At 43.6% G+C, this 237,340-nt stretch overlaps 5 protein-coding genes across 6 annotated transcripts; 2 read left to right on the top strand and 3 right to left on the bottom strand.

Annotated features, from left to right (window-relative positions):
* Positions 1-25,077: 25,077 nt before the first annotated feature.
* LOC134045219 (homeobox protein SIX1) lies at positions 25,078-26,901 on the bottom strand. Its single transcript, XM_062494882.1, has 2 exons — positions 26,328-26,901; positions 25,078-25,366 (listed from the first exon to the last, which is right to left on the bottom strand). The coding sequence occupies exons 1-2, from the start codon at positions 26,885-26,887 to the stop codon at positions 25,078-25,080; spliced, it is 849 nt and encodes a 282-aa protein (XP_062350866.1). The 5' UTR covers positions 26,888-26,901.
* Positions 26,902-53,754: 26,853 nt separating this feature from the next.
* Positions 53,755-60,020, bottom strand: SIX4 (SIX homeobox 4). The gene is made up of 3 exons (XM_062494881.1): positions 58,993-60,020; positions 56,944-57,632; positions 53,755-54,551 (listed from the first exon to the last, which is right to left on the bottom strand). The coding sequence occupies exons 1-3, from the start codon at positions 59,820-59,822 to the stop codon at positions 53,755-53,757; spliced, it is 2,316 nt and encodes a 771-aa protein (XP_062350865.1). The 5' UTR covers positions 59,823-60,020.
* Positions 60,021-61,011: 991 nt separating this feature from the next.
* On the top strand, positions 61,012-177,322 carry MNAT1 (MNAT1 component of CDK activating kinase). Of its 2 annotated transcripts, XM_062494878.1 has the most exons (8): positions 61,012-61,124; positions 95,063-95,215; positions 96,853-96,926; positions 105,339-105,442; positions 109,447-109,587; positions 114,778-114,903; positions 142,445-142,566; positions 176,146-177,322. In XM_062494878.1, the coding sequence occupies exons 1-8, from the start codon at positions 61,036-61,038 to the stop codon at positions 176,264-176,266; spliced, it is 930 nt and encodes a 309-aa protein (XP_062350862.1). In that variant the 5' UTR covers positions 61,012-61,035; the 3' UTR covers positions 176,267-177,322. The 2 variants fall into 2 exon arrangements, with proteins under 2 accessions (XP_062350862.1, XP_062350864.1); XM_062494880.1 differs by lacking the exon at positions 114,778-114,903.
* Positions 177,323-179,513: 2,191 nt separating this feature from the next.
* On the bottom strand, positions 179,514-185,122 carry TRMT5 (tRNA methyltransferase 5). Its single transcript, XM_062495048.1, has 5 exons — positions 184,900-185,122; positions 183,268-183,921; positions 182,839-182,963; positions 180,731-181,385; positions 179,514-179,709 (listed from the first exon to the last, which is right to left on the bottom strand). Exons 1-5 carry the CDS (start codon positions 185,120-185,122, stop codon positions 179,645-179,647), a joined length of 1,722 nt encoding a protein of 573 aa, XP_062351032.1. The 3' UTR covers positions 179,514-179,644.
* Positions 185,123-185,627: 505 nt separating this feature from the next.
* Positions 185,628-219,803, top strand: SLC38A6 (solute carrier family 38 member 6). Its single transcript, XM_062494873.1, has 16 exons — positions 185,628-185,792; positions 186,290-186,411; positions 187,116-187,189; positions 191,225-191,277; positions 194,143-194,182; positions 203,176-203,254; positions 207,677-207,759; positions 208,230-208,288; positions 212,503-212,568; positions 212,769-212,822; positions 214,358-214,437; positions 215,107-215,207; positions 217,204-217,328; positions 218,232-218,376; positions 218,497-218,591; positions 219,723-219,803. The coding sequence occupies exons 1-16, from the start codon at positions 185,628-185,630 to the stop codon at positions 219,801-219,803; spliced, it is 1,422 nt and encodes a 473-aa protein (XP_062350857.1).
* Positions 219,804-237,340: the final 17,537 nt, after the last annotated feature.

Here is a 237,340-nt window from a genome sequence, read left to right as displayed (position 1 = left end):
GGCTGAAAACACTTGGATTTGCACAGGGTTATTCAAGGTTTTCCTTTGAAGACCAGTAGATTTCTGTTGTTCCTCTGTCACTGAACATTGCCATACAACGTTAATAGCACATAACTGATTATTCATAGGCCATTTGTGAGAAAATGATGGCTCAGAGGTAGTTGCAGTAAACAAAAACATATAAAGCTTAAACTAGATGTGGGCGCAGGCTGACTCATATGAGGCAGAGATTAACTATGAATATTAGTAAATACAAGCCCCAAGCTAGGGAAGCACTTAAACACAATCTTCTGCTCCATTGGCTTCTCAGAAAAGCCTCTCAAAAAATGCCTGGGATACTTCAGGATGCTCCCAGGCTCAGTGCTGGCCCATGGTGTGCAGGATCTGGGACTGTGATGTCAGGGCTTTAATGATCCTCTCACATGAAAGCTGCTGTGCAGGTGGATGGGTCTTCCTCATGGGACAGGTATTGTCTTCTTCCATTGCCTGCAAAGGAAGGGAAGAGTTCAGCTGGTGATGTTAACGTTAAATGTTTGGATAGAAAAGCTTATAGCCAGGCAGTTTTATCACTGCTTGGCAGAGCCAGCTGCTTAAAGAGGCTTTGGGTCAGGCTATTTAAAGGTGCCATTGATCCCCAGCCTACTCCCTGCAGCTATGAATCTGGGGCTGGAAAGGAGTGAGACCTCAGACCTGCTGAGGGTGGAAGGGAGAAAAGGGGTCCAGAACACCCCTGCTCCAGGCAAGCATGCAGGTGTGGATGAGGATGGAAGGTGTGTGTGATGAAGGGTAGCAGAGCTGTGTCTGTGTCCCCAGGTGCAGTGTCAGGCTCTGCTGTCTCAGTGTCAAGGCAGGGCTCCCCAAGCTGGCACCAGCCATCACTGCACAGATCAGCCACACAAACACTCCCTGTACCCACCCTGAGCTGCTCAAGGCCTAGGACAGCTGAAGTGGCAGCAGGGACAGGCAGCAGGAGCAGGGGGTCCTTGTGCTCAGAGAGGGGAGCCCCTCAGGAGGGCTGGAGGAGCAGCTGGAACTGCTGGGGTTTTTTAAATTTTATTTTTCTCTGGATAGTGATATTTTTTTTTCTACTAGGTAGTAATGGAATCATCCCAGAATGGTAGTCGTTTGTGTTGAAAGGGATATTAAAGACTACTTTCTTCCAACCCCCATGCCAGGGACACCTTCCACCAGGTTGCTCCAAGCCCCATCCAACCTGGCCTTGAACATTTCCAGGGATGGGGCAGCCACAGCTTCTGTGGGCAGCCTGTGCCAGGGCCTCACCACCCTCACTGGGAAGAATTTCTTCCTAATATCAAATCTAAGTATCTTTTAGTCCTAATTCTCTTTTAAATTTAAAACTGCTCCCCCTTTTCCTGTTGCTACCTGTTTGTGTAAAAGGTCATTTTCCCACTTTATTATAAGCCTGCTTTAGAAGGCTCCGATAGGGTCTCACCTTCCCTTCTCCAGGCAGAACCTCCCCAGCTCTCAGCTTGTTCCCACAGGAGAGCTGCTCCAGCCCTCTGAGCATCTTCTGGCCTCTCTGGACTCACTCCAACAGGCCCAAGTGTACCTGAGGCAAAGTTCTGGGGAAGATCTGACCTCCAGTTCCCACTTCAACCCCCTTTGATCTAACAGGTTAAAGCCTCTCCCATTGACTCAGCCGCTTGCTCCGAGAAAAAAAACCCTTTAAATTTAGGTGGCTCTTTGGGTATACCCGTGCTTGCTGTCGTGTCCTACAGCCAAATTCCGACTTTTTGAGAGGAAAGTGAACTCTTGGCTGTCGGGGTGGGGGTCTGGGGCTCCTGTGCTGCCACAGAGCACGAGCTCCACCGTGTGAGAGCTGGGAGCTTCCGAGGGCACCGACCCTCAACTCCCACAGCCACAGCTGTGCCTTTACTTGCTGTTTCATCATCATTATTTGTCCTTTTTTTTTTTTTTTGGAAAGTTTAAAAATGTTTTAAAAAGCAAACCAACACACCACCACCACCCACCGACCCACAGCTCAGCTTCTTCTGGGCTCTCACACTAGGACACACTGGTTATGACAGGAGTGGACAACATATTGTTAAATATTGCCCGAATTAATACTGCTAAATATTATAATTTAACAATGATTATAATAATATTGATAAATATTGCCAGAATTTCATCCTGCTGCACTGCAGCCATCCTGCCTGGGCCCCTCTGTTGGCTTTGCCCCATGTCTGACAGATCACTGTGGGACACAGTTGATTCCCCTTTCCTGCTTCTGCCCAAAGGACAAGGTCACTGATTTGTCTTTTTTTTTTTTTTTAATTTGGCTTGTAATCTCTCTGGGGGCTGCAATGGTTTAATAGTCCCACTGGAGTCTGCCTCTCGCCAAAACAGTCTGAACAGAACAAACCACAGAGCTGTGTTTAGTGGTACTCAAATACTCTTACTCAGGGTCCAAGCCCATCCTTCTGATGCACTGCTCATCTCAGTGCCAAGCCCGGCCAGGGCTTGGATCTCAGAAACCTGGGATTTTTGAGCTTTTTGTGCTTCCTGGCACCGACCCCCTGGAGAACACTGTTTTTGACCTGAGGCCTTGGAGAAGGCTTCCAAATTTGAGAGATGGAGTTAAAGTCATGGGTGTGTAGTTAAATAGGAGTGTGTGATTTCACATGGTGAAGAGTTTTAGATTTGAGGCTTTTATAACATAGTAATAGATATGGGACAAGATGGAGGATTTTGGGTGGTGTCTCTTTCTGTCTTCTTTCTTCTTCTTCGTGGTTTCAGGCAGTAGTTTCTGGTTGGACAATTAGTGCTGCACTGAGGGTCACAGGAGTTTGGTTATTGGGTCAAAGTAAAAATAATATAGGTGTTAATTCTCTATTGCACTGTTGAAGAGACCTTGTAACTAGCTCAATTCACCTCCATTTTCCTCACTTTTAGCTGGTAGCTAGAAATGTTGCAGAACTCTCTATACTTTAGATAAGATTTAATAAACAACCAAGCCTGAACGGGAGAAATATTTCTCCTTCATGTTTTTAATCCTGGCTCTGAGTGAAGCCAGAAGAAACTGCAGACAAGCCACTAATTAAGTGGTGATACCACTAATTAAGCAGATACCACCTTTACAAGGGCTCACCCAGGGCTGCCCTAGAGTGATGGAGGACTGAGCGTCGCCTACAAAAACCTTAGTAGGAGCTCAGGCACACCCCAGGGATGATATTTGTGGGATAAGGGCTGGCAAAGCTCATCTTCCAGCCTGGTGAATAAAACCATGGGGTTGTTCTAGAGCTGTGTAAAAAGAAGGATCTCTGGGCTCTCTCACAGGTTGTGTTTGGTGTTCCCCCCTCCCTGGGGGAGGGATTCTCTCTGACTTTGCTGCCTTGTGAAAAACAAACCTGCCTCATCTGAATACATCAGTCCTGAAGTTAGGACGTCATTCCTTCCTGGGGTTTTGGTACCTGCTGCCATTCCCCATTGCTCGCTACTCCTTTTCCCTCCTCACCCATCCCCTCGCTGCAGATTTTTTGCACGGAGGGGAGCACACCGATTTCCTTAGTGATCCCCCCAAGTGTTTTGCTGCCCGTGCCCGATGAGGTTTGATGGACGAAGAGCCCTGCAGCCCCAGGAAGGCAGGGGTGTGTGTCAGAGTCTGCTGACCCTTCAAGGGCAAATCCCACAGCCTCCCCTCTTCCCTCTCCCCAGGGAGGGCTCCGGCTGCAGCGTTTGCCGAGCCATCCCACGGAAACCCCGAACCCTGCGGGATCGGAGCTCTGCGAGAGGAAGCCCAGGTCTTTTAATGCCACCTTGTGGAAACCTCGCTATCCTGCCGGCACCGGCGCCGGTGTCACCTCGGGAACGGCGCTGCGGGCAGCAGACTGGGGTGCAGGTGGCTGGGGAATATTTCGGGGTGAGGCTGGGTGCACCTGATCTCATTGAGGCTCAGGTATGCCCAGAAAAGCCGCTCTGGACGGAGGAGGATCATCCCGTGTGAGGGCGTTGCGCTGGCAGTCGGTGTCACTTGTGCTGTCACCACAGCGGTGGCAAAAGGCGACGGGAGGATCGTGAGCCTTGAGCAGCATCAATTGATGCACTCAGCTGTCGGGCGTGTGGGTGCCTGCCCCGGCTTGTGCTCCTCCGTCCTCCTGTGGCGAGAGGAGCAGCAAGAAAAGCAGCTGCTCTCAAAGGGATGGAGAGAGCTGGGGTGAGCCCTGGACAAGCTTTAGGTGTGTAACCCCAGAGCTGCACGGCAAACTCATGTCAGCTCAGCAGCCAGCCAGCCAGGAAGGTGAAAATTCCTGCCCGTGCTGCCTGCAACAGAAAATGCTCCATGTCTGCACTGCTGGCCAAGCCTGCACTGGACAAGTCCTCTCCCATGGAAAAGGGCAACCAGGTAATTCTCATATCTCCAGGTATGCCCTTGGTCTTTTTAATACCTGGACAGGATCAAGATCCTTAATAAATGGACTTATGAGTGTTTCGTGTTCATAAAATATACCCAAAAAAGAGGATCTGTGCATGCCCCGTCCTGTGCAGCTGGAAGAACTCCAAATGTAACTCTCCTGGGAGAGCACCCTTGCCAGCAGGCTACAGGATGCAGGCTTATGGATTTATTGGAGGGTGCCAGAGGGAACTTCTTCCTCATGTGGAATCTGGACAACAGCAAAGTCAAGAATTTTGCTCTACTCTTGGTTCACCAGGGTCCTGCTTCACTGCCTCCAGCAGGAAAAGCTTTTGACTAATCTGACAAATAAATTAGTGCCTTCTCTGAAAGACAGGCAGAGCCCTTCCTGAACACCATACAGCATCAGACATCCCACAGAATACAAAATTTGTGCAATCTGTGCCTTAAATCTTTCTGAATATCTTCCTTTAAGCCCATATACCCTGATTTCAATCCCTATCAGTATCTTCTGATACCAAATCCAAACATCCTTATGTTGTTTTAATTTGGGAAGTGTGGGCAATGAGCAAGCACCTTTAAAATCTGAAAATAAATAGAAAGATTATATATCTTGGTATGTTATTCTGTATTTAAATTTGTCTTAGCCTTATGTTGGTTCTAAATTGGCTTACAGTTTAGAAATTACAATAACTTCTAAAACAGCAAAAGCTGCAAATTAAATGACTCTAAATCAGCTACCCACATCAAATACAGTCAGTGGGATTCATATCCAAGTTTTATTTCAGGATATTGGCACTTTCAAGGTGCTCTTGCAAAATTCTATTACTACCTAGGGTACTTGGAAGGAGTGAACCTCGCATAGGAGTTCAGCAGCAAAATAGTGCTTGTTTTCCAGATGCACCACCACTGCTTTGGGAAGGGGGTCCCAGGGATGCTGCTCTGCCATTTGCATGGCTGAAAAGGGGATTTATTGAGAAAATGAGGAAATACTTGTTAAATTGTGCCCTGTACCATAAAACTTCTGTTTAGTTACCAACAAGTGTGAAACCCCAGGGAAGGAGTCATAACCAATGCCAAGACAAAAACTGTGAAAACATGACCCTCTGAAAAGTCAGGTTAGGAATTCTTTCCTAGCAGCAGTTTTCAGATTGATATAAATGTTATCACTTGAACATTCCTTGGTTTGGGATTGCCTTTGAAAAGGCATAGCATGATCTCATGTTTTCCTTTCCTTTAAAAACCTTTAGGATTGAACCACAAATGGCATTTTTCTGTGAAATCCAGCTCCTCTGCCCAAGAGGCCACATAGATGGGCAGCAATACAACATTCCTTCTCAGGTCTGAGGGAAATACATCTGCATTCATTAATTTAAACATCTGGCTCCACTGCAAAGTAGGTCAGAGCTCATCTGTCAGAGAAGGATTTGTCAGAGATACAGGGAATTTTGTCCCTCTTGTGTCACTTATACAGCAGCAAGATCAGAGCAGCTGTTCCCTCCATAGGTGCCGGGAGGTGGTGGCTGTGTCTCGAGGGTGCAAATATTCCCCTGCAGGGGAATTAAAGTGTGGCTGATCCCTCCTCTGTCTGTCCTGTACAGGGGGGATGTGGCAGATTGGTCTGTGATACCACATCAATTGGTCTGTGATACCACAGCAGAACCAGTCTGTCCCTGAGCCTTGGCAGGCCGATGGGAATGACAAAATATGGGAGAATGTTTCTACTTCAGCCAGTGCTGTGGCTGCTGCTGGATGTTTGCAAAGGCGCTCCAGGCAAAGTTGTCATCCCCAGGTTTAGGTGGCATCAAGTTTGACAATGGCCAGCTCTGTGACTCCTTTCTTTAACCTGAGCACCATTCCAGCCTGGGGGAAAAGGGCTTTCCATAATCGTGTATATCTACAGAAAGGGACAAGAACAGTTATTGAAACATCTGCTAGAAAGTCTCTCTGTCAGAGTGGGATGGGATGGGATGGGATGGGATGGGATGGGATGGGATGGGATGGGATGGGATGGGATGGGATGGGATGGGATGGGATGGGATGGGATGGGATGGGATGGGATGGGATGGGATGTCCCAGCCTCACTGCCCAGCCCAGCCCAGCCCAGCCCAGCCCAGCCCAGCCCAGCCCAGCCCAGCCCAGCCCAGGCAGCTCCGGCCGCTGGTCCTGCCCCGTACATTTGTACCCGTGCCCTGTGCTGGGAACAGATCCCAGCAATGCCCCCGGACACGTCCCCGCCTAAGGAAATGCCTGAAGCACATGCTCCAGCCCGGAGGTAGCACAGCGGGGCCCCTGCTGCCTCCCGGGCTTGCCAAACCCCCGATAATTAAAATCCTTTGCTCGCAGCCAGGAAAGGTTCGCAGGACCGGCAGCGAGAGCTGCCTCGGTGGGGGGGAGGGATGAGAGCGCTGGGCTGAGCCCCCCGGGACTGCTGCTCGTAGAACAGCAGGGAAACAGCCCCGACACCTGCAGAGGTGACCCTGCTGCCTGGCAGCCGCTTCCCTCTGGAAACAGCCAGCCAGGGAAAGGCTGATCCTCGTCCCCTTCTGCCGAAGTGTCGCATCCCCGCAAGAGCCTCCAGGTACGGCTCATCCAGCTTTGCATCCCTGGGGCTGAATTCGGGCAGGGTAGCAGCGGGGTTGCACGGGTTTGGGTCCAGAGCAGAGCGTGAGCCAGTGATTTGACCCGGGTTTACTGGAGAGCTACAGAAAATTGGCAGGAGACAGCTCCAGTCCCAGCTTTCCAGAAATGGTTGTCCAGGTAAAACCGAAGCAACAGGATGTGAAGGATCCCAGAGTCTCAACAAAGAGTTTATGATGGAAGAAAAAAAAAGGGGAATATTTAAAGGGAAAGCCATGGGGTGGATGAGGCTGATAAGGACTAATTTTATTTCTCTGTATAGTTATTAGGGATCAGAGGTAATATGTGGAGTTGAGCATGGGTGTAACACCATCTATCTCACCCATACCATAAACAGGACAGGCTGCCATGGCCATTTCCAGCGCCATCACTCCTCTCTGAGACTTCACTTGAATATTTTCCCAAGGATTTTGGCACTGCTTCCCTGCTCCTCACCAGACCAGAGCCACGCTGTGTCTGCAGGAAGAGACAGAGCCTTTGCTGTTGCTTCCCCAGCCTCTGCAAACACGGCTGGCAAAGGGTGCCTGGAATTACTTCTTTGGGTTTATTTCCATTTAGTGAAACAGCCTGGGAGGAGAAGAGCTGGCTCTCTCCCTCTCTCTCTCTCTCCCTCTCCTGTGCAGGACAGAGCAGGCAGGAAATGAAAAGTCCATGGAACATCTACAGTGTGTCTTGCTTAAGGATGGGAAGCAGCCATGGAGGAGCCTGTTTGGATCAAAGTGTCCATGGAGCCAGCATGCAGGGATGCCCTATTAGAGGCTAAACCCCACAGTGATAGGTTGGAAACCAGGGGAGGAAAAGATTAGAACAAAAAGCATAAGACTTCCAGAGATGCTCCTCTGCAGGTGTGGCTGTGTCTTTGCAGCCCTCGGCTGCAATGAGTGATGGCAGTTGATGCATTGCCTAGGGATAAGGGAAAATTCAGGTCCCTGGTATGGACACCTGCACGAGCACGTGTGCCCATATGCCATGGAGTCCAAAGGGATGGCAAAGAACCCAGGGAATCAGACAAATGAGCCTTTTTTGTACTGAGGGAGGGCAGGGAAGGATGTCTGTGAGCATGTTGAAGGAGATGTCCTGCACTGTATGTGATTTCCTGGAGGAGACTTTTTCTGAATGCAGAAGACCCAAATTTCCCCAGGTCAAAACGTGAATGAAATGTCTCCCATGGTTTTCTAACAATTGCTTTCATCCCAAGCAGCAAGCAAGCTGCGAAGAATCAGCTCTGCCTGTAGAATCAAAAATCCAGAAAAAAACCCAATGCATGCAAAAATCTCAGATTTATTGCCAAGTTTTGATGCAGGAGGGACAGGATTCAGTGCCCGCGTAGTGAAACATTCACATTTTTTCTGCTGAATCAAGTTCAGACTGGATGTGACCCTCAGGAGCCCCAGCCCTTAGGGGCAGACCCACTGGGGAGCACCCTGCCCCTACCAGTCCTTGGATGGGGCACCCATGTCTGTGCATGGCCCAAGGGCAGCTGCTCAGAGTGCACAGAGATGGGACCTGGAGTTGGTGTCCACAACACCCAGACTCCATCTCTCAGGAAGCCCTGCAAGCTTTGGCCTCAAGCTGATAAAAAATTGCCATGTTTTGGTTCCTTTCAGCTGAGTGTTTTTCATTTTGATTTCTCCCCCTCACCCCTCCCTCCCCAAAGCTGAAAGATCCTGACAGCTTGAGCCATTGTGTCGGCTGACTTTTCCTTCCAAAAATAATACTATTTTTGATGCAAACTCCTCAGCCTGCTCTGTTTTAACTCTCTCCAGAGCCCTGTAACTCTGTGTGTGCAGGGATGCCTGTGTGTCCTCTGGCACGCTTTTGCACATGGCAAGAAAGAACTTTTCCCTACCTGAACACTCATTCCCGTTATTGAACCTCTTTGAAGTCGAGCAATAAAAAGTCCCCGTGCCCATGTGCAGAGTTACAGACCAGGCCTTTAATGTCTCAGATGCAAATTTCACTGTAACTGTACCAAAATTGTGGAAGGCTGCTCCAGATTATTGCATCAGTCTCATGGCTGAGTTGTTCTACAAATAAATACCTACAGATCAGAGAATGTCCTCATCCCATCTACGAGCTGGGAGCTTCCTTGCCCCATGGCCATGTGGTTCTGGGCACCTCACTATCAGAAAGGCTGTAGGATGGGAATATGAGCACAGAGGATGACCAAAAGCATAAAATCTGTGCCCTTGCACTGGAACAAATAATTTAACAAGGGAATCCAGGGCATTTCTGGCAGCAAATGCAGTGTGTGCTGTGTTTATCTGCAATTCAACAATAAAATACCCAGCGCCACCATGGCTCTTTGATGTGAGATATTGCAGGGCCTTTTTAACACTGCATCACTTTGCCTCCCAGTGAGACAGAAAACAAAGCAAAAGCCAGATTATTGTAACCCTGCTGGCAATGTTGAGGGCAAAACCTCATTCCCATGAGGAATGCGAACTTAGCACCCACCTCTTTGCCCAAAAGATCCCTCCAGTCCATGCCCTCAAACTGGGGGCAATGATAGACTTCAGTCATTGATGTGTTCTGTAGAAGAAATATCTCCTTCACCTTCCTCATGGGAATGCTCAGCTGGAGCCCTAAAAAAAGCTTGAAAATCACTTCTGGTTGAGCAGAGAGAAGATGAACAGAAACATCCATGTATGGGAGAGTTGTGAGAATGGAAGAAACAGAGCTAGATTTGGGTGTATTATCTTCAAAAGGAAAACTTTTTGGGTTTTGATAGGCAGAGGCACTAACCAGGCCCAGCCTGGTTTTCAAGACACCTCAAGGCACAACCACACTGGCAACGAGGTGATGTGGACATGTGGGTAACACTGCTCCCAGATCCTCTCTGTGACCTTGGGTACATCACTATTGTCCCCTGGAGTTCCTTAGAGATGGGATAACTCCTTTTTTCCCCACTTCCTTCACCCTGCTGCCAGCTCTTCTGTTACAGGCTCTGCCACATTCCTACACCAGCCACATTCCTACTTGGAGCAAACACAGTGTCCAAGGCTTCTCCCCTCCTGGACCAGGCTGGTGTCTCCAGATGATGGTCTGGTCCCAGCCCAGCTATGTGAGAGCCCTTGCCCAGTCCAAACACAGTTCTCTGCCCAGCTACAACCAGGAGGCACCTCGGGAAAGCAGAAAAACAAGCAGTGAGAATAAACATCCGGATGAGGGCTGAGGAGGGAAAGCAAAACACTGAGGGAAGCCAGGAATAATAAGAACCAAAAACAAATAGAAAAGAGCTAACAGGAGCGATGGATCTAAAAATAAAATGAAAGAACAGCAGCAGGGTGGAGGGGTTGGGATATTTTGGGGTCTGGCAAAGCACGTAGGGTTTGTGGGGCTCAGTTTTGCTGTGGTGGGGCTCAGCCCTGGGACAGAGCCAGGTTCTCCTCTCACTGCCTTCTCTCCCTGATGAGGGGGAGGATGGAGAGTGTAGGCTGGGACTCCCAGGAGCTGTTTGGGAGGCAGTGATGACAGCAGGCTGCTCTTCAACTCTGCCACATCTCCCCTGGGTGCAAAAGTGTTTGCTGCAGATGTTATCCTAGGGGCAGATGTCCCACCCAAAATTCTACTCAGCTCCCAGCAGAAGTTGTTCATCCCTCCAACCTGCCTCTGTGCTGGCCCATGGTCTCTGTGAGGCAGGGGCCACATCTGCTCAAGGACTGGGGGAAGAGGATGTGTCTCCTGGACACCCCAAATCAATTATGTCCTTCATGGAAGTGAATTCTGGTTATTCTGGGAACTGCCCCAATATGGCCCTGCAAGTCCTGCCAACCCAGAGCCATTCCCTTGCTCCAACATTTATATCCTGAGGTGAAACCACTGAAAATCAAACCACTTGAAACCTATTTGTTGGTCCCCATTCCCCAAACCCCACAGATCCAAGTCATACAAAATAAGTGGGGGGAAAAAAAAGTTTCTGTTTTTATCCCCAGAGAATTAGCTCACAGTGGGAAGGTTGTGCAGGACAGACTTTGTGCTTGACTTTCACGGGTGGACAGGGAGCATGGGGTTCACAAACCCTCAGCAGTTTGGAGATAGGCTGGGGACCATCAGAGGTGGGTCTAAACTTCCCCCTGGGAAGCCACAGCCAGGCAGATACTGACCTCTGCTTTCTCCAAGCTGACCACGGGGCTCCTCTGCATAAGCAACTTCTTTCACATTTCAGACATTTGTTTTTTATTTGTGGTTGCACTCATTATTCCAGTTCTTAGGCTGGGAACTTGCCCCCATCTTCTTTCTTTGCCACCAATGCTCTCCTCACCCTGGCACCTCCTCAAGGTGGCATTTCCATGGTGGGACCCAGGAGTTGCAGGGAGTCTGGGAGCATGCTGGAATAAAAGAAAACACTTTGGCCACCTCTTGGCCCCTGACTCAGAGCAGTTGCCCTCTCTCAAAAGCAAGATAAGCTGGGTTGAGGCACTGGTGCCACCAGACCCACCACATCAGACCTCCCCTTTCCTGTTCTTGGAAGCCCAGGGGCTGCAAGTCCACAGCCACCTAATCAAAACCAATGGTGAATTTTAAAGATGAGGAAAAGTAAAACCATAAAATTAAAAAAAATCAGGCTGGATGGAAAGCCAAGGAGGCCACATGCCAGGAAAGTGAGCTGCCTGCCAGTTTGGCACAGAGTGAATGGTTGGCCTGTTGAGATGAAATGCTGGAGCTGGGCACACTGAAGAGGCACTTAGCATCTTCAGGGGGAAAGGAGAGGCAGGGAAGCGGACAGGAATGAGGACCAGACAGAGTCTGAATGACAGATGAGTCCTAAACACACAGTTGAGCATGAGGATGGGTGTAGGGGAGGATTAAGGCATGTCCCCACCAACTTGGCTGGTGTTTGTCAGCACAGCCTCATAAATGACAATGGTGCAGCTGCTGTGGACAGGCTCCTGCTGAAACTGGAGCTGCACAGAGCAAGGGACAGTCCCCAACAGGAGTGTTGAGGGCATTGGGCTGTGGAGCAGCAGGAAAAGGCTCCCAGCAATCCAGGGACCACAGCAACTGGACAATGAAGAGAGGGACGCAGCCAAGAGCAGCATGCGATGCACCAACCCAAGAGCCAGATGTTCAAAGGGCAGTGAAGGCCCCAAACCTCTTTCCCTGCGCAGGAACGAGACACCCAAATCATCACTGAGTGCTGAAATGGGGGTGCAGGTTGTACCAGCAGGGCAGCAACACCCGGGCTCCTCCCAGGCCACCCCTCCCCAGTGGCCGAGGAGGTGGGGAGCCCATGCATGACTTCCCCTGCTCCCCACCTCTGGCAGCGTGTTCTGGCAGAGGGCACGGGCTGCTTTCCAGGATCCAGCCTCTCCCTGGCTCCTTTCCCAGCTCCCCAGGACACGGCACAGCAGAGAGCAAACCAGCCCCTATCCCTGTCTGGGCTTCTTCAGACCCAGCGCAAGGAGCCTGTGAAAGGAGCAGCCGCAGCCAAGTTTCCCCCTGTTTTTATTTTCCCCGTTTCATTTTGTCTGGGTCCAAAGGGTGGGTTTCAAATGCAGCCTCTCCCTGTCGCGGCTCTCCCCCGCTGGTCCCGGCAGTGCTGTAAGAAAAAGTCGAGTCCCAGGCAGCCGGCACTCCCCTGGCTCTGAAAGCTGCCCCCAGCAGATTCCTGGCTGGATCCTGGGATGGGATTGCAGGGACTGGTGGAAATGTGCTGCTACTTTGCGTCTTAGCTGAGGAAAAAACATAGAAATTGGATTATTTGAAATGTGATCATTTAGGTGTCTAATCTTTCAAAGATGAGGCTTTTCCTCCTAGAAGTCTCATGGTTTTGTCCATGTACTTCTGGACATCGAGGCTAGACCTGGTGAGCTTTTCCAGCAAGTTTCTCCTAAAATCCCCAGCAGGGCCCTCCACTGACCCCTGCACATCCCAACCTCTGGCCATGACCTGCTGCAGCTTCTCCCTGCTCAGGGATCAGGCCCTTGCAGCCCTCCTTCCCAAAACTGGATTAACTGTGAGGAATTAATGCATTTCATGCACTAACCCACACAGGTAGAAGATGAAAAAAGCAAACACGGGCTCAGTGCTCTGTCCCAGATCTGCTGGGTCCTCTGGGCATTGCCTGCCGAGCTGCACAGCATCCCAGCTCAGGAGCTGACAGGACAAGTGAAGGGTAAACAGAGCTTTTCCATGGAAACATTTGTTCAACAAAGAATTGCAAATTTTCGTGGTGGGTATCTGGTTTCCTCCAAACTTAATTGTTGTTTCTGAAAGCTGCCCAGCCGGGCTGGATCTGGCTTTCATGAGCATTTTTTCCCCCCTAATGCTTAATTTTCAGCAACTCGGATATCCTTGCTCTTTATATTGTTATTCTTTTTTTATTATTATTATTTTTTTTTTCTTTAAGTTTCTGTCCTTTTTTTCAATACAAATGGAACTGCAGTGGCAGCTCTTTTGGGCTTTTCTGTAGGGCACAAACTCTCCCACTGGGAGGTTAACAGTAATGATTATAGATTCATGGAGGGGTTTGGGTTGAGAGGGACCTTAAAAGTCATCCAGTTCCACCCCCTGCCGTGGGCAGGGACACCTTCCACTATCCCAGGTTGCTCCAGGTCCTTTCCAGCCCAGCCTTGAACATTTCCAGGAGTGGGACATCCACAGCTACTTTGGGTAACCTGTACAAGGGCCACACCACCCCCACAGTAAAGAATTTCTTTCTAATATCTAATCTAAATGTCCCCTTTTTTTGATGATGGGTGACCCAGGAAGGGACAAGTAGATTTTTAGGTTTAAAGCTTGAATTGGAGAGGTGGGAATGAGCAGCTGCTCTGAGCCACCTCAGCACATGGACACGGGAGAAATTCCAGGCTTTTCCCAGAGCCAGCAAGAAATGGTGATAATTCAGGGTAGAGCTCCTGAAGGACACATTTAAGCACAGAAGGAAGGAAAAGATCACATCCGACTATCTAGAAGGAAATGAGCTAATTCCTGCTGGGTGCTTTGGTCCACCTTGGGGTGCTGGGACAGCGGGATGTCGCTCACCCCACTACATCCCAGTGACCCAGAGCTGCCTTTTCCGTGCTTAACTCCATTTCTCCGAGCAGCGGGGAGGCAGGGGCGCTGCTGTCCGTGCGTGCGGCTCTCAGGGATGTGTCCGGGAGCCGGCGGTGACAGCAGGTGGCACTGCAGCCCCAGGAACGAGCAGCACCCTCCTGCTCCTGCACTCCCGCTCCCATTCCTGCATCCACACACACTTCCACGCTCCCACGCCTACGTTCTCACTTTTGCGCTGCCACATCCCAGATCAGCACTCGGGCACTGAAACCTCCCTGGCATTCAGCGCTGCATCCCCCAGCTGGGACCCCCTCAAACCTCATGGTTTTTCCCACCGCCAAGCAGTAGGATTTGGGATATTATTTCTAACCCATGCCGGAGCAGGGTGTCCAGGCAAATCCGGTGCACGGTAAGGTTTTGGTGCAGGGATAAGACCTGGAGAACAGAAGCCTCATCCTCACTCTGGCAGCACCGTTTTTTTTGGGATGCAGGAGGCTGAACGTGCCTGTTGCTTGTGCACAGGGAAAGCAGGAGGAGGGAAGCAGTCCATGAAATCGAGGTAGCCTGGATAAAGTGCAATCACAAGCCACTGCAAACCTGGGGGATTTAGGCAAAGAACCTGATTTGCTGTAAAACTGTGAATGTGAACACAGCATTTAAAGAAAACGCAACATCCTTCCATGAACTGTACTGATTTATGACAGTAAATTTATACTCATCTCTCCAATTGTGCCTGCTAAGAATAAAACCAGGGATGCACCACAGCCTCTGTTCCCATCCTATAACTGCTCCGTGAGTTCAGGCTTTATTTTTAGCTCGGCTTCCTCAGGGCCCTGTCTGATCTAATTTCTCCAGGGAGAAGATTTTTTCTGCTGGATGCCACCCTCCTACTGGAAAATCCCATTCTCCCCAGCACTGCAGAAGAGATTGACCTTTCCAAGCAAATTGGAAAGATAAATGGGTCAAATTTGGGGGAAAAAAAATGGCAGCCAAATAGAGCAAGACCTAAAGGAGCATGGTGGGGTGAGATAGACAAGTAGGACACAGACATTGGAGCAGCTGGTCAGTGGTTCTAGGAAGGGCAGGAAGGAAAATGGGATATTTTCCTTCTTGCTTGCTTTGATTTGGCTGGTGTGTCATTGCCAAGTTCTTGGTGACAGACTCTCAGGCAGTTTTCTGCGAGGGCTCAGTGCTGGTTGCTGGTGTTTGGTCCTGTGATGTTGTTTCTGGCCAGCAGTGGGTTGAGCTCATGTCTTGTAATTAGTGGGTGGGCTTGAGGAGACCACTGTGGCTTCCGATCTCTCGGGGAAAGAGAGAAAATAAGCAGGATTAAGGAATTTCAGAAAATTACAGGCATTTTCATTTCACATAAGCTTTGCCAGGAACACCAAGCCCTGGAGAAGGACAGCCACTGCAGGACACACTACTCATGGGCAGGACTAAAGGACTTTGTTTCTCATCAGTCACCCAAAAACCTGTGAGTGTATGGTTTTGTGTATATGTGTGCACATGCAGCCTTTCCTGGTCTGGCAGTGGCCCTGGGAACATGGCACCTCTGCAAGATTAAAGGGATATATTCCGTCAGCAAGCACAATTTTACACAGATTTCTCTTTTATTGCAGGATTGCTATAACTGGAGGGGTTTGAGGGATGAGGAGAGGATGCCAGAGCAAAGGAAGCACTGGCTCTTACTCATTTTTAGCCAAGTCTGTCTGTTGAGGTGATAATGCCACATGTGCAGCCCAGCCCACCCTGGCTGTTGAGCTAATCCCCTCCTAGCTCACGCTTTTTCCTGCAGCAGGGAGAGACAGCCACAAATTCCCCGGGAAAATGCCAATTGTGAAGCTGCAGCAGCTGAGCGGGAGTCATAGGAGCACACATAGCGCTTGGAGCTGCTTTTACCAGGATCTTTGCCCTTGGAGTAGGAACTTGGCAAGGGGTTAGGAGCCCAACTCCCCAGCCTGTCTTATCCACACCCCCAGTGGACATTTCTGCTATATATATTCACTCAGCAGCACTTAAAACTTGTGAACAGACAGTGTGTGGTGCTAAATGCATAAAATAAACACAAATGCTGTTTCAGGTGGTCATGTGTTGTCTTGCTTCTGCTTCAGGGTACAGGATCTGAGCATCCCACTCCCATCTCAGTGAAAGGAGGTTCCATTTCCAGCATCACCAAGCAAACCCTTGCTACTGTTTTGCCCAAATAACATTTTTTTTCTTGACAGAAGGACTAACATTCAGAGCAGGTGGGATCTAATCAGCCGGGTGCTGAGGCACATGCCCCAAAACACTTTTTAGAACTGCAGTAGAGACAAAGCCCCCCTATCTACTTTATAATTGCAAACACAGATCTAATCCTGCACGTCTTGCTCCTGGGAATGGTTTATCAGGTGAGTTGTTCTACACAGTGGCTCTATCAGGTACATTTATCTCTCGATGTACATGTGTATGTAGAGGAGGAGTTTATGTATTCTGTCTCCCACTCAGTGTAGACATTAATCATGTGCTGCTCCACCCAAAAAAAAACTTAGAAGTGGCAATGGCTGCTTCCACTGTCACTCATGTGACTTTTATTTGAGGGATTTTGCACCAGAGATGCCAATTGCAAGTCCCCGGACCCTAAAAGAACCCAAGATGTTCTCACTAAAAACCAGCGAGGCTTGGACAAGAGCCCATTGTGTTTTTTTCTACGATTGCTTTAGGCAACAATTGTCATGCCATGGGGACATCTCGTCCCTGGGATGGTGGCATTTGCTGGCGTCCCCTCTGTGCTGCACACATCCAGCACCACCTCCAAACCCTCCAAGAACCTCTGTCTCCCCCCTCCCCTTACTTCAGCTAAATAACCGTGCGATTATTTTTCCACATGAAAGTGCCCTGGTGTTCAGGTGGACAATCTGACTCCGGGGCTGAGCCGCCTGGAATCCCTGTGGTTTTGATTTTCAGCAGGGAACAATCTTATCAGCCCAGATTGTACACAGAGATAGGGAGCCCTCGGGTAGGGTTGCATAAGCACAGATTGCCTCAGCCGGGATGGGGAAGGCTCAGCTCGCTGTATTTATTTGTTTTCCCCACCGCGGGTTTCAGGTTCTCCTGGTGACCATCATTTCAGCTTTCCTTCCCTGCTCATTGTTTGAGCACCCGAGCCTTCCTCATGGATCACTGGGCAGGTGGTTCAATTTAAATCTGGCCTCGGCCCCCGGCCCTTCGCATGTTGCCTTGAGAGATTTCTCGCAAATAAGGGTTTGTTTTTTTTTCCCCATCTCACTATGGTCCTTCTCTGTGCAAGGATGGGATGGGCCCCCGTTTGGGATGGATGTGATTCCCCCCTCCCTCGGCACACCCATTTTGGCCTCTTCCCCTCCCGCCAGCTCCTCTTTCAAATCTGGCAGCTGCGTGGGCACCTGGTCTCCGATTGCAGAGGCAGGATATACGGTTTCCGTGGAGGCCACCAGCAAATAGCTGTGGCTACGTAACCCTGGCAGAGCCAAGGGATGAGGACAGAGAGGCATCCTGAGCAAAGCCGAGCCCCCAAAATGTAATGCAGAGGAGCACAGCGGGGTGCAGACCCAGATACTGGGGCATCCAAGGACAGCACGTCCTGCAGTCCCATCCCGTGCCATACAATGCTCTGCTGCCAGGACAGTCCCCTCGTGTGCTGCCCAAGGGCATGGAGCGGCAGGGGCTGAATGCACCCATGAGACATCCATGCTGGGTTTCTGGGAGGTTGCTGGGGCACGGCACAAAAATCACCATGTAAGTCAGGGTTTGTCCTTTAGAAAATGTTTTAGGTTTGAAGTTAACTCTGCTGCTGCTGTGGAGCCATTGTGGTGTGCACCTTGGACTTCCCTTTGCTGGGAAAACCTGTTATGTCTCAGTCCTATTCACAGCTTTGGCTCCTTTTGCTTCTTTTCCCTTTGGTTTAGAGTATTTTAACAAATCCCCTTTGCACTGGTGCCTTCAGACTGTGCAGCATCACCTCTTTTTCTTAGCTAGATAGATCAGCAAATTGGACACATCCATAGGGATGTGGACAGCAAACTAGAAGGGACCACTGTGATGAGCTGGTTGGACATTTGGTGTGCTGTGAGCCTGTTAAACACCTCCCTGAAAGTCATCACCATGTAAGGGCTTGATTCTCCTCCATCCTAAAACTCCCCTTCTAGGCTTGAATTCAGCCTCAGGTGGAAGCAGACTGGAGTGGGCTGGTGGGGGTGACAAGCTGCTGACCATCCTCACCGTGATCATCACAGGCTTGGGCCACACCACCGTCCCCCAGCACCCCAGTGGCAGGTTCCCACGGGGTGATGCGAGTCACACAGGCCAGCAGCAGAGCCCCAAAGTGCCCTTTGCTGAAGGTCTCCTCCAGCCCAGCCCTGCCTGTTGGGGAGTTCAGAGGCAGAGCAGAGCTGGGGGTCTCTGAGCAAGCCTCCTGCAGTTCCCCATCCTCAAGCCCTGCTTTGCCTTTGCCCTCCTGAGGGTTTTTCCAACGCATTCCAAGTCACCCTTGGGACCCAGAGGGTTCAGAAGCAGATCCTGCACACAGGGGTAATAGATGCATCTGGTACAGCTTCAGGTGGCATCAGCCTCTTGGCCTGCTTGTTGCTCTGAGGGTGTCTGTCCTCTTCAGTAGGCACCGTGTCCACTGGGAATAGCACAGCTTCAGCATCCCCACATCTTTCCCCTGTGCCTTTCCCCTCAAGAAATAATTCCACCTCCTTGTCAAGCACCTCCTTGGCTTTTGGAGATGTTGCCTTGAGGGACACTTCTAAAAATAGAAATTCATAGAATCAAAGAAATATAGAATGGTTTGGCTTGGAAGAGACCAAGCTTAAAGACCATCCCATGGGCAGAGACACCTTCCTCTAGACCAAGCTGCTCAGAGCTCCATCCAGCCTGAATGCTTCCAGGGGTGGGGGATTCCTCCAGGCTCAAGCTTCAGCCTCTCCCCCTCCCACAGGGCAGCAGTGATGTGTATCCCAGCCTGAGCTGTCCCAGCAGTGTAAAACCATGTGCTTCCCCACTCTTCACCCAAGAGACCCCAAACACAGGGGGGTGGTTGGAACAGGGCAGAGCATCCCCATCCCAGATCCACTGAGAAGGGCACGTGGTGGAAATCCCTAAGGGCCCTGTTTGCAGGCAGGGCTGGAAGCCACCACAAAATGGGACAGAACTGTCCCCTGCAATGAGCTTTGCTGAGCCTGCACAGCATTCCCAGCTCCTGCTCACTTTGGTGCTGCCCCTGAAGCAAAGCCCTGCTGGGTGGGCAGAGGGCAGCTGCTGGCTTTGGAGACCCAAGCAGCCCCTGGCAGCATTCCTGGCTAAGTTCTGTGGTTCCTTTGTGCCAGTGCCTCTGCCCAACCTCAGAGGGCTCCCAGGAAGGGAACAGCAGTTTAAAAACTGGAGTTCTTTCCCTCTTAAATTCTTTCTCTTCGTGTTTCCCTGCCAGCTCCAGGACATTAGGAGTAGGAAAATCTTAATTCCCTAAATACATTTCTGATTTGCTCTAGGATGATGCTGCCCTTCTGTTGAATGAAGCATGCACCAAGGCTATGTCTTCCAGCATCTCTGGCACTGCCACAAAATCCTTTCTGTGCCCTTATGGACAGAGCTGCAGGTCCCTGTGACACCCACCACCCCATACAGGGCAGTAGGAGCAGGGGTGGGAGGACACAGGCTCCCTTTGGGGCTCAGGAGAAACACCCTGAGAGTTTGCAGATGTGATTTCATTTTTCAATTGTTTCTAATTTGCGTGGGGTTTTTTGTTTGTTTTTGTTGTTGTGGTTTTTTTTCTTTTCAGTTCTAGAAGATAGACAATTTCTTCAGGGAGTGTTAGCCACAAGCCTCATTTGGCATTGTTTTTTAGTCAATTGGTTTTGTCTCGTATTATTAGGAATATTGTGTTACATAATGATAAGCTGTGCTGCCTTATTATGGGGACTATAAAGAGAGGCAGTGTGGGAGTGCAGCCACCATCCCCACCCCATCCCCTGCCCTTGCTCTGACCTTCAGCAGGTCTGCCATCTCCCCTGGTCTCAGTTTCCCCTCCTGTAAAACAGGGCTGATCCATGCTCCATCTATCATCTTAAAAGCTTTTCCATCCTGAAGTCAGAAAGAGTTTTTCCCCTTTCTTCCATCCTGAGATGCAGGCATGAGGATTTCCCCTACCTTTTCTACCATAGCTGAAATTCATCCGAGTCTGAGCAGAGACCAGAGCATCTCTATCCCTACAGAACTAAACTGTGGTGAGAAGCTAAGACAGGGATGAGAAGGAATTGCTCTGCCCACAGAGGTATTTTCCAAAAGCACTGGACAAATGAAAACAGGAAACCATAATTTAATTAAATCTGCCTCTTTAACCTCATTATTAGGATTGGGATTTTATGCTTCGGAGAAAGTTCAACCTCAGTTTAAAACTTGAGGAGATGTAGATGAACGCTATAAACCACAGGGAGAGAGGGAATGTTCCTTCACTTGGTGAAAAGCTGGAAGGAAGGACAGGGTGGCACGGGATGGGGGTTCAGCCTGGTACCCTCCTTCCAGGCAGCATGAGACTGCAGCTGGGGTGAGCACTCAAAATCTCTGGGAAGCCTGGTAATTTGCTCTCTCTGCCTGAAGATTAAAGCAAATATTCCTTCATTTCCATATTTAAAACTGTCCACATGCAGCTGGGAAAGATGACGATGTCTCAGGTTACTTGGTACACTGCCCCCAAGCTCCTGTAATTCCGGCCTCTGCCACCTCTGCTCTCCCCACACAGCACCTGGTGCCCTCAGAAAACCTGGCAACTTCAGCCCCAATAGGAACAGTAAAATCCATCCTTGGGCACAGATTGTCACAGCCAGGATGTGCAAGGTCTGTGTTCTGCTGCTGTTCATGACAAGGACAGGTTGCAGCACCTGTCCTGAAGGCTGCTTTTACAATTTCCAGCATTGGCAACCTGCAGCAAGCTCTTCCTTGGGTACAAAATTACTGACAGCAAAGCACATTGGGTGGGCTGGCAGAGAGATTTTCCACCTGTGCAGCGCTCATGAGCTGCAGTCCAGAGAAAAGCAGGAGCAAGAGAGAAGCTCAGAGGTGAAGAGTTATCTCAGGGCGTGTGCTGTTTCTTTTACAGAGTCTGCAGATCCTGAAGCACTTCAGGAATAGTTAAACAATTGTTAAATAGTACTTTATCTTCAGGCTGGATAACAGCACAAGCAGCCACTGGCTGCCTAGTGACAGGCAGCTCCATAAAACCACCTACCCAGGAGAGAGGGAGTCGAATGCCTTGGCCTAATCCTGACAGTACCACACACCTGGACTCATTTCAGCTGCTGACATTCCCAAAACTGTGTGCTTAAAATGAAACTCAGACTTTTTCTGGCGGTTCAGGCCTGGTTTGTGAAGACAGAGCACAAATGTGCCACATCTTGGCTCTGGGCTCCTGGAATTGCAGCTGGGGATGTGCAAGCCTTAGGGAGCCTGGCCTGGAAATACTGGACTTAGATCCATGGGCTTTATCCAAGCATCTGCTCCTCACCAGCAGCTTCTGTGGAGGATTTGCCAGCATGTGGCCCAGGACTGTGGGGGCAGAGTCTGGGACTCTACCTGCCCCTCGGGCGGGCTGGTGGGGAAGAGGAGCTAGCAGCAGGACAGGGGCAGAGCAGACGTGTGGTTCGTGGACAGGACAGCGCTGGCTCAGCTTGACCCAGGAAATTAAACGGGGACAGAGTAGGGGAGCTGGCTCTCCTTGGGTGTTTGCTTTTATACGCTGAATTTCCTGCTTGGGGAATCTAAGTGCACCCCGCAGCCCTCCCCAGGCTGTTCCAAAGGTGGAGATGGACTGGGGAGCAGCGGGCTGCCCGTCTGACTCCGATGGAGGAAGAAGCGCTTACGGTAGAGGTGACCTTTCTAAATCCCTGCTTTGGATAGACATTTCCAATAAGTGCTGAAGAAAAGCTTGCCAGTTCCAGCTTTCTCAGCCTGCTCTCCATTTTCCTTCCATCCTCTCCAGGCTGAATTTAATCCGAGAAGGTTCCTTTGAGCTTTTGTGTGTTGCTGGGGGAGATGTGGGCGCACAAGGGATCGCGTTACAACTTTCATTTCCTGAAATGTTTGAGGGAACATCCAGGGTTTTATCCACACATCAGGCAAAGTTGAGGGCTCGGATTTCAGGTCTTGTCACTCAGCTGTCACCAAACAAATGAGCCTCTCAGAGCTGGAGACCGAGAGAGCTACCTGCTATTCATGACCCCAAAAGCAGGTGATCACTCATGGGAAAAGCAGGTAGAATTAATCATTCTGCTGTTCTCTGTTTCCTCCCCTTTTTTGGCTGACCTGGACACAGTGTGAAATCTGTCCTGGGGGGGGTGAACGGGAATGGGGGGACGAATTAACTCCTTCCTGCCAGTGGAAATACAAAGCAGAGCTAGGTGAGAAAGAGCCTCAGGCTGCCTCCCCAGGCTGGTTCTGCTGTGAAAAGCTTGCTGCGAGGTCAAGCTTAATCGAGGAGAGCTCAGCAACCTGCGCCTGGCTCAGCTCCAGGGCCTCCCTGTTCCTACCTGACGGCTGGCCAGGGATTTATCTCCAGGGGGATACTCTCAGCACCCTCCATCCCTCCTTTCCACCTCCTACCTGTTGAAAACCTTGTCCCTCTCCTTTAGGGGAAATGGAGAGCCAGAGGGTGGGTAGAGCTCTGAGACCGGGCGGCCTGAGACTATCCCCGGTCTGCAGGTGTGCGCTGGAAAGGGGGATTTGGGCAAGGGGAGCATCCCATGGCATCTTCCCTAACCCTTCGACAATCAACCCTGTCTCTGCCTACACGCAGGAAGCGCCTCTGAGCTGTTTGCTTTGAAAATAACTCCTGGTTTGCGAGTCCTTACTTGGCTTTCCCGCCGCGCAGGGCTGGAGCCCCGGGCAATATTTATCCTTCCTCTTCACCGAGCCCGTGCTTTGGGAAATAAACGGAGCTGGAGCTTATCCATCCTCGAGGCGTGGAGCGCTCAGCTGCTGACCCTAAAAACATCCTTCATTTCCCCGGGGGTTCCCCTTTTCTGCCCGAGGGGATGGGAGCGGCTGCGCTGCTTTGTGACGGATCACGGTGGAACTGGACGAGACCCCCGGGAAGGGTGATGAAGGTCCGCGGAAAGGGACAAGAGAGCGAGCCTGGACCGGGGGGCGCGGGCCGTCCCGTCCTGTCCCCTAAGATCCCGGCGGGTGTCGCAGTAGGTCCCCTTCCCCAGCCGCGCAGCCGAGATCGGGGTCGCTGCACACAGGGAGAGGGGGATCCTTGCTCCCCCCACGAGGTCGGGTCTTGCCGCGGTTCCCTCCTTGGCCGCAGAGAAGCGCAAGCAGCTGCGCGGGCCCCGCGCGGTTTGCGCGTCCGTGAGCGGGATTTGCGCCCTCCGCCCTTGCTCGCGGTGACCCGGCCGGGCGGGAGGTCCCCACTGTCCCGGCCATCCCCCCCCCAAAGGGTCGTGGGCGCAGGAAGCACGGCGGGATCTGGGCCGGCTGCCCCGAGGGGGGCGGCCGGGGACCATCCGGAGGGAGGAGGGAAACCATCCCGGTGTCCCGGCCCCGGGCCTGGCTTCCCCGCAGCCGGAGCCCAGGAGGGCGAGGGGTGGGCACGGATCCGCTGTCCCGTCCGGCCGCGGGTGGGGGCTCCGCGGGGGGCTCTGGAGCGGGGCCGGGCCGGCGGCCCCGCTGGGGATGGAGCGGGAGGGACTCGCAGCGCTCCGGCCGGGCGAGACCCTCCTGCAGAGGGTGACATTTCTCCATGGCCCAAGACCCCGAGCGCAAACACGGCGGCGAACTTAAACAAACACGCACTTAATGATGCAAAACGCTAACAGGGAGGACCGGCACCGGCGAGGCCCCGACGGGACGGGCGGCGGAGCCAGGCGCTCCCTCCCAGCCGGGTGCCCGGATCCCTCGGGGCAACCGCAGGCTAAACGGGGCCTCTGTCCCCTCCTTGGTCCCTCACTAACTCATCGGCTTCCCCCGAACCTCCGCTACAGCCCATGGGGAAGTGGTGAGGCTGGGCAGAGGGGCAGGGGTTCGCCCCTGCAAAGAAAAGCGCAGCCTGGGTGTTCTGCCATTAGCGTTGTTTAATTTAGACTGTTTAGGTACAATAGAAAATAAACCCGAAAGCACATGCGAATTTTGGTAACAAATACTCGAGACGGGCAGCGTCATCCGCGGGCTCTCTGCAAGCCGGGGGGAGGGAGGCGGCGAGCGGGCACAGACGAGAGAAGGCAACGGGGAACTGGCGGGGCAGTTTAGGAGGAAATGGCCGCCGATTTTTATCATTACTATTATTATCCTAATTTTTAGCCACATCGATGCATTTCACCACCGAAGAGGAGAAAGGTGGAGCCCACTCAGTATCTGCCTCGCACGGCCGCGGTCAGACACAGGCACTTGGTAAAACTCTAATACTGCAGCTTTCGATATTTTTTTTCACTCTTTTCCCTTTTTTTTTTTTCTTTAATTTAAATTACATCGAAATCTTTTTGGTGAGGCTAAATATGAAAAATGTAAACGCAACTTCCCCTCCCTCCTCCCACTCTGACACAGGGCTCAGTACAGCGGTTCTCTCCCTCTGTCCCCGCTCCTCGGGGACCGGGACAGGCAGCAGCAGGGATGCGCCGCCCGCCCCTGACCCACCGCGCCCACCGCGCTGGGATTTGTTTGGGTGGAATCGGATCCAGCAGGGGTTGGGGATTTTATTTTCTTTTTTTTTTTCACCCTTCCTCCCCCACCCCCCTTTTTTTTTTTTTTTGTGTTTGTAATTCCCGTTGGGACCAACTCGTTTGAACTCGAAGGGCTGATGAGGTTTATTGCCGCTCTCTGCTTTTGGCTACGTGGAAAAAAAAAATAATAAAAATCGTGGTGATAGCGGGAGCCGCTGAATGGGAGCTGGAGCAAGAGCCAATGTGGGGTTGTGTGAAAAAAGCCGAGAGTCCCGTTAAGAATCAGCGGGTGAGCTGTAAAACCGGGTGCTGTCCTCTATATACAACCCAGAGCCTCTGTCCCCGAGCAGAACCCCATCTCCCGATCCTCCGGCGGCTCGCCGAGGGCCTTTAGGATCCCAGATCCACCAGGCTGGACGTGAGGGGTCCCAGCAACGAGTCCTGGAGCTGGTGGCCTTGGAGGCTGTGAGGGGTCTGGGACGCGGTTAAGCCGCTCAGGGAATAGCCGGAGCTCCTGGCGTGGCTGAGGTTCCCCTGCAAGAGCAGGACCGAGTTCTGATCCGGGCTTTGGGGTGGAGAAAACTCTTCCTCGGAGCTGGACATGAGGGGTTTGCTCCCATCCAGAGGCGACAGTTGGTTCGGTTTGTTCGTGGCTGCGTTGTTGTTTTCTGTGTTCTCTCTGTGGAAAAGTAAAAAAAAAAAAAAAAAAAAAAATCCCACAAGGGGGATGTTAGGGCGGGCATGAGGCGGTGGGGATGGGCATTGTGCTAATGCCCACCGTAAATCCTTCGTGTTTAATTCCAGCGTGGGAGCAAATGCTTCTCAAGGGGGAAAAAATAATCCTAATAACTCCATAACGGATCATCCTTATTTCTTTTACTCCTACAAATAAGTACACTGAAGAGCCTGATAATTTAGGTGATGAGGGAAAATTGGAGGAAGGGATTTTTTGAGGAGTGTTTTTTTCTTTCTTTTTAATTAAAAATGAAACTGCGGCCCGGGGACGAGCTAGGCGCGGGGTTTTCTCCAGGAGGCTCGGTGGGAAGGTGGCTGAAGGAGATGCCCTCTGCGTGTCTCTGCCTCGCCGGGCCGAGCGGTCGCCTGCCGGGGTGGCCTCGGTACGGGGCGGCGGCCCGGCCCGGCCAGCGCGTCCCCATCCCGGTCTCCCTCAGCTTCCCCCCACCTCTCCATCCCGGAGCTGCATCTCTCTCCTCCGAGCTTCGGAGCTACCCTGCCCGACCCCCGGCAACACACGGCCCTGCATCCCGACCGCTTCCCGAAGTCCGGCTCCGCATCGCTCCCGGTTTACTCGGGAAGGCAGGCAGCAAACAAAGGCGGCGGAGCGGCCTGGAAGAGGACGGTGGGGGCTCGTTGTTCCCCCGGGGCAGGTGAGGTCGAGTGGATCTTGGGTGAAAAACCCATTTGGGTTTCCGAGGAGGGGGGAAATGCAACGCGGTTCGCGAAAAAAAAAAAAAAAATAAAAAAGAAAGCAAGAAAGAAGGGAACAGTGTGTTTTCGTCGGTCCTATCCCATCTGGCTCCGGGTACTCGCCACGCTCCCGGAGCAGCTCCCGGGGTTCCCAAACGCCCCCCGCGCGGTGGAGCAGGGAGAAAAGCGGAGAACGGAGCGGTGGCACGTACCTTTCCTTCGCCTCCGCCGCTCGGTCCCGTTGCCTCCTGTTCTTGAACCAGTTGCTGACCTGGGTGGTGGTGAGACCGGTGGCTTCCGCCAACTCCCGCTTCTCCCGGGGGGACGGGTAGGGGTTGTGGGCGTACCATTCCCGCAGCACGCCCCGGGATTTCTCCTTGAAGCAGTAGCTGGTTTCCTCGCCGTCCCAGATGGTGCGGGGCAAAGGGAATTTTCGGCGAACGCGGTATTTGCCGACGGCGCCCAAGGGTCTGCCCCGCAGCTTCTCGGCTTCCACGTAGTGCGCCTTCAGCCAGAGCTGCTGCAGCTTGGGGTGGTTGTGGGGGGAGAACTGGTGGCTCTCCAGGATCTTGTAGAGCTCGCGGAAGTTGCCGCGGTGGAACGCCACCACCGCCTTGGCCTTGAGGACGCTCTCGTTCTTGTGCAGGTGGTCGCAGGCCGGCAGAGACCACAGGAACCGGCCCAGCCTCTCCAGGTTCCCCCCTTGCTGCAGCACCTCGCAGACGCAGGCGACCTGCTCCTGCGTGAAGCCAAACGACGGCAGCATCGACATGGCCGAGCGCGGCGGCGGCCGCAGGAGGACGAGGAGAAGGAGGAGGACGAGGAGGAGGAAGAGGACGAGGAGGAGGCGACGGGCACCCCGCGGGAGCGCGGCGGCGGAGGGGCGCGGGGTAGGCGCCCGCCGGGCCCGGGCCCGGTGCCGATCCCGGTGCCGGTGCCGGTCCCGGTGCCGGCCCCAGAGCGGGGAGGCGCTGCGGCAGCCGAGGGCGATGTGTCGGGGGAGCGGGGATGCTCGTCGCGCCGCCGGGGGGACTTTGTCCCCGCTCCGCCGCCGCCGCGCTTAAAGCGCCCGAGCCCCCGCGCCGCGCTGATTGGGCACCCCCGGCCCGGCCCGGCCCAGCCCAGCCCAGCCCAGCCCGGCCCGGCGGGCAGAGCCTCGGCACGGGCGGGCGGGGCCTGGCGGCGGGGACACGGCCCCGGACACGGCCCCGGCCGCGGCTGCGCGTCCCGCCGCCGCCTCTGCGCGGGTGCGGCCCCGGCGGCTGCGGGGGGAGCCCCGCCGCCCGCGCCCCCGGGCGCATCTCGGGGAAAGCCGCTGCCGGCTGGCTCTTGTCTTCCTTTCTTCCATCTTTCCTTCCGCCCCAAAACTCCTGCCCCGCGCCCGCCCGCTCGCCGTCGCCCTGGCAAGGCAGCCCGTATTTAATTACCTTATAGCTGGGGATGAATAAATAACGCTTTAGCGCAGAGCTGAATAACGCGCGGGGCCCGTGCTCCCCTTCCTGCCCCTCGTTCTGCCCCCTTCGCCGCGGGGGGAGCCCGGTGGGTCGGGGCAGCCCCGTGCAGAACGCGGGCAGCAGCGTCGCACTCACCGGCGGCGCTTTAATTAGCCTAATCCTCATTTGCGCGGCCCCGCTCAAAAGCAATTATTTAAAAAAATTAGAAAACAATTAGGCTCCCTAAGCAAAGATAATCTATTGTCAGCAGGGAGGTGAGGACAATGCGATGAGATAAGGGCAGGGCGCGGGGGGCCGGGGGTGTCTTTATGGCTGTATTTATCTCTGATTAGATAAATCGAAGCCCTTATTTTAAGCACACTCCAGAACGCTTTGGATTCAGGAATGAGTTCGTTCCGCGGGTGCTAAGAGCCATCGCGGGGCTCTTTAAAACCTGTTTGTCCTCACTAAGACAGTCGGATTTATTCGACGTACCAAGTCAGATTTATTGGAGTTCACTGCTCCAAGTGAAGAGGAGCCCGCTCCCGGAGCCGCGGGGCTCGGAGCCGGGGCCGGGGCGCTCCCGCTGCCCTCTCCCTGCCTCTGCCCGCGCCACGACGTGGGAAAGGCCGATATTTTCCTAAATCCGGATTGTTGTTTTTCCCACGTACTTCGCGTCTCGGGGCTGTTTAAATTAAGCCCCTGCCACCCAGTCTGTACAGCGACTGTACTATGTCCGCTGGAGTCAGGGCGCTTCCATATCCCATGACCGTGTGTCTGGTAATTTTCCCTTGCCATTTTATTTTAGTACTTATGATGTTGCAGATGAAGTCTTAAAGAGCTGCAATGTCCTCCCAGAAGGAATGTCTACTTGGAACAGATCCTTATTGACAAGGCAGCTGTGTGGGGACCGGAACGAAGCCTTAAACCCGGCTCTAAAATCAACTAATACCCTGAAGTCTGGAGCAAGTGCGCAGAATTATAAGGCATGGGCTCGCCCGCGGCCGCGTCCTGGAGGAGCAGCGCTCTGCCTATCCTGGGGGTGGGCTCCCCCATCCCTCATCTCTATTGTTATTAATTTTAAATTGTATTTTCTTCTTTCTAATGAGCGACTCAGCTCGGGAAGAGCAGGGACCTGGGGATTTTTAACTTCAGGATGAGGAGAAACGCAAAGCGGGACTGGGGAAGCCCCTGGGCATTGTAACGAGAGCGGGCTTCTCTTGCCCTCACAGGGTTTTTTTTTTTTTTTATTTCTCTCTCTCTTTTTTTTTTTTTTTTTTTTTCTCCTGTAAAATACCGACCAAAACAAAAGCCGCTCTTGCTGGGAATAAGCAAATTATCCCGGTGCGGCCGGGGAAGAGCTGACAGACACGGACAAGGGCTGCGCGGCGGCTTCCTCGCGATTCTTGAGCGGGACTTCATTCTTCCGTCTCATCAAAATTCACATAGGGAGGGGACAGACCTGCCAGGGTCTACCTGGGAGTTGCTGCAGGCAAGGACCACTGAGCATCAATGTTCGTTAAGGCTCCGGGACTGGCTTTCCTAAAAATTGGGAACCTTTCAGTTTGAACCACGGAAAAATATATTTCCAGAACACCCCATCCCATTTAGCCTTTGAAAAAAAAAAAAATCACAAAAGCAACAACAACAACAACAAAAAAGAGTTGCGAGCGTCTCAAAAGAATAAAAACATAAACAAGGCAGATGTAAATAAGCAAAAAGCCACCGAACAGCACAAGGGCGAGGAGATGCTGCCGGCTCCTCTCGGTCCTTGCTTTGCCGGAGGGGCAGGAGCAGCTCGGCAGCATCAGCCCGGCAGCATCACCTCGCTCTCCGCCCGGCTGGAGCTTGCAGGGGCTGCCCCCCATCACCGAGGCCTGGCCCCTCGGTGGCCGAGCGAGGGGGCCTCCGCTGCTCGCCCCCATCGCCCGGACACCCATCGGCTCCGTTTGTGCGGAAATTAATTTATTCCCTTATTTATTCGATGTATTTACACAACGCAGGGCGGAGATGAAGATGGAGCCCACGCAACGCGCTGCGGGTTTTTCCTCGATTTCGCCAGAAAATCAAAACAAAGCAGAAAAAAAAGAGCAAACCAAATGCATCCCCCATCTCCTCCCGAGCTTAGAAATAAAGCTCTTCTCCAATCAGAAGTATTTTTTTTTTTTCTTTAAGCGTGAGGATCTGGAGGAAACAAATAGCTCAGCAAAATAAAACCAGCAGCGGGTTTTTGGAGCCGCTTCTCGTAGGGATGAGAACCGGGGCTGGAGTTTGGGAGCCGGCGAGGCAGAAACACAACGCTGCTGCTCGCCGAACATTTTGAAGGCGAAATCCAAAACCGACCTATTAAGTCAATGAGGTTTGTGTTGTAGAGGCTCCTTTCCCATCCACTTGCTGTTCTGAAAAATAGATCGCATTTCGTTATCTCGAGTGAGGATCTGCAACGTGATACCGGATCCGCACCGCGTTGCCCGCCGAATGCAAGGCGCAGGGAGACAGCCAGCTTCCCGGCTTATTCCCCAACAATAAAGGATTTGTATTTTCTTTCCCCCCCTTCCCCCCCCCCCTTTATTATTCTATTTTTTTAATGAGGAAGAACAAACCCCTCTCCATATGTACCGCTCTTCTCTTGTAAGGAGCCTCTGGCCCGGCTCGCCTGCAAACCGGTGCGACCTTTAATTACTTGTTAGTAAATTGCCCTCCCGACACCTGTAAAAACAAAGTCGGTGTCCCCGGGCGGGGGCCGTGTCCCTGCCGGGGCCCCGCGCCCCGGGGGTGCCCGGCGAGGGGGTCCCCCCGCACCCAGCGGGGTCAGGCCGGGCCGGGGCTGCCGGAGGAGGGCCGGGCCGGGCCGGGCCGGGCTGGGATGGGATGGGATGGGATGCTGGGGCAGGATGAGGATGAGGATAAGGATAAGGCCTTCCCGGTGTGGCCGATCCCCAGGGCACAAAGGGCTCTTTCTTCGCGCACTTACCGGGACGTTTCTCAAAGCATTAGAGGTGATCACGCGTTGTTTCTTTTCCTCTCCGAGGGCCGATACGTCTTTCTGTCCCTGTCCCCCACCTCCACCCTTGTTTCCTCCTTCTTTTGCCAAAGGACCCCCAGATCCCGTCCCCCCCTTCCCTCTTTGCTAATGTACCTCCTGGATGCTGATTCTTTTAAGCTACGAAGAATTTCCTTTTGGGAGGTGAAACCCTCCAGCTCCTCCTGTTCAGAGGAAAGTGCTAGTGATGGTAATACGGGGTGACACTAAATAAACAGTTAAAGCAGGGCTGGAAAGATGGAGTTAATTATCCAGTGAGCTACATTTAAACCGAGACCAGGAGGGGCTGATTTGTTTTGGCGCAGGGAACAGAGAAGGAGACGAGCCACCGAGGTCTCCTTGCTCCTCTTTGGTGGCTCTTTAACTTGTCCTTGCTGTCGCCAGCCCGGGGACCGGCGTCTTTTGGCCCGGGTGGGGTCCCCCCGCCTGGGACTCCCGAACCGTGGCCCGCCCGGCCCCGCGGTCGCAGTGCTGGGAGTCTCTGTGCCAGAGACTGGGAGCTGGCAATTTCAAGGGGCCCAGAGTTGATTTCTTTTCCCATGTTTGTTTGCTTTTGTTTCCCAGAAGTTAGATAAATTCTCGTCCATGCGGTTCGCCGATGCCTGTGCTCTCAGGTAAGTCTGCACCCAAGCAGCAGCCCCGCGATGTGCTTTTGGTTTTTAAATTTTTCCTTCTGCATCTTCTCTCTTTTTCTCCGTTTTTTTCCTCCTTTTTTTTTCTTTTTCTTTTTTTTTTTTTTTTTTGCCTTTGAGAAGTCTGATATTAATAATCCCCGTATGCCCCGCTTTCCGGGTCATTACGGTACTGCTGGTCTCTAATCAATCCTAATGCGATGGCAATTGGAGTCTCTGATGAATGCATCTCAGGTTTCTTGTAATGGCTCTACCACATTTTCCTGGACCTCCTTCTTTAACCTGAGATGCCAGGGGGACGTCTCCGTTCTCAGCTGCTGATTACTTCAAGATGTTTGGGCTGGTGTGGGGAGAGAGGGAGCGAGCGAGGCAGCCTGCCCCTGAATAATCTGGAACTGAATTGGATGAGCCATTTCCTAAATCAAAGGACAACGGCGGGGTTTAACTCCTTTTCTGCACGGAAGCCTGCCGGCTCGCCTTGCAGCGAGTCTCCCCCGAGCGTTCGTGTCCATGACACGGCCCTCGGGTACCCGGGCTGTGCAGCTCCCCCCATCAGCTGCAGTCCCACAAGACCCCCACCCCTCCATCCCCAACTGCTCACACCGCCCCAAAACCCCTCAGTCCTCCGGGCGGGTCTGCAGCCCCACCGCAAGGGGTGGGATCCCCCCGCAGAGGGGGAAGGGGTGCTGGGATCCCCCCGCAGAGGGGGGAAGGGGTGCTGGGATCCCCACACCAAGGGAGAAGGGGTGCTGGGATCCCCCCGCAGAGGGGGAAGGGGTGCTGGGATCCCCCCGCAGAGGAGGAAGGGATGCTGGGATCCCCACACCAAGGGAGATGGGGTGCTGGGATCCCCCTGCAGGGGAGGAAGGGGTGCTGGGATCCCCACGCCGAGGGAGAAGGGGTTCTGGGATCCACCCGCAGAGGGGGAAGGGATGCTGGGATCCCCCCGAGGGCGCGCAGGGACGCGCGGTATTAACGCTAAGATTTCCTTTTTCGAGACCTTGTTTTTCACCCTTTCCCCAGCGTAATTCCATTTGTCATAACACAAGGCAATGTTAGCTGCAACTCCTGCCTCTTTCTTATTATTTTAATTTTTTTTTTTTAAATAAGACACTGCAGCAGGAATTAGGCTGCGGCCAAACCAGGCGCGGGGCTGCCGCGGGTTCGAGCGCTGCTTCCCCGCAGCCGGCAGGATGTTCCCTCGGGATGCGGCTCCTCCGTGGGAGAAAAACCCGTCCCAGCTGCCCCTCTGCAGCCGCTCCTCGGCCGGCAGCGGGATGTACCCCAGCGCGACCCAACACGCGTGGGTGGCTTCGTCTCTGCTCCTATGCGATGAGGGTGTACTGAAGGCGAGGGGCAGAATAATATTTGAAACGAATAATCGAATCTCTCAGCGCCGAATGCGGCGTAAAAATGAATCCCTGGCAGAAGAGCAGCGAGGTGCAAATCCAGGCACCGCCCCGCGGGGTCCGGCCCTGCGTGGGGAGGCGGCAGCAGGGTCGCGGGTGGGGTATTTGTACCGAGGGCGTGGGTGGGTCCCCGCTGCACCTCGGCGGTGCCGCATCTGCCAGGAATGAGTCACTCGCAGAACCGAAACAAACCACGGGCGCCTTCTCCGCTCGGGGAGGCGGCTCCAGCCCGGCCGATCCCCCCGGAGTGCCGGGGCTCGGCAGCCCCCTCCCCGCACACACCGCGTGTGCGCTCCCACCGACGGCCGCACACCCCCCCCCGTGCCCATCCCGCTCGCACCGACCGTCCCCACACATTTCTGGGGTGGCATGTGGGTGGGTGCCGTCTGTCCCTGCCTTAGGCGATGGCTAGGACGGGGGCGCTGGACACCGGGAAAACTGCAAAAAAAAAAAACAAACAAACAAACAAACCCAAATCTCCTTATTTAAAAAAGGAACGACAACAACAACAACAAAAAAAAAGGCAGCGGGGGTGATGGTTTGTTTTTTGTTTTTTGTGTTTTGTCTTTTGGTTTTTTTTTTTTTTGTTGTTTCCTTGTTTTTTCCCCTGCAATACATTATTGTAATAATTTTTGTGCAAAATGCTTGGAAAAAAAATATTGTCTTTTGGGTCCTCCCCAGATCGAGGCAGGCACTTTGAGGGTTCTCCTCCCTGTGAGCCCTCCCACAGCACAAATCCTTCTCCCCACCTGGCCAGCACGCGATCCACACTGGGAGCAAGGTGCTGCACGGGGCCTGTGAAGGTGGCAGCTGGACTGGGGACAGGATTTGCATCCCAGGCTCTGTTTGCCTGCGTGCTTTGCATTCGGGTACTGAATCAAATATTTCTGGTGCTGGGGGACTGTGACAGTTTCAGCTGGGCCAAGGGAAGAGGCACCATCCGTTTTGGATGTGTATGTGTCCCTGTGGCAGGTCAGTGGGCACCCATGGGTGGGAATACGGGGTTGTGCGTCAGTGGGGTCCTGCCTTCAGTGATCCAGTGCTGGGGGGCCCATCCTGCACCCACCATCCTGGTGGGTTTCCAAGCTGGCTGCAAGGAGGGGACCTTTCACCTCTCATTAGTGATGCCATCAGTGGCTTGGCAGAGCTGAGCTGAGGTCATGTTACATATGGCACACAGTCTGTTCAGCGCCGGCAACGCCAGCTTTGAAATTTTAGAGAGGGGAAAGGTCACCTTGCGTAAGCCGAGGTCTGGGGGTCCTCCGGTCTGTCTGCGCCCTGGGTGGGTCTCCATATGCCTCTGTCGTCGCCAGCCTTGCTCTGTCTGGCCCTGAGAGAGATGCTCAGCCCCTCTTCTCTTCCATCTCCTGGATTTGCAGGGAATACTTTCATACTGCCTTTCCTTTTCCCCGACAGAAAGCCTTTCCCAGTGCTGTTTTTTTCTCCTTTCTCTTCCCAGCACAAACCTGTCTCTAACAACTGATTATTTTTTCAAACATATAATGCAGCTTTCCAGGAGAAAATGAGTTGTCTCTGTTTATCAGTAGATCTGCCCAGACGGATAAGTTTACTCTTCTCAGACCTGGGTGTATAATTTCATAGACCTTCAAAAGTGTCGTGCTTCCATGGTGATTAAAACTCTCTCCTGAATTTTGCTGGGGCATTTCAGGTTTCATGCCACTGGATCTTAGAAGAGCACATCTGTACAGCCATATATCTTTCATCTGAAGGGCCAAAAAAAAAAAAACAAAAAAAACCAGAAAACCAAACCAAATATATTCTGTATTTGGAAAAACATGACACATTGCAATAAAGCAATTCCTGGTATAATTCACTACGTTGAATTTCAGCAGGATCCTGTTGGAGTTCCATCTGGAATGATTCTGGAGGTGCTGACTGCAGGGAAGAAGTTACCAGGTTCCCACATATCACAGCTGACAGGTAAGTTCATGCCCCTTCTCAGCCCCGCTGCAGAATCTTATTTTGCACTTTATTTTCTTAAATACATGGGGCCTGATCCTTAAGCTCTTCAAGTAACTTGGCCGGGAGTCTCTGGCATGCAGCTGTTGCAGGGAGATCTTCAAAAGGACATTTGCTTCTTCACAGGTCATAACTAAAAAAGCTCTAAATGAAATAGATGCTTATCTTGAGGATCCGGGAGAAGCTGGAGCTGAACCAACATAGAGTGGATTCAGGATACACCTTTCTGTCTGCTCCAGTGAGGCATCCAAACAGCCAAATTAAAGGGATCTCGATCTGATTTCATACAAAGAGGGCTACTTGCATGGATTTTAATTTTTACATAGGAATATTCTGCCTTTCAAAGAGGGAATTTGGGAGCAGAGGCGTGAGAAGGCTTACTTTCAGAAATGGAGATGCTGCAATCTATGTTTTTTTTGTCATAAACAATGTTTTCCTAGCATGGGGCTAAACTGTATCCTTGGTTATTGAATGCAAATCTGCTGATTTAAATGGAGTTCATTGCAAGTGGGAACAGGACCTAGCCATCATTTTCCTCTGCTGTCTAATCACTGTAGTCTGAAGAAAAGCAACATATGTATAATGGTAGTTGAGATGCAGGAGGGGTGGAAGCTTTCTACCAATGAGAACCACATTAAATAATTAATTCCCAATTGCCTTTCTACATTAGTGCTTTCGGCTATAAAAGCTGGTCAGCTTTGTAAGGCCCCAGGCAATGAAACATTTGGTGCATTGTCAGTCCAAAAGTGGAGGTAATAGATATCCAGTGTGGCTGGAAAAGTGCTGTTTTCCATCCTGCCATTTACTAATTCCAGCTGCACAGCCTCATTCCTCATTCCTTCCTTTGCCTTACTGAAGTTTGATAACACTCAGCATCTCCTCTAAGGTGGCTGCTGAAGAAGCCAGAAGTGTATTTATTTTATCAAAAAAGAGAGGAACGTAACATCTGAGTCTAAAAACGGAGTGTACAAAGTTGGCCTCTCTTATCAGCAGACAAATCTGACAGGTTAATAAGGAAAAGACTGAATTTCCCCATTTGCCCCCCTTGCCCCATCTGCTGGTCCCCCAAGCCCAGCCTGTCACCTCAGGTCACGATGGGATCTTTGGGGCTCATACGTCACTCACAAGAAAGGTCTTGCCATGAGAAGTGACTTCACAAAGCCTTTTGATGTGCAAGTCATCAGAGGCTGCTCCACTCACCTTCTGAGATAAAGATACCTGTGCGTGTGTGTATGAAGCTGAAGAAGAAAAGGAAGTGTTGGAATAAATTGCCTTGGGGAGGTGGGAGATTCTCTGTTTAAAAACAGGTCTAGACAAACATCTGTCAGAAAATACCGACATCTATTTGATCTTGTCTTGGAGCTGGGGGAAAGACTGAATGGTGCTGTCAAGTCCTTTTCAGCCCTGAGAGAACACAGGTATACACATATATTTATATCTGCTCAGGTGTGTGTATAACCGCATATATTTCCACACTTTCAGGGACAAGCTCTTGGCCTCTGTGATAAATCTGTGCCCGTGAATCTTGCAGGTTAATTACACCCAGCTTTGCTCTCTCTTTTGGCTTCATCAAATTTGAGTTTCAGTTCTATTTTAATGTCCTTTGTGCCCTGAGTCGATCAGATCACAGTGTCTTATCTACCGACTGTGTTTTTCTCCCCTCCCCTTTTTCTCATGTTTAAGTTCCTTCAGTTCTGGGAGACTTCCAGCAATTCCACTTAACTCCCAAAGCACGTTTGTGAATGCACAAGGGGTTGCACTTCTTGAAGTAAGGTCGTGGTAGTAGAAACTTATCTTTATCATCAGTTGCAACAGATGGGTGCTTGGAGAAATTGTTAGACTGAGCATGAGGACAGCATGAAAATTGTGGAGGTTTTTATGATTATTTTTGCTCGCAATCACTTTCCAAAGCATTTCTCAGCTTTAAAGACAACATGGTCATGGCTGCTGCTGGCACCCCTGTAATTTCTTCCCAAGCATGCAGACCTCAACAGGATCACTGAGCTGCAGGGTGCAGCTTTGAGGAGTGTGCTGGCAGCTCATTTGAGTTCGTGCATGGAGGACGGGGAGACACCAAGGGCCGGGACTTGTGATCCTTTACACATCGTCCAATACTAATCACGAATACTTCATTTAAAATTCGTTTGAAAGGGAGTTTTATCACCGTCATGCTTCCCTAAAGATGGGGTCTTGTGCAACTCAGCATTGGAGATAGAGGAGAGTGATAGAAAACTTAAATTCCGGGGAGGTGAAAAGGGGTTTTGCAGGGCTGATGTGGAGGGAACTGTACAGCAATTCTTCTGCTGCTGCCCCCAGAGCACAGTTGCACCAGGCAATGCCAGTATTCCCTTGACATCCTGGTGTGTGGAAGCAGGAGTTGCTGCAGCAAGTTGCAGAAATCAAACACTGCAATTTTCTAGCAGAAATTAAACTCTGAATTTCTAAAGCCAAAAGCTGGGATGAGCCAGGCTGCAAGGGCTGATCTAAGATTTTAGCCTTCATGATGTGTCAGAGGTGACTTCTTTTGCTCATCCACCTTATCCTTCCAAAAGATCTTTGTCCTCCCCGTAGCAGAACCCTTTGTAACCACATTCGTGTTGTGATCGATGTGTGATCAATCACACACATGGTGTCCTGGCTGAAGTCAGTGCCTTGGTGCAGCAGGTTGAACTCTTCAGTGACTATGGAGGGGACACGTCTCTACTTCTGCCAAGACAACAGAGAGGCAGAAACTTTTGCCCTGGGGACATGCAGGGGCAGAAAGCCCTGATAGTTCCTGAGAACGACCAACCCGAGCTCATGAGTGCGTCCTTGGGCAGGGTTTGAGGAGCAGCTGTAAATTCACATTTTGGATGTACCTTCCTGGCAGAGCTGAGCCCTCCTGCATGTTCGTTCAAGGACTGCGAGCAGCAGGGAGGAGAAGGTGAGTTCTGAGCTCCTTGGGTGCAGAAAACCAGAGGGGTTCTTGCAGGGTGTGCTTTGGCATAAGGACAAGGAGCTCTGCAGGTCAACTCCTGGCAGAGCTTGACCAGGCTGTGCAGTAAAGGCAGGGTGAGAGAGGGAAGGTGACTGTCCCCTAAAGCCACATCCAAGAGGAAAGAGCTGCTTCAGGGAGGCAAATGAGCACAGGCTGGTTGTGAGCACACACGAGCTTGATGTTGGGACAAGGTCTCCAGCACACGATGCTCTGCAGCAAGGGTGACAGAAATCACACTCATTTTACAAAGGAGCCCTGTGGAAGTACAAAGGGCTGAGATGGGCTGTTCCCCTTCTCATATCTCACCCTTTAGTATTTTAAACACCACTTTTCCTAAGGTCTGCCGGCAGAGGGTGGGGCAGGCAGGTCACCAGAGGCAAAATTCCTGTCCAGCGAGTGCCTGTTTGCCATTCCCAAGTGGCACATTTACATGCACCGGAGGCATCAGCCGTGCCGGATGGTTTTTGGGGGTAAGGCAGAGAAGGAAGGGGGGGACCTTCCCCCTATTTTGTTTTGTACATTCCTTTTGCTGGTGAACCTTTACCACCGTGGCTGGGGCGGTTTTTCTGATGCCTCTTGGGTTTGTTCTGCAGCCAGCACTTCTGATTCTGTCTGGCCACTATTTTATTTGGCTAGTTGTCTCTCTCACTCTGAAAACTCCTCTCTTTCTTTTTTTTTTTCTTTTTCTTTTTTTTTTTTCCTCTCTGTGGCATTTTAACACCTCACAACTGGCACCTTTATCAAGAGATTAAAGGTCTGTAAACAAACAGGTGTTTTACAGGCAAGGTAACTCAGGTAACAAGAACCCCTTGAGAAAGAGAATTCGGGGAAAATTTCTTGAGTGGGGGTAATGCTTTCAAAATATTTCTTCCACAAAAGGAAGGCATTATAAACAATTCCTGAGCAAACACTGAAGTAAACCACCATGAACTATACACGTAATTAAAACTTTAAAATCGTTTTTGGGGCAACTAGGAGGGAGAGAAGCACTATTGACCTCGAAAAGTTTCTACAGTGATGAGAGAAAATCCACATGCTTTTGTATGAGTGGTAGAGGCAGTTCAGCTGTAGGGAAGGAAAGAGGAGAGCCACAAACCTTTTATGCTAATAATTTATTTCACACTCTGGTAGAAAAAACATTGGAAATGTATCCAGGGTTGTGCTGGAACTGTCTTGGCACTGTAGGTCTTAGCTTTTTATTGAGGTTAGTGAAAACACTTCAGAGCTTGGCCCTGGGAACTGGGGAGAATTGGATGGTGGAGATCATGCAGCCAAGAGACTCATGCAAGGAACAGGGATCCCTTGGCAGGGAGACCAGGAGTAGGTTTGTCTTACTGTAAAAAAGACTGTAAAAGTAGTTTTAACTCAAATCCTTTCATTTTGACAATCTAGAGTAGATCTTTTTCCCTTCACCACCTGAGAGTTTCCATGTTCTGCTCGCCATTAAAACCTTCCATCTGGTAACTTCTGGGGAGCTTCTTTCCTGGCATGTTCCTATCCTGCATCCACTCTCTCCTGCCTGACACATGGCGTGGAATGTATTAGCAGGTGCTGGAAGAGTGAAAGGGCACAAGTCAGGAGTGACAGCAGCTCAGAGGGCTGGTTTTGGCAAATTCCATCCTGGCCCAAGGGCAAGGACTCCTCAGCTCAAGGGAACAGAGTGGCCCTGGGTCTCCGTGGAGCTGGCATGCTGTGGGACAGGCTGAGGCTGTGGAAGGTGCTGGGTTACAAGGACTTAAGGACAGTGGTGAAATGAAGCACAAGGAACAGCAGTGTGGAGGTGGATTAGCTAATTAATGCACAGCTTGATTAGGAAGTTGGAGCCAGGCATGTAAGCCCTCTCCTCTCCTCTCCTCTCCTCTCCTCTCCTCTCCTCTCCTCTCCTCTCCTCTCCTCTCCTCTCCTCTCCTCTCCTCTCCTCTCCTCTCCTCTCCTCTCCTCTCCTCTCCTCTCCTCTCCTCTCCTCTCCTCTCCTCTCCTCTCCTCTCCTCTCCTCTCCTCTCCTCTCCTCTCCTCTCCTCTCCTCTCTCACCATGACTGTGACATAGGGAGCCACAGGAGTCCACTATAGGAAAAGTAAATATTGTTGTTTTAAACAGAGACTGGTCTATTCTACAGCAGAACAGGGGGTGAGTTCACTTTGAGAGTCCACATTGAGCTCAGGGGGTTGTAGCCAACCCAGCTGTCAGCGAGGCTGCTCCTTCTGGCAGGCACAAGCTCAGGTGCCAGGTGTGCCACCCAAAACCCACAGGTGACAAGGGGATGTGTGTAGAGCTGCTGTGAGCACATCCAGCTGCTCCAGAGATGGTCCATCACCTCCTCCCTGCAAGCAGGATTTTTGCTGATGTTTGGGCCAGTTTTGGGCCAGGTGCCCAAGGCAGGATGAAGTCACTGGGGTGCCAATGGGGTTGTGAGGGGCAGGATGCAGCTGGAGCAGGCGCAGAAGCCAGTGATGCTGGGGGTGAGGGGGGTACAGCTCTGCCCTTCCCCACCGGAGCTGTGTGATCCTTTGTATAATCCCTTTAGCTTCGATGGCACCATGGTGATTTACAGCACTAATGCTTTGATCCAGAACATGATGGACCATGGGACACAAATTAAAATATGAGAGATGACAGCAAAGCACAAGTTTCCATTTGTGGCCAGCTATTTTGTGAAGACGTGACTGCAACCAGGTGTGAAGATCTTGCAGGAGATGAGGGAAAACCAAGCCAGTCCAAGCAGATTTGTTAGAATGTGAACGGGAGCACAGCAGCGTAAGTGCTATTAATAGGATTTACACAGATTAGTAAACTAATCTGTGCATTTCAGATTGGATTTCATATTATGGAAAAGAAAATTAAGCTGCATACCACACAGACTTTCCAGGCAGTGATTTGTGAGTGTGATCTATTTGCTGGTAGAAGTGGCTGCTCAGAAAATTGTGACAGCTCTGTTGGGTGGGTCAGTGACACCCATTGAGAGCCCAGGAGGGGGACAGTGTTATAGGATGCAGACCTGTGCCGCTGCATTTGGGAGACAGACAATGAAAGGAGCAGTTTGTTTAAGGAGTAGCTCTTAAAATGCATTGCCAGGAGGTAAAGCAGTGTCCAGCCTTGGCTGTATCACCACTGGTGAAGAGTGGTCCTCCTGACTCAAGTAAAATGAGAAGCTGTGGCTGCCTCATCTGTGGAAACGTTCAAGGCCAGGTTGGATGGGGCTTGGAGCAACCTGGTCTGGAGGAATGTGTCCCTGCCTATGGGATGAGATGAGTTTTAAAGTCCCTTCCAACGCAAACCATTCTATATTTCTGTGAAAAATAACTTTCCCTCCTCTGTACGTGGACTGAAGAGGAGCAGAATTGGTCAAATGTTCCTGAAGTGGGGAGGTAAAGGGCTCCTTAAAGGGAAGGGCAGAGTTTTATTGCTCCTGGTACCAGTGTGCAGGAGGTGGACAGGGACAGGGAGGTGGCAGGCACTGGCACAACTTAGATTGAGCACCCAGGACAATTCTGAGCAGTCATCTGTGCAAGCTGAAAGTTTCATTGCATCCAACAATCTATTATATATATTATGTATGGATAACATCAAACAGTATATTTAGATTATGGAATATAAATATATGTTGCATACAAAAACATAATACATATGTAAATATATATTATGTATTAAAATGTATATTTTATATAAACAAATAAATACATAAATATGTTTGATCCATAGGGTCTGGCTTCAGTATTTTGACTCTGCCATTCCAGATGGGTGAACCCATCTGTACTGCCTGGCTGTACCCCTTGCCATGGAAGAGGGAATTGCTGTTATTTTTGTACTGATGGGGAAATGTAAATCCAGATATTTAGGAACTGGACTTTTGGTTCCAAGTGGTTAATGTCAGCTAATCTTGGGATAGTTGCAGTTCAAGCTTCCTCTGAGTAGGGCTTGAAAAATAAAGTATAACCCGTCTTTCTCTTTGTGCTTCCTGTTATTTTACAAAAATACAAGTATTTGGAACATTTAAACACTCATTATAATCAGGACTGAAGGAAGACCACCATTAACCTTTCAAATCTCTGCTTTAGGCCAAAGTTTTAAGAGACAGGATGAACTGAGCAGCCCAGTGATTTTTCTTCTTGCAACACCTTGTTAGGTTACAACAAATAAAAATCCCCAAACTGATTTTGGTTTGTCTAGGAGAATAAACAATTTGGACTTTTCCTGAGCCAGGGCTGAGGATGGCAGCTAATAAAAAGTACATCAAGAAGGCTTGTCTCCCTTTTCTGCCTCCTTTCCACAGCCCTGGAAGGTTCCTCTGGTCCTTGCTATGGGCGATAACTGAGCTGAAAACCATTTGTTACAGCTGGGAGTCATTTGCTTTGTGATAATTATGGATACACCAAAATGCAGTTTGTGTGCAGACATGTATTGAGGTGTGGTGTGGAGTTGGGGGTCTCCAGTAACCTGCTGTGGGATGGTCTGTGCTGCCAGTCTTGAGACCTGCCAGGAGCTGGATGCTCTGGAAATTTTGCCCATGTTATACAGGGGTGTAGAATGAATTTGCTTGAATTCCTTAAAAACAGAACTGTTTTTACAGTGCTGATTTTAGGAAATGCATTTGTATGCTATATTTGGGGGGTTGTTTTTAGGTTATTGAAAGGTGTCGCTAACTTGAGTTTTACTGAGGTTTCTTTATTTTTAAATCAGCTGTTAACTTTACTGATTACACTGCAATAGTCTAGAAAATTCATTCAGAAGCCTAATCTTAAGTTTATGGAAACTTGGGCCCAGAGGCAGCTCTGACAAATATATTCTTGAATTTGTGGACCATTTATTAATTTTATTTCTAAAATGGCACCTATTTTATACCCTTGTTTATTTTCCTGAAGTGTTTTGTTGTCCACAGTGCTATCAGACCCAAAGGCTTGGAGAGCATGAGGCAACACCAGATTGGAGATAAAATGCAGATAGATAGATAGATTGATTGATATACCCAAATTAATATGTATTCCGGTTTGGAGACCTTCAGTATCTCCAAATTTATTTCTGTATTTTAAAACCAGTAACTTAAGAATAAAGTTGAGCAGGAAGTTGTGGCCTGTTGCTTATTTCCCCTCTCTCACCATCTACTAAATATTGCAAAGCCCATAAATTGTGAAAGCTGACAAATCAGGGCATTGCTTAAGTATAAGACTGACACTTGGGGCCAGGAGATTTCAATCCTGCATTATCTGGAATATATCATTACTGACAGACTTGTTGGGATTCGATTTCTACCAGCTATAAAGTGGGATTCTCAAATCATGTCGTGCCAGCCTCGTTGCCTTTGATGACATGATACTCTGCTTGGAAAGGGAAGAGCCATCAGATGTGACACAGCTTGGCATCTGCCAGCCTTTGGTGCTGTTCCATGCCCCAATGAACTGGGGAAATGTGATATAGGCAAAGTGTCTGGAGGGTGGGTGGGAAATTGTTCTGAAACAGTGATTGTCTTGTGGTCCCAGGTCAAAATACCATCATCTTTTGATCAAGTGTTTCTACTCAGGACAGCTTCAGGCTGTGTTTGCAAGGGTATGTTGGATGTTGGAAGAGGGTGTACTTATTAAATACAGATAAACTGATGATTCTGCACAGGGTGGAGACCTGGATCCTGAAACATGGGATCTTGTGCTGGAAGTAGAGCTTGCAGGACAGGAGGCACTTCTTCCACTGGATGTGGCTCTGGTGAAACCTAAGCAGGAGTGTTCTCTAGTTTTGGTCTTAGATCTAGCTCTCCTACTTCTTTCCAGTGTTATGAGTATGTTCAAAACAGCTGCTTATTTCACATTCATTTATTATGGCTTCTGAAAAGGCCCTAACAATTGAGAATAGTTAAGAGATGAACAGAAATAGGGTCTACCCTGTACTTTAATCTGAGGGTCTTTAATCTTCTGATCTTTAATCCAGGCCACTGGCAAGTGACTATTCCTTGATTGTCATGAGCATCATTGATCTGAAACGAGACTTGCTTTTGTAACCCAAACTGATTCAAAATATAAGCAAAAAAGATTCAGATCTTGGTGAAGAAATCTGTGAGGAACAGGAGCACTTCTCACCACGTACAGGTGAGCAATGCTTGCTGCCATTACTGGGTAACAAACACAAACCATGAGCAACTGCTCAAGTGGTGTCATTTGCTGGGGCTGACTTTTCCAAAGCAATGGGATGAAGCTCTCCCGACCTGAGGCTCGGGTTAACTCTGCCTTTGGTTTGCACAAGAAAAAAAAAATCCACAACAGCTACAAGAACCTGAGGACAGAAGGGGTTTACTGAGACCTGCTGAGTGCGGCAGGAGGTGCCAAATGTCCTGCTGGCACCTTTGGGCCAGTGACCTGTCCTGGAGCCATGGAGGGCTGGCTGGTGCTGCATGAGCTCTGTCCTGGGATCCTGCAGCACTGCTGGTCAGTGCAAGGCGACTGTGCCTGGAATGTGCAGCATGTCCTGTGCTCCTGGGAGCACTTCCAGGCCCTCCCTGATAAAGCCAGACCTTGAAATAGGCTGCTATCAACAGCCTGCTGTCAGGTACTGCTGTTTTTGGAAATCCTGGGACCCACCTCCTATCAAGAGGTCTGCAGGGCTGAGGGGAAGATGGCAAATGAGAGCAGCCCCTAAACACCTCCCTTGGAATTCATCTGGTGGGTCCTGGGGAGGTCACAGGCAAAAAACAAGAAACAAAACAAAACCACCACCACCACCAAAAACCAAAAACAAAACAAAGCAAAAAACAAACAAAAAACAAAAAACAAAACCCCAAAAAACAACAACAAAACTAAACACCCCCCCCCCCAAAAAAAAAAAAAAAACCCAACAAACAAACAAACAAAAAAGAAACAAAAAAAACACATGGGGAAGATGCCATAGGGGCTCAGCTGAAGCTCCTTAGTGCTCAATGACCTGGATGCTGGGCCTGCTGTGGTCTTGCACCCAGTCCTTGTCCTAGTGGGCAGATGTGTAAAAGTGAGTCTTACTTTTCTGGCCTGGGGTTCATTGCTTTCTTGGCAAATCTGGGGGACACCAAACCCGGAGGGTGATGGAAGAAGTAAAAACCCCTCAATGTTTTGAAGCTCTGTGGAGAACACCACTACATTAGTAGGGAAGAGGAGGAGAAGTGCTATAGCAGCCCTCAGAAGCTGATGTGACTCCCACACAGGGGTGTGATGTGCCTAAATCCTTCCCCATGCAGGTGGTGTCACTTCACTTCCCTAGGCTTTGTAGCTCTCTCTCTTACTGATATTGTTTGAGTCTGCTTCTCTTCCAAGGATAGCACTGACAGGGCAGTGAGCCCCTGCTGCCTCTGCTGCTCTTCTGCCACAGGCTCTGAGCAAGGGGACAACACATTTATCAGCAACAGGTCAGAAATCTGAACCTGTCTGTGCTGGAGTTTTGGGACTGGGCTCTAATATATGTTGCCTGCAAGAAGGAGAAGAGGCTGCACCTCTTGCACAACTTCATAGTGGACCTCAAAATAAAGATTTTTTTTTTTTTAGTCTTAATCTGGTCAATGCTCACTTCCACCTTCATATATATAACACAACAGATAATGTTTTTTAATACAGACAACTTGTACTGTTGCCAAAGGCTGCCAAAAGGAAGTGTGGCACTATGAAACATTTTAAAGATTGTAAATGTGCTTGGGGTGGTATTGAGTGTTGCCTTTCAGAACTGCCTTCCGATCCCCCAGCCTGCCTTGGTTGGATTAAGCAGCAGTAAACATCAAAATCCCCAGCGTCTCGCTAGGACATGAGTAACATCTAAACTGTCATTTGTTCTCAATGTATTCTTTTAAGAAACCACTGACTTAGGACATGCAAGAGCATGCACAGCTTAGGCTCTGGACTAACCCTTCCTCATTCCCCTGAGCATTTCTCCCACTCAGCTCCTTGGACTCGGTGGGAGATGAGTCAAACCTTTCTCAGATTGCCTTGTTCTGAAAGTGGGTGGCTTTGGAGTCCTCCAGGGCCTGCATGTGCATCACCCTGAACTAATAATCCAGGCAGGAGCAGTTTTTTTGGAGGCTGAGTGCTTGTAGGCCCAGGTATGCTGGTCCAGGGCCAGTGTAGTTATCAACAGGGCTATTGGTCAGCACGAGAAGGTGGCCGTAAACACAATCGATAAATGAAAGAAGCAAGCTCAGCTTTGGTGTCAGCAGCAAGTCCTCCTGCTGCTGTCAAGGGACGTTGCATCCAAGCTGGATTTGGCTCCCCGAGGAGGTGGCAAGCCAGTGGGCAAAGCAACAGGGGGAGTCAGAGACCTGGCTTTGCAACCTGCCTGTGCCACCCACCGCCTGCATGGCCCTGGGCACATCACATCACATCACATCACATCACATCACATCACATCACATCACATCAATCACATCACATCATCACATCACCTCCCTTCCCCTCCCCTCCTCTCTCCTCCCAGACTGCTTTTATTTCTGTGCACTGTAAACACCTCAGGGGAGGGGCTGCGTTTACAGCTGCAGGCAGTGGAAGGGATACCATGAACACCGAATTCACTGCCTGTCAGCACGCAGACTGGGAAAGAAAATGATGCGGTGTAATATTTTGGGAGTTCTTTCATAATGTAAGGTCTATCACAAAGCACTTTGGCTGCCACAACAAAGCTTATTGATCAGCCTCAAGTACTCCAAATTGTGTCTTTCTGCCCGAGAAGTAGCAGGATGAAGAATTAAAGCACTTACACAGAATATCGTACATGAGTTATTGAGTAACCATCAGCACTGCTCCAGGGCTGCTCCATTCCTCTGGACTGCATGCAACTCCTGAACATTTTATCTCTTTCCTTCAGCTTTTGCAGGCGTGTGCCAGCTTCTGTAGCATATAAACTAGGTGCTATTTTTATTGAATCTGGCTTTAATGCTGTAGATTTTTCACATGTGCGTTGGCTTTTTATTGTTGGTCTCATTCCTGAACTTTCTGGCACCACTAAGTGTGAAATCAGTTATGTGCACGTTGCTTGGCAGATAAATTCCTATTTCTGGGAATAATTTTCCTTCTAAAATGTATTTTTATATTAAAAATGTGATCTGTATCCACATACCGGCCTAAGATTCCAGCTCAGATATTTCTGCAGCCAGAGATCACCACAACAGGGGGATGCAGCCTGGAAGGAGATCTCTGCTTTCTAAGCTCTAAGTACTCTTATTAAAATCTTGTTTTACTGACCCAACTTCTGCCTCTTGGAGCAGCAAAATCCCCTTCTGATCTGGCACCAGGGAAAAATCAAGACAAATACAGAGGATGATAAGCGCCGTCTTCCAGCACTGTCTCCCTTCCCAGCTTGTCTCCCTGCTAGATCAGGAGAAACCCCCCATCTCCTATCAGCTCCATGCCAGCTACTGCCTTGGCAGCCCCTCTTCCTCCCTCCAGCATCCCCAGGCCCCGGGTGAAAGGCGGGGGCTCAGGGAGCCAGCAGCCCACCCTTCCAAAGGTGCCGTCCCCCCTTTCTCCATCTGTGCACAGGCTGCCGGGGAAGAATGAACCGTGGCTGTGTGTGGTTTTCTCGCCCAGCGTGACCTGGAACGCATCTGCGAAGCCCTCCAAAGCAGCAGGAATGCGCTCCGTTAGGACATGATTCATCCTGCATACCGCATGGGTGGCTGCTCAGGGAGAATTTGGACATTTGCATACGCTGCTGAGACCTTCCGCTTCTCGCTTGTTCTCAAAACCCTGCACTCCATCCAGAGCGCGGGGGCTGCACAGGCAGAAATCCTTTCCCGGAGGATTGGCTGGAGCCAGCCCAGCAGCGGTGCCCCTGCAGCTCCTTCCCCCGGGTGCATCGGGAGGCAGGAAGGAGAGAAGCTGCTCCCAGGCAGGTTGAAGAATGGCTTTAGATCCTCAGCTCCCCGCTGCAAGCAAAGCTGGGACAGAGCTGCTGCCCGGGGATCAATATGGAATTCGGTATCCGCAGGGCAGGAAAATACCATCACAGACGGGCAGGACCAAGGCACGGCACAGGGAAGCGCCGCGAACAGCACTGGGTCAGGTTCCCGGGAAGGAAACGGGAATCGGGCAACGAGGCAATTGGCTCTACCTTAGGGTGCCTGGATTTACTTTGGCAGCTGCGGAGTCGGATCAGCCTCAAGCACAGAGGGGAGATGCTCCCCGGGCTGGGAGGTGACTCCTGCGCTTTGCCAGCGAGCTGCAAGGAGAGCGGGATGAGTGGGAGAGGTGGAGGAGCGGTGAAAAACACCAAGGTAATGTCTTAGTGAGTAAGAAAATCACGAATTTCATGTTTTTAACTGAATCTATTAAAAAAAACCCACAACAACCCAAAACAAATTCTCAAACCTCACCTTGCTTCTTATAGCCTAAACACAGTTTAAGGAGATGGAAGAGTTTTTTTTTTTTTTTCCCTGCAGGCTGTTAATTATCTCTAATGTAGATATAGCTTCAGTGAGGGAAACTATTTCACCTGCACAGATTAATCTGTTTGGTTTCACTGTCGTTCATTTTGGCATCAAAATCATAACCAGGCAATCCTGGTACTTGGAACACAGATCTGAAGTAATATGGTAATGTGTTTAAATCCTTTAATATCAGGGGAACATACATTTCAAGCTGTTCTCAAAAGGCTGCCAAAACCAAGTCTGACACTATGTGAAATATTTTAAAGAAAAATTTCAACAAATAGGAATTTAGCAAATAGGAGTACACCTACCCAAAGAAAGCCCCTGACATAGAAAGCATGCCAATGCCATGGGAACCACAAGAAAATACTGCCTAGTCCTAACTAGCAGGTGGAAATATATTTTAAGAGTATCTAACTAATTATGGTACAAATTTGGTTTGAGACAAATAAGTTCAATAGGAGGTAGAAGATTTATGGGTTTTAATTAATTATTTTAGTTTTATTATTTTTTATTTTTAATTATTATTTTATTATTTAATTTTAATTAGCATTTTAAAATTCTGACAATTTAGAACTCCCCTCAAGTCAACAGAAAGTATCATTCTTGCTTAAATAATGTTTAAATCAAATCCCTGGCAAGCACAGGTGTTCCTAAGTTGCCATCACCTTTCATGAGGAGTCATTAGAAGCCAAGTTTCTACTTCAGATTGCTTTTCCAACTCAAAAGTCAAAGCCCTCACATGACATCCAAACAGAAATATTTACACAAGATGTGTATAAATATAAAGTTTATTCAGTATAGTGTTTAGAAAAATAAGTTCACATCATCTCAGAATACAAATAAAACACTTAATTGTCCAGGCACAAACCCCTATTACAGTACAACAAACATACATATTTTAGATCTCTTTGGTTGGGTAATTAAGCACAGATATGTTTGATGATACACTCTGGGGCAGCATCACCTAACAGTGCAGTAAAGTCTTCTTGATTATTCCCTCCTCTAATGCATACATTCCACTTAAATTTAATATTTGTTGTAAGGCACAATAAAACCCATATTGGAGAAATAACTGGTTAGTTCTGGACAAACAGTACATGCAGCAAAAGAACAAACATCCTCTGAATGTGAATCCTGAAAACCAGAAGATTCACGCCCTCCTTGAGTTCAGAAATTTAAGAAGCAAGTTTAAATTATATGAAACATACATCTAAGGTACAAAATATCCTTCAAGATAATAACTGCTAGGAGATACAGGAAGACTTCAGGCATCCTTGCTTTTAAAAACACCATTTTTTTTTTTTTTTTTTTTTAGAATTATAAAAACCACTATTCTTTTTTATTATTTGACATTCTTCTCAATCACAAGCACTGGGCAGTTCATGTTCCCAGAGCCCTGACACTGGAGGGAAGCACCCTCTTGTTCATCTGCCCTTGCTAAGAAAAGTGCACAGACACTGGAAATCTACATACATGAAAAGCTCCTGTGCACACAGGGCCAAATTCCACGTTGATTTAAGTGAAAATTGTTACTGAGGTGATTTTGCAGGATTTGAAGTCAGAACCTGTCCACTACTGTCATCTGTCTCAGACTGAGAGTAGTAATGACAATTCCAGCCTCACTTGTGGGTGAAGTCACTTTCTGAATGAGTCTTCCTGAATCCACAGGTAGGGGAAACAGTAAATGGGAAGAGGTATATGCTTTGATAGACTGTGACTGTTTGGTTCTAGCCAAGTGTCAGCCTTGTGCTCTGGTTTGTGCTGCCACTGTGTACTGGGCCAAATCTGTCCCCGACCTAACATGAGTGAAATGAAAGGACCATACTCCCAGCTGGCATGAAAGGACATTAAAGTCAATGGAAACGTGCTAGTTTAGCCCAGCTGAAGACCTGGCCAATAGATGTCTGTGATTTACATTGCTGAAATGTCCTTGCAGGTAAGACCACAGGGATAATGTTGCAAATAGTCCACACAGAGCATTCAATTCAACTCAACATGTTTCTGGCTTTCTACAAAACTCTGGGTGAGACAGAGGCAGCTTTAATCAAAAATAAGAAAGAAGAGAGGGGTTTTTAACATCGTGCTTTTTAAGAATTTGCTTGAACTTTAAGCATATTTTTCAAAGCTGAGTCTGGGACTAGTAAAGCAGTAGAATTTGGCAACGTTTTCTGTAAGATTTCCAGTGGACTTACAAGTTACAAACATATGTGAAGTCGAAATGATCCTTTATTCTCATCCATAACAGAGAGGGAGGGAAGAGAAGGAATGTGTATGCCAGGTAGACATACCTTCCATTTAAACAACAAAATGTGCTAATAAGGGCTGTCTGTGGGGCTTGGACACTCAGTGCTTTCCCATGTGTGGGAGACCAGCATCCAAATCCCCTAAACACCAAGTAAAAATCCTTGCTTTAGGTATCAGTGGAGCAATGCCTTATTTACAGCAGCCAAAAATCTGGCCCTGAACACTGTTTGGGGCTTTGAGTACTGTCTATTGAAAGCAGTGAGCCTGCCTGCCTAAGGGCCACAAAACAAAAACTTACCCTTGTAAGGAATAAAACTACTTATTTAAAATTTCTATTTTAAACACACTGTACCGTGCAATGAGTCTTTACATTGTGCATATGTACCTGCAGAAAACATGAGGTTTTAACTACATTATCTGGAGGGAATGACACTTATTTTCAATGGGAGAAAGAAAGAAAGAAAGAAAGAGTAAAAGATAATAAGAAGTTACTTGATATCTGGAAGACTAGAATAGATTAATCTTACTTTGTCCCAAAACACTGCTTTTATGTACATCCTCCACTCCCACTGAAGAGTGGGAAGTCTCCTATTAGAAGTACCAGACACTCCAAGAAACGTGTCACTGTAACAACATACACAGTTTTTGACATCAACTGTGCCACAAAGCCATGGAATTCAGAGCCTCAGTAACACAATGAACTCAAAGAAGGAAGAATTAAAAATAAAGTAACAGGTACTGTTGTAACACCACAGTCTCTTCAGTTATGAGAGATGATCACACCAACAACTGCTCTGAAATATTCCCTAGCTTGCCTCCAAATATAGTCTGAGCCTCACAGACCAAATGTTAAACCACCAACTCCTTCAGAGCCAAGTACACAGTCTCCATTAAAATGACAGCGATACAGGGTATTTCTAATTTTCCAAACGGCTGAATGATTTCATGCAAAGCATATACAGCTACTGCTACTGTCATCACCATCTTAGCTACATGGGTGAAGAAGAGGTGGGAAACAGATTGCTCATGCTGGGGCCCAGCAAACAGATAAACAAGCAGAGCAGTTCAGAGAACTCTGGACTATCCAATTCCCCGCTCACGTGGAGCTCCTGGGAACGTCAGGGAAAGTTGTGCCAGGGGAACATACAGCTCCATGCCCTGCTTGTGATAATCTCTGCTTTAAAGAGCTTGCCTCGAACACCCTGTTTGCCTAGGAGCACGTGGGGACAGCCAACTGCTGATGGGGCTGCTCCTGCCTGCAGAGCCTCAGCCAGTCCGGGCAGCTGCCAGTGCTCCCCTTGCACACTCGTTCTTCCCTTTCCCTGCACTTTTCCCTGCAGCCCTGGAGACTCTGGCTCACAGTGTGGACTCCAGCGCTCGCCGACAGAGCTCAGCCTCAAGGTTCCACAGAAAACCTTGCAAAATATGCAATATAGTGCAAAACCACGAAGAGAATGCCGACGCCGTGCTCACGGTGCACGGAAAGAAACTTCACTCCCCAAAAGCTTTCCATGGAACCAGTTTAAACCAAAACAAACACATTGGGATATGCCATCTCAATTATCTCTCCTTTCCATTTTTTTTTGTCCTTTACAAGTGATCTTGTTTTGTTCTGAGTCTGATTCAGAACCCACAGAAGCTGATGAAAACATTTCCTGTTGCCTTCCAAAGGCTTTGGACCAGGCCCCTGATGAGGATGAGCACATGCTTTAGTTACTGCATATATCCACATTACGATAAAATATAACAAAACCAAACCCACGAGGATTAACAGCATGTCATTTTTGTACATCTGAATTCTTACAATTATTTTAAAGCTTAAAGGATGTGCTTTTCCATGCTACAAAAACTCCTCTGGAAGAAAGGTTAAGATCTGTTCCACCTGCCCAGAGCCCACCTGCTTCTGATGCCCCCAGGGAGAAAGGAGTGGGCAGCCATCACCAGCCAGGCATGGACCACGGTGGCTGCAGTTCCCACCATCATCCCCTAGGCTGCTTCTCCTGGGAGGATATATAAAAATACACACTCAGCTGCTCTCCTGGATGGAGGGCCAAACCACACGGGCTGTTTGGCCCGGGTAAACATGGGGTTCCCTTCCTTGGCCTGCACATCCAACCTTTCCTGCTCATCTGCCTGAGGCTGGAGCCAGGCACAACCCTGTGTTCCCTCTGCAGACCCCTCCTGTCCTGCTGACGTGGTGCAGAAGGACCAGGACCCACCCTTGGCTCTCTGCACTGCCAGGAAATGTCACCCACCAAGTCCCAAAACACTCTTAAACCTCTTCTTACTCCTGCAAGCAGGGGCACCCAAGTCAGCGGGTCTACTTGCAGAAGTAAGGCATCAGGATTTGACCCTGAGGACGGATATTTGCAAATCAGTGTTTTTATTCCTCCTGCCACTGTGCTTTAGTAACAAAGATAAGGCCACAAGGAAGAAAGGCACGTGGAATTCTGTAAAAAAAAATACACAAAAGCGTTCAACTAATTCGCAAATTACTAACAAAACAAACAAACACAACAACAAAAAAACCCTGAACACAAAGACAGAGGGGGTAGAAACAGTGACCTCCTGGGTTTGTGAGACTGGGAATTAATTTTCTAGTTTCAGTGTGATTAACATTTTACTTTTACAGTCTATTGCTTGAAAAAAAAAACTACAAAAAAGTAAAACCTTGTCAGAAATAACTACGCTTACTTCCTGCTCAAACAATAAAATAAATTAAACAGCCAGAAAACGTTTTCCTTTTCAATGCATTGTGTCTAAAGTGAAAGGGAACATAAACCATAAATAAAATCCATTGTACTAATTAAAAAAAAGTCTCCTTTATAAGAACTGAAACAATATTTACATTCACACTGGATAAAAGCCTCTGAATTGCATAATTATGAGTTTCAAATGATGCCTTTTCTGGTGCATTGACAAAATGCTAGCTTTAGCATTTAGAAACCTGTATGTGATTGATGTGAGATTTTTGGTTTGAATGCAAGTCTGCTGGAAAAAAAGCAAACATAACAGTATTATTATGATTATGATTTTGCTTTGTTTCTTAACCTCAAACAACATAAAAGTAGCCAGAGAGGTATCGTCTGGAGCTCCTTAGAAATCTCTCAATGCCCATGGACTGGAAGTAAACAGAAAAAAAAAAAATGACTGCACTTTTGCTACCATTTTGGAGTGAGATTTTTGTTTTCTGTCTGAAGCCAGGAGTGTATACTTACTGTTAAGAGTATATTGTACTATGGAGAGTCTAGTTAAATTTTCAGGGTAGTATCTGGTAGCCAAACCTTTACCCATTCCTCAGTACTTGCCCTGGCCATTTCCTTTCTCCTTTAATCTGCTTAAAAGAGAATACTGCATGCAAACCAAGCGTGGCAACCTAATTCCATTGTCGGAGATTCCTCTGTACATTGATTCACACCACTTAAATGTTCTTCTGGTTTCTTTAAATGAAAAAAAAACCCACCAAACAACAAAACCCACAAACATCCCACTAGGTGTTTGTTAGGGCCTTAACAGGAGACTTATCTATTAAAACAGAAAGCAAGAAAAGAAGTTACAAGTCTTGCATAACTTCATCCATCTGAACTGTCTGCAGTTTGGCAAGTTCTTTTTTGTCCGTTTCCAGTTCTTCACATACCGTTTCAACCATGTTACTCATAACATACTTAGATTTGGAATCCAGCATCATTAAATTGCCAGTTGACTTACTCTCAGAATTAGGCAAGAAATTCTCTTTGACATCGGGTACGGCTTGCAGAACCAACCTGTGCTCTCTGCCAAAATCCTGGTGCACTTGTGCAGGGGGCTGGCTGACACGGTCTCCACTTGTTGAAACTATTTCTCCAAGCACGGGTTGTGCAGTGGAAATGGACAACAGATCCTGACTGGTGATGAGGGGACAGTTCTGAAGGGTTGCATAGTTAGTGTTGCTGATAGATATCACCGTAGAGGTACTGGTCACGGGTGAAGACATGGACTGGCTCTCCGAGATACCAGAGCTCAGTTCTGCAGCATTTAGAAGAGTTGGTGGTGTGAGGGAAAAATTATGTGAGGGCGTTACATTCACTAACGAGGAGGCCAGGGACTGGAGCCCTGCACTGGATATATTTTCAGAAGACATGTTGACGTTCAGTTGAGCGTTCTGACTGACTGGCATCAACTGAGAAAACACCAGGCTTCTTTCCAGTCCTTCTTGCTTGACAGATCCTATTGCCTGGCCTGAATTGGGAACTGTATAAACCACTGCACTTGGAGCAAGGGAGCTGAAAAAAACCTTTCCTTGCTGCAATGTTGAAGATTCAGTCGTAAAAGTTCCTCCATCAGATGTGCTGGGGTTTACTGTAGCATTACCTAGGGTAAGGGAAGCAAAAGAAAACAAAACAGACATTACAGCTGGCAGAGTTATGCAGTCCTGTTTTTTTTTTTTTAAACTTTGCAGCATACACATACACACATACGCATATCATGCAACACTGAAAAGTAATTTTTGTAGCAGGTGAGAGAAAACTTGGTGCAAAGAAACCAATGCTGTTCATAGAAGTTGCTTCTTAAAAGTTTTTTTAAAAAAGAAGTTACTGGTGTATTAGATTAGGTATCTTTCAGACTCAATTATTAAGAGGCAAACAGTCCCCAGCCATGTGACTAAAATGAATGTGCTTTGGCCTTCACTAGTTGCTACCACTCAATTTCTATCTAAGAATAGAAGCATGAAAAGCTATTAAAGATAGTTCAGTGACAGACTACAGCCTGTGTGTGGGAACTGGAGACACGTCACATGAAATCCACTACTGCTGGGCAGAACCTGCCCGAGCCAACCCGCACAGAAAACATGAAAAAACTGGTAACTTCTATTGGTCTAGCTAGGCAATCCTCAAGCACTCAGCCCTATTCCCTTTCACCTTGCTTTATCATGTTTATCTAAAATCCTAATCCTCCCACATCCACCATGCTGTGAAAAGTCACCCAGCACTGCCTGCCCTTGCTAAAAGCCATGGCACTGCTCGTGTGATGTTGTAGTGAGCCAAAGCAAGAAGAGGTGGCCAGAGATGACCTGAAGTTGTTTTCACTAGATGTGCCATGTCAGCTGTCATTATGGTAATTCCTAAAATAAGAAATAACTGGCTCTTGGGACAGAGTCCCACTTGGAACACCTCTCTTTCTCAAGAGCAGTTTAATTATAAGAGACTACAGTTGGACACAGCTGAGTATTTCAGAACAGCACCAAATATGAATTTCTCACATAGGGAATATTTTAGCTCCCAATTAATTTCAGTTAATCAGTGACAATTTTTTGGCAGGTGTTATGCATATGGGTAAACTAAAATAATAAAGCCAGGTAACTTGAAGTTACCTGTCAGTATTATTTACTGGCTTACTTGAAATAGCCTGCAGCATGCTTCACTTGGAATAGGCAGCCAGCTATCCATCCAAGAAAACCATAACTTTTTTCTGCATCAAAGATATGGTGGATCACTCTCCAGTGGGCAGTCAGTATTTTTAACAATGTCAAAAATGGTCAGAGAAGATTTGATTATGAATCTTAGGACTTTCATATACAATAGTCCTACAATGCTTAAAAAGACAGAACTTTCACCTTTGTTGTCTGTTAGTTTAAGCCTTGGAGCATGTGGATTAAGTAGCTTTAGTAATTACAGGTGGCATTCAGACTAAAGGTCTTCTTCCTTTAATCTTGGTTAAATTATGTGCCAATAACTTTCAGTGCCTGTGAGTGCCACATTTTAGGACCTTATAATTGTACACCCATTTGAAATGTGGCTGCACAGCTTCAGTGTTCCTCCCTGTGCTTCAGCAAGAATGATTCACACCCTACACACATTAAATTCAAAGAAGCACACAAGCACAATTTGACTTTCATTATAGTATCCACAGCTCCTGAAACTAGAAAGAGTCATTCCAGTTTAATCATTTTCATAATCAAAGGTAAAGTGGCCAATGAGTACCAAAGATGTTCAGCTGTGCTTTTTAACTGACCTGCTTCAAAAAAGGAATCCAGAACTAGGTTCGGGCTCCCTGGGATTCTTCCTGGCTAGCTGCAAGATTCAGACTATGGTATGTTAAGACCAACTCTAAAGCAAACTTGGGGAGGAGCCTGCACACTTGGCACATGAACCTGTGATGACATATTTCCCTTGGACTGAGGGAAGTTTTGTCCAAAGAGCCTCACATTTTATATCTACAAGCTAGTGCTTACTTCTGTTGTTTCCCTCAAGTTTAATCTTTCTTAATTATGGAACAGAAAATGTACAAGCAATTGCTTGGTCTTGTTATGTCTACAGTAATTCAAAATGTATTTTTGTGAAATGCCTTTGTTAAGAAAACAAAAAACCAAAACAACCATCACAAGAACAACAACAGTAACAATTTCCAGCTGCCATAATTTTCATTTTTATGAACCTTCTCATTAAAAGAATTCAGTGGCAAATGGGGAATATTCTGAATTACTGAAACATGTAAAATTTACAGATGTTAGTGAAAACTCGTATCACAGACTTCTGTGAACAGCATGAGATGAAAGGGGTGTAAATTACCAGACCTGCTTCCATGTTCTTGGAGGAGCTCAGCCTCATCTAACAGTCTACCCACGAGCATAACTCACTATAAAGGGAGGCAAAGGGTATTAGTTGATGTTCTGTGTGTACCCATGGCTGAGCTCCTAAAATGCTAAGTGTGCCTGATTCCAACTTCTTCTCATACCTCTTACTGCAAGAGGCAAAGCTTTTACCTTGTGAAGCTGCCACAGAAACTGGAGGCAGCTGCAGAGAAGAAAAACCAATGCTTCCGTTCAGCAGCTGGCCATTTGTTCCTGAATTGGGGATCTGGACAATGCCATACTGGTTTATTTGGACAGGAGCAGTAAAAGTAACTACGGAGCCTCCATCCTGGGAAGCAGCAGTTTCTACGCCTTCCCTTTTCACCTCTGAGCTTGGTATCAATCCTGGGAAAGTGACTGGGATGTTGCTAGAGCTGAAGGCTGCTGTGGCATTGGGGACTGAAGCCGGAAGGAGTTTGAAGTCTTTAACATCCTCTGATGACGATGATGACAGTATGTCAGTGATGGACACCCCGTTGCTCACAACACCCGAGGCAGCTTTGGGCGAATTTAAGGTAACAGTCGGCGAAGTGCCCACACTGAGTCCATTGAGTATGACACTGTTGGGTCCCTGAAGAAAAGAGCTGCCATTGAGGAAGACAGAAGAGGTATTGGCAGGCATGAGGTTCCCATTCAACAAGACACTAGACGAGCTCAATGCTATTTTAGTGTTTCCAAGCTGCTGCATGTAGACAGGCTCCATGTGGCTGGGAAGGCTGAGGCTGGTAACGCCGTCGGATGAGCTGGAGAGTGGATGGGGAGATAAATCCTCCCGCCCCTTACTGGATTCATCTTCTGTGCTAGGGTTGCCATCTGACTCGCTATAGGAAAAGACAGAGAGATGACATTGCATTACCACTGCATACCAGGATCTCTGCACCCAGGGAGACTTCTTGCTTCAACACAAACATGTGAGAGTTTCCACGAACCATTTTTCTGTGTTTTACCTTTACAAGGCACTTTAAACGAATATTCAAGCCAAGGGAGGAGGTTTCCTACAATAGAACACATCAAACCGAACACTAGCGAAAGGAGAAACTTTACAGACTGGGTTATGGAGCTGTAAATAAATTCTTCCACCCCGGCGACCGAAGGGAGCTGCCTGGGCCCCTCTCCGCCGGCCCGGGGTGTCCACACGTGTGAGACCGGCCGCGGCCATTTGGCAAAGCGCTGGGATGTGAGGCAAGGCCGGGAAGTACCGCCGGACCCTCCGGGCTCAGCCTGCCGCTCCTGGCGCGGGGGAAAGGGGACACCCCGGCCGGCGCTGCCCTCGGAGCCGGCGGAGGCACCTCCGGCCGTGCCCGGCGGCCGGGGGGGAGGGACGGAGGGATGGGGGGCGGCCTTTGTGCCTCCGCCCGGGACCGCGCCGGGTTTTTTCGCTGACTGGTCCGCCCTCGGCCGCATTTTTCGGTCGCTCTCCCCTCCCTCCCCCCTCGCCCTTTGATGTGTCCCGCGGAGAGGGGCCGCGGCGGCACAATCGCGCCCTTGGTTGAGAAATGCCTTGGGGCCCCCTCCGCCGGCCGCTTTCCCTCCTTCTCTCCCCGCTCCCTTCCTCCCCCCTCCTCCCCGCGCTTTCTCCCCCCTTCCCGTCCTTTCCCGGAGGAAGGCGGGGGGCGGGAGCAGGGAGGTCACCTCCACCTGCCCGCGCCCCCGCCGTGGGGCGGGGGGAGCCGAGCTCGAGCCGCGGGCGGAGCGGGGCCGGGGCCGGGGCCGCTCTCCCGCCCCGCAGCGCGGCCGGGAGCCCCGGGAACCGGCCCCGCTCCCCCGCTGAAACCCGAGCCCGGCCCGCTCCCGAGTCAGATTTCAAAACAGAGGGAGCGCCGGGACCCCGCGCGTCCTCCGGCCGTCAATGATTAACTCTGTCAGGCGCGACAATTGAATAAAAACAAGGAGCGGGGGGGAACAAACACCCCCGGTCCCGTCCCCTCCCGGGAGTCCGCCCCGCCGCTCCCCCGTGCCGGGAGCTCCCCCGGGAGCGCGGGGCGGCGGGTCCGGGAAGTTTCCCCGCGCCGCCTCGCACACCCGGGCCGGGTGGGTGTGTTGGGAACGAGGGAGCGGGGAGGAGGAAGGAGGGGAGGACGAGGCGCACCGAAGGTAAGCGCCATGTTTGCAAGGGAAGAAAGAGCCGGGAGAGGGAAAGGCAGGCGGGAGAGGGGGCGGGGAGGAAAAGTTTTCCCTCACCTTTTGGACTGGGTCTCGGAAGGGTTGCGGTCCCGCTGCCTGCGGTTCTTGAACCAGTTGCTGACCTGGGTGAGGGACAGCCCGGTGATCTTGGCCAGGTTGCGCTTCTCGGCGGGCGAGGGGTATCGGTTCTGCTTGTAGAGCTCCTTCAGCGCGTTGCGGGACTTCTCCTTGAAGCAGTAGACGGTCTCCTCGCCGTCCCAGATGGTCCTGGGCAGGGGGTATTTCCTCCGCAACCTGTACTTGTCCACCGCCCCCAAAGGTCTGCCCCGGGCTCGCTCCGCCTCGGTGTAGCGAGCCTTGTACCAGAGCTCCTGCAGCAGCGGGTGGTTGGAGGAGTCGAAGTTGTGGCTCTCCAGGATGCTGTAGAGCTCGGCGTAGATGCCCTGGTGAAAAGCCACCAGCGCCCGGGCTTTCATCAGGCTCTCGTTGCCACGTAGCAGATCGCTCGGGGGCAAAGACCACAGGAACCTGGCCAGGCGGTCCAGGTTCCCACCTTGCTGCAGCGCCTCGCACACGCAGGCGACGTGGTCCGGAGAGAAAGCCAGGGGGGTCTGCGAGGAGGAGGATGAGGAGGAAGAAGAAGATGAAGAGGAGGGAGAGGAGGCAGCGTGGTGATTCCTGGCCAGGAGTTCCGTATGGAGCAGTACCTGTTCCGCGGCTCCCTCCTCGCCGGCGGAGCCTGCATGCTCCATGGGGAACGGGGCAGCGGCGGGAGGGGGCGGCGGCGCGGGCCCGTCGGGGGCTTCGGAGAGCATTTCCATCACATTTTCCTCCTTAATCTCTACCGCGATCACGATGTCGTCCGTAGCGGGGGAGGCAGAAGACATGTTTCGGTTTGTTTTCTTTTTGTTTTTTTTTTTTTCTTTCCTTCTTGTAGGGATTTTTTTTCCTCCCTCCTCCCCCCCCCCCCGCGTTCCCTTCTCCTCCTCTCCCCCCTTGCTATCTCTCTTCTGCCTCCTCCTGCTCTAGCCGATCAGGTTTCCCCCGGCCCCGCAGTAACCATCCGGGATCGCTGCTGTATCCCGGCCGCGCTCCGCCGCTCCCCCCGCCGCGACTCCCGCACCCGCCGCAAGACTATGTGGCCCCGCCCACCGCTGCCCCGGCCGCGCCCGCCCATTGGCTGCGCCGCGCTGGGAGGGCGGGGCTACGATGTCTCCATGGCAACCGTCAATCAAGCGGCCGCGCTCCTCTCTCCGTTCCCCCCCACACACCCCCCCCATCTCCACCTGGAGCCCCCGGAATCGGCGGTTCCGTCACCTGCGGCTTTCCCTGGGAGGGGAAGGGTTAAAACGCCCCGGTGCTGTTATCGAGGCTGAGGGAGTTTTGCTGTGTCCACTTCTGGGCCCCTCACTTCAAGAAAGTCATTGAGGTGCTGGAGCGAGTCCAGAGTAGGGTAGCGGAGCTGGGAAAGCGTCTGGAGCACAAGTCCTATGGGTCGCGGTTGAGGGAGCTGGGGGTGTTTCGCCTGGAGAAAAGGAGACTCAGGGGTGAGTTTATCACTGTCTACAACTCCCTGAACGGAGGCTGTGGCCAGCTGGGGGTCGGGCTCTGCTCCCGGGATACCAGCGACGGGATGAGAGGACACAGACTTAAGCTGCGCCAGTGGAGGCTTAGGTTGGACATTAAGAAAAATTTCTCGCAGAAATGGTAATTAAACATTGGAATGGGCTGTCCAAGGAGGCCCAGGTGGAGTTACCAACCCTGGAAGCGTTTAAGGGTAGACTGGACGTGGCACTTAGTGCCATGGTCCGGTTGACGCGGTGGTCTTTCCTGAAGTAATCGCTTCTGTGCTTCCTGTTGGTTAGTCACGGACAAGTGCCCGCCGTCTCCCCCTGTTACAACCGGGGCTCCGGGCCCGGACAGCCCCCAGCCCCGCTGCCAGGCAGGCGCTGCCGCCCGGGTTCGTTCCCGCTCGGGCGGGCGGTGTCGGGGCCGGGGCCGGAACGCGCGGGGCGGCGCTGGGCGGCGGCGGGGCCTTTTGGCGGCGGCACCGGAAGGCGGAAGGCGCGGCGGGAGGAGGGAGGGGAGCGGGAGGCGGCCATGGACGACCTGGGCTGTCCGCGGTGCAAGACCACCAAGTACCGCAACCCCTCCCTGAAGTTGATGGTGAACGTCTGCGGGCACACGCTGTGAGTGGCGCTGGGTTCCGGGGGGAGCGGGCGCGGTCCGGAGCCCCGGCTGCTCGGCGGGGCCTGGGGATAGGGGTCGCTCCCCCCGCCGGTTCGGGGCTGGGGGCGACACCGGCTCCGCCAGACACGATCGGCGTTTGCGAGGCGGCTCCGGCCCTCTCGTGCCGCCGTTTCCACCCCCGGAGGGTCCGTGTCAGCCCGGACTGTGGGTCCGGTGTGGCTTTGACGTGCTGCCCTGGTGCCTTCTCCGCAGTGAAATTCCCGGGGGGCAGCGGGGAGGATCCCACGGGACACGGCGAGAGGTCGGGACACGCTCCTGTCCCGCTGGGCTGGGACACTTCGGGGTGCGAAGCGGGAAACGCAGGGAAAAATACATTTCCTATGGAGTTAAACATTTCTGTTTTAAGCTGTGCTCGAGTAGTAAAGAAAAAAGGCGTTTTGACGAGTTTTTTTAATGTGTTAATTCTGCTGAATGAAGAGTGCTTTGCTGAAGGTTTGGTGCTGTTTTAAATGTTGGAAAATCCTCTTGCGAACCTGTGCTGGTGGTAGTCTTAACTCATTCATGTTTTTTTCTTTTTGTTTTATATTTTGTCCCCCAAGAACAGTCATTGTTTTTTCCTTTGCTTCCAGAACTCAACCCTTAGATAGTACCCAGGGCTGGCTCTTGCTGATTTAAGTCACAGATAGTCTTGCTGATTTAAGTCACAAATAGCCTGCACTCATTCACTTTCAGATCTGGAGACCATCCTTAGTTATTGTGGAAGTTTAAAAGGCTGTACTCTAAATTCTTTCTGGATGGACACCACAGAAGTCCAGTAATGTGCTAGCAGCCCTTTCTATATTTTTTATTTTTGTCTTGTCATCTTTCCTGTGATGTGTATATTTTTAAAGTATGTAAGTGAATTTCATTGGAAAGATACAGCCTAAGAGTTTTGCTTGCCTTGGTACATTGTTGTAAGTGAACAGGATGAAGGAAGTCAATTACAAGAAGGATTTATCTTATTGTTTTAGGAAAGAAAGTGTTACTTTTCATTCTGTTCCCTGTTCCTGTTCTCTGTGGTCCTGCAAGCACTTCTGTTGCCATGAAGGTGTGGTGGTGTGGGAGAGGTGGCCTCAGGAGTGTCCCTTTGGTGACAGCAGTGCTGGAGTCCAAAACGCAGCAGCCCCGTTTAGGCAGAGCTGTGTGGGCGTAAGGTGGTGCCTCGATCTTGCATTCACCAAAGATCAAAGGACTTGATCAAAGTGGTCCTGATGTGCTTTCAGGCTCTTCCAGAGCCGCTTCCAGCAGAGGACAGCATGTCTCAGTTTGCTCTCCTGCACTGGTTCTCAGTTGTCTTGGGCTTTTTTTTTTTTTTTTGGTAGCTGAGTTTTGCTTGAGAAAATTAATGGTGTTTTCTGCTTTATTGGATGCAGTTGCTGACATTGTGTTTGGAGTTGATGTTCTTGTCTTGCTTCTTGTTTGTGAACAAGAGCTGCCTCTGCTTCCCTCAGCTCTTGTTTGCATCTCTGTTGCAGAGTAGGGTCTCTGGGTTTGTTTTGGTTGTAATTAAGGACTTTCCATCTCGATGTGGTTCAAGTGTGTCACTTCTCTGTGTTTTCCTTCCAAGAGTTCCCTCAGGGTTGTGTATCTACTATTGCTTCCATAGAGTGTTACAAAGCCTTCATGCTGGAAGTTGTTTCTTAGTAATGGTTAATAAATTTCCATAGTAACTCATCTAGAAGCTGGAAGCTCAGACGACCCACCTGTGACTGAAGGGAGGTAATTTACACTTGTTCTCATAAATTCACCATAATTCAGTCACAAGGAAGGAATGCTTAATTAGCTCCCAAATGAACTAACATAAGTTTCTTATGGAGATTTATTTATCCTTAGGCAGTCTATTTTGATATTTTGCAGTTCTTACCATTGAAAATGCTACTCCTAATTTCCAATCTAAATTTATTTGCTGTAATTGAAGCATTTAAGAACTCCACTGTGAATTTTATACACTTGTGAACTCTTTATTCTCTTTTGTAAAAATGTCTGGAATATTTTGAGGGCTTTCTCTTTGGTGTTTTTCACTCTGAAGAAGCCCCATTGTTTCAGTCTCCTCTCTTCAGTGATTTTTAATTTTTTTGTTGTTGTTGTTACACTTGGGGGCTAGTCTCACTGGGTTTTATTAGGCTCTTTCCACTTGATTTGCATTTTATTGGAGATGGACATGGTGTTCCATCTGAGTCATTAGTACAACAGCCAGAGTTAAAATTATTTTGTGTTCTTTTCATATCTGCATTTCATCCAGGCAGGATGCTGAATGTTGATTTTTTTTGTTTGTTTTTGCAGTTTGATTTATGTTGAGCATAAATCCCTGATTCTTTAGCACTTTAGGACTCAGCATAATCTGTGGGCAGAACAGAATTCAGGCTTGCTTTCCACGTTATGTTGTGCAGATGATTATTATCTTATGTTACTTCAGGTTACATTTGCACTTGCTTCAAGTGACTTTGGATTCTGAGACCCTCCATCCAAGTTTTTAAAACTGTTTAAGATTATTCTCTGTTAACATTCTGATATTTTCTAAGTTGTAGTTTGTGGACAAAATGTCTGGGAGATATTGGAAATTGTTACTTGTTACCATAAGAACTCCAGGCTAGGCAGAGCAAAATGTGAAGTTGCCTTCACTAAGTTAATTGCTAAATAACCCTCTTCCCCGGTTACTTTCTGTAACAGTGGAGAATGTGAAAAGATTAGAGCCATGTGAATGAGCTTGCTACCAGTTTTCTCTCTGAGTAAAATAATGATAACTTATCTCTGGGTGTGGGTTTCTAATCACCTCGAGTACTTGAGTATGTTCCGCTTTTGTTTAGATTATATGACTGTCAGTTTAAGAGTGTCAGAAGTCTAGTTAAACCAAAACTGCATTGCCTGTAGTTGCTGTTTCATTACTTACATTGTTACTGCGTCACTGGAGGGAATTATATTCCTTTAGTACGATTTGTTCCTAAGAAATTGTGTGTTGAATCTCATCTGTTCTGTTATCTAAAATATGCAGAATACAGGGTTTTTTTCTCAGTTTATTTTGGCATCTTCCCGGTATCTGATGGTAAGACTGACTCTGGTCTGTTTTCCTGTGTACTTGTTTCCTACTCTTTGGAGGCAAGTGCTTTAGTCCTTTAGGTTGTTGGAACTTAATGCAGAGATGATCCAAAACTGTTTTTGTCAGTTTTCAAAAGGTAGAGATTACATCTATCAGGTTTGAAAACCTTGAAGTACTCCTAATGCTATAACCCCTGGATATAGTCCACAGGTTTATGGACTACACGTCCATAGGTTTATGGAAGCTCATTAAGCTGTCTGCAGAAGCACATTGCCTTTATGGTGCTTTTTGTTTGAAGTGTGCCGATAAATCTGCATGGAAAATTCAGAGCTGTGGCTTTGCTGGCTCGGGAGGGAGGTTTGGAGCAGTTGCTGTAATGCATTTCCCAGTTCTAGCCTGGGCTCCTACTCCTTCTGCTGTGCTATGAGTTACATTAGCCAGCTAATCCATCTTACTGAGTGGAGATTGATGCAGAAAATGCCCCAAGTGCTTTGGCAACATCTGCTAGAGATTTTCCCTCTCATTGAATAGTGGGTTAATGCGCTCCTGCTTCAGCTCTGCTTTCTTGCATTGCAAGCATTCTGAAGGAATATTTTCATTTTGCCTTCAGTGCTGTCTCCTGATAGCTTCTTTGCTAAAGCCCTGACCTTTCCTATTCCGTCAACTCTGCTGTCCACTTAATGAAGAGACCTCTGGTGATGTGATTTGCACTTGTGCAAAATACCTTGAATTATAAAATATTGAGGAGCCTTTACTTAGCTGAGGTGATTTGTCAGTAAGCTTCAGATCTTTGTTTCATCTGGGTTTCAGAAAGCTTGTGGTTTTACCGTGAGTTCATTTTATTCATTTTGTGACTCTGTTTTCCCTTCTGAAGGGCTGTGAGAATTGTCTTCTTATGCCTTCTGTCAGACAGGTTGTTTCCACTTTCATGTTCTTAGGTGGTTCTTGCCCTCTGATTAGAATGAAATTAGAAGAGCCATTCCTTTTAGCATGGTTTATATTCCCCCCTCTTTCTTTTTCTTCTTACCTCTTATATAAAAAACACACCTCAGGCTATAAGAGAACTTGTTGGGCAACAAATGTCCTGTTTTTTCTTTCTTTTTTGACAGATGGTTGCAGTGAAGGTTCTTGCTATGAAATCCCATGCTTTGGAGGTTTGGCCGTTCAGTCTTCTCCTCTTCCTCACTTCATTAGTTTAAATCTCATCTGACGTAGATTCTATGTGTGAAAGTCCCTGTGCTGGCCTCCCATCTCTTTGCTTACTGTGACCTTGACCCTGCCATCAGATTGGTTCTGGATTTTGGCAGCAACACGCAGGTAGCATTTCTCCTCCCTCATCCTTTGCATCTCTGCCCATGTCAGTGGCTGACCCTATGTTAGAAAACTCACAGTGGCTTTCTCCTATTGCTGTGCTTTTGGCATGGTCCGTTCTCCCATGGGCAGTGGGGCTCTGGAATGTGCTTGTGGCAGAGTGAGATCAGAGTGCTGATAAGCACAGCAGTGCTGCAGTGGAGATAAGGGATAGGCAGGTGGCTGCAAGAGGATGAAATCAAACATTTGGTCTTTTATAAACAACTTTCAGGTTGAAATTCCACTGCAGTTTATTCCGGTAGAATCTTGCCAAGCCTTACAATTGTGGGAATGGGTGTTTTGAGGTCTGTTTCTTAGTAGTTTGTTTTCCTTGGTTATTGCTTCTTGACCAATATCACCAAACATGTAACACCATGTGTTTTTGGCATCACGGTAATGTTGAATAAGCCTTTTCCACTATAAATCTTCCCTGTCACTGGGAGGGAGGATGATAAATTAGCAGTTAAAAGTTGTTCTAGGATGGGACTTAGTAAGGAAATGCTTTGTTCAAGAATAATGAATGTATTTTAAAGTTTATTTTCTTAAGTATAACAGAGGTTCAAGGCATCAGATACTTGGCTTTAAAAAAACTTTTGTGCAGGGAAGAGTGTGTCTAATTATGGAGCAATGCTTGATTAAAGTCCTGCAATGCATTGATTTCTAAGGTGCCCTGATGGCTTTGCTTTCTTTTAGAAGTTCACTCAAGAATTTTATTCAAAATCTGTTGTGCATGTATGACAGTTTTTGGTTATTTAGACAATTCCTAGAGTCTTTTCTAAGCATGCAGATACTGGGTGCATGCTTGCCAATGGAGTTGTAATCCACCTGGCTTCACTTGAGACCATGAATTATCTTTTACTCTGCCTACTTGGATTTCATGGCCTGTGTTGAGTTTTAAGGAGGCAGGTTAAGCATATCCCACTGATTTACTTATATAAAGAGGAAAGGAAATGCATCCACCCAAACCTGCATTAAAAGAACGTTAAGGTTGTTACTGCAAACAGGAGTGGGTAAAGAGATTTATTCTTGGCTGTAAACTTGGACCATATGGTCTCCAACAGGAGACGCAGAAATGTTAGGTATAAAAGGTAGTTAATTGGGACTGTTGCTTCACCTTTGTTATCTCACTGCCTTTTATAGGGAGGAGGAAGGAAACGCTTGTTAGAAGTCAGTTCTGGTGCTCCAGTTACCTGTGAGCCATCCTGGCTTGTAGAGAGAGGAAATGTGAGTGTGTGCAGACCAGCAATAGCAAAGAGACTCCTTTTCTTCCGCAGTGTCATGCCAGCTGTTGTGCCATCTGCACAAAGTGTCTTTTCCAAGCTTAACATCTCTGGGAGACAAGGGCTCAGGCACCAGAGCAGCCTCCACAGAAAACTGAGGAACTCAATTGCAGCTGCTGCCAGTTTGGTGGTTTTGGTTTTTGTTTTTTTGTTTGTGTACTGCCACAATCTTCGAAGGTAGCTGATGAACTTGCTTTATTGTCAGCTTTTCTGGTCACTTTCTTGTCTTCAGGAAACTTATGGATCCTTAATAAAATGAAGGTTTTTTTTTTTTTCTCCTGTTCCCAGAGGGAGATGTATTTATTTCTCATTTAATTTATTAATAAGGCTTCAAAATGAAGGCAGTGTGAAAAAGCTTACTGTCTCTAGGCCCAGCTTTGTGTTGCTCAGGGGAGACATCAGTTCACCAAGTTGTGTTGTGGGGATTCTCTAATCTGCCCTGCACCCTGTTAGGGTGTTTCCAGGGATTCATTAAGGGGGGGAAGTGGATGCTTGGAGAGCTCTAATTGCAGTGTTAACGGCTGCAAAGATGAAGAAATAGAGGTTTCATTATTTGTGTATTTATTTTAATGTCAGAAGCTTTTGGAGTTTTGTGGCTGTCAAATTCCCTGGGAGGTAGAAGTAGGAACATCCCTGGTGAATTCAGGGGAATGGGGTCTTATGCCAGTGCGTGGGGCTGGACTTGGAAAACAGTTTGGAATCTTCTTGTTTAAACCCCTTCCAAGTGAAAGGATGGCTTGGCTTCCTGCTGCATTCTTCTCTGCAGTGTGGTTCAAGAAAATGCCTTTCTTCTAGGATGCGGGGAAGCCCTGGAGACTGTGGAAAATAACATAAAACTGTATTTTAGCCAAGTAAGTTTGAGTGAGGAAGTCTAAACTAGAGGTAGGCAGTGAAGATCTGTCAGACCTGTAACTTTTAATTTGAGCATGTGGGAATTAGGGGGGCTTAAATGTGCATTTGAATTTTATTTGGCAATAAAAATGTTTTTTTTCCTAAAGAAAATACCTTGAATGCAAAATATACAAGGACAATGATTCAGGGCTGTCATTAGTAAAAATAAAGGTTGGCTGTGAAATCTATGATTTTTAGGCCAAAAAAAGTGGTGTGTAGGCTTTGGAGCACAAACAAGTATGAGTGTACTGGTTCAGCCATGGAAGTGTGGATTCAAGATTTGTGAAGAGGAAGCAGGCACAAGGAAAAGAGCCACCAGGCTTTGGTACTTGCCAGACCCTTGCAGGAGCTGATCTAGTTTGCTAGCCTGGCAGAAAAGGAGCTTTTTTTGGTAAGTTAATGCTGTTTGTATAGAACTAGCACATTGAAGTGGCTTGTGAATGGTTAATCAGACATCAGAGGTGCAAGGTCATCTGTAGGAATCTGTGTCTACAAATGAGCTAGGAATAGGGTGGAAGGAAGGACCTTCCTATGACACAATGTTAATTTGGCTTTTTAAACCATTTTGTGAAGCTTCATGCTTTACAAGTTGGCTTATCTGGGGGAGCAAGTGTTCTGTTTTGTCTCTAAGGCTTGGTTTTTTGCTGTTATAACCGTATCACACCTCAATTTAGATTCCTGGATGGTAAATCCTTGCTTGTGTGAAAAGTGTGAATAATCTTGGTGGATTAAAGCAGATTGGGACTACATTTTCAACTACAGTTGAAAATCTCAACCAGAACAGGAACTCGGTGGAGTCCTGAAAATGCCTACTTTGCTTTGGGGAGATAAATAATGAAACCTATGTAAATGTATTTCGTGCCCAATAATTTCCACCTCTGAGAAAATTCTCGCAGTTTCTTCTGTGTGACTTGGGAGACACATTAAGGAGGTTTTCACTCATTTTGACAGGTCTGCTATGAGACTTTAACTAATGCTTGATTGAAGTAATTGCACCATCAAAGCCTGTCTGCTTCCTCAGAGGAAGAAGCATTTTTTTTTTAATGTTAAGTGGATATATTCCCTCTGAAAGAAAGCTTTTTTCTGACTTCTTAGGGAATAAAAATCTAGGTCATCTTTCTTCTTTGTCTTTTTGGAGTTATTCCTGGTTTTATTAATTTGGATTAGATGCTCTTTGGATCCAGTTCCATCCCATTAGTCTTCCAAAGTCTCTACAAGTTAGTCAAGGGAGGTGATTAAATCATTGCTGAAATACCCAAGAGGTTATTTCCTTCTGACATCCAGTTTTGACAGTGAATATTTGCTTTTACATTTGGCTCTGAGTCATGGTCTTGATACTTCTGATGAAGTGGTGTTAATGCCTCAGCTTAATTCTTTTGTTTTAAAACTGGCATATTTAGAAAATCTTCTCTTTTCTCTGTTCAACTATCAATTGCAGTGTCCACTTGGTAATACTTCTTGTCTGCTTAGCAAAGCTCACAGGGCTTACTCTTCATTCCCTGTAAGTACTTTTTGGAAATTTAAGTTATAGTTCTGCTCCTTGTGACCTTGGCAAAAGGAAAGCTGTGTTTATATCCTGTCTCTCCAGTCACTAAATGGAAAAGTAAATTATTTTTCCTTGGTTCTGAAAATTCAGTCTGCTAAAGTCTGCATCCTGGATTGGAGACTTTACAAGAGCATGCAGTGATAGGACAGGGGGAATGGCTTCACACTGAAAGAGAGCAGGTTTAGATTAGTGTGCTAGTTACTGGAAAAATTCTTTACTGTGGGGTTGGTAAGGCTCTGGCATAGGTTGCCCAGAGTAGCTGTGACTACTCCATTCCTGAGAGTGTTCAAGAATAGACTGCATGGAGCTCTGAACAGTCTGTTCTAGTGGAAGGTGTCTCTGCCCATGGCAGGGGATTGGAATGAGATGATCTTTAAGGTCCCTTCCAACCCAAACCATTCTGTGATCCTGTGGTCCTGGAAATGGGTTTGGGTTGAGGAGTGTTCCAGCATACTTGGCCCCTTCTGGGTTGGGTATATGCTCACCCTATTAGGGGTAAATATGGTAGCACATACCTGACACAGGAGTGCTGTAAATCTCTGTGGTGAAATCAAGTCCTTCTCAAAAAGGAGGCAAACACAAAAGCGGTTTAAATAATTTTGTATTATTATTATTGTTATTTGTATTATTTTATCTTTCTTTTAATTGCATCTACTTCATTGCAATTGAAGCCAGTTATTCTGTGGGTTTGTGAGGAAAAAGGACAATGGGCTTGCTTCTGTGTGGTTGCACTAACTGTCAGATGTTAATAAGCCGTATACATAGGTTTAATATTTATGAAATCAAGCAAATAGATTCCTGAATCATTTTAGAAAGCACATGTTTCTTGGTAACTGTAAATTCACAGCAGAGCAGATCCAGAAGTGCCCTGTTGTACTCAGAAGTTGTATTTATGTGCATGCTCTTTGTTTGGGGCTTTGGTTGGTTGTTCCTGCCCCCTGGACAACTGAAGATGAAGTTTAAAGAAAAGCCCAGTCAACGGTTTGGAAGTTGAGTTGAGTATTCCACTGTTCATATCTGGTGAGGAAATAAGGAAAAAAAATTCCCTGAAAGTAACAGACTGTGGGACAGGCACTGCACTGAGCTTGCACTGGGGACACTTCAGTTTCATGTTGCTGATTCTGCCTTTTTTGTTTGGTGATATTCAGGCATCAGTGGATGTTTCCTCACAGACCAGTCTGGCTGTCATAAAAGTGACAAATAGTCCTAACAGTGATCTGAATTATGTAAAGACATTTACCTGGTATCTCTTCTTTAAAAAACATTTTGCAAGAATAAATTTTGATAAGACCTTAGCAGGAACTGCTGCTGTACGTGACAAAATAAAACTTTGTCATAACTAAAACTATTTTTGAGTGCTCTGAAAATGATATTAAATTGGTCTTGTTTTGAACGTGTGGGGGAAGGAGTATATAAGGAAATTCTTGCAGGGTTTTTGTGTGGAATGTGGGTAAGTTCAGACCAGTGAGAACAAGATGGCTCTGTCACAAAGGAACAATGAGGAAGTCATCTGTCTGATAAATATTTTGGCTTTGAATTGAGAAACATGAGGTAAGGGTTTTTGCTGTGCCCACACAGTCCTGCTTCAGTGGCTGGCACTAAGGTTAGATTATGTCTAAGCATTTGTAGAATCCTGGGCTTAACGTGAGCATGACAACTTTAACATTTTAGAGAAGATAAGTGGCTCTGCTAATAGTTAGGAAATAGTGGGATGGGACAGAATGAGAATAAATGTATTTTATTGGTTTCCTCTTAAGGAGTGTTGAGGTAAAAGTTCCCAAGAATGTTGTGCTCTTGAGTTTTTCATTAATTCCAAGAAGTGTAGCCAGACTGCCAGTCTCTGCCAGAGTGGCAGAGGAGGACTGATGTTCCTAGACAGCAAAAGGTAAGGGAGTGGTTTGGCCAATGTTGACACCTTCAGTCTGCTGAGCCAGAATGGGAAGTGTTGGGTCTAACTGGGCAGGAAAGTCTGGTACTGGGGTTAGATGTATGGCAAGAGCTGCCCTCAGAACCAGGGTGAACGAGGAAGATCTCTGGGCCCAGACAAGTACAGGCAGACAAATGTTTAACGTCATTGTCTTACTTGAGGGTGTCATGTGTTTATCTGTAAAAATAAAAAAAAAAAATATCTTTGTGGGGATTAGGAGTTGAACAATCTGTAGGTGTAACTAGTGGCTAGGTAATCCTTACTGTGAGTATATGAATAGCCTTGTGTAAACAGAAGAGTCCAGATTGTTCTGGAAGTAGTGTCTGTAGGCTTTAAAAGACTGAAAAGAATAGTCCTTACACACCCTGGATGACGTCAGGAAAGTCTGTCAGTGGCAATTGTGTAGTTTGATAAACTTGTGACTGATGTGCTGTGAACTAGAAATGGGAGGCTGCCTTTAAATCCCCAAGATCCCTTGTTCTAGGAAAAAAAAGAAAAGTTATCTTCAGTTTTAGGGTATGGTTGTGTTCTGTAGAGGGAGAGAGGGAGGTTAACAGGACTGAGGGCAATTCCAGGGTTGATGGGATGTTGCTGAACATTGTCAGTTGTGCAGGCTTGGAGGAATTGAGGAGCTGGAGAGATACTTGTTTGTCGAGCTTAGTCTAAAATTGCTGATTTCTTGGAACGTTTTAGTTTCTACTCTTGCAACAAAATTTTGCAAAACAAACCCATGGTTTCTGTTCTGTCTGCCTGGTTTTAGGGAAAGGTGATACAGGACGTGTGTGCAGAATTAGCTGCCTTCACATTGGCAGGATCTCAGTGATGTGCGAGTGAAACATCCCCTCGGAGATTTGCTTCTTGGGATGAAGTTAGGGAGCTCAGATTGCATGGGGTCTGTGGGTGAACCTTTGCTGTCAGTTGACAGATTTTGGAAGGGAGCCTTCTCTTCTGCAGGGAAGGAAGGTGTGACTGCGAAACACCTTGTGGCCCTGGGGAAACTGAAATGGTGTAGTGGTCGAAAGGGGAGGCTGACTCCCAGTCTCACTGTATGGCAGTAAAGGAAGCTGCAAAGGTCACAAGGGAGACTTGCTTGGACATGACTACATGATAAGCTGAGAGAAAGAGTGTTGAGCATAGAAAGATGTGAAGTTCTTGGAGAATGAAGGTATGGGAATGTGAGAGATGAGGATAGCTTGAACATTGTGGTGAGGGGCTGTAGGTGTGTAAATGGAAATTAGCCAAGCCTGGATACAAAAGTCATGGCCAGGTGAAGAAGGAAGGGTGCAGAAGGGCACTCAGATCCTGCATTCCCTCACTGGGCTGGAGCAGCACCCGGGAGTTGGAGTTGTTTTACAGAGCCCTGGGATGGACTTGGCCAAGTTCCTGGCGTGCCCCATTTTATAGGGGCTCTGCTGTGCCCATGGGATGCCCCTGTGGGAAGTGCAGGCTCTGTGCAACTGCTCCCACCCTCCCCTGGGAGCCGGGCTTTGAGCAGAGGAAATCCTATAGAGCGCTAATGCTAATCACTCTCAAATCAGGAATGTGAAATTTGGGCATGCTTCAAGCATTAATTATAGTGGCTTAATTTCCTTATCTGGTAATATGGGGATAATGCTACCTCATGGTGGTTTTGAGAAGGTCAGTTATTTAACGCTGTCTGTGAATGCCAAAGCAAACTGGAGAGGGGAAGAAAAACACTAAACGTGTCGAAGCAGGATTTGAGCAGGGCAGAATAAACAAGGTCTGAGGATAAACTGGCATTGCCTGTGTCTGTCGGCTGAGTGTTACCTATCCAAAAGGCTGAAAGAGATGGGATCTTAACAAACTGGAAAGAGCAACCCCTCATCCTGGTGCTTGGCAGGCCACGCACATTAACTGTGAGGAAAACATGTAATGCCTGGGCCATATACTGTGCAGGTTGTTAGAGGAATTACATGATATTGAGGCCTCTACCCCACTGCCTGGCTTAGTTGACATAAGGTAATGGATATTGAGGGGAGGAGCTGAGCAGCAGCCTGATTGCATAAGCCTTTTTTCCAAAGGAAGTCAGCTAGCACAATGTGGAGATACAATAAATTTATATTGTGGTGCACGACCACAAGAGGGATCAGACCGCTTGAATTTTCACTTTGGCATTTTTGATTCTGCCTTCTTTCTTGTAGCCTGTGTAACATATGGACATTTTAATTGTCTGACTTGCCAATGATAATATGAGAAATTTGGTTGAGTAGTGGGCTTGGCTATAGTTTGCTTTCTGTCACAGGTTTGTTTCTTGGCTTCAGTCTCTGCTGTAAAAACAAAGCTGCATTACTTCATGACTTTGATAAATAGATTTACATTTCTGTTTGCACAAGAAGTTATCTCTTACTGTTTGCTAAGTAAAGCTTCATTTCCAATACTTTTTTTTTAAGTGAATATTCTAAAAGTGAATGTGCCATTGAGTTCAGATAAAATATAGAGCCTGTATTTTACATGAGCTTGATCATTCAAACCTGGTTACTCTCTCCTGGTTTCATTCTTCTGGAGTATCACTTGTATAATTGGCAAACATATACAAGACAAATGCTGACCTGAAAGTGACCATTCCTTGAATATAATCGACCACAGTCACTTCCTCTTACACCTAATTAGTCTAGCATTTTGTTTTAAAATCCATTTGTTTTCTAGGGAGAGTAGAAAGATGCAAAGTTGCTTGAAGGAGAATTGTGCAAGCTTCTTTCTACTGTGTCCTTCCACTGCAAATATAGAAGCAGCTCTATCATTGAAAATTTAATGATGCTTTCATCAACATAATGCTGTGCCTCTGCATTCTCTGAAATGTATTCATTTTTAATGAGCTTCTAATTCTAATTTCAGGTAACAGGAGCAACTGAGCATAGCCATAAATCTGATTTGTTTGTGAACAGCGTGTCCCCTGTAATTTACAATTCCTTAAGTTGTCACTGATGACCTTTGGCTCTTTTGGTAGTTTGGTAAAAATGTTTTGTTTCAGGACTTTTTTATTTTTTTTTTTAAATAAAAGCCTCAGCAAACAGAAGCAATGGCTTTAAAACAACAAGGTGGTTGTCCCAGTGTCATATTGGAGTATTTGCATTTGAAAAAAATAATTGTTTTATTTATTTATTCCTTTCTAAGCAAGCTTGGGGTTAGTTCCTTAGTTAAAAAGTACAATAGTGGGAAAATATTTTGGGTATGTGGGAGAGCTGGTAATACTGAACAAAATATAGTATAGTGGATAATTAATTACAGAAAATGGAAATACTGTAAACCCTACTGCACTCTGGACAGTCTCAAACTGGAGATGCTTATGAAGCATCCAGTAACATTGCACTGCTGGAAGAAGCAACCAGGCTTTCTTGGCTTTTTCTTACTGGGAATGAATAATAACGCTGAAAAATGTTACTGTTTACCAAATTTTATGCAATAATGACACCTATGAGTACATAATTACATTTTCAATTAGAATAAGAAAACATTAACACTGAAACATTGTTTTGGTCATGTGAAAATACTTTATTGTTCTAGCTACATTATTTAATTTATGGTCCTTTTATTGTTTCTCATAATCATAATTGACATTATCCATAAATATTTAATTTGTGTTTTGGAAGTTAATTGCAGAAAAAGGCCACATATAATGTGATGCCACTGAGTAGAGAAACATAAAATTTAATAACCAGAAACATGCTATACTACACGTAGTATTGCCTTTGTAATAATACAAAGTGTAATGTAGGATAGGATGGGATGATACCATTCTTGGCAAGGTGAAGTTTTTTGTTTCATCTGTTAACTTCCTTGAAAAGAAATCTTAGTTTAATAGCAGGAGGAAGCTGCACTTGCATGGCACATGTTTCTATCCTGGTTTCTTTTGACAGTTCTTATTTTCTTGCATTCATTCACTTGCAGTATTACACAAGCAGGATGTTTTTCCATATATATTTTAAATCCAACTTTTAAAGCACTTTTTAGCAGCTTTGCAAATGAAAACAGCTTGCTGAGCATATTATATTGATATTCTGAACTGTTTCAGGTATGTGAAGCAGCCCTACAATTTTATTCAACCTTTAGTGAGACTTAGAACTTGTTGCCCTTGGTGGTCTCTCCTCGGTGCAGACCAAGAGGTGTTGGGCTGGCGTCTCCTGGGAGGTGCAGCTCTGGAGCAGTGTCCTTGGCACTGCCAGCTTTGGCACAGGCTCGGGGGCAGTCCCTGAGAGCACAGCCAGCCAGAATGGGGCAGGGGTGATGCCATTCCTGCCCTGGGTCAGCTCTGCCCTGCTGCCACGGGGGCCTTAGCCCAGGGGAAGGAAGCTGTGGGAAGTGCAGCGCAGGCTGCGGTGCCTGTGGTACGCTGGGTTGTAATCCCTGCTCTGGATTGTTCCCTAGTGCACGGCCCTGCAACTAGTCTGCTTCTTTACTTCTTGAATGCTTTCCTAAACGATTTTCAAGGCTTTCAGAGACTCCTTCCTTACAAGATCAGATCTGGTGTAGGCAGTTAGATCTGACATGTCCTGAAGTAGGAAAGTGAATGTTTGCTGTGCTCGTCTGTTCTGGAGACTTCACCCTGGGCAGTGCTGGTTCTGTATCAGTGATAAACGCTCCCACTGTGGACTGATACCCATATTTACTGAAGTTATGATGGCTAATTAAAAAATCAATTTTCTACTTAGAATTCCCATTTTGTAGATGTTTGGAATGCAGAGCAGTACAACAGAGGATTGGATGAAGGAACTGTATTAACAAGGCTGTTGTTTCAAAAGGCTGACTCACTTTATCAGGTATTTGAGTACCAGCATAGCCTCACTCCTGCAAGTAGCCCCTAGAAATAGTGAAAATCTGAATGTGATGATTACTTTTAGGATCAAACCCATGCTATTTATTTTCACTTCTAAAAAATGTACATGAGTTTTTCTGACATTTGTTTTTCTGTTAAATAGTTTGCTTAACACAGACAAACAGTTTATTTAAGATATGTTGATAGCACCTGACTTGGAGTTTGTCCTAATACAGTCACTTCTTATATTTGGCTTGGACTATTTACAGGAGAAGCTGCAGGTGAATGAGATGAGGGAGAAGTGTAGGTCTGTGTCATCTCCCCCTTTACATAGGATCAGTTCAAAGGTCTCTCATCATCATCTGAGTGATACCAGACCATTTACTTGCCAGTCTTTGGTTTGACTAGGTCAGCTTTTGACTAGGGATTGTAATAAATACACCAGTTCATTTCATGATGAGAGAGCATTTTTTTTTTTTGGTGCAAGTTTGGAGCAACTATATTAATAAAACTTTGTTTATTTTTCTTTCCTAATATCTGCAGATTTTTTTTTTCAGATTCTTCAAGAATAATTGGAGTATTGTTACCCGGAATCTATTGAGGATTCTATAGATGGTGCACAAAAGCTACATTCCAAGCTTTGTTTTAGAGTTTTGCTAAACTCTAAAACCCAAACGTTAGAAAATTGCAAAATAAGGACTCTGGCTTGGTTCCTCTGTATATATGGTAGTATACTATTATTGACACAGAATGGTATTTTTTGTGCTATAATCAGAAAAATTTAATTCATTACTTTTTGGACACATCAAACATATACAGCAAATAAGAGGATCATTAATTTCTCCCTTTTCTTTAGCATTCTTGATATAAAACTTTCTATGCCTATGCATTTCTCCTGTGATATTAAAGCAGTGCTGTCTCATCTTACTGATGAGAAAAATCACTGATGTTACAGATATTACAGATATGTGCTAAAAGGGGAATGTGGAACTTCTTTTCCATCAACACTTCAAATACACAGCCTACTTCCCCAGCAAACAAACCCAGCCTTTTGAAAGCCTCCTAATGTAAAATGTTAAACTTAGAATGTGCCAATCCCATGAGTAGCTGCTGGGCATTTTAGAAAAGGGTATTTGCATTACTTAAGAAAATTATACTTTAGCTTTTCTCTGCGGTATAACTTTGGAATTTTTACAAGTTTTATTGTGTCATAGAGTGTTAAGGAGTTGGAATGGACCTTAAGGTCATCTAGTACCAAACCCCCCTGCCATGTGCAGGGGTGCCTCTCAATGTCTTAGATTTACTTCTGCCAGGCATCTGTAGTCATACCCTTTCCAGTGGTATTGTTATTATTGCTTGGGCCCAAAATGTTATGGCTATCCCTACACTCTGCTTCCAGTACAGATGAGTTTTGTTACTGGCCAGGTTGGTGTAAAATATTTTTATGCGTTGGACATGATCAGACACCACTGGTGATGCCTTTTATGTATAAAGGCAACAGGAAGAGAAGTGGTGTGGTTAAGAAAACAAGTGAAAATTACTGACTGCAGGTGTGCGTTGACTCGCACTTGAGCCTCTGTGGTTAGTCCAGCTAATTAAAATCCAGGTGTTCCATGTGTCACACACCTGTTCCATCCTTGTGTTCCAACCCTTTTTCTGGCACTGAATGGTGAATCAGTTCAGGAAGGTGATCCCTTTCAGGGTTTTAGACTAGTTACCAGCTGAATTAGCTCCTTGTACTGCTCCTGGCCATGTATGCCGTTGCACAGGTTGCAGGGCAGATCTAAGCTACTGTAGGACTACTCTTGACCTTCCACCTATAGTAGCCATATTTTATACCAGTAAAAATAAATATATAAATCTGTATGAGGTACCTGCATATGTCTTCGTTGATAACTTCAGTGCTGTGCCAGAAGAGTGGTGTCCTGGTAACATTCCTACAGCCTAAAGTGCCTGTGTAGGTGTGTGTCAGCCATGCAGAAAAAGCTTTGATCTCAAATGATCCTACACAATTCCCCCAGTTCATACAGTGGGAGTCAAGATGTTTGTTTTAGTTGACAACCTGAGCTTTCAGAGGCTCCGTTTGTCTTTTGCTCAAACACGGTGTAGCTTGGATTTGGATTTTGCTTAAACAAATGACAAGGAACTGCCTCTTCATGTTATGTAAAGTTTGCTCCTGAAAATAAAAGGATCACTTGTGGATTACTGAAAGTGTTGCAATTTGAAAAGAGCTATGCTGGAGAGAAGACAACTTTCTTCTTGAAGTGGGAGGAGAGGTTTCAGATCTCTTCTCATTTAGATGTTTCCATGGTCCTTTCAAAACTTGTGCATGGATTTGATTTGGACAACATTGTCATCAGTGTGAATGGAAAGCTGCTATGAGAGATTACTCAGGAGAGTGCACAATATTGTCGTTCATAAAAGTGGTGGGTTTTGTTTGGCCTATTTTTCTTATGTATTTAAATGAAAATGGAGGTAATACAAAGCAAAATCTATTTGGAAGGTAATAGGAATGCCAGTGAAGCAAGTTTCATATCAAGCTGCTTTTTCTCTTCTCTCTCTCTTTTTCCTTTTTTAATGGCGGTAGCCAGAAGCCCTTTCATGAATCTCAGCTCACAGTTCTCTGCAAGGAAAGGAAAAACGCTTGAGTGAGCTGTAGTCTAAAAAGTAAACAGATTTGGGCAGGGAGGGTGAAGATACAGTAGGAACAAGAAACAATTTCCTCCTGAGTTAGTTGATACGGTGTCTCATGCTAAATTACTTGCCCAGTTTCATGCATGAGTTTTCAGTGGAGTTCCAGGGTGGGATAGGAAATAACATTAGGGTGGGATAGGCTCCTTATCTCCGTGGTGTTTTTTCTTCATGCCCCCTTTGGAATAGAGGAGGCGAGCTGGTGTCAGGGGGTGTTTGTGCAGTATCAGAGAGGTCATGTATGCAAGTAATCTTTGTCCCCATCTTTCTTGTTGCCTGACTTTGGAGGCCATCCCACAACTTCTGTGTGTGCAGGGGAAGAGAAGGGTAGGAAAAGTCACACTCCCATCAGTGTCATGAAAGTACTTTGTGTCCCAGGAGCGTTAAACTTGGGGTCTTTTCAAAGCTGAATAGATGCTGTACAGGTGAGTCAGCCTTTTGTGCTAAGGGCCAGGTGCTTGACTTATTTTCAAGCTGGCATGCTAGGACACACTGGCATTCATCGCATTTGTAAACAGTCCTCAGAGCTGAGGAAGGCTTTTGTCTTGTAACCGGTTTTCCTTAATGCTCTGGGAGTGACTGGCTTGATGCTTTTCCCCAGGTGGCATCAGCAGCCTGTGAAAAACGGAGGAAGCATTTCTGCTCTGTGACCTTTGCAGCAAAGTGATCTTCAGGGAGGACAACCAGGAATCAGTGTCTGCACTTTTGGTACTGTGCCCAAATATGTACACTTTTGACTCCAGAACAGGGACTGAAAGGCTGTATGTCCTGGACCAGCCCTTGGGAAGTGCAGTTCTTGTCCTGGCTTTTCTGCTGCCTGTGAATTTGATGGTTGACAAGTCATTCCTGCAGAACAGGAGGAGAAACCTTTTGATTTTAGCAGTGGAAAGATTGTTGCTGGCATTGGGAATGGAACAGAGCAGGTTGTGGTCTGTTATGCCGAGTTCTATGTCAAGTTTAGGCTCACTTTTCTGGATGAGTGTTCAGGTTTCTTTTTAGTAAGCTAAGTCTAAATAGTTTAATATTAGTCTAAAACCTAATAATTAGTTTTTATAGCATTTGTTTTTGAAGAGGGACTGGAGAGTATTTGTCTGTAGCAAAGAACAGATGAAAAGTAGTTCCTGGTGGGTTTTCTACAATATGTGGCATAAGGATGGCCTCAGTGCTGGGGCTGCTTGCAGAGGTGAATGTTGGGCCATCCTGGACCCACGCAGTATTGCTAGGGAAAGCAAAAACTCCACTTATGTGGGATTTATCCAGTGCATGTAATAAGTGCTTTCTCAAGTATCTGTATTCTGTTTTTTTTTTCCTTCTTTCTATGTAGTAGGGTTTTTTGTTTGTTTTCAGTAGGCCATTGTCTTGAGTGGCCTGGTCTTGCAAACAGTAATGAACAGGCTTTTTGTTTACTGGTGATACCTGTGAGACTGTTCAAATAAGTATATGGAGCTGAATCCAGGACCTCCTTGAAGCCCATGAAATAGTGAGGGTTTGTTTCCCCTTCTTCCTTGAGACCTCAATTCCCAGAGGGCTGTGAAGCCAGTTCACCTCTCCCAGTAGTCACTGACTGAAGGATTAGGCCATTTTTTTCATAGTAAATATGAAAATAATTCACATTTTGACATGTAATGTCTGAGAATGTACAAGCTACAAGCTGTTGTTCAGCCACACAGTTTTAGCTTATCGATGATGAAGTCTTGAGTGTTAACATGCCTCTTAAATGGCTATTTTGGGCATATGAAAAGTGACTTAATTGTATATTGTCAAAACCATAGAACCTCTTTTGGCCTGGACATTTAATAGACCATTTAGCCTCACTTCAATCTGGTTTTGATCAGAGCTGCTGAGCAGAAATCACATGGGTTTGTGTTTCACTGTTCACTGCTGTGTAGGTGAGGGTAAGAGGCAGGTGCTGGGGACAGTTTGAACTGTCAGACTTCGTGCCCAGAGTGACAATTGCTGCCTCTCTAGCAGAACCTAAACATACATTATCTTGTTAGTGCATTCCCATCTTTATGCAATTAAACTGTATTATGTTTAAGCTGCCTCCACTGTGCATGTTCCCACAGTTCTAACAGTTTATCATTTAAAGCCTATGAGAATTTGACTGAGATTTGATTCCACCTGTACAGCCCTGGCAGCAGTGGAGTGTGATTGTATCTGTGTGGTTTAAGTGCAGCTGCCCTGAGAAGTGAGAGTGCTCCAATCGGTATTGTCAAGGTCTTCAGCAGCCAGATAAGAGGGAATGACCCGCAGGAAGTACTCCTTTGAGGGGCAGTCTTTGTTCCATGAGAACACATTCAGATAAAAGGTGAAAATTGACCATCTTGGCATTCCCTTGCCTTAGGGAATGGTCAGCAAGGCAGGTCAGCAAGGAAGTTTCCTTGCAGTGTTTAATAAATACTGATATCTGCAGAAACCCCAGTATTTCACACATGGCTCAGCTCTATCACTTGGAAGTTTTGCAGATGAGTACTTGTCAGTTCTGGAAGCTGTACTATATATTGCTGTTAAGGTGATATTTTGGGGTGGAGTATTTTTTTTTTTTTGGATAAGCATCTATATCTTAAAATTGTCTGAGTCATGTATTCTATTTTTTAATACAAAACGATTTTGAAGGCTCAGCATGTTGTAGCGGTCAAGATATGATTCTAAGCATAAAGAGCCATTGAAATGCCTCCTGAAAGGAGGGGAAAGAATATTATGTCCCTAGGGTCTCTGAATTAATTTGCACATATATTTATTTCTAATGACCTGGGCAAAGCTTATTTGCATGCTAATTAAGGTATGTGATGGGTCCAGTTTTGGGGCTGACATCTCCCTGCCCCAGTTCACTGAGGGGTGGTGTTGGTGGCAGGGCAGCAGGTAATGGTTGGTTCTGCTTCTCCTGTACAGACAAGACAGTTCTTTCTCTGTTGGGTTCAGTCATCTTGGGAATGTTGCCCGATCTTTCTGATTTCCGTGACCAGCTGTAGCAAGGTTTTTCACTGGGGAATTTTGTTAAACTGGTTAACTTTGTGCATTGGATTCAGGTCGTGCTGCAGTGGGTGTCACCAAACTCGTTTTACAGGGTTTTCCAAGGAAAACACCCGGTATGGTATTTTCTGCCCTGGGTAGGCTGGTAGGCTGTAAATGGCTCTTTCAGTTGAGCTGTAGTTGCTTTTCAGATACCTGAGTTGCACAATGGCACCGTGACTCATGAACCACACAGCCTGTGTCCCTAACTGGATTCTTTTGAGGCTTTGATTGTTATGTGCCGGGGTGCAGTCTTCAGTATCTACAAGCAATCCATCTTTTCCTTGTCTTTGGATCTTTTTTGTTTTAGTTTTTACTAGTAAATTTGGCTTGTGTGTTGTGAGAGTAGGGAAGGTGATCGCTTTTCTGTAACATCCTAATGTTTCTTGTAGAAAATACTGGTAAACTATGGAATGCCTTACACATCTCTTCAAAATGTTGCATGTGGTTTTAGGATGTGTAAGCAGCATGAATTGACCTTTAAAAGCTGAAAGTTAAGAAAGTAGCTGAAGTTCACAGGAATCTGAGAAATTAACAGAAATGTGTTATAAATAGCAGGAATATAAAATGGCATCATAAAATGATGAGAGTAGATTTTCAGTGTGGTATCTCCTTAGGGATTAGTTTTTGGGTAGAGAATTAAATATTTTGCACGTGTGCAGCTTGCTTTGGTCAGGAAATTTAGAGGTGGTCAGTGTTACGTGGGCACTGCAAAATGTCAGGAATTGGAGGGGTCATTGCTTTCTCAAAATCTCATCCTTTGCTTTATTTTTGTATCTTCTCTGGATCTCCCAGTTGTTCATTTTGGATTTTGCTGGTGGCTATTGCTTTCTGGAAGGATCTGTAGAATCAAAAAATCATGTGTAAAATAGATTGATTTTTATTTTTTGAATGGGTGGTTGTAAAAAAATCCTTTTCATTATTGTGTACAAGCTTACGATTTGACTGAGACTAGGAACATATAAAAAGCATAAAATCCTGTATTTCAAACTAAATAGAGTTGTATACTCAGGGGTGTTCTCCCCTGATTTGTTTTAATTTGACTGCCTTAGTGGCACTAGATAATATCAAGCATTCATTGTGTGTTATTTGTATGGGTAGGGAAAATACTATACACACTTTCTCAGGCCAGGAACAATGTTCTTTACACATGGCCTTTCATACAGTTGTGAGCCTAAATAAATGCTGCTTTTGAATATGTGCACAAATCCCATATAATTATGGAGCAGTGTGGTTAATTATGAGAGAACCTGCAGCATTGTGGAGTGCTCCTCAGCTGATGTTTGGATAAAACAGATCAGCTCAAATATTGTCTGGAACTGATCATCTGAATCTTGGGCCAGATTTCCTTTTCCGTACTCGTTTTCAGTGGCTCTTTAGTTAATCAGGGGGAGTAGTGGGGCTCTGGTGGCACAAATCATATGGATATAGCCATGGATAATGATGGGGTTTGGTTGTCTGTGTGATATTTACAGCTGAATTAGTGAATGGAAATGGAGAACTCTTTTCTTTACCATTAATATTACACAGAGATAGGAATGAGCAAAAATGCTCTGCAAAATGAGTAAGTTGGACTAGTCCCACAGAGGGTGGCAGGTGAGATTTATGCTAAAACAGGCATTAGAAAATACTCTTCTAGGCTATTTCAACACACAAGAACGAGCCACACACAAAATTCCAACAATCTGTACTCTGAATTTTCTGTACATGGGAGGAACTTCACATAATGAAGAACAGATTTGTGGATATTTATCTGACTTCAAATCATTTGACAACAATTTGATCATGATCATCTCACCAGTGCGGGGAGGCAGCTGTGTGTCCTCCTCCCTCTTGTCCCAGCGTCTGCATCTGCTGCTGAGTAACTTCTCTGGGGTGTTCTGCTTTGTGTGGTTTGTGGCAGAATGGGTACTGAGAGAAATACTAACAAGAACAGAATGTATTTGGTTAAAACTTTTTTTGCTTTCGTCTCTTTGATCTTCCTTTAATACGCGTCGTCTGTCCTCTCGTTCCTTCTGTGCAACTGATTCTCCTCATTTGCTTTTCCTACTGACAAACACTGAAAGAATAAATATGCATCACGATTTTTCGTTATGATAATATTCTTTGAAATGTGCTGCAGCTTTGAGAGAACAGCTCGTGTTATGTCTTTGCAATGGTGAGTAATGTGTTTGCTCACTTTGTGTTTGATAACCTGTGAAGCTCCCTCCAGCTTCACTGGAGTAGGGCTGGGTTTTTATTCCCTGCCATCTGTAGGAAATGATTGAGATGCCAGCTAATGAAGGTCTGACATGTTCTCCTTTAATACCTAAAAGTAGTTGCATTGAATATGGTCTTACAATTTAGCTTCAAAAAGTTTGCATGACCTTCATCACGTGGTTTAATGCACCAGAATAGCAGTTGCCATTTATTTTTGAGCTTGAAGAATAAGCATTTTTTTGGAATTATTAAATTTGAAATGCAAAAAAAAAAAAAAAATGTTCCCTACCATGCTTTAAGTAGGTCAGGATTTCTGCCACCCTTAGAAAGGAAACTGAAACCTGACCTGCTCTGTAGTCAGGGTGGGATGGGGGAAGGAGGTTTTGTTGTGTTTTTTACTCTTTTTTCTTTCTTTCTTTTTTTTTTTATATCCCTAATAAGTCAAAATATACTTGCTTTTTTGAGATTTGTTTCACTGGCTGCGTGTTGCATATTGTAGGGTATTTGAAGACATCCCTGAAATATTTGTCATGCTGTGTCCCACCAAGAATGTAATCTTAAGGTCTCCACTGTTTATGAAGCACAGTCTATATTTTATCTCATGCTGAGAAAAGATGTGATAATGGTTGTTTGGGGATTATGTGAAAATGAAGTGAGGAATGACCCTTAAAAATTGGTAGGAAGTGGGAGATTCCCAAATGAGACCAGGGAGGAGGGGAAGCTGACTTGCTGCTGTGGGGTTTTTCTAATGAATATAATTTTTGCACTTATAATGGGGAAAATTAAGGTTGGGGAGAGAAGGAAGCATTTAAAGAAAGTGCAATAAAAAATCTCTTGGGCTACAGAATTGGAAACTAAAGCTGTAATTCGGGGAACTTGTGTTTGTCAGTGGTGCAGTTTCAGAGAGTGCAGGTATTTAGCCTGAGAAGGTGCCCTGTGATGCAAAAGATCATTAGTGGATCAAAAGTGCTGGGAAGTGATGTGATGTAAATGAGCTTCAGGCACAAGGTAGCACAGCCACTCTGAAATGAGAGACCTGGTGCAGTTGGAAAATGCTTTACTTGGTTTTGGGTTCATTCTTTACATCTCCTTTAACTTTCTTTAGGTTAAAAACAAAAGATTTGCCAAAACATTTATTTTAAAAACATACTTGCCTAGGCTTATTTCTTGAAGGATGAAGTCTGAATTTGGATGAAAAATGGCAATAAAGTGTTACTGAGTTGCATCTTTTGTTTTTCTGCAGCTTAGCGTTCAGAATAATTTGGGCTTCGCTCTGTGAGGTATTAAAGGAGTTCATAGAGATCATTCTTCTTTCTCTGACGTCCAGCTATTCAAATTGCAATAGTAAAGCCAACAGAGATTTAGCAAGTCATTCTAAATGGTGCTTTAGGGACGGGAATAATGTCCTAATCAATTGAAATTTCCGTAGGGAATGGTGATATGATGTAAAATTACCTACATTAGTCCAGAAAACTCCTGTGATCTCAACAGCAAAAATGCTTCTGAGTCCTTAGTATTCAAAGGCTACTGGTGCTTTTGGTCTGTCTCACTGAAAAGGCAGCAGCCTTGAAAAGCACTTGGTTCCCTGGGGGTTTATTGGACTGGAGAGGAGGGAAAGGGTGATTTGTTGAGTCATGACCGCCACCTTTGGTGCAGAAAGGATTTTTTTTGCATGCTAGTAGAATATATCTCCATAGCAGATTACATGTTCTATCTGAAGTAGGGACAAGTGGAGGATTCTAACTCCAGTTTCTTCTGTGTGTTGTATTGGTTATTAAGGACAAGCAGAGTGGTGTGATCTTACCTTTTCTGCTCCCACAATGTAAAAAAATTGATCTAAAAAATTAATTGATCTAAAAAATTGAGTCAACTTTGAGTCTCTGACATATATGTATTATGGGTTATTCCAGATAAGATAAATTACTTGCTTTTTGATAGAAGAATATTAATCTCTTTAATTTGGGAAGACTGCTTTAGACTGAGGGCTAAGAGTGATTACTGTTATGAGCAGAAGGAACAGATGATTGAATACTGAAAAAAAAGTTTAAAGGAAGACAAGCATAGCCCAGATGTTCTAACATGCACATAGTTTTAGCTTTTCTCTCTCCTTTTTCATTTTTCTTCCTAAGCTATTGTTTCAGGGCTTCAGTTGTTAGAGCGCATAACCAGGACCACAGATAAGACTGGAGACATCTTCTTTACCAAATCTAGTTGCCTATTGAAGACATCAGGTCATCAAATCCTCCTCTTGTTAACTTACAAAACTTTTAAAAACTAAGTAATGTTAATTTTTTAAACTGCTTTTTGTTTCAAGACTCCCACTGTTGTGACCGATGAGAAGTACAATTTCCAGTATGAAGTTCTACTCTATTGGTTGGACTTGTTATAGTTCAGTAGCTTTTTCTGCTGTTTTTCCTGAAAAGCCAATCTTCCTAATCTTGTGGTTTCCTAGTTGCCTTTTTGTGCATTTATAGGATGAGCTCATCTGTTTTGAGTGGGATTGACCAGAACCTCACTGGTCACTTCAGGTTAAAGCTCTCATCCTGCTGGCGACTTTCAAACAGCAGCAGCTCTTCTGCTGCTCCTTGGGTTCCTTGTTCTGCTTTTTCCTGACTGCATCACATGCCAGGGGAACCACGAGGTGCTACTTAATTGGTATAGGGCTGTCATTTTCTCTGCTTGATGCTCTTTAAGTGATGAGCTCCCAGTGACTCTGTGACTTGTTTCAAATGCTTGAAATAATTTTTTTCAGTTGTGTTGTCTTCTGTTTCTGTTGTGGAAGGACTTGGCTGTAAAGTAATCTTGTGTACTTTGTGTAAAATATTCTGAAATAATTTGTCTTTTGGCTGTCTTATTTTTAGCAATTCTGAAAAATAGTATTTACCCTCTGTCTGCTACCCCACACATAATTGCATTGCTTATGTTTTAACTGTTCATTGACTCAGCTTTTTAGAGGCGTGTTGATCAAGCATTTTATAGGTTTATACCCTGAAATAATGATGGATGCTGTTTGGGTCTTTTTTTCTCTCCTTATGCTTTTGGGTCAAGGTAAACTAGCTCCAAAAGGAGGAGGGAAGGAAAAATTCTGATAAACAGTGTTGGGTGCTGTTGATTCAGAGGCTGGCAAGAGAAGAAGAGCTTTTTATGCCATCCCACCGAGTGGAAATCCCTGGGATCTTAGTTCAGTGATCTTGTTCAGACTGTAACCTGCCTGTGTGGTGAACTCAGTGGAAAAGTTTATCTGGCTGAAAAATGACCCCAAAAATCACTGCGTGGCTGCACAAATGTTATCATGGCCTGTGGGAGAGGACAGCAGGGGAAGGACAGTGCACAGCAGTGCAGGTTACAGCAGCTTCTCTGGCATTGGTGCTGACTTAACATGTAGGGATACACTTCTGGAGTTCCTAAGCTGAAAATATAAACTCATGGTTGTTGGGACTTCTGCTGCTTTATCAGAATGGCAGATGATGTGTTAACCCTTGAGTTTGGCCATTCGTTTGTGTAATTAAGTAAAAAGAAACAGTTGATTTGATTGTATCATAAACCAAGATTTATGCAGGAGCTCCCACTTGGTCATGGCAACTTGTTCTTTCAGTCATTTCAAACCAAAGCAGTTTAGTCTAGGGAGGACATCACTTTGTTACACTTTGTTTTTTGAGCACTGATAGGGGTTTCAGAGCTATCCAGGACATTGTGGAGCAATTACTGCATCACCTGGCTGTTTTTTCAGTTGTTCTTATTCATGTGTACCTACACCCACACTGTCTCTGTGTTTGAATAGCTTGAGGAAACTGGACTGTGTACTTTTCATGCTTCAAGTCAAACACAAGTCTGTGCTCTTGGCAGGAATTTGGCTTGGTTCCTCTCAATAGCTGGGAGAGATGAGCCAACACTTGTAGATCACTCAACAGTATCTTTGCAAAAGATGGCTCAAGATTTTGATTTTTGAGAGACTTTTAAAACCTTGCAAGTTTCCCACTGAGACCCCAAACAACTGTTGTATTTTGGAAAACCTTGGTCATATGCCTGGTTCTCTGACAGATGTGTCTTATCAATTTGATCTTCTTACTCTGAGATTAGACATGAAATGTGGGAGTGTATCGTGACAAGCCCTCAGTAATGTGGTCAGGATATCCCATCATGCCACAAATACCTTTAAATGTTTTTCCCCTTTTACTGTAGAGCCACATTTCCTTGTCTTGTTCCCACATGCTGTTGTTGCACTGTAAAATGCATTGAGAATCCAAGACAGAAGGTAAAAGTCTTGTTTCAGATCAAGTAAGAGATTTGACATGAGTGTTTTGGGACCCCCAAGTGTTTATTTTTTGTTGTCTATGTTGTAGTTCTTTTCTGCATGATTTCTGGCTTATGTAGGAGTTTGGTGTGATGGAGCAAGTGAATGCTGAGAGTACTTGGGTCAGTAAGACCTGTCAGCTCTAGGGACAACTCAGCCCACACCGTGGTGCAGGACTTTCTCACAGAGTAAGAAATGGATATGGAAGGATAAGGGAGCAACGTATCTCATGTGGAGTTTGGTGTGAGATCTCACACTTGTTAATGAAAAGTATGTTTGTCTTGTGAGACAGTGGGTGACATTGAGCTGGTTTGTGTCTAAAGAAGTGCAGTTTTGGCAATTTGGACAGACCTGGAAAATTTCATGTTTGTGACTTAAGTTCAGGTGTGCTGTGGGCAGGTGTTGATCCTGATAACTACTTAATTTGATATTTGCTGAGAACTCTAAAAACCTGCAAAGTTCTCATTGAAGGAGAATAAAGCATAATAAAAAAGGTTATTGACAGAGTTGAATTGTTTTTTTAGTGCATGTGTTTGCCCAGTAGACCATAATGGATTTGGAGTAGTTGTTCTGGTACACTGAGTAAATTCTGGGTCGGTTTTGGTGTGCCTAGTCATTGTGAAAGCACTTATTTCTCAATGCCACACAGCTGCTCTTGAAGTGTCAAGAACTCGCCTGTCAAGTAGTGGCCTGTTGTTTGACCAAACTGGCAGAATGGTGCTGTAAGACATGTTTTTATGATTATGTCCTTAATTGACTAGGCAGCACTGTGTCAGAAAGAACCACTTTTATTTGAATGCCCATAGAAATATTTTTTTCTACACTATCGAGAGTTAATAATCTAAGTGCTTCTCTAATTTTCTTTTTTTTCCCTTATGGAAAAAAGAAGGGCTCATCTGTACTGGATAAAAGTGATTTAAGTTCTAGCTTCCTGCAAATTCTCTTGTCAGGTCCAAGCCCCTTGAAATGGTTTCCTAGTAGAGATGTTGAAACACAATGGGTAGTGGAAATGTTTGTTTATTATTAACTGACTCAGTATGTCTTTATTTTTTTTTTCTCTCCTTTTGAAATGCCAGTCAGTCAAGGTTGTTGCTCAGCCACTACCTGGTCTGCTTTATTTCTGATGCAGCTGAGGTGAACTGGTCTGTACAGCAGAGTATGTACATGGGAGTTTGGAAAATAGGGTTAACTGTGCCTGAATGTCTCCTAAATTTTTGAGATGTCTGGGCTCATTTAACCTCCTCTTTCTTCGATACGGAGCAGAACTTGTCTGACAAAACAAAAATGAAACAGAAGTGGAGTGTGTGCATCCTTTTCCCAAAAGATATAAATAGTCTAGAAGGAGGATTGTGTTCTCAGCAGCTTGGCAGATGATGCTGAGAATTGACATAACACAGGCAGAGCACTGGAATCTCTTTTTGCTTTTGCTTTGTTGCTTAAAGGAGGGGGTTCAGATCAGCTCTCTGGAGTCCTGATACTTTTGAGACAAAAATGAAATGTTAGCAAAGCAATCTCTGAGATTTTGTGTCACTGTGTGTGTGACTGGGCTGAAGAGAAGGGAGCTGCAGACAACTGCAGATCTTATCAACAGTCTTTAAAACCCCAAAACTCTCGTTTGAATTGAGCACTTCTCATCTGAATCTGATTGAGCTGTGGTTCCTGCCTGAAAGCTGTGTCCTATTGCCATGACAAGCTGTAGTCTCTGTGTGCCATGTGGGCTGCTTGTGAGACCTGTTTATTGACTAGTTGAAGACAAGACCCATTGTGTGGGTTTTTTGGCTAAATAAGGTTTTGAGAGCATTCTGAAGCTGTCTCCTCACAAGGTAAGGGCAGCAAAATCCCCATTGGTAGAATTTAACAGAATCTGGAGAGGAATGAGAGAGACAGTAATTGATGTCACCTTCTCCTATCTCCCTTTTTAATTGGCAGTCAGGGAAGAGATGACCCAAAAAACATAGGCAGCAGCTACTGCAAGTACTTGAATAAGGATTCATGGATTCCTGAAGCTGAGGTGTGATAACACTGATTTTTACCCCTAACTCCCCTACTGATCTTTTAAGCTCCTTTATTCTGAGGTTCTCAGAAGCGCTTGATGTCACTAGTGTCACACTTCTCTTCCCTCTGCTTTTAGTCCCTGTGGTGTAACATGGGAAAAAAAGGCTTTAGCTGGGTTCTTTTGGCTCTTTTGGACCACAGAGGTCATGATTGCTGCAGACTCTAGGAAGAACCTGCCTTCTAGGCTGTGTCTGTGAGTCCTTCAGCCCAGAAAATAAAGCTGCAGTGGCCAGCTGCAAATCGCTGATGAGCAATTGGCTATGTAGCAGAAACCACTGTGACTTGTTAAATATACTCAAGGTTATGAAATAAACAGGTTTGACAGCTGCTCTCCCCAAACTGGGCTGTTCTTGTCTCAGTTCAAGAATCACTGCTTGAGAATATCAAATTGTCTAATCCAAGCTAAGCAAGAAGCCCAGGAATGTTTCTAGAAGCATCTTTGATTTTAAAAAAACTAGATGTCATTCTGTAAACTTTCTCATGTGTGTGTTTTCTGGTTTTTAATATTCCATCCCCATAAATCAAGTCATTCCACTTCTGTAAGTAAATTTCCCTCTGTCATTGAAATTGAGGAACAAGTGAAAACATCAGTTTTGCTGATTCTTTCCACTCCTCTTGTTTGTGGTTCAGGTCTTGGCTATGTATTGAAGACTGTATTATCATTTTTTAATCAAAACTGTTTCTTCCATAGTAGATATTATAATTAGTTTTGTTACTTTAAATAACGGAAACATCTTGGTTATAAAAGCTGAAGAAAGAGTGGCTTAGAAATTCTAAGTGTTTGATAACTGTTTAATTCTAATTGTTTAATGAGTGTATGTACTAAAAATAGACTTTGTAAAGAAGGGTAGTAACTCATTCTGTAATGTTCCTAGTCAACAGCAAAAGCTGTAAAGATTTTTTCTTTTTAACTGAAATGATTAATGGCTGCATATCTGAAATCCTACAAATTTTTGTAATGCTCAGCAGAATCTAAAATTTTGAGAGAATATCTTGTGTTCCTGCTTGTGAAAATAGCTGTTCCTTTAATCTGTTTTGTTTGCTCCCTTGTCAGCCAAGCTAAAAATGTGAGTAGCACCATCAAGCTATGCTAATGTTGAGCCATTTTCATCCTTTATTGTCCCAGAGGGTTGATTCCTTATCTGCCATCATCCCTGCATGAAGTGAATGTGTGCATGTGTGAGGAATGCAGCATTGGGCACAAATCTTGTACCCTTTGAAGACACTGTCCAAAACAAACACTTAGTTCTCAGTAAATGTAATTTATTTGATAAATGTCTTAACAGCTTTCTGGGGAGGAACTTTGTTTTCTGCAATATACCAAAAGCATTTGTAGTATGATCCTGAAGCCCTTGAACTTGGGGGCCTCTGGTGCTGTTTTTTATATTGATGTATTTTGCATTGATGGTACCAAACCGTGTAGATGCTTTGTTTGCTTCCCCCAAAGATGTGGTGTTCTGGGCTGCTCAGAGACTGGGTCTTTTGTTTAATACTTCATGGGGATGAAAGAGAAGAACAACAGATAAAAACACTGTCCATGAAATGAAAATGAGCATTCTAATGTTTGTTGGTGTCAAAGACCAGAAGACCTTATTGTTCCTGGTTGGCATTACTGATAGTTGTCCCTGTTCTATGTCGGTGTGTAAGTCCTTGGGCATTTTCTATTGATATCTTCATCCTGATTGCATGTTCTCAAGATACAAAAGGAAAATCCAAATCTCAAATCCAAAAGGAAATGAAATATTTTAGTGAGTGTGTGAAGTAGAATACAGATTGCGGAGGGTGTGCAACCTTGGTGTGAAGAGGAGAAGCAGCAGCATCACACCCTGTTTGTTTAGATCTCATGTGAAGCTGTTGTCTTCAGGGAAAATCAGTATTGAACAAATGTATGGATGTGACTTTTTAAAGTATGAATATTTGTCATCGTTAGTTTATATGTGAGGCATATCTGCATACATTATACACATGCAAATGAAAAATTGCCTGTTTAAGGCTCCTAATTTAAGAAAACATAGGGCCATCTTGGCCCTGATTTGAAGGTGAGTTTAACAGGTGCTTTGGTGCTTTGCTTTTTTGGAGAAAGCCACATATAATGTGTTGGCCAATGAAAGATGTGCAGAATGGTGTCCTGCTTCCACAGACAACTGTCATTACAGTAAGGCCAGTGGGAAAGTGTTGGACTTGGAAAGAAATGGAAGGATCTCCTGAAATGGTGTGGTCTGTGTGCCATGAGGAGCTCTCTAATGCCAGCTGTGGTGTTGGGGTGTCCCTCTGTGCTATTGAACGAGTTGGATACCTTTGGTGAAGTCACAGAAATTGCTTCATATCTCTAATAACTAACTAAATAATCCATATTAAAAAAGAAAATAATTTTTACGGTGCAAGGTAATTTTTTTTTTCAAGTCACATTTTAAAATCATTATTTCAAGATGTGAAAGAATTCATTAAATCCACCTTTATAACAATATGCCTTCCTGGTGATAACACATGCTCTGCAGTGAAACTAAAAGGAATTCCTTGGAGCAGAGTTGGGGAAATGGCTTTTTTTTCCCTTCCTCAAAAATCAGACGGAAGTGTGTGACCCAACATTGCCATTGGTGGCAGAGTGGCTGCTGTTTGTGGGGGCAAGGATGACAGATCTGCTCGGAAGGAAGCTTGGGATCTGTGTATATTGAATCTCTCCGGAGATGGGAGAGGAGGCAGGATGTGGACAGAGTCCAGCTCTGCCCTTGACTTGTCCCATACAGCCCCCTTTGAGTTCAGAAGGAATTATCTCCAAATAAATATAAGGGTGGATGTGCATGAGTGAGTGAGAATGTGATCACCTGACGTGGGATTCCCATAGTGAGGTGTTGACTCATCTTTTTATGTATGGAAAGCTATTTTGCAGCCTTAGAAACAGTGGTGTCAGTTGGGGAAGGCATTGAAGCACTTGTATGAAGTGCTTTTCCAAGGAGGGATTTTTTCCATAGTCAAGTCCTGTGCAAACTTGAAATGTCTTTGATTTAGGGAAGGGGGGAGTGAAGTAGTTTCAGGTGCTACTGTCTGTGAATAATATCCTGCACATGGAGCCCCTGTTCTGTTGGTCCTTAGGCAATACTGTGATAAAAAAACAATACAAACACCTGCGCTTGGATCCTGCTGAGTTCTGTCCTTTACACTCCTATTCTGTAACTTAGGAGGAGGGAAGCAGGGACTTTTCTGTGCTTTGGCTGCTGTTTTGGGAGATACACAAACAGCATGAGCTGCCAGAATGAAGGAGACAGTGAAGCTGTCCTTGTGTCAAGCTCCTGCATGCACAGACAGGTTGGGGGAGGAAGGAGAAAACCCATTCCCTGCCTTGCTTGCTCTCTTTCATTTACTGCTGCTCCTCCTGTAGTGGGGACATAAATTGCTTTATGTAAATGATATTAATTTCTCATTATTTTATTGAGTCCATGTTCCAGCAACTTCTAATTTTCAGGCTTAGAGTGCTAATGAAGTTTGATCTTTCTCTACCCAGATAATTTGTATTTGTAAATGCACTTTGTTTTCTAATGAAAGGAATTCTGGAGTAGGAAAATGGAATGTGCCCAAGTAAATTCAAGGTTTGCTCTTTAACACTGGCAGCTGCTGTGAAAGATGCAGGCTGAAGCTGTAGTGCTCCGTGTGTTAACAACAACCAAAATAATTGCCTTTTTTTTTTTTTTTTTAATTGTGAGATACAATTGTGTTTGTTTTGCACTTTCTAATCTTGAAAACAGAAGCTGGGTAAAACTGGTTGGCTCTCCTCATCTCTGCCTCTGTAAGGACTGGAACCAGTTTAGTTGGGGATAGGTCAGCAGTGTGAAAGTTCTGTTTAAGGTCTTTCTCAACCATGTCAGTATTGTCTCTCTTAACTTGTTTAGCTTTTGTGCTGGGTTTGTGAAGGTAAAACATGGCTTAGCCCTTAATGTACAACTGTTTTGGCTTCAATATTAGCAAAGCTATAAATAGGCTCCCCTTTGCCTCCCCAGCAGTAGGAAATGATTGCAGCAGGTGTTGTCCTCTGCTAGAAATTTGCACATTATTACTACCCAAGTACTTTTTTTCTTAAAATCAGCTTTCTTGTTATGTGTTCTTCCTTTATTAAATGGCAATTGTCTGGTCAGCAAGTATCTTGTTAAAATCTGAAGTGTTCATTAGGTCAAAAGAAATAAAAACAGGAAGGTATTTTTGGTTTATTTCTGTGCAGCCTCTGTGCAAAGTTTATTTTATATGCAATTTAAAAAATATTACCAGAAGGCATAGGAGGGCTGCATAAAGCTGGTTGCTGACTGAAATGGTTTTGATTCTTTCAGCTTTGCTGGGCTGGAGTTTATCTCAGGTTTGTTGTAGCAGTTCCTCTGAGACAGGACTAACAGATGCTTGGAAGTCTGCAGGCAAAATTTGTATCCATGCTTGGACTGAATTCTCCTTGCACTGTAGCATCAAGAAAATAAACGTGTTTTTTTTTTTTTTTTTTTTTTTTTTTTTTGTGTCCAGCAAAGTGGTGCTTGGAGTAAATAAGGATATTGCAGTCTGGCCCATGTGAAATGGGTTTGCTGGTGTCAGTAGACAAGCTTTCCCTTGATACAGACCCCATCATTTTGTTTGGATTAATGTTTGATCCCAGCAAAGAGCTGGAGAGTTTGGGCAGGGAGAATCAATGTGTTTGTGCTGCTGAGCCTGTTCTGTTCAGGGTGGAGGGCCACTGGTGGGTGCTGCAGACAGAGTGAAATCCAGGAGAGATGTGTTGTGCCAACAGCAAAAAGGGAGGGCAGTCTGTGTTTCAGCTCTTGTTTAACATCTGGGTGCCTTTGCACCCCTTCCTTTTTCCCACAGATGTGAGAGTTGTGTGGAGCTGCTGTTTGTGAGAGGGGCTGGGAACTGCCACGAGTGTGACACCCCCCTGAGGAAGAGTAACTTCAGGGTACAGCTCTTTGAGGATCCTGCTGTTGACAAGGAAGTGGAAATCCGGAAGAAAGTGCTGAAAATGTGAGTGTCACCATTTAAAAGATAAGAAGGTGGATGCATTTCATGGATCACAGTTTTTAAAAATGGACTTACTCAGTAGGACAAAGGAGATTTTTCTTTTTTTAAAATGGTAAACCATAAAACTTGACTCCATTTATCATAGAGGGATTTCAGAGAATCTGATTCTGTGCAACAATTGAGAGCTGAATTCTCAATTTAGCCTTGAGGGATTCCTGCTTAGTGTTAAAAAATGTTGGGTGTTTCTATGTGGCCTTCTTTGGCAAAGACTTGGCTCTCAAATGGAGATGATTATATATTGAGGGGGAGAACATGGCAGTAGAGCAAGAAACAGGACCTTGATTGTTCTGTTCCCTAGGGACCTGTTGTGAGAATTGAAGGCCAGTTCCCTTAAAAATCAAAATGGGCAAAAGAGAGTTCACATTGTTTTTTGCTTCACACAGCAATTGTTAGTGTAAATGGTTCTTTACAAGCCTGGTGTTACCAGTCTGTCATGTGGATTTGAAAGCTCTTGAAATTGAGATAAATGAGGTCTAAAATTTCGTCTTGCTCCCTTTGTGGCCAGGAAGCAGCATTTTATAAGGAGAATAAGTGAGCCAGTTGGTGTTTGATAGAAGAAAATCTGATAAATGTAACAACCCAGAGAGAGTTGTGGGTGCCTAAGTGAACTTACAGGTAAATTATAAGCTTGTCAGCCTTTATCTAAAACTTGGTACAATAGTAAATGAGTCATATAATGTTACTGAAATGTGGGGAAACTGTGCCACTGAATACCAAGATGCTGATGTGGAAAGCAGTAACAATTTTGATACTGGATTTATAAAGTCTACTAAAGTTACCAGAAGTCAAACCTGGAATAAGTCAACTGAATAAAGTTGAATTAGAAGAGAAAACACTGGAAAATGCTTGGCCCACTTGGGTTTCCCAGATCAGTTTTTAGGAGGCAGAAAAAATGCCCCCAAATTGGAATATGGCCTCAATTCTTGGGATTTTTGTATTCCTGGGTATCATGGTCCATAGATCAGACAGAATCTCAGCTTTATATTTTCTTGGGAAGAAAGTCTGCATGTCTTGGCTTTCAAAAGCTGTCCATGTTCTAAGCCAGTTGTCCCTTCATCTTTTTACTTTCTCCAGCTCTGAAAAGGTGAATATAAGTGCTGGAATGGTCTGTTGATATGAAACGAGATAATTGTGTAGCATTGTTGGTTTGCTGCTGACATATGCTTTCTGTTATTGGCACAAAGCCAAACTCCCTTTTCTGATAGTTCTAGAGAAGTTTGGGTGGTGGTTTTTTTTTTTTTTTTTTCCTCCCTTCCCTGTGGGTGTTACTGTTGCCTCTGCCTTTGTTAAGAGGCTGGCTGGGAATTCTCTATCTTGGCCTCTGTGCTCATGTTTACCTGTAACCCTGGAAAAGGAATTGGCAAACAATAGGCAAAGATAGCACCGATTTCTTCCAGGCTGCCTCCTTTCCTTTGGAACAGGCACTTCTGTCTCCCATCAAAGATTCTGGTCAGTCTGGGAGTCACAAAGCACACAGTAGATAAAACTAGATCAATGCTTCATCAGCTCTCAGCAAAAGCCTTGTTGAATGGAAATTGCATCTTTCTGTGTTTTATAAATGCTTTTCTCTTCTCTCAAAGATACAATAAAAGAGAGGAAGACTTTCCCACTCTAGATGAATATAATGATTTCTTGGAAGAAATAGAAGAAATTGGTGAGTCTTAATGCTTGCATGATGTGCTGTGCTTACGAGACCGTAGGCTTTTATCTTCTGACTCAGCTGCCTATGAGAATGCCTAAGTTCAGTTTCTGTAATATGATTTATCATAGTATCAGTTTTTTTATCTGATTACTTTTTTTTTTCTGGATTTTAATCATATTTGCTGAACTGTAGTACATTGTTAAGTAAAACATTTTATCTGCCAGTGAAAAATACACAATCCAAAGAGGAAGCAAGCTGGAAAAGAAAGGCTTGCAGGGGACTGTCAGTGCTGCCCTGGCAAAGATTAAACAAAGAGAGGAGAAATTGAAATTTTCATTATATGCCTCCATTAGCTTCATTTACCATGACAGAAGCCATATGGTGTCTTTCATAGTTTTTGCTTCTGCAAGTACAGTAGTTGAAGCTGCTTTGAAGCTGATGACCTTACATACCACTGTGGTAGCATTTTATGTTGCTGTGCAGAAGGAGAAGGTTTGGGAACAGACATTGATTTCTTTCTCTTGGGATTAGCTGAAGCAGAACTTTGCCCTTTGGGGAAGGGACAATGTTATCAACAGAGTTTATTTTCCTCTTAGAGTGACTTGTGATTTATGGTGGAGTGATGGGTTTTTGCTTAGAAAAACAAGGATGTGTTCAAAGGAGTGACTCCTAAATGGTTTGTTCTTGGTTTTTATGAGGTTCTGAAGCTTTTCTTTTTTTTGACCTGGAGGAAGAAGAAGTGACTTAGAGCAGGCAGGAAGGACAGTGAATGTGATTTGGAGGAAGCCATGGAGATGCCACTTTTCCTTCAGTTTTCTCAAAGGAGCCCTTGCTCATTTTTGCATCCTCGTGATTTGTAGAAATGTTTCCAGTCCATTTACTGATGTGAGCAGTGTATCCATGTTTTTGTTGGCATCAGGAGGCTGAGGCTGGGAAGCCAAATTGTGTGGCTGGGAAACACCAGTCACACTCATATGGGTCTCCAAATATCTGGAGGATATGATGTGGGTGTAGCTTTGTTTGTATATTTTTTGGAATGGTATGGGGGACGGAGAGAATGAATAGAAACAATGGCCATAGGATCCTGGAAGAATCTGTGTGCTCATAGGAAGCAAAACTGTTTTTTTTTTTTTTTTTTTTTTTTTCATGTAGCATTAAATACAATTTCCCACTTAACTTCTGTTGCAGGATTTTTCAACATTTGTAACAAGGGAGTTGAAGTTTTCCATGAAATTGTCTGAACCTCATGACTTTGTGCAGGATGTTATGATTTTACAGCTCTTGGGATTAGGTTGCTACATTGCCAATGGTTCCAAATCCTGTGCTGGGAACTTGGTTTAGAAGCAGCAGAAACCTGGCTGGTCTTGGTAACCTTAGGAAAAAAAAGTGAATTGGCTAATAATTGTTTTGGCCCTGCAAATGCATAGTGAAAAAGCTTGATAGAGTTCTAGGAATTGCAATTAGTTACCTGAGAGGGACACTGGAAGTACTAAAAGGAATAGGAAGTCTGACTGCATCCTGATTTGTTCATGTGGCAGCCAGAATGATGAGAGGAAAGAAGGGGTGCAATCAGAAGACTTCATTTTCACTGTCAGTGAGTTCATATATGGCATCCCAACTCCAGACAGATCCCAGAGGACAGGTTAAATTCAACAAGACCACTTTAAGCAAGAGTTCAAGCCCTGTTTGCTCTCCTGGTGACAAAGCCCATTGCACATTTGTCCCCAAGCCCATCCCTGCTGTGGTCCTGGGCCGTTGTCTGATGTGACATTTTCCAGTGCATGTTGTGAATGGTGTGACTGAAGTGTGTTAAAAGTCATTGACTGTGGATGATGATTTCACTCTTTACTGCTGAGAGGAATTATTTCATTTTTGTGTATCTCTGAATTGCCTGTTTGCTTGCTCATGTGGAAAACTGGGCTGCAAGATGGAAAAGAAAGGATGTGCAGGGCAGCTTTGCCTTGTGGAGCCAACATTCAGCAGGCTGATGGTGACTGGAAAGGTAGGGAGCCAGGGAACTGGATTTCCTCTCATTTCCTCTCTTTTCCCATACCCTAAACTTTCAGTTTTTCTGTGAGAGGGTCAGAGTGCAGCTTTACCTCTTTTTTTCTTTTTTTTTTTTTTTTTCCCCCCCCTCTTTGCTGGAAGGTTTTGTTTCTGGAGCTGTTGTAGGGCCTTAAATGAAGTAGTTGCTTAGCACCGACAAAATGTAAACATCCTGTATAGGTGTCTTTCATGTGACCCTGATTCTGATAGGTTTTCTAAATATTCCAGGTAGATCAGCTCCAAAAGTAGCAAAGGAATGAGACACAGCAATTGCTGACCTCACTTGAAACACGTTTTTCCCCTTCATATCAGCTGCTTTATACCTACAGACTTTTTCTATTGAAATAGAAGAGTTGGATGGTGCAGCAGCAGTGTGTGTGTGTGGGAAGGTCAAACAAACATTAGAGTAGTCACCTTTTAAGATTTCTATTATAAAAAACAGGTTTTTGAAGTGGTTTAGAGTGTAGCCACTGAATAATGCTTTGGGCTAAAATGTGTTAAACAAGACTTTTTAAATATAAAACACATTTTAAAGTGAATTTTCCCTGGAAGAAAAATCGTTTGGCCAATTTGAGAACATTGTAAACACAGTTTGTTGTCATTAGCACTAAGAATAAAAATAAAGTGAAAGGGCTAAAACCTGCCTTTGGGAAAGGTGTGGATGAGTCTGTGTCTGCAGGATGAGATGGACCTGGTTAAACCTTTGAGTTGCTGCAAGTTGCACTCTCTGGACACACTGTGAATTTCTCTTGCTTTTTCTACGAAGTTTTCTTTCTCCCCCAAGTATTTCTTCTTCCCCGGAGTATCTGTGTAGCCATTTTTGCAAGCCCTGTGTGAAAGCTCTGCTGAGCAGGACCCGCCTCCTCCTGGTACCTGAGTGAGGCCCCCAGGCATTACCGCAGCGCAATTGTTAGCAGTAATTGCTGCTTTTTAAAAACATTCTCTGCATTCAGCTTCGAAGGAGGCTGCTGTTATTTGTGTATTCCTGTATCTCCTGATCCTCCAGGACTTTATGCAATACTGGCTGCCTCGTGACTTGTCTTGCTCAGAACACTCACTTATATCTGACAAGCAATCCTTGGATAGGAAGGGTTTTGCTCTGTGTCATCACTTGTGAGTTGTGCTGTTTATTGTTTTGTGGTTTGGTTTTTTCACCCTGTGTGTGTGTGTGTTCTCGAGGATGGTGTTGCTGGTCCTGATAAAAGCAATAATCCAACTGGAAATTGGGCAGCTTTATCAAAGATCTGTTTCAGTCATCTCACTTGAACAAAGATTTCGCATTGTTCCAGCCAAAATGGTCTTTCTTAGACTGATGGGGCTGAGTGATTTCAATCATTCATTACTATGCAAATTTTCTGGAAAATTATTGACTCAATAAATGATCACTGAGGAGAAACAGAAACAATTATTTATACCTAACTAGAATTTTCTGGCTTAACTATGGGTTTTCTTTTGTTTCTGATAATTATTTTATTATAATCACAGAAGTGTTGGTTTGAAGGGACCTGTTCAAATTATTTTCCATCTTTTCTGGCCCTGACCCCTCTCCTACCCCTTTTAAAAGTACAAGGACCAGGCATCAAAAGCACCGAGGGAAGGTGCCAGGGTAGCCTGGGACATCCTAGGCAGACTGAGGATGAGGCTGTGTCTCCCTCTGTAGCACTCTGCCATTCCCAGTCTGGGATTTCATGAAGATGGTAATTAAGGAGTTGTTATACTAGGGTGGGAAGAATACTGTTCTTAATCAAATAATGCTAATAATTTTTAGCCTTATCCTAAAACAGGGAGATTTTGAGGGACACTTAGTCCTGCAATGCAGTGATATTCATATTGTTATGTCTCTGGACAAATTCTTTGCCATTTAATTAAAATTTTTGTCTCATTTTCTTTTTAATAGCTAGGAAAATATTTTTCCATTTGTTGTAGAATTGTATAATGAACGTTGTTGTTTTGAAAAATAGAGAAAGTCTCCCTGTAGAGGCTGAATTTCAGAACTTGGGAGTTTCACCTAAATAGAATGAAATGTTTCACAAAAACACAATAGTCTTCCTGTTATAGTTAACAGATGTCTCAAGGCAAGTCATTTTATAAACCAACCAATGTGAGATGGATAAGTAGATAAATAATTGTTGCATACAAAACAGCTTCTGTTTCTTTTCCCTGAAGGGCTTCAGGCCTCTTATATCGGCTTATGCTATATTTCAACATGGACAAAAATAAGTCTGTCTTCTCTTTGAAACCTTTTCAAACCAGCCATCTGCTTTGCCACTCATATTCAGATCTACACCAATATTTTTTCAGGGTAGGTGTAGCATATGAGTTGGGATTTTTAACTCTTTCTAGTTCTTCTAGTTCTAAAATATTTTTTATTGTGGTGTTTTTTTTTGTTTGTTTGTTCTATTTTTTTTAAGTTAAGAAGTATATTTAAAATAAACTCCTGGCAAAATTCAAAGCAGGCTAAATAAAAAAAGTGTGGCATAGTCCTAGCTGTGTTAAAGTTAGTATGTTGAGTATTAGCAGCTGTGTTCTTTGGTTTTATAGTTGTTGGATTTAAATGCCAGTATGTGGAGGGGAGAAGGGGACAAGAGAGGGAAATAATATCTTAATTATTTTTTTTGTGCCCTAATGCCCCTTGCAAAACAGACTTGTCAGCTGTATTGTGAGGCTACAATGGCAAGAATTTGTATTCTATAAATATTGATGAAAAGACGTTTGGAGCTCATGAAAAATTTATTAGAAAATATGTTGAAAGATGTTTTGGCTAGCTGGCTGGCCACTGGTAATCATGCAGTGTCAGAGGGCAGCTTGTTTTGCTGGTAGGTGTTTATTGCAGGAGGGAAGATGCTGTTTTCATGCACTGAAGTTGATGTGGATAGATTCAGCCTACACTGTTATGCTTTCCACTGTTTTACTTTTTTTTTTATATATATTTTTACACTGTTTCCAGTCTTGCAACAAAATGTCTTTAGTGGTTCTACTCTTGAAATGTGGACAAGTGTTCAGAAGCAGATGTTTAGGACCAGGACAATGTTCCTCATCACTTGCTATATATCAGTATTCTCTGGGACAAGTTTGCTCTGGCCTCTGAGGGTGCTAGAAGTTTGAATCTCTGACTGCTGGTGTCCTACAATATCCTTGAGTGACAAAGCAGAATAAGATGGACAGAGCAGAGTCAGTGTGGTGTGAGAAGATCTGACTGCTGAGAGGGTTGTAGCTGTGGTTTGGGTTCCAGTCACAGCAGGAAAAGAAGGAGGGATAAACACTTTCACCAAGAGCACAGCAGTGGGCTTTAAGGCTGACTGTGCAAGTGGCTGCTGAGAATTTCCCAAACATAGATGCAGAAATAGATTTTTTTTTTTTAGGTAGAAAAGTTACTTCCTATGAAGAATCAAAATACACCCATTTTTGTAAGCAGTTCTCAATAAATGTAGGCATCTGTACATGTTTAAAACATGCCTGCTTTTCCCCAGTATGAGTTTTAAATCTTAAGCTTCTTGTTTTACAGACCAAATTGGGACTAGTTGAATCTAATAAAGATATCTTAAGAAGCAAAAAAACCCTGAAGGTTTCAAACAGCAATAATTGCAAAACAGAGATCATCAGCTTATTGCTGGATTTATTTTTAGAGAAAAATTCATGATGTTCAGGAGCCTAAAGGCAATTTGGCATCTCCTCATGCACCTGAAGGTGGCATCTAGGCGTCCTGCTGGCACAGCATGGCTCATATGCTATTTCTTTCTTGTGTCATCATTGAAGAGTTTAGAGAGCTGCTGTGTGGATTTAAGTTGTAGGAAGTGCTGACATTCCCATGCAGCTGCTGTCATTGCAGAGCCCTGGGCTGAGTGTGTGCCAGCATTTTCACATGACACTTCTTCTCTAATACTCAATTATTAAAACTTCTTGTCAGTGTGCAACCGTACGCTGGAAATTTGGTGGTCAGATCATCATTAAAATACTAAAGGTTTAGACTAAAATAATGTTTTACGTATTGAGAGGTTACTACAAGCCAAAAAGTGTGTGTTTGAAGTTCACAGTATGAAATAGGAAAAATGTTGTGCCTTTTGAAGAGGAAAAAAGAAAAACCTAAAGCATTTGGGATGGGTAGCTTGCTTCCAAAAACCAAGGAGGTGAAATTTGAATGGCTTGTCTGGGTTATGGCAGTGCCCAGAGGTTCCAGCTGGGGTGAGATCAAAACTACAGGGGGAAGTGCTGCCTGAAGCTCTAGTATGGAGATAGAGCAGGTGGTGTGAAGGAGAAAGGAACCTTGTTTCCACTTCTCCTGGTTCTTGCCAGTGGGAGACCTCTAGTACAGAGGCCCAGTGGTCTGTCCAGGAACAGTTGCGAAGTTTGAAAATTCAGCTTGGGTGTTGATTCTGAAATTTTTAAAGCACAAAGTCAGCTATCTTAGATCTTTGCTTTGAACTGAGGATGCTGGGGTGGGGCTGGAAAAGTGCAGCTGATTCAGGAGCCAGACTGAATTGAAATGTCATTTGTCTTGATACTGCCTGTTACTTGGAAAAGAGGAAATATAAATACAGCTTATTTTTTTTTTAAGGTTAGGAAGTTCTTGGACTGTATTTTGCTGAGCCATTTGTGTTGCAGTTTGAGGAAATTGAGTCTTTTTAATCAGAGTAAGATGATGGGTGGTTTGGTAGTCCTGGAAGGAGAGTATTCCAATTCCTATCTGTACCCTTTTATTACTTGCCTGGTACTCTCTCTGGCACTTGCCTGATCCCTGTGTTGAGCCAGTTCAGGTTACTGGAGGATTTTTGTTGATGCTGCAGAGCATCCAAAGGAGTTCTGGAATCAGAGCAGGGGAAAGAGTGAGGCCTGTGCTTGGGGAGAAGGGACATAACAGCAGGAATGCCTCTCTTGGCAGTAGTGAGCTGAGCTTGTAGAACTGAGCTGCATCCCACAGCTCTACCATTTTGGACCTTCCTATTTCTTCTTATCTCCATTTGCTCCTGACATTGATTTCTTGGTGTTTCCTTCACCGCTGTCATCTGGTTTGTCAGTCTGGGCTACTCTTGATTTGGTTTGCCTAGAACCCTCCTAAATGCTCATTTCTGCCGTGTTACCTGTGGGGAGGATGAAGGAAGGGATATGGTCTTCCCAAACTGAGATGTGTATTATCCTGATGAGTAACAACAGACTTCATGCTACTTCCTTCTGTTCCTCTCTAGCAGCCTCTCTGGTACAAATGACTTGGCAGTGGCGCCTGTGCCCAGGGTTAGCTCGGCCCTGGTTGCCTAAAAGCCTGGGAAGAGAGAACTGAACCAAAACCTCCCCAGTCCCATGCTGGTGTTTCCACAAGAACCTCCTTCCCTTTCACAGGGTCTGGTGTAGCTCAATCACTGCGCGTTCGTTTCTTGCGAGGGATTTATCAATGGCAGCGCAAATTTCTCTGCTGCTCTTGTAGCCACGTGACAGAGCTCTTGGAGGCTTTGAGTGCTGTGTGCTGGCACTGTTCAGGAGTTTTAAGGCCATGGGCAGGAGCCCAGCATCCACTCTGGATGGGAATCACCAAACGACTTCCCAGTGATAATGGTGTTCAGTTGGAATTCACTTGACCCACCAGTGAACCTGTGACCTAGAGATGAAGGGCTCAGGCATTGTATCAAGTTACAAATCATCCAAACCATCTACATCTTTCAAGCTGTTGATTATAGAAACTGTTCAATTTCTTGAGATATCATCTGTGCCATGTGTAGATAATTGGGAATGTTGTGCTAAACTATGGAGCTTGCTGGCCGACCCTGCTTGCTCATAATTACATGAGATATGGTCTGTCACCATTGAGAGACATCAAAAGAATGTCAGCTGACCTATTAATCTGCAAGCATCTGCAGATTCCTCATAATAAAGGTAATTGTATGTTGGTGCCTTTTAAGTTATCAAGCCATGTGAATTTTTTTGTGTACCTGAGAATTCAGTCACTGTAGTCTTTGTGCATTAGATATTCTCTGTGAAACAGAATGACTGAATTGCTAAGCTTGTCTTCATATGCCTGTGTTTGGCCTAATCTAATTTTACAGGAATTACTGTGGTCTTAGCTATAACTGCTACTTGCAAAGGTCAGTGTTTTATGAATGTGATGGTTATTCATGTGTATCATTACCAGTGTCACAAAATGAGATGCAGGATTCAAATTTTAATCTCCTACAGATTTGTAAACCTACAGAATCTCTGCTGGCTTTCATTGAAATGCAGTGACTTAGCAGATTGTCTCTGTCTTTATATGGCATGTTTAAATAAGTTCTGTTACTGCAATGTTTATATTTGGCTAGAAGGGATAGAGAGCATAAGAATAGTGTTTTTGTCATAGTCATGCATGCTGACCTAATACTTTTGCTTTCTGTCTTTATAATATTTATACAGTATTTAACTTGACCAACAATGTGGACTTGGAGAACACCAAAAAGAAAATGGAGCTGTATCAAAAGGATAACAAAGAAGTCATTCAGAAGAATAAGTTAAAACTGGTTAGTTAACTTCTCTCCCCTACAATTTTTATTATTTTGTTAAAGAACTAAAGGATTTGTGGAGTGCTTTCTTAAAGCAAATCAAAGCTCAAAGCACTATGCAGAGTTCTTTGAATTTAAATGTTGAGGTTGATAGTTAAAGTATAGTTATGCTTTATTTTGGGAAGGGTTTGAGAAGAGGGGCAGGCAGTGGAGCCTGTGTCTAATACATCACCACGGCATGTGTGCTGGCAGTGTCGTTGGACAATATCCAGGAGAGATGAAGTTCATTCCTACACCAGGACAATTGTTCCTTTCTCATCCGAAGGAAAAAAGGAATCCAGACTCAGACATTGTGAAGCTCCCAGGAGAGGGCTGTAAAACTGAGGCAAAGCACAGGCCTGGTTTATGCAAAATTCAAAATGAAGGATGTTGAAACAAACATTAAAACTTTTGTTCAAGAGCTGATAACAGTAACATCAGGGATATTATATATATGATCTGTATGCAAAACACAGGGTTCTTTGAAGATTCATTCATTAAATTATGGCTCACATAAAATTTTGTTCTTTAAAAATAAACTTGTATGCACTTATTCCTGTAAGAAAAATTTAATCTGTTAAATGTTTTTTCAGCATAAAAATACACATTGTTATCAGTTCTTGAAGGAAAATGTCTGCCCAGAGTGTGACATAACAAGGGTTTGTGTTTGTAATCCAGTTGCACTAAGGACTTGCTTTCAAATCAGTAGGGGTGAAATCCTCACTCCCCTGACGTCTGTGGCAAAACTCCGAGTGATTTCTTTAGCTCTAGGATTTCACAGGAGGAGATTGGAATCTGAAAAATGTTTGTTTGAACCTCTTCCTTTTAAAGGCAAGGAAATTTCCCTAGGGGTCCATCTCTGATCTGTTATCCTGTCTCTGACACTGTGCAATATCCTCTGCTTCAGAGCTTGAAGAGACCTGCCAAAGCTTTGGCTGCATGTCTTATTTTACAATGGAGCTGCAGCCTCTGGGGTCACAGTGAGAACAGCTCTGCCTGCAGCCCACCTTCCCTTGAAGGAAGTGGCTCTGATAGCCTGTGCAGGGCCTGTGTGGTGCTGTCAAGCAGCTCTGTAATAACCCTGTACCCACTCAAGCCCCCAGCACTTCTGTTTGCTGTGTTCCACAGTCCTGCTGTGCTGGAGGCTGGCTGCTGGAAGCTGGGCAAGCCTGTGTGAATCCAGACTCACTGGAGAGCTGGAGACATTTCTCTTTTTTTGTTTTTTTCTTTTTTTTTTTTTTTTTTTAACATTTGAAACATTCATAATTTCTTTTTCAACAATTGACACAGTGGTTATTACAAAATCTGCATAATCTTGCCCATAAATTTACCCTTCTCCTAAAAGCTGAAGGGTTGGTTTTCCTCTCCAGCTCTTCTTAGCAAGTTCTGAAATGTCTTTACTCCATGCATGGTAAAAGGTGTCCTGCTTTCTTGGATAAACTTCTTATGGCCAGTCATTGTTCCTTCATTCTTGACTTAAATTTTTCTATCCACTGTAATAGGTTGCTTCTGAGGGATATAGATATTTTCTGTCCTTCTTGTTGTTTTTGTTACCCTTTGCCTGCTCCAGTTTGAATTTGTGTTTGGCAAGCAGAAAGGGTCAGAATTGAATGCAGAGGTCTTAATGTCTCTTGTAAAGGAGCTCTGTTTTCCCATCTCTGCTGGAAATACATTGATCCTGAGACTGTTCTTCTCTTGTAGTTTAGAAAAAATAGTGTCAATCTTGGTGTTCTTGTAATTGTATTTTTTATATAGATAAATATTTATATATACTTTTTATCTATAAAACCTTGCACCCTGAGTGGACTACAGCTTTTCCAGTGTTTCTCCCTTAAATATTTGCAATTCTCCAGTCATAGAGTAACTTGTTGCTTTTATCACTAGATGTTTTATTTCACTTGGTGCTTTGTGCAGTCTTGAAATAGTTGTGTCTGAATTCTGAGATGTGAACGTGCATGTTTTCTTGATTATCCTTTCCTGAATGTGGTGAAATGTTATTTTACTTTCTTTTTACTTCTTCACTTGTAGTCTTGAGTTTACTCCAGGCTTCACTGTCATCATCTTTTCCTTCACATATTAGGGTTGTGTTTAGATTATCTTTAGTTTGGACACAACCCTTGCTGCCTGTTGAACTCATCTCTTCTCTTTTACTGTTCTATTTGGTCTTCCTTTAAAGAATTTGATCTGACATGTGATAATTCTTCCATTTTCCTGTAGTCTGCTCTGGTTTAGGTTTGTTTATCAGTTTACTTATTTCGGACTATAATTTTTCTGAGCTGTTTCTTCATACTAGGTCTGTCAGCACTTCCCTAGAAGTTTTCTTCTGTTTTAGTGTAAATTCCAGGCAGTCTTTAGAGATAAATGTGGAAGAGCCTTGGAATGTCTCGAAGTACCCCGAGCTCTTCAGTTTGGTTGATGAACTAACTAAATTCCTTAATTCTCTAAAATAACCTCAGTTAGAAGTTTGGGAATTTTGTTGTTTGTTTTTTTCCTTTCATTGAATGCAAAGAGAGCCCACTCCAGGTGGTTGCTGGTTGGTGACCAGCTTTTTAGCAGTGTCACTGATAAACAGTGACAAAATGGAAGCAGCTTCTGTCAGCTCTTGCATCCAGGAGTAACTGGGCTTCACTGGACCCACTGGCTTGATCTGTCTGGTAAAGGTTTGTTTTTGTTTTTCTTTTATTAATATTCTGGCTTGTGTTAGGTAGCTGTGCTTTATGATAGAAATTTATGATTAGAACAAACTTTACTGTGGTCTTGGCCTCAATGATCACAGAGTCACAGAGTGAGCTGAGTTGGAAGGGACCCACAAGGATTATTGAGTCCAGCTCCCAGTCCTGCACAGCACCACCCCCAAGAGTCACACCCTGTGCCTGAGAGCATTGTCCAAACACCCCTTGAGCTCTGTCAGGTTTGGTGCTGTGACTGCTGCCCTGGGGAGCCTGTTCCAGCCCCCAGATATCCTCTGGGTGAAGAACCTTTTCCTGATACCCAACCTAAACCTCCCCTGACACAATGTCAGGCCATTCCCTCAGGTCCTGGCACTGGGCACCACAGAGAAGAGATCAGTGTCTACCCCATGATGTTTTGCTGAAACTCCTTTCATCAATAAGTCATCCATTTAAGTTTATAAAATTTTAATTATCTTGCCATTTTTACTGCATATCCCTTTGCTTTAGTATATTCGATGGAGAAGATTTGGAAAATGTTTCCTGTATGTTTTTCCTTGTACCTTCTTGTAATTGAACTGACATTCTTTTGATCCACCTTCTTTATAAAATTGTTTAATCCCCTTGTTTTCCTCTGTGTCTGAGCCCTCTTGAGTTTTTTAATTCTTTCACTGTGATTTTTCAAATACAGATTACCTAATAGTTTGCAGGTTAAAAAAAGGCTTGCCAAGAAATGGATCTATAACAAAAACTTGTCATTTTGTACCAGTAATCTTTCTTTTCATCTCAATCATGTAGCTGCAATCCAGGTTAAAGGAAAAATTCCTTTTTCTGAAGCTGTGACATTTTCACAGTTAATGCTTAAAAGTTACAGGCTTCTCTATTAATATTCACATATTTGTAATTTCTCATTTTGCTTCTGCACCACTGATAAGCACAGTGTGCTTTGCAAAGAAGATGCACCTGATGAGTGGGATGATCAGGAACAGTATTGTGGGATTATTTTTGTTCAGCCTACTTACATCATTGAGTTATAGGATGTGTAGGAGTCCAGAGGGGCTCACTTTAAAGTGTGGAGAAAACCCATTTCCTAACATTTAAGGAGTCAGATCTGAACTCCAGCAAGCAGCAAGTTAAAGTTCTTAACTTTACATTGGACAATGAGGAGGTAGAATAATCATCCACAATCACCTTAAAATTTTGCTTTTAAAGGTAGAACTTGGCTGCTTTCCCCTTGCATGGCCTGCCCAGGGTCCCTTGGGGGGCAGTGGAGCTGTGGGGTTGTTGTGAGCTGATTTCTGATTTCCCTTTCAGACTCGGGAGCAGGAAGAGCTGGAGGAGGCTCTGGAGGTAGAGAGGCAGGAAAGCGAACAAAGGCGGCTGTTCATGCAGAAGGAAGAACAGCTACAACAGATGATAAAAAGGAAGAATAAACAGGCACTCCTGGATGATCTGGTGAGTAACAAAACCAGAGGCTTGGAAAGCACTGACATTCATCTCTATCACTGTTAACTGTGTGGAACTGACAGATCCGTCCCTGTCTCCCTGTTTCGCGTGTTTTGTGTTTCCGTTCTCTCACCTGTTATTTATTTCAGTGTTGTAAACCACTCTGGTTTTGGTAAGCTAGGGGCTGGATGAAGAGTGCTTCTGAGATTTGTAGATTTAATTGGACTCTACCGCTGTTGGCTTGTTAAGCAGTTCTGAGTAGTGGGTGATAGTCTGGTGTGTGGGAGCAAAAAGGTCATCAGGAGGTGCTTCTAGACTCAGCCACCTCTGCAGTGGAGATGGTGGAGAGCAGGGGACAGCAACCTCATGAGTTATCCAAGCACTGGTCAGCCTTTTCTCAGTCAGAACACCTAAACGATTGGTGGTCCCTTTGTATTCAAAAACTACTACAAGCCAAAAGTTTTCTTGCCTTGAGTGTGTCATGTTCTCTTCCTGCAACTTCTCCTGTACAAGTGGCTTCTTTTGAAGTGAATGAAGCTTGTATAGACAAACAGAAGAAAACTCTGGTTGCTTTTGGAAATTGTGGTAATCTTGGTTCACTTACTGATTCTGCATCTGAAACGCAATAATGTGTGGGCATAGAGAAACTCACTAAATATGTTAAACAGGGTTCACATCCCAATTTTTTCAGTACAAGTGTCTGTACAGACATGCATGCACACACATTCACAGGTTTCACACCCACGAGGACAGTCTGTGTACACAGTCTCTCTGTAACCTTGAGGGAGAACAGAAAAAAGATATATGCATACATACATGTGTTCAGCTGTGTCAATGTGGCTTAAAGCTGCTTGGCATACCTAAATCACATATTCTCTCTTGTATCAGTGCATCTCACACTAACACAGTGTTAATTCCTGCTTTGTAGTCTCAGTTCTTATTCAAGATACAGAAGCTTTTCTACTTTTTCTGAAAAAGTAGAGTTCTTCTTTGGGCTGGTGCAGAAGGCACTGACATGGAGAGAGGATCTAAGTGAAATTTAAGAGTTTCAGGGCCTCTTGAAGAGATGCCTTTTTTTCAAGCCAGGATTCCTGGCAACCTGTTACTGGTTTTCCTTTTGTAGACAAAAGCAGAGATGAGCAGAAAGGTTCTTGGAGAAAAAGTCAATCCTGTATCTTTACGTTCAGCAGTCTATATTCACTTCTAAGGTATGTGTTTACAGTCCACACAATTGTGAATAGTGGATAAATTAATGAAAGCTTCACTATGAATTTGAATTTAATTTTTCAGAATATGGATTTTGAGTTTCTGACTTTTAAAAAACCCTGTTCTGAAACACACTCCTAACTGACTAGAGACCAGTGGTGATGTGTAATTGGTTGTTTAATTTTATATTTTTTTTAACACTGCATTTGGTTTTTACTGGAAACCTTCGCCAGGTGGCTTGCAGCAAGAATAACTATAAATAACCCTTAAAACATGACTAAAATAAGTAGTTTTAACTGTGATTGCATATGTATTGCTATTAAAACATATCTTAATATTCTAACAGCAACATAAAGGTGATTTTTAAAGGCTGAGGGAGGAAACTGGACAGTTTCAAGTTGTGTTCTGTTTCTGAAGGGGCAGTGTCAACTTAAATTTGAGCCCAAACTAGTTTTGTAATATTACTAAGGTTTATAAAGCCAGCAATGAAGTGTTTGTATAATGACTTACGAAGTCTCTGGAAAACCAGTGGTTGTTAAACAAATAAACATTTCCTATGGTCTCTGAAATCCCTCTAATGCTGTGCTGCAAATCTGAAAATGAGACTGATCATGAGTAAAACTTGAGAAATGCAGCAAATGCCAAGCATGAGTATCAGCACTGTAAAGAATTAACTTAAAAACAATCTTGTATCTGTGGATGCTGGTTCAGTGCTAAACGAAAAAGGATTAATTTCTGGCTACTGAGATACCAGTGGTAACACCACTGACTCTGCAGGATTGTGAGAGCAGAGGAAGGTGGGAATCTGCCATTGCTTTCAGACTGATCACCTGGTGTGGTCAGTCTACAGCCCAGAGCTCTAGAAAGTAGGTCTTGGTATTTTTTTTTTTCCGAATCTTACGAAGCTGTAAATCTCGTAGAATCATAGAAATGCTTGGGTTGGAAGGGTCCTTGGAGACAATCCAATTCCAACCCTCTGTCATGGGGAGGGAAAACTTCCACTAGAGAAGATTGCTCAGAGCCCTGTCCAACCTGGCCTTGAACATTCACAGTGTTGGGGCATCCACTGCTTCTCTGGGCAGCCTGTGCCAGGGCCTCACCACTCTCAGTAAAGAATTGCTTCCAGTGTTTAATCTAAACCTGCCCTCTGTCAGTTTGAAGCCATTCCCCCTTGTCCTGTCACTCCAGGCTGTTGTAAATAGTCTTTCTCTATCTTTTTTGTCAGCTCCCTTCAGGTACTGGAAAGCCATAATTAGGTCACTCCAAAGCTTTCTCTTTTCTAGGCTCACCAATCCCAATGCCCTCATCCCTTCCTCCTGGGAGAGGTGCTCCTTCCCTCTTGTCATCTTGGTGGTTCACGTCATTCTGTGTGTTACTTGTGGTGGTTTCTTATGGAGTAAAGGTGTCAGCTGTGTACAAAAGTGTTTGAAAATGCTGTACCATCTTCAGAGAGCTGATAATTTAAGTGGTCCAGAGGCACAGAAAAATGTTGGGAATTCTAAATGTTGTGCAGTGGACCCTGGCTTCTGGCCAGCCTGGGGAGTGCAGGGGCTCATACAGAAAGGGCTGGACCTGGGGCCAAGGCTCCATGAACCCAACCTTGCCTGGGAACAGGGAGGGGAGGGCCAGTGTGAAGTGCTGGAGAGGTCAGCAAGGCACTGGGGGGGGACCCAGGCTCTGCAGGCCACTGGAAAAGCAGTTTTGTCCTTTTTGCCTCCCAGTACTAAATAGGCATTTTCTCTTACTTTTGTTGTAGGTCACCTCTTTTACAATAAAACCTCTCACTTTAAAAGCACAATACCCCATTGTAATTTAGACCTGCAGTCTCAAATACACTTAATGCATCACTGGAAGAGCTACATGAGTGTTTAATTTTGGATTGTTGCGTGTGTGGGGATTTTTTAAAACCTTGGATAATCCAGGCTGAGTAAAATATTATAGCACTTTTTTTATGTGCTGCATAAACTCTCTGACTTGCATACAAAGGATTCTAAGATGATCTCTAAGATGTCTTGTGTGTTATGGGACTTGCACTCTCCTCTTCAACAGCCCATAATTCCCAGGCATGAGCACAGTGGGACTGCAGCACATGGCAGAGGAGCAGGTTTTCCCTGGACTGTGGCATAGCTTGGAGTCAGGCAAAGGCGTTAAAGACGTCATATCCACACTTTTACCAGAACCTCAAGAGTTTTGAGACAAATCTTCCAGAAATTGTTGTGTGTAACCAGCTTTGTTCGTAGTGTAGACAGTTTGTTTTCCCATACAGAAAATTGCTGGTATGGATAAACACAGGGTTGGAACTTCCACGTGTGTTAATAGTTAACAGAAGGGCTCTGTGCATATTCAAAAGGACAAACAATCAGGATGTGGTGCCTTGCTGGCACAGTGTGGGTTTCCCACAGTTGTGTAATCTGGTTACTGGTCATTGTGTGAACTCTTTGAGAAGTTGGTTGAGAATTGGCTTCCTTGAATCATTTTATTAGAAATGCAGTGAGTGTTTAAGGAATATGAACGACGAAACGAAGAAGAGAATGCTTTCTGCTCTTCCCTTCTCACCCAAGCATCTTAAATCTGGTGATTGGAAGAATTCAACATCCTTAACTTCTGCTGACAGCTGGCAGCACATGCTGCTGCATGCTGGTTAGAGATGTACAACACTTAAAAGAAGCAGACTCTAAACTGGAGCTTTTGTGGTCCAAATTTTCTTCCACTTGTACAGAAATTAGATGTCCCTACCATTTAGGTTTTTAGCATCTTCTCTCCCCTCTTCCCAGATGATCACAGAAATGCAAGTAGGAACCTTTTCTTAGTTGTATTCATGATTCTGGACCAGATCTTGTCATGTGAGATTGTTCTGCTTTTATCTTGCATTCTAGTGGTAAGACAAAGGCAATGTAATAAAATAGAGAGAGGAGAGAAGACTGGAGAGTGCTGTGAAAAGTCAGTGAACTGTTCTTCATGATCATTTCAGACAATTTCTCTAGGTTTCCAACTTCTTACCTTGAACTGAATAATTTAAAAACCACAGTCCTGTCAATAAAATCTGTTTGGTTTTGCGAGTAACAAATATACTTCATAGTTCAGTATTTGCTTGGATCTTTGAAATAGAAGTAAATGTGATGTGTGAGGGCCTTAGGAATAAAATACTGTGCTAGAGCAGTCCAGGAAGAATCTGTCTGAACTTCTTCCCTGCTCTCAAATTCATGGTAATTCTAGCCAGGAATTCTCAAGGATTTCTGTGTGCATGTAGATAGTTACATTAGTCTCTTAGAAAATTACTTGGCCAATAATTTCCTGACTTTCTCAAAAATGCACTTACATATATGTATGTTAATAATCATTCTGTCCTGACAGTTTAAATAATTCATTTGCTTAACTATTAATTTTACTACTTTATATATATATATTTTTTATATATATATATATATATGTATTTAAAAATTGGCTGGCTTCCCTAAAAATAAGTTGCTGAAGGAGAAAATAAATATGCTGTTGGTTGCACTTACAATAGTGCCATTGTGCAGAGCAGAACAAGGATCATTTCCAAACGGCCTCAGGTGAAATCTAATGGGAAACAATTTCAAACTGGTCTGAGTTCATTGGTAGAAAGAATGTGTCTTAGATAAACATCTGATCCAAGTTATACTACTCAGTGCTATTCCTTCTCTGATTAAGTTCTAATTTTTTTTTTATTTTAATAAATATTGTTGCATCGACCAGTTGGAATAAGGAGCCTGTTATATTGTCTTTAATGTGGATTCTATAAAAATGGTTGTTTGCAGGTTACTCTGATTTATGGGGTTGCTGCAGCTTTTTCTTATTACTGAAAATGATGGTTTTCTGTATACTATTTCTGAGGGAGAGGATACTTGGCATTCTGCTGTTCTCCTAGTGGTGGCCTTGAAGTCACAGTTTGCAGTTTGGAAGAATATGCAGTGTTAATTAATATTTGTTTTGGTTTAGGACTCAAATTTATTCCTCATATGTTTGCAGGAGAGCTCTGATCTTCCTGCCTCTCTGCTCTTAGCTCAGCATAAGGACAGATCTACTCAGCTAGAAATGCAGCTGGAAAAACCCAAACCTGTCAAACCAGTCACGTTTTCCACTGGCATCAAAATGGTAAGATTTGCTTATTTATTTTTTTTTAAATGCCTTTCAGAAGATAAGGGGTTTCCTCATATGAAGTTCAGAGGCAGTTTAAACCTGAGTTGCATGTTACATGAAATAGATTGTTCTCTTCCAATTAAATAAGTAATTAGGAATTAACTGAAGAATTTCATCATCCTGCTAGTTGGAATATTGTGATGACCCACCCAGAAGGATCATCACAAATATATGGAACATTTTCATTGTCAGAAAGCAAACTACACCTCTCTCCCTTTGAAGCTGTGGTGTCCTTGAATTATTTTTCTCATTTGTGTACCAGTTCTGGAAGTTGAAATTTTGTAAGTTCATGAATCATCTGCACTTACTTCAGATTCATTTTGAGCACTGGAGTAATCTGTGAGTATGAGATTGACAATCTAGAAAATAATTCCAAGGTTAAGGACTCTATTTTCATTATTATTTGGTTCTAGGAAGCAACAAGTATTTTTGCAAATGTGTCACCGTTAGGGTGGCAGCTGAGGATCTCTCAGCATTCCTGTTCAGTGTCATGACATGGTGCAAGTGCACAGCAGCCTGTGTGCATAAATGTAAAGCTGGGGGGTGGGAGCACGAGTGACTGGTCTTCTCTGCACCTTACTGATTTTCTGCTTTGTGTTGTGTTTAAATTTTTTTTAGACTTTGTGTTTTAGAATTGGTAATGGTAAACTGAATGTCTTTAAAATAACCAACACACTCTACTCTCCTCAACAAACCAAAAGTCAGCAAAGCAAAAATCTGGGCATCAAACTAGTTTTCTATCAGTAATTGATTTATTTTTGCCATGAATATTTGTGCTGCAATCATTCTCTGTCAAAGTGTTCAAAGTGTGGAAGCATTTGCAGCTTATTTTTCCAAAAGCAGTGTCAGTTTTTGCAAAGCTGTGTGGATTGTTTTCTTGTTTTCCTGTGGTGTAAATTGATCTTCTTCCTATTTCTTCTAAAATCTAACAGTCTGTGGGAGATATGCTTTGTGAGAGATTTTCTGTCTGTGTAGAAAAACCAGTGGACAGAAACTGCCTGTTGTTCTGTATTAAAAATATTCTGTCTGAATGCCTGCTCTTCTTATTCTTAAATATATTCTTAAAATATATTTTCAGAATTTCTTAAAGCTGTGGCTTTTCTGTGGGTAAAGCAAGATCAGCTTATGTATGTGATGATCACAGTGGAAGTATTTTCTAATTTGTTTAAAATATTAAATGCGCTATGTGGTGGTGGACATTTGACATCTGCTGCCCTAAGCAGACTTTCACCAGAAATGGTGAAAGACTTGGATAAAGAGGTTTCCAGCAGGAGGACATTTAAATCCTGATGTTTGGAATAATAGGGGATATGCCAGATAACTAATTGCTAATTCATTGGTGTTCAGAAAATGTGAATGAGTAAGTAATTTTAGTTGTTCAATCCCAGGAAACAAAGAATACCTCACCCTGACTGATCTTAGTCCTAACCTGGAAATCAACAGTTTAACTGCACTTCCTTCTCATAATGTTTTTTAACAGTAAAGTTAAGGATAGAAGCATTTGAAGTTGGTGACCACTATTTATGAAATATGGATTGCATCAAAAATTTTACACCAACAAAAGTACAGGTTTTGTTTAGAAAGACGAATGTTTCCTCATTTTTTTACAGGTGCTTGATTTATTTATTACATGACATTATTTTAAAAATACCTATAAATTCTGTTACACAATAAATGAATGAACTGTCTAACTCTGTCATCTTTGAAGAAGTTGGATCTACAGCCTGGGAGTGTTTCTCTGGGTGTTCTGCTAGGAGGCAGCTCAGTGCTTGGAAGCAGATGTTGAATTTCTGTGGATGACGTGCAAATTGGCAGTTTACAGGGTCACTTTGACAAACTGGCCTCATTTGAATGAAATGTGTTTTAATACGGCTAAATGCAAAATGAGAAATAGAAGAGTAAATAACAGGCTCTGGGAAGAGGATTTGGAAGTTTAGCTGAGCAAGTAAACCAGTTTGACCCTCAGCCACAGCATATGTGGGGAGCCTTGGGTGTGTGAATAGTCCAGCAATAAATAGGAAAGGACTTTTTATGAATATAATATTGGGGAGAGTTGTGGACTGCAGAGTTGTGCTGGCTGCATTTTGAATCCAAAAATCAGAAAGCACGCAAAGAGAAGCCACAAAAGTCCATTCAAAGATGGGAGGATCTGCTCTGTGTGCTGCATTCTGCCTCTGGTTTAGGAGATGGATAAGGTCTGACTCAATTTACACTAAGTACCTCCTTAGCACAGAACATGCCAAGTCTGAGCAGTGCAGCATTAAATTAACAAGAGTCAGTACCCTTAGTTAAACAAATACCATCTAAATAGGAACTGAAAGAACCAGTAAGACCTAAACTTCACACAGTGTTCTGCTGGTTAATTGGCCTTGCTGTTAAAATTGGTTCTGGAATGCAACAAAATCTCAAATTCTTGATGTTTTCGGATTAGGATTGGGGTGTGTCTTGGAAAGTTACTGTAGTTATCAAATGGAAGTTTAACCCTGCTCCAAGGCCAGCAGTTTTGTGAAAAGCAGTTCTGCTCATTGCACATGATCCATGAAGGTGAGTTCCCACCTCGCACTGACCTCAGGACATGCTCGTGTGCCAGGCTGAGTGTTTCTCTAAGGACCTGAGATGCTCAGTCCCCTGTTTTGCATAGGTGTCCACCTGAAGTGGGTGGAGCTTTTGTTGTGCTCTTTGTAGCTGCATTGGCTTTGTTCCCCCCTAAACCGTGGGGTTCACACCACTCCTATTGGTAGGGACAACTGTAGGGAAGTACTGAGAATTTATTAAGAAATACAATTCTAACTAATGCTCTGGCAGAACGGCTCTGCAAATTCAGTGCATTTCTGTGAAAAGTCAGGATTGTGCCCACTGTCAGAGGCTTAGCAGTGCACATTTAATGAATCACTATGTATGTCCTTCTGCTGGGCTTTTATTTTTTCCTAATAGTTTGGCCACTGACCTTTTCTGATGGGTGTTTTCCTCTAATTTTGTTTCAAAAGAAGGGAAGCCAGATAGAGCTGGCTGAGATGCTGGCTGATCCAGAGCTGGTGTTTACACAAAGGCTATGAATATATGAACATATGCCAGTTAAGCAATTCACTGTTATTTTTTTTCGGCTGAACATGAGTGTTTTTCTTTGGTCAGAGATGTTCTTCTGCCTGACTGCTAATCAGACATGTTTCTTGATGTCTGAGTTAGGAGCATGTCCATTCTAGTCTCCTGGGCAATGCTCAAGGAAGTTGGCTCATTTAAGGTGTCATTAGTGCTGTGAGTTCTTCTGCTTGCAGGGGGAGGAGGGAATGAATGTCTTTCACTTGTAAGCTAAGCAAGAGCATCCCCTATAGCATGAGACAGACTATTAGCTCATGGGGACAGGGTCTCCTTTACTTTTCCTTCTGTGAAATTCCTTTCTTTTTCTCCTTTCAAGTGGAAGCAGTTTTTCCTCTGCAATCTGCTCTTTATCTTTTTCAGTAAATGCTATCCTCTGTGCACAAAGCTTACATTCCTGATCAATCAGTTTGATTTACCTCTTTGAGTAGGGGGAAGACAGTGATGCCAGGCTTTTTTCCTTATCTTGAACATCATATAAAGAAATGTACTTTCAGCATATCAGAATAATTTAAAACAGTCTTATTAAATCCAATGTCTAATCAGGGTAAAGCAACCAAAGAAACTGTAGCAATCTTAATTGCTACAGTAGTGCTAAAAATGAGATTTCTTGTCAATTGTGGTACTTTAGTAGCTGTCTAAAAGAACGAAGTTTGTCTGCGATGAATTATGTTTGCACATTTCTAGGGCTTTTCAAGAGGTGCAAAGCAAGGTCTGGCAAGAGAGCTATTCTTCTGTTTCTTGGTGAATGTAGTGACCATTTCTGGTTGTCAGGTAGCTTTAATGTGGAGCTCATTTTATGGTGTAAAAGAGATGCCCATGCTCATATGTATTGCGGACAAATGGCAGTTTGCAAATGCTACAGGTATTAACTAAATTCGTGTAACACAGTTTCTTTCTTGTGTCTCTGGTGTTTACAGAACTAGAAGGCTTTCTAGGTCTGTGCTTTACCTCACCATTATGGTTAAAAATGCATAGAAGCCTGGATGTATTTAACTCCCGTTTAATTTGTTGAACTGGGAACACGGAGCCTTTGAGTGTGTGGCCCAGCTGTGGATTCCATGTTTGTAGAAAATCTCAGTGCCTTAGACTGGCTCAGCTCATGCCACCTCCAGCACATTTCAGACTTGGTGCCTGTCCCTTTTTTGTTCCTTCCAGTTTTGTAATGTTTCTTTTTTCCCTTCCCCCAGCCTCCCACCACACTTAGCCTCTAGTGATAGTATTCTTGAAGTAGTCTCATGCAGTTAAAAAACTCAATTACCTCTAATTAGATTGCCTAAAAATGCTGGAAAACAACATAGGTGTCCCTTAGCTTGCTCCTGCTTGGGAGAGTTTGCCTTCTTGCATTACTCAGAATTACCTTCCAATTCTTAGAATAGTTTTTGTTTTATTACTTAATAGCAGTGAGACTATTTATTAATAGAACTATTAGTGCAAAGTGCTGTATGTGCTTTATCATTACCAGGATGGTCCCTACCCCAGTGAATTTGCAGTTTAAATAGATGTGTCTGGGAGGGAGGGGAACCAGATGCCTGGAGGGGATGTTCTCACCCAGGATTAGACAGCAAAGCAGTGGAGGAAGGAGGAATAGGATCCAGCCCTACTAAATTCCTAACCTCGTGGCTCTTCCGCTGAGCCAGGCTCCATCTCCTGTCAACAGCACCCCTGAATGGCAGTGAATTAAGAGTGAAATATCTGCTCCAGCTACTGCTTCCCTGTCCAAATCACAGCAGTGGTGTTAAATATAACTTTGTGGCTCTGAATATTGCCCAGATTTATTCCAGTTCTTGCAGTTTCAGGTTATTAGTAGCTGGATGCTGGGGAGAGCAGTGTGCAGCCTGGAGTAGCCAGAGCTTGCAGGGGGGAGCAGTCATAGAACCAGTATTTCAGAGGAATGGATTTGTGTCAGACACAGGATGTCTAGGACACCTCAGGAATGTGTGTTACCACTAAGCTGCACATAGCAATTGTTAGGGAAGAGATTTTGTGCAGTGTTACACTTGCAGTGTTATTCTGATGGGAAATAATGTTCTTATTTTACGTTATGTGGAGCTATTTCTTTTAAAACATTGACCTCATCAGCTCAGGTCAAATTAACTGTTCTTTATTATTGCCTTTTCCTGCAATATTGCTTCCTGTGCAAACAACTGCTCAGCGGCTGCTCCTGTTTCTCAGTCTGTTTCTTTTATAGCTCGTGGACCAATTATCCAAAATCCTGTTCCAAACTCAAAAAAGTCTGTCAAAATACCTTTTTAATCAATTGTGGTCCTTCAAAGTTGCTTAGACATATGCCAGGTACTCTGAGCTAAGTGAGGTGCATGTCACACTGTGGTTTAGGCTACAACTGTTCTGCAGCTCCTGAGGGGGCCTTACTTTGCCAATTCTTACTGCTCTGGTTTGCATGGTTGGTTTGTTGGTTTTGGTGCAGTGTGTTTTATTGTGTGAGGGGGGGTTGTGGTGGGATGTTTTTGGGTGCTTTTAGTTTTTGCCTAAAGTTAAAAAATAAAGCAATCAAGGCTTCCTTCCCTGTTAGCTCAGCTGGTCTATCTTCAGACTGAAACTCTTCAGATGGAATTGATTTCTTTGGAGATGAATGCCAGTTTGAGTTTAATTGGTATTTTGTTTTTAATCTTCATTTGGCTCACACCACACACATTTCTCTTTTACAGCTGGGTGGAATGTTTCCCTCTTTGCAACTCTTGGAAGTTTAGAATCACAGCAAAATCACAACACTCATTTTCAAGAGTAACTAGTGTGTTTAGACATATAGATCCTTTTGGAATGGATGTATTTGTTTAGAGGACATGCATGCAAAGGTAAAATTTCCAGTGGCACTGAGCATTCTGTGTCTCTGTGTCTGTGTGTGGTGGCTGTGCCCCAGCTCAGACACTCTGGGCTCGGTGTCAGTGCCACAAAGCAGAATCCCTTTCCAGAGGAAACCCAAATGCCCCAGTTAGGGGAGTCACAGCACTTTCCAGGGGGTCTCTGGTTGGAGGTTTCCTGCAGCAGCATTCCTGCCAAGCAGCTTCCCTGGAGCAGAGATTCACAGGGGATGCAGGCAGCCCTGGGACAGGTGGGATTCTGCAGTTGATAAGTACCATTTCCTGATTCCTAGTCAGAGTGTACATTGCACATTGCTTTAGCATTGAATTTTTGTTGTCAGTTACAGTGCCTTGTTTTTAACAATGAGCATTGATTTGTTAAGGACACTATTTCTGAAGAGAAGAGAGGAAAAAGAAATCATGGCTTCTGGATCTCTACCATTTCTGACACTGGATATAGTATTCAAATTCTGTATCTACGTGGATACAGAATTTGAATACATAAGCTGAGGGACACCACATGTACTGGATAACTCAGGTTAGGATTAGCATGCTGGATTTAAAAAGTGATCCACAGTCCTGTGACCCACCTACTGCTCCCTTAAATCTCATAAGTTTATAAGTACAATATGACTACAACTTCCGAGTAGCTTGATGGAGAATGATTAGCAGTAGTAAATACATTTGTCAAGCTAAATCCATAGCCCTCTGTTTAAATAAAGATGTTTTGTTAAGAGTCAAGCACATACATGCTGAACTGTGCTTTGAGTTTCTGAGCTCTGGTTTTGAAGTGTATGCCAGATAAACTTTATTTAAGTGATCTATCATCAGAATGCTTCCTGTGCACTCCAGCCCATGGACTGAAGTCTAAAACATTAATTGGGTTCTGGCCTTACTAAGTAATTACTGTTATATCAAAGTGCATAAACATTCAGCACATGATGTTGACTTAATGAATTTTGTTCCTTATGTTAGTAAGAAATGTTTCTGGAGGAAAGAAAGGCAAAGTATTTGTTATTTCCCCTCCCTTCATTTACACAGCAATGGTCTTGGAAAGGAGGCTTTATTTTGAAAGTGCAGTGCTATGTCTCCCCATAGCTCTCTGCAGGATTTTAGTTTGGAATGTCTTAGGAAATATGCTGTAGTTGAAATTAAACTGTTTGGTGGACAGACATAATCAGAACTGCTTGACTTGATTCTTTTTTATGGTTGGGCTCTCTGATACTGCTCTGTTAAAATAATATTTGTTCATTTGCTTTATGACTCCTTTACATGGCTAAAGGAGCACATGTTTATGTACACATATTAGTATAAATACAAATTAGATCCATAAGTTTGCACAGCTGTAATGACTGGAATTTAGTAAATGAAATAGTGCCAACAGTGTTAATTGTACAGGAGTGAATGGCATGACCAATGTACTTGTTAAAGTGTCTGTGGCCAGCAGTGGAGCATATCTGTGCTTTAGCTGTCACTTTTTGGAATGGAGCTGTTTTTAGGATTAGGTTTTTTTTAGAATTATCTCTATTTTTTTTTATTTTTGGTGGCTTGTTTCTTTGTTGTGTGGGTTTTTTTCTTTTTTTTTTTTTTTTTTGGGTTGGTTTGGGTTTTCATTTTGTTTTGTTTTGTTTGTGATTTTTAGTGTCCTGTTTGATTTTTGGAGTTGCCCAAGAACTTACTTGCATGCCTCACTCTTCCCCACCCAGTTTTCAGAGGCCATCTCTGTGACATGCAGCATGTTCTGGTCCCATGAAAAGGCTCACAGGGAGAAGGCTGCAGGTTGTCATTTGCTTCCTTCCTATATGGGAGCAGGCACTGGGACAGAACAGCGGGAATGGGCTTCAGGCTCTCATGTAGGATGCCCAAATTCCATCCCAAGCAGCAGCCAGACCTGCCACTAGCTGAGATAGCACAAAGACACGTTGTAGAGTAATCTAAGGAAAATGCCAGTTAAATCAGCCTGAGATCCTCCTGTTTCAGTCTTCCAGCTCTGAATGTACCTTTGCTTGAGTAGGTGTTACTGTGAGCAATAAGGAGAGATCTGACTGAAAGAAAGAAGGTGGCTGAGAGGAGAGTCCAAAAAAACAGCTGGCAGGGAAATAAAGAATAATAAAAATTTTTTCAATCATTGTTTGTTTTGGAAAGATCACGCTTTAAGCACATGGAAATACTTTACACATTTGAGAAGTGCTGACTTCCTACATGCCTTGTGAAGGAACAGCAAATCATTCATATAATGTAAACACATTATAGATTGTTCCAATATAACTTTTTTCAGTGCTGCTGTTCTTTTTAACAAGATACAATTCAGTGCATACATGCTGTTTTGATGCTATACTTTGGCCAAGAGTAGCAAAAATCATAAACATTAAATATTAGAGTTTGGGTTAATGAACATTGTAAAGTTATTGAATCACACTTTTAATGCAAAAAAAGTTGTTAAACTGTGCTGTTTGATACACTTTTAAAAAGTAAACACATGAGAAAGTAGTGCTAGAGTGAAACAGAAAGAAATAGCTTGTCTGGAATTGTAAGTATGAGCATTATGTCTTGGTAGAGATGATGAAAACTGGAAGCAGACAAAGATCCTCTGTGAGTGTGAAGTTTTAAATCAGGGAAGAAAAATTAATGAAAAGAGAAGTTGTGGTGCCAAAATTGCAGCAGGTACTTGTGAAACTGTATAATCATAGTACTGGTTGGAGGTCTTGAGAGGTCATGGGGTCCTTCCTTCCCCTCACCATGAGATAGAGCCAGGGGTACTTCATGGCAGGGACCTGTCCTAACCTGTTCTGAAGGACCACTGGAGATGGGGGCTCTGCAGTCTCCCTGGCAGCCTCTGGTTGCACTTAGTGCCCTTGCTTTTACATTTTAGGGGAAATTCAGTAACTGTGCTTCCTTGACCTGATACAAGCTCATTTTCTACCTAGGTATGTAGCCAAAAGTAGGCTGTTCCTTACCTCTTTGTAGGAGCTTCTTATATCCTTGAAGATCACTATGTAAAGAGGATGTCACAGAACTAAATATTTTAGAATTTAGGTCTTAAAAAAATAGTTCAGGCACCTTAGTTGTCATTTAACAATGAAAACATAGATTGCTTCTGCAAATGGTTGGTAGACTGTCTCCATTCTCACAGACTGGATGTGAAATGACATTCAGCTGAGGACTTTTTAGAGGAAAATTATTTTTAAGAGAGCAGCAAGAACATTTAAAGAACTGTAGTAAGATGAATGAAGTATTTGAAGCCATTTAGGGAAGCTATAGTACATTTGTTTATGTGCATAGAAGTATGTGTGACCTTTCTGCCATGATCCTTTTTTTTTTTTTTTCCCCTAGCAGTTGTCTGCATCTGTGAGAACATCACATGTTTTCCTCTAATCCTTTCTTCTGTTGCTGCTGATCAAAGCAGTTTGGTGTCATGCCTTCATCTTCTCTATTGTGTACCTGGAGGAGCGCTGGTGACCTGGAATGGCAGAGCAGGGATAATGGCTTTGCCTATTCCTCTGAGTCAGCACTCAGTTGGGCAGTGTCTGTTTGTCTTTGAGAGATTGGCATATGTGTGCAGACTTACCTCACAGCCTGGTTTCACTCCTGGTTATTACATTTCTCAATGAACTGGAATCTATTTGTCGATGTGGAGTGCGTCGATCTCGCAGCACAGTTAAAAGATTTCCCATGCGCCTGTATTTTCTTCCTTCCCTGTTCTCAGGGCCACCTTCAGACAAATTTTGGATAAGCACAGCCTACAGCTGGCTTTTCTGAAATTCTTGCCAGACTTGGTCATACAAGGAGAGCCAAGAGGAGGATGAGGGCTGGCCATAGTGGGAGGCAGTGGCTGGAGAAATATGGCAGGGAAATCAGTAAGAAGTGCTGACAGCAGCAGTGGTGCTGTGCTGGAGCATGGAATCAGGGCTGCTGGGGATGGAGAAGCACAGGGCAGCGGAGGAGAACAAATTGAGGAGGTTGTGGGGACTTGGATGTTGAGGGGCTCTGGGGAGAACGTGGGGGACATGGCACCATCACTCTGAGAGGGGAGATTCGGGACAGAAAGGTGGGTGTGAGTGGGATGGGAGTTTCTAGGCAGAAGACTGAGTGGTTTCTGCACAAGGTTGGGAATTAGAGGGGACCTCTGGGACAGAAGGATTTGGGGGCCTGGGGATTCTGGTACTCATCCTTCACAGTCAGTTCCTGTGTAAGAATCCCATTCTCTAAGGTCAGCCAGGGTGGTGTGTGCACTTGTGTGGCTTCCAGTGTGACACACACACACACACACACACACATGTGCTAACCAGGGTTCTGGCTGTAGGCTGGTGTGAACAGGCAGGACTTGTTTCCTGTAGCATCTTCAGTTTTGTCCAAGGTACACCAGCCTCACTGATAAATTAATTGCTAATATATTGATGTCTTATGAAAAAACTTCATCAGTGTATTGGTTGTGGCTGTGCTGCATGTTTGTGCACGTACCACGTTTTCTGCACCTTAGCTCCTGCATAAGTACACACAGCAAATAAAATAAATAAACAGTAAAATGTTGAGCTTTCAAAGGGCACATTTGTAATTAAAAAATTCATTTTAAAATTAAGATGTATTTCAAAGGAGGTCTTAGGGGCACTAGTTTTCCATGCTCATCATTACCATCCAAGGTGCATCTGTATCATACTAGGGTACTTGAAGAAAGCGATATCAAAGAGACAGTGTTTTGTAAGGAGACTTCAGAAGTTATTTTCCTTAAAAATGTTTATTCAGGTGCAGAGGGTGAGAGAAAGGAATATTGTTTGAGGCAATCGGTGTTGGACATCAAAAGGTGGATGTCCCCTTATATATGTAGTGATTGTCAGTCAGGGTATCCCTGGAAAGGAATATTAACAGCACTGGCTAGTGAGAAAACAAATTACCTTCATGGAGAAGTACCTTGGTCTCTGAAAGTTTGGCTTATCCTCGTTCCTCTTAATATTTTGTGTTTGTTGAAGTTTCTATTTTAAGGGCAAAAACATGGATAATGGAGTATATTGAAGTAAAGAATTGACTAGTTCATTTTATTGTTTAGCTTTGCCTGAGCACAGTTGCTGCACAGGTAACTTCTTTACTTGGGGGAAATGCAAGGCTCGGGTGTAGTTTGTGACCCATTACGGTTCAGCAGAATGTGTGGCAAAGCAGTAAAATCCTCTGCCTCTTGCAAAGTCAGTAATAGCATGGTAATAGGCTGTGTTTTATGCAGGCTTCTTTTTAAAATATAAAGTACTAAAGAATATTGTGACTATAGAGCAACCTGCTTTGACTCACTTAGACAAATGTGTGCAGTGGTATGGGCAGGAAATGGAAGGACAGAGAGCACATGTGGAACCATCTATCTAAATTAGCTGGATGGGGGCCAGGAGACTGGAACTTGCAACATTTGCCATGATTAGTAGAAAATGAAATGGTGGTTTCATGCAAGAATAATGATTCTTGTATTATTCTGGGCAAGTGAGGTAGATCCTGCAGGACACAGATGGTGCATTTAAAGGTGGTGCATGTGGAATTGGAGGACTTTGAAAAGGTAAGTGGTTTGGAGGGAGGAACATGTTAAAAGTGAGGGCTGTGCACAGGAGGAAAGCAGCACATATATATTTAGGTCTGAGGCCCATTCTCCTGTTTCATCTCTTGAAAGAGGCATAAATAAATAGAGCATCACTCCCTTCTCCAAGGCATAGAGAGATCACAGAAACGTGATCCTCTGCAAGTCAGTCAGAGGCAGTGCTCCAGTAACCAGGAGCTGCTGGGCTGGGCTGTGGGGATGTGCTGACAGATCTAAGGGGGTGGACATGGGCACCTGATCCTCACTATCCTTGGGCACTCTGGGTCTGCCTGTTTGGTACCTGTGTTTGGTACCTGTGCTACATGGCTGGCAAAAAGCCACCTGCATGCCAGTTTGTAATGGTTCCCTGTGATAGCCCTTTGGGTTCAGACAAGCAAAGCTGGAGTAATTGATTAGTAAATATTTGAAGAATTTTCTGCCTTTCTGAAGGGGTGGCACTATCTTGTCCTTGCCTGCATACCATGCATTCCCCTTTGTGGTTGTTTACAAGAAAACATGATTAGGATTTTCTTTGGTTATGGGGGAGCTTTTCTTTGGTTTGGCTTGGGAGCTAATGGGAGAACAGAGGGGATTGCAGTGGGAGTTTCATCCTTTCTTTGACTTCACGCATTTGGTTTCTTTTATGCACCTTAATCTGCCATTTGGTAGGATGATGCCGCATTGAATTCCTGTTTAGGTAGAATCTGAAGCCTAGACAAAGTTAGACCAATAATTTATCACATATCAGGCACTTCTAAAATCTTTTTGGAATATGGGGCAGAAGCTTCCCATCCCGATTCTTAAGGTGCAGTTTATATTAAAGCTTAATGTGTCAGTTTAGTTTCACTGATAGTGTTGTGCACAACATTTGCTTTGTGCTAATTTTCAGTCTGTTTTGTGTCTGGTTGGTTAAGTGGATTTGAAATGCAAAATTAAATAGATGTGTCACTTCTAAAGTAATATAAATATTCTCGAAGAGTGTTGTATCCATTTGTTGCTTTTAAATTGTAACCAATTTGAGCTGTAGGTGCCAGGTATAACTTTTACATTGTCTCTCTATCATGTAATTGAAAAAATATTTGGATTTTTTTTTTTTAATCCTGAATAAAGTATTGGGAGGATCAGGGTTATTTTGTTTGTTATGAATACCAAAGCATAAATGTAGCTGCCCTTAAGTTTTTATTTGGTTTATTTATGAAGAAGCAAATTACATAGTAACTGCAGCTTTTCAAAATGTGAGATTTCTACTGTAGGAAGAAAGCTCCTTTAGAACTGCAGATACTTTATCTTTGTTGTTAAATGAAGCACTCCATGACCATGCTGGTTCACCTCCTGTTTTTTTGAGTCCATCTCTCCTTACTGACAGCCTTAGACTTAGAAATGAAGGAGTGGACTGTGGTGGAGGTGGCAGAGTTGGACCTACTGGGGGAAGTGAATTTAGACAGTAAAAACCACTGCTGAATGTTCTGTTTGGAGAAACTTCTGCCTGCAGCTCTGGAGCTGTGAAAGTGCAGTCTGGACCTGGGAAAGGTGGGAGGAGACTGTGTTTTGTTATCTTTTGCACAGGGAAGTTTTTGCTCTTTGGCATTCTGTTGCCTTTGGTTTTGCTGGCACAAAAGGAAGCTGGAAAGCCAAGGAATGGCCAGCTGACACTTTTAGGAAAGGGAGAGAGAACCCCTACTTGCCATGGCCTGTGCATGACAGGGAGAGACACACACAGCAGCTCTTTCATTTTGCAGTGGGAGGGATGTGTGTGTGCATTGTCAATTGTCCATGACAGCTGACAGTGGGGGGAGGGAACTTTTGAGGAGAACTCTTGAGATTTGGATCAGGGAATGTGAGCTTCAATCAAAATGCTTCAGTTGCGGTTAATACCAAGCAACTGCAGCTAGTTGGAACATGATTTTTGGATTGGAATATCAGTGCAACTTAATTTTTTTTTTTTTTTTTTTTGGTTTGGTTTTAGTTTCCCCCTTCCCTAAGAGGACACATTTTGCTGAAGGATCGGTTGGAAAACCTAAAGGAATGTGGATGATGTGAATGACAGGGTTACAACTCTGATCTGGCCACTTTGGCAGACACACTGAGTTTATAAAATCTACCCCTTTCACTATTCTTTTATGCTTTTGTATTTTCTGATTAATGGAATCTTGATTCTCTTTTTAATTATTTGCATAAGGTCACACAAAGTATTAAGCTAAGGCCATGGAGAATAACTTTGTAAGTTCTTACTGCTCCAAAATGTAATTAAAAACCTGCAAACTTCATCATTCATCATTTTACGATAGGAGTGTATTTCTTATGGAGACAGTCTAATATCCTGCAGCAACTTCATGGCATTAAAAAAATAATTAATGGACCCTTTTAGGGCAATATGTGTTGCTACAATGTGGAATAATACTTCAGTGTTGTAAGTGAATGGTGTGCTAGGAAACACTAATCCCTTGTGTATAGCATGAGGAAGTATGAATATTACTTATTAATAATAATGTAAAACACCTTCACACACATGCTTTTTCCTGGGCATGTCTACCTTTTTGTAAACAACGGCAAATTTGAATTACAGAAAATTGGTGAGAAGCAAGAAGAATTTGTGTGATTAAGACGATCTGTTTATTTAAAAGTCTTCAGAAGTTGTAAGAGATGGAACTTAGCTGTATGTGAGGGATGAATGTTGTGCAATAATGCCCCTTCATTCCCCTTTCATAATAAATCTCTGCAGAGTATTCATCTGAAGGGCTGGATGCCAAAAAGAACAGGTTCGACTTGTCTGTGAGGATTTACACCACAGTGAAACGCACAACTGCTTTTGTAGAGGTCATTGTGAAGGTCACGGAGCCAGTATGCGCTGCTGAATGGGAGCAGCCTGGAACAATGGTGTGAGAGGTTGGACTGCCTGAAATCACTGTTTAAAACCTCATCTGAAATGTAGCAATAAGCTGGGATCCTTAAAACACACGGCTTCAAAGCATCTAGGCTGTTTTGCAAGAAATAAATGGTCTCTTTTGCAGCAGTTTGCATCTCGTACCCTCTGCTGAATGTGGCTCTGAGCTCAGAAAGCAAGTGTGCCCGTTTCCTGACAATTAACATGGAAATAACTGAGTGTGTCTAATATAAACATCCTCAAACCATTAATAACTGCCTCTCTCCAGGTTAAAAAAAAACCCACAATGATACTGGATTTAATTACCTGAAATTTGGCACACCTCTTTTTTACAAATAAGGTCTGAGTTTGGCCATACGGTCGCTATGTCTTTAAATAAAATATGATGATCATTTCAAATGGCAACCGGCCATCAGTGGGGTTTAGTGCAGAGATTAATTAGTAAACTTGGGAATGCGCTACAGCAAATGCAGCTGATTGGCAATAGCATGTGGAGCAGCAACTGGTGGAAAGCTGGTGCTGCTGAGCAGCAGAGGTATTTTCAAGAAGATTTAAGGGTGCTGTGATGTGCTTTGCTTTAAATGGTACTGTGCTGATTGCATCAAACCACCAGTTCTCTGTTTATGCAGTTCGGTAAATGCACAGATTAGAGAAATCTGGTATGCATTTGGAAAGAAAGCAAGTTTCCTTGTATTGTTTTGATAAGATGAGGTGCACCCCATTAATTAAGTGATGCCCCTGAACATCAGTTTACAGGGATTGTGATTTGTCTGCAGTGCATTTTACCTCTTTTTTAATTAAGAAGAGAAATGTTAAGTGTTAAGATAAGAATTATTCTAAAAAGACACCAGCGTAATTATGGACAATTCAATGGTTATTGCAGTAAGCTGTTTCTTAGAATTCCAGTCAAGATTTAAAAATTATGCTGATGTCTAAGTGTGTGTCTGCATGATTTCTAATTGCTTACTCTCTTCCTTTTAAAGTTTGAAATGTAGATTAGAGAAATTTGGAAACTTCCTCTGTAGGTTAACTTTCTAAAGAGTTTTCTATTTGGTGTGAATAATGGACCCCGTTATAGTATAGTCCCTAGTGGGACTGTTTTCTCAACTTGTTTGGCCTATGGGATTGGGGCCCAGATAATGATCTTAAGGTGATTTATATAACAATAACTAATCTTCATATATTACTTGGAAGCCAGATGCACTCCTTGAAATGTATCTTAATGATATTGTATTAGTTTTCTGATGCCCACCTTCATTTAGAAAGCAATGGTCAAACATCCATTTAAATTGGTAAGAAAACCTCACACCAATACTGCTAGGTTTTTGCTTTGGAAATGCCTCAGGCATGTGGATAAGCCTGGTAGTATTAATCTGGCTGCATGTACCTCGAGTATTGAGCTAAAGTCTGCCCTTGTGGGCTATTGGTATCACTGAAATGGTCATCTACATTTTTGGTACAAACCTCGCTGAGGTGCTTGATCTCATAAGATATGGATCACCCTGGCTTTGATCCAGAAAACCCTTAAGCATGTGCTTTGAAATGAAGCAAGCATGTCTACTTCTTGGCTTAACTCTCAGCTCTGTGACTTGGTCCTCCTTGCAGTTCAGTTCCTTGGGCCCATCCGTGCTTCGGCGGATCTGCGGGCCCAGCCACGGCACACGTTGGTGTTTAATACCTGGGTACAACCTGCTCGAGTTCCCAGCTCTCGGAGCAGTCCATGCAAGGACAAGGAGTGGAGGCTGGAGTTGTGAGGGTGCTGCTTGTTCCTCCGGAGGCCTGTTTGTGCAAGCCTCTGCTTCCTAGAGCGTGGTGTTTATTGCCACAGGTAATTGCAGCGCAGCGGATGGGCTCAGTTTACGCCATCAGGTTTAGGCTTGCTTGGCTTTGTTGGACTGGACTTTGTAGGCCACGATCCAGGCAAAGTAATCAAAATGTGTCTGCTCCTTTGGCTTTGGGAGGCTCTTTGTGTGCTTGGAGCTGCTGGGTAGTTTTCTAAACTGAATCAGTGTTGCTGAATCTGGGTCTAAACCCCGGGTAAGTGTATGAAAAATTTTCTGATGGCAAATAAATTTGTTAGCTTGACATGCCTCTAAATAATTCCCATGTGCAAATGTGCACGATTGGGGCATTACAGGGTTGTGCAAACATTCTGTGATAGTCTTTGTTTAAAACTGTTTAGCTCATGCCCTGGATTATTTGCGTCTGTGTGTATCTGTGTGTACACACACAGAACAGAAACCTCCATGCACACAAAGAGCATCTCATTTAAAATGGCACTATTTGAGCACTGCAATCAGCTAATTACTGAGGTGTGTTTATTTTATTCAAACTGCTGTGTATATGTACAGTATACACATCCAAGTACATTGTAGAACATTATGAATAATTAAAGGCAAACTGTAGCTCTTTACAGGAGCAAAGGTAGGTATATCCAGTGAAGCAGTATCTTGGGCAGGCTGCTGGTTTGCTGTGACTCAACTGTAGCATGAATTATAGAATGCTTTTTTGTAGCACTTGAGGGTTGCCTGTTAGTATTGGTTTAAATCTGAGATAGAAAAGATGAAACCATGTCTGAATTTCTTTCTCTTGATAACAAACAGTCACTGCAGCTCCCTACTTGTGCTAATACCCTGGAACAGACCAGTGCAGCTGCTGGCGTAGCTGAGCTGGGGGTTAGGTGATTTCAGAAGGTGAGCTGCTTTAGGCTCTGGCAGGCTTTTGTTCCTTGTAGGTCTCTTGGTCAGTGCTCCCTGTCCTGGCAATAAATGTTTCAGCCGACACAGCAACGGCTGTGAACAGGAGATATGGGAGAAAAAAGTTGATGAAGTGTCATTTTTTAACTGTGCCCTGAGATTAATTTGAAACTAAAGGAGAAAACATGGTTTTCTCAGTGAACTGCCATTGATAAAAGTTTATGTCCAGCGCTAGTTATTTAGGCTGCTGGTGATTTAAAGGGTGTTCTAAATTTGTTTGTTAAAGTTTTTTTAAGGCTTGCCATCTTTTGCTGAAAATATAATTTTCCAGAGAGTTATACATCTTAAGCTTAATTTTCTTTTTCTTGTCAAATCTTGGGCAATTGAAAACAAACCCCCAAAACCCCACCCTGGATTATTAAGCCAAATGTACCGTGAAAACTTCTTGAACAGCTTGCCTTGGCACACTGAAATTAATGTGGTTATAGTCCAGCCATGGTGGTGGTGGGGAAAACAACCTTCCAAACTGTCAGCACTTGGGAAAGGAAACACAAAAAGCTATTATTATTCATATGTAGTGTAGAGTTTCTGATTTGCTCCCATTGACTTGAGTGATACGGTATCAGTTACTGCGATGGCTGTAGCGCCGGGTTTGTGTTTCGTGTAATGAAGTGGAGCAGCGATGCAGATGCCCAGTAGCCCAGTGTGGCTGGATGGATGGCTTCCAGGTAGATGGACACTGGGGCTGGCTGGCTTAGGAGGCAGTTTGCTGTCGTCAGCCAAAAAATCAGCTCTTGCTGGTGAGTCTGGAAGTGTTTGTGTGCGCTGAGTCAGTCTCTTTATATACCGGGGTGATTGTAGCACTGATTAGACTGGAAGGGCTTGGCAAATCCTCGTTGTGTGGGAAGCTTGAGTGCAAAAAACTTGCCTAATTTTCTTTATTTAAATCAGTATCGTCCTGCTTGAGGCCTTTTGGAAAGCACATCTAAGTGAACGGTGTTTTAAGTTAACACAGTGTTCACAATCAAGGGCAGTTTCATTGGGAAAGGGTGTGCTTAGGGTTACCTTCCACAGGCTTCTGCTGTGTTACTTGTGGAGGGACTCGGTTCTCCTCATGCACACATCGTCTTTTGTGAAATCTCTGCTTGAAAGATTTAGTATCTTAAAATTTGCTTTATGATCAGCAATTCTTTGAACTTGCAAACAAGAAAGTGTGAATAACTTCAAATATCCATTTGAAGTCTGATTCTGAGGAATGCTTATGTTGATTTTGACCTTAGAACGTGAAGTTTGATCTCTGTCTCAAAACTGCATTTTTGTAGTGGAAATGTAAATACAGTCTGAACTTTTTTTAGATACCTTTAAAGTGTGCTCTGTCTCTTGAAGACAAGGACTTTATTCCAGAGATCCTGGATATTCAACCCATGGAAATCTATTTCTCTTCATAAGGCCCCAGATTCAGGAGCTGATCTCCTAATCAACAAACTTGCATGTGCTTTTGTTCAGAAATCTGCCTGTGGTGGTTTAGACTTGACTACAGCATTTTTTGGTAATTGTGAAGCTTCGTAGACTAGAGGAGGGTGAAGGGTGGAAGCTGATTGAGATGATTTAGAGTTTTATATAAGCACATAAAGCTGTAAGTTGTCTTGTTGTGTTTGAGTTTGAAAAGCACTTTTTAACTACTTTGACATCTCGCTTTTATTCTCAAACATCTGCTTTAGATTGTTTGCCATAAAAGTGTAAGAATTAATCTTGCCCTCATTTTTGTTATTGCTACCAGAAACCAAACTATTTTTATTACTTCTTGTATAGGGATTTGGACCCTGAACTATTGTCAGAGTTTAGGAGAAAAGGAGTTTGTATTTTATTTTCTTTTCTTGCCTGCTCATGCGCCCTTCCCCTCCCCAAACTTCCAGGTAAATTAATTAAATTATAGTTTTTAAGTGCACAAAGATGTTTGGCATGGCTCGTAAAACTGGGTAGTAAGCTCTACTGTGCTTTATTTTGCTCAATACTAAGAGTTTTAAGGGGATTCAAATGATCAGCTTATGTTGGTTTGTTTCTCAGAGCAGCAGCTGCCCTGAGCCAGGGTAAGCATTTGCATCATCTGTGGAGAGCCTGGTACATATTTTACTGCTTGGAAATAATATGTGAAATTCAAAGAAATTAAGACCTTCCTATATGATTAGTCCTTTGATTAACAAATGTTCTTAATGCTTTTTCTTGGGGCCTCCTTTTCTCTGGGATTGCAGCTTGTTTGTGTTGTTTCCCAAGCAGCAGCCAGTGGCCATGGCATGGGGTGTCAGTGCAATCCCTGATCCCCTCCACGCTGCCTCTGAGCTATGGCTTTCCCCTGTTGAATATTACTAAATGTCACAGGGCACTCCTGCCTACGTGGCTTCATCCAGTACTTGTGCCAGAGCTTACAGGAGTCTTCCCTTTGACAATGGAAGTGTTGTTTTTTAAGGCAAAACTGTCTGTTGTAAGCCTATAGCAGGAAATAGCCAGCCTCTCCAACTTGCTCAAAATGCAATGTTTGTGCTGCAGTTGCTTTCACAGCAGTCTCCTCTTTCAGAATCTGTGGCAGTGCTTGTTTTTTGTAGATTTAAATATGAGTATTTTAGCAAAAGGGTTTGCAACAGAACCAGTTCTGAACAAGATAAAACATGAAGCATCTTTTTATTTTGTAAACAGATAAATATGGATTTTCAGGGACTGAATAAAATTACCATGTGGCTTTATCCATTTTTGCTGCCAGCTTCTATTTTTTCTGAGATTGTAGATTTTTCATGGCAAGAATCATTAATTTTTCTTTATGTTAAAGGTGCCTTAGATATTTCTGGTTGTGTTTCAACGAGTTAGGAAGCTGAAGCCACTGAAATCAGGGCAATGCAGCAGGCCACGGTAGTTTGTTCGCAGGAGGATTTTTTGCAACTCTCTCAGTATCAGACAAGGCTTACAAATGGGCTTCTTGGTCCTGTGAATTCTGTAAATCCCGTCCAAAGGACTGGTAAAATTCAGGTGCCATGTGAAGTAAGTGCACACAACTTGAAAAGGTGTCATGTCTGGGGTTCAGATTTAAGCATAGTTTTGTTATCCCCACTTAAAACATAGATGAAAACTTGTATGGAAAGAAACTGAACCTCTCTGGAAGGACAAGAGTAAACTTTGTGCAGATTAAAAATGCAGTTTCTTCTGCCCCAGGGAGTTTTTTTGTTTAGTTTGATAGAATTAATGTGCATTTTCAAAGCAGTGCCATGAAGTGTGTGTTATGTTTGCAGTGGGTCCCCTCCTGTCCTGGAATAGTTGGTTCCTGTTTATTTGTGCGCCCTGTGTGCAAATGGAAAAAGGCTAGAAATAAACTACTTTAAGTAAGAATTTCTAAATATGTTGCTAACAGTTTTAATTTAAAATGTTGTACTAAATAGAGCCCACAAATATTGTGAAGATGTATCATGTACTGCTAACATCTGATACTTTCTTAGTTTTTTAACTTTAGACTTCAGTTTGTCTAAATTCCTTCTTTTTATCTTTTTGCCTGTTTCTAATAATTCACCCTTCCTGTTTTTCTATTATATTCATGCTTTTCCTTTCATCTGCCTTTATTGTCCTTTTCTCGAAATTTTTTTTTTCTCTCTCTGTTGCTATAAAAGCTTCCTTGCTTTCTCTTGCCAGACAATCATCCACCTTTAGCAGTCCCTCCTTAAAATTTAGCTATTCAAAGGAATCTTGCTTTATTTCTTCCCTTTATCAGGCAGACATAAGCCCTACTGAATGTGATGCTCTGCATCTTTATCAACGTTTATCTGGGTCTAAGGCTGGATGCTCAGTAGAACGGGGAATATGTCTTTGACTTCCATACACACACACACACAGTTTCTCATCTTCTACAGTCTGAGGTCAGCTTTCAGTTTGGCTTTGTTATTTCAAGCAGTGTTCCTTTTTAAATCATCCATCAGACTTTGCATTCCTCAAAAACAGTGTTGTGGAGCTGTGGCTGTTTGGATGAGGGAAGCTGCTTTAGAGAATCCCAGGAAAGAACAGATAGCGGAGTACAGTGGTGTGTGATTCTTTATGAGCTGCTGTTCTTCCAACACAGCAGCTGGTTTTTACAGTTTCCACTGTTGTCCAGGAAATCCTAGATAATTTTCTTGCATAATAGAGGGATCATATCAGTGTAACACACAGCTTTAGTTCAGCAAAGTAGGAGCACCAGTAGATTCACCTGTGCAGAGAATCAGGCAGTTGTTGCTGGTTGATGAGTGGTGCTTTGTGCTCTGACCTCCACTGCTGTCTGTCCCTCTCTCAGTGTTCATGATACACAAAATGGCATTTGTCATTTATTTCTACTTCATGTCCCTTGAAAAATTAGGTCTTTAATGTGTGTATTTAAAACAATGTTGTGTTAAAGCCTTAACTCCTGTAATGAGACTGGCTGTTGTTGGTAGTTGATACTGTGCTTTGTTGATAGCCAAACCAAAGTGACCAAGGCTACAAAAAGATGGTAGAGATGCAACGAAATTTTGTTTAGTTCTACTTAGTGCTGTAGTACCAACATGACACACTGAGGGCTGGTGAAACAAACTGAACTGAACAGAACATGGACTTCAAGTAATCTGTAATGAAAGTTTTCTCTGAAAATGGGAAGCACCTGTGGCTGTGCCCTATAAAAGCTGCTGTAGGCAAAAAAAACCCACAAACCTACATGAGCTGATAGAGAGGCTTGCAAGTGCAGCTGGCATTCCTAGGGTGTCCAAATGCCCCCCAGCAGCCAGCTCATGGCATGGCTGTTCAGTCCAGCTGAAGGTGGCCAAAAAGGTGACCAAGTGCAAGGTAGGAGCCCTGGGGACAGAGCAAAAGGAGCAGAAGCAATTGAGTCGTGTTCAGCACAGTGGTGTGCACAGAACTAATTTCTTAGGAGCTGAGACAGAGGTGGAAGCAAGACTGAGAAACCAGTGCTTGAAACCAGGAGTGTGACCCATGGGCTTATTAGTGGCATGAAAATGATGAGTTTTAATTCTTCATTCTCCAAAATAGCCCTGTCTTAGGTACTGGGCTATCCTTTGAACAGTGGTGGGGATTTTGAGGAAAGCTTGGCAGGTCCTGCCAGAACTCTGGGGTCTCCACTGAAAACAAGAGAGTGACTTGTAGCAGCAAACATCCAGACTATCCCCAGAATCCTGCCTGGGCTGCAGCAGGCAGTGCTGGAGTGGACAGTCCCAAGCAGGCACTGCAATCCATAGGCATGAGGAAAGGGCACTGGGCTTTTCTGTGAACAGAGTAGGCACTAAATCCTGCTCTGGCTCTGACCCAGCAGAATTGTATTTCAGCTTGTTAGATGGATGCAGGCTTTCTTCTGGGAGATTAGAGAAATGGGGCTTTTTGGCAGCAGCTTAAAGATAAGTCTGGCCAGGTAATTACTTAGGTCAGAAAGTTGTAAAGAAAAATTTTGGAGGCAAGTAGAACTAATGGTGTGATTTAACCCATGTTACTCCATGGTTAATTTCCCAGGTATCTGTTTGTGTAACAAATTGAATATATCTGACTGTCTTTGTTAGTAGCTTCTTAAGTGCTGATGATCTCTTGGTTTATTTCTCTCATTCCTAAAGAAAGAACATCTTTAAAATCTGTTTCAGCATTTGAAAATCAAATTAAGTTACTGTGGAGGGGAAAAAATGGTCTAAATTCAGGGAGATTGTTATTAGGCATCTGAAATTATCTGCGACACAGAGAAGGGGGGTTGGCAATATTCTGTCTCTGATCTTGCCATTTGTGGTCAGATTTTGGTTTTGAGATCAACAGAAAATCATGATGTTGGTGCTGTTACTTTCTGTCAGATAATTTGTTCTTTCAGTTTAGCTTCTGAGATATCCTTGTAATCTTTTACTTCTCATAATCAAGTAAATGAATTAGATTTATTGTTGCTTTTTCAAGAGTAGAGAGAGAACAGTTGATATTTAAGTCTTCGAACAAGTTTCGCTGGGACAGGAATTTTAGGCCAATGAATAGAATTATACATTTTAGTTTGACATACTTTGTGTTTATTTAAAAAGGCTGTGGAAGACAGAGAGGGTAAAGGTTATAATAATATTAACTGAGCCCTCCAAATCTATCAGTTTCATTCTCCTTTTCCTGAGTATTACTGTAGTCAAAGTAGTTAATCAGAATCAGAAAGCTACATTAGCATTGGTGACATGGATTTGTCAATAGTGAATTGAGAGGGTAGAAACTGGAGGGGAAGAATAAACCCACAACAACCCAGCTTCTGGCTCACATCACATCACCAATGTTATTTGCATTTGTATCTGTAAGAAATTATATTGACATGAAATCTTATCAAACCTGAATTCTGTTACAAGTTTAACAGTAAAATAGTTTCCTAAGACTGCTTATACTGAAAAATTCATGGAATTTATAGTTCTGTTTTAATGTTCACTTGAAAGCATTTGGATAATTGCAGGCTCAGATGATGGTGTGTTTAAAAGGGCCTTTGTTAACCTCTCTGTCCTGCCATGTAGAGTGGAAGAAGTGCTGGGGATGTGTTCTAGCAGCATCATGTCCTGGTATCCCACAGCCCTGGGTTCCTCCTTGTCTCCTTTTGCCAGGCTCAGGAGAGTGACCCGACAGTGAAGAGGGTTAAATAAAAATAACGTTGCTGTAAACTGACTTCATGAGATGCAGCGCGAATGTCGCTATTTCTGTTCTCTGACATGGCCTGTGGAAGTGGGGTGGTAGCAGAGCTGAATAAGTTCCTAAGCAGAGAGAAATTAAAAAAGCAAAAAGATTGGCTCCAGCAAGTAGTCCAGCTGCTGCTAGTACAGAAACTTGCCTTGTCTGGACAAGTTTTACTGACCCCAGTCTCTGGCTTCTGTCTCTTGCCTAGGGATGTTTTTGTGGCATAGCTGTTCCTTCTCTTTCCCCTCCTGCATTTTTGGTGTCAGTCTCCTTTCTCCTCCTCCTCGGCATGTGAAAGATTTCTGGGAAGGCTGTCAGTTGTTTCTTTTCGCTGCTGAGGAAAGGAGGTAAAGAAAGGCAGTGTCATTTTGGAGACGGGGTAGCGAGAGAAGGCAGGACAGGAAGAGGTGTGAACGCTGCAACTTGGGCTGATACTTCTGTACTCGATGCTAAAATAACTTCTTTCTGCTAGCAGGCAAATACTGATGTACCTGGCATCTGCCAAGAGTCCCTCCCCAATCCTGTGTGAAAGCTGCACTGATACACTATAATTTTGATGTTCTAATAGCCACGATTGTTCCTGAAAGAGTGTTGTTTTTGTTTAAAGTAAGCTGCTTGTTACTGCAAGGGTAGTTCTTTGTATGTAATCCGTGGCTTTTTTTATTAATGCCATGTTGTATCACAATCTGAAACCAAAAACTGGCTACTGCTTTTGTTTCTTTTTCAGCTGAGAGTTGTCTCAGTCTATCAGCCAGTCAGTTTTACTTCTAATACAAAGACATTATTCAACCCCCCTCCCAATTTAATGCTGTATGTCTCTCATCTGAACCCATACAGCACATGAATAGAATGTCAGTTGCTCACAAATCCATTGCTGTGCAGCCTTTTATATAAACAAAGTCCCAAGGATAAGCAAATGCCTTCCTTCTAATTAGCAGCGTGTTTTGTGGTTCCATACATTCCAATATGTAATAGACAGCTCCGGTGCCTAAAATAATCCCAGGAAAAACACTCATATGCACTGAAGGTTGGGGTGGGAGGGAGAGGAGGCGGGAAAAAGTGTTGTCTGTTTTCTTGGAAGTCTTTTCTGTCTTCATTTGGATGCTGTCAGCTTCTTTTACACAAACATTACAGCATCCAAGGGGAATTAGAAATACTTAACCATGACCACATCAGATTTTAAGTTTGTCAGGAGAAAGCAGTGCAGAAGCAGGACCTTGGCCCCACTGGGTTTCATTTTGGTTTCAGCATGCTGATAAATGCTGGAAAGGGGTAAGGCTGACTGTCTAGGTGGAATACAGGAAATTTAAGAGTCTTACCTCATAGATTAGAAATGGGTTTTGGATCTGTAAAAGTGCTGTGTAAGTCTGAAGTAACAGTTATTGTCTGTTGTGGTGTCTCTAAAGTTAGGCAGCAACTTCCCTTTTATTCCCAGTCTGTTATGAAGTGGTTAGGGACCTCTTGGGACAGAGAGACAAAAGTGGGATGCTTCTAGTCAAATGGCTTTTAACTGAGATAATAGTGGTCAAAAGGAGCCTTTTAAGTTCAACAAGGTTATTTTGTGAGTCAGCTCATCCTAACAGCAGTGTAAATAGGAAGGTGGTGGGGTAGGAGGGCAGTGATGAACCCAGTCCGTGTGTAGGGAGCCTTCCTGTGCCTCCTGGCCAGTGCTGGCAGAAGTCACTCTCATTAACAAAATGTCAGGAAGGCACCAGTGGCAACTCTGCTGACAGAGAGCAGCTGTTCTGGTGGTGTCCTCAAGGGATGGGGTGCCTGCAATCTGAGATGCTCCCTTTTTCCACACAAAAGTAATTTCCCAAAGTGTTTTCCATGGTTTTGATCTTTGCCCAAAACTGAAATTTCTTTTCTATGTCTGCAACAAAATTTGGATTTGGAAAGAGTGAGACTTTTCAGTCACCAGATGAGGTTGTACACATGTAAATCATTGGTATGACTTTCCATTTAGTTTGGTTAGAGACAAAGATATTGCTAAAAATTCAAATTTAAGAGTCTTATTTAAGCATTAACCTCTTCCAATGGGTGTAAGAAGCCCACGTAAATGTAGCTACAAAGTATTTTAGTAAACTTGGATAGATTTTAAATTGACAACTTCTAGGAAACTAGAAACCCCTGATTTTATGTCCTAAAATATCATGAAATGGGATTAAAGCTGAATTTTTAACCTTTCTTTTCCTACTTTTTAAAAATGTGTAGTAGCCTTCTTTTAATGTTGCAGCAATAGTTTGTAGCACAGAAATAAATGTGCTGGCCATGAGAGTTGGAGTGGTGTACGGCTGACTGGAGAACTTCCTTCACTTCTCCAGGACACTGTCCCCATACCAGTGTCAGCAGCAGCCTCTCCAGTCCCCCAGGCAGTGCAGAGAAAGCCTAAAACTCTCTTTCCATCACACACGCAGGGCTGTTTCAATGGAAAACTTGAGCCACTGATATTTCTGTAGAGATCTGCGATAACACTTCTCAAGGACTTAAGTCTTCAGTTTAGGTCTTAGCTATTTTCTGCAACTCCCTAAACAAAAATATCTCTGCTCCAAATTCAAAAAGGTCACTGTCTTCAACCACAAATTTAATTAACAGCTTTCCCATTCTACAGACCTTTTCATTCCCCTCTTTAGTTAAATTTAACCCAGTGTCCCACATGAGGAGCCTGTATTTTCTGCTTGAGGGAGTAGATGCTCTGAGGAGTGGCCCCAGGGAAGCTCAGCTCAGTAAGTGATCACCAGTGGGAGCCAGGGTTATACACGGCATTACACCGTGGAAAGCTTCCCATCTCCTGTTTCAGACAAAATGTCTACAAAAACAATACTCCTGCTTTGCTAAATTCCTGCATTCTGCAGTTGGGAAGCTCAGTTTCTACAGGGAAAGCCAGGCTGTTTTGGGGCAGCTCATGGTGCTCTGTCTTTTTGCTGCTGCTGCTAATTTTTGTGATCACCATAGAATACAGTAGAAAATTGAAACTGTGTGAAAGATCAACAAATCAGTGTAGAATGTCACGCAGCAACATCTGTTAACTTTGGCTCTATCTCATATCCTCCTGACCCCCTCCTTCCCAGCCACAAGTCTCCTGTTTTGTGAGAGCTCTGAGTGATAGGGACTTGGAGGGGAGAGGTGTGGAAATGTCTCGCTGTTTCTCAGCGGTCTAAAGGGCTTGCAAAAGTACCATCTGGAGTGAAAGCTTAATGTTTGTGTGTTTCTATATTTTTTAGTTATGAAACAAATGGGAATTTGCTGAATGAATTAATCGTTTTGCCCTGTAAAAGTCTATCTTGAGAGCCATTATCTATGGGAGCTGACAAAGCCTGTGGAGAGAAAGGAAAGCGGTTTGCCTTTCTAATTAGTGCTTTCAGGAAATCATTGATTACAGAATCAAGAAGGGTTGTTCAGAGACATTTGTTTGATAGTACTTCAGATAAATGAAATTAGTGCCTAATAATAATTTTGCTAGTGACACTGGAAGCAGCTGTACTCTCTAATGGTAAACTTGCCCTGAATAAAGCTTGCCCCTTTCCTTCTTGTCCAAACAATTAAAGCTGATGAAACATCACTTTCAATCTGTAGGTTCCAGTAAAAAAATGTAAATAATGAAGAAGTGAGTGATATAATGAACAGTATGTTCTTAGTGGGAGGGTGTTTGTCTGGACCAAGTTAATGCTTGTTCTTATGTTGCACATAAAAAAGTCAAAACAAAATACTGACCCATATGTAGAAATATTTTACTTATTTTTTTGTTCTTTTTTTTTTTTTTTAACAGGGTCAGCATATTTCATTAGCTCCCATTCAAAAGTTAGAGGAAACTTTGTATGAATATCAGCCTCTGCAAGTGGAGACATATGGACCACAAGTTCCAGAGCCTGAAATGTTGGGAAGGCTGGGGTAAGTAAATCAGTGAATTTTAATTCCTGTTTCATGGCATTATAGCAGGGATTGTTACCATCTTCAGATTGCCAGGGTTCTTTTTTTTTTTTCTTTCCTTTTTTTTTAGGGATCTTAACGAAATATTAGACTTCCTGCCCAACCAACATTTTGTTTGGGTGGATAGGCTGAAATTTTTGGTCCTCTTGCCTTTATAGATCTGTTGAGAGCTGGACTGGATTGCATTAGTGTTTTTAAGGTTGTCCTTGGCAGTCGTAGTGAAGTAGCTGTTCATTTTCAGTTGCACGGTATTAAAAAATAAATAAATAAAAATCTGGGGCTTAATTTACCCAGCTGTAAGCCAGTAAAAATATTAAAGTTGGGCTGTTTGCCATGGAAAAGGGTAGATTTACTTGTCGGCTGCTGTCTATAGTCAAACTGTGTTTGTGAGAAATGAAGCACAGAGCTTAACTTTGTCAAAAAATATAATGCAGGGTTGGTCCAGCAGCTTGGCAGCATTGTGGTGTGCAGCCACGTTTGGAAGGAGTTGGGGAGCATTCTGTGCCTGGCTAAGGGGGGATAGGAAGTCCAGAAGTGATGTATGCCCTCTCTAGGGACTTTAGCTGAAATGCCACCTGTAAACTGCAGCTACTGGGGGAGTGTCACCCAGCTCATCATGGCCTGACCCTCAAGGTCATCACCACTTCCAGTGCCTGCAAAACTGCATGACTGAACCAGTGTGCAGGCTGGCAAGGCAAGAAAGAATTTAAAAAATAGCAGTTCATGTTTGGCTGTGCAATCTGGGAAAACTGAAGCCTCAAAGTACTGAACAAAGTTGAGGCAATTTAGCGTGCAGTTTTGGAGACCACTGAAATCCAAGCAGGAATCCCATCTAGTTCACTGGCATGGGAGAAGTTGTATCTCATCCAGGAAATGACAGAGGTAGATAGACTTAGTAAGGTAAATAAGCAACCTAATGGTGCTTCAGAAAACCGAAGGCTGTCTGGAATTGAGGCTGTCTCCATTTTTACTATTTCTGTGTCCTCCTGATGCCTGTAAGTTTTATTATCTGGTATCAAGCTTCTGCAACCAAGTATTAATTAGGAGTTTAAACTTGGGCAGAGCCTGGTTCAGCCTTCACCACCTGTTTGGATGGAGCACAGCTGTGAGGGACCTCCAGTGTGAGGGGGGTTTGGAGGCCCCCTCAGCCTCATCACAAACAAGGAAAAGATGGTTTGTGCAGAGAGCATTCCCTTTGCCTGTGCCCCATGAATGCTGGCATCCAAATCCACCAGGATCGCTGTCATCTGTGTCCATTGCATTTAATGGCACCGGTTCTGAGGCAGCCCAACCCTTTGCAGAGCAAAACCCTTTAAATACGTGTGGGAGCGTATTCAGAGTAGGGTTTGCTAACAGTGCCACGGTCTTTCCTTGGAGACACTTTTAAATGTGCCATTTTCCTCCCGTAAGCAGGAGCAGCCAGGCTTGTTGGGCTTGGCTCTGGAGGTGATGAAGGAGCTGAGGGTGCGGGGTGGCTGCAGCAGCAAGGGGAGGCTCACGGCTGGGTGGGTGGGTGGGTTTGGTGGTGCCCTCCAGAAGAGTTCCTCTGAGTCCCGAGGCTGTTTGCCATTCCAAAACAAATACATCAGTGCTGTGGGTTCCCAGCTAGTACAGCTCTAACACTATTCCGTGGGGTGCCTGAAATACCTTAAACTGTGCAGGGCTGTTGGTTTATATATTTGTGTTTCTGTGTTTATATGAACTCATGCGCATTTCCTGTTGCTGATGAATGCTTAACTAATGTGCCTCTGTCCCTGCTTTGGGGCTTTTCAGGCAGCTGCATACAGCTGCCTGGGTGAGGCAGAAGAGCCGGGCACAATGAAAAACTCTCCAGCTAAAGATTTTTAGTTTCCTGTTCATTTGCACTTATAAAAGGCCAGGCTGGATGGGGCTTTGAGCCACCTGGCATAGTGGGTGGCATCACTACCCATAGCAGGGGGGTTGGAACTACATGGCCTTTGAACGTCCCTTCCAACCCAAACCATTCTGTGATGCTGAATGTATTTAGTTCTTTTTACTTTTTTAATTTTTTAAAATTTTAGTTTCTCCCTCTTTTCATTTTCCTGTTAATAGCTTTGTATCCTGGCATTTATTGCTGCTCAATAATTCTCTCAATAATTCTGCTCAAATGTGCAGGTTGTTATCTAAGTATCTGGAGCCAGAACTATTACAAAGACAGTTGTCAACCTGGTGACTTTGAATTCACTTCAGGTAGCATAATTTATTTACTTCTTTTTCTTAAAGGTTTTTTTATCTTCAAAACACTCAGAATGAGTTTTTTGGATATTCCTTAGCCTCTTACTTTCTGCAAGACTTGCTTTAGGCTTCAGCATTTTTTTCTTTTTCTTAGTGAATTGCTGTAATGAAGGACACAGCTGGCAAGAAGGTTTTAGCAAAGAGCAAGAAAAAGGGTGAATACTTAAGGGGTCATGTAGAACATTTGTAAGGAATCTTTTCATAATTAAAAAAAAATAAAGATGACTTCTATTATTTGCTTATTAAGCTCTTAAAAAACGTCATGAGCAAACCATGAACTTGATTTTGCATTTTTCCACTGCTCTTCTCTGTGGAGTTTTGCATATTTTGCAAAAAAGGAAATTTATGTTCAAATTGTTCTTACAAATTTTTTCAGTTACCCCCGGGGATATAAATTTTCTTTTTTGTTTTTTCTGAATTACTGCAGAGAAGCGTTAACATCCTTATGCATTTTTTTTGTTAGGCTGTCGGAAATCTTAGAATAATGAAGATTTAGAATTTTTTTTTTTCCCCCAACACAAATGATTGGTAAAATGTGTAGGGGTCTGTGTCCTTCAGCCCCCCATGAAGGTCACTTTGGTTGTTCAGACTCGAGGACCAGCTCACACATGTCTCAGCTGTCAGATGGAAACGTGACTTGGAAAAGGAGAGAGGATGTGTGAGAGCATCTCCCAGACATGTGGTGCTGCCCTTGGAGGAAAGTGGGGCCTTGGATCACTGGAACATGCCCATCCTGGGGGCAGCTTCTGCAGCTGCCTGTCCCTCCACGATGGCTAACAGCCCTGTGTCTGTGTGGCTTTGTCACTGCCCTAAATTACTGAAATGTTCAGGGGTGTACATTGGGAAATAGTTCTGCACGGAGCTGAGGGCAACCTATTGATGTGTTTGGAGAGAGATCCCTGCCTCATCAAGGGCTCTGCTGGACTTCTGCTGTCACCACAAACTGTTAGTTTGGACTGAAGTGAGAAGTGTCACGTTTTGGTTCAAATTGCTGTAGATCTGTTGAATTGCCTTTTGGGGAGCAGAGGTGTGTGGCTGCAGGAGAACACGAGGAGCACCTGGGTGCTTGCTGCCAGTGCTTTACTTGGAGGTTTTCTTAGATGAGCAAAAAACGCCTGTCGCTCTTAATTTAATTTTTTTTTTCTTCCTGATGTTTTAGCTGAGCGTGCTGAATTTGTGTGGTTGGAGGTCTGCATTTTTCTTACTGGAAAACAAAAGAAATGAAAAATATAACAAACTGACATGCCAAGTAGTGAAAGAATAACCCAGGATGGAGATGGAAAGTAGTATGTTGCTTTAGAAATGTATGTTTGATATGTAGTTTGGATTTTAAAGGAAAAACAAAACAAAACAAGCCCCCGAGGATCCAAATGATGTTTTTTTGGAGGTCCTGAAGAATGTAAAGACATTCCTGGCAGTAATTGTAAGTCTGTCTAACAGGAGTTGACCGCACAGCGGCCACCAAGTTTTACAGCTGTGAAGAACCATACATAAGCTACTTAAAAACTGACTATAAATTGAAAATCTGCTTATGTGATTAGCATTTTGGGTAAAGATATGTGAATTTCATGACTCAAGGTTTAGAAACAGTCTTTTGTAATCCAAAGTGGATCATATTCAACACAGTGCCAGTAATATCCTCACCATTGTCATAAAATTGAGGTAATTTACACGTCAGGTTAAAAAGATCTCTTTGCAGCAGACCTTGTAATCAAGTCAAGCTTGGGCTGCTTAAAATAAAATTGTGTTTGCCTACTTAGCTTTGGAGAGATCCAAGCTGAATATATATATCTGTGTGTATATAAAAAAAATCAGGTTTGCTCCAAAAATCTCTTCTTTAGGGAAAAATGTGACTTCCCTTTCATCTATCAATTTGTTTTCACATATAACTACATTGTTAGGAGCGCCCCAATTAGTGTTTTGTTTAAAAAAGATGAAGAAAATGAAATTCAATAGTGAACACTAATTTAATGAGGATAGGTAATATACTTTGATAAATTAAAAGTTAAATCTAAACAGAATGTTGTTTTAAGAGTTGAGGTGGTAAGTACTGAAGCAGAATGGGAGTGCTGTGAAAATCTGTCCATACAATGAACATGTTTTAACCCACTGCTTTTTTCTTATGAACAACTGGGTTGATTCATTCCTTTTTTCCTAGTGTAGGGCAGCTCAGGCATTTTAAATTTCGTATTAAGATGAGGTTGGGTTTCGTATCTGTTAGAGCTTTGTTAGTGTTTAATTTTTAACCTTCGCTTCCAAGTGGAAAATTTCTGCATATTTCTTTGTTGTGCAGTGTTGTAGAGTAATTTGAAACACATGTAGAGTTCTGGCACTTAATCTAGAAATGACTCGTGTAACTTCTTTGCTGTCAGTCATTATAATTTTTTTTCTTTTTTTTGTAAAGTGAGGCAATAGTCAGGATGATCTCCAAACTATTCTTACAGCATAGCTGAGCTGGTCTTTGGCTGGATTAGCTTCTGCTAGAACCCTGTCAGTGTCTGCATAGGGTTTGAGGCAGTGAAATAACTGAGAATTGATTTTGAATGGGTGACAGGACCGCTGGGCTTTAAAAGTCATAGCAGGTGATTTTTCACATCTGCTCTGTCACTGGGGTATGCAGATATTTCTTGAATTTTGGAAAGGGAGAAAAGCCACAAATGAAGGGCTGATTTGATCTGCTTTGGCCCATTGGTTTTGAACACTGAATTCATTCTGCTGCTTTTAATGGAATCTGGTCTCTCAATAAGTTCAGTAGTCAGAGTCAAAAGATTGAGTAAGAGCAAGGGAAGCTTGTCTTGCTTTGGAGGGCACATAGAGGGCTGCACTCCTTGCAGGAATTCTCTTGGCTACCAAGGCATATGGTCTGAATTTCCCAGTCTCCTGTTGCAGGGCCTGATCCTCAGTAGAGATTTCTGTCTGCTGCAAAGCATTTTGCATCAGGTACCTAATGAATGACAATTGGCAGGTAAGGAGTGATTATTGCTTTAAAGTCTCAGCTGTATTTCCATACAGCCTTTTATGTTTTGCTCATTTTATCGTGAATAATTGAATAAAAAACTCATGAATGGCAAAACAAGTACTGTGTGGGTGCCCTTTTTTGGAATTGTGAATGTCCAGGTGTGCTGTCTCTCTGGCAGGAGGGAGCAAGGCAACAGAACTGCCTGTAAACCATCTTAACCTGGATTGATATAGAAACTGTCTGGTATTGCTTTGGCATTCCACAGAAATCCTACAGCCTTCATTTTAGGATTTTGGAAGGATGCAAATTTAATATAGGGGCAGTAGATTAGTACCAATTTTTCCAGCTGAATGGAAATCAAGGAGTGCAGCCTAGAGTAAGTCTGAAATGTTACTGTTTAAGGAATCAGCTTTCTGGCAAAACAGTCTATGAACATTTCAAACGACACCCCGTAGAATATGGTGTTTTGCATGGAGCTCTTCTGTCAAGGTCATTAGCAATTGAATATATTAAAAGTGGATGGCTTATGAAATGGAGAGTTTTGCTTCCTGCCCGCCCACCTGTGGGTATAGTGTGGGTTCTGTAACTGTAAAAGGTCTCGGGAGGGTTATAAAAGCAGAGAATATGGAAAATACATAAAGAAACAAAGAAGGAAGCCTGCATATACCAGGCAATTTCTTACATGTGAAGCTGGCTATAGCTGTGTGTGTACCACTAAATTAACCTCAAAGCTGGCCCTGACAGCAGAATGTCCATGGTGATTGTTTTTGTTGGCATTTGGCTTCAAAATTAACTCATCGATCTAACATGAGTCTCTGTGCTCGGAATACCGGTCTGGTAATGTTTTTTTACTTTTTCATGCAATCATGGAAAAAATATGTTTCTGCTCGAAGCAGTTGTCAAACAAGCGTCTTTCATCGACAATCAGACACAGGGCAGCTGAGTAAGGCTGTTTAGTCTAGAATAAATACTCACGAGATTACAAGGTCGCTGTAGGAAATGTAATTATACCGTTTATTCCAGAATAGTCTTTCTGTAGTGTGGGCTTGCTGAATACTAAATCATACATTTATTAAAATACTTACAATATGAAGAGGGGAAAAAAATCAGAGCCTTAACAGAACGGAGATTTGTCTGCAAACTGTGCTATGGGAGCAAGCAGTAAATATTTAAATTTCTTCAAAAAATCCGGATTGTAATATTTGCTTTACTATTGAGAATTTGTAGGAGGCAAGCCTTGAGCTGTCACTGCAGGTGTAGAGGCAGTGCTGCTAAGTGGGCAGCTGAAGGGTGTCAGGCAAAGCTGTCTGCTGGTGGATTATAATGTGTCAGGAGGCATCCAGCAGTTCTGTGGGCCATATGTCCTATTTTCTGTGCTCTTTATGTCTCAGCAAATCAGAGCCTTGTTACTACCAGCCACTTAAAAAGACCTGATTGTCTGTGATAGTTCTTATCTGTTACTGAAAGCCCTTCTTTGCTTTCATCCTTCCCTCCATCCCCTGCATTGATATTGCTGTTGATGCCTGGTTCTCCTGTGACTTTGTACGTCCACAGTCTTTTGCTGTATTTTGGTAGAAGTTAACCTTTTGGACTTCTGTTGCATCTCTGAAATTATGTGGTAAATTTGAGATCAGTGCTTTTTGTGCTCAGTGTTTTCCTTTCCTTTACATTTTTCCTTCCTTGAATCTCCTGAACTCCATCATGTTGCCCTTTTTGAGTCTTTCTCTGGTTCCTCAGCAGATGGATAATTGCACTGAGAATTGTGTGTTTGCCACAAAAAAAACCAATATATTTTGCACATGCAGGAGACATCTGCCCTGATTATCTCTCAATTCAACAACAGCAGGGCCTCAGAGTCCTCCAGTTTTTGTAGCTCTTCCTGGGACAGAGCCCCCAGATGCTTTCTTGAAGTCCAGTGTTAGAGTACAGAGGCAGGAACACAGTCATGGGGAGCAAAGTCTGCCTGATGGAGAGTGTGGGAGCTCATGGAAGCCCATTGCTGAGCTCCTTCTCTTCATCAATATCTGGGCATTGCTCCTGCTCTGTGCTTGGCTGTCAGGAGAGATGGCACAACAAGGACTTACTCTGGGGCAGTCTAAGAAAACCATGACATTTTCTCCTGAGGGGTCTATTTGGATGCAGTAATCTTAAACTAGTCTCAGATGTAGTTGAAGGAGAAAGGTGATGAGCATCCTAATTGAATTTGCCTTCTGAAACATCTGTAAAAATTCCTTGCAATAAAAATTCGGAAAGAAAGTGTAGAAAAAAGGAGAGAGAGGCTTCCTAAGCCACTTCAGCACTGTTATTTTTAGAAAGGGGGGTTGTGTAAAATGAAAATATTAGCCAGAGACAGCCAGCAAAATAGACCCATAAAGAGGAAAATAAAGCCAGAAATGATGCATCATCTTGACTCTGATAAATACAGTTATAAAGGAGTATTCTGAATGAAAATTTTTTCAGGTATCAAATGGCTGAAAAGATGAGTTATGAGTTTCCTTAAATGGCAGAAGGAGGCGGGGGGGTGGGGTGTCTTGCTTGAAGCTTTCTGCAGCTTTTGAAGATTGTGATTCTTTAACTCCATTCAGATGGCTTTGTTGAAGGAGTCTCTAATGCTTAAAGCTTCTCTGAAGAGTGCTTAGTGGTAGGAATGAGGGATCTCTTCCTGGAGGAGCAGGTCAGTTGCCAAAGTCAGTAATTCCATTGATAAATGTCATCCTATGTACGGAACCGCTCTCCATTCTGATAATGATGGATGACAAGATTTTTAAGGGATGGGCTGGAAGTTTCTGGTTTCTTATTTTGATACTGACCCTGTGGTCCCTCAGATTAAATCACACTGGAGGGAAAAGTAGAGCCAGAGAACTTTTCTTAAGAGTTAATGGTATCCCATCACAGGTGTGTTCACTTCTTTATTTTTCCCAGTTTCCTTAAAAAAAAAAAAAAAGAAAAAAAGAGCAAAACCATCCATATCTTCCACACTCATAAGAATTGGAGTTTCTGGCTCCTTCCATTCCAGCAGTTTGTGAGTGTGTCCCCAATGGCTGTCACAGCTGGTGGAACAGCAGAGATTTTAGGGGTAACTGAGACCAGGGCTTCTGCATGGAAGGGAGTGCTTGGGTAAGGAGTGGGGACCCTAAAAATACCTTCACTGACGCTCTTTGGATCTTTGAAATTGGAAGATGTCCAGGGACAGGTAAGAGGTTATTATCTCAAGTGCCTTTTAAAGTTAGAGACTCGTGTGTGTTGGGTCAAGGGGGCAAAATATAAAATATGGGTTTCCTATCATGCATTATAGCTATTTCTGATTTTTTTATTTTTGTTAGTGGTGCTGCTTACAGGGGGTTGAGGAATGTACCCACAATGAAAATGGTTGGCTGGAGATTATGTACACACATTTAGGAACCAATTTCATGGCTTTGGTTTTAAAGCCTGGCTAGTAGTTATCTGAAAACTGTTCTAGGTAAACAAGACATGCAGTGCCAGGCCTCCAGAAAGAATTGAGTTGTTCACTTCTCCCTCTTCCAAACTGAAGCATTAGATTTAGGCTGTGTTTCTAATAACAAAGCAGAGGTTTGAACATAATGGGACTTCACAGCTGAACTATTGCTCAGGCTTGAAGGTAACACCACCATATTTTTGTTTCTTTAACTGGTATTAAATGTAAAAACATAAATCCTTTTCAGTGGGAGAGGAGAAGGGGAGATGGTTTTCATTTGGCATAATTTCCTGTGAGACATGGTTCTAAACAAGGCCCATATTTACACAAGACAATACAGTTTTACATGTACTGGTCTATCCAGCACGTTTTAAAATTGTTTAGCCAGCCCTGGGTATTAAATACCTTCACAATAAATGTGTTTAATAAAAGTAGATGAAGTTTGAAATAATTTTTTAATAATTTTACAGTAGAAACACCAGTTAAATCAACCCCACTGCAGTAATAAATGTCACTAAAACAATTAATTATAGTTGCTTGCCGCTGCAAAATCAATTGTGTAACTGTTCTTCTAAAACTGACTTTTACATTACTAAATCCTAAACACTACACTTCTGTAACTTGTCAGAATCAGGTTTTGGTTAATAGATATTTTCAGTGATGTAATGGGAACTTCTGGCATGGAGTCAGAATATAATGGACTGTGATTAATGTTTTAATAAGCACTTTTCTTCTACTTATGATGCAGCAGTGAAATGGTTTCCTGCTTAGATTGATAGAAAAGCAGGTGTGTGTACATACTTTTTTTCTTTCAGTAAGACTAAGTTTTTCAATGCTTCTGCTTGAAAACATTTAATGTTTTTCCTTGAGTCAAATGCTGCTGATTTTGGGGGTTCAGTTTGTTTGTTTTAAATCCAGGTATTGCTGATATTTGTCAGCTGAAAGTGGAGGGTGCCATGGAAACCTTTCCAGTACTTAAAGTAATTGCTTTGTAAAATAGGAAACTCATTAGTTTAAAAAATAATTTTGATATGTTGACATTTTCTTCAGCGAAAGGATTTGTTTAAAATAGTGTTGGAGTAATTCGAAAGTGTGCAAGAACAAATACAGTGTTGAAAATATTAGCAGGTTAGATTTATTATGGAGGTTGATGTAATACCCTTTCTACATCATGCTTGGTTACTTTCATCCTGGATGTGGTTGTGTTATTCCGTATTTTAAATATTTCTTCTTTTTTTAAAAAAATGAATAAATAAATAAATAAAAAGGTATTTTCGTCACTGCTTTTAATGACCCATCAATCCAGATTTTTTACAGGTATAGCTTTTTTTGCTTAGGGATCAAGTCAGCTCTTGTCCTGGTGGCGTTTCTTCTGAGACAATGCTTAGGGTGAGCAAATTCTTCAGACTCTTTAACATGCTAATGATATCTGGTGATGGTTGTGCACTTGGTCTCCACTATTCCTCTTCAGAGGAATATATATACATAGAAAAATTATATAGAGATATATATATATATATATAACCACAGAGCATGAGGACTGCCTTCTGTGGAAAGCAAAGTAGTCTCTTTTCTCTCCTTCTCTCTTTGGTTCTTGTAGACTCGATAGGAACAATGGATATAGCTGTGAGGAGGAGAGAGAAGAGGGTCAAACCTGTAGAAAGAGCGGGTCCAATATCTTGCTGGCATCATTCCACTAGCTTGAATTCCAAGCACCTCTGCTGTCCACTTCTGAAAGCTGGGTGAGCCTTTCTGGAAAGATGGAAAAGGTGCTGTGGTCCTGGCTCCAGTGCAGGCGCTTTTCTCTCATCTCCGGAATCTGTCGACATTAATTGAGATTCAAGACAATAGTTTCTCCATCTCTTTGTTCTTTCCCCTAAACCTGGGAATCTTCCTGACTCCTCTGTTCTCAGGAGCATCGACCCATGCTTTAATTTTTCCATCAACTTTGGAAAAAATGCTGATATCAGCATACTGGTGCTTTTAATATTTATTGAGAATTTACCAAGCAGCCTCTATACCTTGAGTTTGTGCCAACTCCCTCTACTGGGATAGCGTCTGCCTTGCTCAGAGAAGGTTACTTATGGTTTCCTTTATTTGCTACTGCTGCATTTGTCTAGTTCTCCCTTAAAAAGATGCAGGAGGTGAGTGCTGGCTGCTATCTTTATTTTCTGACTCTCTTCCAGAATTCACGAGGAAATGCTGCTGAATAAAGCCAAAAAAAATCTACACCTCTTCTCCCCTTCCTGTCATTAGTAGGTTCTCTCTCTCTACCCCCTCTTTTCACATTTAGGTTCCTGATGGATTAGGCAGACTTCTTGCTCTGTGGCCATTGATTCTACTAATTGTCAAAAACTATTCCAGAAATGAGAGAGAAGAGATTTTGCACTCCGAGGCCATCTCAAAAGTTGGAAGCATAAAGGATCTGCTGTTCCAGACTCTCTTCAGCACACAGTTAATTTTGAAATGAAAAGTCCCACAGATATAGAATCTGCAAACAATCTGAAATATGGAAACCATATCTTGCCTTTTTATTTTTTTTCCCTTGTTCCATGCTGTAGGTGCATCCTGCTCTTTTTCTCCCCAGAAGCAAAGCAAGTATTGTTGTGAAGGTGTGAGTGCAATGGGGAGTTTGCTTTCAGGAGTCTGCTGTGACTGAGCAGTCCCTTGCCTTGAGCAGTTTGGGCCATAGGATCCTTCTTGATATTTTGGTTTTTGTCTAAGATCAGTCTCTGAAATTTGTTACTTTTTATTACCTCTCTCTCTCTTTTTTGCTCACCGAGAAGTGCTCCACAGCTTTTTTTAGGTCTGCTGCATTTACTCAATTTACCCAGGCCTTGGAAAAGCTTGGACTAGCAGAGGAACATACAAAATTGGTGTTGTCCTTTTCTACAAACATCTGAGCAATAGACAGTGTTATAAGAGACCCTGGAGATGATAGCAAGGATAGCTCAGTGCAGCTCCCTTCTCACCATTTTCATGAGTTCTCACAGTTAACCCCTCCAGACTCCTTCCCTGCCTTCTCCAAAGAGCTATAGGAAGTTCATATGTTCCCTGACTTGTTTTTGGCTCTGGTGTCAAAACACTGTTCTGTAAAATTCCCATTGAATTTATTTGGTTGCTGAGGGTGGTAGGTTTAAAAATTACTAATAGCTCCATACAGGTCCAGTTCTGCTCCCAGCCCTGGCAGAGGAATTTGTAGTGGCTCCAGTGGGAACAGGATTAGACCTTCCAGAGATCCTTTAATGTTCCTGCCCTTGGGCAGCTTGAGTGGGCATTTCTTTTGCAACACAGAAGATGAACTCTGTGTGCTCACAGGCTCTTCCATATATCTGAGGAGTGTGCTCATATGGCTCAGGGATGTTTGCAAATGGAGCAAAGGAATGGAGCTACCTGTAGGACAGAGGGTGGGCAGTGGAGCCCTGTGCTGGTGCTGCAGGCTCTTCATCCCCGAGTCTGTAGATATTTGGATCTTCTGGGAGCTGTTGGCTGCTGGTTGATTTTCCTGTATTTCGAAACAAATGCTGAAAACTTGCCTGGAGCTCTCTGCTCAGATCAGCTGCCCATATGTTACTACAGCAGCAGGTTTTACAGGCTGTCTGCCCTGGGAATTGAAGACCAGAAAAAGAAAAGAAAATCAATGTATTTTCTTTTAATGCTATTTTTGCCTCCTTAGAAAAAGACTATGAATGGGGCTAGCCAATAGATGAGATGTCAGTGCTCACGTATGGGTCCTTTTTATGCCTTCCTCATGCACGTGTGCATTGTTTCTTTTTGTTTGTAGGTTTTTTTTGTTTGTTTGTTTGTTTTTTTCCCCTTTCTCCCATTGGTGCTTTGGTTCATTATCTGAAAAATGGAAATATCTGATTTGCAATATCAGCATTAGTTTCTGGGGAAGTACTTGCTACTTCCAGTAGAGAGAACCGCATAAACTGGAGTGGCTGGGTGGAGGTGATACTGCAGGCTCCTGGTGTCTGCAAAGAGCAATGCATCCTCTATTTTGGGCTGCTTTGAAGGATGTTATTTGCAACAAATCCCAGAGTTTTTGTTGACTCATGACTTATATTTTGGGTTTTTTCAGCATTTTTTTGTCCTTTGAGGGCTCCAGCAGCTGAAACAGCATCATCTTACCACACAGCAGTTTCAGCTGAGCCTGGTGTTTGAAATGGCAACGCTGCTAAATGTTTGTGACTTGTTTTTAGAACACCATTTCAGCTGCCAGTTTCCTTGTGAAAGCAAAAACAATATGAAAAGCAAGAAATACAAATAAAGGAGAGGCTTTAAAATACTTCTGATGTAAAAAAAAAAAAACAAAACAACAACCAAAAACAAACAAAAAACCATGCTGAATTTAGCACAATTTCTTGAATATGTGTTGAAATAAGCATGCACGTTCCTTGATTTCCTTCACCTTTTCTCCAGCCTTTACATAAACTCATTCATTAAATTCTCTCTTAATGAGCTGTTTGCAAAAATGTTTTCTTTTCCACTGATAAAAGGCTTGGGTGCTCCCAGAAAAATAACTTCCACATGGTAAGGGGGGAGGATGAGTGTTCTCCAAAACTCTGCTTCCTGACAAAGTGGTGAAGAAACTGCAGTGGTACCATTAATTTTTCCAAGCAGAGGGTAGGGTTTAGGGCACCAGGAATAACTGCTTTGAGGGGATGATCTGTGCACCCAAGAAAGCTGCCATTTCTGCTGGAATTATTTTATTGATACATACGTTTTTGCATGCCTATGTGTGTATGCAGATATTGTTATGGATCATTTTACATTTACAACGTGATAACTCCTCGCTGTTATTGCTGTTGTATTATTAGGTGTTCTGTAGGTCTGGCAGTGCAGTGATTTTTTTTCAGCAAGTGCAGCTGAGGCTCAATGTTTTGCCCCAGAAAAGAGAACGTAACACTCAGAGAACTCACCGCAGAAAACCAGGGTGAGTTCTGAATTCCCCTACTCAACACTGCTTTGTGTCTGTACCCATCTCCTTACCTCCAGAAGAAACCAGAGCTCAGGTTTTGTAAGCCAGCCACCATTATCTATGTTGTTTCCAGTATTAATTAATTTGTGGTGCTGTGTTTGTGTGACCTGCTCTTAGCTCCTGGCTGTGTGACCTTTGCTATTAAGCTGTCTCTAGCTGGAAAAAGTCCACGTTAGTAAGTGCTACACAGATTAATCTGAATCACTTATCCATTTCCCCAGCCCCCTCAGTTTTTTTGAAAGATGTACATTCTGCAGTGGGTGACTTTTATATTTTCTTTCAAATTGTACATGAAAGTTGTTGAATATCACTAGAATAAAATGAGAGCCCTGCAGGGAAAATGCCTGTTTGGATGATGAATCCCCATTTACACTTACTTCTTAGGATCTATCAGTGTAAGTCATGCTTAATTTTTTTTTTATTTTGCATAGCACCTATGAAATTTGAATTTGAATATGGTACTTTAAAAAAATAAATTACTACTTGCTTTTGTTTTAAAGCTAAAGGTGAGCTTGAGCTTTCCATTGGGGTGTGTCACTGAGGGGTGTGTTAGTTCTTGGGGTAAAGAAATTTGAGATCAAAATTGATTCCATCCATAGGTAGGTCAGTGTAGAATATTTTCTGTGGAAGTACATTAAATGGACAGGGCATACAGTGAAAACTTCTGTACTTCAGGGGGTTGAGGGATAACAGTTCTGATGCAGAAGGATTGCTAACTCAGAAAGATGACCCACAGGACTTCTCTGACCAGAAATACGACCACATTATTTTCCTTGAAAAAATCAAATTTTTTTTGTAAAAAAAAAAAAAAAAAAGAGGAGTTTGCATTGATACAGACTTAACCTCCATAAAGAGTTAGAGGAAAATCCTACAAAACTCGTGGTAAAGTTTGTGTGTGGGGCTATATTTGAGATGGCTTTTAGGGCAGCCCAGGCTCATGTGTGCTCCAGCCTGTGATGGGGCAGCACAGAGGTGGTCTGGGAAGATCCTGCTCTGCTTCCCCTGTGGTTTTTGCTCTTCCATGGCTCCAACTGGTAGAACCTTTGTAGTACAAGAAGTTCTCACTCACAAAGGGCATCAGGTTAGCCTTTAGTAGATTTATGTGCCATAACAGTTAAGCCTTTGAAAACCTGCACAGCGCTCAGAGGCAGATAATGCAGTGCTTGTATGGGGCTGCTTCAAAGTGAGCTCCGTGGAGTGCTGGCCCTGCTGCTGAGAGATCAGTACAGTCCTGTGCTCTCTGCCCTTCAATCACATCAGCAGCCTGTCAGAGGTGATGCACTGCTCCACCAGCTCAGTACAAACATCAGCCTGACTCTGGTAGGAAGGAGATTTTATTAGACTAAATCCCCTTTCTCAACAGAGCGTTCGAGTGCCTTTGGTGCTTTACTTCAGAATAGGTCTGTGCCCAAATAGAAGTGACATTTTATTCTGTGATGTGCTCTTCATTGCTGCTCAGGGACATAAAATCTGTGGAGTGTAAGTCCACAGAGACCATGACGTTGTTGCTCAGTTATGCATCCAGTGAGTGCTCCCAGTTCCTGGCTGCCACCTGGGAGAGCTGCATTTCTGGTCGGGCTGCTTTTAAGAGTTGATTAGGAGGAAAGGCATTTCAGAGTAGAGAAGTGTTTTCATTCCTGCATTACCCACCATGCTGCTTTGTGCTCATGTTTTAACTGGAGAACTGCATTAAGCACATTGTGTGTGTTGCCCTTCTCTCCTCTGCTGCCTTTAATTACGAGGTTTATATGTTGATGTACAGCAAACATTAAATTGGAGCTAATGGGAGATGGGTTTGGGCCTGAGCTATAATGCCTATAAAATGTGATGAGATCTGGCAATTGACTTATGATGCCAAAGAGTGGCATGACATGCAGTCTAATGACATCACATTGAATGGTGTTTCACAGAGCACTAATATTTTATTGTAGCCTTAAGATAAAAAGCTTGGTTATAACACTCAATGCATAAACATGCACATACCTGTTTATGGTTCTATGTTAAAGCAGTGGCTCACGCTGTTTCTTATATTTCTTGTTACAGCAAGGAGCTTATATATCTTAATAGTATGAGAAATTAAGCAGTTCAAGAACACAGAGCAGGAAAATGACCTGCTTTAATTTTCTACAGATGTTTCTTATGATTGAAGGAGTTTCATAATGAAATAGCAAATTGCATGAAAGAGGTTAAACTTCAGTACAAAGTTAGGCTGCATTTTAATATTCCAGGGGGGTGTATACTAATAGAATAATCACTCACCTCTTGTCTTGCAGCTTTTGACTTGACATAGCCATGGAACTTCCCTTTAAAGCACAGTAATTTTTATATAAGCTGTTTGATCTGTCAAGTAGGTGTAGGAGCTTGTGTCAGACTTGAAGAAGGGAGCAGATTCGGCTCTGACAGATGATACAAATACAGTGAAGTTAATTGACTTTGCCAGGGGAGAAAATTCTTCCTCCCAATTATGTCAAATGCCAGACAACTTTCCAGAGGTGTGGAGAGAAACATGCCTAAAGGATAATACTGACATTGCTTTTCTAGTAGGTGCTTGCTCTGCTTTATTGTTTTTTAACTTTATTATTTAAGCTTTCAGGGATAAAATAATAAAATCGACTAGCTCAACTACCTCTTCGTTTGAGGGTTCTCAGACCTCATAAATCCATTGGCCCTCTGTGGTCCTCTAGGATTTTCTGCCTGGTTTTGTGAAGATGAAAACTTCCAGGAGACTCTGTGAAGTAGGGAAGTCCCGGGCTTCTTATTTTTCTGCCAGTGTTAGGTGTTCTGCTTCTTTGGCTTCATGTTGGCATAATTTAAACTCTGTCAGAGTCAACAGGTTTCTGTCACATTCTAAGATTTTAGTGTTTGGAAAGCAGAGGAGAGGACTGGGCTGGGCTTTTCACTTTGTTTGCTGGTCCCATGTCAGACCTATAGTTTGTCTCATATATGAACCTCTGCAGTTTTGTGTTCCACCACCACACGATTCTTTTACAGAAATTTCCTGTCGGTGGAGAAGGAGCCAGCGAGACTGTCGTAGTAGGGGATATTGTTTGGAGAAATAAAACTCCCCTTTTCTCCATTCTGACACCTTTTCCCCCTCTCAGCCCCATTTTTGTTTTTAGTTCATGGATTTTTCCACTGCAACTCATGATAAGTGTTACTGCCAAGAGATGATAAATAAACTAAATAACAAAAAAGGGATTGATGTAGACACCTTTTTATTCTCTTGTCACCTTGTTGTGAGGTTTTGATGGACAGCTGAGCACTGGTGGGCAGGTCCTGCACAACCCTTCAGTTCTGTTTCACAGTGAAGGTAGAATCAGTTTGAACGTCCTTTTCTTTTGTGGCCCAAATCTGCTCTATATAATTGGCCTCCCTGTATCTCACTGTTCAGTAACTGTTACAGCTTTTTCAAGAATATATTGGCAAATCTGACAGCGTTTATATTTATGGTTGGGATTTTTGGTTGTTTATTGCTGGGTTATTTTGCCTTACAAAAATGCCTAGGAATATAACTGCAAGTCCATCCCTAGACAATGTACAGCAGTTCAGTGTGGAACAGTCCCTGCCTCAAGTGGAGGATGCCATCTTTAGAAGAAAAAAGTTAAATAGTTGCAGTGGTAGCAAACTATCTCCCTTTTGTTCCTCCTGCACTTGACTCTCTTCCTGCTAAATGTGGCAATACTGTTAAAACTTCTCATTCTTTTGGCTTCTCCCTGTCAGTAGAACTGTTCCAGACCTTTCAGTAGCCAAGAACTTCATTCTGTTTGTGGGCTCTAAATTTTTGCTCATCCTTGCATCTGGTTTTGTTGCCTTAAACCCCAGATACTTTCAGATTGACACAATATTGATCACAGTTGCATTTGGTTAAATTTGAGGTTAGCTTACATGAGTCACTGATGAAATTGCATTTGACACTTTTTTTGGACATCAGGAATTAATTGTCTTTAAAATAATTTTTTGAGAAACTTTATTCAGCCACTAAATATACTTTTATTAAAACAAGCCCTTAGTGTGCATAATTAAGATTTGGAATCATGGTGTTTGTTTTTTCACATTTCTTGGAGTGTGCTTTCAGTTTAGCTAAACTAAACATCATTCTATTTAGGGCATAATTTTAAAAATATTTTTTGTAATTCTGGCAGCAAATGCTGTGACATTATAATTATGCCATAAGCATTCAATGTTTATCCATCATAAACTGGCTGTAATCCCAGTTCTGGAAAATAGCTTTCTTGTTGCTCTGGATTCTTCAAGTGAAGGGGCAATTTTGTCTGCAGAAATGATTTTTTTAAGGAAATCCACCATTTGGGTTAGTTGCATACTAAAGCACCTCAAAAAGAGAAGTCTGTCTCTCTGTCTAAAGTCATAAATGATTTCTTGAAGGAAGTTCACTTTTAAGGACAAGTTGAACCAGCAGATACTGTTCAGAAACAGACTCAATTCTTGCATATATTAAAATACTGCACTCATTTAACCACCTGAATTTAAAAATGGGAACTGGTTAAACTGATACAATCTAATGTTGTTAACATACCTGTAAATCTGGGGGTTTGAATGCAAAGCAGGACACAATGGTTCACCCCAGGAGCAGATTCTGGGACCAGCACCCTCTTCTTTCCTGCCTGGCTGTGCAAGGAGTGCTCCCTCAGCAGGTCTGCAGGTGATGCAGAGAAAGCCCAGAGGAGCAGCTCATGCAGCAGATGGTTGTGCTGTCCTTCACAGGGACCTCAGCAGGCTGGAGAAGTGGTGTCACAGCAATCTAAGAGAAATGCAGGGAGCTGCACCTGGGCTGGGATAACCTCACGTGCCAGCACGGGCCGGGGGCAGCCTGCTGGGAAAGCAGCTCCATGGGGAAGGGCCTGGAGCACCCCACGGTGACCAGGAGCCAGCAGCCTGTCCTTGTGGGGAAGAAAATCCACCAGGTTCCTGGGCTGTGCCAGGCAGTGTCACCAGGAGATCGAGGGAGGTGGTGATGCTTCCTTCTCCTTTGCCCAGCACTGGTGAGGGACACATCTGGAGTGCTGGCCTGGTGTCTCTGGGGCTAGACATGGACGTGCTGGAGCAAGGAGGGATTGGGGTATCTGCCATGTGAGGAGAAACTGAGGGAACTTCCAGTCTGGAGAGGAAAAGGCTTGGAAGGACCTCGTTGATGTGAGTCAATACCTGATGGAGGGCAGGGAATGAAGGGGACAGAGCCAGGCTTTCCTCAGTGATTCCTAGTGAGAGGACACAAATGGGAATACATGGAATTCCATTGGAATGCATTTACTGCAAGGGAGGTTAAACACAGGGACAGGTTGTCCAGGTAATTTGTGGAGTGTTCATCCTTGGAGATGCTAAGACTTGATTGGATACAGCCCTGAGCAGTCTGCCTGAGCTGACCCTGCTGAGCAGGGAGGCTGGACCAAGTGGTTCCAGCCTCAACCTTCTCAGTGTCACTGTCCTGCTCTGATTGCATGGCAAGGTGAGAAAATTTCACCAAATATTCTCAGCAACAGAATATGTAAAAGGATATTTGAAAAGAAATATTATTTATTGACAACTTAAAATTGACAACTTCTAGAGCAGAATCCACGAGGAAGTGTCTTTTTTGTCTGCAGGCTGCCCTCATTGTCTTAGTTCCTTTTCCCAGATGTCTTAGAAGTTGCTCCACCAGTTTCTAAGGTGGAGTGCTGGATGCTGAGGCTGAAGGTGCCATCAGGTGTGGGCTTGGTAGCATGAAATCAGTGGAGCTGCATTGGTGTGAGACATGATGAGTGGTAGAGCTCTGTCACCCTGAGATTTCAGAGGTGGTCGAGTATTGAACTGCCTTTCTGTTCATGTATCCCCCTGTCAACGGTGCAACTTTAAACTCTCCAGGAAAAAGCAAATACTGAAGTACAAAGGTACATCTGTTTATAAAAGAGGAGCAAATTGCCAGTGTCCTGCTGGTCCCACTGGAATGGTCAGGCTCCTGTGCACTCCTTTCTCTGCTCCTGGAGAGGGATGGCTGGGGTGGAGGGAGTGTGAGCCTGACCCAGTCCAGCTCTCCTTAGCTGTACTGTTAAACACCTTTCTCTAGCTCTTACTCAGGGTATGATTCTGAGCTTGGGTAAGGCCAACCAGATAAAAACCCAATTGTCTGTAACAAACATAGCAAATGGCATCACTTTGTTGTAGCAAAGAGCAAAGTGTTTGTCGTGCCTTTGATCTCTAAAGTGCTCTGATGTGGTGAGCTCATCTTGAGGAAGCACTAACAGACCTTTCCTTGAATTTTGTATTTAACTTGATGTAAAAGGAGGAAGGGAAAATGGAATCGAGTGTGTAGTTATTGTGATAATTAATTTCAGTCAACAATTAGCTTGCTTTTCAAAGTTCCTGCACAGGACTTGGTATTGGAATGGGACATTGGCAAATGACTGTTAGTTTTCAATGAAAATTAATATGTCTGTCAGCTTCTCACTGTGGGGCTCATTTTGTTCTTCAGATCAGTAAGACTGCTGGCTTCCCTTTCAAAACTAATTTTCTTTATCAGTCTATTTGCTTATGTGTCTTTAATCCTTCCAGTTACTGCTTTAGAAGATGTGGGAAGGGGAAGAATACTTGGTCCCTGAAGGTTGCTGTGAGCCAGTCACTGCTCGTATGAATGAAATATTTTCATACACCATAAAACTTTATCTCAAAGAAAGTCTTGAGAAGTTAAAATAATGGTAAATGTTCTCTAGACTAACTCTTGCAAGGGCTAAATAGCCTGGCCTTGGTCCAGGAAGGCACTTAACAATGTGCTTAACTTTAAGCGCATTGAATATTCTTCCTGGCATGAGTGAAAAATCAATGAGGCTGCTCACATGCTTAAAATAAGACATGTGCTTAAGTGTCTTTCTGGACCTCAGCCAGAACATTCAGCCTGTGAGATGAGCTGAATTCTAACTGTGGGCAAAAGCCAGTAGTGTTTCATTTTGCTTGTCTTGTGCCTTTCTGAAGAATTCATTGATATTGTCTGTGTTTATTTTAATTGGCCTCCATTTCCCATCTAAGCCCTACCAACTCCAAGGCTCTGGGAGTAAAATAGATGTGCAACTTAGGGCTGTCAAACAGCTTGTCAGGGGTAGTACTTAGACTGTATATATTGCTCTAGAGCAGGAACTGAACTTCAGAAAAGCTGGGAAAAGATGAGGTGAAACATGATTGTTTTCTTTGGTAGCCAAGGTTTTAATATAGAGAGAAAATGAAGAGGAGAGAAGAGAAGGGCTGGTGACACGTCGCACCTTTTCAGTTAACATAGTTGCTTCTTAGGAAACATTAAAGAATGCAGACAGATGCATTAATAATCTGCTGGCAGTGGCTGTAGCCTTGGCAGGTCGGCTTTCCTAGCTACTATTGATTTTTCTGACTCTCAGGCAGCAATTTGCAATGGGTAGTGTGATCCCTTACCCTCAAAATGGGCAGTCAGAGGAGTTGTCACGGCCAAAATAATTTCTACTTTCTAACCAACCCCTCCTGTTTCTTCAACAGCATCTTTTCCTGCTTAGATGACAATTTCCACTGCTGACAACTGTGAATGATAAAATATACTATGTTTAAACACAAACAGCCTCCTTGGCTGGAGGTGCAGAATAACCCTCCACAATGCGCTGAGCTCTGTGCTGGCACCAGCCACACTTGGGGAAGCACCCCCAAGTGCTCTAAGTCTGGGGTGTTACTGCTCAGCAAGTGGAAAAGCAGTGCAGCCATGGGCATCTCAGAGAAATCTTTGCTGTCAACTCAAACTTAGATGTCTAAGGAAACACGAGCGTCATTCTCCCCCTGCTGCCTTTTGTTTTTCAGCATTTAGACAGTGCTTGGCTTTCACTTTCTTTCTCTGTATTTACAGCTTCCTCCTAACATCACCAGAGCAGGGGAGCACCTCTTTATTTGATTTATACAGGATGAGAGAGAAACTTAAGGGAGTTGAAAAGAGTGGCCAGAATAAAGGAAAATGGAGCACAGATGTTTTTTAAAGGGTTAAATATGTCAAACTAGAAACAAACAGTTGAATTTTGTATGTAGTTACAAAAGTATTCCTGAAAATGCACCTCCATGAGGAAGCAGCTGCCGTTCTTATCAGATCTTTTCCACATTGAGTCTTGAGCAGTTTTGAATGAGTTTGTTTGTAGATTGTTGATTTTTCTTTCAGCTGCAGAAGTGTGTTTGCTGAAATGTATAGCACTCCAGGCTGGGTTTCAAGTTTGCTTCAAGGTAATTCACAGTGTATGTTTTTATTGTGTGCTTGTCCCACTGGCAATTTATTTCTTTAAATAGTGAATTTCTTTTTATTTATGTAAAAGCTTAATAAGTCACCCATCCCACATAGAATTTCATCTGAATTGAGTAAGATGTGATTGAAGGTTCAGGTTTAGAAAGTGTATTCACATTCTGGGATAGCTTAAATGGTGAAATAGTGTGCACTGGGGATATCAGAACCAGAATTAAAATGGGAAGAGTGGATGGAAAATGGGATCTTAGAACTGTTTTGCTTTCAACTGTTTTCCCCTTAGCTTTTCTAACATCAAGCTCAAGTAGTTCTGTGAGTGTATCTGTCTGCAGGTGTCTTCAATGTGACAGAGCCTTCTGCCACCTAGTGTTACTGGGAGCTCTCCTCAGCAGGAGAATTTATTAAATGTCATTTTTATTGGCAATCCCCACTCAGTTCTGGGTACTTTCTGTGAATGTGTAAAAAGGCACTTTCTGCACCAGTTTCAGAAAGTGCAGTCAGTAGGCACAACTTCTTTGGAGACAGATTTTGGGGATGCAGTTTGCAAATTGAGTCGAGTTGTTCACAAATAATCCATGGAGAATTTCAGCAGTTGTGGATGTCACTGCTCTGTAACAACTCTGTTGGTATTTTCTCTCCCAAGTGAAACTAAGGGGTTCTGCCTAACTCAGCACACTCCTGTTTGATATCTGTGCTTCTGCTGTTTCAGGATATTAGATTAGGCTGAAAGCAACAGAAAATTAAAATTAATTCAACAGAAATCATATAAAGAATGGTTCAATTTAGACACTTAACTCATTGTCTTTTTAGAAGAGTAAAATGAAGATCTCCTATCATCACTGCATTTCTCCCCTTTAGAAATTCTACCAGGGCACAATAGAGAAGGACAATAAAATCCAGAGAATTTCAGCCAGATTTCACAATAGAATTGTTAAGCTGTTAAAACAGAAATATAGCCTTAATGATGCTTTATATGTAAGCCAAATAATAATAATAACTCCTACCATATGCTGACAGATAGGAGGAAATTGCCTAGGATTGAAGGAGTGGGTTTTTTTTCACCTTCATTCCCCTGTAAAAAATATTTTCAGGAGAACACCATAACTTTTCCCTCGTCTCCCAGCCGTGGGAGCCGTGACTGCCCTGTGCCAGGGTGGGGCTGTGCATCTCCTTTGCAGTGAGGGTTTGAGAGCTCAGCCTAAAGGCTGCACCTGCCTGGGGCAGATGCTTTTTATGCTTCACCCATGCATGGCGTAGAGGAGAAGCTTTGCTCCGAGCTCCTGCCCTCTTCGCTCCCTCCCACCTCTTCCAGGCCTTCCTGAGGAGCCAACGCCAGCCTGGCTGAGAGCTGTGAACCTGATCCTCAGCATCAGCCTGACATGCTGACCTGAGCAGCAGCAACCAGAGCCCGAGGCAGCCGAGGGGCTCGTGCCTTAGAGCACAAGTCAGCTGCAAGAGAAAGCAACCTGCTTTTCACCTTCTTTTGACCTGAATCTCATCTTTAAATACTGTCGTTCAAACTGCAATATTTGCTTTCGACAATTACGCTTTTCACATTCTTCCCAAAGAAAATAACTTTGGGTTCTTATTATCTGAAATGAATAACCGAGAGTTTGTAGTTTTTCATTTGAGATAATTATTAGGTTTGGCAGCTTACTTACCTGATCAATATCAGCGGCTAAAAACCCTTTAGAAATTATTGTGCTATTTTGTTTGGGTCACATTAAACTGGAATTGCCATATGATGTGAATTCGTTGCTCCTCAGTCAGAACAGAGGATGCTGTGTCACAGTGAAAACAGAACTGACTTTCTGACTGGGGAAACTGTATTTCAAAGCTGAGGTTATAACCACATTTTCTGTGTTCATATGATTTTTTCCCATCAGCAGTGATTAGGGGGCAAAGCCTCTTGGTGTGCCTGATACGTGAATAACCCAGGGGCTCTGTTCTTCCCTGCTGGGACTAAAGCAAGTCCTTAAGTGTAAGAAAAACTTTAAAAGCATTCTGCCACTTCATTTTCCAGCCTTGGGCCTGAAATCAAGATCCTTACCAGTGCTCCTGGGGCTAAAAGCACCTCCTGTCTGCTTGGAGCCATCCTGGACTCTGCAGTTGTGTCCTGAGCTAGTGGGTGGCATCCCTGTCCATGACAGGGGGTTTGGAACTGGATGATCTTTAATGTCTTTTGCATTCCAAATCATTCTATGATTCTGTGATACAATCGACTGTCCTCGTCTGTTGCCTCAGAACGCTGCATCAAGTAAAACGTGCTAAAAAGAGGGAGGAAAAAAAGTGTCTGTGCATCTCCATCCTCATTCTGTAGGTGTTCCTGACTGAGTGCCCTGCTCAGAAAGGGCTCCCTTTGCCTACAGATCCATAATTTACATGGAAGGAATCTCTTTCATGTAGCTCTCCCAAAGGCCCAGTTCGTCAATATGGATCTCTGGCTGTGCTCTGGGGGATTCATGGTGCTCAATGGGGTATGTGGAACATGGAAAAAAAAGGCAGAGCGGGAGGAACAGGAGGGAATTTTTGTCCTAAAAGAAGAGTTTGTGTGTCCAAAAGAAGAGTCTTTCACAATGAAAGCTGTGTTCTCCTTCTTGCCTGCAGAAGGGGTGCTGTATCCCCAAAGTCCAGCCCAGGGAAGCATTCCCCCAGCCCTGGGGAAAGACACAGTGGTATTTTTAAAACTGTGCTTGGCCTATCCTTACAGAAAAAAACCTAAGCCTATGAAAACAGTCTTGACTTAGGTAGAAAGTTACAGAACAATGGTTGACTTCCTCAGAGTTATAATAAATATTTAAACACATCCATGTTCTTCTTGCACCCTTTGTCCTAAGCACAGTGTGTGGGAGGAAGAGTGGAGTTGGAGGACAGAGGGAAAGATGAAGAATTTGGAGATCAGTCTATGCCGAAGCATTCCCACACCACGTTAAAAAGCGAGCTGCTTTGCAGTTACAGAAACGGTGCCTTAACAGTTGCTTTAGCCATTGAAAAGGAAAAAAACCAAAACCAATATCCCAGCTGAGAAAAGGCCCATCGTGTTCAATGACGTTCTTCCCGGGGTCAAGTACGAGCAGAGCCTGATTTAGTCACAGACTAAATGTAGCTGCAGCTCTGCAGTTCCCAGTGTAAGCCATGCCAGTCCTGCAGAGCAGCGCTGTGCCAGGCTCCGGCGGGCACTGCAGTGTCCTTGTGCACAGCGGGGCCGCTCAGGGCTCTTCAGATGCTTCACTTGCAGTCGTTTGAGCACTTTCAGTGGGGGCTGATTGATTTACTGGATCTGGAAGTCCAGAGCTGGAAACCCGAGCGAGGGAGAATGCCTTGAGCACGGTGCTGAGGCCGGGTGTTGAGAGGACAGACAGCTGGCGGGTGACCTCAGGAAGATGACAAATGGGGGACCAGGTGCCCCCCCCCTCTCATCCAAGAGCGCTCCCAGCCCCTCTGGAGTTACGGAAGTCACTGGCGCTGAAGGAAGGCTTCCTGTGAGCAAGGCTTCTAGAAATAAACACTAACCTCTTGTTACAGCTAAGTGCATGGGGGTAAGGAATCCAAGCAGCTATTTGGGAAGGAGTTGAAGCAGAAATCCTTGCAGTTTAAAGGAAAAAAAAAATTAATCCAAACAGGAGTGCCTGTGCATAATTTGGAGCTGGCAGGAATGCGTGGCACGGAGATGCGTGGTGAGCGGCAAGAAGCAAACTGTTTACACAGCAGTCAGTGATGGCTCTTCTCTGACATGTATGGAGCCATCCAAACAACTAAATCTTTTACTGGGAGGAAAGTGAGATGCGAGGAAGCCCCCCAACAACCAAGGAAAGAGAAGTCAGCATAGAATTTGTAGAAAATATCCTCTATAGAGTTGAAACGTGTGACCAAAAAGAACTTGCGTAGCCTTTAGTTTTCCTTTGCTTGCAGAGGATTAGTGTATTTGCAGGTTCTGCTTTCCATTTCCTGTTTTTATTTTAAGATAGGCAGCTGTGTGCTAGAATGAGGAGAACTTTCAGATAATCCTTGTCTTGAATCCACCCTGCAGCAGCACAGAAACCTATAACCCATGTTGCCTTAGAGCTGCTGAAGGTATGCCTCCTTTCTCTAAGGGTTCCTTAGTGGGGTTGTGATGTACTGTAGCAGCTTCAGGGCTGCTTGCTTTTCTTTCCAACTAAAAAAAACCCAACAAAACAAGATGACCTTTGTCATCACTTTTTTTGAAACTGTGTTCCGGATTTCCCACATTAGCTCAGAATCACTGAGTGCTTCAAAGACAGCATTGGCTCCTCTCTTGCACTGGTATTCACATTTTCTAAGGCTGGAGCTGTTATACCTTGTCTGAAGTGATGCTGCCTCATCAAATGTTAAGAGAAGCTGATTAAGTGTAGCATTTGATTATTATCAAAGGGAATATGCAGACACCCACTGTTAATTGTGGGCTCATACGAGGGGCAAAATGTGTTTCTCAAACATGCTCTGGATTTACACATGGGAATTCCTGTTGAATGTGAATCTCTAGTTTGGATAACTCCTCAGTGAAAAGAGGAGGTTTATTTAGCTTGTTAACATTTGTAACATCTCCAGGTGTAACTGGATTTACAGTTCCTTTTGAAGATGGGAATAAGTCAGCTTGCACCATTTAAGGGGTTTATGTCCCATTTCAAAGTAGTTTCTTATATGTACAGTTTGCAGTGCTTTAAGTTGGTAGCCTCAAAGTCTGTAGTCCATTGTACTTGGAGTTCATAGACTTTTCTTATCAAGGTGATGCCTTCTTGGGTGGGGCCCTGCAGTGGGACTGGAATGGTCCAAACCTTGTTTTTTGGCAGTGCCTGCAGGTCCTGTCCCAGGGCTGCATCCAGCATGCAGCAGAGGAAACGTGCAAAATGCATATCAGGGCAGAGGAGTACAAAGCTTCCTTTATTCTATAAAACCTTTTTCATTGTTAGTTTCCTGTCTTTACACTTTAAAACATCCACTTCTTTTAAAATTATATCAGTTTCTGGGAGGCGGAAGGCTTTTCTCAGTTTCCTTTGATCTCAATTTCTCTGTAGCTTTTCATCTTACCTCAAGGCAAAAGCACTGGCTTCTCAGTTACTCCAAAAGCAAATGTTTATGTGGTAAATAAATGGGAATACCCGAGTCTGGTCTCACATCTATTTAAAAAACAGGACAGCAGTAGAACTGCAATGCTAGGAAAATGCTGGAGAACCAGGTGCTCTCTAAAACTTTTCTTCCTTTAAAATTATTTTTTTTTTTTTTGCCAGTAGAAGAGCTGGGTATTTTATGAGGAGCACTGGAGGTCATAAAGAAATTTCCCTCCATTCCACTCTCCAATGTATTGACTTTTCAGTGCAAATGTTTGGTCTCTGGATTTCATCACCGAAAGAGGAAGTTTTTAGGGAAAGTAGTATGGGAAAATCTGATTCTGTTCGCTTCCCCCACGGAGAAGGGCTTCTGTGACTTTGGATCTTTGCATTTATGGGTTTTTCTTCTCCAAGGTTCATGACTGCACTCAGCAGTTCACAGGTAATCTGTAATAAACCCTCTGAGATGGGTCATTAGATAAATCTTACAGGTCATGTATGGGTTTCACCATTAACAGAAAAAACAGTTTATGTGGAACATCAAATAAAAGTGCTGTAGTTTTTATGTTAAACCCTCGGAAATTCCTTTATTGGTCACTGCAGCAGCTGACTGGGAGGGAGCACTGAGCCCCAGGGTGCTGCTGGGTCACTGTTGCAGCAGGACACTGGTGCCTTTGGATTTCCAGGTTCCACAATGTTTGCCCTTTATATAAAGGACATAATGAAGAAGATGGGGAAAGAGGGGGGGAATAATTTATCACTAATTTCTACTTTTGGAGTCAGAATGGGCTTTAGTGGTGACAGCTGTTTCATAGCTAATATCACATTTTGAGGCTTTTTTTTGCCTCTTTCAGTGTCTGGTAGCAGAACTCTGTCCTGTTCCATCTTAGCTGAGGTGTGGTAGACCTGTTTTGTTTTAATTTTAAAGTACTTTGTTGCACCACACACAGTTTACGCACACTCCTGCCCTGAGAAAACTCTGACAGTGTTTGAAACAAATTGCTGTTTAGAAAAAAAGCAGATGGAAGAGGTTAAAAAGAATCACTAGGAGTCCTATATTTCTTCTATTGATTTGCTGGGTTGGGACATTTCCTGTCTTTTCTGCTGGGAAAGTTTATTTCTGGTAGAACAGAGTTCTTCACTCAGAAAACCTGAAGTGGAAAAATAAAAGTTCTAAGAGCTTAAACTCTCAATTATCTTCTTGTCTTAATCCTTAATTGCAACAAAAAGAGATCCATTAGAGACAGAAGGCATCTGCTTTTGCAGAATTTATTGCAAGGTGAAGGCACTAAATTTCCTTGCTGGAAATTGGAATTGTGATGAGTAAGCAATGGTTCTGTGGCAGGTTCCTGGGACATGGATGAGTGAAATGGGCTGAGCAAGTTTGTGGCGTGGAGAAGGGTCTGGCATTCATCTGACACCACAGAGAGCACTTTCTGCTCACTAAGCCCTCAGAAAGCAGCACAGGGCTATTAATAATGACAAACCAGCCTGGCTTACTGAGCTGAATGTGCACAGCAGTGCTGTCTGCAGGTGGGAGTGCTGGGGCTGCAGGGGCAGTGTCTGTGCTGTCACAGACACTTGTCACCTGTCTTTGGCAGGATTTTTTAGTAGCCAAAATTCTGTTGTGGTATTTAGAGTGACTTTTCCTTGTACCCTTGCACTATTGGGCCATGTTCAGGTGCCATAATATGGGTGAAAATGTATTCTTTATCTCTCTGCCATATTTGGACCTCATCATGCTTAGCCCTGTTTTGACATCCACACTGATTGCTGCAATTGTATACAGAGAAGCATTGAAAAAAAGAAACCAAACAAATGACAGAACTCCTTCAGTGATTGCACCTATTAAATAGATGTTCTCCCATTTTGTCAGCGTGGTCTGGAGGGTGGAAGAGAGGAGTGGCTGGTGGCAGGTGCTGTCAGGGCTGGCAGTGTGACCTCGGGCAAGGAGGGATTGGGTTGGGCTCATGAGGAGCCCTTGCTGAGCTCATGGCTGCATTAAACTTGAATTCTGTGTCAGAACAGGCTGTGTTGGCTGGGGTTCAGTAGGAACTTCTGATACCAGCCACAGCTGATGGCTTTAACATCTAACTACAATCATACTGCCCAAATAGTGTCTGCTAAAATGGATGAAAGTCTGTTTTGGTTGTTTTTTAATTTGAGGATCAGGCTTGTATCTACTCCCTGGAATGATGATTGCTATTGTGATGATTGCTGTTCTGGATTTGAGTACCAGCTTTGTGCCTTGTGTTTTTGCCCTGCCTTATTCATGTTAGTCTGAGAGAGGGAGAACCACACCATATTTGAGTAACACCCAGTGAAGGCCTGTTCTCAAATGCATTTCCTGGGGCTATTTAATGGAGAGCAGCAATGAACTCGGCTCACTTTATAAACAAATTCTGTTTGGCTGCACAGACCCACTGTGGTAGAGCTGACTGGTTCAAAGGAAAACAGAGCTGAGCAGAGGAGCTCAGTTTGTACCTGCTCAGGGACTAGAGAGTGACCCAGGCCATAAATTCCTCAGCAGAAGCCAGGCCAGACACAGTCCAGTTCCTTTCGTGCCTCTGTCCTCTGAGAAGACCCAGTCTCTGCAGCTCACTCTGTGTAATGCAGCAATAGTTCATGCTAGGGATTGGTAAATCCAATGAAAATGCTGTCTCCACAAAGGCTCGGAATGCAGCAGCCTATGCTACTCCCTTGCTAATGCTTCACACAGTTTTCCAGATTAGAGTATTTTGCTTGCTTTATGCAACCGCTATTTATTATTTAAATGATGAATCTGGAAAATTTCCCAGATCTAATGTCTGCCCCATTACTTTCTGTCTTGGATACTGTGGATAATCAGATGAGCGGTGAATCTACTCTGTGGAATAGAATTGAATTATTTCTTGTCCCCTGTCAAACAACTTGTGAATGATTTTTCTTTTCTTCACTCCAATAAAATACCTAATAGGTAAAAAAAATCTGTATGCCAAATACACATTTATTCCAAAAGAATCTCTAAGTGGTGTATCTGCAGAAACACCCCTGGGAGTGTATTTCTGTTGGGTAGCAGGGAAGATTGTGTGAAACAATCCCTAGCATTGGTACTTTCAGCTGGATGGGTGAAGGAACATACTGTGGGATGGTTTGGACTTGTTGGTTGTATGTTTGATTCTTTTTGTTTGTTTAGGTGGGGGTTTTTGGCTTTGTTTGGTGTATTTTTTTAGCCAGGTTTTATTGTGCTGTTTCTCCAATCTTTCTGATTGTTTCTGATGTCTTTCCTGAATTTCTCTGGAACAAGACCATCCTGCTGAGCAGTAAGAGGATGTTTGCCAGTGGCCCTGGGCATTGCTGAGCTGCTGTTGGGTCCTCTGGCTCTCAGCAGCAGCAGTGCCAGGGGAACTGGAGCTCCTGGGCCATGCTGGGGATGCACAGGGGATCGCATCTGCTGCCACGCTGAGCCCACGTAGTTCTCTGCAGTCCTGGCCTCTCCTGATGAAGTGGTTGTGACCCAGCCTTGGGAAAAGAGAAAACATGAAGAAAAGCCCCTCTCAGGAACAACCAGCTTGATTCTAAGCCTCCACACCGAGGCTGTGAATTAAACCCCTTCCCTTGAAAACAGGAGGGGTTTTTTGTTAACTCCCACCCCTTCCATGGTGATGAGAAACTGAAGGTCAGGAATGAGCCCCCCAAGTCTCATGGAGAACAAAATACGACGTGTTTTAACTGACATGAAAGGTTAATGGGGAAGATCAACATCCAAGGGCTGCGGCCAAGGAAAGGGGGCTTGTTTGGGCAGGGCCTGAAGCAGAGCATGGGCATTGCTGGGAATGGGAAGTGTGAAATGGTGGGCCAGGGAGCACACAGCCCTTTAGCCCTGCTCAGAAATAATAGTGCAGGCTTTATTTAACTTCGGAGTTTAGTCTGCCCTCAGTAAAAACAAGTTACATTAAAAAACTGTGCACCAGAAAAAGCAAACCTCTTTTTCCTGGTTTCTGCTTATAAGATTTACAGGTACTTAAAATAAACCTCTGAAAAACAGACCCAGTGTGCTGGAATTTGCTAACTAGTGAGAGCAATTACCTCCAGGTCCCAAGACCTAACGGAGCTCGGCTTTTTGGAAATAAAACTTGGCAAGCGCTTCTTCCTGCTGCTGTTGTAAAGGTGTACATGAAAAGATGTGCTGACCTCTGCCAGAAACCCCAGGAATCCAGTTCAGAGAGATTCTCCTGTGGAGGGGATGGCTGGAATCAGGCAGCACAGATGGGGACCGGGGTGGAAAAGCCAGCAAAAAACATTCACTTCTCATTGTGTGGCTTCAGCGTGGCAGATTCTTTGCAATTGCCTGGTGTACCACAGTAATTAAATGGGTCAAGAGCAGTAAGTTCAGATACTTAACAAGAAAATAAAGACCTCACTTGACAGCCAGCAGCGGGCTGTGCTCCTTTCACAGGAGTAAGGAGAATTAGGGCAGGTTGTGCAGTAAAAGTCAATGGGGGCCTTTTGGCAATGATTTTGTATTGCTTCAGAGATCACCTCCCAATTAACTACAATTGCTGCAGTGGCTGAAAGTCAGGTTGTCTTATGAAACTAATGCTCCAATTTCAGATGTCTCAGAAAAAGGGAGACAACAGACTGTTTTTCTCCTTTCAGTGATATATAAGTAAGAGAAGATAAGAAAATTAACGAGAAAGACACAACAAACCTTTGTTAATAATGAAATGTAAAATAATCCCATTTTCAACTGGACTGTTTCATGCATGAGGGGAAAATGAAGTTGTGAAATGAAATAAATGTGATAGAAGTGAAATCCGAGACAGGAACTGATTTTTATAAGACTCTCTGTTTTGGAGGGTAGAGGTAGTTTCACACCAGTGTTTTGAAGGAAATTGTTTGTTATTGTCAGTGCCCATCATTCCTGGCTGGGGAAAGGAGCTCCTGTTTCCCACAGCAGTTTTAAAAGTCCTTTGGGAAGGATGAGATCTTCCTCTTAAAATACTAAGGGACAAGTAACAAGAATGTTAAAAAAAAATTTAAAACCCATAAAATGTCTTCTGCCACAAACCAAGAGCTCTGTGCAGACCACCTCCCCTTGCAAATTAAAAGATGGGACCAGCTTTGTTGCTCTGTTTGTAGATTCTTTTGGACTGAGCACTATTAAAAGGGTTTATTTTATTAATATTATGTGCTGTCCTGCCTGTGTCTGTGCTGATGGGAACCAGTATCTGGCAGTGAGGGCCAGATCCTGTCACAGCTTGGTACAAAACACCTCAACTCAGTCTCAGGAGATAAATTCAGTGTCAGCTTCAGCATCTCACAAAAAAATCCCTCAGAAACATTGCCCATGTCTATGCACTGTTATTAGGTGCAAAAAATACAGTTTTTAAAACCGTAATTAATTATTTCTCAGTAATCTCTTTTTCTATGCTTTTATGGCATCAATGGGTATGACTGTTTATTACATCTTACCTATAAAATCTGACCTGTTTTATATACTCTTTATGGAAACAGTGTACAGTCATAAATTAAAAGATGCAACTGTTTTGGATATTTTACTGGTGGTCCTGTATTTTCCTGCCAAAAGTGCAGCTGTTTTAGGTTTCTCAGGATAACATTATAAAAGGCTGTGTGCGTTTTGCAAGTTTATGCTTGGATTGCCAAGCCAGAGGTGGAATGACTCAACCTTCCCAGGAGCAACATGTACCAAGTGAGGAATCAAAACAGCGGCTGAAGCTGTGGAAAGCACTTTGTGTTTATGGGGTTGTGTCTGGTGGTCAGGATTGAAGATGGTTCTCATGTTGGTCCTGCCAGGCTGTGGATCTGTCTATCTGACGGGGTTTTGATGCAAAACTAGTGGAGAATCTATGTTGTACCTGTCCCATGGGGTGCAAGAGCTGCGGGGTTGCAGTGTGGGATGAAGCCATCCTTTACCAGGAGCTCCCTGCGTGTGTGGCTGGGGTGGAGCCCTCCGAGGAGCCAAGGGGAGCTGAGAGCGGCAGTGCCAGCACAGGCAGCGTGTTTGTGTTTCCATGTCAGCTCCTGCTTCCTGTCAGCTCAGCGCTCTGGAAGGTTTGGGGTAGAGTTAGATGGCTCTGCAAATAGGTGATGATGCCTAATTAATGGGGAAGTTTAGAAACTTCTTTAGCAGAAATGGTCACGGCCTCCCACAGATCTAATTCCCAGGGTCAGCGGTCTCCAGGCACAGGTAACAAGCAAAGAAGCTCAGCCCTGTGGTCATCAGAGCAGTTGGCACAGACAGCCTGGGGGAATGCCTGGCATTAAGTGGCAGAAATGAAACCCCCCCTGTTCCTGTGGGAGTGCAGGAAAGCTTCTGTCAGTGTCCTTGTCTCAGCAGGACCTCTGGGAGTGGGAAGATGAACCATCCCCAGGGTGAGCACAGTGAACACAAACCCCTGGGTGCCCTGAGCCCTGTGCCACCAGAGCACTGGTTGGGGCAGCCTGGCTGAAGGTGCATCATTGCTTTCACCCATGGAAGTTTTATCCTGATGTTTCCAGCGGGCAGTGGGTGGCTCCATCTCCTTGCTTTCTCTCTGCCCTGTGAACTACAGAGGTGTTTGATGTGTTTCCTGTGCTCTGAAAGAACGCTGCTCTTTGCTGCAGGTACCTCACCCACGTTCGAGCTGCCTCTCCGCAGGACCTGGCTGGGGGCTACACGTCCTCCCTGGCTTGTCACCGGGCCCTGCAGGACGCTTTCAGCGGGCTCTTCTGGCACCCCAGCTAGCCAGGGACCACCAGCCTGTGACCAAGGGACACCCAGCGGGACGAGGAGCGAGCCGAGCCAGCAAAGGTGGGGCAGGATCGCTGCCATCTGGGCTACACTCACTGCTCTGCCACCTCTCTGGTGCAAAACCAGCTGCGTTTAAGTGTTAAAGGGAAAAAACAAACCCCGTCTGCACGAGAGCTTTGTGAAATGGTAGATACATTCTTGTGGAGGGGAAACTCGTTAGTCATGTGGCACTTTGCTGAGGGAGGCTGAAGCAATAAGCCACATCTAATGGAAGATGTGAATAACTCAGCTGTGTACGTTTGAGGCTTAAAGAAATACACTTGTAAATTTTTTTTAAAATAAAGCCAGACTTTATTAAAGTTTGTGGTTTTACTCTTATTGCAGGGTTTTATTTGCACAAGCATTTAAATGCCATTTTGATTATAACATTTAGTGTCAATATTCAAGCCTACATTTTCTTCTCATAAAACTAGTTTCCCCAGTTTAGACAAGTGGGTTTTTCCTCCTGCCAGCTGGATGAGACAAGAAACTCTGGAATTATGCTGACACAACTCTTGTGTGGGATCCTTCCTCCGTGTGTCACTTGGTTCTTACCTTTGCTCGGAAAACAAAATTTTAGCTCAAGGTCTTTCAGCTGAGGTGCTCTAGAAGCAATCTAAGAAACCTCAATACAAGACAAAGTCACTGAAGTAGTCAAAACTGTGGGGTTCCCTTTTGGGGTTTGTTTGTTTTGCTTTTGTATGCTTGCTTTTTTCCTATTTATCTTCATTTGCAACTTTTCTGTCATCATCTCAGGAGCTTCTTTAGGTGGGAACATCCCTTTAGCTTTGGGGATGATCCCTGCCACTTGATGTGATCCTTTTTGTATTCCTTGCCTGCTCCTTGTAATGGAATGTTGACCAGCTATAGGAGATGGGAAGGTGCTCAGGACAGCCACCTTTGGGCCATGTTTTGTAGGCCCCCTGCTCACAGCTGTTGAATCCTGCTCTGAGGAGTGCACTAGATGGATGTATTTTTTGTATGCTGTAATAAAGAGAAGAATGAGATCTATTCCAGACTTGGTGTTTCTTTGTTAAAGAAAATGGGGGGAAATGGCAAAATTTCCATTGCCCTTTGAAATCCCCTTGGTTGTGCCCAGAACAGCTGCTGACAAGGAATGTTACAGAAGGCAGAGGTGAGGAAGAGATTCTCCTCTCCTCTCCTCTCCTCTCCTCTCCTCTCCTCTCCTCTCCTCTCCTCTCCTCTCCTCTCCTCTCCTCTCCTCTCCTCTCCTCTCCTCTCCTCTCCTCTCCTCTCCTCTCCTCTCCTCTCCTCTCCTCTCCTCTCCTCTCCTCTCCTCTCCTCTCCTCTCCTCTCCTCTCTCACCCAGACTGTCAAAGATGCACCTCACCAATGATCTCTTCATATTCACTTTGTAAAGCCCTAGGTCATGCCCAAATGAATGCAGAACTGCATATGAATATTAATATTTATAATTTCAATACACTCATTAATTTGTGTGTAGCTTGGCTATCATTTCTTGCACACAGAACTGGCAACTGCACAGAAAGCTGGAAGACCCCTGGTTATGAATATAGTGATATATCTGCTGGACTGGCATCTAAACTGAAGTTATGCTGCTGGAATAATGCTGCCATTCAGTCCTTAAGGGAAAAATAACTTCTGCCAGTTCAAATCCTTCCCTGCCCTGGGATGCTTTAGTGAAAATCAGAGTTACACATTTTACAGGCTTGACCCAGAAATGGCAATCAAAGCCTGGTTTCTGTTGGTGCAGTGGTGCCAAGCCCTAAATTGGAGCTGTGAAGCAATGTGAAGTCACAGGGATTCCCAGACTCTGTCAGGCAGTGATCCCAGGGTGGCTGCACCATTCCAGTGGTGGAGTGGTGGAGACCCTTACTGCTCCTGCAGTTTTTATGGGGAGCTCCGGAGAGCAGGAGCTGCCTTCAGATGTTTATGGAAAGGCAAAGAGCAGCAGAGGTGTCAGCAAACGGGACAGGCAGCGGAGCAGCAGCGAGGCCGGGGCAGGATCCCAGCACAGCAGTGCCTGGCAGGACTGCACTCCCAGGTTGGAGCTGCAGGGACAAGTGTTAAAGGCCTGAGCAGGAGTGCTTGGGCTCAGTGCAGGCCAGGGAGGAACCAGGACACCCAGGGGAGTCAGGATGGCCTCCCTGGGGATTGATGAACATGATCCTGCAGGAACCAGGCTGCTAGGGCTCGCTCCAAACACCGGCTGCGCAGCCAAGGGAAGCAAAGGCCATCACACGGAGCCACGAGCAAAACAAATCCGTGGCCCTTGGTGGTGTTTGGGTGAGAACCAAAAATGCAGCGTGCTGCAGGCTCAGGGCTGGAGTCACAGCAGCAGGGCCAGGAGGGTGACAGACATCTGGTTGTTGGGCGTGAGCTCGGAGCTTGGGCTGAGGGAAAATATCTGAAACGGAGAGGGCGAGCCCAGTTCTCTGGCCAAATAAACTATTTGCGGTTGACATTGCCCAACAATAGTTTGGATGGGTAAGAAAAGGAAATCAAAGGCAGAGGCTTTTCAAATCCCTGCAGAGTACAAGCAGCCAGCCAGAAAGATCATCCAGGGACTGCAGCAGGGGAGCAGGCAGAGGTGGGGAGAGCTGGGAGAGGGCAGAGGCACGATAGCCATGGAAGGACATGGTTTCAGGAGCACAGAACTGCTTTTCAGGTGCTGGTTTCAGCCTGGAACTGCAATGCAAGCATGAACTTCATCTGCAAATGTGCAAAAGGCATTAAAGTCTTTCTGACTTTAACCATGGACAAACACAAAGTTAGGAGTCAACTAATCCCTAACTAATCTTGGTGTTAAAATGCACTTTGTACTCAAAACCTCAGGATATTGGGCTGTTTGGCCCTTTTGGTATCTCAGGTTAAGCTTTTGAAAGGTTACCTTGCTTACCCAAGAGCTGTTTGTGCATCTGCTAACCATAATCCAATATTCTGAAACCAAAACATCTCTCAGGGAGAATCCAGGGTATGGGTTATGTAAGCCCCTTCCTAGACCCCACAAGACATGAAAATCTATTCTCCCCACAATTTGCACATTATCAAAATGCTACAGCAGAAAACTACCCCAGGCCCTGCCACTGAGTTAGCCCACGGCATGAAACAACAGAGAGCAGGGAAGTACCAAAACCACATTTATTATAAGACAATAAAGTTTTAATTTTTTTCAATAACAACAATTTCAATCAATCCCACAATGAGAAGAAAAGGTGACTGCAGGAAGCAAGGCTTCCAAAGGAAAGCTGCAACTCGATGGGAGCACAGGTCTGCTCCTTGTAACTCCAGTGGTAAAGACACCCCAAATACCTTTCACACAAACTAAAACAGTTACCATAGCTCTGGTCTTCAACTCAGTACCTTCTCTTCCGAAGAATCCTGGCTGGTACACAGACGTTTCGAGGCTGGTTTTGCTGGAAAAGGTTAGAAAAAGTAAGTTCTTTAATGTACAGTAAACAGACTGACCTAACCACAACCTCTGGAACAGGGAATTCTGTTGAAGGATTTAACAGGAAGAGATGAGGGTTAAAATCAGGATTAACAATCACAAATAAAAACTCAAAGCAATAATGGGGGAGTCTTTACTGAATGCCAGAAAAGACTTTCAAAAAACCTGTATGGAGTTACATTTTGACCTATCTTTTAGTGCTACCCAACAACAGCACAAAAATATGTTTCATGGCATTAAAGCTTTAGAAAAACCTCCTTTCCTCCAGTTCATGTAACTAGACTGAGAGCCTCCCTCTGATCCCTCTGTAATGTAGGGCAAAGCCCAAGATCACTGAAATCAACCAGTTTCTACAAGTCCTTTATGAAAAAATGAACAATTGTGAACAAAAAAAAACCAAACCCACAAAAAACCAAATTCAGCACTGAAGATCTCTAAGGGTATCAATATCTGAATTAAATTGAAATAGGTACAGAACCTGATTCTGCTGATGTGGTGACTCCAGACCTCAGTGAGTCTGTGTGAGCATAAGGAGAAGGTCAGAGCTGGGAGCAGTCCCTTGGAAGTGCACTGATCTGGGCAAAAACACAGCTCCAGTTCTGAAGGACTGAGCTAACAGAGACGTGTGCTTGGCATTAGATCACAGAGCCACTGAATAGCTTGCACTGGAAGGGCCCACAAGGATCACTGAGTCCCCGTCCTCCCCCAGTGCACAGGCTGAGGCATAAAGGTCTGGCTTATGGCCTGTGGGGTGATCCTGTCCAGTCCACCATTTTTCTGGGGAGGTTTATGCTGGGATCACAGGAGCAGGCTGCTGTTACCAAAGCAAGGAAGCCCTGCAGCTGGTGCACACATGTTCTGTGCCACATCCACACCGCTGTCACATACCTGGAGTGGCCCACAGGGCTTGACCAGATGGGACCAGCCCGAGGCAGCACAAGGTGCAGCCTCAAATCCCAATGCCACATGGGAGGTTTGCTCCTTACCTTCATCAGGGCAGGGCCTCTTATAAAGCACATCTGCTGGGATCTGGAAACTGAGGCACAGCATCTCCTTGTTGGGTGCCACGTTCCTGACCAGGAAAGTGGAACAGCGTCCAGCCAAGGAGGTTCCCAGCGCAGCTTCCGCTCGCTCCTGAATGTCTCTGGCTGGGTTGCTGTGTTTGGAGAACCCGTAGCAGTGCACAGTGGGAAGGCCAGCAGGGCTGCAGGGCTCCCCGACCAAGAGATGCCTGAAAACATCCAGAAACTCCACAGCCAGAGCTGGCAAATTCATCACTATATGGAAAGCGGTTTTCTGTTCTTCTTTCAGGAGCGGGAGCTCTTTGCTGAGCTCCTCCCTCACCGGCCCCCGCAGGAAGGCCCTGCCATCCATGTTGAACACCTTTACCTTGGTGTCCACTTTGTTGAGCTTGCAGTTGTGCAGGAGCCAGCTGTAGGACTCGGGGTTGAGGTCGTTGGCAAACACTCGGCACTTTCTCTTGGCTGCTGGGATGGTGAAAGGCCCGACCCCAGCGAAGACGTCGAAGAGGACGTCACCAGCCTTGAGCAGCTCCACTATGCGGCCGTGCTCTGTGGACAGCCGCGGGTTCCAGTACACTTTGGAAAAGTCCAGTTCGTAGGAAATGTTATTTTCTTTGACCTGAAAATCCGAAATATTTGCTTAAGCCTCTGTGTTCAAATGCCAGGCAGATTTAAGCATTATTGCTAATTAAGAAAATTAGTAATAACCAAGGTGACTTGGTGAAAGGTAACGTGCACATCAGCATTGTCCCACTGGCAGTGCACATGAATCTTAAATAAACAGATCAACTAAGCAATCAAATAAATAGATCTTAAATCAACACTCAACTCATCAGAAACAGCCCTGTCCCCAGTGTCAATCCCGATGGCTGGCTTTATGCAGGTCTCAATCACCTGGTGGAAATAAAGCAGCAGCTTAAAGTGACCCTAAAAAAACCTGAGGGTTTTGAAGAGCTTTGTGGCTGGCTGACAACTCCTTTATTGAAAGCAGACCTTGGAAGGATGCCTCAAGCCCTCCTTTGTGGAGTGCACGCAGTAAATAAGTGTCTGAGAATGATAGGCCCAAGAACAGGAACCGTCAGCCAAATTCAAAGCCACTGGGAGCCAGTTGTGCAGCTTGAAAAATACTGTATTTCATGTCCCAAGGTGACAGAGTCTGGAAAGTGATCCAAACCCAAGCTTTGGGATGACCACTATCTTAAGAACAGATCTGAAAAGGAACAGTATTTATTCAGATGAGAATGGGATGCAAGATAATACTCTCTTTGACTCAGCACGTGGAATTGTCTGAATCCAAAGTACAGTAACTTGGGATCCAGATCAGCACATTGTTTGTTTTGTCAGCAAGAAACACCCTGAAGTGTCTCTGCGCTCCTGGATACAGCTCCATGGTGTGCCAGGTGTGTGGTGACACCCTCTGCATAGAATTCAATTGTCACTGCTGCTTTGACAATCCAACGGCCTTCTCTCTGCACGAACAGGATGTACCACCTAGCTATTCAACCTTTTTTTTTGGTAATCTCATGCTTTGTCCTTTGAAAGTATAAAGCTGCAAACAGATAAAATATTTTTGTGGAAGCAGTGGCCAAGTTTCCAGCTACAGACAAGAGACCCTATGTGAAGAACACTTGGTTACACAGTGATTACACCTAATAAATGTCAGAACAGAGGAGACAGGAGGTTTGTCTTGCTGCTGACAGGAGAGGTAAAAGGCAAAGACAAATGTTGCCTAAGTTGCAAAGCTGGTGAGACTGAAATTTCTGTACCAGCTGCTGTACAAGGCTTGGTGAAATTAGGAAACTGGATTTTCTCAGCTCAAATCCACAGCATTAAATCTAGGCTGTGAACTTGGAAGAATACATGCCTTCCTGATCCCTAAGGCTGAGTTTGCCCTTTACAGACCAGGACAAAGGAATGCAGAAGGAAAGCCAACCCTCAGGCTCAGACAGGTGTCAGGAAAAGCACTGTGCAAAGGAATGGTCTCAGCAGCATCCCTGCATCACACCTCTCCAGAAGATGCCTTTGGGTTTTAGCACATTAAATTTAAAATACCAGGGGAAAAAGACCTGTACCTTGGTCACCAGGTTGTTCTCTCCAGCAAGCACCTCCATTTCAAAATTCCTGTATGTGCTGTCAATAATACTGGTTTTATTCACTACACAGGTGATTCCCGGATTCTTGTCCATTATAACCTGGCCTGAAAAGAGAGGGTGAGAGACAATTATGGTCAAGGGAACTGGACCTTTTAATGCTCTACAACAGCCACAGCAAACCTGCTGTTTACAGCTAAATCAACGAAAGTAAGTGTGTGTTGGAACAACCTCCCTCTAATGACTCAGGGCTGCAGCTGCGACCTTTCCAAGGCACAGACTTCACCCTGGCCCGGGGCTCAGTGCAGTGGGAGCACCACAGTGTGAGAGAACTGTGCCCCTCAGTACAGTAACTTTTAAACAGGACCCGAATGACACAAGTACCTTCCTGAGAGGAGCTGTTTCACCTACCAATCAAGTGTCTGTAGGGCAGCTGGTGATCCCTGAGATTCAAATGAGCAATGTGGCCAACACGGCTGAAGCCAGAGGTGACCTCTTGACCTTCGGGAAGGACGGCTCTCAGGATCTCCTCCGACTTGAAATTCTCATAGGTCAGCTCCAGGCGGTACTTGGACACCTCAGGATGGACACTGAGCTGTTTCAAGACCAGTTGCTCTGACTCTCCTAATGAGAATTCCGGTACTTTATGGGGATCCAGGATAACAAATCTACTGTCCTCATCCTCTGGATCCTCCACCACCCGCTTGAGGCCGGGACGCTGCAGTACTGATTGTTTTAGGGACTTCAGCACATTATGCACAATTTCTTTCTTGACTTTAAGAGCTGGAACAACCACTGTCCTTTTGAAAGCCTCTCTGTCGAGCAGTGTCATCCCACGCACTCCAGGATGTGGCAAATACAGTTCTGGATTAGTTTTATCCTCCAAGGTTTCGGGCATTGTGAAGAAAGTATTTCTTTTAACTACTACAAAGAACTCAGGTATTCTGCCAGAATGTTGTGCTAATAGCATCCAAACTGCTGGAAATGATGTATTTGATGCAGCTGTCCTAAAATGATTAGTTTTCAGTAGTCTGGCACAGTATCCCAATCTCCACAAAGTCCTAGAAGAGGAATTATTCATTTTATAGACATTATGTAATCATTCCATTTAAAAGGCTGCAAATCACATGGATTTGCTGTTCTCTTAAACCAGAATTTCCATCTGTACCAAACAATCCACAATATTTTAGTAAAGCTCTTTATTATGAAATATATGCTGCAACTTTCTGTTGTTTTGCAAATACACTTTTAGACTCAAACATTAACTGACTTTTGAGCGGTGAGATAATCCCCTCCTGCCAAAAAACAGTGACCTCTCTTTGTTGTAATAAATGTGATATTAATCCCAGTAAGCCAAATGGAAAGATTTCTACTGTCTTGATCCTGCTCCTGCTGGATCCCTCCTGTGTCTGGTAAAATTCATTACCAAGCAGCAGTTGCTAGAAAACAGTTATAAGCAACAGTGGTCATGACCAGCATTTGGTGATTTCAGCCTCCCATGCCCCAGTGTAAAGGATTCCATGCTCTGTAAGATGTTTGCTCCATGAGGTGCCTGCCAGAAAGGTCATTAATTAAATGTAATGTCCCCCATAAGGTCTAGAGGAGCAGACAATAATGTCTGTTCCTGCCACTGAACCCCAGGATGGGAACTTGAAAAGTGGCTTTACATTTCTCTAAATGGTTTCCTCCATTAGAGACAGACCAAAAGGGCCCAATCTTCTGCCTTGGCACTGGCTGCTCCAAAGCAGGATCCTTGTTTAGGTGGTGCTGGAGGCTGACATTTCTCCTGACTTTTTTTAAAGCTTGTTTTGAGAGACAGGCTCTGCAAGGGACTAGGTTCTCTTGCCTGTCTCCCTCAGCCCTACCCCTCCCCAGGGTAACAACAGGCTGTGTGTGTGCTCTCACCTTCACAAACCTGCCAAAGCTGCTCCTGCTCCCATCCCCTGTCCCTCCAAATCCCAGCTCCTCGCGGGGACTCCTTACATCTCCCACTTCCCTAAGGCAGGCTTTTGGCAGAGCACATCTCCCTCAGAAAGACACAGCTACTCAGCAGAAATCCCTCCTCCAGTGGCCTGAGCATCCCCGTGCTTTTCCTGGACGTGGGAACGGATGGTTCTCGGAATGAGGGAATCGAAGAGCCTGGAAAAAATTCCTGGGACCACGGAGTGGAACCGTGGCCGAACATCCACCACCACAGCACGGGGTGCCTCGCCAAATCTTTCCCTAAACACCTCCAGGACAGCGACTCCGCCGCTTCGCTGGACATCGTTCCAATGCCTGATCACCCTTTCTGTGAAGAAATTCTTCCTGATGTCCAAACTACGCCTTCCCTGGCGCAACTTGGGGCCATATCCTCGCATCCTGGATTAAACCCACAAGATGAAGCCGCCCGCAACGCTGGATCTGGCCGGGGGTCACCGCCGCCACCTTCCAAGGCGCCTACGGAGAGACACCATGCTCTCCCTCACCACAGGATCCCCGTTTATCCCGTTCTCCCCTCAGGGAATTCTCTCCCCCCATCAGCCCCCCCCCTCCCCATCCCCGCCCTCACCTCATACCGGGCCCCGCGCGCCGCGCGCGTCATCGCCGCTGCGCCGGGGTGGGCGGGGCCGGGGATGACCACGCCCCAGCGGGGCGGGCACGGGGAGCAATGGCCCCGCCCACACTGTCGGTCACGCCCCCGAGTGACCACGCCCCCGGGAGCGACCCCGCCCCCCGTCGGCCCCGCCTCCGGCGCTCCCCTCGGAGGCGCTCGGCGGGCGCGGGGGGCGATGGCGGCGGCGCCGCCCTGGGGGTCCGGGTGGGTCCGGCCCCTGCCCCTGCCCTCCCGCGGCTGGTACCTCTCCCCCCGCGAGCGGCGGGAGGAGGACGGCGAGGAAGAGGAGGAGGAGAAGGACGAGGAGGCCGTACCACTGCTGCCGCCACCGCCGGGCAGCGTGCGTGTGAGGGGCGGCGGGGAGGGAGCGCCCTGAGGGGGCTGCGCTGGGTGCTGAGGAGAAGCGCGGGTTCAGAGGACGGGGCTGTGCGGGGCGGCCTCGGGGTGACAGCACCGGGGAGAGGGTGATCACCTGGAGGGGGAGGATGAGTCTCTGGTCCCATCGCTGCTCCTGATCCCTTCGGTTCCCTGCTTGCTGAAAACGCTGCCGTGTGCCCTCGCCCGTGTGGCGAGCCCGCGGGGAGAGCCCGCTCCGAGCCCGGAGTGCTGCCGTGCTCGTTTTGCGCTCTGCTTTGCCGTGCTCACAGACTGCGGGTGTCTTGTGATGCTTGCGGGGCGGCATCGCGTGTGCGCTGGGATTGGCGTCGTTGTAGAATGAGAAGTGAGATTTTAAAGAAGGAAAAGTCGACTGTTGCCCCCTCCCTTGAATGTCATTTTAGGAAAGTTCAGAACACTTCTTCCACTAATTGTACTTTTTTTTCCCTGTCCTTTTCGCAGAGCTCATCAAGTCGAGGTTCTTCCTTTGCTTTCTCAGTGTTTAACTTAATGAACGCGATCATGGGCAGTGGGATACTTGGCTTATCCTATGCCATGGCCAACACAGGGATCATGGGGTTTAGGTAAGTTTTCAGATTTTGCATATACTAATTTTTAAACTTGTCTTGTAGGTTTAAATTGAACAAAACTTGATTGCTGAGACTCCTGTGTAAATCTAAAGAAGAACTAAATAGCTTGTGCCTTTCAGAATTGTTGATTAAGATCTTCCCCTTTTTGATTTAGTCATTCAGATCTGGCCTAACATAAGTCCTGCCCAGACATTGTATTAAATTGGCACGGGGTGGTAATTTCTTGGCCATTACTCCCGATGGATTGACATTTTCCTTTCAAAACTGTGATCTCCATTAGTTCCAGGAATGGGCCTTGTGGAGTGGGATGGATATGTGGCTGAAAATTGTGAATCAACTTCTGCTTTTGTTTGCACTTCTGCTTGTTGCAAATGGTAACCTGTGGGTAATGGGGCCAAAGTCACTGGAATTGTCACTTTGACCATTTCCTAAGCATTGGTTCCACTTCACTGGAGGATGTGTGTTTGTGTACATGTGCACACACAAACTGCCATGGTTATGGCCAGTCTGTAACCCATACACCAGGGCAACTTGGCAAGTATTGGGAAGATCAGAGACCACGTGAACCACAGTCAGCAGATACAAGCCATAAAATGAGGAAATCTCGTAGCTTAGTTCTTGCAAGACTAGCATTCTTAAAGCTCTAAAGTGCATTGTACTGTGAAAGTGCTTAATTGTGAATATTTTGTGGTTTCTAGTATCTTGCTGCTGATTGTTGCCAGCCTTGCTTCTTACTCTGTGTTTCTTCTGCTCAGTATGTGCACTCAGACTGGTAAGTGAAAAGGATTTATCTAACAGTGAGCTCTGAAATATTTCCTCAGTTTTATCACAGAAGCATGACCCACTATAAAGATTGCAGTTAATGGTGGTGTCTGATTGACCGACCTTGGAATATTTAATGTTTTTAACAGTTAATACCTGCCATTTAAAAACAAGATTTTGAGTCTTTTTATGCAAATCCAATGCCAAACTGACTGCTTTCTAGATTTTTAATTTTTTTTTTCCAAATGCCTCTCTTATCTTTCCAGAGATATCCTGTATTTCTGCAGCAAAATTATTTTGGTGCTGTCTGAACCTCACTAATTCAGTGTGTGCTTTTGCTTTCAGTGAATGCCTAAGAGCAATAAAATAGCAGCTTTTCTTTCTCCTAGGAGTAGCACATATATTTTTGTCCATGGTTTGAAATTGATACCTTTGAGGTTTTTCAATCATATTGGATTATCATTATTCTTGTGGTGCTTTATAGATGCAGCTTATAGAGCATTTTTGATGCTGAATAAGAAGTCACATTGCAGTCCTTGGAAACTGCACTGCTTTGAGACAGTTCAAACAGTGCATTGCAATACCTGCAGTCAAATCTGCTCATGTTTTAATTCCTGCTTCTTTTAATTGCTACTGAAACAACCAAGACTTGACTTCTTGACTTCCTTGGCTTCTACACAAAGATCATGTTACAGCAGGAAGTCTCTCTGCTTATTGTTTTCCTCTCATCTGTTTTCCTCTCTTTTAAAAGGTGGTGGGAGAAAGCTGCTTCTTTCCTCCTTGGCTTTATTTTCTTTAGCTGCCTTTGGTCTCTCAGATGATTGCTTCCTGATTCTTCTTAGATCTGCTGCTCCTGTCCCCACCTGTTGAGTGATCTTCATGCATTCTTAAAAAACACCCCTCAGAGGTAGGGTTCCTTTTATGGTTGGTGTTTTTGGCTGCTTGATGATTTGGGATTAAGTCTTTGGTAATTTTTTTTCTCCTTTTGAAGTGCTGCTTATTAGGAAGGAATCAGAACCTGAAACATGTAGCTAGAGAGGTACCTGAGAAGCAAAAAAAAGGGGGGAATGGAGGTAATTTTAATGGCCTTTTAAACCTCTTACTTTGGGCTGAAAAGTTCTGTATTTTCTGGGCATCAAGTGGTATTAAGCTGTTGCCTATTAAAAAAATAATAAAAGAGATTCTTGCAAAAGAATTGTTTTGAGGGGGGGAACAAAGGATTTAATTCTGTTGAAGTAAGAAGAGTTTGGATGTTCTGAACTCAGAGGCCTGATATGCAAGAACGTTTTTAACTCCTCAGTTCTTGTCCAAAGGCAACAGTCCACCTCAGGAAAGCATTTTTGAAATGCATACAGCTGAACTGTCAGGATGAAGAATTTCTCCTATCTGAAACTAATAATTAGTTATCACCTAATGCTGGCAGGTAGGACTTGCATCAGAACTATGTCTGGATAAGTTTGGTCTTGTGTTTTGATTTTTTTAAATAAGATTTGAGATTGTATTTCCTCTAATTCTTGTCGGCTGTTGAAGTAATTAAAGGTTAGGTAGCATTCCAAATTTTTCCTTGGAACGCTGTCTTTAAAAAGTGGGAAATACAATCTGTTGTACCTTGACAAAGTAAAATTTCTGTGCGTGTTTGGTTCCAAAGTAGGTAATTAAACTTCTTCTTTTAAAAAAAATCTATATTAATTTGTAAACAGTGTTACAGTGTTAAACTTGATCCATGGGAAAGAAATTGGAAGGAAATTTGAGTATTTTTATATTAAAAACAAGCTAGAAAAATTAAAGAGTGAAGAGAAACTGTTGAAAGTGTTTGTAAACTATTACTTAGGAAAGAAATGACCTATAAAACACCTTCTGAAAAGAAAGCACTAATACTAATTCTATTTTAAACAGAGGCCAGGCATTTTAATTGCAGTTCAGAAATTAAGAAGTGTCTTCAGTTATGTTGGTCTGGACTTTGACAAAATCAAGTGATTTGTGTAGACCAAAAGGCTTAGCAAAAAAAATATTCCCAAGTGTCAAGTGTTGAGTTGAGATTAGTTTAGTCAGTGTTTGTCCTGGTGGTAATTCAGTATTGACCTGTGTTGTTTTGGGCTGATAAAGGTTAAGCTTACTCTGTAAAGCAGAGGAATTGGGAATTTAAATGGGATGCACTCTGAAGTTTTGTGGCTGCTTTTTTTCTTTTCATTTTAGGATTTAGTCACAAATATTGCTGGTATGTACTTGCCCCTTCACATTTAAAGGGATAATTTCCACCGAGTGTTAATAATTATAAAAACTAAGCTAATCAGGCAGAACTTACTTATCTTTATATAAATTGCACTAAATATTTTGTTCCATATGTTCTTAAAATTACAGAAGTAATGTGATCAAGTAATAGGGCTTCTCAGTGTTCACAGGACTAAACTGGTTACAGAAAGTTACTACAGAAAATAAGGTTTCATGTTGCTCTTTTGGAATTGTGTGGAAAATGTTGTTCTCTTTGCTGATAACTCCTCATACGTGTGTGCTGTATATTTATTACCATGTGGTAAAAACAACTTGCTCTTAAATTTGTTTACTATTTCACTGGGTTTTTTAATGTTGATGAAGATGGCAACCTAAAATGTTTTTTTTTTTTCCCCTTGTGATCAGCTACTTTATCAATGGAAATTAGGAAAATCACAGGGTAAAATCTAGTAAGACTTATTTTTTGTTTAATTATGTCTATTAGAGATGGTTCAGGTTTGTGCTGAGCACTGGCTCTGACTCATTTAATTTTGTTATTTCATTTATATTGTCATAGTGTGCTGGTGTCTGTAGTAGAGCAGAATGGGAAACATTGCCCTTGAGAAAATCATATGAGAATATTTAGGAAGTTTTGTTTGGTTTGCTTTTTGTTTCTGCTTTGGTTTTTGTTTTGTTCTTTCCCTCACTGGAGTTCTGATTGTGTGCAGAACTTCAGGGAAATAAAACCACCTAAGCTGGGCAAGTCTGCAGCTCCAGTCCTGTCATCTGATCTCTGTGAGGTGACTGTGTCTCTCATGTCTTGTGTAATTTCCTTCAGAGAATGGGGCTTCACTCAGGTGTGAAAAGCTCAGCTTGCAAAGCTGGGCCCTCAATTAAGATGTGACAGGAGCAGGAGCAGTGTTCCACCAAACAGAACCAAGGAGGAGCTACCAAGTGTCCTGACAACAGAATTATGTGGGTTTGAGATTAATTTTACCCTCTGAGGCATTCACAGCTGTTTTATTACTTCCCAAGAAAGTGAGTGGTGTTTCTCAGAAAACTTCAATCTTTTTTGATACTGCTTGACTTTCTAATGACAAATAGAGAGTTACAATGAAAGGCTTTAATATGACTTCCTTCTTTCTGAGAAGGGATTGAGTTACCAGCAATAATAGAAGTGAGCTTCAGCTAAACCCCAGCAAAATTATACAGGAAACCACAGGCTGTCTTAATGTAATTATGTAAGTCGGGTGCAGGTAAGGGCAGGATTTTTGTTTTGCTTTGGGTTTTCTTTTAGGTTTTTTTAATAACAGATTTCAACCAAAGAAGTTGTTTGCCTTCAACTCTCTTGAAAACAGATAGGGCCTAGTTCTCAAAAGCTGGAAAGATGGTAGTGTTTATATTTGTAGAAAGATCAAATTACATGCTCTGCTGCCATCCTAATATAAAAAACCTGCTGTTTTAAGAAATAAAACACTGAAATATCTTATATCTAATTGCTACTGCTAATTTCATAATTCTTCTCGCACGTAGAAAACTTCTGGGAGAAGGCAATTTGCCATTAATGTACTACTGTTATATTTTAAATATTGCAACTGCAGATAGTAAATTGAATTTCTGAAGAGCCTGTAAATGTTTGAGCATAGAGCTGTATTTTTTAGTGGGAGTACAGGTGTATATAAAAGCTATTTTGTAAATAAAAAAATACTATGAAATATTCATTTAATTCTGAATTTTATTAATTTAAAAAGGGAAAAAAGGGCCAAAAATACAGCTTTCAAGCTTTTCAAGTTAGAGATATTTTAGCTCTTTTCTTTTTTTCCCTTACCAACAGCTGTCACTTCTTATGAAGACCTTGGCCTGTTTGCATTTGGATCAACTGGAAGGGTGAGTATTCATTTTTAACTCTGCTTTTCTTCTTGGTCTCATGCTTCTCATATCCAGTTGTTCTTTGCATAGTAAAGAGACATAAACAAAATAAGTAGTGTGTTACTGAAACCAGAGTATGCTGAAGCTTTTCACTTGTGTGTCTGCTCTGTGGAAGCCAAACTTCAGTTAAATTTGCACTCCTTAAATGCAGGATTTTGTGCTGCTTTCCTGTCTGAGTGTTCACTTTTAGTTGTCTGTACAAATCTGCTCACTGGCATTGTTGTCAGGTTGGCTCAAAGTTCAGATTTGATACAGTCCTACCTCTGTTGTAAAAGTGTTAAGATTGACAGGTAAGTGATGGATTTGCTGTAGATGTTTCAGCATTTAATAGGGATCTAAGATAAGGGTTGACTTTTCATGTCATTTCCACAATAGGGACAACTAAGAGTACATACAATTAATGTTATTTATTTCCTTTTGTTTAATAAGCTCTTCACATGACTGTTTCTTATTTGTTTTATCTCATGGTTAGAAAACCCCATAAAACACCCCGAAAACCAAACGAACAAACAAAAACAACCAAACAAAACCACCATCAAAGTTAACCATTTCTGATACAAGAGTAATCAAAATGTAAGGTATTATTTTTCTGTAGTGTGTTCTGAATCTTTTTCCTAGTAGTGATGTTATGCAGTAACAGGAAATAACTGCCTGTGAATACTGCACATTTTATGTTATGAATTCTGTCCTCTCTATTCCAGTTACACATTACTGAAAACAGGTTTTTACCACACACAAGTGTGATTTTAATGTTTTACTGAAACAATGCAAATTTTTTTAAATTAGTTTGGCTTAACAGACTAGAGACTGATTTCTTATATCTGCATGCCAGTGAGAATTAAACCTGAGCTCCAGGTGTTTCTAAGGCTTCCATTAGCGTTAATAAGCAGATGAGTGTAGTCTGAGGATCAATATTTATTGATCAAATTAAAAAGTGATCAACCTCAAGAGATAATAAGCTTCTATAGTAGCAAGGTGTAAGAGTTATTTTTTACAGGAGCTGTTCTGTGCACATTAGCCATGAGCCATTACTTGAAAAAGTTGTAGAAATGTAGAGCTTAAGAAGAAACTAAAATATGATTACTCTGCCTTTGCCCCAAAGCAGAGCTGAACATACATCAACCATTCTTGGCAGATGCTTGTCTAATCTATTATCTAAAAACTTAAGCAAAGGAGATTTCACAGCTTCACATCATAGTCAACATGTGCATTTTTAAAAATTTCTTCCTAATATACTGCTTCATAATTTGCAGTTTAAGTAATCCGTGCTGAAAATTATCTGCCCTTTTTATTTTCAGCGTGCATGCAGAGCACTGGAGTATTTCTGTGTTGGGAAGCTGTTCTTTTGATAAAATAATCAAAGTTCACCAAGCTTTCTTGGTGAACTGATGTTTTCTGGAACAGTTGTCTTTGTCACTTGAAGCATCTTTGATATTTATACACTTCTCTCAAAATTTGCCTGCAAGACAGGCTTTTCTGCTTCTGATTGTGTTGTCTCAGACTGTTTTCCCTTTGCAATCCAGTAACTCTTAAGTCATGTATTTGAGATCTCCTTTCTGAATGCCTTGCTTTTATCTGATCTTGTTGCTTTTTAGGCTTTTCTACTTCACCACGACCATTCTGAATTCTCAACTGTGCCTGAATACTTCTCACTTCAGTCAGGCACAGATGAGTTTTTTTTATTTTCTTTTTGCTTTTTTTCTCTGCAGCAGTACTTACTTCTCCCTCAGAATAGGGGGTGATACTGCCAGGCCAGTGTAGAACCTTGCTTGAACTGGCAGCTTAGTTTGAGTAAACTACTCATTAACTACTCTTGAAATAGAGCAATTACTTAACCTGCTGATTTCCTTTCAAATGTATTCTGGGATTTGTAAGGATGGAAATATTCTGCTGTTGGAAGATTGCTGATTCTCCCTTTCCAAAGGTGTAAACTATTTGTTTCCATCTATGGAAAATTCCAAGATTTAGTTTTTTTCTTCCTTTCCTTGGTGAATTTTGAATTGACTTTGAATTAACTTAAAATCTGAAATTACTTTTTTCAGAAAAACAAATTTGTACTTCTTCTCATTGCTGTAGCTTGATTTTTTTTTTTTTTTCCAAATTGACTTAATGGCAGCTCTCATTTACAAAATGTCCTATATCAAGAAGAGCAGTGGGTATAAAGAAAACTGAAACTGATGATCATGGTATTTTAGAGATGAACTCAAAAGAAAACGTTGGAAAAACTTCATAGCCACTTTTAGGTCTTTTTTTTTCCATTGGAAATTTTTTTTTTTGGATTCAGACAAGTATTTTAATAGCCTGTGATCATTTTTGCTTCCATATCAGTCCAGTATGAATGATCACAAGTGCTAAGGAAAAGTCTGTCTGTCTTACAAGTTTAAAAAAACGACATTCCTGACAGTCAAAAATATTCAGGAGTAAGGAAATACACTTGAGCTTGTACAAATCTCTGCTCTTTCTCTTTTCAGAGATAAATGATCATTTTCATTTGTATTCACCTGATATCAGTTAGAATGCACTTATGTTTTCAGTGATTTAAAAACCTTTTCTTCTGCACATCAGGCTTCACAGTATAATTACAATTGCTTTGTGTCAAAATAAAAATGTGATATTTTCAGGAAGAATTTTTGTTTTCATGTTCATTTGAAACTGTGCTGGTTTCCATGTGTTAAACTCCTCACTAAGGAAAAGATTCTCTTCCTTTCAGGACTAGTTTATCACTGCTACATCTGGTGTGTTTAAGATAATACACATGTGGTTTATGCCTGCTTTAGACATATGATTTCAATTACCCTTTCTAAAGAAATCATTTTTTTATAGGTCCTTGTTGCAACTACAATAATTATCCAGAATATTGGAGGTAAGAGACTTCATATGCTCAGTATTAACTGTGTGATAGGCTTCAAAGCTCCATGAGCACCAAAGGCAATAATTAAAGTGTTTTTAAGTGGTAAAAAGCATAGAAAACTTAAGGGAAAGGCTTTTGTCATGGTGCTTAGCAGAAGGGCTGTAGCTGTGGCATAGATGGGAGAATTCTGGTGGTTGGATTCTCTGCCTGTTGCTGCATCCCAGGATGTGGAGCACATCCATTAGAGCTGCACTGCTTGTGGAAAGGGGCTCAGGAAGCACTATCTCCTCTCTGCTGTTCTGGACATTTTTATCTGGTAGCTGCATTTTATCAGATCATGTGTTTTGGGTTTCGCTGTTGGAACCTACTTATGTATTTTAGTTATTTGTGCAGCAAGTGAATGTTTACTTAGCTATGATGTTTGATATGTTCTGCATTAATGGCTGCTTTTTTTTTTTTTTAGCTCAGTAATTTGTTTTTTGGGGGAGTTGTTTATCTTCCTGACTTAACATCACGTGGGCTGTCCATTTCCACTGTTCATATTTTGTCTTCCTTGGTGCATGGCATAATAAAATAACACTCCCTGTTTGTGTACTTGAAATCTAACTCAGGTCTGCTCACATACTTGACAGTCACTAAGTATTTAGAAATTATTTGTCTGAAAGTAGACAGAACAATTTGAAGTCTAATAGAAAAGTTTTAATTTTTCTTTTGTCATCAGTGTTTTGGATGCTTTCTTTTAAGTGAGGGGATTATCTGAAGGTTCCCTTCTCTGTTCCCTGCCACCAAACAGATAGCCATGTTCACATACATCAACAAAAGGAAACAGCATTCCAGTGCTGTTCTTTCCTTTAAGATTACCTGTCAAGTCTAGATAATCCAATAATTGCTGGTTTTTGTCACTATGTAAACATCTAGAACTAGACAAAGTAATTGTGCTTTCATGATAAACTTGGAATATTTTCTTATACTAGAAGTTCCAATATAATAAAAAGCTGCCCAAAAGAAATGGCTGTAAAAATCCATGCATTAATTTTAGGCAGGAGTGACCATAGCAATTCCAAGATTAAGGACTATTTATTCATACAGGTTTTAGAGGATGTTCTGTAGCAATGAAAAATCTTTTAATTTCCCGTTTGAAGGGACCTCTAAATAAACAGTACAAGAGCAGGAGGGGTACACAGAGCAGGTCCTGGAGATTCTGGGATCATGGACAAGACTCTGTTGTGAAAGGAAATATGACTCTTATTTCTTCCTCATCACAGTTCATAACCTCCTCTGTGCCATTCTTAATAAAATTCAGCTCAGTAACTCTAGAGCCCCAAACCAGTGCATGCTGGATGCTGCAGTGCAAGTTCCCTGTGTCAGGAGCCAGCTCTGAAGGTGACCACTGCAGGGTGACAGGCTCCTAAAAAAATAAGATATGAAGAGTTCTCTTCACTTCTCACACAGCCTTGCCTCTTAAAGAACTGCATGGAAAGGAAAGGATTTTTCTTGTCTTTCTGGTCCTTCCGCAGATTTTATGTGGGATAACTGTGGAGTGTAGTTTGTCCTGAATGGGATCCATGCTGGGATTAAGCATAAAACCTGGGCTCTGCCTGCTGTGCTGGTTTGGAGTGTTCCCCTCTTTTTGTTTTTCTCTTTGGCTGAAGGAACAAGGAATAAAGTGCCTGTTGGGCAGATATCTAGACTCTGTCAACATCTTTGATTTCAGAGGAAGGCTAAAAATAAAATTGTTTTGTGTTACCTCTTCTATCATCAGACCTGGGCGTGTTGCATCATAGGGTATCTTATTTCAGAAGTGATTAGAGAACATGAGATAATGAAAGATGGCTTGTGATTAGGCAACTTTACCAGGGTTATTGTCACTATCTGCATCTAGTCTGGGCTTTTTTTAGTTTGCTCTGATCCCTCCTAAAAACAGTTGAAGTGCAGAAGTGATTTGCATTAATATGTGCTGGAGAGAGCATTTTAGTAGTAATTTTAATAGTTACACTTTCCAATTCATCATCTTTGTGTTTTTTTTAAAAGAAAGCTTAATGTGCAGATTTGAATTTGACATTCTAATTGCATACACTTAGGGATTTGTGTAGATAGGGAAACTGATTTTTTCTATTACCAGGATACCCAAGGGAAAAAAAACAACATTTTTGTGCAGCTGCAGGAAAACAGTGATTGGTCAAATTAAAGTTCAAGTTTTCAATTGTTTGAAATTTTAATGTGCATCTCTAACATGAGTATTCAGCTTTCCCTGCAGATTTTTAATTATCCCTTGGAAGTCAATTAATCTACATAACACAAATACCAAAATCCATTAAAGTAGTAAGATTAACTGAGGATATACCAGGATACTGAGTTAACTTTTCAGTATCCAGATGTAAATGACTCATTTAATATCATAACTCAAAAGACTTCATAGAATATGTAGAGCTTAGAGTGACTAAACTTGGGGAACATTTGCCTTGCTTTCCTTATAATGAATATGTTCTTGTTCTTTCAATATAGGTATTTTTTAATGGGGGAAGTTTGAATGAGATGGTCAGTGCTACTAATTTTTACATTCCATTTCTCAGGTTTTTTTGTCCCAGTCCAGCAACCCTTTAATGTAAACGACCAGTGCTTAGTTTCATGTGAGCTGCCTTGTTCCTGAAAGGGCTGGTTGGTGTCTGTGAGTGCAGAGAGCACAGGAAAAAGGGAACTGTCAAATGGCACTTCCCAGGCTGTTCAAGTTTGTTCACCCTCTCCTCCCAGCCCTTTCCTGTCACACTCGTCTTCCTCTGGAGTGATCTTCCCAATGTCCATTTCTCACCTGTTGTGACAGAGAGGATCTTGAAGTGTTCCAGATTGTGTCAGATGCCCTCAAAGAAGGGAGAGAGCCCTTGAGGAGGAGGCACACAAGGAGGGAGGGAAGCTGCTGCTGAAATGTTGAGTTCCACGGCTCTGCTGCCTCTTCATGTCATCCTTCCCAGGAGCATCTGGAGCTGGATGGATTCCCTGCTATTGTTTAATAGTGTCGTGCTTCTAGGAAGTGATGGATGAGGCACAGTGGGCTAAAGCCATGGCTGGGAATCAGCCCTTCCCTCTCCCCTGCCAGGGAAGTTTTGTGAGCTTCCTAGGTGCTTTCTGAAGCAGTGGAGGAAGGAGGACAGCAATTTCTCCTTCTAGAATTGTCCTTTTCTGTGGATGTGACTGAAAAGGAGGACAGTCCACAGCCATGTACCCAAGCAGGACTCCTAAAGCATGTGTAATAAGGTTAGGGAAGGAAAAATGGAGACAAATACAATCAAGTATTGCACAAGAGCAGCTCTCAGCCCGTTGCCAACACTAACAAATCCCGGTGCTGAGGTCTAGCAGGAAGCACGTGGAGTTCTCCAGCGTGCTTCCCAGGGCTGGGGCTGCCATCAGCTGAAGGTCACTGCTGCTGAGATATGGCTGGCTGTGATGCACACAAACATCAATCCAAGATGCTGAGGGCAAGAGTTTAGTAATTTAAAATTTATTAGCAGAGGGAATAAATGCTGCAGCAGAACCTGCTGTACCACCATGTAGTTCGGGTGATCTCTCTGAGGATTTTTGCAATATTTTTTTTTCCAGTTTCTTCTGGTGATCTGCTTTGGCTTGCACCCAGGTTGTCATTGCTGTCATTCTTTGGAACTAAACTTTCCAGACAGCTATCTTAATTTTACAAATGATTATTTGTTTTCTCATATAAACACAGTTTAATTCAGTGTAATTTCTATAACTGTTGCTTTTTGATTTTTTTTGTCTCCATATTCTGGAGATAGCATGTCCTCAAAGGTACACACTTTGCTTCTTTGTAAGAATCAGTAATGAAGAAAAGAGCTCATTCTGTATCCTCGAGTGATTTTTATCCTCGGCAGTGACTGGAAGTGTCAGGATTTGTTCCAGAGGGTGATTCTGCTCTGCAGGTTTTATGTTAATGCAGTCAAGGTGACAGACACCTTGACAGACACAGAAACCCTGCTGGGAGTGTAAGACACCCTGAATCTGTATTTACAGTCGCGTGCTTCCTATTTTTCAAGCTTCCCGGAATCAATGGAGAGGCGTAGCCGCTGTGCAAAGCAGTTCTTTTCAAAAAGCAGATATTTAAAAAAGCAGCACCACCCTCTGCTGGCCTGGCCCGTCCCCGCACACTTCCCGGGAGAGCCGCCGGCAGCCTCGGGAGCCTCCAGCTTCTCCTGCCTTATTCCACTTCCCTTTGCTTTGCTGAGGTGAACAGTGAAATATTTAACTTACCTCCCCCCCCCGTGGAAATATATATATGTGTGCCTTCTGTGAGTGCCTGCTTAGAGGTGCTGTGCAAAAAAACCTCTTTTATCAAGCTAATTGGGCATTTTTTAATTGCAAATTATTTTATTTTGTGTTTTTCTTTTTTCTTCCTCCCCCCACACCCAAGTTCATCCGTTCTGCAGTTTAGTTCTAAGTGTGTTTGAAAAATTTGTTTCAAACTGAAGTAAAGCAAATATTTTTTCAGACTGAGGGGAGTGTATGGGAATAACCTTTGTGGAATCAGCGAGAACAATATTCCAGAAACTGAAAATTAATGAATGGTGCAGATCTCAGAGGAATAAAATAAAATACAGCTTCTTATATGCTGAGACCTGCATCCTTATTACTTTAAGAAATTACTGAGCTTCCTTTAAGTATGGGAAACCTAATTCTGTTTTCAAACAAACTCAAATGTTTGTTTTCACAGCGCCGTTTACTTTTGACCTGAAAGCCTAATTATCCTGACTGATTCGAAGTGAGGATTTCCAGTGCAGAGCTGCCTTAATTAAGGGCAGGTTTGTCAGCTCCTGTACTAATTTAACAATTGATGACCCGTGCTCCTGTGTTTTCCTATTGCAGTGAATGGGAGCTTCTTGGAAGGTTTGATATTGTAAAGAATATTAAGCTTGCTTTAAATAATAGAAAGAAAAATAAATGACAGAAATACCAGCCTGCAGCTGTACTACAGAATGGAAGATGAGATATGTAGGAAACTTTTCTATTCTTTTAGCATAAATGTACACTTATAACTAATGAAGTTTTACCAAAATAAATCTGCTGCCTGTGTGTTCCGTGTACAATAAGAAGGATTTTTTGTTTATTTTTTTAAGCTTGCCATGGGTAACTTCCAGACTAATTCAGGTAAAAGCTAAAGATAGAAGGAAAAGGAAGCAGGGGAGCAGAAAGGACAAGCGAAGAAATTGATAACCTGTTTCAGTTCTTGGGCTTTCTCCCTATGCATAAAGATTACATCTTCTGCCACACACTCCATTCTGCATCTGTATTTAAAACCAGAGTCATTATCCCAACATTCTTTTGTTAAGCTTCCACTAAGAGGAAATACTAAAACCAGTAACTGCCCTCTGTTCTCCTGTGGGAAGTTTGGAGGGGAACTTGTTTCCATCTTTGCACAGTGCTTAAAAATGCAGGACATCTTTATGCAGTTCTTATATGATCATCTGCAGTGGCAGATGAGGAAAGGCTAAGCAGAGGAGTCAGTCCCTTTGATGAAGTGATTTGAAGGGATTTATCACCATAAATTCTGTGTTTTCTTCTAAGTTTATTGTACAGTCTCTGAACATCCTCGCTGTAGACATCAGCACTTAGTCTCTTTTTTGGGTAGGATAATAGGAAAAAATTGACACTTTTTTTCTGCTAACCAAACAGCCATCCCTGTATTTTAAGTATGAGCAACCTCAGAAGAGGTATTTTGAGGACTATTTAAAAAACAATCTTTTCTCTAGCAACTGTTTTTTCAGATTGGGGCGCATATGCTCAGTGTTAAGCAATATTGGTAGCAGGGCACAGGCATTCTGAATAATGTGTGCATGCTGTGTGTATTTATAGAGTCACAGCTCATGCTGGCACTGCAGCCTGTAGTAAGGGAAGTGTTAAGCAATTACTTTATTTTGTATTTTAGTAAACTGTTTCTTTTTTTCTGTCCAAGAGCTAATACCAAGTTTTCAGGTCATGGCAAAGTGATAGGTATTTTAAGAGCAATATTTCTTACTGCTTTCAACATAGTGTAAGTCAAGAGAATAATAAACTGATGATTATGATTTCTGCTGAGTTCTGGTGTGTCAAGGCTTGTTGAGAAGTTCAGAACGGTTCTCCATCAAATAGTTCTTGGTGCATACTGAAAATTACCTAAAACTGACAACATCATACATGCACATTCAGAACCTGACAATTAGGAAGTGGCCATGTGGAGGTCGCTCACATAGTTCTAGTGCAGCCCTTGTGGCATCCCCCTATTGCTGCAGCCTCAGACTAAGCCACTGCACACTATTTGTTCTGCAGGAAACCTGTGTGGAATTCCTGTGTGGAATAGGTGTCCTGTGTCAGTATTTCAGAGTGGGCTAAATCAGAGCGCGAGGGTGTGCTTTTTGTTGTGTTCACTTGTGGCACAGTAATCTCTTCCTTCCGTTGCACTTTAAGGCTGCCAAGGAGAGCTGATGTTTCATCTGTACAGCACAACCTGACGTGGCTTCAGCCATGGGGGTATCAGGGAAGTGAGGTACAGATTGCTATTTAGAGACTTTTTGTCTGCCACGTTCTACATTCTGGACTCCTCAAGTAGAAAAAGACTGTCACATTGTTTTAGTTTTCCTTGTTTTAGTTTCATCTTTAAACGAACGAACAAACAAACAAACCAACCATGTTTTTTTCTCACTCCTGTAGTGTGTTGCAGAGTTACACAGTGGTTCGTGTCTTCATGCCAAGTAAAGCTATGAGGAGTTGTTTCTCCTGAGGAGAATTAAAACCGTGTTTGCAAATAAACTAAAAGCAGAATTTGGCTTTTAAAATTGTATAAAGTATGGGCATCCTGCTTAGATTCATGCAGAAGATTCAGGTCTTGTTTAAGCATCAGGGTATAAATATTTATTATTCATTATTCATCTTCTAGAACAAACAAGGGGATATAAAAAAATCCTACTATGTGAGATTGTTTCCCATATGCCCAGAGAAAGGAAGAAAGATGCATACAAATGTCCATTTGTATGAATCTTGTGCATGCACAAGTTTCGTGGTGCAGGACTGGCTCCCTCTTTAGGAGTGGAATTCAGTGAAATAGGACTCCTCTCAAAAACAAAGAGTGAGCAACAAAGGATAAGTGATCAAGTGATTAGCCAGAGGCTAATAGGAATGCAAGGGCAGAGTGACAGATTGCATATCGGAGGAAATTTGATCTGGAAATTAATTTGAAGGTTTCTGCAGTGGAGACTGCAAAATAATTAATTTTGAAATCTTTCTCAAGGACATAAATATATGAAAATTCTGACTTGCTAGCGTATAAAGTATTGTATCATACAGGAGAGAAGGCTAGTGGATAAATAAGGTTGGATTGCAATTTAGAGGAATTTTCCTTTCCCTCCTCCCCAACTTAGTTTTTTTAAAAATTAGAATGAAATATGCAGTTGCCCGCAACTTAGCATGAAAAATTGGGTTAATTTACTTACAAATTCTAGTGACTTAAAAATATGTATGCTGTAATTCTCTCTGGTTGAACCTACATTCTCTTGTAGGAGAGTAAATCAGGACAGTAGATAAATACCTCAGCACACACAATCAACTACAATGTCACTAACTATACATAAATACTGGAGGAAAACAGAGCTTTTAATTATCAGGAAGTGAATATTATTATTTAGTGACTTACCAAATGGTTTCAATTTAACCTTGTAGTAGGTAAATGTCACTTTATATTAATAGAATTCTCTTTCTTTACAGAGACCACCTTACCCTTTCTTCCAAATTTAACAGTAACTGCTGTAGTACAGCAGTGTCCAAGTCCACACATCTTCACTTTTAAGATTCAAAATATTCCTTAAATAAAAAAAAACAAAACACACAAACGTTTTCAAATACCAGCTTGTGGAAGGTTGCTGGTTTGCCTTTTCAAAATGTATGTTTTAATTTGAAAGCATGAATAAATACACTGTGGTAAAATTTTAAAGAATTACTCAATACAGAACAGTAAAATTGAGTACAAAAGATGAGTATGTTGTCTGGGATTAAATGTCACTAAGCTTTTACTGACACATTACTAAAATTACTTGCTGCTGCTGGATGGAAATCAGGTTTTGATGCTCATTGAAGCTCTTTGTAAAGCTTGATTTTTTGAGTAATTCTCTGCTGGCTACTTAAAAAAGCAACCTGAACAGTATGTGAAAATATCAGACCTTTATACTGGTATAAATTGGGATTTAAAAACCCTCCCATTCATTCCCTTGATCACAGTATTTAGTGAAGGAGAAAAGTGACGCTGTGAAGGAGCTTTTGCTTTCTGCTGAATAGAATTAAAACCACTTAATTTGAAGTGAGTACTCCTGTAAGAGTAGCTAAGAATTTCTCTTCTGCTTTGCAGTTCCTGTACAGTTCTGCACTTGATATTATTGTTGGGATCTTGTTGATGGATTTATCATGTGAAGCAGGGATCTGTCACTGATAATCCTCTTAGCTCCGAAGACCAAACCTTGCAGTGTATAAAAAAACCTTTCAACTCCTATACTTCTGTTTGAATTTCTGTCTTATATGTATTTAGTACAGCTGTGACTGAACAACTATGAAAGAAAGACTGTTTAAAGAACCCTATTGTATTGAGAGAAACCAATATTGTTCACTGTCATTATTAATAATGTCTCATAAAGAGGAAGGAGGAGTGCTGCAGCCTTCTAGTCTGCCTCTAGCCTGTAGGTCTGTATTCCCAGGTAGAAGAGGCCTATATATTATATTATTTTGCCTTTTAGTCCTTAGAATTATGTTTTCCTTGTTTCAAGACTCACATTGTAAGAGTCTCTTTGGAGGCATTAGCTGACATCAGTGCAATACTTGCAGCTATTTTTAAAGGAAGTATATGAGAAAATAAATTCTGGTTCTGGTGCCACGGTGTCTCACACAGAGCTGAGATGTTCCAGGCGTAACCCCGCTGGTCCAGCCGTGCTGGCTGAGATGCTGCTGTTCCTCTGCTAAATCTGTCCTGCTTCTGTTTGCAGCCATGTCATCTTATCTGTTAATTGTCAAGTCTGAACTTCCTGGGGCTGTTGCGGGGCTTGTGAGTGGAGCCGAGAGTGGGTAAGGAAAAATTGTACATTCTGTGTTTGTCTTGAAGAAAAAAGGGATTCAGCACTGCTGAAAGAGATGGGTACTGACGCTTCTCTGATCTCACATGTGAAAATAAATAGTCATTTACATGAGTTGTTGGAATATGAAATGTGTTTTGGCAAGTGGAGGTCTTTTGCATTGCACACACAGAGTGTGATTCTTTCCTCATTTCCCATCCTGTGACCTTAAAGTCCGTGGCAAAACTCCATCTACAGGAATCTCCTTTCTGCAATATTTTAAAAGGAGAAGCAGGAAGGTACTGGGAGGGAGAGGAGAGGAAACATTTCCACTGCTGTTGTGTTATCACTTCACATAATTCAAAATCACAGTACAAAAAATGGCAGGCATTTATATTGAAATAGTTTGTTGTCTTGCTCTAGTAATTGGACTTGTCTTGGGAAAAATGCCAGGTTTCCAGACTTGGTTTATAATTCCTAAACTTGGCTCCCAGTAAAGAAGTTATTTTTTGCAGTTGAGCTGTAAAGCTGTTTGTAAAGCTGTTTGTAAGGAGTGTGTCCCTCACTTTTCCATCAGAACTGTCACAAGAAATCTAAGGCAAACACTGCAGCTTCAGTACTGAAATATCTTGTTTGAGTTTTTCCCGTGCTGCTGTCATTTGTAACAGTGTGTCTTGGAGTGCATTACTGCTGTTTTTCCAAACTGCTATTTTCAGATGTTTTGAGCTCAGAACTTGCACTGGATTGAAATGTGGTGAAATTATCTCAAGGCTGTGTGATGCTTATATTATTATACCTTGTACTAAGGTGCTTTAGTTGATTTTCTATTTTATCACTGACAACTTCTGGGTTTTATAATGAATTTGAAAAATTAATCGTGGCTGTAATCTTGCTTTCTGTCTTTCTGCCCTCCTGGTCCTCACAGTTTTAGTAAGGGTTTTTGTCAGTTTTCTCTTTTTTCCTAAACTATTACATTTTCTGTATATATGTTATTTTTAATCTGCTAATGTATCTCTTCCAGCTGTGGTAGTCATCAGCTTTTCATTTGGGTGCTGTAACCTTCTCCTTCAAGCTCATACTTCAACCTCACTCTCCATACACAGTGGTGTTGAGCTGCTGCTGTATCTGCTGCATGTATTCCAATCTGTCCAACCCCAAATTTAGCATCTAACATCTCTTACTACTGGTTTTAATTTTGTGTCACCTCTGCTTATGCAAAGTGACTTTTCTTTAAGATACACTTTGAAACAAACAGCTTAAGGAAACTCCTTGTAGATAGATCCTGAGGGTACCCTGTGCTGCTCAAAGAGTTGTTCTGTCTGCAAAAGGCACTGTGAAAACTCCTTCATTAAGGTGCCTGTGGGATAATGGCTCCCAACAGCTTTGTCTGTCCAGGTCCTGCCTCAGATCTCCTGGATGTGAGCACTCAGACAGGTTACAGTGTTGAACTGTTTATTACAAATCACCTGAGATGTTGTAATCCTCAGTGATCTGTCAGCTCTGCCAACACCCATGCTTCTTCCTTAGCTGAAATTACAGTTGGGAGATGGGCATGTAATTCAGCTTTGCACTTAGAAAGAGCTGAGATTGTCCATAGGAATCCTAACCACAGCTCTAGTGCTTAGGTGTTTGGCAGCCTGGTCTCATCCAGTTCCTGTAAATTTGGGTTCTTGCATCAGTCAATGTTTATTTAACACAGTTTCTGTCCTCTAGTATTTGTCCGAGCAAATCGTTCAAGTAGAGTGGTCAAACAGAATTGCAGGAACATGCAGATATGCATGCCTACTTCTATATTTAATTTCTTTTGCTATATTAATGGCCATGGTATATCATAATCTTTTGTTTCTGTGTATTTTTTTGCAGATGTTAAGTGTACATTTTTACTAGCAGACATTTTAAATTGCAGGAAATCGTTCAACAAAAATAGGTAATCAAATACCAAACCTAAGAAGCAACTTATTTACGCAAAGGGCATAAATATTGAATAGTTTGATTCAACTTCTTTACATGGACCACTTGCTTCCAGATGGGATTGCACAGCTGTTCTGGTTTTGTTAAGTCATTATAGCGTCTGATACACTTTCATTTGGTGCAGAATTTATCTTAACTGTAGTTAGGATGTATCAAAAGTGTCAGTTAAACTATCTGTGAAAGTATTTTATATGCATAAACCCTCCTGAGCTGTACATTTGGGAAAGCCATTTAAAGAATGTTTTGTGCATTAAATTATTTTTATAGATCGAGGTTAGCAGGTGTGCGTGTGTTTGAAAGGCTCAGAGCCAGTCTAACACATCCTCATGTCTTTTTAAAAAACAAAACCATACAATATGAACATTTATTAATATTGAGTGGAGATGTTTCTGTCTGCATAACAACAATTCCACATAGTTTTGATGACATGAACATAGTTGCGAATGAGGATTGTGTAAAAAAGTTGTAATTTGTGAGCCCTCTGTTAACATTTAATGACCCTGTCAGAGGATGTGATTGATGCAATTAAGTTGTCTTGCTTGTGTGTTGTATAATTGATATGAACTGAGAGTAAGATCCTAATTTAGAACATATGAATATCTTGTTCTGTTGAATTGAGGAATGAAATTAAAACAATTTATAAATGTCTGCTTTTAGTTAAAATGTGGGGGAGAGAGAAGAAACATCTGCATGCCAAAGCTTTTTCAGCAGAGTCAAGGATTTATAATCTGTATTTCATATTTTGAATGCTTTTATTATATAGGATTAAATTTGCAGATCACATTGATTTTAAAGTCACTATCAAAACATTTATTCTGCCTTTGCAAAATAAGTGCATTTTTACAACAGTACATTGGGGAGATGATGGACACATTTTCCAATAACCAGTCCGCTATGTAGTTTTTTGAGGTTTTTTAAGTATAAGAATTGGTATTTCAAAATGAAGCAGTGTACAAAATTACTTTTTCTTCATTTCCTCACTGCTGTTTTCCTCTCTGTTCCCTCCCTCAGCCAGAAATGTTTTTTCATTTACCATAAGGTAACTAAAATAATTTTCTGTCTGTTCTGCTGAGCTTGTGAACCTTGGTGGCAGCTGTGGGTTTGCTGCGTGTTTAGAATCAGGAGATTTAAACAGAGGTCCCACATTTACACGTAGTGCATGATCCTTATGTTCTCTGCCATGATGCTGTTCCTCCTAATCTGAACAGCCTCCAGACTGGAAAGAAAGTTGAAAAACTTATGAATGCTAAATAATAACAACATAAAGAGTAAATGCTATAGCAAGAAGCTGATCTTGGCAAAGCTGCTTCTTCACTGTAGCAGTAGCAGACATAGCTAATAATACACTTCTTGAAGATGTTTTTGACTTGTTTTTAATATAGACATTGTCACTTAATGGTTGCTTTGGGTTTGATACAGTGAAGATGCCCTCAATCTTGAAATTACTCTGTTCACTTACATTACATCTTCTTTTCAAGCAAGTGACACAAGTGGCTGTCTATGATGTATAGCAGTAGTTATTAAACCTGTATGATAATTATTAAACCTGTATGATAATTACTTAACACAGGTGTTATGGTACTTCCCTTATGATAACTGGAGGTGCTGCCTGTTTATTAGGTGCTAACCATATCCTGGACTAAATAAACTGGAAGGTCAAAAGTCAAGGTGTTTATAGGTGGTAAAGTTGGAGGCTGATGTGCAAGATATTTATCAGTACAGGATATGGTTATTGCCAAGTTGGGGCAGCCACCCTCAAGATGTTTCTGTTACTTAACAACTTATCCATCTGTGCTTTCCTCACTTCAGAGATGGGATTTTGATGCTTCAAACAGAATTTAAATATGTGAGGACTTCATGTACCTCTGCAATGCTTTTTTAATATGCGTGGTTTTATGTATAAACATTCTACCAGATTTCATCAGCATAATGTTTTATCCCTTCTGGCCTTTATGTCTTTCATGGAGGTATGCAAGGAAGGGAAGCTCAGCAGTGAGTGGGAATTGATGTTGCTGTTTCTTCAGGTGTGTAAATATGCAGCTCATTGTAACCCAGTTTTAGTACACACTGTGCTATGTAATTACTTCTGCAGGAAATCTGTACAGCATGAAGTACCCTTCCCTCTGACCATTGCTGTGATTCAAGGCAGGGATTTGCACATTGTGCTGATGAGAAATATTAATTGGCACACATCAGACCCCTGATCCATGCAGATTCCACTTGCTTGTGGAGCATTCCTTGCTGTGCTGGTTTCTTATGGAATGATGCTTTCCTCTGTCATTATCTGGGAGCTCTGTTTTATGTCAGTGTAGAAACTAGGAGTACAAATTCATGTCAATAACATGTGAGGCAGGATTTTTTTTTTTTTGTCCTAGTGGTTGCTTTGTTTAAGATCACAGTTCTAAATTAAACATATTTTTAGCCTCCTGAGCTTTGTATCAGTCCTAAATCAATTTTCCAACAGGTCTTGGTACCTCGATGGGAGACTGCTGCTGCTGCTTACTTCAGTCTGCATTGTTTTTCCTCTTGCCCTTCTTCCTAAAATTGGTGAGTAATTAAAGGAGAGAAGCGAATATTATTCTACTTTAGTAGCAATTACAGTTGAAGACTTTAAAACCTTAATGGGTTATTTATTTATTTAAACTGGCAGGGGGCTGCTGCTGGTGGTGATTACTTAAGTTCTAGTAGTGTGTTCTGCCTTCCAGCCCTGCCTAGTTAACCTATTACTTGGGTTGCAGTAGTATTTTGTCTGCAATACTAAAATAAAATCTTTACAGCAGAACATTAAAGAGCTGCATTTACTTACAGCATGCCATTAGTGGTAAGCCAGTTCTAATTCTGCCCTACAAAACTACATAAATGATCTGTGACAGGCAGTTGGAATGTTGTTATTCTGAGTCCTAAGCCCCAGATACCAAGCACTGTAATAGAAAACATGCCTAAAATGTAAAGCTTTAGCTGTACATTAGGATCACTTTCCTTATAAATTCTCTTTTATTTTTACTGTTATTTTACAGGCTTTCTTGGCTACACAAGTAGTTTATCATTTTTCTTTACAGTGTACTTTACTCTTGTGGTAAGTTAAAAATCTCTATACAGCTTATCGTTTTTTTTCCCTTATTGTTTGAATGTTTTCATAAGCCTGTTTTGAAATGAATTGTCTTCCACTCCCCCTTAATTTTTATGTGAAATTTAGAATTTTCCTCAAGTTCAGTATATGCTAACTTGGACAGATTACATTTGTTTTGCTGAGGCTGGGAAATGTGTATGAACTTCCAAGCACGTGAAAAGAGTAAAATAATTATATTTTGGACTGGTAAATATAACAATTGTTTTTTTTTTTTTTGCTGATGGTGCAGCAAAGGGAGCTGGCACATATATTTTTGTTTCCCAGCTTGCAGAGGAATGGGATTCTGTTTTCTTAACTTCTGACTATTACTTACAGCAACTAGTGCAGCAGAAAATTTAATATACTCCAAAATAAATTCAATTTACATGTATAATGGAGTGACAGAGTTCAGAAAAAGGCAAAGAAAACTAGAACTTCATTAAGGCAGTTTACAAGATTCATTTATATGTCAATGACCTTATTCTCCTTTCCAGCTGAAAGGAAAAGTTCTTTTCTCTGAGCCATATGGGGGTTTTTGACCCTGATGTTCACCCTCCCAAGGCCCCTGTGAGGTAGATGTTTCCAGATATCAAAAGTGAGACCTGCTAGGCAGATCTAAGAGAGAAAATGTGCCTTTAAGTTGCACTTTTTTTTCTTTTTACAGGGAAAAAGTGTGTTAATGCACATGTGTAATATGTGGTACAACTGAGTGACTCTCACTCTGTCATCTATTTGAATCTTATTTGGGAGCCTGGCAAAAATGCTCCCCCTCTGCCCTGTTATTCTGGCTTGCATTGACTTGCATTTAATACCTGTTTTACAAAGGGATAAACAGAGTTGAAGGCAAGTTGAACAAACATGCCATCCAGGAGACCAAGGCAATCCATTAGGAACGAAACCATGTGATAAAACCAAACTTCAAAGCTGTCAAAACATCTCCCTAGGGTATCCCTGGAGAGCTGCAGTGTTTGTAGGACCTTGGGAAGTATTCTTCTTAAGCTGAACATTGAGAAGCAGCCACAGCCTCTCCAGAGTTAATGGAAATTCATTTGTAATATTTATAAATTACCTTAACTTTTGACCTCTCTCCTAAAATTTATCTTTAAAAGAAAAAAAAAAATTGGAAAAAAAAAAGGTAAGAAAAATCACTAACTATAGTGCTGACATAGGCCTTTGGCTGAAGCAAGTTGCAAGGGTTTTAAAACCAGTTCAGCTCCTGTATTTCAAAGGGAATATGTATGAATCTCTGAGGAAAGCTAATGTAATGGGTGGATGCATTTGAAAACAACTTCAGTCCCTGAAAAAGCAAATGTGTAAGCAAGAATTGTGTGCAGCCATGCCAAGCTGGGATGAGTTAAACTAGATTTTAGTTTGTGATTCTCTATCAAAAAAGTGGGTAGAAAGTGCTAATGAAGGAGTACAGACTGCTGGATTTTTAATGGAATGGTTAAGTTTGTGTGCTTACTCTTTCTTGTTAAATGGCAAAGCAGCAGCCACAGTAAATCTAACTGAGGTCAAAATTTTTAAAAGCCATTACGGATATTTCCAGAAAACCAATACTCCTGACAGAATGCTCTGTCTGACTTGTTCAGGCCCTAAAAGTCAAAGGCATTAAATGTGGTTTAGTTTTCATATCTAATTGCTTTGAAGTGGGTGATATGTGCTGTTGAAATGGTGTTTTAGTTTGCACACTGTTAATTTCTGTGTGGCAGATATGTTTTAATTTGTTCCAGAACAGAACTGTGTTAGTCATATGGAAGTGATATAATTATATTTTGCATATACAGTAATTCTGTGCCTTTTCAAGTGCACACCATCTGTTCAGCTTTTTGCCAGCAAGCCACAATTTTACTGCAGCCTGCAGAAAAGAGAAGTCTTGGTCAGTCTGGTCAGGGAATGCACTGAGCAAAGGGCTGGAGACTTCTTTGTTCTGGATCTCAAATGTCCTCTCTGTGCCTCAGTGTCTCTTCCTTTAAAGCCAAGAAACTCGTTCTAGGCTTTGCTTGCAAAAATACTGCAATCACTGAGATGAGCTGATCTAGGAGAAAAACAAGTATGTGTAAGTACTAATTCAAAGCCAGATCCTATGAGGTCCTGAGCACTTCCGTTGCTCAGTTGTTGAATACTTCCCTGACTTGAATCCTCATGGAAAAGGAATTGTTAAACTTTTCTCTTATTGTCTCCCCCCTTGCTGTATTAAATCTCGATGGAGCATGAAGACAGACTTGTATTTTTTTTGTGTGTGTAGAGGCAGCATTATTGGTAGCTTGTTCAGCAAAGGTGTTAATGATTGCTGATGGTGTTTGTCTAAATCTCTTGTACATGTTCCCAGAACAAAACATGTTGCAGATTGGGAACCTGCCATATGCAATGAATGATGTTATGCACAGACAGCCCCTTTGCTGAGTGCTATCAGTACTGCTGGAATAAAGGGATTCTTGTTTCCCCTCAGCAGGATGCAAAAAATCACAGAGAATATTAGAACACTTTGAGCCTCTAACTTATTTCTTTAGCAGTGTTTTTGGTGTGGGCTTAAAATACGTTTTTCCACTAGAATTTCTCTTGATTTTTGATTTTTTTTTTTCACTTAAAACCAAATGTATGTAATACTCAAAATAGCGTTTATATGAAATAGGCTTAAAGTTCTAGAGGAGGGTTGTGGTGCCTGCATGACTGCTCAGCTAACTGGGCTGTGCTGCCAGCTTAAAAACCCTTTCCTGTTGGGGAAATTCATTAGACAACAATTGGAAACCCGAGTGCATTCGAATAATTAGGCAGGTGGGCAAATACAAATACAGAATTTTTAAATGCACCTAGTACATTTTATTTTGTGTTCTTTTATTTCCACTTCAGTCTGTTCTTAATCTGTACTGCATTGATTTTAGAAAAATATTCTGCAGCCTTTTAGGTTTGGTTTTTCTGGTCCTCCCTCTACAATGTTTATATATATCTCTGCTCTTTTGCTTGCAGAAAATCTTGCCCTCATCACTGCCAGGCACATTTTACTTTCCCCAAACCTTGCCCTTCAGCTCCATGCCCCTTTCCAGTGCCTGTTCCAGCTTTAGACTGGAGTGGGGGAGTTCCCACAAAGCTGACTACTATGGAGCCTTTACAAAACCTTCCCGTCTGAGTGCCTTTGAATACAACGCAGGCCCAAATTATATTTTAGTGTTTGGTGTTTGCAGGCTTCTGTTGAGCAAGCTCCCACCTAGTTCCATACCTTGAGTGAGTTGTTCTTGTGCAGTTACTGCCACAATGCACTCAGCCTGCTGCGTACCCACAGTTTCCTTTCCCCACATTTTGGCCAGAGGTAACATTTGTTTGCTTCTCCTGGCACTGGTGACAAGAGGGAGCATCTAATCCTCTGGGAAACACCACTTGGCAGCACGCAAAGCACAGTTCTCAGAGCCAGGAGAAGAGCTCTCTTGCATGTTATTCTTCTCATGAATCTGACTCTTTAATTAAGTTTTTAATTATTTGCTCTAGGCTTCAAAAGAATTTTAACCTCTAAAGCCAGGCAACTACAATAGAAAATTAATTAGGGTGAGGAGAGCAATGCAACTATAATTTTAAACTGGGCTCCTGAAAAAGGAGGTAACATTTCTTATTTTAATTTCCCTTTGATTTTCAGCCCTGTTACTTGGCAGTCCCTAAACCAGCAGGGTGTAGCTGAAGGCCCAATGACATTCTGGGACAATAATTGCATTTATTGTTTTTCCTTTGCTTTCTAGTCCAAACCATATGTTTCTGCCTTTTAAGATTAGCCCTAGGCTCTGCTCTATCTCTGTTGAGGGTTTGTGCGCTCCGGGCGCAAGCCTGGGATCGCTAACGCAGCAGCAATTCCGGCCGGGAGGCCCTTGGTGTGGAGCCCAGGGAGAGTGGCTGGGGAGTGCTGCTTGTATTTCAGCTCATGTCAGAGCCCATTGCAGTGCCCCACCTCCAGATCCGTGGGCCATAAGGCTGCCAGCTGTGCAGGGTGAGCAGCTGGATGGAATGGCACTGACAGACTTTTCTGTCAAGTCTCCTTCTGGTGGCCTGTCTGCCAGGCAGGCCTGGTAATTTACTGGGGGTGTAGCTCCCTGCTGTGTGTTCCAACAGGCTGATACTTCAGCTGTGTGTATCTAAATTGAAAACTGATTTTTTAGAATATCATTCATACACGAAATATGCTGTCTCTGCAGGTTATGATTAAAAAATGGTCGATCCCTTGTCCTCTACCTCTGACTAGTGCCATAGAGAGTTTACAGGTAAAGTGTGTGCTGGTTTGAAGTTCTAATTTTACTAGTAAACTGTAATACTTTTTTTTTTTTTACATTAACACTTTCAGAATGGCTTGCAATTTAAATTCCTTCTTTTATTAATCATCACAGAATCTGAAAAGTTTCATGTCTGTGGTTTGGGCTTATTCTTTCATTATGCCTTCTTTTTTTGCATTTATGTTTTACAGGTTTCAAATTCTACTGGGGATTGTAAAGCAAGGCTCTTTCATCTTTCAAAAGAGGTAATCTCTATTAACAATACACAAACTTAAAAGGGGGGTGGTGGTTTTTTAAAAATTGGGGTTTAAACCTTACCCAGGGTAAGCTGTGCTTGTGTAAAATTGGTTATGGGCTGCTGAAATATTTTCTGTACCTGCTGCCAAGTGTTACCCAGTCTCACTTTTTTTTTTGGTATGAAGGCTGACTGTCGAAGTTAGCATTTATGAAAATATTTTGGAAATATGACCAAAGAAGAAAGTATAACAGATGAAGCAGTGGTCACCATGCAATCAGATCAATCCAACTTAACGTGCCCTCAGCTGGAAGTTGGTGCTACTTGGCTGTGTGCTCTTAGTTCCTGGCAGGGTAGAGCAGGTTTCCTGACACTACCTGGACCTAACCTTAGTTTTTCCTTACCTGAAGCTGATTCTTCAGGCCTGATGCAATCTTCTGCATCTCATTGGGTGCCAGCTCTGGTATTTGTTAATTAATGTGGCATTTAAATCATGTGACTATTCATCAAGGCTTGCAGGAGAGGAAGTGTCATGTAGAACCCTGGTTTCTGTGGGGTGAAGAGGAAGAGAAAAAGCTAAATTTGGGATAGCCCTTTAGTGGGATTTAGGAGGGATGTGGCTGCATTTCTCTGAAAAAACAAAAGTCTACACTCCCAAGAAAAAGGGAAGAAAAAAAAAAAGGCTTGGGCAATGCAAACATCAGACAAATGTTATCTGTAGATCAAAGAAGAAATGGTGCTTTGAGCAGAAACATCTACTGTGAGATTCCAGCCTTCTGTGCTTGGAAAAATCTTGGGACTCATCTCTACTTCTTTTTTTAAAATTAGCTTTATCAAAAGAAAGTGGCATATCTTTACCAGTACAGGCCTGATTATTTCACCACAAATACGTTTGTTGTAATTCAGCTTATTCTACTTGGCAATTGCAGTAAGCTGTATTAGATGATTCATCTCTTCTGTTACAGATTTTTGGAATAATACACCACTAACTGTGTTGTTGCATCTTTAATTACATAACTGTCTTAAAACTTCAGATGCCAAAGCATGTTATATTTCCTGTTAATATTTGCTGTTATATTTTGTGTTTTATCCAAATTTTTCTGAAGGAGTAATAAAATAGTGAGGTCAGAGTGAAGGAATCAGTAATTTGACAGGTAGCCATGGATACTAGAATTTGGAAAACTTCTTAGAGAATTTCACAGATTATATACTGGCTCTGGGACACATCCTGCTCTTTCTACATAAGTACTTGGCTTCAGTATAGTCAAAAAAGAATCTTCCAGTTTTTGGCTTATAGACAGCATGACTTCTCCTGATGATGAAGCTGAGCTATGTCCACTTGAACTCACATGAGTTGAAAAGGTTGAATTTTTGTGGACTGATTTAGAGACACCATTTATTTCTTGTGGAGATTTATCTCAAAGCATGCATCTGGCAATATTTCCACTGATTTCCAGCACTTGAACTGAATTCTGAGTTCATACAGATACTTTTCCAATCAGCAGTAATAGCAAACAACTTACAAGATTTTTTTTTCTATTTCAGAGTGCTTTTGCAATACCAACTATGGCCTTCTCTTTTCTGTGCCATACCTCAGTCTTGCCAATCTATTGTGAGCTCCAGAGGTAATGTATGAACACATGCAATATTAAAATATAATTAAAACCTTTTTTTGTAATAATTTCGCTGAATTAATCGAGAGTAATTTCTGTTTTTAAGTCAGTGCCATCAGACACTGTAGAATAAGGAGCTTTCATGGTTTTGGGAAATGTACAGTTTGTCTGTACTGGCTTTTTCTCTCTTAGAGCAAAGTAGCAAATACAGTTCCATCATCAGTGTCAGGATGTTGTCCTGCCCTGGACAATCAGGAGTGAAAAAAAGGTCATTTGCTAAGGTCATTTTTAATAGTCAGTTTTTATGGCTGTAACTGAATCTGCATTTGGCCATATCTGATCCAGTGAGGGTTTTTGACATAGAATCTGTTCCTGGCTCTGAATAGGTATCAACCTGTATAAATCCCAATTTTCATTCAAAAGAGACACTGGGATGTTTAAATTCCATACAGGATGAGGACAGTGTTAATTGTCTGCTTGAGAAGTGTAATTTCCAGATTAAAAATGCTTCTAAACCCTCTTAAGTATGAGTGACAGCACAGACCTAAGCAAATACTCAGTGGCCTTAAATTAGGCCAGTAGTTCCTTATGAAAGGCAAGGTACTATATAGATTGTGCTGTGTTTAATCATCCTCAATACAGATAAAACAACACTGATTTCCTTTTCTTTTTCCATTTTAGTCCATCCAAAAGGAGAATGCAGAACGTAACTATCACAGGAATTGGTCTGAGTTTCCTAATTTACTTCATGTCTGCTCTCTTTGGGTACCTGACATTTTATGGTAAGTGTATTCTCAATGTATTCCTTAGAACAAAGGTTAATGATAAATGTATTCTGCCTGGAATGCTTCAGGCATTAGTACACTTGAACCCTCAGATTTTAAAAATTCAGAAGGATAGGCTTTGAGCTGTGTTTTCCAGCACATGCTTCTGGTCTTGCATGCAGTTCCTGAGCCAGATATGTGTCTTTTTGATGCATTAACTGAATCAAGAAGTGCACATTTCTTAGAAATGTTGTTGACATTTGATGAGTAACTGTACCTTTTTATTACCAATCATAAGAATGGGTGGGGTATCACAGTTGCCCTGCCAAATTTTGCAGGCATTTTCATTTGCTGTGGAGTTTAGGTGACAGTGTGCTGCAGCACCAATTTAATTACTCTACATTTGGACATTTGAATAGTTCTGGGTACAGTTTTTTAGTAGAGTTTAAACATAGATGACTTCTTCTGTCTGGCATTCTTGTGCTTCCCAAGTGCACAGAAGGATTTCAGACCCCTTATCTACACAGTGACCCTTTTTAAAGGTCCATCACAGCCCTGACATAAGTAGGTGAGTGTTTCATAAAGCAGTGATAACACAACTCATTTACTCAATTTCCTCTACTTGCTGATTCTGTTACTGTTTCGTACCAATGCTGTCACAAAAATGCATCACAGTCATCCATGAGGATCCTTCTGATGTCTTCTGCAAACTTTTATTATGAGATGCTAATCTTCATTGATTGGAATGAGTAAAAATTCTCACAGGAGGCTGTAGGGCAGTAAAATGAAAGTTCTGATGAGGATTTCCTTAACTTTCACATGTTTTATAATTCCTGACCATGGGGATGAGATGTTTTCTGACAAAGCTTTCGGTATCTAATAATTCCAGAATTTTAGGGACTTTTGTACCTTTTACCCCCATTTGTAAGCAGGTCCCTAGATATCCAGAAACCTTAGAAAAATTATATGGGGAGTCTTGAAGGCTCTAAATAGCCTATTGGCCACTATTGCTGTTTCCTGACTGTCTCCATGAGGTTTGCTGGAGAATATAAATTTAAGTGCAGCTCAGAGAGGTTCAGTAGGCAGTGCAGGGTAATCATCTGTCCAGATAAAATCTTAATAAGTGGGGGGAGGGGGGGGAGAAAAAAGTGGGAAAAAAATAGTCCTGGAAGCCATCCCAGTTCTGTTACCTTTACTGCCATGATTTCTTTGGGACCAGACCCTGTCTTGACTGTAGTCTTTCCATCTGTTTCACTGGGAATGCTTTTGGTTTTCTGCAGGCTTGATTTCTTTTAGTAACTCTAAGACTCAGGAGCCTGAAATGCTGGAATCAAGAGTGGATGTCTGTAAGAGAGTTGTTTTGTTTGTTTGGTTTGGTTTTTTCCCCTTGCAAGCTTCTTCTCTTTTTCACTTTTTGCTTGTCTTGTTTAATTAACTTACTTCTTTAAACAGAGAAAGTCTGTTCCCTGTTCCTAAAACACTAGTCTGAGAAAATGTAAAACATTTTATTTTAAATTGGAAACAAAAGAAGAGTTCCCTCTTTGAAATGAAGCATGTTTCATCTCTCTGTGGTTCAGATGGTTTCTTCTGTTTTCTGTGAATTTGAAACTTCACAGGGTGACCAGATTTGGAAAATTTCAGTCCGTTCTGAAGTCCAAAAAAGCAGAATTAAGATTAAATAAATAAATAAATAAATATATAAAATCAGGGTAGCAGACCACTCTCAGTGCTCTGACTTTTGCTGTTCATTTTTTTCACTTTTTTTTTTTATGCTGTCTCTTTCACGTTTGTGTTTTTTCTTTAGGCATCTTTGCTTCAGCAGAGGCTCTGCCTGGCCTTGCCTCCTGAAGTTTTTCATTTCCCTGAAGATTTTGCCTCCTAGTGTATCAGTAATACCAGAGTGTATCTGCATCCCCCAAGCAGATGGATCCATTTGAATGTCACCTTAATATGCCTCGGTAATTACCTTGGCTCTCCAGTGATTAACAAAGCAATTAATTTGTCTTATTTTCAGACAAAGTGGACTCTGAACTGCTACAAGGTTACTCCAGGTACCTGCCCCACGATACCATCATGATGACTGTGAGAGCAGCCATTCTGTTTGCTGTGCTCCTGACAGTCCCTCTAATCCATTTCCCAGTGAGTATTCCTGAGAGCTCTGGAGCTGGCAGTGAGCACTGGTCACTAATGTTTTGCAGACTGCAGTTCTTGAGTCACATCTAGTCTTGTATATCTTATTCACTTGTCAAGTGATTGATCAAAGACCACATATTTGCATATGTTCCATGAAAGCTCCAAAATAACAACTAACCACTAAGCTAATTTGTGCTCTTGAGGCAGATTTCAGATTAAAACTAGCCTACAGCATTGTTTTTAATTTAGAGAATTCAGAACTTCTGAAGTTTATTTAGTTTGGTTTTTTTTTCCTCTTAAATTGAGTTTTGCTGACTTGGTTTTTCCTTTCTACATGCACGCACCCACACACAAACACACTTATACTTGATACTCAATTTAATTGTAAATTAAAAACACATATAGACCTATTTCACAAAAAAAGACCAACCCCCCCCCCCAAAAAAAAAGAACAAACCCTAGTCTATCTTATCAATACCGTGGTAGAATTGAAAACTCATCCATTTAGGACCACAAATGATTGTGCAGGCAAAACTGTGTATGGAAGCACTGTATGGATTGTGTAACAGTTGGCAACATGCTGACATTTGCTACCAGGCATTTTCAAAGAGACAAAGCATCTATCCCCCAGGCCTTCTTTTGTCCCTCCAAAAAAAGGGAAGGGCCAATAATTTCTTAAGACTAATGACCATGTGATAAATCTTGCTTTAATACAGTAATAAATTGCATTCTACACTACAGAGAGACAAAGCATTACTAAGCTTCTGGCATTTTGATTTCTAAAATGTTCTTTCACATCTGGAATGATGTAATTCTTAAGGTTATGAAATTGAGATAAGATAAAAAAATATATATGTGTGTGTGTATGTATGTATTTATCCACACAATGTTTGTCTTTGTTTTGTGTAGGCAAGGAAAGCTGTGTTGATGGTATTTTTCTCTCATCTTCCTGGGTCATGGATTTGCCATATCCTTGTCACCTTTATACTGAATGCAGTTGTTGTTCTGTTTGCAATGTATGTGCCAGACATTAAAAATGTATTTGGAGTAGTTGGTAAGTTCTTGTGGTGGTTGGTTTTCTTGGTTTTTATTTTAACTTCAAGAAATTCAGTGTATGATTCTGCAATGTACTTCAGTCTTCTCTAAACAAAATCTTACTTTCTGTTTTTTAAAGGTTCAACCACATCGACATGTTTGCTTTTTGTATATCCTGGACTATTCTATCTTAAACTTAACAGAGAGGACTTTATATCACCACAGAAACTTGGGGTATGTTTTCCATTTTTTCATCTGCACTAATAATATTTAAACAGGCTCATTTTAAATGCATTTTAATACACAGTGGAGCACACAATCCAAGGGGCAAAGCTCTTGTTTTCACTGCAGCTCACAACATCTCTGAGCATTTTCTTTCATCCTTCCTGGTAGCTCTGGTCTTTCTGAAACTCCTTCTTCACCAGAGGTTTTTGGCAAGCAGTGTGTCCATGTACTGAACCATTGATCTGAGTATGTGTTTTTCTCTGTAGTTTTCAGATGTTGACTTTTAATCCAGTTTCTGCTCAATTTTTACCTCTTACTCTGTTGTCTGGGCAGTTGGAGCAAAGCTAAACTGCATTTAAGTTAAACAGTTTTTGTGTTTGTTTTCTGTAAAAGACTTTGCAAAACCATCTTTTTTTTTGTTTTGTTTTCATAATTTTTGGGTTTTTTCCTCCTCTTTGTGGTTTCTCTTTTGTTGTACTAGGTTAAGTTCTGGGTTGGAATTTGTGCAGGAGCCTGGTTTTTGCACTCTGTCTTCATTTTAACAACACTGCTCAGCAGAGCAACTTCATGGCAGTGGCCAAAATGCTGACAAACTGTTTATACATAGTCTTTCTGCCATTCTTATGATTCATGGGGCTGCTCTTGTACTGACAAAACAGGGAATCCAAAAGAAAATCTAATAATGATGCCCTCTGACCATCTAAAGTCATGACTAGTTCCAGCAGTTTGGGGGGCTTGTTATAAATCAGCAAGCTGTAGTCTCTTGAACTCTGGTTTTATTATCATCTGGCTATTCAAAAATTTCAAAAATACATTGTAATTTTAATTTTATTTTGAGTAAAATAGAAATCAGTTTCTCAATTTGTTTAGAGTTGCAAAGGGCAGATTATTTTTTCTGCAGCTGGATAGTGTGAGCACAGAAACCAGACTGCTCCAGGAGTTTCCAGCGAAACTATCCCAGGCTTGGTTTAGTTTCCCACTAAGCAGATACTTTGTGTTTGAAGACTCAGTAATTTGAAACATTATAGATTATTTTAAGAGACACTATTTTTACCTGTTGCTGTGGATTTTCATAAACCTTGGACTTGCAAAATGCCTCTTTTCAGCAAAACATTAATTTTTGCTTTTCTTTCTTCACAGGCATGTGCCTTGGTTATTTTTGGCATTTGTGTTGGACTTCTCAGTTTGGTTCTAATAATTTTCAACTGGGTTGATCAGTAACAGCCTATTGACACTGTCTGAACTGAGCTTCAGGACAGCAAGAACCAGGGAGGTTCCAACACTGCTGCAGTGAGTGCTGGACATCCCAGAGGAGCACTGACCAAAGCTGCCAATAGAAGTAATGCTCTTTTCAGCTCCATTACTGATGGTCCTGCTTTCATCTTGAGTCACTCTCCTCAGTTACTGGACAATTCATCTTTGCCATTCTAAAATAAGAGTTTTTGATGATGTAATAATGACAGGTAAAAGGTCTCAAGAATTTCTGCAATGCAAAAATGGTTTAGGGGCACATGGTGAACAAAACAGAAACTTGAAATAACTTGTCCTTTCAGGACAGCAAGGTGAATAGACATTACATCAGTCTTTGTGTGCATAACGAGGTATACACACATGGGATAATGCACATTGTCCTAATCCTTGAAAGACTTCTGTTGCTTGTCTAATTTCCAAAATTTCAGCCAGTTCACTTTAAGAACTTGTTGTTTCCAAGTATTTACCTTAATTTATCCTAACATGGATCCAGAGACCAACTGCCTTAGCTCAGTTTAATGGGCATGTCATGATAATATTTGTTAATTGTTTTTTAAAGAACAGTTTTTCTGTATCAGCACACTTGAATCATCCTGATATAATTTTTAAATTAGCAGGCTTTGTCCATCAAGCATAGTAGCTTTTAGTAGTATTTTGTTGTGGTGTTTTCATTTTGCAGCTAATAATAGACATTTTTCAATTAATATCTGCTTTTGAATAGTACTCAAAGTACCTCAGTAGTCCTCCAGGTGAAAGACTCTTCTCTTTTACTCTCTTATTCCCATTTTTACAAATGTTTCAGGTTTGAACTAAAGTGTTTCTATATTTGACGTTCTTTTGTGTGTCAGAGAAGATTTGTGCTTAAAAGATGAAAATCTGCTGCTGTTGAAAACAAAGGGAAATTTTACTTTTATGGAACCCTAATTTTACCTCACATGTCTGTGAACTTCCACAAAGTCTTTTATAATTCCTTAATTTTGAGCCCCCGGAATGTGAATGCAATTGTCAATACCAGCTGGAAATGTTGTTGGAAATTGTATTGGGTACCCAACAAGAAAAGTTCCTCATTTTAGTAGATTGAAATGAGTGCCTGAAATCATGGTGAGGTTTTCAGCATTTGCTTCTATCAGGTGGGATCTGATGGCCCTAAAGTGCCCTTACCTATTTAGAGATTTCATGCTCTAAGGAAGCAAAGGTTGATTGAACATACTTGATCCTCTCCTGTCTAATGGAGAGGAGTGGCAAATAGAGTTGGAATCACCTTCTCTATTCCTGAGCTGACAGACAAGGATTCCTAATGCCAACAGATCACTTGCCTCTCTCAGGGTCCCAAAATTACTTTCCATTTTTGATGGATGGCCTGAAGGCACCAGGTGGTGCAGGTTAGTACTGCTTCAGAAATCCTTTTTGCTTAGAAAGTTAGTTTGCTTAGAAGTATCCTTCTACCTAGGAGTTTAATTTAGAAATAGTCACATGTGGTGAGGCCAGGGAACTAACTCAGAAATTTTGGTAGCATCCCAAGGAAAAAGATCCCAGGAAAAGACTGCAGTTATCTTTGTAACAAAGTTTCTAGCTGAGGTTTCTTTACTCCAGGTGAGCCTTGTAATAGTTTGGCAGTACCAGAACCAGCACATCCACTCTTATCCAGGAGTTCCCAGCTCTTCCTGTGGCTCTGCCAGTGGCTCCTGTCAGATTGTTTACCCAGCAGAAAACCAAGGTGAGCACAAGATGTGACATTATCTGTCTGAAAAGTGAACTTGCCTTTGCTTTTCCAATTTAAACTCCTGCTAAGCAGGTGTAGCTGCCTTGCTGCCTGTGGCTGGCCTCTGATAGCTGAGTCTCATGGGCTTTGTTACACTGCAGGGGTTCAGATGCTCATGGAATCTCTGGCACTGCTGTAGAAAACTACATGTGTGCCTTGTAAAAGTGTACCCTGAGTCAGCACTGACAGCTGTACGTCAGGAAGTGATTTGCTGTCTTGACTGAACCAAAAATTCTTTGGAAAACCTTACCAGGAGATACCTTACATTGGTGAGAATTAACTCAGGGCTTTTTTGTTAGACACTAGAATTTAGGAAGTGTATTTATTAGAAATTTTATGGAAATTGTTTCTCATTTATTATCTGCTCTTGTAGCATAGTGTTGAGTAGTACTGGTAGGTCATTACTGGAGTCACTTTTATTTTAAACTCTAACCAATAATTCTTAAGTCTAAATACTTAGAATATCTGTGAGGGGACAGAAAGTTGGCAAAGCTTTGCTAAACTTTTGCTCTTCCCTCCTCTCCCTGAAAAAGCTGAGTCTTACTGTGCACTGTAATGCTCTGTAATTGCTCTTGGGCAATTTGGTTTGTGTGCATCATCTTGATAATGTTACTGAGAAAATACCTGAAATACACTGTTAGTTCTACAATGGATTCCTGTAGTGCTGCAGAAATCACTAGAGTATTGTTTTTAATCCTTGGGTATTATCCTAACTAGCCTGGCTATTGACTGGCTGTCCTGATAGGTAGACTTTGGAATGATGAATTCCAGTGTATGAAGTTAGCACTTGATGAAGATGAATGGAAGCAATTCACAGCTCTGCTGAGCTCTGTTATTACATTCTGGCTGTGTTGCAGAAAGGAGAGCACAAGGGTTTACAGAATGCCTGTTACCTTTCATCTGAAAAAAGAGCTAGAAATGCTGCTACTTCTGACTTTCTGTAGTTCCTAACTTAAAATATGGAGGGAGGAAGAGAGGGGCAGAAAAAGAATTTCTGTTCCCAAATTTAGAAGGTATGAGTGTTGTCCACGGTGAAAAACCAGAGTAATTTATCATTCTCATCTCCCATGGTGGTGCTGTGCATTGTGTCTCTCAAGGGTTTTTCTACAATTGTGCACTTCCATGAAGTCTTTGAGTGGAAGAGACCTCCAGTCTGGAACTCTCAGTTCATTTAAATGCTGACAAATATTGTCTTCATTATTCTTGCATACAGATTTCTTTTTCTTCCAAATTTCCAGATTTATGAATTTCAGTGATTTTACTTTATTGCCTGTCATCAGCATTTTCCAACCTTCTTCACTGAAGACTTGACAGGAATGGATGAAGGGACCCACAGCATTTCTGAACTCACTTGGAAAGGTTCCCTTTCTCCAGTTGAGCAGGAAGAACAATGTGAGAGATGAAAATTAATTGGTTGCCTTTGATTTATTTTCTTTTTCTGCTGTTTCCATTCCTTGTCCATTTGGAGGCTGTTCAAATTTCAGCTGGACTGTGGTAAGCTGGGTGTGAAGAGTGGTTTTTGTAACCAGCATGGCAGGAAGGAGACTGCCAAACAACAGTGCTCAAAACCAGGGTTATTGTAGAACTCCTTTCCTAGTTAGATTTAATTTAACCCTTGACCTGAAATCGTTGTTTTCCAGTTGATATTGATGCTGAAATCATTCATTGTAGCTGCTCTCCATACAAAGAAACCTTTGGACGTGTTTACACTCAGTGCCAGTGAGAGAGAATTTTCAGTATTATAAAAGTGCTGCGTAATTTCTCCAGTTTGTCGTGGTGGTCTTGGGATTTGTGTGCTTCAGTAGTGTTCATGCAGCCATGTGGAAATGGAATTCCCAAAAGAAATTAATAATGATCTGTATGTAAAAATTGCCCAGCTCATGTCAAATGTGTGTGTTGTAGAACAGATTTTCTGTTTTGAGTTCTCCTTGCCTCAGGGTCACTGTGGAACAGCCAGGGCATGTTCCAAAAAAATGACCAGCAAAAAATAAAGAACAGTTTACACTGCACACTTGTGTGTGATCTCCACTCTGTTGTGCAGGTGATGTTTTGCAGCACATCCTGAAATGTTCCCAGCTGCCCCTCCCAGGCCAGTCTGTTCCCGGTGATGGATTTTACTCTTGGGACTGTGCTCTCCAAAATACCACGATGCAAAAAATGAGAACTGCAGTTACTGTCCTCCCAGGTATTGGTTCATGGACAGCAAACCTGCCTCTTCTCTGCTTATCCGGTCCCCCATAAACACAAACCAGCAGAATTTATCTCGGAGGCTGTGGCTGCACAGCTCTGTGCCAGCACTGCCTCTGCAGTGTGGGGAAACGGTGAGCAGCTGGCCTGGTGGTGCATAATGCTGTGAAAAACTGCTCATAGAGACCCTTTGGGAAGGGCCTTTTTGCTCAGCAAGGTGAGGGTCAGTCGTGGGGAACAGACCATTTCCTGAGGGGTAGCAGCAGAGCAACGATGGCTGGCCAGGAGGGGCTCTGAAGCATGGATGTGCTTTTTGGCTGTAAGTCACAGTGCTCTCCAATAGCTGTGTCCTGTGAGTGCAGCTCCAAGCACTTTGCAAGGTCCAAGGGAGTCCTGGGTATAAGCAAACATGGAAAAACTCATTATTGGGTTGCTGGCTTGATTCCAGAACTGTAGGAACACTCACACACATGGACATGAGTATCAGCAACTCTACTTAATGGTGTTTGCCCCAAGTGGAACTGGCACCAAAGAGCACAAATCCCAGAATTTTCAATGCAGTGCAGAATTGTGTCCTGTGCTGCACTGGCTGTTTTGTTGCTGAGTGTGTCCTGTCCATGCTCAGCCTTTCTCCTGCCCCCAGCTCCCTGCTCACACATCAGGGCTTTGCGCAGCAGCAGCAGCCGCGGGCTGCCTGGCACCTGGTTTGAATTTAGAGCTCGTTTGCACATGATGTCACACTTTCATTGTCAGCTCAGCCAAGGTCAGGACAGTTCATTTTGGGAAGGTTTGCACTGAGCCCTCACATTGCTGCCGTTAATGCCTTCCCCACCTGATTTCCGTTTCAGATTTCAAGCCTGATTTAATCCAAGTCACCGGGTACCTGTGATCAACGGGGAGGTTGGTGCAGTGGCTGTTCAGCCTGAGGTGCAGGACTACTTTTCTGAAGACAGGGTGGAAATTCCTGCTCCTTGCATCATGTAGCAAATCACAGATGTGGCCAAGGAGAGTTAATGAGCCCTGGAGGCTCAGGGCTGTTCCAGTCTGTTGCCTTTCAGGAGCCCATCTCATCACTCCATGGACTGAAGTGAGACAGGGTTCCTGGGAGCTCCTTTTCTCTCCCCTCCCAGGTATCTCCACTTGATAGTGGGATTTACATGCAGGGATGGAGAAAAGATTTGGGGTGTGGTTATGACAGCACAGAACCTGTTGGGCTGGAGTTGAGGGCCTTGAAAATCTCAGGCCTTATTCTCAGCTCCAGTCACACTCGGCAGCTTCACTGTGCTTTAGACTGAAAGTGGGGCTTTAGTGTAGCATTTCCACAGCTGGATTTGTGCAGCTCATTGCTGTGAATCTCCTGTAGGAAGGGGTAAAAGAGCCTCTGTTTTATAGCTTCCTACAGGACTGGCACTGGGATGGCTCATGGGACTCACTTTTAATGTTTTACTCTCTGTTTTCATGAACAACTTCCATCCTCATTGAAGGGAAAGATGAGCTAATGCATGGGGTTTATTCACTTCTCAGTTCACACTGCTACAATCCACTTCTCTTTCTCCAAATGTAATAATCAATATTTGATCCTTTGGGCCAAAGCAATAAGCAGAATCAGCTGCATGTTGATGGGTACAGAGACAGCCTGGGCAGAAGCTGTGCCAAGGAGATCCCTGCTGACCCATGTGTGCATGGCACTGGGGCAAACTTCTGGAATAACACCAACCTCCTCCTCCTCTTGGTGCATTTTAATTGCTGCTTGTTGTGTGGTCATAGGAGGCTCCTCACCCTGAGCTTTGGGTAGGGGTGCAGGGGAATTTCCACTGTTGCTCACTGATCAGGTGCTGACCAGGTTCTTCAGCACTTAGAGAGCTGCAGGGAGCTTTGGTGAAATCCCATGTGGTGGGTGAGAGGTACAGATGGAAGATATGTCTGGAGGTGGCTTTGCTCCAACAGGGAGAGCTGAGATCACTAGAAAGGATTTGAGACTCAACACTCTCACAGTCCCTTCCTCTGCCTAGGTCTAGGAGGGGGTTATGGCCTTCACTGCCCTTTTGATGTTGTTGACATATTTGAGTGCAGGGTCAGTGTACACATTTATCTCAGCAGTAATATGTGACATTTATGCCCCCAAATTGCTGGTTTTGTCCCTCCTGGATGTGTGCTCTTCTGGGGATCAGTGCAGCACAGTGAGGTCCTGCTTGCAGACATCAACTTGGCAGGCACTACTGAAGTGGAAGGGTGGAGTGGAGAGCTAAGAGCTCTTTCCTTATATGATTTGATATTTATTCATTAGCCCTGTCATGTGAGATTGGCCTGCTTTGGATTTGGTGGGCACAGACACCAGTGAAGTGCAAAAGGAGCCATTCCCATGGCACTTTGGGGTTGCCAGCTGTCAGCACAGCACTTCCCAAGGACTTGAGGTGGGGATGAGCAAGAGCAGCCTCAGCTGTTATGCAACCAGTGATACCATCAAGGGCAACCAGATGTGATTAGGGAGAAAGGCCCATGTCTCCAGGGACCCCATCCCACAACCAGGTGCTCATCAGAGGGTCACTGCTGGACCCAGCTCAAACGTTGTTGAATTTGTACAGTTTCCCTTTTAGTATTTGCTGTCAGAGTTTCTGTTGCTGTTTACAAGATGTGCATTCTGGAATCATCTGAGCAATGAGAACATTCATCTGGTCCTTTTCCAAGGGGAAATTGCTCTGATGATGGTGGAGAGATATTGTCTGGCCATTCCGTAATCTGACAGTTCAGTTTGGTGGGTCAAGCCAAGGAATGACATTTCCCCAGGGGATGCAAAGCCTCAGGCTGAAACTACATGGAAACCATGGACAGATTATTCTTTTTTTTATCACCCACAAATACTGAAAGTCGATATTCCACCTTCTTCCAGCCCCTAAAGCCATTCCTACAGGGCCTGTGCCTCATGTTGGCCATGGCTTATCCAAACAAGGCTGTTCCCTTTGAGCAGAGGTGTCGCCGCACATTCTCCAGTGTGCTGCAAAGGGGAAACATTTGGCTTTAGCACTTCCCTGCCACCCCGTGCTCCTGCTGCAGGGGTGGAATACAAACACCAGGGTTTTAGGGGTCCCAGGGGAGGCCAGGCAAAATTCCTTGCTTTGAAATGAACATTAATGCTGAGAAATCAAGCTGTAATGCTGAGAATAAAGAAACTCCACGTACATTCATGTTTTGACAGCTCAGCATTATCCATTAGGCTCCAGCATCTGGAATTCAGGGGACTCTGGAACAATCTACTGAATGGTGATTTTGAGTGTTTTGTGGATTTTGTGCACATTTAGCCTCAGTTTTGACTTGAATGATTTGTCTCTCCTGGCTTCAAGGAGAGTTGAATCAGTCTTTTGAAGGTGTTTTCTTAAGGGACTTTTCCACTGTGAAAGCGTAGTGAAGCAGCCTTGGCTGTATATATATCAATTTGGAAGTGACTTATAAAGAGCTTTATTTGCCTTCTATTAAAATTCCTTGTCATGTCTCCATCCTTACAGCTTGCTGTTAAATGACCTCTTGGGAAACTGAGGATTGAAGTCCCTTTCTATGCCACAGAGGGAATGTGCTTGACTGAAAAAGCTGAAAAAAGCAGGGTCAAGTGGATGTTACCTGGAAAAACACATGAGGTTTTGTTGGTAATTTGGTGAATTTAAAAGCTCTTTGTTATCCCATTCCAGCCCAGGGGCTTAGAGTGATGATAAAGGGCATGAGCAGGTCAGTCCCCTTTCCTGGTGGCATCCTGTAGCTCAGAAAGTGTTTAGGAGCTCAGATACCAGGGGCTTTGAGTGATTGCTGGAATCTTTAGGATCCAGGCCCTAAAGAGGGCCTTCTGGCCAGGCTGGTTCTGGAGCAGCCACAGAACTGCTGTAGGTTGCTGCAGCTGCAGGGAGGCCAAAGCTAAAGATCACCAAGGCACAGAAATTCCCCGGCCCTTCCATTCCCCAGGGAAGGAGGAAGGTGGCTGAGAGGGGAGGGGAAAGGAGCAAGGTGAGGAAGGATTTGTTGGATTGTCTCTTGAAATTGTGGTGTTTTGCCAAGGTGAAAGCGAAGTGTCCATTTAAAAGCATGTGGCACCATCCCTGCTGTGCAGGGGGTCTGTGGGTTGGGAAGGGACACCAGCCCCTCTGTGAATCATCTGCCTGTGCCTCCGGGTGATCCTTGCCTGGTTTTCCCTCACCCCCCACCATGGTCCCATGGTGGTGACCCATCTTGGAGCCTTGTCCTTCTCCTTCAAGGAAACCTGAGGTTTTCACACAGCCTGTCACTCAGCTCCTTCTGAGCTGGCCATAAACACACTCGCCTGTCCCTGAGGATCTGAAAAAGCCACAGGAGGTGGCTCAGTGGGTGGGAGATGCTCTGAGCACCAGCATGGCCCCTCCCTGGCTGCATCCCTGAAATGACTCCACCAGCATTAACACTGGGATTATTTAACCACTGTCACTTCTCTGGGGACCAGACAAAGTTGGCCATCGCAACTCCGTGTGATGGACACATGCATGGGCAGAGCAGCCACACAGCTTTTGATGAATCCCAGCAGCTCCAGCTAGTTTTGTCTCTACTGACCTTCACTGAGCCAAAAATCTTTGGTGAGCAGCTGTGGGAGCTGCCTCCCAGCCTTGGTGTGGAGACATGTGGGGCTCAGGGATGGCTCTCTAAGAGATCTTGGAGCAGAGCAAACCTCGCTCCCAACTTCCTTTTCCACATGGTGACTATTGCTGCCAACAGTGACAAGCAAAACTCAGCTTCACCTGAGGATGTTGCAGCAAGTTTTTGACCTTTCCCACGCAGGCTGGTCTGGTTAAGGCTCACCTTTTCGGGTTTAATTGACACCACAGAGACACCCAGGTTGCTGGAAGAGTTTCTAAAACGAGCCTGGAAAGCAGAAATTGTCATTGTCAGGAGCTGCTGACCAAGCAGAGTTTAACAGGGTGGCACAACTGTTTTTCCTTCTATTCTCTGCAAAACAAGGTGGAATCACAAGGAGTGAAGAGAGCCATGTGCTGAACCTGCATATCTATTTTTACTCCCCTGCTCCATAATGTTCCAAGAATAATTTTTTTAGTGCACGGCAGGATAGGAAAAAACTCGTGCTGATGGCATCTCTGCTATCCCCATTGTGCTGGGAGGAAAGAGGCAGCTGCTTTGCTGACCTGTCACTTCCATGAACCCGCATTCCAGGTACTGAGGCCACTTGCTCATCGGGGTTTGTTTGACGAAATGGCCACCAGGGTTTATATTTAGATCCTGCCTGTCCTGCCAAGTTCTCTTAAATTCTTGTAAAGTTGAATGAAGTTGGAGGGGGTGGGAGAGGATCAGCTTGAAAAAATAGAGCTGCTAATCTGCTGGTGCCTCTGGGAGAGCCTGTGGGATGCCCCATCACCCCTGGGGCTTGGAGCATCCACGGGCATCCCGCTGGGAGGGGGAAGCAGCTGGTGCCCCCACGCCAGCCTGGGGCTGTGGGCTGCTCCACAGAGGCTGTGGCCACTGCTGGGGTGCCAGGGGATTGACTGATGGGGGAAGGTTGGGAGGAGTATTTATAGCTTGTCTCAGTGCTGTGCCTGGGGCGATCACCATCCCAAGGATGTGAAGGGCACAAGTGTTCAGGGCAGCTCCCCAAGGACAGCAGGATGCAGAGATCAGGAGCACAAATGTCCCCACGGTGAGGACAAGGCTCTGCAGTGCCATCTCTTGCTGGGGAGAGCCCCCAGCCCCTCCATCGTTTAAAGCAGAGCAGGAGAAAACACCCAAGACTGGAGGACAGCTCATACCCAGGGATGCCCAGTGGGTGACCCCAGGCCACACCAAAGCCATCCCTTGGCTTGGACTGGGCTCATCAGGCACCCACAGAGCTCTGCTCCTGGCTGGCACTTTGGTGACACACTCAGACTCTGCCTTCTTTATCCAAGTTGTTCTTGAGGATTGCATGGTCTCCCTTGGATTGTGCTTCTTTGGTTATGCTGGAGGCATACCACCAAAACAAAGGTTTTGAGGAAGGATGACATTGTCCTGTCCCCCAGCACCATCACGGTGGGGAAAGCCCAGAGCAGCCCCAGCCCTGCAGCAGGTCTTCATCTGCCCTGGGCATCTGCTCCCTTTCCCTGGAGATTTTGGGAAGTGACCAGCAGTGACTGGATTTAATGTTAGTTCTTGTGTCTGCCTCATCTCAATAATATATATATATTTTTTTCTTTCTGAAAATATTGAGAATAATTTTCACCTTTCCTTGGATAGAATAGATTATCTCCTTCAGAATTCAAATGTCTGCTTGATACAGTTGTTTTTCGGTCAGTTTTCTTTTATGATCACTTGTCAGGTCCAAAATCTGACTCCAGAGTCCCACGGTAAGCAGGAGAACTGTGCCACATCACCAATTTTCACCCCTTCAGTAGGAATGAAAAGAATTAGCCATGCCTGATCATCATATAGAGACTGTCTGCTATAAGGTTGTACCAGCAGCCAGAATTTAATCTTTTAAAACAAAAAATCCTTTTACTTCTCATGGTTGTAGAGTGGATCTGGGACATACAAGAGCACAGCCAAGGTGCACTCAATATATTGTTGTGAAAAACCTCATGGTGCTCAGTGCTGGCTCAGGAGCAGAGCTTGGAGCTGGCTCAGGGGGTTGGATGCTTGGATTTGGGGAGGTCTTTCAGCTCCCTTTTCATATGAGATATGAATGATGAGGCAGTGAGGGCATGAGAGGCAGGTGCAGGGCAGGGAATTGCAGCAGGTCTTTGCATAGAGAAGGGAGCACAGTCCTGGGCAGAGCTCAGCACCCCAGCTCTGTGTGTGTGTGTCTGTCCTGTGACAGAGGAAAAGTACCTGGCTGCTTCCCCATGGTGATGCCAGGAGATTTGGGAGGGTTGGTTTTGGGTTTAGGGAAGATGAACACCCAATGAACTCCCCAGGGGCTGGCTCTGCAGCACATGTGCCCTCAGCAGCCACCTCCTGCCAGCGAGGTTTTGTTCCTTGAACTTGACTCTGTTTGCTGCACAGGGATTATTTGACTCTCCAGAGATCCATGCCTTGTTTGCTTTGTTTTTTTGACCAGCTTTGCTGGCAACTCTTCTTTCTTCCCAGAGGAAGGGGTACAGGAGACATTTGGCTGACAAAATTCCCTGTCTGTCCCTGTGTGCCAGGCACCTGTCTGCCCAAAGATCCTCCCCGGTGCATGCGCATCCGGAGCCATGGCTTTGTTCTTTGGGGATGTCTGGCTTTGATTTCAGCTCAAATTCCTCCCTTCCTCCTCCTCAGGCTGCCAGGCTCAGCCCTAGAATTGGCCAAGTCTGGGAACCCTGGGCAGATATTTCTAAGCTGTCAAAATTCCACACCAAGCCGTGAGTCCTATTGCCTTTGCTGCTTTCTGCAGTGAAATTTATTGACCCCTGTGTGTAGCAATGGGCCATGTCAGTGTTCCCCTGCCATGGAGGTGTAGCACCTGCTGGAGTGGCACACAGTTCCCTTGAGTTTGGCCATGGTCAGTCTCCATTCAGGAAAAGGTAGGTTGCCACACTGTGGGCACACCTTGCTTTTCTCCAGCCTGCTGGTAGCCCAGTCTTCCCATAAACTCTGACATTGTTAAAAATGTAAGTAACATTTTTTTTTCTCTATTTTTTCTTTCTTTCTTTTTTTTTTTTCCTTAAAACCTCATCACTTGGTCAGCTTCCTTTGGTATTTTCATTGTTATTTGTCTGTGCACTTTTTCTGTTGATCCAAACTAAGCAGTAACAGACCTCTGCAAGATCTGCTTGGTGGTGGGGAGAGTCCTGTGTCATTCTGCTTGCACCCCAGGATTTGGGAAATGTTACCCAGAAAATGTTACATTTCTGAAAGGTTTGGCTTCTTGTGAAGTCTTGCATCAAAACATTTCAAACCCAGAAGCAAAAATTTCTCAAATATCCCAGGAAATCCTTGGTAAATGATGCAAGTTTATCTTGAACCAGTGCTTTATCAGTCAGATATTGCTGCTCCTGCAATGCCAAGAGTAGCTGGTACTGTTGCTGGAACAGGAAGACCAGGGTGTCTTTGCTATGTCTGTTTTACTCAAAATTCCTTAGTTGTCTGCACTGGTGTCAGCATCATAAATTATTTTAAGGGATTCCCAGTGAATTTCATAGGAACAGCCACTTCATTAGTTAAAATACAACTACATAATGAGCTCTCATAAGGTTGCCTCAGGTAAAACCCCTGCTGCAGTTTGCCTGTGTAAGCCAATGGCTCTGCAAGAAACACCTCAGTTTGCATTTCACTTTTAGCAATTTTTTTCTATCAGCCAATGTTGTGAGGCCAAGAGCACCAATTGCATAAGGGTCTGCTCACAGCATGAGTGACTTCTGCTGGAAAATGGGATTTCAAGAATGACTTTGAGGCAAGTTTCAGTCTTTGCTAAGCATGACTAAAGCTGTTCTCCAACCATTCCATCCTGATGTGGCTCATGCAGAGTACAGCTCGTATCACAGAATGGTTTGGGTTGGAAGGGACATTAAAGCTCATCTCAATCCAACCCTCTGGCACGGGCAGGGACACCTCACACCAGGCCAGGTTGCTCCAAGTCCCATCCAAACCAGCCTGGAACACTCCCAGGGATGGGACAGCCACAGCTTCTCTGGGCAACCTGTGCCAGTGTCTCACCACTCTCACAGTCAAGAATTTCTTTCCAATATCTATTTTCAGTCTCACCTCTTTTGTTTCAAATCCATTCCTCCTTGTCCTGTCACTATCTGCCTATGAAAAAGTTGCTCTCCCATATCATCTCATCTTGGCCAGTTCTACTCCTTGACCTGGTATGGGAGGTTGGGCACTGAAACCCTAGGAAACCTTCAAACCTACATCCCTTTGTACATCCAGGATGGAGTATGGCCTTTATATTCTCATGGATAACACAGGAATGAGAGTTGGTGTCCCTCTCACATGAAGGAGGAAGGAGCATGTGCTCTTGGGTTGCTGCAGCCTTTGGAGTGCTGAGAAGAGACACCTTCTTCAGGGTCCTCCTGCATGGAGGGTGGGGAACATTCACCACTGACAAACACTGCAAATGCTACTGAATGCTGCCAGTGCTTTGGTGGGGTGGCTCTGCTGCTACTTCAATGGAACCATTAGCTTTGGCTTAAAAATGTACATCCCAACCTCTGTATCTCCTGGTTCAAACATCACTCTCTGAACTGTCCACCCAGAAAAAATTGGGTTTGTTCCTTGGTGCTCTTGCCCCACCCAGCTGTGAGCAGCAGCACATCCCACAGATCCTGCCGGGGCAAAAAAGCTGAGATTTGCTTTTCATTCCAGGTCAGGCAGGTTTGCTGTGTAACCTTGACAGGGGAATTGCTCTCCTGGAATCACTGAACTTGCTAATACACGAGGCCCTTGTACATGGGTGGTGTGGTGAGGTTGGTGCCCTCTGACTGGCTTGTTTGGTGCAATAAAAATATATTGGGTTCTTAAGATGTTGACCAATGGGTTTGGGAAACAGATGATTGATTCCCACAGCTGAGAAACAGGGATTGTAATATGTTTTGCCAGAGGAGACCAGTTTGACGGATGAGTTCATTTAAGGATTATGCTATAGATAGAGCTGTTGACAGAATGAATTTGTTTTTATTTTTCATCAGTAGGTATAACACAAAGCAGAACTAATTGAAAGTAGTTTCCTTGTGGCATCTGGTTGTGTTTCTTGTTTCAAGTCTTTCACACACTGTAAAATTACACCAAGCGCTTTTCTTCGCTTCCATTTGCTTTCCAAGTTTTCCATCACTGTTGCGCGTGGGTTCCCAGTGTGTCAGACACATTGGGAAGTTGCAGACTGCACAAGAAATGGAGCTGGGCCATCATTCATTATTGCACCCATGTTCTGGTGGACATCATGAATCCACACTGGGGTGTTCTCACCTTAGGGCTGATGGCAAAGCTGAAACATGAACGCCCTGGCAGATATTTCTGATGGTGTTTTAAACCGTGACCTGTGCTAAATATGACTTTTATGTGGAGTGATCGCCTTCTGAGTAAGGCCCAAACCTGGAAGGTGATTATGTTTACCCAAGGAGGTGTTCTGAGGTTGAAGGAAGGTGTTGACTTGAGTTCTGGAAACAGCTTTTCCAATCAGCCAGAGAGAACAAATCCCGGAGTTTCTTCAGGGATTTGGCTCGCTGGGTTCATTGCTCTCTTGGTTGGGCTGTTATCGCTGCTGGCTCGGGCTGGCTGATGGGAGCAGGGGCTCAGCTCCCCGAGTGCTTCCTTTGCTCTCTGTGGTTATGTCTGTGCTGAGATCATGCAGGCTGTCAGGGTAAAAAAACTGAGCTCTGTGGTTCAAACCCATCCTACAGATTTGATCTGTGGGTTTCGCCTTCTTTTTTTTTTCTCTCTCTTTCTTTTCCAGTTGTGGTCAAATAAGAGTTTTCCAGAACTGACTCATGCAGGGCCAAAGAACAGGAATGCAGTGAGCACGGCAGCAGCTGCCAAACCAACAGACTCACCATCACAAGGGAGAAAACACCCCCAGGTCTCTGCCACCCAGGCCAACACCTGAGGAGAAGAGCCCATGTGATTTCAGGATTACATTGCAGGCTAAATCCTAGCCTCCACTTGGCCTCAGACCTGAACTTTAAGCCCCAGCCAAAACATAATCTGAATCTGAGCACTGGCTATTGGTTTGTCTCATCTCCTACTCCTGATATGTGCAGTCATTCAACAGAAGCTGAAATGTGTTTGCTCTGCCAAGAGCTGTTGGTTTCCAAACAACTACATCAGCGTGGTGAGTGATGGAGTTTCCATCAACTGCTGTAGGCCAAATGCAGTCATCTGAATTCAGGTCTTGGCAGGTATAGAAACTTGGAGTTGTCAATGGTTTTAATATGAAAAGGTAATTAATTACAGTTTCTCATTCTGTGCTTCAGTTCCGTGAAAGCTCTTGGAACTGCAGATGAATGGGACCTATTTTATCTCTTAGCTAGTGAGACTTTCTGTTCTTTAATTGACCTTTGAAATGATTTAGTCTGGGCTTGGATCTGGGTTAAATATAGCTGGTTATTTTCACTCTGAGTATGTAGTACATGAAAGAACCTAGGTATCCTTTGAATGTGTTTTGACAAGTGTCCTGTCTGTGTGCAGGTATGTATTTATAAACATTTGTGCTGCTTGCACTGAAATGACACTTCCAATAGCAAGTACTTTCTCTCCTGTAGCAAATCATTTGTCCAAAACATAGTGTTAGGCTTCCAAAAAACAGGCAGTTCAGAGAGAGTAAGACCTTTGGAGAGAAGCGAGCAAGGAGGGAATGTGAATTGAGTCCTCAATAGTTTAAAAAGTGAACATGGAGCTGTTATCCACTATATCACATTAAACCAGGGCTAGATGGTGCCTAAAGCACTTGCCTGGCAGCTAAGTTAAAGACAGCAAAAGAATGGTGAATTCTTTACCATCATAGAATGGTAAATACATCCTGGGTTGACTCGATGATTTTGAGGGTCTTTTCCAACCTGGTGATTCTGAGTGAATTTCACATACCCACATTTTTCCTGCCTGCCTTTCCCCTGCCAGTCATCACTTCTCATCTCATGTTTGATGCAGGAACAAGGTCTCATCTTTGCTTGTTTGAGGATAATGCCCTGAGCCGCAGCCTTCCTGAGGAGCTGGCTCTGGTTCATCATTACCCTGCTGTTTATGTAGCCATTTACACTCAGATTCCTACTCCTTTGCAACACGCACATGTCTCAAGTGTAAATGAGTGCCTGGAGTAGACCAGCATCATGTCTGCTCTGCTTCCTACTGCCTGCTCTTCTCCAGATTGAAAGATTTGGCAGACATTACTCCATGAGACTTCCAGTGTTGTCACCTTTCCCCTTGCCATCAGGGTGGGACAGTGCAAAAAGATCAACCCCAAGTCCAGAAAGTGTGTCTGGGGCAGTGAGAGTGAAGATGGGAGCATCTCATTAATTCTTTGGGAAGGAAAAGGTAAAAATGGCCCATTCTCAGAACTTAGGGCAACCTCTGGCCTTCTGTCCTGACATCTGTGATCTGAGCCATCAAATTCCCTTCTGCTGTAACTGCTGCCACTTTTCTGGGGGTGGAAAGCCCTGCTAGCTCAGGCCTTCCAGTGCCACTTGGCACCTGTGGTAATTTACAGCAGAAAAGACTCCTCTGCAACCTGTCAAGGCATGGTCTCCAACTTCATTTGAAGTACCTCTGCTCCTCCGGATGATTTACTGCTCAAGCACAAGGTGGTAATTTTATCTCTCTTCTCTTCCCCCTTGGCCCATGACAGCCTGGATCCCACGCACGGACTGGATCCCCCTTCCAGGGTGTTGTGGAATGAGGGAGAGAAAAGCTGCTCCTTTTTTCACAAGCCCTCCTGAACAGTTCTGCTGGGAGGTGACCGTGTAGCCGACGGCCATGTCCATTCTGCTGGCACCTCCAGCATTTTACTCCATGTCTGAGTCTCAGCAGGCTCTCCACGCCTGCTAATGGCTTTGCAGCCCAGCCAATCAATTGGTTATTTATGGCAAGCACGTCTCAAAACTGTCGCGTCAAGTTTTCCTACCCTGATGTATTTTGTTCAGAGGAACACATAAATCCTCTCCTGCCATTTGCAGCTTAAACCTCCTGAGTGTGAAGCCAGCGGGTTAAAGTTTCCAGCAATAGTAGCAAACTGTATTTTAAAGGGCTGTTCTCCTGACTCTTAGGGGCTTGGGCGCTTTGTGTGAGTCATGAATCAATTCACACTGCAAGATTTATAGGCATTAAACTCTCTCTTTTGTGTCCTTTAGCTCTGGAGTTTGAAGTCATAAGCAAGGAAATTGAGACTTCTCCACTGTTCCAGTGCTTTTCCATTTAAGGTGCTCTTCTGAAGGGTTACGATGACATCTTCATTAGGTGCTCCAAAGTGAGATACAGAATGCCTGCGTTTTCAGAGTCTGGTGCTGCCGCACCAAAATTCAAAAGCTCATGAATGGAAGGATGAAGGATTGTGTAGAGTGAACTCTGGATTTCGTTATCAAGCCTCAAAAGACCGTAACACTCCCATTACTCGGAGCTCTGTAAATCTCGGTGCCAGAGCAATACGAGTCAAACACAACCAGGAGATTTCCCAGTCTTCGTGACCTTCCAGTTGCAAAGACTTCCCAATTCTGAAGGTTTAAATGCCAGCCACTGAAGCACAACTATCTATAGCAGCAACTTCTGTGAGTGGAGGGCATCTGAGAAAGCATGGGGCAATTCCTGGATGAGACAGGATCACAGTCAACTTTCTGTTCAGCCTACACTGGTATCTTTTCAATACATCTGTATGTTCAGAAATGAAAAACAAAAAATGCCTACTGTAAAATGAAGTGAGGGAAATGATAATAAATCCAGCTTCTAAAGCCATGAACACTGTGCTACGTTTCAGGGATTTGGAAAATCATTTGCTAACAGGAAACTAACTGTTAATGACACAAAGTGGAGGTTTTCTCTGGTCTCATGGCAGAAAATAATTTTTCCTGTCAGGATGTAAGCAGCCTTGGAACTGGTAGAATACTGCAAACACACCTTCAGATTTCAACATTTCTACAGTTTGAAAAATATA

The sequence above is a fragment of the Cinclus cinclus genome, chromosome 6 (genome assembly GCF_963662255.1).
Source record: "Cinclus cinclus chromosome 6, bCinCin1.1, whole genome shotgun sequence".
NCBI classification, from domain to species: Eukaryota; Metazoa; Chordata; class Aves; order Passeriformes; family Cinclidae; genus Cinclus; species Cinclus cinclus.
Note: the sequence above shows the minus strand (reverse complement) of the source record. Positions and strands in the feature narration are given on the sequence as shown.

Coding starts and splice junctions, on each gene's coding strand:
- SLC38A6 (XM_062494873.1), top strand. CDS start 185,628: ATGGCGGCGGCGCCGCCCTGGGGGTCCGGGTGGGTCCGGCCCCTGCCC. Junction 203,255..207,676: donor GTGAGTGGAGCCGAGAGTGG/GTAAGGAAAAAT, acceptor ATTTTCCAACAG/GTCTTGGTACCTCGATGGGA. Junction 207,760..208,229: donor TGCCCTTCTTCCTAAAATTG/GTGAGTAATTAA, acceptor GTTATTTTACAG/GCTTTCTTGGCTACACAAGT.
- SIX4 (XM_062494881.1), bottom strand. CDS start 59,822: ATGTCTTCTGCCTCCCCCGCTACGGACGACATCGTGATCGCGGTAGAG. Junction 57,633..58,992: donor TCCGAGACCCAGTCCAAAAG/GTGAGGGAAAAC, acceptor CTTTTCCTATAG/CGAGTCAGATGGCAACCCTA. Junction 54,552..56,943: donor TTCTGTGGCAGCTTCACAAG/GTAAAAGCTTTG, acceptor CCCTTACCCTAG/GTAATGCTACAGTAAACCCC.
- LOC134045219 (XM_062494882.1), bottom strand. CDS start 26,887: ATGTCGATGCTGCCGTCGTTTGGCTTCACGCAGGAGCAGGTCGCCTGC. Junction 25,367..26,327: donor GCGGCGGAGGCGAAGGAAAG/GTACGTGCCACC, acceptor ACTTTTCCACAG/AGAGAACACAGAAAACAACA.
- TRMT5 (XM_062495048.1), bottom strand. CDS start 185,122: ATGTCCAGCGAAGCGGCGGAGTCGCTGTCCTGGAGGTGTTTAGGGAAA. Junction 183,922..184,899: donor GGAGGGATTTCTGCTGAGTA/GCTGTGTCTTTC, acceptor ATAATTCCTCTT/CTAGGACTTTGTGGAGATTG. Junction 181,386..182,838: donor AGAACAACCTGGTGACCAAG/GTACAGGTCTTT, acceptor TCGGATTTTCAG/GTCAAAGAAAATAACATTTC.
- MNAT1 (XM_062494878.1), top strand. CDS start 61,036: ATGGACGACCTGGGCTGTCCGCGGTGCAAGACCACCAAGTACCGCAAC. Junction 61,125..95,062: donor AACGTCTGCGGGCACACGCT/GTGAGTGGCGCT, acceptor TTTTTCCCACAG/ATGTGAGAGTTGTGTGGAGC. Junction 109,588..114,777: donor AGGCACTCCTGGATGATCTG/GTGAGTAACAAA, acceptor ATATGTTTGCAG/GAGAGCTCTGATCTTCCTGC.